This window comes from Mobula birostris, chromosome 5 (assembly GCF_030028105.1).
Source record: "Mobula birostris isolate sMobBir1 chromosome 5, sMobBir1.hap1, whole genome shotgun sequence".
Taxonomy (NCBI): domain Eukaryota; kingdom Metazoa; phylum Chordata; class Chondrichthyes; order Myliobatiformes; family Myliobatidae; genus Mobula; species Mobula birostris.
The window spans coordinates 81250982-81516286 of NC_092374.1; the positions used below are offsets into that span (position 1 = coordinate 81250982).

The following is a 265305-nucleotide window of genomic DNA, read 5'->3' on the forward strand; positions in this document are numbered from 1 at the left end:
TAGTCTAACCCCCTCATCCCTGGAATCAACCTGGTGAACCTCCTCTGCACCGCCTCCAAAGCCAGTACATCCTTCCTCAAGTAAGGAGACCAGAACTGCATGCAGTACTCCAGGTGCGGCCTCACCAGTTACAACATAACCTCCCTGGTCTTAAATTCAATCCCTCTGGCAACATTCCATTTGTGTTCTTGATAACCTGCCAACCAACCTTTTGTGATTCATACACAAGTACTTCCAAGTCCCTCTGCACAGCAGCATGCTGCAGTTTTTTACCATTTAAATAATAATCTGCTCTTTCATTTTTCCTTCCAAAGTGGATGACCTCACATTTACCAACATTGTACTCCATCTGCCAGACCCTTGCCCTCTCACTTAACCTATCTTTATCTCTCTGCAGACTCTCCGTACCTTCTGCACAATTTACTTCTCATCTCAATTTACTATCATCAGCAAATTTAGATACACTACACAATGTATATCGCGAACAGTTGTGGGCCCAGCACTGACCCCTGTGGTACACAGTTCACCACTGATTGCCAACCAGAGTAACATCCATATATCCCAACTCTCTGCTTTCTATTAGTTAACCAATCCTCTATCCATATTAAAACATCACCCTCAACTTTATGCATCCTTATCTGATGGATAAGTCTTTTATGTGGCGCCTTATCGAACGGATATAAAGAGACTCCTTACAGAGGATGCCAGGATTGAACTCTGAACTCCAATGGCCCGACCACTCACAGCTGAGCTACTGTGGTGCCTGTACCAATCATAATACATATTTTAGGAGTCAATAATCAATGAATTCTATCAGTTAAAGTATCAGAATCAGGTTTATTATCGCTGATATGTTTTGATATTTGTTGCAGCAGTATAGGGCAAGACATAAAAATTACTAAAAATTACAATAAGAATATATAATAAATAAATAACTAGTGCAAAAAGAGAGAACAACAATGAGGTAGCATTCATAGACCTTTCAGATATCTGACAGTGGAGGGGAGTTTGCTGTTCCTGAATGGTTGAGTATGCATCTTCAGGTTCCTGTACGTCGTGTCTGATGGTAGTAATGAGCTAAAGGCAAAGCTGGATAGTGAGGATCCTCCATAAAGTTGCCACCTTCTTGAGGCATCACCTTTTGGAGATGACCTCGACAGTGGGGAGGCCAGTGCCAGTGAAGCAGGTAGGAGTCTCTGACTACAACAGTGAAGCACATGGGAGTCTCTGACTACAACAGTGAAGCACATGGGAGTCTCTGACTACAACAGTGAAGAAGGCTCATCAGTGCTGACGAAGGGTCTCGGCCCAAAACATCAACTGCTTATTCCTTTCTGTAAGTGCTGCCTGGACTGTTGAGTTCATCCGGCACTTTTTGTGTGTTGCTTCGGATTTCCAGAGGTTGAAGATGACCTTGAACACTCCAACCAATTGGTTGGCACAGGTTTACAATGCCCTGTCAGCTACACCACAATTAATGCTTGACTAATACTTGAGAATCAGATAAATAAAGAACGTAAACTTATTATCATACATATATGTTACCATATACAACCCTGAGATTCATTTTCTTGCAGGCATACTCAATAAATCCAGAGTAGAATAATAATAGTAATAATAATAGAATCAATGAAAAACCACGCCAACTTGGTGTTTGAACAGTGTGCAAGAGACAACGAAATGAGTAAATACAAAAAGGAAAGATTAATTAATTAATTAATAAGCAATAAATATCAGAACATGACATGAAGAGTCCTTGAAAGTGAGCCTATTGGTTGTGGGAATATTTCAATGGTGGAGCAAGTGAAGTTATCCCTTTTGGTTCAAGAGCCTGATGGTAGTAACTGTTTCTGAAGCTGGTGGTGTGAGTCCTGAGGCTCCTGTACCTTCTTCCTGATGGCAGCAGCAAGAAACGAGCATGACCTGGGTGGTGGGGTTTCCTGATGATGGATGCCGCTTTCCTGCAACAGTGCTCCATGTAGATGTGCTGAAAGGTGGGGAGGGGCTTTACCCGTGATGGACTGGGCCATATCCACCACTTTTTGTATGAGTTTTTGTTCAAAGACATTGGTGTTTCCATACCAGGCTGTGATGCAGCCAGTCAATACACTCTCCACTGCACATCCATAGCAGTTTGTCAAAGTTTCAGACATCATGTCGAATCTACACAAACTCCCAAGGAAGTAAAACACTGCCGTGCTTTCTTTCTAATTGCACTTCCATGCTGGGCCCAGGACAGGTCTGCTGAAGTAATAGCACCGAGGAATTTAAAGTTGCTGACCCTCTCCACCTTCGAGCCTCCAACAAGGACTGCTTCATGGACCTCTGGTTTCCTCCTCTTGCAGTCAATAAGCATCTCCTTGGTCTTGCCAACATTGAGTTGTCATGGCATCACTCAGCCAGATTTTCAATCTCCCTCCTCTATGGTAATTCGTAACTACTGACTGTCCAATAGCAGGTGTGCCTTACAACCCATCATTTGCCTCCATGTCTTGATATGCCTGGAGCCACTGGGCCCCAGGCTGAAACAAAAGTCCTGTGCAAATGGGAGTTAGGTTCCTAAGGCTTGAGTTTAACTCGGCAGCCGTGTTCTGCTCTGGAGACTGTATAATGTCTGCACTGTCAGCACTTCATCTTAACCCCTGTCCTGCTGCAACTTCCACAGCAGACTGGTGGTGAGTTGTTATTATGACAGGTGTCTGTCGAATGGAGTGTAGGAGGCTGAGGCTGAGTCTGCCTATAAGTTCACAAGGGGCATTGATGCACATACATTTCAGCCCATCCATCTTTTATTAAAGGCTGTTGCTCCTCCCTTATCCAGAGGCTAAGATGGCGATAATCCGGTAAGATGGTGGCTTGTTCGATCGCAGTGGCTTCTATAGGGTCAATCAAAAATGTTATTGTCCTTTTTAAACATTTTTTTATGATCACAAGACCTTGATGGACATAAGTAATTTAGAAGTCCTGCAGGTCCACGCCTGTTGGCCTGTTGGTGGAGAAAATGAAAGAGGCTGGACTTGGTGCTGATCATGTTGCTGCCAGTGTCAGAGAGGCACTGGAGGAGTCGGTGATCATCTTAGTCACTTTTCTTGTCTTCACCAGCCCCTGTTGGACATTGTTAATGAGTAATGCTTCAGGTCCGATTCACTGATTTATTGGCAGACGATGGGGGGCAGGGGTTGTGGGGGGGGGCAGTGCAGCTGCATGGCCTTGGCCAAAGTGAGAACTCAGCATCAACCATAGGTTCAGCACGACAGCTAAAGCTGCACCCTGCTGCAACATTCATGGGCTCAGGGTCTTGGACCATATTTTTTGTGTGACTGTATTTTACTGCTATCTTATATGTGCTATACATGCTCTGTACTGTGAGTGACTGTTGGTGCTCTGTGTGACTGTTGGTGCTGTGTGTGACTGTTGGTATTGTGTGTGACTGTTGGTACTGTGTGTGACTGTTGGTATTGTGTGTGATTGTTGGTGCTGTGTGTGTTGGTATTGTGTGTGACTGTTGGTGCTGTGTGTGATTGTTGGTGCTGTGTGTGACTGTTGGTATTGTGTGTGATTGTTGGTGCTGTGTGTGTTGGTATTGTGTGTGACTTGGTGCTGTGTGTGATTGTTGGTGCTGTGTGTGACTGTTGGTATTGTGTGTGACTGTTGGTGCTGTGTGTGACTGTTGGTATTGTGTGTGACTGTTGGTATTGTGTGTGACTGTTGGTGCTGTGTGTGACTGTTGGTATTGTGTGTGACTGTTGGTGCTGTGTGTGACTGTTGGTATTGTGTGTGACTGTTGGTATTGTGTGTGACTGTTGGTGCTGTGTGTGACTGTTCGTATTGTGTGTGACTGTTGGTGCTGTGTGTGACTGTTGGTATTGTGTGTGATTGTTGGTGCTGTGTGTTGCACCTTGACCCTGGAGTAACGCTGTTTCATTTGACTGTATTCATATATGGATGAATGACGATTAAACTTGAACTAAAGGTGGCAGGAGATCAAAGTGAGAGTGGGACAGACAATTTGTAATCTTAATGGCCTTAGATGAATAGGGCAAGTTAGATGCAGATAATGGAGGCACAAGAAACAATTTGCTGGAGCAACTCATTGAATGGATGTAGGGGTTTGACCTGTCCTTCCACAGATGCTGCTCGACCTCCTGAGTTCCTCCAGCTGATCAGTTACAGCTCACCTGAATCCAATGTTTTGTTGCCTCTGTTTGTTCAAATAGCGTCTTTTACTTATTACTATGTGTTCGCTACTAAGGGTGGGTGGAGATATGTCTCTACCAAAGGAGGTGTAAGGTGCTCCTGCCCTCCTCTAGCCTGCAGGTCACATTTGGGCAAGGGGGGCACCTGATTAGCACCCCCCCCCACCCAGATCAGGGTCATGGGAGCAGGTGGTGGATGGTCGTATGAGCAGCTGGTGCATATCACAAGTCCTGGTTATGTGACCACTGACGTCAGGTGTGTGGCACGGACTAGATGGGCTGAAGGGCCTGGTAGTTGGCCTCCCAGGTGCCAGGGTCCGGGATGTTTCTGATCACGTCCACGATATCCTGAAGTGGGAAGGAGAACAGCCAGAGGTCATGGTACATACTGGTACCAACGACATGGGCAGGAAAAGGCAGGAGGTCCTGAAAACAGACTACAGGGAGTTAGGAAGGAAGTTGAGAAGCAGGACTACAAAGGTAGTCATCTCGAGATTACTGCCTATGCCACATGACAGTGAGTACAGGAATAGAGTGAGGTGGAGGATAAATGTGTGGCTGAGAAATTGGAGCAGGGGGCAGGGATTCAGATTTCTGGATCATTGGGATCTCTTTTGGGGCAGATGTGACCTGTACAAAAAGGACAGGTTGCACTTGAATCCCAGGGGGACCAATATTCTGGCGGGGAGGATTGCTATGGCTACTGGGGAGTGTTTAAACTGGAATTGTTGCGGGGTGGGAACCGAACTAAAGAGACTGGGGAAGAGGCGGTTGGCTCACAAATAGAGAAAGCTTGGAGACAGTGTGAGAGGGAGGATAGGCAGTGATAGAGAAGGGACACGCTCAAACCGATGGTTTGAGATATCTCTGTTTTAATGCAAGGAGTATTATGAACAAAGCAGATGAGCTTAAAGTGTGGATCAGTACTTGGAGATATGATGTGGTGGCCATTACAGAGACCTGGAGGGCTCAGGGACAGGAATGGTTACTTCGAGTGCCAGGCTTTAGATGTTTCAGAAAGGACAGAGAGGGAGGCGAAAGAGGTGGGGGCGTGGCACTGTTAATTAGTGATAGTGGCACAGCTGCAGAAAAGGTGGAAGTCATGAAAGGGTTGTCTACAGAGTCTGTGTGGGTGGAAGTTAGAAACAGGAAGGGGTCAATAACTCTACTGGGTGTTTTTTTATAGACCTCCCAATAGTAACAGGGACATCGAGGAGCAGATAGGGAGAGGTGTAATAATAACAGGGTTGTCGTGGTGGGGGATTTTAATTTCCTAAATATTGATTGGCATCTCCCTAGAGCAAGGGGTTTAGATGGGGTGGAGTTTGTTAGGTGTGTTCAGGAAGGATTCCTGACACAATATGTAGATAAGCCTACAAGAGGAGAGACTGTACTTGATTTGGTATTGGGAAATGAACCTGGTCAGATGTCAGATCTCTCAGTGGGAGAGCATTTTGGAGATAGTGATCACAATTCTATCTCCTTTACCATAACATTGGAGAGGGATAAGAACAGACAGGTTAGGAAAGCGTTTAATTGTTGTAAGGGGAAATATGAAGCTATCAGGCGGGAACTTGGAAGCATGAATTGGGAACAGATGTTCTCAGGGAAATGTACGGAAGAAATGTGGCAAATGTTCAGGGGATATTTACATGGGGTTCTACATAGGTACGTTCCAATGAGACAGGGAAAGGATGGCAGAGTACAGGAACCGTGGTGTACAAAGGCTGTTGTAAATCTAGTCAAGAAGAAAAGAAAAGCTTACAAAAGGTTCAAAAAACTAGGTAATGATAGAGATCTAGAAGATTATAAGGCTAGCAGGAAGGAGCTTAAGAAAGAAATTAGGAGAGCTGGAAGGGGTCATGAGAAGGCCATGGCAGACAGGATTAAGGAAAACCTCAAGGCATTCTACAAGTATGTGAAGAGCAAGAGGATAAGACATAAGAGAATAGGACCAATGAAGTGTGACAGTGGAAAAGTGTGTATGGAACCAGAGGAGATAGCAGAGGTACTTAATGAATACTTTGCTTCAGTATTCACTACAGAAAAGGATCTTGGCGATTGTGAGGATGACTTGCAGTGGACTGAAAAGCTTGAGCATGTAGATATTAAGAAAGAGGATGTGCTGGAGCTTTTGGAAAGCATCAAGTTGGGTAAGTCACTGGGACTGGACAAGATGTACCCCAGGCTACTGAGGGAAGAAATTGCTGAGCCTCTGGCGATTATCTTTGCATCATCAATGGGGACGGGAGAGGTTCCAGAACTGAGCACAGTACTCCAAGTGGGGTCTGACCAGGGTCCTATATAGCTGCAACGTTACCTCTTGGCTCCTAAACTTAATCCCATGATTGATGAAGGCCAATGCACCGTATGCCTTCTTAACCACAGAGTCAACCTGCACAGCAGCTTTGAATGTCCACAGTTTTAAGCTGCTTGGAAGTAGGTACAGCGGAGATGTGAGGGGTAAGTTTTTTTACGCAGAGAGTGGTGAGTGTGTGGAATGGGCTGCCGGTGACGGTGGTGGAGGTGGATATGATAGGGTCTTTTAAGAGACTCCTGGATAGATACATGCTTAGAAAAATAGAGGGCTATGGGTAACCCTAGGTAATTTCTAAGGTAAGGAGATGTTCGACACAGCTTTATGAGCTGAAGGGCCTGTATTGTGCTGTGTTCTATTGTTCTGTGTTCTGTATTGTGCTCTATGTTCTATTAAACGGGTTGAGAGAGTGGTGGGATTCAGCTGTATACGGTTCGTCCCACCATTCCAGCCATGTCCCTTCTCAATGCTCCCCTTGGGCAGGAGGTACAGAAACCTGAAGACCCACACCTCACTGTTCAACAACAGCTTCTTCCCCACCACCATCCACTACTTTTTGTAGCGTTTTTCCATTCAAAGGCATTGGTGTTTCCATACCAGACTGTGAAGCAGCCAGTCACTATACCCTCGTTGACACATCTGCAGAAATTTGTTGAAGTTTTAGATGTCGTGCCAGATCTTTGCAAGCTACTGTACTTTTGAGCAATTGTAAACTAAGTATAATTTATGTTCTAATTCTATCTCAGAATATATTTCCTTTAACTTGCAGTCATATTGCTTTGTTTATTTTGTTAAGAAAGTTATGTCTAATTTATGTTCATTTATGTAGATTTATGTTTGTAATGTACTGTGCTGCTGCTGCAGAAGGTTAATTTGCCTGGCATTTGTACCCTGTGCCCTTGACAATGACAATACATTTGATGTTGATCACGTTTGCTTCCTTAGGGAATGCTGGATGCCTTGGGCACAATATATCAGCGACATGGGATGCTCGGGCTGTGGCGTGGATCGAGCTCGGCCGTACCGAGGGTAATGGTTGGCTCAGCTGTCCAGCTCTCCACCTTCTCCAAAACCAAACAGGTCACCAGAGACCTGCAGGTGAGCACTACGGCACAACAACTGGCCCTTTGGCCCATCTAGTCCAAGCCATAAGACATAGGATTAGGCCTTCTGGCCCATCGAGTCTGCTCCACCATTCAATCATGGCTGATTCTTTTTTGAAATCTCCTCCTCAACCCCAGTTCCTGGCCTTTTCCCCGTAACCTTTGATGCCATGTCCAGTCAAGAACCTATCAATCTCTACCTTAAATACACCCAGTGGCCTGGCCTCCACAGCTGCATCTGGCAACAAATTCCACAAACTCACCACCCTTTGGCTAAAGAAATTTCTCGACATCTGTTTTGAAAGGGCGCCCCTCTATCCAGAGGCTATGCCCTCTTGTCCTGGACTCTCTCACCATGGGAAACATCCTTTCCACATTCAACATTCGAAAGGTTTCAATGAGATCCCCCATCACCCTTCTGAATTCCATTGAGTACAGACCCAGAGCCATCAAATATTTTTCGTATGATAACCCTTCCATTCCTGGGATCATCTTGTGAATCTCCTCTAGACCCTCTCCTAGGCCAACACATCTTTTCTAAGATAAGGGGCCCAAAACTGTTCACAATACTCACCAGTGCCTTATAAAGCCTCAGCATCACATCCTTGCTCTTGTACTCTAGACCTCTTCTTGAAATGAATGCTAACATGGCATTTGACTTCCTCACCACTGACTCAACCTGCAAGTTAACCTTCAGGGTGTTCTGCACAAGGACTCCCAAGTCCCTCTGCATCTCAGATTCCTGGATTTTCTCCCCGTTTAGAAAATAGTCCGCACATTTATTTCTACTACCAAAGTGCATGACCATGCATTTTCCAACATTGTATTTCATTAGCCACTTTCTTCCCCATTCTGATGTTTGGACTGAACAACAATTGAACTTCTTGACCAGGGGTTCCCAACCTTTTTTTTAATGACATGGACCCCTACCATTAACTGAGGGGTCCATGGACACCTGGTTGGAAACCCCTGGTCTTGACCGTGTCTGCATGCTTTTATGCATTGAGTTGTTGCCACATAATTGACTGATTAGATATTTGTATTAATGAACAGGTGTACCTAATAAAGTGGCCACTGAGTGAGTGTGTGAGTGTGTGTGTGTGTGAGAGAGAGAGAGACAATATACTATCTTGAGATTCAATTTCTTGCAGGCACTTACAGGAAAAATGTAGACATACAACAGAATTTAGGAAAAACTATCCTTAAACAAAGACGGACAACCAATGTGCAAAAGACAAGTTTTGCAAATAAAAAATAAATAATTATTAGTGTGAACATGAGTTGTAGAATCCTTGAAAGAGAGCCTGTAGTGTAAAAAGAACCAGAATACTGAGGTAGTGTTCATGGGATCATGGACCATTCAGAAATCTGATGGCAGAGGGGAAGAAGGTGTTCCTGAAATGGTGAGTGTGGGTCTTCAGGCTCACTGATGGTGGCAATGAGAAGAGGGCAACTCCTGGACGCGATGATGGATGGTGCTGTCTTGGGGCATCACCTTACCAAGATGTCCTCGATGGTGGGGGCTGATTGTGAGATCAGTATAGGGATCCTGATATTTCACTAACTGTAGCCCAAACATATAATTGCCGAGACATACATACAATCTCTTCTGGCTGCTGCCATCAGGAAGAAGGACTCAGACCACCAGGATCAGGAACAGTTACCATCATGCTCTTGAACAAAAGGGGATAACTTCATTCATCCAAACATTGAAATGTTCCCACCACCTGTGGACTCGCTCTCAAGGACTTTTCATCTCATGTTCTCAATATTTATTGTTTATTTTAGTATTATTATTTATTTTGTATTAGTACAGTTTGTTGTCTTTTGCACACTGGTTGTTTGTCTGTCCTTTAGGGTGTAGTCTTTCATTGACTCTATTATTTCTTGTATTCACTGTGAATGCCCACAAGAAAATGAATCTCTGGGTTGTATATGGCGACATATATGCACGTTGATAATAAATTCAGTTTGAACTTTAAGAATCAATGGAAAAACTACACACAAAAGGGCGGACAAACAACCAATGTGCAAAAGAAGACAAACTGCAAATAAAAATAATAATAATAATAATAAATAAGTGATATCGAGAACGTGAGTTGTAGAGTGTTGAAAGTGAGTCCATAGGTTGCAGAATCAGATCTCAGTGTTGAGGTGAGTGAAGTTATCCCCTCAGGTTGAGGGGTAATAACTGTTCCTGAACCTGGTGGTTTGAATCCTGAGGCTCCTGTACCTCCTTCCTGATGGCAGCAGCATGTCCTGGGTGGAGGGGGTCCCTGATGACAGATACTGCTTTCCTGCAAGTGTTTTGTGTGGATGTGCTCAATGGTGGGGAGGGCTTTACCCGTGATGGAGCAGGCCGCATCCACTATTTTTTTCTAGGAGTTTCCAGACAAGGACATTGGTGTTTCCATTCTATTGTATTTGTTTGCATTTACTCTGAATGCCTGAAAGAAAAGTAATCTCAACTTTATAAGGCACTGATGAGGCCTCAGTTGGAGTACATGTGAGCAGTTTTGGGCCCTTTATCTGAGAAAGGATGTGCTGACATTGGAGAGGTTTCAAAGGGGGTTCACAAAAATTATTCGGGGATTGAAAGGCTTGTTGTATGCATAGTGATTGAAGGCTCTGGGCTTGTATTCACTGGAATTCAGAAGAATGAGGGTGACCTCATTGAAGCCTATTGAACGGAGAGAGGCCCTGATAGAGTGGATGTGGGGAAGATGTTTCCTGTAGTGGGGGAGTCTAAGACCAAAGGACACAGCCTCAGGATAGAGGGACATCCATTTAGAATGGACATGAGGCAGAATTTCCTTAGCCAGAGAGTGGTGAATTGATGGAAGTCGTTGCCATAGGTGACTATGGAGCCCATGTGATTGGATATATTCAGGGGTGCAGTGCTGCCAGAGCTCACCAGAGCACTGCTCTGGCACCTCTGTAAACAAAAATCAAAATAAACAAGCAGGGAATTTAACAGCGACCACATATTAAATAGGGGAATTTTACGGAAATGGGGGTTGGGGAGAGGGGGTGGTGGCTGGTGGGGAAAATACCACTAATAACATTAGGATATTTGATCATTTTTGGTGAAATCCTGGAGCTGTGACTGTTTTTTATTTAGGTATTTCTTTCATAAAGAAGCTGAGGAGTGAAACAAGAATAACGTACAAGAGATTGATAACAGTAAAAGTGACAAACGCTGTGTTTCGCCTGTTTCGAGTTCAAATTTCCTAACCGGGTCCAAATGCAGTTCTGAAAGTAATGGTCCTTCGAAGTCAGGCTTGTATCCCTGTTCAGATGCTTGGACTGAAGAAATGTGGAAGAAAAAGAAGGAAACTTATCCCTGGTTAGACTTCAAGGATGATAAACTTGGGTGTAAAGTATGTGCAAACAAAAGCAATCTGACACTTTTCACTTCTAAGGGTTTGAGGCTGTCAAATGAATGGCAGATGTACCAAGTATCCTGTTATGGAGCCGATCAAAGTACACGCTTGAAGTGAAGATGCTCTTGGAAAATTATGGTGGCATTTGGTAAGTAGGTAATTGCTTTTAAATTGGTAAAATACATGATTACTGTCCTTTTCTTTATTTGCTTGATAATTATATTTTATGATAATTAGTGAGTGCAACCGTGCAATACTTTGTCATATTATTAAATTAAGTATTATATGTTTTATTGTACCAGTTATACACTGAAATGTAGTGATAGGCAATAATCTTGTTAATGTCTTAATTATCACTGTATTTCTGTGGAGCTCTGGAATTCATATATTTCTTTCATCTTGGTTTAGCGCTCGAAATTATAAGAAGCCCTATTCATGTCTATATGTCACACCCAATTTGTGTACCTGCTCATGACATGAATGAGGCAAGGAAGTTGCCAAGTACATGAAGTGAGCAGGTACACAAATTGGGTGTGGCATATATATAGAGGATATAGGAAATGGCAAGCATTTTGTCAGCCCCGGCACCTAAAAAATTAGCACTGCACCCCTGGGTATATTTAACACAGACGTTGATAGATTCTTGATTAGTCAGGGCATGAAGGGTTAAGGGGAGAAGGCAGGAGATTGGGGCTGAGAAGGAACCAGATCGGCCATGATGAAATGGCAGAGCAAACTCAATGAGCCAAATGGCCGAATTTGGCTCCTATATGGTCTTACGGAATCAGTTGTCAGGTGAGTGAGGTTATCCACTCTGGTTCAGGAGTCTGATGGTTGAGGGGTAGTAACGGTTCCTGAACCAGGTGGTGTGGGTCCTGAGGCTCCTGCACCTCCTTCCTCACAGCAGCTGAGTGAAGAGAGCATGTCCTGGGTGTGGGGGTCCTTGATGATGGAAGATACTCCCCTGCAATAATGCTCCATGTAGATCTGTTAATGGTGGAAAGGTCTTTACCCTTGATGGACTGGGCCATATCCATTACTGGATGTGATGTACCTCAATGTAGATGCGTTCAATGGGTGGGGAGGGCTTTACCTGCAATGGACCTGGTCATATCCACTCTTTTTTTGTAGAATTTTCCATGCAAGGCCATTGGTGTTTCCATTCTATTGTGTTTCTTTGTATTTGCTGTGAATGCCCACAGGAAAATAATCTCAGGCTTGTACATGATGACATATACATACTTTGACTATAAATTTACTTTGAACTTTTGCAATGGTGGAGGTAGACTCCAGAATTTTCAGCTGCTAACTGCACAGATCAGTGTGAGCTTTGTTAAAATAAAAACCAACACCACCAATTTTTTTAAAAATATAAATGTTTAATAACTAAACTTCTTTTATATTTTACATTTCTGAGAGACATCCATTACCGGTTGGGCATTACAGTCAAGATGTCTAAGTAATCGTCTGAGGTATCAGACAATTCTAAATTCAACAATTTTTCTGTTCCTGACATTTGAAAAGCTTCACGCTTGGTGTCCTCCTTATTCTGCTAAGCTACGAGTTCCCAGCCTGGAGCCCACAGACCCCTTGCTTAATGGTATTGGTGTGGTGGCGTTTCCACCAGACTTCGAGGCAAGCAGTCCCAGGACAAATGCTAAAGAAACAGCAAGATGCTGCCCGATGTGCCACAAGGCGCAGAGAGGAACTACGGCAACAATTGAACTAGAGGGTTGGGAACCCGTCTTCCTCAAATGTCTCACCACATTGGAAAGTTGCACAGGAGTCTTCCCAGATTTTCTCTCAGGGAGATCTGCGTCCTCACAGCCAACCACGTGGCTGTAACCGCACATAGCAGTCCAGAGGTCCAGTTCCGTGGCTAGAGTTCTGAATAGCAGAATCCACTGGGAAAGTAGAAGCCTGAAATGTCTATAAATCTGCCGCTCCACCAGAGTCTGGAGAAGACCTGTCCTGGGGTAGTGGGACTGTGTGTGTGTGTGTGTGTGTGTGTGTGTGTGTGCGCGCGCGCCTGTCTGTGTGAGAGTGTCTATGTGTGAGTGACTGTGTGTGTGTATCTGTGTGTGTGTGTGCGCCTGTCTGAGAGTGTCTATGTGTGAGTGACTGTGTGTGTGTGTGCGCGTGTCTGTGTGTGTGAGAGTGTCTATGTGTGAGTGTCTGTATGTGTGTGTCTGTGTGTGAGTGTGTGTGTCTGTGTGAGTGTGTGTGTGTTGTGTGTGTGTCTGTGTCTGTGTATGAGTGTGTGTGTATCCGTGTGTGAGTGTGTGTCTGTGTGTATCTGTGTGTGTGTGTGTGTGTCTGTGTGTGCGTGCATGCGTATATAGAATACGGGCTTGTTTTGCTGTTGTTTAGTTGCTTGTTGTGTTTGCCAAGCATTGTAGGTTTCGCTATGTCGGTGCTGGAATGTGCAGTGAGTACAGAGTGGACATGGAGGAGTCTAGGACCAGAGGGCACAGCCTCAGAATAGAATGACACCCCTTTAGAACAGCGATGAGGAGGAATTTCTTTCGCCAGAGGGCGCTACATGTGAAATTCATTGCAACAGATGGCTGTGTAAGCCAAGCCATTAGGTGTATTTAAAATGGAGGACGCTAGGTTCTTGATTAGTAAGGGTGTCAAAGGTTACAGGGAGGTCGGAGGATGTGGGTTGAGAGGGTTAATAAATCAGCCATGATGGAACGGCAGAGCAGATTTAATGGGCTGAATAGCCTAATCCTGCTCCTATACCTTATGGGTCTTATGGACACTTGGAGCTGCCCCCTGTACGTCCTTGAGTTGTTAATGCAAACAGCACACTTCACTACACATTGTGACGTGTGATTTTGAATATCAATTTACCCACAGGGTTCTCCATTTGATTTTTGGGACTTGGATTTAGATATTTCAGACTTTGCTTTCAAACTAAACTCAGAGTGCGCAGATGCCCCTCTGAGTCACCTAACAGTCTCCACAATGAGAACAGAATTGGTCTTCGGGCAACATAACTGGGGAGAGAAACAGAGTCAAGGTATCAGGACAAGGGCCTTCCACAGGACCTTTGTGAAAAACTGCTGGGCAAGTTTGCCAAGGTGAGCACAGCAGGTCAAACAGCATCTATGGAGGGGAATAAACAGTCAATACTTTGAAAAGGCCTCGGCCCGAAACTCGACTGTTTATTCCCCTCCATAGATGAGTTCCTCCAGCATTTTGTGTGTGTGTGTATGTGTGTGTGCGTGTGTGTGTGTGTGTGTGTGTGTGTGTGTGTTGCTCTGGATTTCCAGCATCTGCATAATCTCATATTTAAGGTTTGGAGGGATGTGGGCGGGATGCTGTCAAATGGGACCAGTGCACTGAGACAACTGAGTCAGCATAGACCTCTTGGGCCGAAGGGACTGTTTCTGTGCCATACAACTCCAGGACTATCCATTGACGCTGCTGAAAGTTCCCAGCACTGCCGAAGCATCAGCACTGGTTTATTCCCCTCCATAGATGCTGCCCGACCTGCTGCGTTCCTCCAGCATTTTGTGTGCGTTGCTCTGGATTTCCAGTGTCCGCAGAGTTTCAAGACACAAGCCAACAATCATTACTGTCAGTGAGACTACCACGTATGTCCCCCGACATGCACACAATGCAGGTCAAAGGGCAACATGTCCACTGTGAAATGAACATCAAACCCCAGCAACAGCCCTCTGTCTGCAAGACTGAAGACCTTCCACCTCGGTCCTTAACAAGCCCCTCCCTCCTTCCAGACTTGTAGTGTGAGTCCACTGTGGTGTCCCACAGGCTTAGCCCCCCCTACCCCTCCCTTGGTGAGAGGGGTAACCAAGGTGACATCACCGCTCCCAGTAAACCTTGCGCAGCTCATCCCAGAAGAAGAGGCTGAGGACGGTGTGTGGGCCCAGCCGGAAGAAGGAGGCCCCCGTGCCCTTGTAGAGGCCAGCAAAGCCTTCCTTCCTCAGGGTCTTGGTGAAGCAATCCAGGTTTCCGGTGTAGAACAAGCCCTGTGGGAGAAAGGCACTGAAGGTAAATGACTTTACACTGTGAATGACAGGGCACTGCGGAGTGCAGTAGAACAAAGGGATCTGGAAAAACCATTTTCTATAATTCATTGAAAATGGCATCACAGGTAGACAGGGTTGTAAAGAGAGCTTTTGGTACATTGGCCTTCATATATCCAAGTATTGAGTACAGGAGTTGGGATGTTATGTTGAAGTTGTATAAGATATTGGTGAGGCCTAATTTGGAGTATTGTGTGCAGTTTGGTCACTGACCTACAGGAAAGATGCAAATAAGGTTGAAAGAGTACAGAGAAAGTTTACAAGGATGTTGCCGGTTCTGGAAGACATCAGTTATAAAGAAAGATTGAATAGGTTAGGACTTTATTCCTTAGAAGATTGAGAGGAGATTTGATAGAGGTATACAACATTATGAAGGATATAGATAGGGTAAATGCAACAGGCTTTTTCCACTGAGGTTGGACGGGACTACAACCAGAGTTCATGTGTTAAGGGTGAAAGGTGAAAAGTTTAAGGGGAACATGAGGGGAAACTTCTTCACACAGAGGGTGGTGAGAAACTTCTCTTAAGCGTTGAAATCGAGCTTGCATGCACCATACGTGCTGGCAGCGCATTCCATTCTCACCAATCTCTATCTATAACCCTCATAACGTTGTATACCTCTATCAATTCTCCTCTCAATCTTCTACATCCTAGGGAATAAACTCCTAACCTATTTAATCTATATAACTGAGGTCCTCCAGTCTCGGCAACATCCTTGTAAATTTTCCCTGTACTCTCTCAATCAGACATCAGTACAAGTTGAGGGAGATATAGTCCAAGCCAGAATTAGAATAAAAATTATACATAATTTACACATGCACAAAAAATAAACACAAACATTAATATAATGACACTAGTATACTGTACATAATTCAATAATAAATGTACTTTGTAGTGGAAGTGGAGAGTGAGAAAAATACAGTCTAAGGTAGTGTTTGGGTTTTTCAGGTTGGTTCAAGAACCTGGTGGTTTTGGTGGGAGGGAGAAGCTGTTGTTGAACATTGAGTTGAGGGTCTTCAGGATCCTTCAGAGATTCCCAACCAGGGGTCCAAGGACCCCTTGCTTAATGGCATTGGTCCATGACATAAACCTCTGCTACCTCCTGATTGATGGCAGCAACGAGAAGGGGACATGGCCCAGATGGCACAGGTCCCTGATGGTGGATGTCACCTTGCTGAGATGTTGTGTATTTTAGATGTCCCAGTTGGTGGGGAGAGATGGACCCCGGATAGAGTCTCTGTGTTATTTTTGGCACTAGTGTCCTGTTTTACAATCTTTTGCTTTGCTGTCCTGTAAAATTTATATTGTGTGTGTTGTTTGGACCTGTGTGCCTGGGATGCTGTTGCAAGTGAGTTTTTCCTTGAGGCTGTACCTCACCATACAACGAAGTGTGACAATAAACTCAACGTGACTCAGTCCAGGGGAGGTGGCAGATGTTGGATCCTGGAGCAGCACACAGAATGGTGGGGAATCTTCAGAGAGAAATGAGCAGTCAACACTTTGGGTCCAGACCCTTCATCCTGAGTGGACGATCGAGGGGAGATGGTTGGTACGAGGAGGCGGAGGGAAGGAGTGGGGCAAGAACTGCCAGATGAAGGGTGGATCCAAGTGAGCAGGTGTGATGGGCAGATGGAGGAGGGGAGAGTGGGAATAGTGACAGAGACTGGGAGGTGATGGATGGATCCAGGTGAAGAGGGGTGATGGGCGGATGGATGAGGGGAGAATGGGAATAGTGACAGAGACTGGGAGGTCGCCCACTCCATCTGCCCATCACTCACACACTCCTTTCACTGGGTCCCCTCCCTCCACTGTTCCCAATGGTCCTGCCACCTCCCTTATTTGGTTCCATACTCCACCTTCCTCTCCTATCAGGTTCCACCATCTGTAGCACTTTATGACCACCTCCTCTCACCTCCCAGTCTCTGTCACTGTTCCCACTCTCCCCTCCTCCATCTGCCTATCACCCCTCCACCAATGCTACCTGACCCACTGAGTTTCTCTAGCAGGTTATGTGTAGCCCCAGATTTCTGGCATCTGCCATCTCTTGTATCTGTAATAAAGTTGCTTGTGGTTTTTATAGGTCCTCAGCTCGCTCTGGGGTGCTGTGGCTGTGTTGGTCAGTATGCTGGTGTGCAGATCAGCAGAGAGTTGTTGACCAGCCTCCCCAGGAACAGAGTGCATTACCTTTCCCTGCTGGTCCACGGGCTGGTTGTAGAGGCGGGTGCTGACCACGTCGAAGGGGGTGACAGCCAAAACGGCAAACAGGCTGCTAACTATCCCAGCCACCAGGGGCTCCAAGGGGCTGGCCGGTGCGACAAGCTGTGGCGGGGAGAAAGAGAGGGTGGGGGGAAGAGAGGGGGGAAAAGATGAACACAGGCACAGTGCACAAAGCTGCCACTTGCAGGTCACCCCGTGACCTTGCCCTCAGATCACTCCCAGTTTCAACTGTGGGTTTGACCTTTAAATCACCCATTTACATTTAAGGAAGTGTAAATTACCATTGCGTAAGGCTGGGATTGTTTTCCCTGGACTGCAGGAGCTGAGGGATGCCCTTAGAGCTGCCAGCAGAAGTGGTAGATGCGGGTTCAATTGTAGCATTTAAAAGTTTGGATAGGTATATGGATGGCAGGGGTATGGTCTGAGTGCAGGTAGTTGGGATAGGGAAAAGACCAGGATGGCTTGGACTAGATGGGCCAAAGGGCCAGTTGTTGTGCCGTAGTGCTCACCTGCAGGTCTCTGGTGACCTGTTTGGTTTTGGAGAAGGTGGAGAGCTGGACAGCTGAGCCAACCATTACCCTCGGTACGGCCGAGCTCGATCCACGCCACAGCCCGAGCATCCCATGTCGCTGATATATTGTGCCCAAGGCATCCAGCATTCCCTAAGGAAGCAAACGTGATCAACATCAAATGTATTGTCATTGTCAAGGGCACAGGGTACAAATGCCAGGCAAATTAACCTTCAGCAGCAGCAGCACAGTACATTACAAACATAAATCTACATAAATGAACATAAATTAGACATAACTTTCTTAACAAAATAAACAAAGCAATATGACTGCAAGTTAAAGGAAATATATTCTGAGATAGAATTAGAACATAAATTATACTTAGTTTACAATTGCTCAAAAGTACAGTAGCTTGCAAAGATCTGGCACGACATCTAAAACTTCAACAAATTTCTGCAGATGTGTCAACGAGGGTATAGTGACTGGCTGCTTCACAGTCTGGTATGGAAACACCAATGCCTTTGAATGGAAAAACGCTACAAAAAGTAGTGGATGGTGGTGGGGAAGAAGCTGTTGTTGAACAGTGAGGTGTGGGTCTTCAGGTTTCTGTACCTCCTGCCCGAGGGGAGCATTGAGAAGGGGACATGGCTGGAATGGTGGGAAGGACCGTATACAGCTGAATCCCACTGCTCTCTCAACCAGTTTAATGTAAACATAAGAACATAAGAAATAGGAGCAGGAGTAGGCCATCAAGCCTGCCCCGCCATTCAATAAGATCATGGCTATCTGTTCGTAAACTTAGCTCCATCTACTTGCCTTTTCTCCATAACCCTTAATTCCCTTACTATGTAAAAACCTATCTAACTGTTTCTTAAATATATTTAGTGAAGAAGCCTCAACTGCTTCCCTGGGCAGAGAATTCCACAGATTCATCACTCTCTGGGAAAAACAGTTTCTCATCTCCATCCTAAATCTCTTCCCCTGAATCTTGAGGCAATGTCCCCTAGTTCTAGTCTCACCTACCAATGGAAACAACTTTCCTACTTCTATCTTATCTATCCCTTTCAAAATTTTGTATGTTTTTATAAGATCCCCTCTCATTCTTCTGAACTCCAGAGAGTACAGTCCCAGGCAACTCAATCTCTCCTCATAGGTTAACTCCCTTCATCCCTGGAATCAACCTGGTGAACCTCCTCTGCACTGCCTCCAAAGCCAGTATATCCTTCCTCAAGTATGGAGACCAGAACTGCACGCAGTACTCCAGGTGCGGCCTCACCAGTACCCTGTACAGTTACAACATAACCTCCCTGCTCCTGAATTCAATCCCTCTAGCAATGAAGGCCAACATTCTGTTTGACTTCTTAATAACCTGTTGTACCTGCAAGCCAACCTTTTGTGATTCATGAACAAGCACTCCCAAATCCCTCTGCACAACAGCATGCTGCAATCTTTCACCATTTAAATAATAATCTGCTCTTCTATTACTCCTTCCAAAGTGGATGATCTCGCATTTACCAACGCTGTATTCCATCTGCCAGACCTTGGCCCACTCACTTAACCTATCTATATCCCTCTGCAGACTGTCCACATCCTATGTACAATTTGCTTTTCCACTCAGTTTAGTGTCATCAGCAAATTTTGCTATGCTACACTCAGTCCCCTCTTCCAAATCATCAATGTAAATGGTAAACAGCTGCGGGCCCAGAACTGACCCCTGCGGCACCCCACTCACCACAGACTGCCAACTGGAGAAACATCCATTTATACCAACTCTCTGCCTTCTATCAGTTAACCAATCTACTATCCATGCCAATACACTTCCTCTGACTCCATGCATCCATATCTTATTTATAAGTCTCTTGTGCGGTACCTTATCGAACACCTTCTGGAAGTCCAAATATACGACATCCACCTGTTTCCCTCTATCCACTGCACTCATTATGTCCTCAAAGAAAGTTTGTCAAACAAGACCTGCCCTTTCTGAATCCATGCTGCGTCTGTCTAATGGAATCACTCCTTTCCAAATGTTTTGCTATTTCTTCCTTAATGACAGCTTCAAGCATTTTCCTGACTACAGGTGTTAAGCTAAATGGCCTATAGTTGCCCATCTTTTGCCTACATCCTTTTTTAAAAAGTGGCGTGACATTTGCTGTCTTCCAATCTGCCAGGACCTGCCCAGGGTCTAGAGAGTTTTGATAAATGATTACCAATGCATCTACTATAACCTCCGCCAATTCTCTCAGCACCCTGGGATGCATCCCATCAGGAGCAGGGGACTTATCTACCTTCAAGCGGTACTGGTCCCACTCCCCCAGAAGCGGTTCCAGTGCCCCAAGAATCTGAAACCCTCCCTCCTGCACCACCGCTCAAGCCACATATTCATTCTAGCTATCCTGCTATTCCAACTCTGGCTAGCACGTGGCACTGGTAATAATCCTGAGATTATTACCTTTGAGGTCCTACTCTTTAATTTATCTCCTAGCTCCCTAAATTCTGCTTGTAGGACCTTATCCCACTTTCTTCCTGTATTGTTAGTACCTACATGCACCATGACAGCTGGCTGCTCACCCTCCCCTTTCAGAATGCCCTGCAGCCTCTCCAAGACATCTCTGACCCTTGCACCCGGGAGGCAACACACCATACGGGAGTCCCATTTGCAGCCACAGAAGTTCCTCTCTACTCCCCTTACCATGGAATCCCCTACCACAACAGCTCCGCCACTCTTTTCCTTGCCCTCGTGCGCAGCTGAGCCACCCACAGTGCCATGATCCTGGCTACTGCTGCCTTCACCTGATGAGCCAACTCCCCCAACAGACTCCAAAGCGGTATATCTGTTTTGGAGGGAGATGGCCGCAGGAGACTCCTGTACTACTTTCCTGCTACTACTCATCCTGTTGGTCACCCATTCCCTGTCTTTCCTTAGATCCTTAAACTGCGGCGTGACCACCTCACTAGATGTGCTATCTGTGGTAAACCATGTATATATGTTGTAACTCGGTTACCTGTCTGGACACACCCCTCTGCTGACTGCCCCTGTGGCTCCTCCCACAGAGTCCTGTATAAAGGTGTTCGTCTTGCCCCTCCCCCTCAGTCTGGGGGCAGCCACTCACTGTGGAGGTCGTATTGTACAGCGAATAAAAGCCTTTCAGTATTTTTACCAAACCTCAGTCTTTTGGAGTAATTGAAGGTGCTTCAATTTTATTCGCTGTACATTTTAAAACATGGAACAGGTCCTGAGACCAGAAAAATTAGACCTCCATCCGCAAATGCCTGACGCTGGAAACGCTTTCGAACTCTGGCTGGCCTGCTTCGAAGCATATCTAGAGGAGATTAAAGCGACCGACCTCGTAGCGAAGTGCAAAATTCTACTCTCCAGAGTCAGTCCACGGGTTTATTCGCTGATCAGAGACCAGTCGAACTACGACGGCGCGATGAACGCACTCAAAAGACAATACCTGCGGCCCATAAACAGCGTCTATGCTCGGCATCAGTTAGCGACACGGCAACAACGCCCCGGGGAATCGAGTGCTGAGTTTGTCCAGGCCCTACGGACACTCGTGCGAGCCTGCAAATGCCAGGAGCTGACGGCGACGCAGCATGCAGAACTCATAGTGAGAGACGCCTTCGTTACGGGGACCAGGTCAGTGTACGTGCGCCAGCGGCTGCTGGAAAAAGCCGATCTTACCCTAAGTTCGGCGATCGAGCTGGCTGATACGTTGGAGGCCGCTCTGCATAACTCCGAGGCTCTCCAGGCACGCGATCCCCCGATGGCCTCACGGGCGCCGCAGACCCCGCAACCTGCCGGCGAATCGACCTCGGCTGCCACCAGTCGTGAGTCCGCAAAGTGCTACTTCTGTGGACTGGAGAAGCACCCCCGGAAACGCTGCGTGGCCCGACAAGCTACCTGCTCCAGCTGCGGAAAGAAGGGCCACTTTGCCAAGGTCTGTAAGTCAAAACCGCGAGCGGGATCGAGCAGCACCGCATGTGAGACGTGGGGGTCGCCATCTTCCCTGCACACTGCCACCACGTGCGAGACATGGAGGCCGCCATCTTTCCTGCACGCCATCACCACGTGCGAGACATGGGGGCGGCCATCTTGGTCGGCGCCACCTCCCACCGCCTACGACCAACGGGTGCTCACGGGGCACCCCACCACGCCGGGCCAAGACAGCGACCCCACCCTGACTTCTGTGACCCTCGACCAAAGCGCTCCCCACCAGCTCGCAAGGTCAATGATGGACATCCTGGTGGAGGGGCACAGGACAAGCTGCCTGTTTGACACAGGCAGCACGGAGAGTTTTATCCACCTGGCCACGGTGCAGCACTGTGGACTCATGATACGGCCGGTAAGTCAGAGGGTCACCATGGCCTCCAGGTCGCATACAACAGACATCCGGGGGGGTTGTGTAGCGACACTAGTGGTGCAGGGCACAGAATATCGGGACTTTATGTTACTGGTCTTGCCTCAACTGTGTGCCCCTGTGCTGTTGGGGTTGGACTTCCAGAGCCACCTGAAAAGTGTGACAATGAAGTATGATGGGCCCCTCCCGCCAATTACTGTCATAAATCCCCTGTTTTGTAGAGATATGTCACGTACCCCACTACTGACCACACACACACACCGACCCGCACATCCCACCCAACATCATGCCAACTGCCACACTACTGACACCACTTGTGGCCTCTCCACCCTCAGGATCCCTCCCCCACCGCTGTTCGCCAACCTGACCCCCGACTGTAAACCTGTGGCAACTAAAAGCAGGAGGGACAGCACGGGGGACAGAGCTTTCATTAAGTCGGAGGTGCAGCGGCTGCTCAGGGAGGGGGTCACTGAGGCAAGCACAAGTCCTTGGAGGGCGCAGGTGGTGGTTGTTCGGAACGGGGAGAAGAATAGGATGGTCGTGGACTATAGCCAGACCATCAATAGGTTCACGCAGCTCAACGCGTACCCTCTACCCCGCATCGCGGATATGGTCAATCAGATAGCACAGTACAAGGTGTATTCGACCATAGACCTAAAATCCGCTTACCATCAGCTCCCCATTCGCTGGGAGGACCGCCCTTACACTGCCTTCGAGGCGGACGGCAGGCTTTATCAATTCCTGCGCGTCCCCTTTGGTGTCACGAATGGTGTATCTGTCTTCCAGAGGGCAATGGACCGGATGGTGGACCAGTGCCAACTGAAGGCCACGTTCCCATATCTGGATAACATCACCGTCTGCTGTCACGACCAGCAGGATCACGACAACAACCTCCAAAAATTTCTCCAAGCGGCCAAATCTTTCAACCTCACCTATAACAAGGACAAGTGTATATTTGGGACCACCTGACTTGCTATCCTTGGGTGTGTTGTGGAGAATGGAGTCATTGGCCCTGACCCCGACCGTATGCACCCCTTGTTGGAACTTCCTCTTCCCAATACCCTCAGAGCCCTCAAAAGGTGACTGGGCTTCATTTCATATTACGCCCAATGGGTCTCTAACTACGCAGACAAGGCACGCCCCCTGGTCAAGTCCACCACATTCCCCCTCTCTGCCGAGGCCCACGCGGCCTTCAACGGCATAAAAGGGGACATTGCCAAAGCAGCAATGCATGCGGTGGATGAGGCCATTCCCTTCCAAGTAGAGAGTGACGCCTCCGACTTTGCGCTGGCTGCTACCCTCAACCAGGCAGGAAGACCAGTGGCGTTCTTCTCCCGTACCCTTCAAGGCCCTGAAATTCGGCACTCTGTGGTAGAGAAAGAGGCCCAGGCCATAGTGGAAGCTATAAGGCACTGGAGGCACTATCTTGCCGGCAAACGGTTCACCTTGCTAACTGACCAGCGCTCAGTCGCATTCATGTTTAATAATCAGCAGCGGAGCAAAATCAAAAATGATAAAATTTTGAGGTGGAGAATCGAACTCTCCACCTACAACTATGACATCATGTACAGGCCTGGGAAGCTCAACGAGCCCTCCGATGCCCTCTCCCGGGGAACATGCGCCAGTGCGCAGATCGACCGGCTATACGCCCTACATGTAGACCTTTGCCACCCGGGAGTCACCCGGCTTTTCCACTTCGTGAAAGCCCGGAACCTGCCTTACTCCCTTGAGATCAGGATGATGACCAGGGACTGCCAAGTCTGTGCAGAATGCAAACCGCACTTCTACCGACCCGAAAAGGCACCACTCATCAAGGCCACCCGCCCCTTTGAGCGACTGAGTCTTGACTTTAAGGGCCCCCTTCCCTCCACCGACTGCAATGTGTACTTTCTTAACGTAATTGACGAGTACTCGCGGTTCCCCTTCGCCATCCCCTGCCCCGACACCAATACCACGTCAGTTATAAAAGCCCTGCGCAAGCTCTTCACTCTGTTCGGATACCCATGCTATATCCACAGTGACAGAGGGTCCTCGTTTATGAGTGAATAGCTGTGCCAATATCTACTGGCTAGGGGAATTGCAACCAGTAGGACCACGAGCTATAATCCCCGGGGGAATGGACAGATAGAGAAGGAGAATGGCACAGTGTGGAAAGCCACACTCTTAGCCCTCAGGTCAAAGGGACTGCCGGTCTCCCGCTGGCAGGAGGTCCTTCCCGAGGCACTCCACTCCATCCGCTCCCTGTTATGCACGGCCACCAATGCCACCCCTCATGAGCGGCTCTTTTCTTTTCCCAGAAAATCGACCACTGGAACCACCCTACCAACTTGGCTGATGTCCCCGGGGCCAGTGCTGCTTCGGAAACATGCGAGAAGCAATAAATATTCCCCGATAGTCGAGAGGGTTCACTTACTTCATGCGAGCCCCCAGTATGCCTACGTGGTTTTACCTGATGGGCGGGAGGACACGGTCTCCATCCACGACCTGGCACCCGCCGGAGCTCCGGGCCCCTACCCTGAACACTCCATGGTGACTATTGACCCCGTACCCACCAATGTATGTACCTACGACACACCGTGCACCCCAAACCCTATACAGACACCACACGACACTCCCATACCGGGCACGACGCACACGCACGAGGGATTACCGACACCTAACGTGCTGGCACCTGAAGTCAGGCCGGAGCCAGCACAACCGCCATCGCCGATGCAATCACCGCCAGTGCTACGTAGATCACAGCGACGGACTCGACCGTCTGATAGACTTAACCTGTAAATATACTTCTTGTAAATATTGTCAGTCACTTCACCCCGCGGGACTCTTTTTAAAAAAAGGAGGGGTGAATGTGGTAAACCATGTATATATGTTGTAACTCGGTTACCTGTCTGGACACACCCCTCTGCTGACTGCCCCTGTGGCTCCTCCCACAGAGTCCGGTATAAAGGTGTTCGCCTTGCCCCTCCCCCTCAGTCCGGGGGCAGACACTCACTGTGGAGGTCGTATTGTACAGCGAATAAAAGCCTTTCAGTATTTTACCAAACCTCAGTCTTTTGGAGTAATTGAAGGTGCTTCACTATCCACAACGTTCTCAGCATCTCGGATGCTCCAAAGTGAGTCCATGCACAGCTCCTGCGCTGCCATGCGGTCTGTCAGGAGCTGCAGCTGGACACACTTCCTGCACACGTGGTCTTCGGGGACACTGTCAGCCTTCCTGAGACATCAAGTTGTTCAGCTTGCTCCGTTTCCTCCGCCGGAGCTTAACCTCAGTAGTGAAAGTGGGGGTGGGGGGACTCTCCCTGACAACACTGAGTGTGACCCACACCTTGCGGACTCCAAAAAGACAGTTCGCCACCACCTCCCCCCACAACTGACTGACCGTAACCTTAACCACACATGGGAGAAAAGCGGAGAGCCGGAGGAAATCCGCGTGGTCATCGGGAGAACAAACTCCTCATAGACTGTGGCTGGAATCAAAGCTGAATCTTTCAGCTGGTGCTGTAAAGCGATTGCACGGCTCTGCTTCTGAGCTGCCCCTAGGGTGCCGCACCCCATCAATGTCCGAGTGGCTTCCCTACCACTCCCGGGGAGTGTGCCTGTACTCACGGGGGGGGGGGGGGGTGCTCCACAGGGAGTGTGGCAGTGTGACAGTATTCACGGTGGGGGGCTCCACAGGGAGTGTGGCAGTGTGACAGTATTCACGGTGGGGGGGGGGTGCTCCACGGGGAGTGTGACAGTGTGACAGTATTCACGGTGTGGGGTGCTCCACGGGGAGTGTGACAGTACTCACGGTGGGGGGGGGGCTCCACGGGGAGTGTGACAGTGTGACAGTATTCACGGTGGGGGGGAGCTCCACGGGGAGTGTGACAGTGTGACAGTATTCACAGTGGGGGGGGGGTGCTCCACGGGGAGTGTGACAGTGTGACAGTATTCACGGTGTGGGGTGCTCCACGGGGAGTGTGACAGTACTCACGGTGGGGGGGAGCTCCACGGGGAGTGTGACAGTGTGACAGTATTCACAGTGGGGGGGAGCTCCACGGGGAGTGTGACAGTGTGACAGTATTCACGGTGGGGGGGGGCTCCACGGGGAGTGTGACAGTGTGACAGTATTCACAGTGGGGGGGGGGCTCCACGGGGAGTGTGACAGTGTGACAGTACTCACGGTGGGGGGGGCTCCACGGGGAGTGTAACAGTGTGACAGTATTCACAGTGGGGGGGGGCTCCACGGGGAGTGTGACAGTGTGACAGTACTCACGGTGGGGGGGGCTCCACAGGGAGTGTGACAGTATTCACGGTGGGGGGGGGGCTCCACGGGGAGTGTGACAGTGTGACAGTACTCACGGTGGGGGGGGGCTCCACGGGGAGTGTGACAGTGTGACAGTATTCACAGTGGGGGGGCTCCACGGGGAGTGTGACAGTGTGACAGTACTCATGGTGGGGGGGGGCTCCACGGGGAGTGTGACAGTGTGACAGTATTCACGGTGGGGGGGGGCTCCACGGGGAGTGTGACAGTGTGACAGTACTCATGGTGGGGGGGGGCTCCACGGGGAGTGTGACAGTGTGACAGTACTCACGGTGGGGGGGGGGCTCCACGGGGAGTGTGATAGTGTGACAGTATTCACGGTGGGGGGAGCTCCACGGGGAGTGTGACAGTGTGACAGTATTCACAGTGGGGGGGAGCTCCACGGGGAGTGTGACAGTGTGACAGTATTCACGGTGGGGGGGGGCTCCACGGGGAGTGTGACAGTGTGACAGTATTCACAGTGGGGGGGGGCTCCACGGGGAGTGTGACAGTGTGACAGTATTCACAGTGGGGGGGGGCTCCACGGGGAGTGTGACAGTGTGACAGTACTCACGGTGGGGGGGAGCTCCACGGGGAGTGTGACAGTGTGACAGTATTCACAGTGGGGGGGGGGGCTCCACGGGGAGTGTGGCAGTGTGACAGTATTCACAGTGGGGGGGGGCTCCACGGGGAGTGTGACAGTGTGACAGTATTCACGGTGGGGGGGGGCTCCACGGGGAATGTGACAGTGTGACAGTATTCACAGTGGGGGGGGGCTCCACGGGGAGTGTGACAGTGTGACAGTACTCATGGTGGGGGGGGCTCCACGGGGAGTGTGGCAGTGTGACAGTATTCACAGTGGGGGGGGGCTCCACGGGGAGTGTGACAGTGTGACAGTATTCACGGTGGGGGGGGGCTCCACGGGGAATGTGACAGTGTGACAGTATTCACAGTGGGGGGGGGGCTCCACAGGGAGTGTGACAGTGTGACAGTACTCACGGTGGGGGGGGCTCCACGGGGAGTGTAACAGTGTGACAGTATTCACAGTGGGGGGGGGGCTCCACGGGGAGTGTGACAGTGTGACAGTACTCACGGTGGGGGGGGCTCCACGGGGAGTGTGACAGTATTCACGGTGGGGGGGGGCTCCACGGGGAGTGTGACAGTGTGACAGTACTCACGGTGGGGGGGGGGCTCCACGGGGAGTGTGACAGTGTGACAGTATTCACAGTGGGGGGGCTCCACGGGGAGTGTGACAGTACTCACGGTGGGGGGGGGGCTCCACGGGGAGTGTGATAGTGTGACAGTATTCACGGTGGGGGGGGCTCCACGGGGAGTGTGGCAGTGTGACAGTACTCACGGTGGGGGGGGGGGCTCCACAGGGAGTGTGACAGTGTGACAGTACTCACGGTGGGGGGGAGCTCCACGGGGAGTGTGACAGTGTGACAGTATTCACAGTGGGGGGGCTCCACGGGGAGTGTGGCAGTGTGACAGTATTCACAGTGGGGGGGGGCTCCACGGGGAGTGTGACAGTGTGACAGTATTCACGGTGGGGGGGGCTCCACGGGGAGTGTGGCAGTGTGACAGTATTCACGGTGGGGGGGGCTCCACGGGGAGTGTGACAGTGTGACAGTATTCACGGTGGGGGGGGGCTCCACGGGTAGACCTGGGTCAGTCTTTACATGGGGTGCTGGGGAGTGTGTCAGTCTTTACGGGGCTCTCGGGGAGCATGTTGGTATTTAGCGGGTGTCCGGGTAGAAAGTCAGTCTTTGCAGGGGGTGCTGGGAAATATGTCAGTCTTCACAGGGGCTCCCGGGTAGAATGTCAGTATTTACAGGGTGTGATGATGAGTGCATTGGTATTTACAGCTGGCCCCAGGGAGTATGTCAGTATTTTCATGGGCTTGTGGCGTGTGGAAGTCTCTAATGGGTTTTTCGAGGATTGTGTCATGATTTAAACTCGTGCCTCCATCATCACTTCCTGGATGGCTTCCCTTTTCTTGGCTTCTGATTTTACAAGTTGGCCCTATTTCACAAGGACTCTGAGGAGTTGTGCAAGAGGTAAGGTCATTGCCACTAAGAGAAACCTCTGCTGAATGAACACTCCCGGATCTGTGCAGAAGCTACTGCCACCTCTGAACTTTGGCCTAAGCTGCTCTCCGTCTGCTGCCATTACTCTGTGGCCCACACTTACCGCACAGGGGGTGAAAATGCTCGCCAAAGGTGAGAAGCAGCCCCCACAGGTTTGTGCAAAGCTCACTCCATGTGGTACACATCTCTGCCAGCTGCAGAAGTGACAAGTGACCGGGAGATCCATGTGCCGGCTTAAGAACTTATTGAAAAGAGCTGCCTCCACTCCTGGTCCCCAGAGTGCACTTTCAATATTTGCATTATGGAACAGCTGTAATCAGCTAAAGATGTGGCAGCAACTCAGTGAATAAATCATACAGACACGGTCAAGAGGTTCAGTTGTTTTTCAGACCAAACATCAGAATGGGGAGGAGATGTGATCTGACTGATTTTGTCCGTGGAATGTGTTGGTGCCAGACAGGGTTGTTTGAATATCTCAGATACTGCTGATCTTCTGAGATTTCATGCACAACAGTCTCTAGAGCAGGGATTCCCAATCTGAGGTCCACAGACATCTTGCTTAATGGTATTGGTCCATGGCATAATGTTTGGAAACCCCTGCTCTAAAGTTTACAGAGAATAGTTCAAGAAACCAAAAGAAAAATCCAGTGATTGGCTAATTCTGTGGGTGAAGACACCTTGTTAATGAGAGAGGTCAGAGTGGTTCAAGCTGACAGGAAGGTGACAGTAACTCAAATAACCATGCGTAACAACATTGGTGTGCAGAAGGGCATTAGTGGTGTGTACTGGACAGTGAGGAAGACTATCAGAGCTTGCAGTAGGATCTGGACCAGCTGGAAAAATGGGCTGAAAAATAGCAGACGGAATTGAATGCAGACAAGTGCGGGGTGTTGCACTTTGGGAGGACAAACCAGGGTAGGTCTTACACAGTGAATGGTAGGACACTGAGGAGTGCAGTAGATGAATAATTCATTGAAAGTGGCATCACAGGTTGATAGGGTCACAAGGAAAGTTTTTGGCATATTGGCCTTCATTAATCTGAGTATTGAGTACAGGAGATGGGATGTTATGTTGAAGTTGTACAAGACGTCGGTGAGGCCGAATTTGGAGTATTATGTGTTCTGGTCACCCAGCTACAGGAAAAATATCAATAAGACTGAGAGTTCAGAGAAAATTTACTATGAGGCTAATGGGTCTTGAGGACTTGAGTGAGAGAGAAAGGTTGAATAGGTTCAGATTTTATTCCCTGCAGCCCAGGAGAATGAGGGAAGATTTGATAGAGGTTTATGAGGGGGAAAGATAGGGTAAATGCATGCAAGCTTTTTCCACGGAAGTTGGGTGAGTCTAGAACTAGAGGTCATGGGTTAGAGGTGAAAGGCTAAATATCTAAGGGGAACCTGAGGACAGCTCTTCACTCAGAAGGTGATGAAAGTGTTGGACGAGCTGCCAGTGGGAGCAGTGGATGTGGGTTTGATTTCAACGTTTAAGAGAAGTTTGGGTAGGTACATGGCTGGGAGAGGTATGGAGGGTTATGGTCCGGGTGCAGGTCAATGGGAGTATGCAGAATCAGGTATGGCATGGATTAGATGGGCCAAAGGGCCTATTTCTGTGCTTTAACGCTCTGGCTCTATGACTGTGATCCCATGGGCGCTGAATAAACTGGGTCGTAGTACACGTTGCTTCACTGTTGTGGAGCAGCAGCTGTTGGAAGGAAGGGAAAGCCTTGCTGCCACTGTCAACCACATCCACCACTGCAACACAATCAGTTATTTGTCAGAGCACATGTTTAAAATGAGTAAGTTGTAAAGTACTTGAGAGGAAGTGAACTAGACACTTGCATGCCCCAGTGGATACCATCTTCAACAAAAGGTTCCTTCGTCTAACCTGTGTCCTAGGACTGTGTGATGGGACAGTGTAGAGGGAGCTTCACTCTGTGTCTGACCCTGGGAGTGTGTGATGGGACGGCGTAGAGGGAGCTTCACTGCGTGTCTGACCCTGGGAGTGTGTGATGAGACAGTGTAGAGGGAGCTTCACTCTGTCTGACCCTGGGAGTGTGTGATGGGACAGTGTAGAGGGAGCTTCACTCTGTGTCTGACCCTGGGAGTGTGTGATGGGACAGTGTAGAGGGAGCTTCACTCTGTGTCTGACCCTGGGAGTGTGTGATGGGACAGTGTAGAGGGAGCTTCACTCTGTGGCTGACCCTTTTTTTTTTTTCTTTTTTTTAACAAAATTCTTTATTACAAATGTCGGTGCTATACAATATTTACAAAACCAGTGACTAACATATTTACTACACTACAAACAGACAATACATGTTAAACCAATATATTGCCATCCTCATCAATGATGGCATTTACACCCCACGGAGCCCAACGGTCCCGGAACATCTCGACGGTCGCCGTGGACTGCGCGTATTCCTTTTCAATGTTTACCCGGGCTCGAACATACACCCTAAACATAGCCAGGCAGTCCGCCCGGGGAGAACCTCCTGCCACCCTTTTCCAGGAGCCACGGATGGCAATTTTCGCCAGCCCCAGGAGCAAGTTGACAAGGACATCCTCATCCCTCTGTGCCCCCCTCCTTACTGGATGACCATATATGAATAGGGTGGGACTGAAATGCAACCAGAAGGCGAGAAGCAGCCCACGCAAATACGCGAAAAGGGGCTGCAGCCTCACACACTCCACGTACATATGGTACACGGTCTCCTCCAGCCCGCAGAAGTGACACGCGGCTGGGAGATCCGTGTACAAACTAAAGAACTTATTGCAGGGCACCGCTTTATGCAGCACCCTCCAGCCGAGATCCCCAAGGTGCATGGGAAGGACTCCCTTGTAGAGGGACTTCCACTGGGGACCCCCCTCACCTCCAGGTGGAAAGACCGACCGCCATGGCGTGTCGGGACGGTGGACAAATGCTAGGAAGTGGAGGGTGTGGAGCAGCAGCCCATAAAGGTACCTCCTGCCTGCATCCCTAAATGGGATTGTGGATGTTGATGAAAGACGGCTCAAGTTGTGTGGATTCGTCTCTCGGGTAAGGCTGCGGGGCCTGGGCCCGACGAGCAGCTCAGCCCGAGTCGTTCCACACACCTGAGCCGCACTGACATCCGTTGAGACAGGGCAAGGGTCGGCCAGGACCCCGCCCTCTGCCAGAGGAGGGGATTCCCGGCCTGAGGCAACCATGTTCCAGACTCTCAGTAGGTCCTGATAGAAGCCTGGCAAGCCTCTGCAAAGCAGCACGGCTGACGCCCGCCGGTGGTAGCTGCATATCTTCGGCAAGACAGCAGCCCCTCCGGAGGAAGAAAGTCGCCAACACGTGCCACCTGGGAGGGTGCTCGGCGTACAGGAATCTCTGCAGCGTCCTGAGGCGGAGAGCCGCCAGTCGTGCGCGTACACACACCAGCGACTGTCCGCCCTCTCCTACTGGGAGACTCAGAACCGCTGCAGAGACCCAGTGCTTCCTGTTTCCCCAGAAGAAGTCCACTAGCTTCCTCTGCATTCTCGCGACAAAAGGGGCAGGGGGGGGCCAAGGTGACCATCTGGTACCACAACATGGAGGCCACCAGAGGGTTTATGACCACCACCCTGCCTCGATAGGAAAGCACCCTGAGAAGGCCTGACCAGCGCCCTAGCCGGGCCATGACCTTTGTCTCCAGGTCCTGCCAGTTCGCCAGCCAGGTCTCCCCAGAAGGACTCAGGTAGACTCCCAGATAGAGAAGACGTCTGGTGCTCCACTCAAAAGCTCTCATCTCCTCCGGCAGGGAGTCCACCTGCCACTGGCCTACTAAGAGTCCGGAACATTTCGCCCAGTTGATCCTGGCGGAGTATGCCGCCGAGAAAACATCTTGGCACTCGCACATCCTCCGCAGGTCACAGGGGTCTGTCATCATGAGGAGTACGTCATCGGCGTAGGCCGAGAGGACGACCCCCATGTCCGGTTCGCGCAGAACCAGACCTGTCAGCCTTCGCCGAAGAAGGCCAAGGAATGGCTCGACACAGATCGCATACAGTTGACCGGACATGGGGCACCCTTGACGCACTCCTCTTCGGAAGTGGATAGGTCCTGTCAATGATCCATTAATTTTAACTAGGCACTCTGCGGCAGAGTACAGGAGCCGAACTCGGGCCACAAAGTGTGGTCCGAGCCCAAAAGCCTGCAGGGTGCCCACCAGGAAACTGTGGTCCACCCGGTCAAAAGCCTTCTCCTGGTCAAGAGAAAGAAACGCTGCCGGGGTCCCAGTCTCCTGGAGTAGGTGGATCAGGTCCCGTACTAGGTGGACATTGTCCTGGATGGAGCGGCCCGGGACTGTATAAGATTGGTCAGGATGGACCACCTGTCCAATTACCGAACCCAGACGGTTGGCCATTGCCCGGGCGAAGATCTTGTAGTCCACGCACAAGAGGGAGACCGGCCGCCAGTTCTTTAGCAGGCGGAGGTCTCCCTTCTTGGGCAGTAGGGCCACAACAGCTCTCCGCCATGAGAGGGGCATTTCTCCGGTGGCTAGGCTCTCCCCTAGGACAAGGCTGTAATCATCCCCCAGGACATCCCAAAAAGCCTGATAAAACTCAACACTCAGTCCATCCAAACCAGGGGACTTGCCCCTCCGGAGTTGCCGAAGGGCAGTGGACAGCTCCTCCCGAGTCAGGGGGGCATCCAGACGCACTGCGTCCTCTGGGCTGACCTTCGGCAAATCCTCCCAGACCTCATTACACGCCTCCGCATTTGACGGATCAGGCGAGAATAAGGACCGATAGAATGAACGGACCTCGTTGTTAATTCCATCAGGGTCCGTGATGGAAGAGCCATCGGCAGCCAGCAGCTCCACTAGCTGCTTTTGAACTCCCCGCCACCTTTCCAACGAGTAGAAGAAGGGTGAGCCACGGTCCAAATCCTGCAGCATTTGGATCTGTGACCTCACGTACGCACCTCGGGACTGCTGGAGCTGCAGGTTCCTTAGTGCGTCCTTCTTCTCCTGGTATTCCTGCCACAGCTGTTGGTCTCCAGCGGTCGGACCGAGGCGGGACTCCAGGTCAAGCAACGCTCTCTCAAGCCGCTCAACCTCAGAGCTCCGCCTCTTTGTCGACCCCCTAGTGTACTCCCGACATAAAAACCGGATGTGGGCTTTGCCCACATCCCACCATAGCCGTAGGGAGCAGAACTCTCTCCGCCTCTCCTTCCAGGAGACCCAGAAAGCTCGGAACGAATCCCGGAATCGGCTGTCCTCCAGCAGCCGGTTGTTAAAATGCCAATACCCGGATCCCACCCGAGGGTGTAGTGGAATAAATTCCATCCACACAAGGTGATGATCCGAGCACGACACTGGCCGCATGGAGGACGCCGACACGCGGGAGACGTAGGCCCGAGAGATGTAAATGCGGTCTATCCTGGAACCTCCTTCTCTAGACCTTCTCGAGAAGGCGCTAGAGTTGGGGTTAAGATTCCGCCAGCTGTCCACCAAGTCAAAGGAGCCGACTAGCTCCTTTAACTTTTTTGCCGATACTGGGTCGCGTTGGAGGCCCGAACGGTCCTCCGCCTCGAGGGTACAATTGAAATCTCCCCCGAGGATGACGCAATCCCCAGGATCGATGGAGCTCAGCAGGGTGGACAGCTGGCAGAATAGGCGCGTCTGCATCACACCGCGCCTGGGAGCATACACATTGATAAAATGCAATGGTACGCCATGCAGGCGCACAACCAGGTGGAGCAGACGGCCGGGCACAACGTCCTGGACTCTTTCAATTACTGGCTGGAAGGTCGGGGCCAACAGGATCGCCACCCCGCTAGAAATGGAGCTGAGGTGGCTCATGTAGACCCCGCCCCGCCACTCTAGGAGCCAAGCAGACTCGTCCCCGGGGATGGTATGGGTTTCCTGCAGGAAACTCACCGTATACCGCCCATCCCTGAGGGCTGAGAGATTGTTATGCCTGCGAAGAGGACCGCTGCTGCCGTTTACGTTGAGACTAGCTATGGTAAGCTTCATGGCGGGAGCACACTCGGGCTCAGCAGCTGTGCCCATTTCAGTGAGAGCGGAGGCGCCCTCCACCACACTGTCCGGAAAGAAAGCAAGGTTACTTTTTGCCTTCCGGGCTCGAGCGGTACCAGCGACACCCTGTGACCCACCATCCCCCGTAGGAGCGAGGCTGCTTCTCCCTCTAATGTCCCTTACTAGGTCATCTAGGAAAGATTTTAGTTGCCGTCTGTCGTTCCCCGCCACCGCATTCCTCTTTCCCTTTCCCTTTCGTCCGAGGATGACTCGCAGGGACCTCACCAGCCTCGGCATGCTGGGCCAGCGTAGCGAGGCTAGTTGAGGCCGGTGCTTGGCACCCTCAGAGGTGAGAATAAAATGCTTAATTTCCTCTACAGGTATCAATGGGGACTTCTCAGGAGGGGTGAGGATGTCCATTATTTCACTATCGAAAGAGTCCCCCTCCAACCCGTCACTGCAGACAGAATCCCCATCGGCCTCCCCGCATGTTCCAAAAGATGGCTGCGCTTGTGACCCATACCGCGCAGCGGGCACCTCGCTCTTACCTGCCCGCTCCACCGTCGCATCAGCCTCATCCACATTTGCGACAGTGGAGGGACAATCCCCAGGGACTCCCTGCAAGTCATTAATTGCTGGGGTCGACGTGCACAGAAAAACGCCCTCCCCAGGGGGCAGGCATAGAGGGGAACCCGGCACCTTTGGTCCAAGGGATTCACAAGCAGCCTGGTGCTGAGAATGAGAGAGCTTTGTCTCGTCTCCTCTTACATTATTCGGTACACTGGCCTCCAGAGAGGCGCTGACTGGTAGGTCCTGGGTGGAGGCCTCCAGGGCTGCCTCATTTGTGCAAACAGGGCTATCACAAGCTATTTGCACAACCACACCATCTTCCCCAGGACTGGTGGCTACATCTGGGGACTCAGGTTTAGAACCAACCCCTACCCGGATTCCCACCCCTTCCTGGGACTCCTCCGCATCTACATCCCCTGCCCTCTTGCGGGAACGTTCCCTTCTCCTCTTCACACCGGAGGAGCACACAGGTGCAGGCTTCACCGATGGGGCGGCGCTCTCTGTTTCCATCGCCCCGTCTGCTAGCGCACCTCCCCGAGCCCCACGCTCCACTTCAGGCGAAATGGGCGTGAGCTCTGCAGCCTCAAAGGCCCGCTTCTTACTGTGTTTGGATTTCCCCTTTGCCTTCTTACTCCGCACAGACTCCACCCCGTCCCCCACCCGAACCACAGGGAGAGGAGCAGGGACCGACCCAACCGTAGGAGTAGGGGTAGGGGTAGGGGCAGGGGCAGGGTGAGGGGCTGGGGCAGGATTACGGGCGGGGGCAGGGTCAGATGCAGGCGCAGATGCACGTGCAGGAGTAGGATCAGGGGCAGAGGTAGCTGGGGCACTGGTGCCCGAAATGGGCTCCCTCGGGTTCCGGCCGGCAGGACAGTCCCTCCGAAAGTGCCCCACCCCCCTGCACGCATGGCACCGCGGGCGCTCGGAGCTCCAGTACACCTGATAATCCACTCCCTCATGCCGGACAGTAAACCGGCCCTCAACATCGTCCTCCCTTTCCAGCTGCATGAATACCTGACGCCGGAAAGAGATTACGGTGCGGAGGGTGCGTCTCTTAAATTTGTGTCGGATGGCAGTGATCTCCGACCTTACTTGCCCTAAACGGGCCAGTGGGGGTAGCAAGTCCTCATTTGGAATGAAAGGCTTAACATGCCCAAGCACGATACGTTGCGTGGGGGCCGTCACCAGCTCCATAGGTAAAAAGATGTTGTCTACCGTGACTCCCCTGCTTAGGGCCCGGTGCACTAGCTCTTCATTCACCAGATAAAACACCGCCTTTCCAAACTCCTTCTCGGTGGCCAGAATACCACCTTTCCCAACAAGGTCCTCCATTGCCTCCGTACACTTTTCTAGTGTCATTCCAGGGCGCAAAATACATTGCACCCCACGTTCCACCTTCACCGACCGAAAAAGGGCGTTGTCCGAGGCCGGGGAGGCAGCCGCCCTTGCGTAACTCCCCGAAGGCCCGCGACTCCCTGGAGACCGGTCCGGCATGCTGGCGCTCTTTCCAGTCCGAGAATCCTACAGCGGTGCCGGTTAGAAGTCCTGGAACGAGTCGGATAACTGGCCGGGAAAGTTTGCAGTCGACAGTTCTTCGCTGGCTCGACGCCAGGAAAGGCTCCGTCGGACTTGCAGAGACCCAGGCCGGGAGAGGCCGAAACGTCCTTCCAGATGCTCCGGCACCGACACCGGACGAAAATCAGGAAAACAATGGAGGAGGAACGTTGCCCCGCTGTCAATGGGGGGGAACGACGGCGTTTGCCTCCGGTTTTGGAGCGAACCGGCTTCCTGGCGAGTTGCCAGCGGCCGCAGCTGGGAGCTACGCAGTTAGCAGCCGCCAACAAACCCAGCCCAAACCGGCAGTAAAACTGCACACCGAGTTTCCACACCAGCGCCGTCACTCACTCGGTTGTCCAAGAGACTTTTAGAGCCACCTCCAAAGTATTCCACGAACTTTATCCAGTAGTTTTGCCTCGATTTCTCCCAGCTCAGTCAGCACAGCTCCTCTCTGTGTCTGACCCTGGGAGTGTGTGATGGGACAGTGTTGAGGGAGCTTCACTCTGTGTCTGACCCTGGGAGTGTGTGATGGGACAGTGTAGAGGGAGCTTCACTCTGTCTGACCCTGGGAGTGTGTGATGGGACAGTGTAGAGGGAGCTTCACTCTGTCTGACCCTGGGAGTGTGTGATGGGACAGTGTTGAGGGAGCTTCACTCTGTGTCTGACCCTGGGAGTGTGTGATGGGACAGTGTAGAGGGAGCTTCACTCTGTCTGACCCTGGGAGTGTGTGATGGGACAGTGTAGAGGGAATTTCACCCTGTGTCTGACCCTTTTTTATTTAAACAAATATCTTTATTACAAATTCAGAGCTCCAATATATACAAACCAGTGACTAACACAATTACTACACAACCACTAGACAAACGACAGGAAACTAAAATGATTCCATCTCTGTCAATGATGCTGCTAATCCCAGAACCCCTCTTTGATCACTGTGGACAGTAGGTGTTCCATCTCAGTGGTTGCCCGGTTATGAACATAACCCCTAAACATTGCCAGGTTGTCTGCCCAGGCAGATCCCTCCACCACCCTTTTCCAGGACCCGCGGAAAGCTGTTTTTGCCAGGCCCAGGAGCAAGTTGACAAGGACATCCTCATTCCTCTATGCCCCCCTGCTTACCAGATGACTGTATATAAATAGGTGGGGCTGTCAGTACCTCCAGTTGAACTTTGTCTTTTTGTGTGTTTCACCCTAGCTGTCAGTCTGTGGTTTTTGTATTGCCACGTGCTCCTCTCGCTGCTCCTGCTCTACTCTGGCCCCTGTATTACTGAGTACTCCATCTCTCACCTGTTTCTCATTATTACCTGTATTGCTGACGCCTGTGTCTCATTGTGCTCCACCTATCATCTGCCTCTCTGTTTATTGTCAGTGTAATTCAGTCCTGTGTTTTCACCTGTTTGTTATCAGATTGTGCCAGTGAATTTTCCTGAGCCTTTCCAGCATTTGTATCTGTACTCCGTCCCTCTGAATATTGACTCTGCCTGTTTCCTGATTCTGGTTTTGGATTCCTCTGGATGTTTTGATCTCTGCCTGAACTTTGACGCCGACTTTATTTGCACCTTGGGATTTATTACTCAGTTAATATTACTGTGTGCACAGTACTGGGTCTACGATTGCATCCCTGCTCCAGCGCCCTGACAGGAGCTAAAATGCAACCAGAAGGCGAGAAGCATCCCACGCAGATATGCAAGAAGGGGCTGCAGCCTCACACACTCCATGTACTTGTGGTACACAGTCTCCTCCAGCTTGCAGAAGTGGCATGTGGCTAGGAGGTCTGTGTACAAGCTAAGGAGCTTTTTACAGAGCACTCCTCTATGTAGCAGCCTCCAGCCTAGATCCCCAGGGTGCATGGGAAAAGCTCCCTCGTAAAGGGACTTCCAAAGGAACTCCTCTCCTCCAGGTGGAAGAGACTGCCTGCCATGGTGTGTAGGGATGGTGGACAAGGACTAGGAAATGGAGGGTGTGGAGCAGCAGCCCATACAGGTACTCCCTACTTGCATCCCTGAATGGGATTGTAGCTGTCGAGGAGAGATGGCTCAAGTTGTGTGGGCTCGGGTCTCGTATAAGATTGTGGGGCCTGGGCCCAACAAGCAGCTCCGGTGATGCAGAGCTGAGCTCATTCTGAGCCGTTCCACACACCTGAGCCGCACTGACATCCATCGAGGTAGGGCAAGGGTCGGCCAGAAGGAGCTTCACTCTGTGTCGGGCACTTTTTTTTTTACAAAATATATTCATTACAAATTCATTGCTACAATATATACAAATCAATGACAAACACAGTTACTACACAACTCGGCAAATGACATTAAACTAAAATGTTTCCATCTCTGTCAATAATGGCACTAATCCCAGAAAGCCTCTGTGGTTGCTGTGGACTGCGCCTATTCCCTCTCAGTGGTTACCCAGGCACGAACATAGCCCCTAGGGTGGGGCTGAAATGCAACCAGAAGGCGAGAAGCGGCCCACACAAATACACAAAACGGGGCTGCAGCCTCACGCATTCCATGTACGTTTGGTACACGGTCTCCTCCAGCCCACAGAAGTGATATATGGCTGGGAGATCCGTGTACAAACTAAAGAATTTATTACAAGGCATCGCTCTATGCAGCAGCCTCCACCCCAGATCCCCAAGGTACATGGGAAGAACACCCTCGTAAAGGGACTTCCTTTGGGGACCCTCCTTCACCTCCAGGTGGAAAGACTGACCGCCATGGCGTGTCGGGACAGTGGACGACAGCTAGGAAGTGGAGGGTGTGGAGCAGCAGCCCATACAGGTACCTCCTACTTACATCCCTGAACGGGATTGTGGGTGTCGAGGGGAGACGGCTCAAGTTGTGTGGGCTTGGCTCTTGGATAAGATTGCGAAGTCTGCGCCCGACGAGCAGCTCAGCCTGAGTCGTTCCACACACCTGAGCCGCACCGACATCCGTTGAGATAGGGCAAGGGTCGGCCAGGACTCTACCAGAGGAGGGGATTCCCGGCCTGAGGCAACCATAGAAACATAGAAAATAGGTGCAGGAGTAGGCCATTCGGCCCTTCAAGCCTGCACAGCCATTCAGTATGATCATGGCTGACCATCCAACTCAGAACCCTGTACCAGCCTTCCCTCCATCCCTCTGATCCCTTTAGCCACAAGGGCCATACCTAACTCTCTCTTAAATATAGCCAATGAACTGGCCTCAACTGTTTCCTGTGGCAGAGAATTCCACAGATTCACCACTCTCTGTGCAAAGAAGTTTTTCCTCATCTCAGTCCTAAAAGGCTTCCCCTTTATCCTCAAACTGTGACCCCTCGTTCTGGACTTCCCCAACATCGGGAACAATCTTCCTGCATCTAGCCTGTCCAATCCTTTTAGGATTTTATACGTTTCAAAAAGATCCCCCCTCAATCTTCTAAATTCCAACGAGTATAAGCCCAGTTCATCCAGTCTTTCTTCATATGAAAGTCCTGCCATCCCAGGAATCAATCTGGTGAACCTTCTTTGTACTCCCTCTATGGCAAGGGTGTCTTTCCTCAGATTAGGGGACCAAAACTGCACACAATACTCCAGGTGTGCTCTCACCAAGGCCTTGTACAACTGCAGTAGTACCTCCCTGCTCCTGTACTCGAATCCTCTTGCTATGAATGCCAGCATACCATTCGCCTTTTTCACCGCCTGCTGTACCTGCGTGCCCACTTTCAATGACTGGTGTATAATGACACCCAGGTCTCGTTGCACCTCCCCTTTTCCTAATCGGCCACCATTCAGATAATAATCTGTTTTCCTGTTTTTCCCACCAAAGTGGATAACCTCACATTTATCCACATTAAATTGCATCTGCCATGAATTTGCCCACTCACCTAACCTATCCAAGTCACCCTGCATCCTCTTAGCATCCTCCTCACAGCTAACACTGCCGCCCAGCTTCGTGCCATCCGCAAACTTGGAGATGCTGCATTTAATTCCCTCATCTAAGTCATTAATATATATTGTAAACAACTGGGGTCCCAGCACTGAGCCTTGCCACTGTCACTGCCTGGCATTCTGAAAAGGTCCCGTTTATTCCCACTCTTTGCTTCCTGTCTGCCAACCAATTCTCTATCCACATCAATACCTTACCCCCAATACCATGTGCTTTAAGTTTGCACACTAATCTCCTATGTGGGACCTTGTCAAAAGCCTTTTGAAAATCCAAATATACCACATCCACTGGTTCTCCCCTATCCACTCTACTAGTTACATCCTCAAAAAATTCTATGAGATTCGTCAGACATGATTTTCCTTTCACAAATCCATGCTGACTTTGTCCGATGATTTCACCGCTTTCCAAATGTGCTGTAATCACATCTTTGATAACTGACTCTAGCATTTTCCCCACCACCGATGTTAGGCTAACCGGTCTATAATTCCCCGGTTTCCCTCTCCCTCCTTTTTTAAAAAAAGCAGGGTTACATTAGCCACCCTCCAATCCTCAGGAACTAGTCCAGAACCATGTTCCAGACTCCCAATAGGTCCTGATAGAAGCTGGGCAGACTCCGCAAAGCAGCACGGCTGACACCCACTGGTGGTTGCCGCATCTCATCATGAAGACAACAGTCCCTCCGGAGAAAGAATGTCCCCAACACGTGCCACCTGGGAGGTTGCTCGGCATGCAGGAATCTCTGCAGGGTTCTAAGACAGAGAGCCAACAGTCGCATACGTACACACACCAGCCACTGTTCGCCCTCTCCCACTGGGAGACACAAAACCGCAGTGTTTCTTGTTACCCCAGAAGTCCACCAACTTCCTCTGCATTCTCACAACAAAGGAGTATTGACCGGGTAGACCACAGCTTCCTGGTGGGCACTCTACAGGCATTTGGGCTCAGACAACACTTTGTAGCCCAGGTTCGGCTCTTATACTCTGCTGCAGACAGTGCCCATTCCCTTCAGAAGAGGAGTACGTCAGGGGTGTCCCATGTCCGTCCAGTTGTATGCGATTTGTGTCGAAGCATTCCTAAGCCTTCTTCGGCGAAGGCTGATGGGTCTGGTTCAGCGTGAACTGGACATGGAGGTCGTCCTCTCGGCCTATGCCGATGATGTACTCCTCATGGTGACAGATCCCAGTGACCTGCAGAGGACACTCGAGTGCCAAGAAGCTTTCTAGGCTCAACTGGGCGAAATGTTCCGGACTCTTAATGGGTCAGTGGCAGGTGGACTCCCTGCCAGAGGAGATGAGAGCTTTTGAATGGAGCACCAGACATCTTCTCTATTTGGGAGTCTACCTAAGTCCTCCTGGGGAGACCTGGCTGGTGAACTGGCAGGACCTGGAGATGAAAGTCATGGCCCGGCTGGGGCACTGGTCAGGCCTTCTCAGGGTGTTTTCCTATCGAGGCTGTTTGGTGGTCATAAACCAGCTAGTGACCTCCATGTTGTGGTACTGGATGGTCACCTTGGCCCCTCCTGCACCCCTTTGCTGCATCTCTTCCTGGGACTGTGTGATGGGACAGTGTAGAGGGAGCTTCACTCTGTGTCTGACCCTGGGAGTGTGTGATGGGACAGTGTAGAGGGGGCTTCACTCTGTGTCTGATCCTGGGAGTGTGTGATGGGACAGTGTAGAAGGAGCTTCTCTCTGTGTCTGATCCATTTGCCAGAAAACAACCTATCCCAATCCACATCTGTAGGATCCTTTGATGCCAACAGCAAATACTCCAAAAGCTCAGTGGAGGGGGAAAGAGACAGTTACCACTTCAGATCCACTCCAAGACTCTTCATTAGAAATTGTCACACTCTTTTCCAGCTATTTGATCTGAAACATTAATTTCTCCCTGTCCCTCTCCTTGTCTCCCCCATCTGTCTCTCACTCTCCACAGACAGCACCTGACTTGCTGAGAAATGTTCCCTCTAATTTGTAATGACCAGTGTGCACAAAAATCTTCTGCTGTGCAATATTTTTCCCAGTGATAACAACATGTGCTCATTGAATTTTTTAAGCGGAAGTGAACCCGAAGCTATTTTAAGGATAATAAGCCATTCTGCTTTAAATGAACTAACAGTTTTTTTGTGCTTCATTCCCTTTACTGTTTTGGAATTTGACACAGTGAATCAATAATTTCTTCAATAAAAACAGTATAAATAAACCAGTTCTAAAATCTGCAGACAAATCTTCACAAACTCTACGTTGTCAACACCGTCCACATCAGAAACTGGAAAAGGAAATGTGATTGTGTATGATCCTGAAATATACTCAACTTGTCAACGAGGTAGACACAACAACCTTTGTGTGCTGGTAGCAAAGAATGTGTGTGGGCGCACACTTTAGAGGGAAAATTGTTGCTGAGAGCTCCCAGCATTCTTCCTGATTTTGTTTCAGAGTTTTTGGCATCTGCACAGTTTCTGATTTGCCAAGGACCTGACAGGACAGATGGAGAGAACCTCTCATGGATCCAGAAAGCTTTAAAATTATGCAAGGTCTGGGAGAACCTGTTCACACCAGGGGTGTGGAAACCTGGGACATTCCCACAAAAACCTCTAATGGCCTGGAAGAGTCATTTAAATCGGTAGGATCCATGCTGACAAAAAATACCCATCTCAGCTGATCTCACTTGCCCACATTTGGTGTGTATCTCTCTAAATCTTTCCTGCCCAAGTGTTGTTCTTGCACCACTCCCTCCATATTCCCACTAACGTCTGCACAAAGAAGTTTCCTCTTCATTCTTGTTAAACCTCTCCCTTCTCACCTAAACCTATGCCCTCTCCCTGGGAGTATGCATTCAATCTATTCATGCCCCATCACTTCCATAAGGTTATTCCTCCATCTCCAACAGTCCCAATGCATCAAGTCCAAGTGTACCCAAACTTTCCCCACAACACAGTCCCACGGCTCCTGACACATCCATCATAGGGCGGAACGGTTCAGTACCGGTGCCCCAGATTCAATTCCCACTCCTGCCTGTAAAGAGTTTATACATTCTCCCCGTGTCCACCGGGGTTTCCTCTAGATGCTCCAGTTTCCTCCCACAGTCCAAAGACGTACTGGTTGGTAGGTTAATTGGTCATTGTAAATTGTCCAGTGATTGGGTTAGGGTTAAATCGGGGGTTCCTGGGCAGCACGGCTCGAAGGGATGAAAGGGCCTATTCTGTGCTGTAGCTCAACAAATGGCTGGGTTGGGTTGTTCGATCTTGGCAATTTACTTGCAAATGTTTCATCACCATACAAGGAGACATTACCTGTGCACTGTCGATTGTGCTGTGTCCTCTGAATGCTTGGCTTCTATATACTTATCATTCAGCTGTTTGGTCGTCATTTTGGAAACGCAATTGTGATATAGGGAAGAAGTCTTGTCACTGATTGGCTGTGGGGAGAACTTCATGTGTTGTGGTCTTGAATTTTGTCCCCATCAGCTTATAAATAGGATCAGGGTTTACATGTTTATTTACAGAATTGTTCGTGGAAAACCAGAATTCTTTTGCATTCCACGTGTTTGCCTCTCACTGATGCCCATTTGAATTTGTGCGCCTCTAAACCCCTCTCTAACTTGAGCTATGCGTTTTCCAAATTATTTCCAATCTCAATAGATAAGAAATTTTCTGTAAACACTTTCCATCTTAATGTGCTGATTACAACAGGGTGAGCAGAACTACTGAAATACGCCAGGGTGCAGTCGCACCACCGTCTCGTCCAACTACAACAAAGCTGTCGAAGTGAACCTGGTAGACAAGGAAACAAGTCACGATATGCCTGCACCACCTTGGTGGGTCTACATTCCCCCCCCCCTCAGGACCGGGGACAACATAATCAAAGACACCTCCCAGCCTGGTCATTCCCTCTTGAATGGTCGTGCATCAGGGGTGAACAGTCATGCCCCCCGTCCCATCAGGCAGAAGATTCAAAAGCCTGACAGCACATAGAACTGGACTGAAGGATAGCTTCCATCTCTTCCGGTCAAGATGGCACTGAACTCAAAGTTCATTTATGATCAAATTACGTATACATTATACAGTCTTGAGTTTCGCCTTCTTACAGGCAGCCACAAAACAAAGAAACCAACATCCACACAAAATGGAGAGAAAAAACACAGACGCACATCGTACACAGTAAAAGCAAGCAATAGATGTTCAGAATGAAAGTGAGTCCACTGACATGAAGCCCGTTGCAGGCCCACAGCCTCAGCTTCAGTTCATCACACAGCGGAGCAAAACGCCACAGATCTTGCAGACACAAAGCCCGGAGCAGCTGGAGCAACTACGATGACCACTGTGGTTCTACCTCAGAGTTGGTCGATCAGCTTTTTAGGTCTGCAGGGATAGTTTTGGGTACAGTATGGGGAGTTAGGGTATAGAGAATGGATGGGGGGGGGGAAAGAGGTTAATAGAGGGAAAAAGGATTAACATGCCTGTCCTAGCTTGCGAAGTCAGCTCCAACAGTTTTGCAGGATGAGATCAACAGTGAGATCCAATGGCCAGGAAGGTGGCTCTGCAACGCTCCGTGGAGAGCGAGGGCATGACAAGGCACAGAAAACGTCATGGTTATCCACTGCGACCAAGGAAGACCCCAGTTTGTGATGACTACTTGTACAACCGGACATGGACTTCCAAGGTCAGGAGAGTGGAACTGCTCCAGTTCCACCTTAAGAAGTCTCCCGCACAGATTTCCTCTTAGACAGCCGAGCGGAGTAAGTGAAGAGTCAGGGGCAGGAGCCAGTGTTCAGAGTGCTCTGCGGTCAAAGGCCAGCGTTCCCAGACACTGGGTTGGCAGGCACTGAGGATGAGACCAGCGATCCTCAGGACTGCAAGGATGGGGGTTTGTGCGGGCAGGAAGCACGCGAGTGAGTGACACCAGAGGTCAGCAAGTTCCAGGGTCAGAGGTCAACGTGAGCCCAGAAGTCAAAGCCCAAAGGTTAATTCCCATGAAATCTCGAGAATGGTGCGGAAAAAAAAAATCCAGTGAGCAACTTGTTGAAAACGCCTTGTTAATGAGAGAGGTCAGAGGAGAATAGCCAGACTGATTTAAATTGGCAGGAAGGCGACCGTAACTCAAATAAACATGTGGTATGCAGAAGGGCATCTCTGAGCACACAACATGTTGAACCTTGATGTGGATGGGCAACAGCAGCAGATGATCACAAACGTATGCTCTGTGGCCACTTTATTAGGTACAGGAGATATAATAGGCATACCAGAGCCTACCTGGTGCTTGTACTGATGCCCCACTGCGATGCTGGATGCAGACTGAGCCTGGAGATGTGTCTTCACCTGTAAAATGACACAGAGCTTCAGAAGCACAGGGAAAATGACAAATTTCACCAACCCACCCCAATTCTGGGAAGACATGACGAACGACTTAGGAACGTCGTACAGGATCTCTGTCCCATGATGTTCGTGATGCTGAGTTAAACTGGACCCCTATCCAAATATCAGAATCAGGTTTAACATCACCAGCATATGTCATGAAATTTGTTATTATATGGCAGCAGTACAATGCAAATACAGGAAATAAACTGAATTACAGTTTGTATATACTGTATGCATACCAAATAGTTAAATAAGTCGTGCAAAAACAGAAATGAAATGGAAGTAGTGAGGTAGTGTTCATGGTTTCAATGTCCATTTAGAAATTGGATGGCAGCTTTCCTGAACTGTTGAGTGTGTGCCTTCAGGCTTCTGTACCTCCTCCCTGATGGCAGCAATGAGAAGACCCCACCTGGGAGTACTGTGCTCAGTTCTGGTCACCTCTCTACAGGAAGGACGTGGAGACCATAGAAAGGGTGCGGAGGAGATTTCCAAGGATGTTGCCTGGATTGGGGAGCATGCCTTATGAGAATGGGTTGAGTGAACTCAGCTTTTTCTCCTTGGAGCGATGGAGGATGAGAGGTGACCTGATAGAGGTGTATAAAATAATGAGAGGCATTGATCATGTGAATAGTCAGAGGCTTTTTCCCAGGGCTGAAATGGTTGCCACAAGAGGACACAGGTTTAAGGTGCTGGGGAGTAGGTACAGAGGCGATGTCAGGGGTAAGTTTTCTTACACAGAGAGTGGTGAGTGTGTGGAATGGGTTGCCAGCAACGGTAGTGGAGGTGGATACGATAGTGTCTTTTGGATAGGTACATGGAGCTTAGAAAAATAGAGGGCTATAGGTAAGCCTAGTAATTTCTGAGGTAGGGACTACGGAGGCTAGTGCTCATGACGAAGCAGACTGAGTTTACAACTCTCTGCAGCTTACTTCGATCCTGTACAGTAGCTGCCCGTCCCCACACCAGACAGTGATGTAGCTACTCAGGATGCTCTCCACACTTTTGTGTTTTAGGTGACATTCCAAATCTCCTCAAACTTCTAATGAAATATAGCCATGACTTGCCTTTGTTATAGCTGCATCGATATGTTAGGACCTGGTGAGGTGCTCAGAGATATTAACAACAAGGAACTTGAAATTGTTCACTCTCTCCACTTCTCCCTCTGTATTGTTGTACCAGCTCATCTGGCAGCATGCTCCACACACCCACCAACTTCTGCATGAAGACATTGCCCCTCATGTTCCTGTTAAATCTTTCACCTCTCAATGCTGTATAGTTCTCGGTTCCCTCTCCCTGGAAGTGCCCGTGCACTCAATCCACACCCCCACGCCATTACCTTCATAGGATCCATTCATGTCCGGGTGTCTAATAGACTTTTAAACTCCATCATCAGATCCCCTTCCTCTGACAGCACATTTTGCATTATTGCCCAGATGTGCACAGAGACCTCTGTTCTCCAGATGTAAACATCTACCCGAGGCAGTGGTGGAGACAGAGACTATCATAACATCTACTAAGTATCTGGATGAGCACTTGAAACACCAAGGTGTAGGACACAAAGACCTCGCAAATGGCACTAGTGACGGCAGTTGCTTGGTGGTCAGCATCAACGTGATGGGTCGAGCCCTGCATTTCTCTATTCTTCGGTTTTGACTGAAAAAGTTCCCCCTCATCTCAATATGGTCCCCTGCATATTCAGAGACTGTGAACTCTTGTCGTAGACACCTTGTATCCAATCCTACCGGGGGGGTGAGGGGAGGGGAGGGTGTCCCAGTGGCTGCCTCACGACACTAGAGCAGAGCCCCAGGCTCAATCCAGACCTGCGCCGCTCTGTGTCTGTGTGGAGTTTGTATGTTTCCCCCCATGACCACAGGGTTTTCCCCTGGGTGCTCCAGTTTCCTCCCACATCCCAATGATGGGTTAACTGGCCACTTTAAATTGCCAACAACAGGAATTCTGCAGATGCTGGAAATTCAAGCAACACACATCAAAGTTGCTGGTGAACGCAGCAGGCCAGGCAGCATCTCTAGGAAGAGGTGCAGTCGACGTTTCAGGCCGAGACCCTTCGTCAGGATAACTGAAGGAAGAGTGAGTAAGGGATTTGAAAGTGGGATGGGGAGGGGGAGATCCAAAATGATAGGAGAAGACAGGAGGGGGAGGGACAGAGCCAAGAGCTGGACAGGTGATAGGCAAAAGGGGATACGAGAGGATCATGGGACAGGGAGGTCCGGGAAGAAAGACAAGGGGGGGGGACCCAGAGGATGGGCAAGGGGTATATTCAGAGGGACAGAGGGAGAAAAAGGAGAGTGAGAGAAAGAATGTGTGCATAAAAATGAGTAACAGATGGGGTACGAGGGGGAGGTGGGGCCTAGCGGAAGTTAGAGAAGTCGATGTTCATGCCATCAGGTTGGAGGCTACCCAGACGGAATATAAGGTGTTGTTCCTCCAACCTGAGTATGGCTTCATCTTTACAGTAGAGGAGGCCGTGGATAGACATGTCAGAATGGGAATGAGATGTGGAATTAAAATGTGTGGCCACTGGGAGATCCTGCTTTCTCTGGCGGACAGAGTGTAGATGTTCAGCAAAGCGGTCTCCCAGTCTGCGTCGGGTCTCGCCAATATATAAAAGGCCACATCGGGAGCACCGGACGCAGTATATCACCCCAGTCGACTCACAGGTGAAGTGTTGCCTCACCTGGAAGGACTGTTTGGGGCCCTGAATGGTGGTAAGGGAGGAAGTGTAAGGGCATGTGTAGCACTTGTTCCGCTTACACGGATAAGTGCCAGGAGGGAGATCAGTGGGGAGAGATGGGGGGCACGAATGGACAAGGGAGTTGCGTAGGGAGCGATCCCTGTGGAATGCAGAGGGGGGGGAGGGAAAGATGTGCTTAGTGGTGGGATCCCGTTGGAGGTGGCGGAAGTTACGGAGAATAATATGTTGGACCCAGAGGCTAGTGGGGTGGTAGGTGAGGACCAGGGGAACCCTATTCCTAGTGGGGTGGCGGGAGGATGGAGTGAGAGCAGATGTACGTGATCCCACCGTCAATTCCTGGGCCCTCAGAGGCTCCATCTTCCTCTCACTCCAACCCTCCCCTCTCCATTGACACCCCCAGCCACCCCCCTCCCCCCTCCGATCCGAGCTCTCATCCGTGCCGGGTCTTTACCATCCCCTCCGACCTTCAACTGTCTGAGGCAGAATGCTCTGTTCTCAGTAAGGGCCTCACCTTTGTCCCCCTTCGCCCACACCTCAGCGAGTTCCATGTTTGCCACAATGCAGAACTTTTCTTCCGCCGTCTCCGTCTCAGAGCCTACTTCTTCGGCAAGGACTCTTCCACCCCCACCGATGACCCCTTCTCCCGTCTTCAACCCTCCTCTTCTTCATGGACACCCCGCTCTGGTCTTCTGCCTGCTCTGGATCTCTTTATTGCTAATTGCCGACGGGACATCAACCGTGTCGACTTCATCGCACCTTGTCCCCATTCCAACCTCACTCCTTCGGAACGCTCTGCTCTCCACTCCCTCCGCACTAATCCTAACCTTATTATTAAACCCGCCGATAAGGGGGGTGCTGTTGTAGTCTGGCGTACTGACCTCTACCTTGCCGAGGCACAGCGACAACTCGCGGATACCTCCTCTTATTTACCCCTCGATCGTGACCCCACTAAGGAGCACCAGGCCATTGTCTCCCACACCATCACCGACTTTATCCGCTCAGGGGATCTCCCATCCACTGCTACCAACCTTATAGTTCCCACACCCCGCACTTCCCGTTTCTACCTCCTACCCAAGATCCACAAACCTGCCTGTCCTGGCCGACCTATTGTCTCAGCTTGCTCCTGCCCCACCGAACTCGTTTCTGCATACCGCGACACTGTTTTATCACCCCTTGTTCAATCCCTTCCGACCTATGTTCGTGACACTTCTCACGCTCTTAAACTTTTCGATGATTTTAAGTTCCCTGGCCCCCACCGCTTTATTTTCACCATGGATGTCCAGTCCTTATATACTTCCATCCCCCATCAGGAAGGTCTCAAAGCTCTACGCTTCTTTTTGGATTCCAGACCTAATCAGTTCCCCTCTACCACCACTCTGCTCCGTCTAGCGGAATTAGTCCTTACTCTTAATAATTTCTCCTTTGGCTCCTCCCACTTCCTCCAAACTAAAGGTGTAGCTATGGGCACCCGTATGGGTCCTAGCTATGCCTGCCTTTTTGTTGGGTTTGTGGAACAATCTATATTCCGTGCCTATCCTGCTATCTGTCCCCCACCTTTCCTTCGCTACATCGACGACTGCATTGGCGCTGCTTCCTGCACGCATGCAGAACTCGCTGACTTTATTAACTTTGCCTCCAACTTTCACCCTGCCCTCAAGTTTACCTGGTCCATTTCCGACACCTCCCTCCCCTTTCTAGATCTTTCTGTCTCTGTCTCTGGAGACAGATTATCCACTGATATCTACTATAAGCCTACTGACTCTCACAGCTATCTGGACTATTCCTCTTCTCACCCTGTCTCTTGCAAAAACGCCATCCCCTTCTCGCAATTCCTCCGTCTCCGCCGCATCTGCTCTCAGGATGAGGCTTTTCATTCTAGGACGAGGGAGATGTCTTCCTTTTTTAAAGAAAGGGGCTTCCCTTCCTCCACTATCAACTCTGCTCTTAAATCGCATCTCCCCCATTCCACGTCTATCCACGGCCTCCTCTACTGTAAAGATGAAGCCACACTCAGGTTGGAGGAACAACACCTTATATTCCGTCTGGGTAGCCTCCAACCTGATGGCATGAACATCGACTTCTCTAACTTCCGCTAGGCCCCACCTCCCCCTCGTACCCCATCTGTTACTTATTTTTATGCACACATTCTTTCTCTCACTCTCCTTTTTCTCCCTCTGTCCCTCTGAATATACCTCTTGCCCATCCTCTGGGTCCTCCCCCCTTGTCTTTCTTCCCGGACCTCCTGTCCCATGATTCTCTCGTATCCCTTTTGCCAATCACCTGTCCAGCTCTTGGCTCCATCCCTCCCCCTCCTGTCTTCTCCTATCATTTTGGATCTCCCCCTCCCCCTCCAACTTTCAAATCCCTTACTCACTCTTCCTTCAGTTAGTCCTGACGAAGGGTCTCGGCCTGAAACGTCGACTGTACCTCTTCCTAGAGATGCTGCTTGGCCTGCTGCGTTCACCAGCAACTTTGATGTGTGTTACTTTAAATTGCCCCCTGGTGTGTGGGTGGGGGGGGGGTAGAATCTGCAGAGTCGGGGAGGAGTGGAAAGGGCTACAGGGAGCAAGACTAATTGAATGAGATTGGTCTGGAAGTTTGGTGGACTCCTAAGTCAAGAGGAAATACAAAGCCAAAAGACATAGAAGCAAAATTAGGCCATTTGGCCCATCGCGTTTGCTCCATCATTTCATCATGGCTGATCCATTTCCCTCTCAGCCTCAGTCTCCTGCCTTCTTCCCTTATCCCTTCATGCCCTGACCAATCGAGAATCTATCAATCTCTCCCTTAAGTATACATAAAGACGGCCTCCACAGTTGTCAGTGGCAACGAATTCCACAGGTTCACCACCCTCTGGCTGAAGAAATTCCTCCTCATCTCAGTTCTAAAGGGACATCCCTCCATTTTGAGGCTGTGCTCTCTGATCCTAGACTCCCCCACCATCGGAAACACCCTGTCCACATCCACGCTACTGAGGCCATTCAACAGGTTTCAATGAGATTCCACCCCCCCCCCCCCATTCTTCTCAATTCCAGAGCGTACAGGCCCAGAACCATCAAATACTCCTCATACGTTAGCCCCTTCATTCCTGGAATCATTCTCGTGAGGATAAATGTCTTTTTGCTCAGGAGTCTGGAGGATGGGCACAGAGGCTATTCAACCATGAGCTGCATCACAGCCAACCCTCACCTGTCTTCTGTCCAACTAGATGGACACTCTCAAACAGAGAGGAAACTGAAACCCAGTGCGACCATGTTCAAAGTAAATTTATTAACAAAGTATATACACGTCACCATCTTCAATGCTGAGATTTATTTTCTTCCAGGCATACTCAATAAATCTATAGAATAATAACCATAACAGAATCAAAGGAAAGACCGCCCAACCAGAGTACAGAAGGCAACAAACTGTGCAAACACCAAAATAAAGAAATAATAATAATAAATTAATTAATAAGCAATAAATACCAAGATCATGAGACAAAGAGTCCTTGAAAGTGAGCCCGTAGGTTGTGCCAATGACGTAGCAAGTGAAGTTAAGTGAAGTTATCCCCTCTGGTTCAAGACCCTGATGGTTGAGGGGTAATAACTGTTCCTGAACCTGGTAGTGTGAGTCCTGAGGCTCCTAAAACTTCTTCCTGATGGCATCAGTGAGAAGAGAGCATGTCCTGGGTGGTGGGGGTCCCTGATGATGGATGCTGCTTTCCTGCAACAACACTTCTTGTAGATGTGCCCAGTGGTGGGGAGGGCTTCAGCCACGATGGACTGGGCCCTATCCACTACTTTTTGTGGAGTGTTCCATTCACAGACATTGGTGTTTCCATACCAGGCTATGATGCAGCCAGTCAATACATCAAAAGTTTGTCAAAGTTTTAGATGTCATCCCGCATCTCCTCAAACTCCAAGGAAGTAGAGGCGCTGTCGTGCTTCCTTTGTAATTGCACTTGTGTGCTGGGCCCAGGACAAGTCCTCCAAAATAACACCGAGGAATTTAAAGTTGCTAGCCCTCTCCCCCACTGATCCTCTGATGAAGACTGGCTCAGGGGCCTCTGGTTTCCTTCTCCTGAGGTCAATAAGCAGCTCCTTGGTCTGGCTGACATTGAGTAAGAGGATGCTATGACACCACTCCGCCCAGATTTTCAATCTCCCTCCTATATGCTGATTCATCACAACCTCTGACTTGGCCTACCACAGTGGTGTCGTCAGCAAACCTAAGCATTGCATTGGAGTTGTGCTTAGCCTCACAGTCATAAGTGTCAGCCAGACTTCTGTCTCCAGACACACTCATACACTCACATTCTGGCCAACACTACTGAACTGTTCCCACAACCAATGGACTCACTTTCAAGGGCTCTTCATCTCATGTTCTCGATATTTAATTTGTATTTATTTATTATTTTTTCCTATTTTTTCCCTTTTTATATGCAGTTTGTCTTTAGTACACTGGATGGGGGAGGAAATTCTTTGATTCTATCGTGTTTTTTGTACTTACTGTGATAGCCCACAAGAAAATGAATCTCAGCATTGGATACACTGACATATATGTACTTTGATAATAATTTTATTTTGAACTGAACTCATTTCTCTGATCTTTCAACTTTTTTTCCCATTGCCACCTGAACTACATCTGATGATCTGACTACCACCACTCTCAGGGGCAGAGAATCCCAGAGATTCACTACCCCCAAACTTTTTATACCTGAAACCGACCCAAGGTATTCCTGGATATGACCGTTCTGTGACTCTGAGCTATACACTGCAGGATCAGGCCCTTCTGCCCATGAAGTCTGTGTCAAACACAACGCCTGCAGGTAATCCATACTCCTCCATTCCTTACGTATCCATCTGTCTAACAGCCTCTTAAATACCCCTGTGGTATCTGTCACCACCAACTCGCGTGGCGGCCCGTTCTAGCCACCCACCACTCTGGATAAAAACACTTGCCCGACACATCTTTAAGCTTTCCTCTTTCACTTTAAACAGAATTTACCTTGATAATAAATTTACCTTTGAACGAGACACACACACGCACCCCGGGGGGTGGGATTGAATGCAGAATTGGCCCAATACTCGGCCTCTCCCGTAGTCGAGCGAGTTTTCCAGCAAGTGACAATTCAGGGGGCATCCTAAATATCAGGGACCCGGCTACCACGGGGTACTGGCGAGCCTGCCCCTGTCTGGAGCGGCTGCTGGGAGGGCGCTACCTCGTTCAGTCAGTGGTAAGAAAGGGATCAAAGTTCCCTCTCCCTCCAGGCAACAAGGCGAAGTTTTCTTCCGGAGGATACCGGCTATAAAGTCCCTCGGGCTGACCAAATGGCAGCGTGGAACAAAGCGGGTTGCAACCATCGTCGGGTCGATATGGACTTCGTGGCCTGAAGGGCCAATTGCCTCGCTGCAAGACTGAATGGGCAGTGGTTAGCACTGCTGTTAACTGCATAATTATAGAGTCAGGCAGCGGGGAAGAGGCCCTTCGGCCTCTTACCCATGCCTGCCAAGTAACCTGAGCTAGTCCCACGTGCTCACGTCTGTCCCTTATCCGTCCTATCTAAAGAAAAATAAGACCGTTTCAGAGCTCATAGTCCTTTATAACAAGGGCACTCACCATGTAGACGGGACTGGCCATAAGCGGTCCCAGTACTCCGGCTAGCGCTCCGGCCACCGTACTCTTGACCGCGCTGACCCGGCCTCCTGTCTGTGTGTAGCCGGCGGACTCCAGCATGGCATAGGAGCCCAGGCGCACGCCGTTCATGCAGAACTGGTAGAGGAGGCCGGGCATCAGCCCCTTTTGCAAGGCAAGCACGCCATCCGTTTTCCAGATGGTGTAGGTGGCGTGGAAGACGTTGCGGTAATGGACCGTGTAGGAGCCTCGTCCCTTTAGCTCCCCCTGCAACTGCATTCTGGTCTTAACCACCTCTAAGGGGTTGGTAAAGATGCAAGCTCCGCAGGCGGCCACACCACCCAGGAGAAAATCCATCTTCCCCCGGTGCTCAGCCCGGCTCCGCGCTCCGGCCACCAGCCGCACCAAGGATCGCACGTAAGCCCCGCCCGCCCGTCCGGCAGCGGACCAATTGGCTGCGACGGAGCTCCGCGATACTGATGCGGCCGGATCCCTGAAGGCGCGCAGATGTCATCGTCCCCGGTTGTCAAAGCGCCCGAATTACTCGGGAACCGCGGAACTGTCCATCGCCCCCGGTTGTCAAGGTGCCCGCATCCCCGGGACGCCGCGCGGCTGTCCGTCATTCCCGGTTGTTAAGGTGTCTGGATCTCCCGGGCGCCGCGCGGCTGTCCGTCATTCCCGGTTGTTAAGGTGTCTGGATCCCCCGGGCGCCGCGCGGCTGTCCATCGTCCCCGGTTGTCGAGGTGTCTGGATCCCCCGGGCGCCGCGCGGCTGTCCATCATCCCCAGTTGTCCACCGCCCCCGGTTGTCAAGGTGCCCGCATCCCCGGGACGCCGCGCGGCTGTCCATCGTCCCCGGTTGTCGAGGTGTCTGGATCCCCTGGGCGCCGCGCGGCTGTCCATCATCCCCGGTTGTCGAGGTGCCCGCATCCCCGGGACGCCGCGCGGCTGTCCATCATCCCCAGTTATCCATCGCCCCCGGTTGACGAGGTGCCCGCATCCCCGGGACGCCGCGCGGCTCCCAATCACGTGCCGCTGTCAGTCACCCTCCCCGGGTGCAGAGGGTTCCGATGGAGGACTTCAATTTCTGGCCCATACTTGTTCTTCCTCAGAACAATCCTAAACAGAGACTCGAGACACTCTGTAGATGCTGGATACCGGAGCAACAAACGAGATGCCGGCAAACCGGCTGAGCTCCTTCAGCTTGCTACCTACAGGCTGGGTTTTGTCACTTACACCACTTTGCAGACAGACAACGTTCTCATCTCCAGGTCAATTGGTAGCCTAGACTAGACAGTGGTCCAGACCAGAGAATAGACCCCTCTTCACACACCAGATGTGACAGTGTTCCCATCTCCAGACCAGAAAATGTTGCCACCTTCCAACCAGATTGTAATTCTATCTCCAAACCAGACAGTGTTCCCAGCTTCAGGCCAGACAGTGGTCCATCACCATATGAGAGAGCGGGTCACACCTCCAGGCACCAGACTAAATAGTGCTCACATTATCGCCAGAGCAGATAGTTGTCCCATCACCAGGCCATTTGGAGGGCCCACCTCCAGACTAGAGAGTGTATCCATCTCCAGACCAGACAGTGGTCTCATCTGCAGTCACTGGGCCTATCTCCAGACACCAGACGGGTCACTGGTCCCTTCTTCAGATTAGAAAAGGGTTCCATCCCCAGACACCAAACAATGGTTGCTTCTCCAAACACATCGGCCTCCGTCTCCCAATCCCATACCCCCTCCCCCACCTGGCCGGAACTGCCCTCCCAGCCCCACCAGTTACCTCTGGCCTCTGTCTCACCCTTCCCTTCTCCTCTCTATTTTGGAGATGGGGCGTGAGCCCATGATTGGGTCCATTTCTCGCCGACCTCGCCTGTTGAAGCAATCTTAAGGCAAGTGTGTGTTTAGCGTCGTATACCAGTCTCCAGCTTGCTGCTGCCAGAGGGAGGTGTCTGCGTGTGACAGTCTCTCTCTCTCTCCCTTTCTCCAACTCACTCACTGCTCCCGAGGGGAGGTGTCTGTGTATGACGGGCCCACTCTCTTCGTCTCATTCTGCTCCCGAGGGGAGGTGTCGGTTTGTAGCAATCTCACTTGCTTCTCCCAGAGGAGGGTCCCTGGAGTCGAATGCTCTCCCTCTCTCTCCCTCTCTCCCTCTCTCTCTCTCTCTCTTCCCCTCTCTCCCTCACTCGCTCCCCCTCTCTCTCTCCCCCTCTCCCTCACTCACTTCCCCTCTCTCCCTCTCTCCATCTCTCCCTCTCTCCTTCTCTCTCCCCCTCTCTCTTCCTCTCTCTCTCCCCCCCCTCTCTCTCTCTCTCCCTCTCTCTCCCCCTCCCCTTTCTCCCTCTTCCCCTCTCTCCCTCTCTCTCTCCCTCTCTCTCCCTCCCCTCCCTCGCTCTCTCTCCCTCTCTCTCTCCTTCCCTCTCTCCCTCCCTCCCTCCCTCTCTCTCTCTCTCCCTCTCTCTCTCTTCCTCTCTCCCATCTTTCTCCCTCTTTCCCTCTCTCCATCTCTCCCACCCCCCCCCCCACCAATGTTATCAGAGGATGGTTCCGGAGTCCTGGGTCTTGGGCAAGACATTATTGATGCGGTTTGTGGAGGCATTTCAAATAGTCGGCGACACAGTGCTGCATTGAACTAGAACTGAGCTGATCTGAATATAAACAGCAGGAATTCTGCAGATGCTGGAAATTCAAGCAACACAAATAAAAGTTGCTGGTGAACGCAGCAGGCCAGGCAGCATCTCTAGGAAGAGGTGCAGTCGACGTTTCAGGCCGAAACCCTTCGTCAGGACTAACTGAAGGAAGAGTGAGTAAGGGATTTGAAAGTTGGAGAGGGAGGGGGAGATCCAAAATGATAGGAGAAGACAGGAGGGGGAGGGATGGAGCCGAGAGCTGGAGAGGTGATAGGCAAAAGGGGATACGAGCGGGGGGACCCAGAGGATGGGCAAGGGGTATATTCAGAGGGACAGAGGGAGAAAAAGGAGAGTGAGAGAAAGAATGTGTGTATAAAAATAAGTAACAGATGGGGTACGAGGGGGAGGTGGGGCCTTAGCGGAAGTTAGAGAAGTCGATGTTCATGCCATCAGGTCGGAGGCTACCCAGACGGAATATAAGGTGTTGTTCCTCCAACCTGAGTGTGGCTTCATCTTTACAGTAGAGGAGACCGTGGATAGACATGTCAGAATGGGAATGGGATGTGGAATTAAAATGTGTGGCTACTGGGAGATCCTGCTTTCTCTGGCGGACAGAGCGTAGGTGTTCAGCAAAGCGGTCTCCCAGTCTGCGTCGGGTCTCGCCAATATATAAAAGGCCACATCGGGAGCACCGGACGCAGTATATCACCCCAGCCGACTCACAGGTGAAGTGTCGCCTCACCTGGAAGAACTGTTTGGGGCCCTGAATGGTGGTAAGGGAGGAAGTGTAAGGGCATGTGTAGCACTTGTTCCGCTTACACGGATAAGTGCCAGGAGGGAGATCAGTGGGGAGGGATGGGGGGGGGACGAATGGACAAGGGAGTTGTGTAGGGAGCGATCCCTGCGGAATGCAGAGAGAGGCGGGGAGGGAAAGATGTGCTTAGTGGTGGGATCCCGTTGGATGTGGCGGAAATTACGGAGAATAATATGTTGGACCCGGAGGCTGGTGGGGTGGTAGGTGAGGACCAGGGGAACCCTATTCCTAGTGGGGTGGCGGGAGGATGGAGTGAGAGCAGATGTACGTGAAATAGGGGAGATGCGTTTAAGAGCAGAGTTGATAGTGGAGGAAGGGAAGCCCCTTTCTTTAAAAAAGGAAGACATCTCCCTCGTCCAGGAATGAAAAGCCTCATCCTGAGAGCAGATGCGGCAGAGACGGAGGAATTGCGAGAAGGGGATGGCGTTTTTGCAAGAGACAGGGTGAGAAGAGGAATAGTCCAGATAGCTGTGAGAGTCAGTAGGCTTATAGTAGACATCAGTGGATAAGCTGTCTCCAGAGATAGAGACAGAAAGATCTAGAAAGGGGAGGGAGGTGTCGGAAATGGACCAGGTAAACTTGAGGGCAGGGTGAAAGTTGGAGGCAAAGTTAATAAAGTCAACGAGCTCTGCATGCGTGCAGGAAGCAGCGCCAATGCAGTCGTCGATGTAGCGAAGGAAAAGTGGGGGACAGATACCAGGATAGGCACGGAACATAGATTGTTCCACAAACCCAACAAAAAGGCAGGCATAGCTAGGACCCATACGGGTGCCCATAGCTACACCTTTAGTTTGGAGGAAGTGGGAGGAGCCAAAGGAGAAATTATTAAGAGTAAGGACTAATTCCGCTACACAGAGCAGAGTGGTGGTAGAGGGGAACTGATTAGGTCTGGAATCCAAAAAGAAGCGTAGAGCTTTGAGACCTTCCTGATGGGGGATGGAAGTATATAGGGACTGGACATCCATGGTGAAAATAAAGCAGTGGGGGCCAGGGAACTTAAAATCATCGAAAAGTTTAAGAGCGTGAGAAGTGTCACGAACATAGGTCGGAAGGGATTGAACAAGGGGTGATAAAACAGTGTCGCGGTATGCAGAAACGAGTTCGGTGGGGCAGGAGCAAGCTGAGACAATAGGTCGGCCAGGACAGGCAGGTTTGTGGATCTTGGGTAGGAGGTAGAAATGGGAAGTGCGGGGTGTGGGAACTATAAGGTTCTGAATATGCCTGGACTCTTTCGATGACAAATTTCACGTCACAGGCCAGTGATAATAAACCTGATTCTGATGCTGAACTTTGTGGTTTGGTGTTTCATACTCTGTGTTTTTCACTTAGCGTGATTTTTTTTGTGCATAGGAATTCAATGTTTTTTTGCTTTGAATGGATTCCCCACAGTGTTTCTTTGTTTTCTGCCTGTCTGTGGGAAGACGAAACTCGGGGTTGTGTACTGCATGCTGCGGGTACTTTGATAATAAATGTACTTTCAATTTTCAACACCTCTCCTCCCCACTCTCAGTTCTGATGCCGGCTTTCGACCAGAATCGTTGACAATTCTGTTCCCCTATGCAGACGCTGATTGACCCGCTGGCCCTACAGATGATTGTTTGTTGGTTTCCCTGAAACATTTTTCATGGAAATCAAAGTCAAATTGGAGTTTATTGTCATCTGGACAAGTATGTGTCCGTGACATTGGATACACAAGCTTCACACAAGGAATGCATTAATGATGCAAGGTTATGCAAGTCGAACAAGAAAGCAATGTGATTGAAGTGGCCATCCTGTTGCTAAACTGTGGTGATTAGGGTTGTACCGCACAAGAGAAATAAGAAAGCCTGCAGATAATGGAAATCATGAGCAACAGAAACAAAAGGAGGTCAGGAGTCCCGTGAAGGATCTGGGTTGGCCCAAACTGTCGACTGCTCGTAAATGCTGCCTGACCTGCTGAGTTCCTCCAGCATTTTGTAATGATTCAACAAGGGCCAAATCCTGTGCTGTACTGTTCTACAGTCTGTGTTCTAGAATGGTTCCTTAAGGTTGTCATAGCCAGGGGGTGGTAGTGGGGATAAGCTCCTACTACCTATTCAATGCTCCCAATGCTGTGCACCTCAAATAGCCTCAGACAACCAAGTCCAGCTCCTGGCCTTCACGTGTAGCTTAGCTACTAAGGCTGGCGGGACCAATTCCACTGACAGGAAAAGGGGCAAAGGTGGGTTACTGATGCCTTAAAACCAATCACTTTGGGCAGGTGGGGTTTGTGAGCCCTGGTTGTCAGCTTACCTAGGAGAAGGAAAACTCTGACCTCAAACTTCCACTGCCCCGTGTCTATACCCACTCATGGGAAAGGCTTTGGGAGTAAACTCCTGGGGAAAAATATGTGAGAGAGGGTTAACATATAAGGAACATTTGTCCGCTCTTGGACTGTATTCCTTGGAGTTTAGAAGAATGAGGGGAGACCTCATAGAAACATTCCGAATGTTAAAAGGCATGGACAGAGTGGATGTGGCAAAGTTGTTTCCCATGATGGGGGAGTCTAGTACGAGAGGGCATGACTTAAGGATTGAAGGGCGCCCTTTCAGAACAGAAATGCGAAGAAATTTTTTTAGTCAGAGGGTGGTGAATCTATGGAATTTGTTGCCACAGGTGGCAGTGGAGGCCAAGTCATTGGGTGTATTTAAGGCAGAGATTGATAGGTATCTGAGTAGCCAGGGCATCAAAGGTTATGGTGAGAAGGCGGGGGGGACTAAATGGGAGAATGGATCAGCTCATGATAAAATGGCAGAGCAGACTTGATGGGCCGAATGGCCGACTTCTGCTCCTTTGTCTCATGGTCTATGGTCTTACGGAAAAATCCGGGGCTGGGGTCCCTATGGAAGTCCTACTTTGATTTCAATACTGACTAATACCTCCTGCTTTGCTGCTGGTACCAAACTGTATCGATTTCTGTCATTGCTTTGGACTCAACAGATGCGTGGAGAGGGGAAGACCACTACAGGGGAACAGCTCACTCTCCATATCGTACCACCCTGGCTTGTGTACTGGCTTGCATATCACGTACACAGCTGGGATGCAACATCCATGGACGACCCTGACCACTGGAGGGCCTCGATGTTCCAGTGTATGAGGTGGTCCATGATGATAAGGTTAGGATTATACAGATTGGTTCAGGAACCAGAAGTTGCTGTTTTTGTACCTGGTGGTGTGGGACTTCAGTCTTCTGTACCTCCTGTCCGATGGGAGCTGTGAGAAGATGGTGTTGTCCGGGTGGTGGGGGTCTTGATAATGGATGTTGCCTTCTTGAGGCATCATCACCTGTAGATACAACCGATGGTGCTAGTGATGTACTGGGCTAAATCCACCACTTTCTGCATCTCCTTGATGTTCTAGTGCAATCAGTTTCTACCATGGAAAGGGAAATGTTGACTGTTTTCCTTCCACATGTGCTGACTGGTCTGCTTTGCATTTCCAGCATGTGTGTGTGTGTGTCTGTCTGTCTATCTGTCGGTGAAGATTTTGTCTTAGTCCGTAACATCGACTCTTTATTCTCCTCCATAGATGCTGCCTGACCTGCTGATTTCCTCCAGCATTCTGTGTGCGTTGCTCTGGATTTCCAGAATGTGCACAATCTCTCTTGTTTCCACCATCAGGATTATGGTACAGAGGTACAGGAGCCTCAGGAACTGTTATTACTCCTCAACCATCAGGCTCTTGAACCAAAGGGGATAACCTCACTCAATTTCACTTGCCCCAACACTTCAGTGTTCCCACAGCCTATGGGCTCACTATCAAGAATTATTCATCTCATATTCTCAATATTGATTGCTTCTTATTATGATTATTATTATTACTATTATTGTTATTTTGTATTTGCACAGTTTGTTGTCTTTTGCACATTGGTTTTTGTCTGTCTTGTTGGGTACTGTCTTTTGTTTCTGCCTTCTGTTGTGTTTCTTGGATTTACTCTGTAGGCCTGCAGGAAAATGAATCTCAGGGTTGTAAAGCAACACACAGAAAGCGCTGGAGGAACTCAGCAGGTCAGGCAGCATCTATGGAAATGAATGAACAATCGATGTTTAGGGTCCAGACCCTCCTTTAGGAATGGAAGATGCCAGAATAAAAAGGTGGAGGGAGGGAAAGGAGGCTGGCCGGAAGGTGATAGGTGATGGTACTTTGATATTTACCGTGAACTTTTTGGGCTTTTCTGGTCTACATTGCCCCCTACTGTTGCTCTGGTGTCAATGCAGAGGCCTGATATTAATTTGTTCCTTTTTCAGGATCTGAGGGACTGGTGAGAAAGCCGATGTTTATTACTCTTCCCAAATTGCCCTTGAACTGACCAGGAAACTGAACTGGAGTAGTTGTATACACAAGTGAAGTCAAATCATGTTATTGTCATGTGTAAACTAAGGTAACTCCATTATGGGCACTAGATCCCCAACACCGAGGACATCTTCAAAGAGAGATGCCTCAGAAAGGTGGCATCCATCATTAAGGACACGTTTCACCCAGGACACAGGAGTCTGAAGGCACACACTCAACGATTCAGGAACGACTTCTTCCCCTCTGCCATCAGATTTCTGAATGGATATTGAACTCATGCGCTATGCAAAAATCTCAGGCACATACATAGCTGGGGTGTCTAAGACTTTTGCACAGTAGTGTAGTAATTTTATGTATTGCACTTTACTGCTGCCATAGAAAAACAAGTTTCATAACACATGTGAGTGATGATAAACCTGATTCTGATATGGGTCTCTATTATGGACTGAGAGTGGGAAGGGGGCAGGGAGAGGGGAATCATGGTTGGGAAAAGGGGAAGGGAGCAGGAAGCACCAGAGAGACATTCTGTAAGGATCAATAAACCAATTGGAATCAAATGACCTTGCCTGGTGTCTCAGGTCTGGGTGTATCTGCACCACACCCTGCCCCTGGCATTCCTTCTCTGCCTCCTGTCCCACACCCCACCCGTGGTGCTACTCCCTCACCATTCCCAACATCCGTTACTCCTGCCAGATTTACAAACTCGATCTCCACTCCACATTGACAAATACAATACTGCGCAGATGTCTTAGGCACCCCAGCTATACAGTTGAAGTCAGAAGTTTACATACACCTTAGCCAAATACATTTAAACTCGGTTTTTCACAATTCCTGACATTTAATCCGAGAAAACATTCCCTGTCTTAGGTCAGTTAGGATCACTACTTTATTTTAAGAATGTGAAATGTCAGAATAATAGTAGAGAGAATGATTTATTCAGCTTTTATTTCTTTCATCACTTTACCAGCGGGTCAGAAGTTTACATACACTTTGCTAGTATTTGGTAGCATTGCCTTTAAATTGTTTAACTTGGGTCAAACATTTTGAGTAGCCTTCCACAAGCTTCTCACAGTAAGTTGCTGGAATTTTGTTCCATTCCTCCAGACAGAACTGGTGTAACTGAGTCAAGTTTGTAGGCCTCCTTGCTCTCACATGCTTTTTCAGTTCTGCCCACAAATTTTCTATGGGTTCTATGGGAATGTTTTCTAGGATCAAGTGTCAGGAATTGTGAAAAACTGAGTTTAAATGTATTTGGCTAGGGTGTATGTAAACTTCTGACTTCAACTGTAGATATGCCTAAGACTTTTTCACAGCAATGTACACTACCTCGGTACTTTTTTGCACTACTTATTTCATTTATATATATATAATTGCAGTTTATAGTTTGTTCTATTGTGTATTACAATGTACTGCTGCTGCAAAACAACAAACTTCATGACATATGTCAGTGATATTAAACCTGATTCTGATCCTGACAAATACGTGAGGTACAATGCAAAACTTGTTTGCAACAACATCTCAACGCAACACTCACAACACGCTGGAGGAAGTCAGCGGGTCGGGCAGCATCCGTGGAAACGATGAGTCGACTTTTCGGGCCGGAACCCTTCGTCAGGACTGTAGAGGGAAGGGGCAGAGGCCCTATAAAGAAGGTGGGGGAGGGGGGGAAGGAGAAGGCTGGTAGGTTCCAGGTGAAAAACCAGTAAGGGGAAAGATAAAGGGGTGGGGGAGGGGAAGCAGGGAGGTGATAGGCAGGAAAGGTGAAGAAGGAATAGGGGAAAACACAATGGGTAGTAGAAGGAGGTGGAACCATGAGGGAGATGATAGGCAGCTGGGGGAGGGGGCAGAGTTACATAGGGATAGGGGAAGGGAGGGGGAGGGAATTACTGGAAGTTGGAGAATTCTATGTTCATACCAAGGGGCTGGAGACTACCTAGATGTTATATGAGGTGTTGCTCCTCCAACCTGAGTTTAGCCTCATCATGGCAGTAGAGGAGGCCACATATGGACATATCTGAATGGGAATGGGAAGCAGAGTTGAAGTGGGTGGCTACCGGGAGATCCTGTCTGTTGTGGCGGACAGAGCGGAGGTACTCGATGAAGTGGACCGCCAATCTGCGTCAGGTTTCACCGATGTAGAGGAGGCCGCACCAGGAGCACCGGATGCAATAGATGACCCCAACAGACTCACAAGTGAAGTGTTGCCTCACCTGGAAGGACTGTTTGGGGCCCTGAATGGTGGCAAGAGAGGAGGTGTAGGGACAGGTGTAGCACTTACGCTTACAAGGATAAGTGCTGGGTGGGAGATCCGTGGGGAGGGACATGTGGATAAGGGAGTTGTCGAGCACCTCCGCTCCGTCCGCCACAACAGACAGGATCCCCTGGAAGCCACCCACTTCAACTCTGCTTCCCATTCCCATTCAGATATGTCCATACATGGTCTCCTCTACTGCCATGATGAGGCTAAACTCAGGTTGGAGGAGCAACACCTCATATACCATCTCGGTAGTCTCCAGCCCCTTGGTATGAACATTGAATACTCCAACTTCCGGTAATTCCCTACCCCTCCCTTCCCCTCCCTTCCCCTATCCCTATGTAACTCTGCCCTCTCCCCCAGCTGCCTATCACCTCCCTCATAGTTCTGCCTCCTTCTACTAACCATTGTGTTTTCCCCTATTCCTTCTTCACCTTTCCTGCCTATCACCTCCCTGCCTCCCCTCCCCACCCCTTTATCTTTCCCCTTACTGGTTTTTCACCTGGAACCTACCATCCTCCTCCTTCCCACCCTCCCCCCACCTTCTTTATAGGGCCTCTGCCCCTTCCCTCTACAGTCCTGACGAAGGGTTCCGGCCCGAAACGTCGACTCATCGTTTCCACGAATGCTGCCCGACCTGCTGAGTTCCTCCAGCATGTTGTGAGTGTTGCTTTGATCCCAGCACCTTCAGAGTATTTTGTGTTTAACATCTCAGGGGTGTGGGTACAGACAAATTACACATGAATCATACATAAAATTATACCATACAGTGAAAAGAAATCCTGCATATGTGGGATCTTTGTGCAAAGAGTTACTAACACTGTTGAAGGCAAGTCCATGAAGGCGGCACACAACTGCTCTGAAGAAACTCACACAGAATGCTGGAGGAACTCAGCAGGTCAGGCAGCATCTTTAGGAATGAATAAACAGTCGACGTTTTGGGCCAAGGCCCTTCTTGAGGACTGAAATGGAAGGGGGAAGATGCCAGAATCTGAAGAAGCCTGTCTGAGATACTGAAGTGCTGGGTTTCAATGGACTCTGGATCAAGGTCTCTTTGAGGTCGGGGGCTTTTGCATGGCGAGGAGGGTGGGGGGGGGGGTTGGTGTTTCTGCTGGCGCGAGTAGAGGGGTGGTTGATGCTCTTGCTGCTATTTGTGCAAAGGTGGGGGGTCTTTGGGGCTTCGATGTCTCCATTATTCATTCTATGGGGTTTCCTGTTTTTTAGATATCTGTGAACAGTAAGAATTTCAGGCTGTATACTGTATGCATTCTCTGATATCAAATGAACTGTTGAACCTTTGAAGACCTTCAATGTATCCTGAGTGCTTTTGCCAAGCCAAGTAGTGCTCTGGTTCGTGTATTGAATATACAAAAGACACTGTCTTTTATATCACCTCCGTCTAACCAGCCATTTATCCAGCCCTCCATAAAAGTTATTAATATCACCCTTGAAATTGTAGACCATTTTCCCTACCTTGGCAGTGTTCTCTCCTCAAAAACAGACATTGAGTCAGCGAGGTACCTAGGACTGGAGTGCCCAGATCGGATTGCCTGGAGGTTTAGGGCGTATCTGAGGATGAATTTTTACACCTGGAGTGGAGGGATTGGACTCTGGAATGCACAGCCAGAGGGGTCGGAGGAGGTCGAGGCTCTCGCAACGTTTGAGAAGTATCTGGGCGACCACTTGAATCACCGGGTATGGAAAGGTGCAGTCACTGTGTTTTTATTTTGTATTTCCACAGTTTGTTGTCCTTTGTACACTGGTTGTTTGTCCTGCTGGTTGCAGTCTTTCATTGATTCTATTGTGTTTCTTGGATTTACCCTGTATGTCCCAGGAAAATGCATCTCAGGGTTGTCTATGGTGACATATACGTACTTTGATAATCAATTTACTTTGAACTTCACTCACCCCAACTCTAAACAGATTCTGCAACCTATGGATGCCCTTTCAAGAACTCTGTATCTTATGTTCTCAATATTTATTATTTATTTGTTTTTTTTCTTTTTGTATTTGCACAGTTTGTTGTCTTTCTAAAATTGGTTTGTCCATCCTGTTGGATGTGGTCTTTCATTGATTCTATTCTGTTTTTTGAACCTACTGTGCCATCATCATCATGTTCCATGCCATATGACATCATCATTATGTGCCACGTTGTGTGACGTGGCGATCATGGTCTTTCCATGATGGTGATTGTTTTTGGCAAATTTTTCTACAGAAGTGGTTTGCCATTGGCTTCTCCTGGGCAGTGTCTTTACAAGACGGGTGAGCCCAGTCATTATCAATACTCTTCAGAGATTGTCTGCCTGGCGTCAGTGGTTGCATAACCAGGACTTGAGACATGCCTGCACGAAAATGAGTCTCCAGGAGACATGTATGCACTTTGATAGTAAACTCACTTTGAACTTTGAAGATTCAAAGATTCAATGTATGTATGCAGTATACAACCTTGAAATTTGTCTTCCCTTCAGACAGCCTCAAAACAAAGAAAACCATGGGACCCGTTTAAATAAAAACATCAACCCTCCCCAGTGGGTGGGTGAAAAAAATTCACGCAAATGGCAACAAAACAAAGGTGCTGGTAAATGGGATTCTTTTATTTATTTGTTTATTTATTTTATTGAGATACAGTGCAGAACACGCCTTTCTAGCCCTTCGAGCCACACCGCCCAGCAACCCCCCGATTTAACCCTAGCCTAGTCACTTACACTGACCAATTACCAACCGGTATGTCTTAGTGCTGTGGGAGGAAACCAGAGCACTCGGGGGAAACCCACGCTGTCACGGGGAAAACATCGAAAATCCTTACAGACAGCGGTGGGAATTGAACCCAGGTCACTGGCACAGTAAAGTGTGCTAACTACTACACTACCGCGAAGCAGAAAATCAAGGAGCTGATTATTGACTTCAGAAGAACAAAACCAAAGGTCCATGAGTCAGTCTGCATCAGAAGTGAAGACAGTCAGCAACTTCAAGTTCCTCAGTGTTATCATTTCAGAGGATGTGTCCTAGGTCCAGCATGTAAGTGCAATTACGACAATACTCTGAAGTTGGCCTCACCAATGTCATAGAGTCATAGAAAAGCACAGCATAGAAACAGACCCTTCTGTGCCCAAACCATTTAAACTGTCTACTTCCATCGACCACACCTGGACCATAGCCCTCCATACCCCTATTATCCATGTACCTACCCAAAGAAGAAGAAGAAGAAAGCCCTTAACTCCGAGTGGAGTCATCGTGACACCCTCGTGACGGTGCTTTTTTTTTTAGCAGGCTTTCTTATTTTTACAAGGCCGAATTGCTAGTTTGACACTCAACCCAACACAGATGGAAAGCGTGCAAGGGAGCTGGCTGGATTCGAACTTATGAGCCTTCGCTCCGAAGTCCGGCACTGATGCCACTACGCCACCAGCTGGCTATGCACCTACCCAAACTTCTCTTAAATATTGAAATCAAGCTCGCATGCAGCACTTGAACTGGCAACTCGTTCCACACTCTCAACATATGTCAGACATCCCACCTCTCCCGGAAGTTCCGAGAGTCTCCCGCATATTGATAGTGGCTCCCTGATGCCCGCAAATTATATACAATATCCTGGAAATCGATTTTTTTTTGAGAGTGAGTGAGCGGTGGGGGGGGGGGGGGAGAGAGAGGGGGAGAGAGAGGGAGAGAGGAAGACGGAGAGGGAGAGGATGAATCCTAATTGGTCTCTTTTTGTGCTAAGTAGATCTATCAGTTTTCTCTGTGGGTGGATTTTACAGTTGACCTCTCTCTCTCTTTCATTGTCCATCAGTTCAGTTTAGTGTCCTGTAGCGCCATAGGTGAGTGTTCCAAAAAAAGAAAATATAAAATGTACTTCACCCCAGACAACACTAAAGTGTACCCCTGCCTAATAGGGGTCAAAAATAATGACAGTGTTGCTCGCTGCACTGTTTGCAACAGTAACTTTTCTATTGCCCATGGTGGGTTAAGACTGTAAAAGACGTGTTGAGGTGAGTTTAACAGGTGTCATTCGTTCATTAGCGTAGCTAACATTATTTAAACTAGTGAGCTCTGCCAGTTGATGAAGCTGCTTTTGGTGCTGTCAAATTCTAATTGTGATGTAGGAAGGGCATTCAGCATGGTGCGTCGCATTAGATTAAATTAGATTAGATTAGATTATGAGGACACTCAGTCCTCATTTATTGTCATTTAGAAATGCATGCATTAAAAAATAATACAAATTTCCTCCAGAATGATATCACAGAAACACAGGACAAACCAAGACTAAAACTGACAAAACCACATAATTATAACATATAGTTACAACATTGCAAAGCAATACTGTAATTTGATAAAGAGCAGACCATGGGCACGGTAAAAAAAAAGTCTGAAGTCCCAATAGCCCCATCATCTCACGCAGATGGTAGAACCCTCCCTGCCGTGAACCTCCAAGCGCCGCAAGCTTGCCGATGCAGCACCCGACCACAGCAGACCCTGAGTCTGTCCGAAAACTTCGAGCCTCCGACCAGCCCTCTGACACCGAGCACCGAGCACCATCCTCTGCCGAGTGCTTCGACCCTGCCCTGGCCACCGAGCAACAAGCAAAGCCAAGGACTCAGGGCCTTCCCCTCTGGAGATTCTGCATCACACAGTAGCAGCAGCAGTGAAACAGGCATTTCAGAAGTTTCACCAGATGTTCCTTCGTGCTCTCACGTCTGTCTCCATCAAATCAGGATTGTGCACGGCACCCTACTTGACAGATAACAGATATCACCACCGGAGTGCTACGTCGCACCGCCATCTTCTCCTCCCGCCATTAAGATAGAATTCAGAAGTCAGCTGTCTCACAAAACACTAATGAATCTGATGACTTGCAAAATTAACAAATTTATTGACATAGACTACTATGAGGTTGAGACTTCCGGCAAAATGCTCAAATCTGCCTAGCAAGCCACATCACAGTACAAGGAAAGTTTTCAAAAGAAATAGAAAAGCTATTTGCATTAGCATCTAGCTATTAGCATTGAGACTGCCAACAAAATACTTAACAAGGAATATATATATATATGTGTGTGTGTGTGTGTGTGTGTGTGTGTGTGTGCGTGTGTGTGTGCGCGCGCGTGTGTGTGTGTGTGTGTGTGCGCGCGCGCGCGTGCGTGTGTGTGTGTGTGTGTGTATGTGTGTGTGTAAATAGTTTCAATATGTGATCACACATCAAATAAATTGTTGTGTTCTTTCATAATCAAATGTCCTGAAAACACCCTTGGAGGTCGACCGGCGGGGTGCGGGGGGACATGGGGTTGCGGGGGAGGGGCGAGGGTGGTGGTGCTACCTCCCTGAAATGAGTTTTTGCAGGGTGGGATGTCTGATATGTTCCCCTTACACTTTTCTCCTTTCACCCTTAAGCCCTGATCTCTGGTTGTCGTCCCACCCAACCTCAGTGGAAAAAGCCCGCTTGCATTTACCCTGTCTATACCCCTCATAATTTTGTATTCCTCTATCAAATCAACCCTCAGTCTTCTGTGTTCCAGCGAATGAAGTCCTCACCTATTCAGTCTTCCCTTATAACTCAGGTCCTCCAGTCCTGGGAGCATCTTTGTAAATTTTCTCTGTACATCTCTCCTGTAGACAGATGACCAAAACTGTGCACAATACTCCAAATTAGGCCTCACCAACGTCTTAAACAACTTCAATGTAACATCCATCTCCAGTCGTTAATACGTTGATTAATGAAGGCTAATGTGCCAGAACGCTCTCTTTACGACCCTGTGTAACTGTGACACCACTTTCAGTGAATTATGGAGCTGGGTTCCCAGATCCCTTTGTCCTACCACTCTGCTTAGTGCCCTACTGTTCATAGTGTAAGACTTGTCCTGGTTGGTCCTACTGAAGTGCAAAACCTGCATTAAATTCCACCTTCTATTTTTCAGTCTGTTTTTCTGGCTGGTCCAGATTCCTCTGCAAGCCATGGTAGTCTTCCCCACTGTCCACTACACTCGCAATCTTGGTATTTATTTATTTAGAGATGCAGCGCAGAGTAGGCCCTCTGGTTCATCGAGCTGTGCTGCCCAGAAATCCTCCCATTTAATCTGAGCTGAATCACGGGACAGTTTACAATGACCAATTAACTTAACAGCTACTACATCTTAGGATTGTGGGAAGAAACTGGAGCCCACGCGGTCAAGGGGAGAACGTAAAAGCCCCTTGCCGGCAACGGCGGGAATTGTACCTGGGTTGCCTCTACAGTAAGGTGCTGTGCTAACCACTGTGTTACTGGCCTATAATTTCCTGGTTTATTTTTAGTACCTTTCCTGAACAGCAGAACAACATTGGCTATCCTCCAATCCTCTGGTACCTCACCTGTTGCTAAGAATGATTTAAATATCTCTGCCAGGGTCCCAGCAGTTTCTGCACTTGCCTTCTGTAGGGTCTGAGGGAACACCTTGTCAGGCCCTGGAGCCTTATCCCTCTATTTTGCCTCAGGACAGCAAACACTTCCTCCTCTGTAATCTGCACAGGGTCCGTGAAGTTGATGCCACTTTGCCTCACCTCCGTCCATCTCCCGAGTAAGCACAGATGCAAAAAAAAATTATTTAGGATCTCCCCCATCTCTTTTGGCTCCACACACGGATTATCATTCTGGTCTTCCAGAGGACCCATCTTGTCACTTGCAACCTTTTTCTCTTAACATATCTGTAGAATCTCTTAGGATTCTCTTCCACCTTGTCTGCTAGGGTAACTTCATTCTTCCTTTCAACCCTCCTGATTTCTTTCCCAAGTGTTCTCTTGCATTTCTAATACTCCATAAGCACCTCGTTTTGTTTCTGGCTGCCTATACCTGCGATGTACCTCCTTGTTTTTTTATGAACCAGGACCTCAGTATCTCTTGAACACCAAGGTTCCCTACACCTGTAATCTCTAACTTTTATTCTGACTGGAGCGTACAAGCTTTGTACTCTCAAAATTTCACTTTTGAAGGCCTTCCACTTACCAAGTGCACCTTTGCCAGAAAACAGCCTGTCCCAAAACACACTTGCCAGACTATTTCTGATACCATTGAATCTCAAACCGCAGACCTATCTTTTTGCATATTTACTTCGAAACTAATGGCATTGTGATCACTGGATGCAAATTGTGTCCCTACAGAAACTTCTATCACCCGCCCTAATAACAAATCAATATCTAAGCTCTCTCACTGGGACTCCTACATACTGATTAAGAAAACTTTCTTGAACACGTTTGACAAACTCTTTCCCATCTAGTCCTTTTACAGTATGCATGTCCCAGTCAATATGTGGAAAGTTAAAATCACCTACTATCATAACCTTATGTTTCTTGCAACAGTCTGCGATCTCTGCAAATTTGTTCCTCTAAATCCCTCAGATTGTTGGGTGGTCTGTAAAATAGCCTCATTAACATGGTCATACCTTCCTTATTCCTCATTTCCATCTATAAAGCCTCACTAGACGAGTTCTCCAGTCTGTCCTGACTGAACACTGCCATGACACGTTCCCTGACTAGTAATGCCACCCCTCCTCCTTTAATTCATCCTGCTCCGGGTGGTGGGGTAGAGATGCACCTCTACCAAATGAGGTGTAAGGCGTTCCTTCCGTTTGCTAGCCTGCAGATCACCCTTGGGCAAGGTGTTAGACTTTCAAATCAGGTTCACGTGAAGCCATTGGAGCAGATGGTGGACGGCCCTACGAGCTGTACCATCAATTTAACCCCAGCCTAATCATAGGACAATTTACAGTCTAAGTCCTTGGACTGTAGGAGAAAACTGGATCTCCCAGGGACAAATCCAGGCGTTCCACAGGGAGGACTATGGAGACTCCTCCTGGAGGATGCTGGGATTGAACTCTGAACTCTGGGAGGCCCTGAGATGTAATGGCGCTGTGTTACCTACAGATGAAAATGTGAGAGCTGGGAGAGAGGGCGGGGAGGCTGCAATGCATCATCTGTCTCAAGCAAGGAGGCCCCATTCTGACTGGCTGCATCACCATCTGGTACAGAGGGGCCACTGCACAGGATCGAAATAAGCCGCTGAGAGTTGTAAACTCAGTCAGCTCCATCATGGGCACCAGCCTCCGTAGTACCCAGGACATCTTCAAGGAGCAATGCCTCAAAAAGGCAGCGTCCATCATTAAGGACGCCATCACTCGGGACATGTCCTCTTCTCATTGCTACCATCAGGGAGGAGGTACAGAAGCCTGAAGACACACAGTCAACAATTCACGAACAGCTTCTTCCCCTCTGCCATCTGATTTCTAACGGACAATGATCCCATGAGCACCACATCACTACTTATTCAATTTAACTTTGATATTTTTTTAATTGAGATACAGCATGGAACAGGCCCTTCCCGTTCTTTGAGCCGCACGACCCAATAACTCCCTGATTTAATCCTAACCTAATCACGTGACAATTTACAATGACCAATTAACCTACCCACAGGTACATTTTTGGAGTGCGGGAGAAAACCAGAGCACCCGGAGGAAACCCACACGGTAACGGAGAGAACGTACAAATTCCTCAGTGACACAACCGGGAATTGAACCTGGGCCTCTGGTACTGCAAAGCATTATGCTAACCGCTACACCACCATAAAGCAGCAGTGAGAAGTGAACATGACCTGGGTGTTGCCTCTACAAATTACAGAGAAATGAGCTTATGGATAAATCATTAAAATGATATGAAATACTACAAAAACTTATAAATTAATATTTTAATGTTAATAAAGAAAAATGCCATCTTGTAATTGAATGTTTTCAAGATTATGAAAAAGATTCAGAATCAGAATCAGAATCAGATTTAATATCCTTATGTTCTGAAATTTGCTGTTTAGTGGCAGCAGTACATTGCCAAACTTAATAATAAAACTGTAAATTAAAAAGTTAAATTAAATAAGTAGTGATTAAAAAACAGTGAGGTAGTGCTCAAGGGTTCAATGTCCATTTAGGATTCGGGTGGCAGAGGGGAAGAAGCCTTTGCTGAATCGCTGTGTGAGTGTCTTCAGGCTTCTGTCCCTCCTTCCTGATGGTGAGGATGAGAAGGAGGCGTGCCCGGGGTGATGGGAGGTCCTTAAGGATGGATGTAATGTTGAGACTTTATAAAGCACTGGTAAGTGGGTGTACACACAAGGAATTCTGCAGATGCTGGAATTTCAAGCAACACACATAAAAGTTGCTGGTGAACGCAGCAGGCCAGGCAGCATCTATAGGAAGAGGTACAGTCGATGTTTCGGGCCGAGACCCTTCGTCAGGACTGTCGACTGTACCTCTTCGTCAGGACTGTCAACTGTACCTCTTCCTAGAGATGCTGCCTGGCCTGCTGCGTTCACCAGCAACTTTTATGTGTGTTGCTGGTAAGTGGATGTAGATTTTTAAAAATAATATAATTAACCATATTATTGTATTTCATAATTCAATTTATTTTATTTGATTGACCATGAATATGAGATACCATGATTGTATCAGTGTGATTTATATATAGCGCATTATGTGCTACCTTATTTTGATTTATACATAGAAACATACATAGAAAATAGGTGCAGGAGTAGGCCATTCGGCCCTTCGAGCCTGCACCGCCATTTATTATGATCATGGCTGATCATCCAACTCAGAACCCCGCCCCAGCCTTCCCTCCATACCCCCTGACCCCCGTAGGCACAAGGGCCATATCTAACTCCCTCTTAAATATAGCCAATGAACTGGCCTCAACTGTTTCCTGTGGCAGAGAATTCCACAGATTCACCACTCTCTGTGTGAAGAACTTTTTCCTAATCTCGGTCCTAAAAGGCTTCCCCTCTATCCTCAAACTGTGGCCCCTCGTTCTGGACTTCCCCAACATCGGGAACAATCTTCCTGCATCTAGCCTGTCCAATCCCTTTAGGATCTTATACGTTTCAATCAGATCCCCCCTCAATCTTCTAAATTCCAACGAGTACAAGCCCAGTTCATCCAGTCTTTCTTCATATGAAAGTCCTGCCATCCCAGGAATCAATCTGGTGAACCTTCTTTGTACTCCCTCTATGGCAAGGATGTCTTTCCTCAGATTAGGGGACCAAAACTGCACACAATACTCCAGGTGTGGTCTCACCAAGGCCTTGTACAACTGCAGTAGTACCTCCCTGCTCCTGTACTCGAATCCTCTTGCTATAAATGCCAGCATACCATACGCCTTTTTCACCGCCTGCTGCACCTGCATGCCCACTTTCAATGACTGGTGTATAATGACACCCAGGTCTCGTTGCACCTCCCCTTTTCCTAATCGGCCACCATTCAGATAATAATCTGTTTTCCTATTTTTGCCACCAAAGTGGATAACTTCACATTTATCCACATTAAATTGCATCTGCCATGAATTTGCCCACTCACCCAACCTATCCAAGTCACCCTGCATCCTCTTAGCATCCTCCTCACAGCTAACACTGCCACCCAGCTTCGTGTCATCCGCAAACTTGGAGATGCTGCATTTAATTCCCTCATCCAAGTCATTAATATATATTGTAAACAACTGAGGTCCCAGCACTGAGCCTTGCGGTACCCCACTAGTCACCGCCTGCCATTCTGAAAAGGTCCCGTTTATTCCCACTCTTTGCTTCCTGTCTGCTAACCAACTCTCCACCCACACCAATACCTTACCCGCAATACCATGTGCTTTAAGTTTGCACACTAATCTCCTGTGTGGGACCTTGTCAAAAGCCTTCTGAAAATCCAAATATACCACATCCACTGGTTCTCCCCTATCCACTCTACTAGTTACATCCTCAAAAAATTCAATGAGATTCGTCAGACATGATTTTCCTTTCACAAATCCATGCTGACTTTGTCCGATCATTTCACTGCTTTCCAAATGTGCTGTTATCACATCCTTGATAACTGACTCCAGCAGTTTCCCCACCACCGACGTTAGGCTAACTGGTCTATAATTCCCCGGTTTCTCTCTCCCTCCTTTTTTAAAAAGTGGAGTTACATTAGCCACCCTCCAATCCTCAGGAACTAGTCCAGAATCTAACGAGTTTTGAAAAATTATCACTAATGCATCCACTATTTCTTGGGCTACTTCCTTAAGCACCCTGGGATGCAGACCATCTGGCCCTGGGGATTTATCTGCCTTCAATCCCTTCAATTTACCTAACACCACTTCCCTACTAACATGTTTTTCGCTCAGTTCGTCCATCTCACTGGACCCTCTGTCCCCTACTATTTCTGGAAGATTATTTATGTCCTCCTTAGTGAAGACAGAACCAAAGTAATTATTCAATTGGTCTGCCATGTCCTTGCTCCCCATAATCAATTCACCTGTTTCTGTCTGCAGGGGACCTACATTTGTCTTCTTTTCACATATCTATAAAAGCTTTTACAGTCCGTTTTTATGTTTCCTGCCAGTTTTCTCTCATAATCTTTTTTCCCCTTCCTAATTAAGCCCTTTGTCCTCCTCTGCTGAACTCTGAATTTCTCCCAGTCCTCAAGTGATCCACTTTCTCTGGCTAATTTGTATGCTTCTTCTTTGGAATTGATACTATCCCTAATTTCTCTTGTCAGCCACGGGTGCACTACCTTCCTTGATTTATTCTTTTGCCAAACTGGGATGAACAATTGTTGTAGTTCATCCATGCAACCTTTAAGTGCTTGCCATTGCATATCCACCGTCAATCCTTTAAGTGTCATTTGCCAGTCTATCTTAGCTAATTCACGTCTCATACCTTCAAATTTACCCCTCTTTAAGTTCAGAACCTTTGTTTCTGAATTAACTATGTCACTCTCCATCTTAATGAAGAATTCCACCATATTATGGTCACTCTTACCCAAGGGGCCTCTCACGACAAGATTGCTAATTAACCCTTCCTCATTGCTCAAAACCCAGTCCAGAACAGCCTGCTCTCTAGTTGGTTCCTCGACATGTTGGTTCAAAAAACATCCCGCATACATTCCAAGAAATCCTCTTCCTCAGCACCTTTACCAATTTGGTTCACCCAATCTGCATGTAGACTGAAGTCACCCATTATAACTGCTGTTCCTTTATTGCACACATTTCTAATTTCCTGTTTAATACCATCTCCGACCTCACTACTACTGTTAGGTGGCCTGTACACAACTCCCACCAGCGTCTTCTGCCCCTTAGTGTTATGCAGCTCTACCCATATCGATTCCACATCTTCCCGGCTTATGTCCTTCCTTTCTATTGCGTTAATCTCTTCTTTAACCAGCAACGCCACCCCACCTCCCCTTCCTTCATGTCTATCCCTCCTGAATATTGAATATCCCTGAACGTTGAGCTCCCATCCCTGGTCACCCTGGAGCCATGTCTCTGTGATCCCAACTATATCATAATCATTAATAACAATCTGCACTTTCAATTCATCCACCTTATTACGAATGCTTCTTGCATTGACACACAAAGCCTTCAGGCGCTCTTTTACAACTCTCTTAGTCCTTTTACAATTATGCTGAAAAGTGGCCTTCTTTAATGCTTGCCCTGGATTTGTCGGCCTGCCACTTTTACTTTTCTCCATAGTACTTTTTGTTTCTACCCTCACTTTACACCCCTCTGTCTCTCTGCACTGGTTCCCATCCCCCTGTTGTGAACTAACCTCCTCACGCCGAGACTCTTTAATTTGATTCCCACCCCCCAACCATTCTAGTTTAAAGTCACCTCAGTAGCCCCCGCTAATCTCCCTGCCAGGATATTGGTCCCCCTAGGATTCAAGTGCAACCCGTCCTTTTTGTACAGGTCACGCCTGCGCCAAAAGAGGTCCCAATGATCCAAAAACTTGAATCCCTGCCCCCTGCTCCAATCCCTCAGCCACGCATTTATCCTCCACCTCATCGCATTCCTACTCTCACTGTCGCGTGGCACAGGCAGTAATCCCGAGAATACTACCTTTGCGGTCCTTTTTCTCAACTCCCTTCCTAGCTCCCTATATTCTCCTTTATAATAAGTATCCTTATGAATTCTGTATTTATGTATATGAAATTTAATAAATGTAATAAAAACATTGGAAAAAGAAAAGAAAGAAAGCACCAGTGAGGCCTCACTTGGAATATTGTGAGCAGTTTTGGCCACTTATCTTAGAAAGGATGTGCTGAACCTGGAGGGGGTTCAAAGGAGCTTCACAAAAATTATTCAATGGCTTGTCATATGCAAGTGTTTGATGGCTCTGGGCCTGCATTCACTAGAATTTAGAAGAATGAGAGGCGACCTCATTGAAACCTATCGAATGGCGAAAGGCGAGGATAGACTGGATATGGAGATGATGTTTCCTATGGCGGGAGAGTCTAAGACGAGAGGACACAGCCTCAGAATAGAGGGGTGTCCTTTTAAAATGGAGATGAGGAAGAATTTCTTTAGCCAGAACCATAGAACCATAGAAAAACTACAGCACAGAAACAGGCCCTTTGGCCCTTCTTGGCTGTGCCGAACCATTTTCTGCCTAGTCCCACTGACCTGCACATGGACCATATCTCTCCATACACCTCCCATCCATGTATCTGTCCAATTTATTGTTAAATGTTAAAAAAGAACCCACATTTACCACCTCGTCTGGCAGCTCATTCCATACTCCCACCACTCTCTGTGTGAAGAAGCCCCCCCTAATGTTCCCTTTAAACTTTTCCCCCCTCACCCTTAACCCATGTCCTCTGGTTTTTTACTCCCCTTGCCTCAGTGGAAAAAGCCTGCTTGCATTCACTCTATCTATACCCATCATAATTTTATATACCTCTATCAAATCTCCCCTCATTCTTCTACGCTCCAGGGAATAAAGTCCTAACCTATTCAACCTTTCTCTGTAACTGAGTTTCTCAAGTCCCGGCAACATCCTTGTAAACCTTCTCTGCACTCTTTCAACCTTATTTATATCCCTCCTGTAATTTGGTGACCAAAACTGAACACAATACTCCAGATTTGGCCTCACCAATGCCTTATACAACCTCATCATAACATTCCAGCTCTTATACTCAATACTTCGATTAATAAAGGCCAAAGTACCAAAAGCTCTCTTTACGACCCTATCTACCTGTGACGACAATTTTAGGGAATTTTGTATCTGTATTCCCAGATCTCTCTGTTCCACTGCACTCCTCAGTGCCTTACCATTTACCCTGTATGTTCTACGTTGGTTTGTCCTTCCAATGTGAAATACCTCACACTTGTCAGTATTAAACTCCATCTGCCATTTTTCAGCCCATTTTTCCAGCTGGTCCAAGTCCCTCTGCAGACTCTGAAAACCTTCCTCACTGTCTGCTACACCTCCAATCTTTGTATCATCAGCAAACTTGCTGATCCAATTTACCACATTATCATCCAGATCATTGATATAGATGACAAATAACAATGGACCCAGCACTGATCCCTGTGGCACACCACTAGTCACAGGCCTCCACTCAGAGAAGCAATTCTCTACCACCACTCTCTGGCTTCTTCCATCGAGCCAATGTCTAATCCAATTTACCACCTCTCCATGTATACCTAGCGACTGAATTTTCCTAACTAACCTCCCATGCGGGACCTTGTCAAAGGCCTTACTGAAGTCCATGTAGACAATATCCACTGCCTTCCCTTCATCCACTTTCCTGGTAACTTCCTTGAAAAACTCCAACAGATTGGTCAAACATGACCTACCATGCACAAAGCCATGTTGACTCTCCCTAATAAGTCCCTGTCTATCCAAATGCTTGTAGATTCCGTCTCTTAGTACTCCCTCCAATAACTTACCTACTACCGACGTTAAACTCACCGGCCTATAATTTCCCGGATTGCTTTTCGATCCTTTTTTAAACAACGGAACAATATGAGCCACTCTCCAATCCTCCGGCACTTCACCTGTAGACAGCGACATTTTAAATATTTCTGCCGGGGACCCTGCAATTTCAACACTAGTCTCTTTCAAGGTCCGAGGGAACACCCTGTCGGGTCCTGGGGATTTATCCACTTTAATTTTCCTCAAGACAGCAAGCACCTCCTCCTTTTCAATCTGTACAGTTTCCATGGTCTCACTACTTGATTCCCTCAATTCCATAGATTTCATGCCAGCTTCCTTAGTAAATACAGACGCAAAAAACCTATTTAAGATCTCCGTAAATACAGACGCAAAAAACCTATTTAAGATCTCCTATTTAAGAGAGCGGTGAATCTGTGGAATTCGTTGTATGTCTTCACGTATATTTAAGGCAGAGGTTGATAGATTCTTGATTGGTCAGGGCATAAAGGGATACGGGGAGAAGGCAGGAGATTGGGGCTGAGAGGGAAATTGTATCCGCCATGATGAAATGGTGGAGCAGACTCAATGGGCCAAATGGCCTAATTCTGCTCCTATATGGTCCTATGGCTGTGGATCAAGAGGTGTGACCTGCGGACAAAATGCTGCTGGGGCACAAGCTAGGGCCTGGTAAATGTTGGCTGGGTCACCTGGATGAGAGTCTCTGATATTTAAAGACTGAAAACACTTGATGACCCCAGGTTACATCACTGATGATGTGTCCCCACGCATCCTGAAATGTATCTCAGCAACTATAGATTCAAAAGAGTCAAAGTATATTTATTATTAAAGAATGTATAAATTTTACAACCTTGAGATTTGTTTGCTTACAGGCACCCACAAAGCAAGAAACCTGAAAGAACCCAATTAAAAATATAAAGACCAACCCCCAATGGACACAGAGAAAGTGAAAAAAAATCACAAATCATGCAAACAATGTATAAATAAATATTTTGAAAATTATTAAAGAGAAATATTGTACATGAGCTTATAAATTAATATTTTCGAGGTTATGAAAGATAAATTAACAATGAAAATCGAGGAACACTATTTTAAAATCTGCATGAAGCAGTAATTTTGTACCCACGTGGTGTGTGTATTTCGAATTGGCGGTCGCGATTTTGACGGCGCCCGTTTGCTGCCGGCTCACCGTAGACCCGCCCTCAGCCTATGATTGGCAGGTAATGGCGGCGGTGAGGAGACGCGGCTGAGGGGAGGAGGATAGGAAAAGCTGATCGATCGCTCGAGTCGCCGCCGCTGCTTCTCGCTCTCCCTGTCTCCGGGGCTCCGGCCGCCGGCATGTCGGCCACGGCTCGCCGAAAGCAGGAGGAGAAGCACCTGAGGCTGGTGCGCGAGCTGGGCGCGCGGCCGCACAACCGGCAATGTTTCGAGTGCGAGCAGCGCGGGCCTACCTACATCGACATCACGGTCGGCAGCTTCGTGTGTACCTCCTGTTCGGGAATCCTGTGAGTAACCCCGGGGGTGGGGAGTGTGTGTCCCCGGGGGTGGGGGGAGGGAGAGATCCCGGGCGTGGGAAGTGTGTGTCCCTCCCAGGGGTGGGGGAGCAGTGTGTCTCCCAGGGGATTGGGGAGTATGTGTGTCCCTGGGGGTGGGGAGAGTGGATGTTCCCCAGGGTGGAGGGAAGAGTTCCCGGGGTTGGGGAGTGTGCCCCAGGAGGCTGGGGAGTGTGTGTGTCCCCCGGGGTGGGTAGAGATCCCCGGGGGTAGGCCTACCTACTTCAACTCCAGGGGGCTGGGGAGTGTGTGTCTCCCTGGAGTGGGGAGAGAGTGTGTCCCCCGGCGGGTGGACCCACCTGCTTTGACATCACAGTCGGCAGCTTTGTGTGTACCTCCTGTTTGGGAATCCTGTGGGTAATCCTTGGGGGGGGGGGCATCTACATCATGTACCACATGTTTGGGCATCCTATGAGTCCAGTGGTGTAGAGTGGGGATCCCGGGAGCGTGTGTCATCCAGTGAGTGGGGAGGCGAGAGTCATTCTGTAAATTGGGTGGGGGGAGTAGGTGTGTTAAACTGTGTCAGGAAGGGGGAAGGATCTTTCCTGTGTCATGGGTAGGGAATCCTGGGAGGAGGTGGAAGTGGGTCACAGGGTTAGAGTGAACAGGCTGTGTCTGTTGGGTGGTTGGATTCACAAGACCATCTGGGCAAATAACCAGAGGTGGGTTATATATGGGACGCTGGACAGCACTAGGGGAGATTGGAGTGACAAGCAGAGCTGGTAGCTTGCTAAACACATAGTGGAAAGCATGTTGGGGCTAGAATTGTACACAGATTGGTAAATTAGTTTATTGTACAAGTTGAAGTTTATTCTGATCTGACTGTACATACATACAACCAAACAAAACAGCATTCCTCCAGACCATGATGCACCCACACAACATATATCGCACTCGTCACATTATACAAAATATACAACATGTAATCAAATAAAATAGTGATAGTCATAGTCATACTTTATTGATCCTGGGGGAAATTGGTTTTTGTTACAGTTGCACCATAAATAATAAATAGTAATAAAACCATAAATAGTTAAATAGTAATATGTAAATTATGCCAGTAAATTATGAAATAAGTCCAGGACCAGCCTATTGGCTCAGGGTGTCTGACCCTCCAAGGGAGGAGTTGTAAAGTTTGATGGCCACAGGCGTGAATGATTTCCTATGACGCTCTGTGTTGCATCTCGGTGGAATGAGTCTCTGGCTGAATGTACTCCTGTGCCCAACCAGTACATTATGTAGTGGATGGGAGACATTGTCCAAGATGGCATGCAACTTGGACAGCATCCTCTTTTCAGACACCACTGTGAGAGAGTCCAGTTCCATCCCCACAACATATATATTTTAAAAATATTAAAATATATATATAAAATATACCCCACAAAATATATTTAAAAATGCACGTAGTAAAGCCCAGCACAGATAAACAGTAAACGGCTGACTGTCCTGGTGATGAGACCTCGGTGGTGGCAGGGTATTCATTAGTCTCACAGCCTTTGGGAGGAAACTGTGACCCAGTCTGGCCGTCCCAGTGCTGATGCTCCTGTACCTCCTTCCTGACAGTAGTGGGTCAGAGAGATTGTGTGGTGGGTGATAGGGATCCTCAACGATGCTTTGAGCCCTTCGTATAAAACACTCCCAGGAAGTGTCGCGAATAGCAGGGAGGGAGATCCCAATAATCCTCTCGGTGGCTTTTTACTGTCCTCTGCAGGGTTGAGTATCAGGATAAAGTGGAAAAACTGTTGTGTGTCATCCATACAGGTCATTGAATCGGGACAGTATAAAGGTAAACAATCTGAGGCGTAGGTTATATAAAGTGGGTGCAGTGTGGGAAGGTAGTACCTGGTGGTCTAACAGTGCTTATCCAATCATAGGGGTTAGGGTATGTAGAGTATTTGATGTAGAAGGACTTATAGGAACCATTTATCTATTTTCTGTCCATATTGTATTTTGTGTTGCTTGTTTAATACGGGTAATCTGTCACCTGGCTTAGTGTGTGATAGAAACAATTGGGTGTAGTTAGGTATTCATGCTTTCTCTTGGTCGGTTTAATTCAGTCTAGTTGAGGGGGAGTGAGCCACAGGGTGATTTTTGTAGTTAACTGCTTCGTTACGCTTATTTCAATATATTGCTATAAGATAGTTCGTCTTTGCTGATTTCATAATAAAGGATCAAATGTACCTTTTTCGACTTGGAACTCAGTTATTTGGAGGTGATGATCTCTCACTGTTACAGAGCACAGAACAGGGGCTCTGTTTGGTGTCTGGCATGTGAATGGTGGAGCCTACTGACTGTAGCTTGGGCATCAATGCTGTGGAAGTTGGCCTGGCAGAGGATACTGAACTTGGCTTGCTTATCCATCCACTGAACATAGATTGGAACAGCGCAGGGCAGGCTCTTTGGCTCACGGTGTTGTGTCAAACTGCCTACACAATGCCCATATCCCTCCATTCCCTAGTTATCTAAGAGCTTTTTAAACACCTCTATTGTATTGGCTCCTTTGAGCCCAGCAGTGCATTCCGGGCACCCACTGCTGTGTGTGTGTGTGTGTATATTTAAAAAAAGAAAATAGTTCCACACATCTCCTTTTGAACTGACCCTCTCTCATCTGAAATCTATGCCCTCTTGTGTTAAAACATTTTGACTCTTGGAAAAAGGTACTGGCTGCCTGCCTGTGACCCTCACAATCTTGTGAAATTTTTTCAGGTCTGTCCTCTGCCTCCACTACACCAGAGAAAACAATCCAAGTTTGTCCAACCTCTCCTCATTGCCCGTGCCTTCTAATCTAGGCAATGTCCTGGTAAACCTCTTCTGCATCCTCACCAAAGCCTTCCTAAAATGGGGTGACCAGAACTGAAACAATACTCCAGATGCAGCCTCACTAGAATTTCATAAAGCTGCAGCATAACTGCTTGACTCTTGAACTCGGTGTCCAGACTGCTAAAGCAAGCGTGCCATATGCTGCCTTTACAGCCTGTGCAGTTGCTTTCAGGGAAGCTGTGGACTTGGGATCCCAAGATCCCTCTGTACATCAACACTTAATGGTCTTGCCATTAACAACGTACTGGCCCTTTACGGTTGAAGGATTTTGTCATCAATGTCTTTCTGATAGTTGACTCCTGACATCTGGAAAGTGGTCTATGTTTTTCAGGAACATGCCATAGCCCTTTGTAAGAGAAGCATAGTTTAAAAAAAAATCAAAATGCTTGAGGAGGAATTCAGTGCATCTACATGAAATGGTGTAGGAAAGCAGCATCCATCATCAGAGATCCTCACCACCCAGGACAAGCTGTTTCTCACTGCTGCCATCGGGTAGAAGGTACAAGAGCCTCAGGTCTCACAGCACCAGGTTCAAAAACAGTTACTACCCCTCAGCCATCAGGCTCTTGAACAAAAGGGGATAACTACACTCACTTGCCCATCCATTGAGATGTTCCCACAATCAATGATCTCACTTTCAGGACCCTTTATCTCATTATCTCATGTTCCCATTATTTATTGCTATTTATTTATATTTGCTTTCACACAGTTGTCTCCTGCACTCTGGTTGATCTTTCTTTGATCCTGTTATAGTTACTATTCTATAGACTTGCTGAGTCTGCCCACAGGAAAATGAATCTCAGGGTTATATGTGGTGACATATATGTACTCTGATAATAAAATTTACTTTGAACTTTGATCAGTGAGTCAGGTGACAGCTGTTGAGGAAAATGGAGGCAAATGCCCATTTCTTGCCATAGATCCACAGAGTTTCTCCAGTGTTGCTCCAGTTTCCAGCATCTGCATTCTCCTGTTTGTAGTTCGTGGGGTGGGGTGGGGTGGGGGGCACATTTGTGAAAGACCTTTGACTTGCAGGTGCCAAGTGGAGGGAACATGCTGTCACCTACTTCAGCGAATGAGTCAGTGACAGCTTGGAGCTTGGTACACATGCATCTTCAAAGTTCAAAGTACATTTATTATCAAAGTATGTATACATTATACAATCTTGAGATTTGTCTCTTAACAGGCAACCATAAAACAAAAAAACCCCAGAAAATTAAAAAAAAGACAATCAAATACCAAATGTGTAGAGAGAAACAAAATATGTAAGTAATGAATGCAAGTAACTGGTGTTCTGAACTGAAGTCCACAGAGTCTGGCCCTTAGTGGAGCAGTGAGCTGAACAGGCCCGTCCCTCACATCAGCTCCTGCACCCCGACCTTTACAACCTGGCCTGGCGCCTAAATCATCACCCAACTGTCAGGTTGAGTCGCTTCAATACGCTCTGAGGCCCGGACCCCAGACCACATTCTCCATTCTGCAGCCCCACTGACGTTTGGCTGACTTTGTGTGAGGAGTATGCTTATCAGGGGTTGATCGCCTCATTAGTGCTGAAGATTAACTCCATCCCTGCGGGAAGTTTCTTGAATGTGAAGTGCTGCACTCTGACGATTGAACAGTGTTGGGGTAGTGACGCAGTCTTGTACCGAGTTTGACCCTTCTGTAGACCTGTTGGTTAGAATTTGATCATCTAGAAGCAAGCACAAGATGACGGATTTCTGTACGCAGGCAGAATTTGATGGGATGCTCTGCAGATGGATCATGGGCAGGAATGATCTCTCCCCCTCGTTAGTGAGAGAAAGGGCCTGTTACAGTGTTGAAGGGTTGGGATGTTTTTTGTTGATGGTTTAGAGGTCATGGCCTCTGGGGGCTTGCTACTGTTTGTGCATGGGGGGAGGGGGGCTTTGAGAGTTTTAATATTTCTGTCATTCATTCTTTTGGGTTTTTTCTCTGTTTTGTGGTTGTCTGCGAAGAGCAAGGATACCAGGTTGTATACTGTATACTTTTCCCTGATATTAACTTGAACCATTCAATCATTGAGTTGCTCCCAGTTGGAGTCAAAGGCTTTCATGAGGATGAAAAAAGACTAGACATTGTGATGATACTACTCTTGGAGTTGGTGTATAAGAAAGATTGTGTTCACTGTGCCTCTAGACCAGGGGTTCCCAACCTGGCATCCTCAGACCCCTTGCTTAATGGTATTGGTCCATGGAATCAAAAAGGTTGGGAGCCCCTGAACAGAACCTACACTGCTTTCAAGGAGGAACTTAGAGGACGAAGATTGAGGAAGACAGGTGATATCTTTCCCTGTGGCAGGCTGGAGAGAGATCCATCTTGTCATTACCACATTCAGATGATAGTTTTGGTTGCAGCATCGCAGGTGTGTCCTCTTTTTATGGAAGAAAGTCCAGTGAATTGTGATTGAAGATCTTCACTTCCAAATCCAATAACTTCTATGATGATACACACGTGAAAGTCTGCAGATGCTGGAAAACTAAAGGAACTCATACAAAATGCCAAAGGAACTCACCAGCTCCGGCAGCATCTATGGAAGTGAATAAACGGTTGACGTTTCAAGCTGAGGTCCTTCTTCAATACTGAGAAAGAAGGGAAAGACACCAGAATAAAAAGGTGGGTGGTGGGGAAGGAGGCTAGCTGGAAGGTGATAGGTGAAGCCAGGTGGTAGGAAAGGTAAAGGGCTGGAGAAGATGGAATACTGTAGAAGAGGAGAGTCCACCATAGGAGAAAGGGAAGGAGCGGGGGATTCAGGGGGAATTGATAGGCAGGTGAGAGGACTGAGTGGGGAATGGAAGAAGGGGGAGGTGGAGAAGAATTTGTTTTTACCAGAAGGAGAAATCAATATTCATGCCATCAAGTTGGAGGCTACCCAGACGGAATATAAAGTGTTGCTTCTCTAACCTGAGGGTTGCCTCATCTACACAAAGGTGGAGGCCATGGACCGACATGTTGGAACAGGAATGGGAATTGGAATTAAAATGTTTGGCCACCGGGAAGTCCCGCTTGTGGCAGATGGAGTGGAGCTGCTTCTATGACGATGCCATTTGTTCCTCAGGCTTTCTCTTTTGGTTGAAATAAGGTTAGATGCCTGTGTGTGCTGAGATATTCCCAAAAAGGTTGTTATAACTTGTTTCGCTTATTTGGGTTTCTGTGCGTGCCATTTGAGCTGAAACATGCAGCACAGATTTTCCAGGGACTAATGGACTTAAAAGGCTTAGATTTTCTTTTTGTTTATCTAGAAGCTATACTTGTCGCCAGCACACCCAAAACCAAACACTTATCATATCTCTACACACTTTTTAAGTATTCAGGCCAACATGGGCTTGATTATTCACTCCGCTAATGCCAGATTGGGTTGTCTACTATTGACTTTCTCAGCCACTGCATCTTCACGGAAGTTGTGACAAACTTGCCGTCAAAAGTCGCCGCTATTATGGACTTTCTACTGCCCTACGCTACCAGAGCACTGCAAGAGATTTTAGGCATGGTGAATTTCTAACACTGTTTCATTCCACAAGCTGCTGAACCTGTGCTCCCCTTGTTTAGTGCCCTAAATGGCGGTGTTCCTAATCACATGCTTGAGTAGACATGACCAGAGCATTTAACATCACCAAACGAGCTCTTTGGAACATGACCCAACACACCTAGCCATCACTAGTAATGCCTCAGACTATGCTGTAGGTGCTGTGCATGAATAGTTGGTTGGAGACATGTGGCAGTCACTCGCCGCCTTCAGCCGGCAGCTCCGCGCCCTCCCTTCCCCCCCCCCCCCCACCCTGAGAGGAAGTACAGCACATTTGACTTCCAGCTTCTCTGTCTCTATCTGGCCATCCACCATTTTCACTTTCTACTGGAGGGTCGGCATTTAACAGTGTTCGTATGAGCGTTGGCCAAAAAAGCTTCAGACCGTTGGTCTGCACAGCAGCAACGCCGCCAGGCCTACATTTCAAAATTCACAACTTTTGTAGAGGGAAGTCTCTTTTCGGTTGAACAACTGTCAATTAAATATAGTTTACCCAAAACTCAGTTTTTTTTCGATACCTACAAATAAGAGATTTTTCACGGTCTCAAATAAGTACATTTCCTAGAAGTCCTGATAAGAATCTACTAGATGTAATTTTTAATTTGAAATCTTTTTATAATGGATCTAATCTAATATTTATAATATGCTGTTGGGAATGAGAAGTGTTCCTTGAGATAAAATTAAAAATCTTTGGGAACAGATTTACAGACTTCAATTTCTGAGGAAACTTGGAATCATATTTTTAAATTGGTTAACACTTCATGGTTATGTGCCCACCACACTCTCCTACAATTTAAAGTGTTCCATAGGGCCCATGTGACCAAGGATAAGTTGTCTTGTTTTTATTTAGATATATCTCCATCTTGTGATAAATGTGATAATGGAGAAGCTTCACTCATTCATATGTTCTGGACATGCCTGAGTCTTTATATTGGAAAGAAGTATCTCAAACTTTCTCGATACTTTTCAAAGTAAACTTTAAGCCTAATCCTTTGACCACTTTATTTGGTATTGTTGGAGGAAAGGATATTATTTTGGAATCATCTGACTTGCACATTTTGGCTTTTATGTCTCTTATGGCTGGAAGGACACTCTTGCTTAAATGGAAAGATGCGGCCCCTCCTATTCACGCTCAATGGTTACATGATGTGATGTCATGTTTAAATTTAGAGAAGAGTTGATGTTCAATCTCTGAATCTAGCCAAGACTTTCAAACATTGTGGGGACCTTTTTTGAATTATTTTCAAAATCTTTTCTTTACTAATTAGCTTCAGTGGGTTAGTTTTTTTATGTAATAAAATTTACTATATTTCAATGTTACGAATTAATTAACTATATGAATATAGGGTAAGGAGTCTTTATATGCGATTTAGTATAATGTATTGATATATTTTTTTCCTTGTACTCTGTATTCTTATATGTAAAATTAATAATAAAAATATTGGAAAGAGAAAAAAAAATTCACAGCTGACATACAGCACATTGAAGGGAAAAATAACACTGTGGCTGATTGCCTCTCGCGGCCTGCCATTGATCCCATATGTAGCAGGGTTGACTACGCTGTCATGACAGCCGATCAAGCTACTGACCCAGAGGTTCAGGCTGAGAGGAAAGGAGTCACGGTTGGTTGATGTCAAGATCAGGGTCGCAAGAGTTTCTCTCCTGTGTGATGTCTCACTGGTGGCCCTCACCCATAGTGCCTGCAAACTGGAGGCAAACCGTTTTTAACTCCATTTGCGGCATCTCACATCTGGGTGGAAAGGCTTCACAGGAACTGGTTGCTTTAGAATTTGTGTGGTGCACCCTTGGGAAGGAGGTGCGAGACTAGCATGCAGCCTGTGTTGTGTGTCAGAGGACAAAAATTAACCATCGCATTCAGGCACCATTTGGGGGCTTTTGAGGTCCCTGAGTGATGGTATGACAACATTAGTGTGGACCTTATTGGTCCTCTTCCCCCACCACCACTGCGGTTTCACGCGTCTCCTTATCATGGTGGACGATACCCATACCACCAAGTGGTCAGAGGTTGTCCCTGTAGTGTCAGTGATGGCAGTGGACGTATTTTGGGTGTTCATCAACACCTGGGTTGGTTGGCGGGACCCCATCTGCTATTTCTTCCGACTGCAGTCCCCATTTCACATCTGACCACTGGGCCGCAATGGCCCAGAACCTCAGCATTAAATTGCATCACACCATGGTGTATCAAATCTATTGGCCTGTGCGAGCAGGTCCACTATTCCTTAAAGCAGCGGTCCCCAACCACCGGGCCGCAAAACATGTGCTACCGGGCCGCGAGGAAACGATATGGGTCAGCTGCACCTTTCTTCATTCCCTGTCACGCACTGTTGAACTTGAACATAGGGTTGCCAACTGTCCCGTATGTTGGGCTAAATTGGTTTGTCCCATACGGGACTGCCCTTGTCCTGTATTTCCCCTGCTAAGGTAGGGTGTTGCTATGAAACCTTTCGTGCTGAAATGGCGTAAAGTGAAGAAGCAATTACCATTAATTTATATTGGAAAATTTTTTGAGCGTTCCCAGACCCAAAAAATAACCTATCAAATCATACCAAATAACACATAAAACCTAAAATAACACTAACATATAGTAAAAGCAGGAATGATATGATAAATACACAGCCTATTTGAAGTAGAAATAATGTATGTATAGCATAGTTGGGAAGATTAAGCCAAAACCGATTTGTGGGAAAAAAAAAACAGGTGCCTGCGCAAGGCTTCATGGTCATGATAGGCTTTCTCGGGGTAAACACGTGTCCCGGCAATACACACAAAAAATGCTGGTGAACGCAGCAGGCCAGGCAGCATCTATAGGAAGAGGTACAGTCGATGTTTTGGGCCGGGACCCTTTGTCAGAATTTGACTGCTACTTTTGTCCCTTATTTGGGAGTGAGAACGTTGGCAACCCTAACTGTAAAAGACATGTTGAGGTGAGTTTAACCCTACTTGAATACCCCCCCCCCCCCAACCGGGTCAGCCGGTCCACAAGAATATTGTCAATATTAAACAGGTCCGCAGTGTAAAAAAGGTTGGGGACCCTTGCCTTAAAGGCTCACTGACGGAAGAGTGTTGGCACGATGGTCTACTATGGGTCTTGCTGAAGCTTAGAATGGCTCCAAAAGAGGACCTGCAGTTCTCTGCAGCTGAGTTGGTGTAGGGGTACCAGGTGATATTATTCCTGATGCCACAACAACCTGGTTGGTGTCTCAGCAGCGTTCTCCCCTCCTCAGTAAACTCAATTCTTTTACACCTATTCCTGCCTCCCAGCATGATGTACAGCACTCTTGGGTTCCATTTGTTTTTATCCACCATGATGCACATCAACAGCCCCTTAAACCCCCTTATGATGGCCCATTCCATGGTTTCGATTGGGACGAAAAGGCTGGTAATGTAAATAGGAAGGGTAAACCTGAAGTATTGAAACCGACCCACCAAGACGTGGATGGTTCCACTACCAAGAGCATCGTGACATGACTGTGTGCATGTCAGACACCCCTGAACGATCTAACGGCACATGCTGTTCCAACCAAGGCACCTACGACCCAGACTGGGCTGCTCGTAGGAGCTCCAGACACACTCTCAATGCCAGTGTTGGTGAATTGGTAATGTAATGGGTGACAGATGATGCATACTGTTCAGAATAGAAATTGTTCTACATAATTCACAAACACCGCCGTTGAGTTGTGTTCACTTTAAGAGGATATCTGACATAATGACATCAGTAGAAGGTGACTGCTTTTTATTTGTTCATAATGGAAGTAAAGAACTGTGGCTTTCACATGTTTTATTCACAAAATCCTATACTGTTCTTGAATCTGGTTTCCTGAGATTTTATGCTCTTGTATCTTTTCCCAGAAAACAGAAGATAGAAAAGAGAATGGCCAATGGGTAGGTGTCGAAAGGGAATATCCACTCGGTTAGTATCTCCCTGAGGGAAAGAAAGTGGTAGTCACAGACTAGGTGTGTAGTTTTCCAATACTGGAAATTGGAATTTTACATTGGATATCCATATGGATATGCAACCTTGCACTCAATGGCAGTAAGACCAAGGAACTGATTGTGGACTTCAGAAAGGGTAGGAAGGGGGAACACACACCAGTCCTCATAGAGGGATCAGAAATGGAGAGAGTGAACAATTTCAAGCTCTTGAGTGTCAATATCTCTTGAGGAACTAACTTGGACCCAACATATTGATGCAATTACAAAAAAAGACATGACAGTGGCTATATTTCATTAGGAGTTTAAGAAGATTTGGTATGTCTCCCAAAAACACTCAGATTTCTACACATGTACTATGGAGAGCATTCTGACTGGCTGCTTCACTGTCTGGGATGTGGGGCTACTGCACAGGGTCGAAGTAAGCTGCAGATAGTTGTAAACTCAGTCAGCTCCATCATGAGCACTGGCTTCTGTAGTATCCAGGACATCTTCAAGGAGTGATGCCTCAAAAAGGCAGCATCCATCATTAATGACCCCCATCACCCAGGGCAAGCCTTGTTCTCATTAATACCATCTGGAAGGATGTACAGAAGCCTGAAGTCTCATACTGAATGATTCAGGAACAGCTTCTTTCCCTCTGCCATCTGATTTTTGCATGGATATTGAATGCATGAACACTACCTCACTTTTTTCCCCCTCTATTTTTGCACTACTCAATGTAACTATTTAACATATATTTACTGTAATTCAGTCTTTTCTCTATTATTACATATTGCATTGTGCTGCTGCTGCAAAGTTAACAAATTTCATGACATATGCTGGTGATATTAAACCTGATTCTGATTCTAAATAGTAGGCAGGGTGTATATGCAACATTGGCTTTGTATGAATGTGGTTTATTTTTGTGATGTGTATGGGGGTACAGTGGAAATCTTTATTTTGCATGTTATCCATACAGACCATTTCATTATAACGGTGCATTGAGGTAATACAAGGGCAAACAATAACAGAACGCAGAGTAAGGTGTTGGAGATTGTAAATGGGGAACGTGCCGCAAACACAGTGTAGTGATCAGATACAGCGAGCAAGGAATATACACAGTGTACTGTACAGAGGGGAGAATTATGCAAAGTAGAGTGCAAAGAGTGCGTATAATGGCTCAGTTTACAAAGTACCCTCGTGTATTTACAATACGCAATGTGCACTGATACAGTGCACAAGAGTATGCATAATTATACAATATACAGGCAAGAGCGATCTGGTGACAGTTCCCCACATTGCTCTTGCCCACAATTCTGATTCCCATTCCCGTCGACATGTCGGTCCATGGAACAAGAGGAGGCCACCCTCAGGTTGGAGGAGTTGCACCTTGTGTTCCGTCAGGGAAGTATCCAACCTGATGATATGAATATCGATTTCTCCTTCCCCTCCCCCCACCTTTTCATTCTGGTGTCTACCCCTTTCCTTTCCAGTACAACATGGCATGTAACAAACGACCAAACTAGAAGGAATAATTTTAAGATGGGAAGGGGAAGTTTAACGTAGATTTGTAGGGCAATATTTATTTTTACACAGTGTATGGTAGCCTGGAGTATGCTCCGGGGGGTAGTGTGGAAGCAGAGGCTTTTAGATAGACGTGAATATGCAAAATGGAAAGATGTGAATCATGTGTAAGCAGAAGGTATTCATTTAAATTGGTCTGAAGATCCTGTTCCTGTGCTGAGTCATTTTGTGTTCTATGTACAAATAACCTTCTCCCCTCTTCTCAGCCCAAGTTCCACGGTATGTCTAAAGGTTTTGTACTGCATCTAACTATATTTGTCAGCCCACAATCCTAGCATTCTCTGCTTTGGTAATGTTATGTAAATTTCAGATATAATGTGATATGTATGTGTGTGTAAAAAAAAACTGAAATTAAAAAGTTGTAGTTGTTTAATAGCAGTAGTTGTCATGATGAAGGGTTTTGGCTTGAAACATTGACTGTTTATTCATTTCCATAGATGCTGAGTTCCTCCAGTATTTTGTGTGATTTGTCATTACAAAAAAAGCAGTGAGGTATTGTTCATGGGTTCAATGTCTATTCAGGAATCAGATGGCAGAGGGGAAGAAGCTATTCCTGACTTGAAGATGTCCTGAATATTGCAATTTCCCTCTGCAATTCAGTGAAGCAAATAGGTGCAGGGGTTCCCAGCCTGCGATCCTCGGACTCCTTGGTTAATGGTAAGGTTCATGGCATAAGAAGGGTAGGGAACCCTTGGTTTACGGTAAAGTAAGGGTATTGCAGGAGTCATCGTTGTTGGTTGACCGTTGAGTTCAGTCATGTTACTCCTGAAGTCTTTGTTGATCAGCTCAGGTGTGGCTGGAAGACTAGCCATGGAGGGATGCACTCAGGGTTTGCGAGTGAATGGAAAAGGTGTAGTGGCATCTACAAATAATGAGTCCTTCCTTGCATGAGTATAGAGGTCCTAAATCTTGCATTAACTGTATAGTACATATATAGGTATTACTTCATGTAGGGAGTGAACATTGGAAGTGATTGCCCATGTCTGGTATGGCAAGTATGTGTCATGAAGTTAAGAGATTGTCTTCAACTCCTTCAATTCTCCCCTGAATGCCCCAGTAAGATGATATTTGGAGGGTATGTTTTGAGCTTCATAGTAGGGCAGCTTATAGATGGGTATGGGGCTTCCAACAGTGGGTGGGGCAAATGAAGGGATTGAAGAGAGTTCTTCAGTTTTGGTTGTTCATTTGTTAAGTGCTGCTTTGTGTGACATGAGCAGTCATGGTCCTTCCATAACCATGATTATTCTTAGCAAATTTTTGAAAAAAGTGGCCTTCTTCTGGGCAGTGTCTATACAAGACGGATGACCCCAGCCATTATCAACACTCTTCAGAGATTGTCTGCCTGGTGTCAGTGGTCACATCACCAGCACTTGTGATATGCACAGGTTGCTCTTATAACCATCCACCACCTGCTCCCGTGGATTCATGTGGCCCTGATCGGAGGGACTAAGCAGGTGCTACACCTTGCCCAAGGCTGGCGGAGGGAAGGAGAGCCTTACACCTTCTTTGGTAGAGACATATCTTCACCCCATCAGCCTTCCTTCAGCTTTCCATATCTGTGTTGTCAATCAGGTACCCAGATCAATTCATTTCCCAGCACTTGGTTCATAGCCTCTGTGACCTGGTGATTCAAATTGTCACTTAAAAATTCCTTGAATTTTTTTGATAATCTCTGCACTCGCTAATTTCGACAGATGTACTGTGGAGTGCATTCTAACTGGCTGCATCACCATCTGGACTACAGTTCTTTGTGTGGCATCACTAATGTTTTATAAAGTTGTACTTTAACCTTCCTGGCTAATAAAGGGCAGCATCCCTTAGTCTTATTTACCCCCTTGTCTACCTTTGCTGCCACCTTTGTGTTTCATTGGCTTTAGTAAAACACTACACCATCTTACACATACCTTACTACTATGTTGTAATGGCTGCGTTTACTACTGAAGCTAAATCAGACCACAGTTCGTGGCTATGTTTGTCAATCAGCCTACTTCCACCTCTATAGATTTGCACTTCTTGCGTTTGTCCTCGCCTTCCACCTTCCCCTTTTTGATGGTGTAGTTATTAACTGTCCCTAGTGGAAACACTGCCCTGAATTTTTCATTTTATATCAAAATAAAACATTCCCGTTGCTGTCTGTAAGGAGTTTGTATGTTCTCCCTGTAACTGTATAGGTTTCCTCTAGGTGCTCTGGTTTGCTTCCACATCACCAAAGAAGCGTGGATTAGTGGGCTAATTGGTCACATGGTTATAATTGGGCAGCACGGGCTCTTTGGGTTGGAAGGGCCTGCTACTGTGCTTAATCTCCAAATAAATAAAATAAAAATTAAAATGTCTGTGGTTTGAAAGAAAGCAGGAGTGGAAGCAGCAGTTCTACAACCTTTGTGACTGGATCTGTCAATCAGTATTGAGAAGCAAGAAACTGCAGATGCCAAAATATACCTAATGCCTTGGCCTACACCTTGTCTGTGGCAATGAATTCCACAGATTGACCACCTTCTGGCTAAAGAAATTGCTCCACGTCTCTGTTCTACAGGGCGATCCTCTATTCCAGGGGTTCCCAACCTTTTTTTATGCTATTGACCCCTACCATTAACCGAGAGATCTGTGGACCCCAGGTTGGGAACTCCAGCTCTATTCTGAGTCTGTGCCCTCTGGTCCTAGAGTCACTCACGAGAGGAAACATCCTCTCCGCATCCATTCTAATATCAATTTCAGTATTCGATAGGTTTCAAGGAGATCCCCCTCATTCTTCTGAACTCCAGCGACTATACTTAGAGCCATCAAACTCTCCTTGTATGTTAACCCTTTCATTCTGTGATCACTTGTGAACCTCACCTGGACCTTCTCCAATGCCAGCAGACAGTTTCTTAGATAAGGGGCCCAAAACTGTTCACAATCCTCCAAATGCAGCCAGACCAATGCCTTATAAAGCAGCAGAAAAATTAGAAATCAAACATGTTTTAAGCAGTAGAGAGGAAGGGGAGGGCGAGAGAAACTATGGGAGCAAGAGAGCCTGAATGCTGCGTGTTGGTGGAACTAAGAATGGGTGGTGAGAAGGAGAAGTGCAACAGTTTAGATATGAGAGTTGAACCGGCAGCTAATGTTTAGCTAGATTATTGTCATATACATTAGAGTACAATGGGATTTTCTGCACCTTGAGGTAATGGGTAGCAATAGGGGCATTCAACTGCATTAACATAGGTTTACAAAGTGATGCTGTTAGATATGTGGGTAATGACCAAAAGAAAAAATGCTGGAGTCGCCTAGCACTTTAGTGCAAGGGTGTTTATTAGGTGTGTCAAAAATCAAACCTACTAAAATTGGCAAAAATAGTGAAAAGAATGCTGCCAATGTTTACAAAAAGCTATTTACCAGGAAACAAAATAACAACTCCAGTGCGTCCAGAGTGAACTCCTCTCAGCTCCTTGGCCTCACCAACATCTTGTACATAGCATCCCTTCTCGTGTACTCGCTACTTTGATTTATCAAGACCAATGTACCAAATTTATCAGGTGTACATAAAACCATACAGTGAAACCATACAGATTTGCGTTAACAACCAGCAAATCAAAGGGTATACTCATGGTAGCCTGCAAGTATCGCATACATTCTGGCATCAACATGTTTGTTGCCCATAACATCCGAACACATAACAAAACAAGCTCTGTTCCTTTTTGCCACCGTCCCTCACAGTCACACACACAGATGGTTCTCCTGTCTCCAAGCTTCAGCCATTGGGCTACCAATCAGAACCAGGTTTAATATCAGCGGCATGTGTCGTGAAATTTGTAACTTTGCGGAGGCATACACTGCAATACGTGATGATATATTAAAAACTGTAAGTATATATGTATATTAAATAGTTAAGTAAGTAGTGAGGTAGTGTTAAGCAACAGGAATTCTGCAGATGCTGGAAATTCAAGCAACACACATCAAAGTTGCTGGTGAACGCAGCAGGCCAGGCAGCATCTCTAGGAAGAGGTACAGTCGACATTTCAGGCCGAGGCCCTTCGTCAGGACTAACTGAAGGAAGAGTTAGTAAGAGATTTGAAAATGGGAGGAGGAGGGGGAGATCCAAAATGATAGGAGAAGACAGGAGGGGGAGGGATGGAGCCAAGAGCTGGACAGGTGATTGGCAAAGGGGATATGAGAGGATCATGGGACAGGAGGTCCGGGGAGAAAGACAAGTGGGGGGGGGGGGAACCAGAGGATGGGCAAGGGGTATAGTCAGAGGGACAGAGGGAGAAAAAGGAGAGTGAGAGAAAGAATGTGTGTATAAAAATAAATAACGGATGGGGTACGAGGGGGAGGTGGGGCATTAGCGGAAGTTAGAAAAGTTGATGTTCATGAGATGTCCTCCTTTTTTAAAGAAAGGGGCTTCCCTTCCTCCACCATAAACTCTGCTCTCAAACACATCTCCCCCATTTCACGTACATCTGCTCTCACTCCATCCTCCCGCCACCCCAGTAGGAATAGGGTTCCCCTGGTCCTCACCTACCACCCCACCAGCCTCCGGGTCCAACATATTATTCTCCATAACTTCTGCCACCTCCAATGGGATCCCACCACCAAGCACATCTTTCCCTCCCCCCCTCCCTGCTTTCTGCAGGGATCGCTCTCTACGCGACTTCCTTGTCCATTCGTTTCCCCCCCCCAATCCCTCCCCACTGATCTCCCTCCTGGCACTTATCCTTATAAGCGGAACAAGTGCTACACATGCCCTTACACTTCCTCCCTTACCACCATTCAGGGCCCCAGACAGTCCTTCCAGGTGAGGCGACACTTTACCTGTGAGTCTGCTGGGGTGATATACTGCGTCTGGTGCTCCCGATGTGGCCTTCTATATATTGGCGAGACCGACGCAGACTGGGAGACCGCTTTGCTGAACACCTACGCTCTGTCCGCCAGAGAAAGCAGGATCTCCCAGTGGCCAGACATTTTAATTCCACATCCCATTCCCATTTTGACATGTCTACCCACGGCCTCCTCTACTGTAAAGATGAAGCCACACTCAGGTTGGAAGAACAACACATTATATTCCATCTGGGTAGCCTCCAACCTGATGGCATGAACATCGACTTCTCTAACTTCTGCTAATGCCCCACCTCCCCCTCGTACCCCATCCATTATTTATTTATACACACACATTCTTTCTCTCTCTTTCCCTTTTCTCCCTCTGTGCCTCTGACTATACCCCTTGCCCATCCTCTGGTTTCCCCCCTGTCTTTCTCCCCGGCCTCCTGTCCCATGATCCTCTCATATCCCCTTTGCCAATCACCTGTCCAGCTCTTGGCTCCATCCCTCCCCCTCCTGTCTTCTCCTATCATTTTTGATCTCCCCCTCCCCCTCCCACTTTCAAAGCTCTTACTAACTCTTCCTCTCGCTGCCTGGCCTGCTGCGTTCACCAGCAACTTTGATGTGTGTTGAGTGAGGTAGTGTTCTTGGGTTCAATGTCCATTTAGAAATTGGATGTGGGACGGGAAGAATATGTTCCTGAATCGCTGAGTGAGTGCCTTCAGGCTCCTGTACCTTCTCTGTGATGGTAGCAATGAAAACAAGGCATGACCTGGGTGATAAGGGTCCTTAATGATGCACCACTCCTTGAAGATGTCTTGTATACTACAGAGGCTCTTGCCCATGACTAATTTAACAACTCTGCAGCTTACTTCAACCCTGTGCCGTAGCCCCCCCATCCCCCCATACCAGACGGTAATGTAGCCAGTTAGAATGCTCTTTACCTCTGCTTGTTCTGAATCTGGGTTTTATTTACTCCTTCCTGAGCTGATTGGATGCTTTGCAAGTGTAGAGTACACTGTGCAGCTGAACCTAAAAACACTTGCAACCAATGTCTGCAATGTACCGTTATCTCGAGAGTTAATTTAATTAGTTCACAATATGACTCAAAGCATTCATCTTTTGATCACAGTGCTTTTTAAAACCACATGTTGCTAACAATACTGGTAGGACAATTTCTGCTATTTATGATTGGTCAATGGGACTTTCCTTAATGAGCTTTGAGCATTGTCTGGAAGCTTCAATACAGTCATTTCTCCCCTTTGATGGTATGCCATGCTGATAGACATTAATTGCCTGAAAATGATCAGTTGGGAGTAGGAACTGTACCTTTCTTTTTCTTAACGAGTTAATTTGGAGAACAGTGTACGGGAGGGGGAGGCCTGTTTAAGAAAAGTTCTGATGGGTATGTGGATGGGAGGAGTATGGTCTGGGTGCAGGAAAACAGGAGTAGGAAGTTTAAATGGCTCAACACAGACTAGATGGGCCAAATGACCTGTTTCTGGTGTATTTTTCTGTGACTGAATGGTTTGGTCCCATCCATTGTTCAATTCCTCTCCCCATTCCTAACTCATCAACACTTCAATCACAGTTTCTGTCCTATCCATGTTTCAATCAGGATCAATTCTGATTTCAATCTTTGACCGTTACTACGAATGCATTAGTCATTGAACTCTGGGTCGCTTTGATTTCGTCAGGAGAGTGATGTGGAGTTTGTTTGTTATGTGTTGCAGCTGAGAGCGAGTAAAGTGTTTCTTGATTTATATCTGGCCCCCATTCACAGAATGGGTGAAAGACTTAAACTTGTGGACAAGGCTGTCCTTCCCTTGCCACCAATGGCAATGAATACCACAGATTCACCGCTGTCTGTCTAAAGAAATTCCTCCTCATCTCCGTTCTAAGAGGATGCCCCTCTATCCTGAGGCCGTGTCCTCTGGTCGTAGTTTATCAGTTTATGTTGTCATAGTGTTATAGCCTTCAACCTGATGGGATGAATATCGATTCTCCTCCCCCCCCACCCCCGGTTTTAAAAAAATTCCCTCCCCCTTCCCTCTTCCTCTGTTTCTCACTCTGGCCTCTTACCTCTTCTCACCTGCCTATCATCTCTCCCTGGATCCCCCTCACCCTTCCCTTTCTCCCATGGTCCACTCTCCTTTCCTATCAGATTCCTTCTCCAGCCTTCTACCTTTCCCACCACCTGGCTTCACCTGTCACCTTCCATCTAGTCCTTCTTCCCACCATTTAATTCTGGTGCCTTCCCTCTTCCTTTCCAGTCCTGAAGAACGGTCTTGGCCCGAACATGATTATTCATTTCCATCGATGCTACCTGACCTGCTGAGTTCCTGCAGCAGTTTGTGAGTGGTGGATTGAATTCTGTTTCCTGGATTGGTAGCCCAAATATCAATACTGATATTCTGACAACTGAGCTCCTTAAATATTCATTTTGCTCTTTTTTTCCCCCTCTCATTCTCTTATGTGTATTTTTAAAAACCTTTCTCTAGTTATTTTTTCCACCCATTTTCCTCCACCTTCAAAGCTACATTTTTACCTAGGCTTTTGATTACTGCCCCTTCCCCCACCCCCCCACCCCAAGGAAGTGAAGTGGCACATTCTTGGGCTTGGTGTCTTAAAGTCCCAGAGAACCAGTTTCAATGACTAAAGTTTGCACATTGGATTTGTGACCACCTGTGTTTCCCTTATGTGCTCTGGTTTCCTCCCACACCCCAACCACGTACAGGGTCAGTGGGTGAATCACTGTACAATGGCCTCCCCCCCCAGGTGTGTGGGTGGGGGGTAGAATCCAATGAGGACTTTGGAAGAGTAAAATAAGGTTAATGTAAATGGATTGCTGATGGTCGGTGTGGACTCAGTGGACCAAGGGGTGTTTTATATTTTCATTCTATTTCTGTGCAGAGCTGAAAATCACCCTAGATTTCAACAGGGGGTCCGCGGTCCCCTCAGTTAATGGTATTGGTTCTTGGCGCCAAACAAAAAGGTTGGGAATTCCTGCTCTAGAGAATGTTAGCCACATATTGCTATGTTTGAAGTGCTGTAGTGATTTATGTAGAAGAAATGAATTCCCACTGCTATTCCTGATTGCAGTGGTAATCCACTTGCACGTGGTTTGTAGCGGAATGTCAGATGACTGGATGGTGAGTGGGAACTTGTCTAGCTTTCCTCCTACCTTAGCCAAGGGTCGCTATCACTCTCCTTGCGTAGCCTTCAGATGAAGTACTACTCCATATGGATTTCTCAGGACAATGCCCACCTCCATTCCCTCCCCCGCCCCCTCCCCCATGTATAGGTGATGAGGTTGGGGGAATCAATTCATTACCTTGTTGTTCACAGCTTTACCGTCTCTTGCCAGAGCTTGAAAGAGCAGGAAATATCTTTGACCATGTGTTGAGCACATGGTCCACTTGCAGGAGAGAGCTCAGCCAGCGCCTGGTTTCATTCACCCCACCCTCTGTCCCAGACTTGGTGTAATTCTGCTCCATCCCACAGAGCAGCTGAGTTGGAGGTACCAAGGATCAATGTTTTCCGCAGTTTCCTGCCAGATAAACCGTGTATCTAATCACTCCCGATTGATGTAAAGGTGGATTTGATTTGTGGAATCGGTTATTCCAACAAACAGCCGTGCTTCATCGATTTAAAATAAAGTAATATCTGGCTCTTTTTATTAATAGTGTAATAGTTTTAGTAGTTTCACGAAAGTTAGGGAGTTGTAGCAAATCTAGCCCAGACTTGGAATTGAAATTGGTTTATTAATGTCACATGTACCGAGGTGCAGTCCATCCATACAGATCTTTTCAAAGCATAGATACACTGAGGTAAAACAGGGAAAAGCAATGACAATGCTGAAAATAGTGTTAGTTACAGAGTAAGTGCAGTGTAGGCTGATAATAAGGTTCAGAGGTTCATTTAATAACAGAGTATGTACACAGTATAAAGCCTGAAATTAGCACTCTTTGCAGACATCCACAAAACATGAAACCCTATAGAATGAACGATAAAAACATTGAAGCCCCGAAACTGCCTCCCCTTCACACAAGCAGCTGCAAAAGCATCGTCCATCCTCCCCCTATGCTTGCAGAAGCACCAGCTTCCACCCCCCTACCCCACAACCCCACCATGCGAGCAACAGCAGAAGCCCCAAAGAGTCTTCGATCCAGAGTCCATCAAAACTACAATCCACACACCAGCACTTTGGTATCTCAGACAGGCTCTTTCTTTCCAGCGAGGGGGAGAGAGAGGTTGCTTCTGCAACAACGGGAGTGAAGACCGGCAACAAGCAGTTCTGATGTTACAATCCTCAGCATTGCTTCTCCAATTCCCCTGTCTCGAGGATTGACAGGCTGTCACTCTCCATCGAGAGAAGGAGAGAGCGATCGCTCAAGTACGGGGCCTTCCTAATACAGCAAGGGCTATACAGTATAAAAATGGGCAAGGGTCAATAGGGACATGCTGAATTTCCTTCATCTTTTGAGGAAGTTGAGGTTCCAATGTTATTTCTTGGTCATTGCATCTCCGTCAGTGGTCCCCAACCACTGGGCCGCAAAGCATGTGCTACTGGGCCGTGAGGAAACAATATGATTTGGCGATATGAAACGATATGAGTCAGCTGCACCTTTTCTCATTCCCTGTCACACACTGTTAACTTGAAATAATCATACCAAATAACACTAACATATAGTAAAAGCAGGAATGATATGATAAATACACAGCCTATATAAAGTAGAAATAATGTATGTACAGTGTAGTTTCACTTAGAATTGGGAAGATTAAGCCAAAACTGATTTGTAGAAATAAAATCAGCACATACCTGCATGCGCAAGGCTTCATAGTCATGGTAGTCTTTTCTCGGGGTAAACGCAAGTGTCCTGTATTTGACTGCTACTTTTGTCCCTTGTTTGGGAGTGAGAAAGTTGGCAACTCTACTTGAACACCTCCCCCCCCCCCCCCCCCACCACGTCAACCAGTCCGCAAGAATATTGTCAATATTAAACCGGTCCGCGGTGCGAAAAAGGTTGGGGATCCCTGATCTACGTGGTTAGAACAGAACACGTTTCTGGTGATGTTTATGCCTAAGAAATTAACAATCTGCACCTCTTCACATTGGAACATGTTTTTCACCATGTAGAACTATTTAAAAGTTGAGTTATTGTCATTTGCACAATTATTAAACACAGGTGAAATGAAAAGCTGAGTTGCAGCAACACCATAGGCATAGAACATAATATCAACAGCATTCACAGGAAAAGCAGGGGTTAAACCTGGAAGTTCTTTGAGGATGTGATTGAAGGGAGAGCAGTGGATGTTCTATTTTTGCACTGCTTATTTAATTTACTTATTTAATATGTATTCCTTAATTCATTTTCCCTCTATTATTATGTACATTCAGACCCTGCTTAACTCTGAGGATGAGTTCCTTGGAGGTGGAGCGCTATGCGGGGTCATTACAACATTACGTAAATGGACATGTGTGCCTGATTTTAAAAAAATCAAACTTGAGATACATTATTTTATGTTTACACAGTAATTCGAGGAGTGACAAATACACAAATAGGCCTAACCCGTATATCAGTGGAGCAGCAGCAGTGGAAGGAAGTGGGTGGTGGTTACATTTCCGAGGGGGACCAAGCTGCGGGTCCTCTAACCTTGGCTTCTTCTTCTATTGGGCATTGAGATTTGACTGCCTTTTCTTAAGTCTCTTCTCATGAAGCAGTTCTCAGTAGCAGAAAATCGTGTCGAGAACACTCCTCTTTGCCTTATTGCTTCATTCCCAGTCAAGGTCACTATCGATGAACTGGTCCATGATTTGTGTGATCATGGTAATGCTGGTGCTGAGGAACTTTGTGGTGAGGTTTCTTGCTGGTGTTTCCTGTTTTCCACCAATGTCCTTAGATTCACTTAGGATGTGTTGCTCTGCCAATTCTCGAAGCTCTTCATTATCAAGGCTCTCACCGTTCATGCTAATGGTTTTTCTAGACATCATGGATGTACTACCCTCACTGGAAGTTGCAGGCAGTTTTCCAAACATTATGGATGGAAAAAAATATGATAAATTGGTCAAGGAGCAAGAATGTTTACACACGTGGGGGAGGCAGAGTGTGAACTAATGTGTTATTGGCTGTGAGTAGCTCAGAGCATATGTAAAGCACTCTTATTTGCTGATTGAATGTTTACTGTAATGGTGGCCACTCTTGAGAAGTTTTAAGTGTTGTTTAGAAGGAATTTTTGTCATTTTCAAGATTTCAATAAAGAATTGAATAACCGTGTTGTAATGAATCAGTGCTATGCTGGGTCTGAGTGCAAAGTAGTAAATTTCACAATTTATGCCAGTGATATTAAACCTGATTCTGATTCAAATGATTCAGTGGGATATATATCAGTTGTGGATATGGGTGGAGAAGTTGAAGATGGAGTTAAATCCAGGCAAATGTGAGGTGCTGCACTTTGCGGAATCCAACATAAAAGGGTGGACAATTTAAACGACAGGATCCTTAACAGCATAGGTAAACAGAGGGATCTTGGGTTGACATCCTAAAAGTGGCTGCACAGCTTGATGGGATGGTAAACGAAGCATACGGCATGCTGCCTTCAGCAGTCGAGAAATTGAGTTCAAGAGCCAGGATTCAGAAGTGGAAAGGGTGAGCAATTTCAAATTTCTGGGTATCAACATCTCTAAGTATCTCTACCCTGGGCCCAACATATCGCTGCAGCTGCACAGAAGGCACGGCAGTGGCTATATTTAATTTGGAGTTTGAGGAGACTTGGTATGTCACGAAAGAGACTTGTAAAATTTGACAGCTGTACCATGGAGAGCATCCTAACTGGCTGCATCACCATCTGGTATGTGCACAGGATCAAAATAAGCTGCAAAGAGGTGTACAATTAGTCAGCTCCGTCAGGGGCACTGGTCTCCATTGTACCTAGGAGGTGTGCCTCAGAAAAGTGGCATCCATCATTAAGGACTCCAAGGACATGCACTCTTCTCATTGTTACCATCAGGAAAGAGGTACAGAAGTCTGAAGGCACACACTCAACAATTCAGGAACAGCTTCTTCCCCTCTGCCGTCCATTTCTGAATGGATACTGGACTCATGAACACAACTCACTACTTTTTTACCCTTTTGTTTACACTACTAATTCAGTTTAACTTTTTAATATAGTTACTGTAATTCACAGTTCTTATTAAGTATTACAGTGTACTGCTACCACATAACAACAAATTTCATAATGTATGCTAGTGATATTAAACCTGATTTTGATACGTTACAACTTTATAAAACTCTGATTAGATGACATTTAGAATATTGTATTGAATTCTGGTCAGGTAGGGAGAATGTGGGAACTTTGCAGAGGGGGCAGAGGCAGTTTGTCAGGATACTTCCTAGATTGGAGACAGCACCATCGGGAGAGGTTTGACTAACTGAGGAAGTTCTCTCTTGAACAGTAGAGGCTGAGGAATTACTTGATGGACATTTATAAAATTATACAGGTTAAATTATCCAGTAGTTGGTAGATTAATTGGTCATTGTAAATTGTCCTGTGATTAGGCTTGGGTTAAATTGGTTGCTGGGTGGTGCATTGTGGCTTAAAGGGGCAAAAAAGCCTATTCTGCATTGTGCCTCGATAAATAAACAATATTTTTCGGGACTGAAATATCTAGAGGCATGTATTTAAGGTCAGTGCACGGAATTACAAAGGCAGTTTTTACATTGATGGTGGTCTGGAATATAGTGCCGGGGTGGTGGTTGAGGCATCTAACAAAGAAGCTTTTAAAAGACTCTTCGATAGCCACACACACAAGTATGCAGAGGAGGGAGGGATATGTGCGGGGAAGAGGGGTTAGATTAATTAAGTGTCATTTGTTGAATTAGTTCGACAGAACACTGTAGGCTGAAAGGCCGCTGCTGTACTGTTCTATGTTCTAAATACAAATTATACAAATTGATTTTACAAGAAAGAACAAAGAATTAAAAAAAAGTTAATTGCAGAGCAAGGTGATAATAGAGTGGCTATATTGAGGTAGTGGTGAAGATTGTGCACTTTTGTTCAAGAACCAAATGGTTGAAGGGAAGTACCTTAATTGTTTTTGAACTTAAGGCTTCTGTGCTTCCTGCCCGATAGTAGCTGCACGGAGATATTATTTGTTCTGTACATGGTTCTGTGCCTCCTGCCTGATGGTAGCTGCACGGAGATATTATGGCCTAGATCTTTAGATGTTGCCCTCTTGAGGCAGAGCCTCTGTAAATATCACCAATGGAGGGGAGGGATACCCATGATGTATTGGGCAGAGCTCACTACTCTGTGCAGCTTTTTGTGTTCTTTTATGCAGAGTAGGAGTGCCACATACTGTAGATGCGAGGCCCATCTTTCAGAAAGGTGTTCAGAAATACATCTATTATCAAAGTATTTTTACATCATACAACCTTGAGATTCATCTAACAGGCAGCCGTGAAACAAAGAAACCCATAAAAAAAAGACAGTCGAACACCCACTGTGCAGAGAAAAAAAAATGAATCATACAAACAATAAATACAAGCAAATAGAGTTCTGAACTGAAGTCCACAGACCCTTAGTTTTGCTCAGAGACGAGCCTAAACTGTCGACCAAACATAGAGTTCAGTTGTCTTGATATGCTCTGGGACTTGGGCCCCACTGCCTCTATTCAGCTTGTACCTGACCTTTCCAATTTGGCTCGGTGCCTAAGTCGATTGAACCTTGGGTCTTCCTTGCTCTTGGTGATGGACCCATTGCCTTGCCTCACCTCGCTTCTGCCTCATCCAGTTGGCTTCAAGTCCAAAGGGAAGTTACAAACTATTTGCGATAATCAAAGGCCCCTACCTAAGTTGATTAAAGATCCCTTTATTTTAAGAACAACCTGGGTATTTTGAGTTCAAAAGTCAGGAGAGACCTTGCAATTGCAAGATGGATTCTTGACCTCATAATCTATCTCATTTTGATCTTGCACTTTATTGTTTACCTGCACCACATTTTCTCCATAGCTTTTTTATTGCTCTATTCTGCATTATTATTGCTTTACCTGCTCCTACTTCAATACCCTGAGAAATGATTTGCTCTGTATGAACTGTATGCAAGATAAGCTTTTCACTCTATTTTGGTATATGTGATAACAATAAACCAAAACCAGTAATAAACCGATACCAGTTTATTTCAGTATCTTGGATAACCAGCAAACCAGATTAACTGGTTGTACATGTATCACAGCTCCTTGCCAGTTTTGTTGCCTAAACAACAACATGGAGATTTGTCCATGAAATTTGGGGTTTGAAAGGCCATTATATCTTAAACACAAGTGTACATCTCAGATGACTTGGAAGTGTGTTAGTAGGTTTGTGAATACCTTGGGCTTATTTAAAACACTTCCCCTTTTTGCAAAAAGGGAAAAGAAGAACATACTTGCAATTACATATAGTTTTACATTCCTGGGCCATGCTAAAATATCTTGCAATTGTGGAATTACTTCCAAAATGCTGCTTTAATAGAATCATAGAATAGTACAGCACAGAGACAGGCCTTTTGGCCCATCCAGTCCGTGCCAAACCATTTAAACTGCCTCATCCCATTGATGTGCCCCAGGACCGTAGATCTCCATACCCCTACCGTACATGTATCTATCCACATTTCTCTTAATTATTGAAATCAAAGTTGCATACACCAACTGCGCTGGCAGCTCATTCCACACTCTCACCACTCTCTGCGTGAAGAGGTTTCCCCTCATGTTCCCCTTAAACTTTTCACCTTTCACCCTTACCCATGACCTCTGGTTGTGTCCCACCCAGCCTCAGTGGAAAAAGCCTGCTTGCATTTACCCAATCTATACTCCTCATACCCCATTTAATCTTTAAAGTGTTACCTCAGTTGGGCACAGCAAGATCCCACAGACTGCAGTGTAAAATAATCATATCATGTGTGACACCAACTTGTTTGCTTTTGGAGGTGCCGATGCCATATTCAGGCTCAGAGAGAGGTTTTGATAGTGATTCTTATTGCAGCTAACAGACCATCAGCAATGTTGGGAGACAGAACAAAAATTTAAAAAGGACGCATTCTAGAGCACAAGCTGAGAGTGGGAAAAGAGCAAAGATTGGACAGTTGTGAGGGTCTGTGTGTATTACTAAATGCAGTGTAAGGTGATTTTCGAAACTCTTGGAAACAGCTTTGGTGACCTTTTCTCCCATGAGCTGATTATGTAATATATTTCTTGAAAGGTCTTTTTTTTTTTGTGTTTGTAGGAGAGGCCTCAATCCCCCTCACCGAGTGAAGTCCATCTCCATGACAACCTTTACTGAACAGGAAATTGAATTCCTTCAGTTGCATGGCAATGAGGTGAGCACAGAACGTGGTGGGAGACCTCTGCGATCATTTAACACTGCTGGGGGAGGGGCGTCATAGATTTGTGATCATTAAAAACAGAAGAATGTAGATCTCCCCAAACTGGGTGAACCATTGCACAGTACCAAGGAATAATCAGTCCTCCTGGGCCATGCAGGCAGGAGTTTCCACTGTTTCGACTCTCACCAAACATTAATCAAGGTCAGGACCTTGTTTTTGGAATTCGTAGTTTGCTAATGAGGTGATCTTTTTCCCTCTGCAACATTTACCCAGAGTTTGCCTTGATGTAACCTTGATGTATGAAATGGCATAGTGAGTGAGGAACACAAGGAAAGCAGGAACTCATTCTGTCCCTCTATTTGCCTTGCTTGTTAGACTATTGCCAGTTTAGTTTCAGCTTATGGATTTGTAGTGGCAAAAACTAATGCAAAATCAAAACCAAACAGTTTCCACTAGCCTGCGACCGCCACGGGATTGATAAACTTGAAGGACACCCTCTCAGCTGCAATGAAATGATTGCTCCAAAGAGTCGAGTTCCTTATTTTGATCCTTTATTAGCAATTGGCGATATTAAGTGGTCATCAAAGTGGTCCCAAGCCACAAACTGCCATGAAATAAGTAAGCAAGAATGCATAATTTATTCCCTTTGGTTTTAGCACGCACCCACTAATGTGACTAGTTGCCATAATAAACGTGCAACACAGAATGCAAAGGAAATAGAGAACAGATACATGGCTCCTACAGGGTTGATTCACTGACAAGCGATAACCAATGGAGTTTGCACGTTCTCCCTGTGGATACACGTGTTTCCTCCCCTGTACCAAAGATGTGCATGTTGGTAGGTTGATTAGCCATAATAAAGTGCCCAGGTTGTGTATGTGATTGATAAAACCTGTTAATTATAAAGTCATTGATAAATACAGCACAGAAATGATCCCTTTGGCCCATTAAATCTATGCCGAAACCACTTAAACTGCCTACTTCCATCGACCTGCACCAGGACAATAGCCCACCATACCCCTACCATCCACGTACCTATCTGGACCACTTAAACGTTGAACTTGAGCACGCATGTGCCACTTGTGCTGGTAGCTCGTTGCATGCTCTCATCACCCTCTGATTGAAGAAGTTTCCTCTCGTGTTCCCCTTACATTTTTCATCTTTCACCCTTAACTCATGACTTCTGGACCCACCCAACCTCAGTGGCGGGGGGGAATGCTTGCATATACCCTACCTCTATCAATCTATGTTCCAGGGAATAGAGTCCTAACCTATTCAATCTTAACTTATAAATCAGGTCCTCCAGACCTGGCAACATCCTTGTAAATTTTCTCTGTACCCTTTCAGCCTTATTTACATCTTTCCTGTACGTAGGTGACCGTAACTGCACACAATACTCCAAATTAGACCTCGCCAATGTCTTGTATAACTTCAACATAACATTCTATCTCCTGTACTCAATACTTTGATTTGTAATGTGGAGAGATTAAAATGGAATAAGTGTAAGGTTAATACGATCATTATGGCCTTGGCGGCATGATGTGTCTCTTTGACCATAAGACATGGGAGCAGATCTAGGATATTTGGCCCACTGAATCTGCTCCACCATTCATCATGGCTGATCTATTATCCCTCTCAACTCCATTCTCCTGCCTTCTCCCATAACCTTTGACACTCCGATTAATCACAAACCTATCAACCTCCACTTTAAATATACCCAATGACTTGGCCTCTACAAGTGTCTGTGGCAATAAATTCCACAGATTCATCACTCTCTGGCTAAAGAAATTCCTTCTCATCTCTGTTCTAAAGGGATGTCTTTCTATTCTGCGGCTGTGCCCTCTGGTTCTAGACTCGCTCACTATAGGACACATCCTGTCCACATCCACTCCATCTAGGCCTTTCGATATTTGATAGGTTTCAATTAGATTCTTTCCTCTCTCCACCGCCCCCCCCCCCCATTCTCTTGAACTCCAGTGAGTACAGGCTCTGCTGTATTGCTTTCAATCCTACATTTCAGGTTTTTCAATATTCACTGCAACCCAAATTTGGTTTTGGGCAATAAGAAGTTCAAAGTACATTTATTATCAAAATATGTATGCATTATTCAACTCTGAGATTCATCTCCTAACAGGCAGCCACAAAACTATGAAACCCCAGAAAACATTTTAAAAAAAGGCAAACACTCAATGTGCAGAGAGGAAAAAAAAACAAGATGATGTTGGAGTGGAAAATTTGCTTCCTGACATTCTCCTGAATGGATTGATGTCCCAACGTTAAAATCGCGCAGCACAAGAAGTAGCTCATCAAATCCGCACTGACCATAAACCGACCATTTACACTAATCCTCCGCTAATCCATTCTAATACCATGCCCCGAAGCTGTAGTTTCTTTCCAACTAATTTAACCTTCAATTAGATCACCTTCAATGAGGATAAGCAATTCTAGTCCATGTGAGGTTGCCTTCATGGTTTTAATACTTTTAGTCATGGCATTTTCCTACGCTCTGCTTTTAGTCCAGTCTATCCCTTATAGAGATGCAAGAGGAGACTATTTGGCCCATTATATCTGTAACTGTTCTCATGTAATAAAAATTCAAAGTTCCATATCTTTGCACGTCTGGAGAGCACAGAGTTTGCGTGTTCTCCCTGTAACCACCTTGCTCCCACATCCCAAAGAGGCAAACTCCATTCAGTGTTGGAAATTGTGATTGAATCTGGAGTATGACCTGCTCTGGTACAGTATTGTTCCATTAGGAATAAGTGTTCCTCCACCTCTCTTTGGAAGGCTCTCCTGGATGCTGTCTGAAGATGTTATCACAATTCTGAGATTTATGTGATTATTAGTGTGGTTCAACTAACTGGAGTTCACACTGGTCTGCTTCAGTTTTCTGTGTTTCCTTTCTTGTTGCAGTTTCTCTGTGTGGGTAATATATTTCTAGTTTTTTGTGTGAGAGAAGGGGTTGGGGTTTGATGTTCTAGTTGCTATTTTGTTTTTTTTTCGCAAGGAAGGGGTTGTGGGTTTGCGAGTTTTTCTTTTTTCTGTGTGGGTGGGGGTGATGTCTTTTTCAATGACTCCATGGTTTTCTTTGTTTTGTGGCTATCTGGAGAAGACTAATCTTGCATAATACATTCATACTTTGATAATAAACTGAACCTTTGAATAAATGTTGTTCCATTAGATTGCCTTAATCTTTTTTCCTTCAGAAAGACATTTTAATCCTTAGAGTTCACAGAGCTCCCTAAAAGGGAGAAAATCTAAATTTTCTGCATTTCCTAAGTTCCTGTACATATTAATGTACAGAATATTAAAAATATTGGACTGGAATATAGACGCAAGGATGTAATGCTGAGGTTTTATAAAGCACAGGTGAGGCCTCACTTGGAGTATTGTGAGCATTTTTGAGCCCTTATCTAAGAAAGGACATGCTGACATTGGAGAGGGTTCAAAGGAGGTTTGCGAAAATGATTCCAACATTGAAAGGCTCGTCGTATGAGGAGTGTTTGATGGCTCTGGACCTGTACTCTCTGGAATTCAGGAGAATGATGGATGACCTCATTGAAACCTATCGGATGTTGAAAGGCTTCAATAGAGTGGATGTGGAGAGGCTGTTTGTTATGGTGGGGGAGTCTTAGGCCAGGAGACACAGCTTCAGAATAGAAGGAGGTCCTTTTAGAGCGGAAACAAGGAGGAACTCCTTTATCCAGGGAGTGATGACTCTGTGGAATTCATTGCCATAGGTGGCTATGGAGGCCGAGATTGAAAGATTCCTGATTAGTCAGGGTATGAAGAGTTACGGGAAGGTAGGACATTGGGGCTGAGAGGGAAAATGGATTAGCCATGATGAAATAGCGGAGCAGACTCAATTGGCCAAATGGCCAGATTCTGCTTCTATATCTTATGGTCTTAAATGTCCCACCACCTTGGGGTCTGTGATCATAATTAAGTATTTGAAATATTTTTATCCAGTTTATTTGTTCTTTTTTCAATATAATGATTTAAATTTCTTGAAAATAGTATTTCATGAAGGTATATTTTGCATGCTGTTAATCTTATTTGCAAGAAGACCCTATATCACAGAACTATGGTTGATGGGTAGCAGATGAGACTAAGCCAAAATCATTTCAGGACAGTTGGCATCTGCTCATTGCAAAGGTCCACCTCAGACAGGCAATTCTTATTTTCTGAGAGCCGAATCTCCTTGTCTTGTTGATGTAGTCAAGGAAGTGATACCAGTCTTGTATCCTCCCAATGTCAGAATAAGCTGCAAAATTCTCTATTCTTGGGCACAAAGGCTGAACCAGATTTATTGATTACACTGAAAATCAGTGCTTTAGAAATATCACCATTATTACATATATTGTTCTGGACTCTGCACATAAGTGCAGTTATGAAGAAAACATGGCAGTGCCTCTACTTCCTTAGGAGTCTGTGGAGTTTGGCATGGCATCTAAAACTTTGAGAAACCTCTATAGCTGTGTTGTGGAGAGTGTATTGACTGGCTGTATCACAGCCTGGTATGGAAACACCAATGCCTTTGAATGGAAAATTCTACCCAAGATAGTGGATTCAGCCTAGTACATCATGGATAAAGCCCACCCAACCATTAAACGCATCTACATGAAATGCTGTTGTAGGAAACCAGCATCCATTATCAGAGACCCCCACCACCCAGGACATGCTCTCTTCTCGCTGCTGCCATCAGGTAGAATGTACAAGAGCCTCAGGACTTGCACTGCCAGGTTCAAGAACAATTATCAACCATCAAGCTCTTGAACCAAAGAGGATAACTACGAGGATAACTACACTCACTTGCCCCATTATTGAGATGTTTCCCACAACCAATGATCTCACTTTAAGGACTCCTTATCTGATTATCTCATGTTCTCACTATTTATTGCTATTTATTTCAATGGTTCACTTTAATATCAGAAATGGTATATATTCTTCCTCTTTACTGAAATCCTACTCTTCACAGACATCCGCAAAATATTAAAAAAATGAATGACAGAAAATGTTAGAATTCCAAAGCCCTCCCCTCTCCTCTCCCACGTAATAGCAGTAGCACAAGCATCAGCCCTCACCTTTACACAGTTTGTTGTCTTCTGCACTCTGGTTGATCTTTCATTGATCCTATTATAGTTACCATTCTATAGATTTGCTGGGTATGCCTGCAGGAAATTGAATCTCAGGGTTGTATATGGTGACATATTTTATGAGTAATTAATGAAGAAAACCAGGTAATTGTGAAGGGTTCACAAACTTTTTCTTACATCTGTAAATGCAAGGCCCAGCTTTCAGAAAGGAGTTCTAAGTACATTTATTCTCAAAGTATGTATAAATTATACGACCTTGAGGTTCATCTCCTTAGGTAGCCACAAAAAAAGAAACCCAAAAGAATCCAATTAAAAAAAAGACCAATGCACAGAGAGAGGAAAAAATCGCAAATCATGCAAGCCATAAAAGCAAGCAAAAGCATTCAGAACGAAAGTGAGTCTGTAGACACAAAGCCCGGAGCAGGCTCACAATCTTAGCCTTAGTTCATCACATAGTGGAGCAAATTGTCACAGAACTTGCAGACACAAAGCAGGGCTGTATATAGTGATGTATATACTCTGATAAATTCTCCTTTGAACTTTAATGACCATAAGTTGCTGGAGGAACTCAGCAGGTCAGGTCAGGAGAGAAATGGATGTTTGATGTTTCAGGTCAAGACCCTTCATCTGGGCTGCGAGGTAGAGGGGAGATTGCCGGTATAAAGATGGAGCAGTAATTGGCACACGGTAGGTGAATCCAAATGATAGCAGGTGAAGGAGGGTAGAGTGGAAATAGAGGCAGAGGCTGGGAGGTGACCAAAGACTAAAGGCCATAGGGGAAGGTGAATCATGGAATCAAATAAGGGAGAGGCAGATGGGATCAGTAGAGAGAAGGGGCCCAGTAGGAGGAATGTGTGTGTATGTGATGACCAGGACCCCATGGAAAACACCACTTCCTTCATTGGTGTTCTGTAGCATCCACACTGAGCTGAGAGGGTCCCGGAGTTAAACATCTTAAACCTAAATGGTGACTGTAGCATTGCTAGTTCTTCCTGAGTATTGCAGTGGGACAGTCCACTTGAACTTTGTTCGGAAGGGCAGAGTAAGGTTTGAACACTCTTTAATGAATATGATAGCCATCTCTGGAGTGAGAGTATCCTCTTCTGGTCGGAGCAGCCTCCTTTGAATTATTTGTGTCATTAGCTGACTCCGTGGCTTTGATATCGGATTCTGTAAGTGTACACCCAGGGTATAGTTTCACATTGTTGTGTTTGGGATTGTAATTTTAATACAGAATCAGGAACCCTCTGTCAAGCGGCTTCTGGTGACACATGCTCATTCACTTCACCTGGCTTCAGCCATTTCTGAAGCTGTGGCCATCCTCTGGCAGGTTTGGAGGTAGGAGCTACTGATTTAATGCCTGTGTTTTTTTTTGCCTCCTTTTTGTTTGTTTTGGGGATGGGGCTGTTGGTCCTGTGGGTCTATTAGTTAATTGCCCATCTCCAGATGCTCTGAACTGGTTGGCTCGTATCTGAAGTCAACCACACTGAGAGAGAAGGCTGAAAGGAGCCTGGCTGGTGGTGTGGAGGGTGGGGCGAGAGTGGGGTTGTTGAGCAGAGCTTCAAAAAGCAGGAAAGTTAAAAATGAGAAGTAGAAAATTAGAGAGAGGATGTTTTGCTGTCTTTGGGAAGCTAGAGGAAAGGTAGGAGAGAGTCCAACAATGCATTATGGATATAACAGATGGAGAGAGAACACACACGGGAGTAACATATTTTAACTTAAAGGGGCAGGAACAATATTGGTTACATGTATACAGACAATAGAGAATCAGATTTATTATTAAAGTTCAAAGTAAATTTTATTATCAAAATACCAATGTCACCATATACAACCCTGAGATTCATTTACCTGTGGGCATACTCAGCAAATCTATAGACTAGTAATTAAAAAAGGATCAATGAAAGATCAGCTTGAGTGTGGAAGACAACTGTGCAAACATAAATAATGGGATCATAAGATAATGAGATAGAGTCCTTAAAGTGAGATCATTTGTTGTGGAAACATCTCAATGGATAGGCACATGAGTGTAGTTACCCCCTTTTATTCAAAAGCCTGATGATTGAGGAGTAGTAACTGTTCCTGAACCTGGTGGTGTGAGTCCTGAGGCTCTTGCACATTCTGATGGCAGCAGTGAGAAGAGAACGTGGCTTGGGAGGTGAGAATCTCTGGATGTTGCCTTCTTGAGGTAGTGTTACCAATGAAGAGTTGATGGTGCAAAGCTTCCACCTGTGGGACCATGACTGAAATTTGAATCCCATCTAGACATAACTACAGTAATAATTTTGGTGAATGTTGGATGCTCTTGGTGCCAGTAGTGGATCTTGCACTATAAACTCAATATCATTATGTGCCATGTCATTTAACGTGGGAAATCATGGTCTCATGACCATGATTGTTCTTGGTAGATTTTTCTACAGAAGTGGTTTTCTATTGCCGCCTTCTAGGCAGTATCTTTACAAATGGGTGACACCAGCAATTATCAATAGTCTTCAAAGATTGTCTGCCTGGCATCAGTGGTCCCATAATCAGGACTTGTGATATGCACCAGCTGCTCATCCGACCATCCACCACCTGCTCCTGTGGCTTCACATGATCCTGGTTAGAGGGCTAAGTAGGTGCTAAACCTTGCCCAAGGGTGACCTGTAGGGAAAGAATCCTTGCACCTCTTTTGGTAGAGACGTATCTCCACCCCACCACTACATATGCTGTTTACTCTTTTGATATCACTTCAATTCTACTTTTTTTCCACTTTGCAGGAATTTGCAAACAATCCTGACTTGACTAAGATCTTGATCCACCTCTCGATCTACAGCTTGCCAAGTCCCTTCTGCATGCCACCATTGCCCACTCAAGCCAGCTGGTAACTTTCCATGTAACTGGTCACAATACACTTTCCCCTCCCTCGAATAGCCAGCTGTCTGTCTTTGCTCTTTAATGGACTTAAATCCGACAACTAATCCCTCCCTGTTCCTGATAAATTCTGTTGTTACACTTCCCCCTATACTTTGTTGAGTGAATGAGTGGCTTTTCAGTTCCTGCTGTGAAGCTGGAGAATAGCCCAGCGCTTGCTCAGTTAGTTTAGTTTGGCTGATGTGAGTGCTTATTGAGCCAACATCGACAGCTCCAGTGAAGTGAGTCTGGCTGAGACGTGTGTATTAGGACTGTGGGTTGGTAACTACATAGATGGAGGCCTTCAGCTCATTCTCTCAACCTCCTCCTCATTCAGTTTCCCTTGGAAAACCTTTTGAATCTGCATGAAACACCCAATAGGAATCAGAATCAGAACAGGTTTAATATCACTGGCATATGTCGTGAAATTGTTATGCGACAGCAGTATAATGTAATACATAAACAAAATTACAGTAACTATGTGTGTGTATATATGTATATATGTGTATGTATATGTCCATTGAGAAATCTGATGGCAGAGGGAAAGAAACTGTTACTGAATCGTTGAGTGTGAGTCTTCAGGCTCCTGTACCACCTCCCTCCCTCCCCTTTCTAGATCTTTCTGTCTCTGTCTCTGGAGACAGCTTATCACCTCCCTCCCCTTTCTAGATCTTTCTGTCTCTGGACACAGCTTATCCACTGATGTCTACTATAAGCCTACTGACTCTCACAGCTACCTGGACTATTCCTCTTCTCACCCTGTCTCTTGCAAAAACGCCATCCCCTTCTCGCAATTCCTCCGTCTCCGCCGCATCTGCTCTCAGGATGAGGCTTTTCATTCTAGAACGAGGGAGATGTCTTCCTTTTTTAAAGAAAGGGGCTTCCTTTCCTCCACTATCAACTCTGCTCTTAAATGCATCTCCCCCATTTCACGTACATCTGCTCTCACTCCATCCTCCCACCACCCCACTAGGAATAGGGTTCCCCTGGTCCTCACCTACCACCCCACCAGCCTCCGGGTCCAAAATACTATTCTCCGTAACTTCCGCCACCTCCAACGGGATCCCACCACTAAGCACATCTTTCCCTCCCCCCATCTCTCTGCATTCCGCAGGGATCGCTCCCTACGCAACTCCCTTGTCCATTTGTCCCCCCCATCCCTCCCCACTGATCTCCCTCCTGGCACTTATCCGTGTAAGCGGAACAAGTGCTACACATGCCCTTACACTTCCTCCCTTACCACCATTCAGGGCCCCAAACAGTCCTTCCAGGTGAGGCAACACTTCACCTGTGAGCCGACTGGGGTGATATACTGCGTCCGGTGCTCCCGATGTGGCCTTTTATATATTGGCGAGACCCGACGCAGACTGGGAGACCGCTTTGCTGATCATCTACGCTCTGTCCGCCAGAGAAAGCAGGATCTCCCAGTGGCCACACATTTTAATTCCACATCCCATTCCCATTCTGACATGTCTATCCACGGCCTCCTCTACTGTAAAGATGAAGCCACACTCAGGTTGGAGGAACAACACCTTATATTCCGTCTGGGTAGCCTCCAACCTGATGGCATGAACATCGACTTCTCTAACTTCCGCTAAGGCCCCACCTCCCCCTCATACCCTATCTGTTACTTATTTTTATACACACATTCTTTCTCTCACTTTCCTTTTTCTCCCTCTGTCCCTCTGAATATACCCCTTGCCCATCCTCTGGGTCCCCCCCCCCGTCTTTCTTCCCGGACCCCCTGTCCCATGATCCTCTCGTATCCCCTTTTGCCTATCACTTGTCCAGCTCTTGGCTCCATCCCTCCCCCTCCTGTCTTCTCCTATCATTTTGGATCTCCCCCTCCCTCTCCAACTTTCAAATCCCTTACTCACTCTTCCTTCAGTTAGTCCTGACGAAGGGTCTCGGCCTGAAACGTCGACTGTACCTCTTCCTAGAGATGCTGCCTGGCCTGCTGCGTTCACCAGCAACTTTGGTGTGTGTTTCCTGTACCACCTCCCTGATGGTAGCAATGAGAAGAGAACATGTCCTGGGTGGTGGGAGTCCTTAACAATGGATGCTGCCTTCTTGAGGCATTGCTCCTTGAAGATTTGCTGGAAGCTGGGGAGGCTAGTGCCCATGATGGAGCTGACTGAGGTCACACTGGTATTACACTGTAAATCCCAACCAGTTGTTGAGCTGGTTGGTTATTTGGCCCACTGAGTCTGCTGATCTTCCAGCACCTATAGTAATAATCCTAATCTGATCCCATTTTGTTCTCCCCACTTTTCCATCAATTTGCTCCAGATCCTATCATTCCCCAGCACCCTAGTAGCAATTTGCAGTGGCTGGTGAACTTACCAACCCACACATCTTTGGGGTGTGGGAGAAAACCAAGCGCAAGGGAAATGTGCAGTCTCCACATAGGTCAAGAATGCATCCAGGTCTCTGAAGCCACAAGGCGGCAGTTCTGTAAACTGCAACACTGCACTGGCCAAATATTTCCCTGAGCTGTTTTGACAATCACATTAATTTTTTTTTCCACTCTGATTATTAAATATCCAGCTAGTGGAAACTGTTTCCCTTCTTTTACTTCATGATATTGTAAACAGCACTATCAAATATCTTCACATCACTTGGCTGTAAGGAGAACCCCAGCTTCTCCAATCTATCCGTGTGCAATAAATCCTAATCCCAGTGGAGGGCATTGTCTATCCAGAGCTTTGGAGGGCAGATCAGGCTTTGATTCATCTCAGCTGGAGGATCTCTGAAAACTCATTTCTCCTGAATCAGGGGAGTTGGCTTTTGTTGCTGGCCTGCAGCTTGAACCCATGACTATTCTAACTCAGAATTGAGAAAGGCACCAAGTGAACCAAGCTGACAATTGGATCCATCGTATCTGGAGCAGGAAATCAGTCTGCTGGAGGACCTCAATGGGCTGAGCAACATCTGCAGGAAGAAGCAAATTGCCGACAACTTGGGTTGATTGCAGGGGTGACCAACCTATGGCACACATCTTTCTTTGCATTCAGAGTGAAGTGCTGCCCCTTGATTTCTTTAAACCCCAATCATAATAAAAAAGATGCATAAGGATTATCTTTTTTGCCAAAAGAAGGGGTAAATGATTTTTTACAAACCAAGAGTAGACGAGGAGTATCTTTCCTGGGTGGAAATGTCTGATACCAGGGGACACACATTGAAGCTGAGAGGGGGCAGGTTCAAAGGAGGTGTGAAAGGTAAATTTTTTTTACTCAGAGTGATGGATGCCTGGAATGTGCTGCCAGGTGTGGTGGCAGGCTTTTAAGAGATGTTTAGATAGGCACATGAATATGAGGAAGATGGAGGGATATGGACATTGTGTACGTAGGAGGGATTTGTTTTTGGAGTCTTTTCGACTGATTTTAAACATTGTGGACCAAAGGGCCTGTTCCTGTGCTGCATTGTTCTTTGTTTAAGAGCAGTGACATGTTTTCACAGGAAATGTTAAGCACCAGCTAGATAATTGCAAGAACGTGACATTGGATGATAACTTTGAAAACCTCGCAGATCTGGTGTGCACATCATATTTGGGTAGTAAATGGTTACAATGACAATACTATTTAGGAACGATGTTACTTATCAAATGTCCTTTCAAAATATTAATTTTTGAGCTGGTTATCTGCCAGTGACTAGTGGTGTTCCACAGGGGTCGGTGTTGGTACTGCTTCTTTTTGTGCTGTATATCAGTGACTTAGATGATGCAATAGATGGCTTTTGCTGCCAAGTTTGCAGATGATACAAAGATTGGCGGAAGGGCAGGTAGTATTGAGGAAACGAGTAGGCTGCAGAAGGACTTAGATTAGGAGAATGGGCAAGAAAATGGCAAATGAAATACGGTGTTGGAAAATGCAAGGTCATGCACCTTGGTAGTAGAAATAAATGTGTAGACTATTTTCTAAACAGGGAGAAAATCCAAAAATCTGACATGCAAAGGGACTTGGGATACCTTTTGCAGAACACCCTAACTTGCAGATAGAGTCAGTGGTGAGGAACGCAAATGCAATGTTAGCATTCATTTCATGAGGTCTAAAATGCAAGAGCAGGGATGTGATGCTGAGGCTTTATAAGGCACTGGTGAGGCCTCACCTCGAGTATCGTGAAGAGTTTTGGGCTTCTCACCTCAGAAAAGATGTGCTGGCATTGGAGAGGCTCCAGAGGTGGTTCACAAGGATAATTCTGGGAATGAAAAAGTTATCATATGAAGAATGTTTGATAGCTCTGGGTCTGTACTTGTTGGAATTTAGAAGGATGATCTCATTGAAACCTTTCGAATGTTGTAAGGCCTAAACAGAGAAGATGGGGAAAGGATGTTTTCCATGGTGTGGGAGTCTAGGACAGGCGGGCACAGCTTCAGGATAGAGCGATGTCCCTTTAAAACAGATGCGGAGAAATAGTGATAATTTTTCAAAACTCTTTAGATTCTGGATTAGTTTCTGAGGATTGGAGGGTGGCTAATGTAACCCCGCTTTTTAAAAAAGGAGGGAGAGAGAAACCAGGGAATTATAGACCGGTTAGCCTAACATCGGTGGTGGGGAAAATGCTAGAGCCAGTTATCAAAGATGTGATAACAGCACATTTGGAAAGCGGTGAAATCATCAGACAAAGTCAGCATGGATTTGTGAAAGGAAAATCATGTCTGACGAATCTCATAGAATTTTTTGAGGATGTAACTAGTAGAGTGGATAGAGGAGAACCAGTGGATGTGGTATATTTGGATTTTCAAAAGGCTTTTGACAAGGTCCCACACAGGAGATTAGTGTGCAAACTTAAAGCACACCGTATTGGGGGTATGGTTTTGATGTGGATAGAGAATTGGTTAGCAGACAGGAAGCAAAGAGTGGGAATAAACAGGACCTTTTCAGAATGGCAGGCAGTGATTAGTGGGGTACCGCAAGGATCAGTGTTGGGACTCCAGTTGTTTACAATATATATTAATGACTTAGACGAGGGAATTAAATGTAGCATCTCCAGGTTTGCGGATGACAAGAAGCTGGGCGGCAGTGTTATCTGTGAGGAGGATGCTAAGAGGATGCAGGGTGACTTGGATAGGTTAGGTGAGTGGGCAAATTCATGGCAGATGCAATTTAATGTGGATAAATGTGAGGTTATCCACTTTGGTGGCAAGAACAGGAAAACAGATTATTATCTGAATGGTGGCCGATTAGGAAAAGGGAAGGTGCAACGAGACCTGGGTGTCATTGTACACCAGTCATTGAAAGTGGGCATGCAGGTACAGCAGGCGGTGAAAAAGGCGAATGGTATGCTGGCATTCATAGCAAGAGGATTCGAGTACAGGAGCAGGGAGGTACTACTGCAGTTGTACAAGGCCTTGGTGAGACCACACCTGGAATATTGTGTGCAGTTTTGGTCCCCTAATCTGAGGAAAGACATTCTTGCCATAGAGGGAGTACAAAGAAGGTTCACCAGATTGATTCCTGGGATGGCAGGACTTTCATGTGATGAAAGACTGGATCGACTAGGCTTATACTCTCTGGAATTTAGAAGATTGAGGGGGGGATCTGATTGAAATGTATAAAATTCTAAAGGGATTGGACAGGCTGGATGCAGGAAGATTGTTCCCAATGTTGGGGAAGTCCAGAATGAGGGGTCACAGTTTGAGGTTAAGGGGGAAGCCTTTTAGGACTGAGATGAGGAAAAACTTCTTCACACAGAGAGTGGTGAATCTGTGGAATTCTCTGCCACAGGAAACAGTTGAGGCCAGTTCATTGGCTATATTTAAGAGGGAGTTAGATATGGCCCTTGTGGCTAAAGGGATCAGAGGGTATGGAGAGAAGGCAGGTACGGGGTTCTGAGTTGGATGATCAGCCATGATCATACTGAATGGCGGTCCAGGCTCGAAGGGCCAAATGGCCTACTCCACCTATTTTCTATGTTTCTATGTTTCAATGTTTCTCTAGGCAGAAGGTGGTGAATTTGTGGAATTTATTACCTCAGACAGCTTTGAAGGCCTGTATTTAAGGTAGAGCTTGATAAGTTCTTGATTGGAAATGCCATCGAAGGTTGCAGGGAGAAGACCGGGGAGTGGGGCTGAGGAGGGGGAAAATGATGAACCATGATTGAATGGTGGAGCAGACTTGATAGGCCAAATGGCCTAATTCTGCTTCTATGTTTTATGGTCTTATCTAAAATGTGGAATTCCATCTGGCTCTGTTATACTTTTATTAATAGTAAAACAATAAATACATATTTTTTCCTTGAAGTCCATAATTGTTACTTATCAATGATACTGTGTGTTCATGGCATGCAAGAGAATCTTTTAGGTTATCGTCAATTTGGGCATACATTCTCAAAAAGGTTCACCACACCCTGGTATGAGGTTTTGACCCAAAATGTCACCAAATCCTTTCCTACTGATGCTCCTCAACTTGCTTCCTATCTGACCACCCCTGTGCCTGTCTCTATTTCACTCAGATCGTTTGGTTTCCTCAAACTTTTGGACTTTTTCACCCCACCCTAATCTTTTGCTCTCACTCTCTGCCCTTCTGGTCATTACATAATATTCTACTTTAAGTCTTCACAAGAGCAGTCATCTTTCTGTGAGCAGTTCAATAATATACAATCTAAAGCTGGACTAGGCCTAGTAAGATAATATTTCAGGGAGACAAGAATGTGTGCTTCGCTGTGGTAACTTCTTGCTTATTTTTACATTACAAGTATTTAAAACCTCAGCTCCCACCTCCCTAAAGGGAAGAGTGTTCCAAAATCTTATGACTCTATGAGAGAAAATATTTTTAAATTTGGCATGCTGTTTGGCAAAGTCATCAATAACTGAAGTTCCTGTTCTGTTTATGTCTGCCTTAAAATGGCTGACCTCTTTTTTCCAAGTGACCCATGATTCTGAATTCCCCCACAAAAAGAAACATCTTCTCCACATCTTCATATTGTCCGCAAACTTGGTGACAAAGCCATCAATTCCATCATTCACATCATTGACATATAACATAAAAAAAAAAGTGGTCCCAACTCCGACCCCTGTGGAACACCACTAGTCACCGGCAGCCATGCGGAAAAGGCTCGCTTTATTCCCATTCTTTGCCTCCTGCTAATCTGCCAATGCTTTATCTATGCTAGTATCTTCCTGTAATGCATGGGTTCTTAACTAAAGCAGCCTCATGTGTGGCACCTTGTCAAAGACCTTCTGAAAATCCAAGTACACGATGTCCACTGATTCTCCTTTGTCTGTCCTGCATGTTCTCCTTTGCCTATCACCTCCCCATTACTTCCTCCCTCCTTCCATCTCTCTTATGGTCCACTCTCCTCTCCTATCAGATTCCTTCCTCTCCAGCCCTTGACCTATCTCACTCACCTAGCTTCACCTATCACCTTCTAGCTAACCTCCTTCCTCTCCTCTCACCTTTTTATTCTACTGTCTTCCCCCTTTTTTTCCCACTCCTGAAGAAGGGTCTTGGCCTGCAATGTCAACAAACATCTTTTCTATAGATGCTGCCTGACCTGCTGAGTTCCTCCAGCATTTTCTGTGTGTTCCATTTCACCTTTGTAAACTCTGGCAGATACAAGCACCTCCTCCGTAGAGTTTTTCCCATCTACTAACACACAGCCAGTATTGTTTAATATTTTACACTGCCAAACCTGTCTCGCTGAATTCCTTTTGAGGTCACCATGGGCTCCACAAGTTTCTGGATTCCAATTTAACCTAAAGAATAGTGCCAAGCTGAAAAGTCTATTTTTAAAATAAGAGGAAAATCCTGGGAAAAAAATACTTGTTTTGTTGAAGCTTCTTATTTAAGGGATGTTAAGCTTGCATACTTGTTTAGGCAGGTTACGAGACGGTGCTCGTGCAAAGTCAGTGCTGTGAATATTCAGTCAACAATGTAAGGTTTAACATCAGCAAATAGTGGTGGCATAATGATTGTAAAATGTCTTACAGGGCTCTGGAGAACTGTAATAAGATAAGATATAGGAGCAGAATTGGAAAAAATTTTACTCTGAACAATAGAAACAATTGGGGCAAGGGGTAGAACTTGTTAGGGAGGTTGGGACTGGTTGGTGGAAGCATTACATGTGACCATGAGATATAGGAGCAGAATTCGGCCATTTGGCCCATTGAGTCTGCTCTGCCATTCCATCATGGCTGATCCATTTTCCCTCTCAGCCCCAATCTCCTGCCTTCTCCCCGTATCCCTTCATGCCCTGACCAATCAAGAATCTGTCAATCTGTGCCTTAAATATACCGAACAATTTGACCTCCACAGACATCTGTGTCAACGAATTCCACAGATTCACCACTCTCTAGCTAAAGAAATACCTCCTCATCTCCGCTCTAAAAGAATGCCCCTCTATTCTGAGGCTGTGTCCTCTGGTGTTAGGCTCCCCCACCATAGGAAACATCCTCTCCACACATCTATCAAGGCCTTTCACCATTTGATGGTTTTCAATGAGGTCACCCTGCATTCTTCTGAATTCCAGTGAGTAGAGGCTCAGAGCCATTAAATGCTCTTCATATGAGGAGCCTTTCAATCCTGGAATCATTTTCATGAATCTCCTTTGAACCCTCTCTGGTGTCAGCACATCCTTTCTAAGATGAGGTACGCTTCAACAAGGAAAGTGGGAGTTGTAACTTGAGAAAGTGCTGGCCAAATGTACACTGCTTTGGGATTCTAATTTGGCTGGTTGGTTGAGAATGATCCTTATAGTTGTCCTCGTCGTCCTCGTCTTGTCGTCCTCATCCTCTTCTTCCTCTTCATATCTGCTGGGTTCTGACTTCTCCAAACCCCTGAGCTTTTGCAAAGCAGCATTCTTTCATGTGTATCACCCAGCTGTTATGAGGGGAAGGGTGGGATAGGTGATGGTGGATAGAGGCTGATCCAATGGCATGTCTTTCCAGTGGCAAATATAGACTATAGGTCAAGGGAATTACCTCCCTATTTATTTATTTATTGAGATACATGTCCTTCTGGCACTCTGAGCTACGCCGCCCAGCAATCTCCTGATTTAATCTGAGCATACTCACAGGACTGTTTACAATGACCAATTAACCTACCAACCAGTATGTCTTTGGACTGTGAGAGGAAACCGGAGCACCCGGAGGAAACCCATGTGGTCACAGGGAGAACATACAAAGTCCTTACAGGTAGCGGTGGGAATTGAACTCCCGGTTACCTGTATTGTAAAGCGACGTGCTAACCACTACACTACCATGCCACAGTGGGTGGTAGGATGGAGATGCGTCTCTGCCAAAGGAGGTGTAAGGTGCTCCTTCGCTTTGCTGTCCTGCAGGCAACGTGTAGCACCTGCTTAGTCCCCCACCCTGATTAAGGTCATGTGAAGCCATTGGAGCAGGTGGTTGATGGTGGTTATGAGCAGTTGGTGCATGTCATTAAGTCCTGGTTATGTGACCACTGATGCCAGGTAGACAATCTCTGAAGTGTATTGATAATGGCTGGGGTCATCAGTCTTATAAAGACATGGCTGAGACAAAGGCAATGGCAAATCACTTCTATACAAAAATTTTGCCAAAGGCAATGATAATCAAAGACCATGATCACCCATGACATATGTTACGGCACATAATAATGTTTATAATGCGGGAGGGCATCTCCCATTAAAGCAATTTCATCTGTCCCTTTTCCTAAGCCTCTTCCTCTTTCACCTCTTGCCTCCCAGCTTCTCATATCGTCTCCACCTCCCTCACCCTCCCACCTTGCCCCTCACCTCTTACCTCCCAGCTTCTCACATCACCTCTACGTCCCTCACCCACCCGCCAGCTTGTACTTCTCTCCCTCCCCTTTTGGCTTCTGCCCCCTTCCAGTCCTGATGAAGGATCTTGGCCCAAAATGTTGGCTGTTTATTTCCTCTGTGTGTTGAGTTCCTCTAGCACTTTGTGTGTGTTTTCGACACTTCCAGCATCTGCAGGATCTCTTGTGTCCCATTTCTAAGTTCAAGTTTATTATCATCTGACTGTTCATGTATGCACCCAAATGAAACCAATATTCCTGTGGACTATGGTGCACCCACAAAACATAAACCAAGATATTATCATAAATAAGTTAATACAATATAATTCAAAATGCAGGCACAGGTAAGCAATCATAGTGTCAAGACCTCGCTGGTGCCATGGTATTCATTAGTCTCACAGCCAGAGGGATGAAGCTGTCACCCGGTTGCATGCATCTCTGCAACTCCTATGTCCATCAACTCTCCTTAGATTTCTGTACCACTTGCCCTCCAAAGGGAGGCTTTTCAGTGGCCAGTTAAACTGCTGGTACTTCATTGGGATGTGGGAGGAAACTGAAGCATCCTGAGGGGAGAACTGTGTGATCACAGGGTGGACATGCAATCTTCTCAATGTCAGGACAGGAATGGACGTGAATCACTGGAGATGTGAGGCAGCAGCACCATGTCACTGACATTGCCAAACATCACCAGAAGTTCTCAGGTCAGACTTGCTCAAATGGGAGAAACAAATCCTTCCACTCTTCTGAAATCTTACATTAACCTGTAGTGGGGTTGACTTTGTAATTTACTGGTTACCACATTGGTAGTTACTAGGCCACTGTAATCTGACTAGTGTGTAGGTGAGTGATAATCTTTGTAGTTGAATAAACAAAAGTGGGATTATTGTGGATGGATATTTGACAATCAGCAGGAATCAGTGGCTGAAGGGCCTGTTTCCATGCTGTGTGGCACACCATCTGGTTCAAGAATAGCTATTTCCCTTTGTTTAGTTCTTGAACCATTTGACAAAAACCTAATCACCACAAAAAAGATCCAGTGCTTTTCTGGTGTACATGACGAATAAATACTTCTCGGGCTTCCAGCCGTGTAGAGGTATTGATTTTAATCAATGTTTTGATGACAAACTCTGCCGTTTTCATCAGGGATGATGCCTGGGCATGTCTAGTCTGGTGGTGTTTACACCCCTGTCGTCTGTCCCTCTCGATTGGTTAATCAGGTTTCCATTGTCCCACCTTGAGGACATTGCCTCAAGATTCAGGGGAGAAGATTTAGGATGGAGATGAGGAGAAACTGTTTTTCCCAGAAAGTTGTGAATCTGTGGAATTCTCTACCCAGGGAAGCAGTTGAGGCTTCTTCACTAAATATATTTAAGAAACAGTTAGGTAGGTTTTTACATAGTAAGGGAATTAAGGGTTGCAGGGAAAAGGCAGGTAGATGGAGCTGAGTTTACAGACAGATCAGCCATGATCTTATTGAATGGCGGGGCAGGCTCAATAGGCCAGATGGCCTACTCCTGCTCCTTTTTCTTATGTTCTTATGTTTATAATTGAATTCCAGTTCTTACTTGGAGCGAGACTGTCATCTTTGTTAAAATTCTTATTTTCTAGTCTTATTTCAGTGGCTTCCTTGATCAGACGATCCCAAAAGCCATTGGCGCGGCACGGTAGTTTTATGTCATCGAAGTCAATCTTAGGCCATTGCAAATGCACTGTTCTGCTACCACTGATTTCTCCATGTAACCGAAACGGTCACTTCTCCTATGCTCCTTGATACTGGTTTCCATTGTGTGCCCCGTCTGGCCAATATATACTGCTCCGCATTCACAGGGAATCCTGTAAATGCCAGCCATTCTGAGCCCCAGGTTATCGTTGACCTGCATAAACTGGGATTTTTAGTTTCCTTGTGGGTTTGTGGATGGTATTAACCTTGGTACCGTTACCACCAAGACTTTATGGACTCCCTAAAATACACAAGGAGGGCTCCTCCCCAAGGCCTATCGTCTGTGCGATAGATTCTCTGATTTCTATCTTGCTAAGCATTTAATGACCATGCTTGTCCCCCTTCGTTGGTGGCTGTGAGCATCACATCACGAATTTGACCGACTTTGTAAAAATGATATCCAACATCTAGCTGACTCAGGAGGACATAATGGTCAGTTTTGAAGTGGTGTCCCTGTTCATGAGAGTTCCCATTAAGGACAGCTTGGTTCTTCTGAGGCCAAGGTTTGATACGGGTACTATTGACCTTTTTGAACACACCCTTACATCGACGTAATTCCTCTATAAGGGGATCTACTATGAACAAATGGACGAGTGGACCCTTGCCGCCAGCTATTGCTAATTTCTACATGGAGGACATTGAGGAGAGGGCTCTGAGTTCATCTCCCCCCCCCCCCCCCCACAGAATGTTTCTTCAGGTATATTGATGACACCTTCATAGTGTGGCCTCATGGACTCAAGGCACTCCAACAGTTCCACAACCATCTGAACAGTATATATCAAAGCATTCCATTTATGATGGAGTTGGAGAAGAATAGTTGCTATCTGTTCCTGGACATTCTAATACGATGGAAATTGGACAGTAGCCACGGGCATGTATCGGAATCCCACTCAAACAGACTTGTACCTCAACAATAACAGTCACCATCACGCCTCCCAATGTAGAGCAGTTCTTTCTACTTTGATTAATTGTGCAAAAGCTATTTAGGACCTGGAGAGTCTTCACGGGGAAATAAGACGATTATGCACAACGTTCCTACAGAATGGCTACAAGACGAAGGAAATCAGTTGGGCTCTTAAGAGGGCCGACAGAAAAACCAGGAAACCCAACAACGAGGAGAAACCTGTCGCTACTGCCTGTCCTCCCTATCATTCCACGGTTTCTAGAAGGATTGCCAGGATCCTGAAGAAATACTGGATTGACACTATCCACAAACCTGTAAGGAAGCTCATATCCTAGCTTATGTGTGTCAAGGATGACCTGGGTCTCAGGACGGCTGGTGTTTAAAAGATTACCTGTGAATGGGGAGCAGCATATATCAGCCAGACGGCGCGCATGGTGGAAACCTGTATCAAAGAGCATAGAAGGTGTATCTGTGTGGGTTACCTGGAGAAATCAGCAGTAGCAGAACATTGCATTCGCAGTGGTCATCGGATTGACTTCGGCACAAAACTACTGTACTGCGTCAATGGGTTTTGGGACTGCCTGGTGAAGGAAGACATTGAAATAAAACTAGAGAAAAATAATTTTAACAGGCTAAGGTCTAGCTCTAAATAAGAACTGGAATTCAATTGTGAACAATGTGGGACAGCAGAAACCTGGTTGATTAGTCCTCAACCAATCAGGAGGGACGGACGATGGGGGTATATACACCACTGGACTAAATGTGTCTAGGCATCATCCCTGATAAAGATGGCAGAGTTTGTCTTTGAGATGTTGGTTAAAATCGATACCTGTACCTGTCTGGAAGCCCGAGAAGAGTTTTATTTGCCTAATCATTACAGTTTAACAACAATTTGACCACTTGGCATTGTTTTGTTCTAATTGTTTTCTTGTAAAAAGTGTTTAACTTACACTTATTATGAGCAGTTTTGAGCCCCTTTTCTAAGAAGGATGTGTTGACATTGGAGAGGGTTCAAAGGAGGTTCACGAAAGTGAGTCTAGGATAGTCATGTGAGGAGCGTTTGATGGCTCTGAGGGGTGACGTCATTGAAACCCAGGGAATGTTGGAGGGTCTCGATAGAGTGAATGTGGGGCGGATGTTTCCTATGGAGGGGGGGAATCTAGGATCAGAGGGCACAGCCTTAGAATAGAGGGACGTCCTCTTAGAATGGAGATGAAGAGGAATTTCTTTAGGCAGAGAGTGGCAAATATGTGAATTCATTGCCACCAGTGTCTGCGATGGCCAAGTCATTGGGTATATTTAAGGCAGGGGTTTTATAGATTCTTGATTAGCTGAGGCTTGAAGAGATACGGAGAGAAGGCAGGAGATTGGTGCTGAGAGAGAAGTGGATCAGCCGTGATGAAATGGCAGAGCAGACTCAATGGGCCAAATGGCCTAATGCTGCTCCTATATCTTATGATCTTAATTTGCATTTTTTCTGAATATTGTGTATCTGATGCTATGTACCTGTGTACGTGACAATAAATTCAACCTTGACTCTTTAATTTCCCCAACTCCTGCCCTTTTGAAGGTAGGGTGAGTCCTGTGTTCTCTGATTGTCCCCATGTGGTCTTGTCCTGCAAAGCAGGATCTGCTGATAACACAGGGTTGTCTTTAGACTATCTTGTCTTGATTGCTGAGTAGTGGCTGAAAGAAGGTCATAGTTAGGAGCTTAACATCTGACTAAGGATACACCATGTATTGAAAGGGCAGGCAGGTGGGTAGAGGGGATGGGGTGGCTATATTGGTAAAAAAATGAAATCAAATCCTTATAAAGAGATGACATAGGATTGGAAGATGTAGAATCCTTGTGGGTAGAGTTAAGAAACTGCAAGGCTGAAAAGACCCTGATAGGAGTTGTATTCAGGCCCCTGCACAGTAGCCAGGATGTGGTATATAAATTTCAATGGGAGATAGAAAAGACATGTATTAAGTCAATGTTACAATAGTTATGTGGAGATTTCAGTATGGAGGTAAATTGGGAAAATCAGGTTGGTGCTGGATTACGAGAGGAAATTTGTGGAACACCTTTGAGATGGCTTTTTAGAGTAGCTTGTGGTTGAATCCATGGCGGTAAAGGTAATTCTGGATTGGATGTTGTGTATTGAACCGATTTGATTAGGCAGCTTAAGGTAACAGAATTCACCCTACAGTTTAATACAGAGAAGATACTGTCATATGTGTCAGTATTACAGTTGAGTAAAGGGAATTACAATGGCATGAGAGAGTAACTGGCCAAAGTTGATTGGAAGGGGGCCACCAGCAGGGATGCTGGCAAAACAGCAGTAGCTGGAGTTCCTGTGGGCAATTTGGAAGGCACAGGGTAGATACATCCCAAAAATGAAGCAGTATTCTCAAGGGAGGATGGGACAACTGTTAGATGATAAGGGAAGTCAAAGACAGCATAAAAGCAAAAGAGAGGGCATACAATAGGGCCAAAATTAGTTGGAAGTTAGAGGATTAGGAAGCTTTTTAAAAAAAAAAACAACAGAAGGCAACTAAAAAAAGCTGCAATTTGAAGATAAACTAGCCAGTAATATAAATTGGATACTAAAAGTGAGAGTGAGAGTCGATATCGGACCACTGGAAAACGATGCTGGGGAAGTAGTAGTGGGGGACAAAGAAATAGTGAATGAACTTAATGAGTATTTTGCATCAGTCTTCACTGTGGAAGACTCGAGCAGTATGCTGAAAGTTCGAGAGTGTTAGGGGCAGAAGTGAGTCTCGTTGCTATTACTAAGGAGAGGGTGTTTTTGGAAGCTGAAAGTCCGAATGTAGTTAAGTCACCTGGACTAGATGGACTACACCTCGGGGTTCTGAAAGGGGTAGCTGAGGAGATTGTGAGGGCATTTGTAATGATCTTTCAAGAATCACTGGGTTCTGGCATAGTTTTAGAGGACTGGAACATTGCAAATGTGACTCCATTCTTTAAGAAGGGAGGGAGGCAGAAGAAAGGAAATTGTAGGCCAGTTAGCCTGACCTCAGTGGTTGGGAAGATGTTGGTGTCCATTATTAAGGATGAGGTTTCGGGGTACTTGGAGGCACATGATAAGATAGGTCAAAGTCAGCATGGTTTCTTGAAGGGGAAACTTTGCCTGACAAATCTGTAGAATTCTTTAAGGAAGTAACAGGTAGGATATACAAAGGAGAGTCAGTGGATATTGTTTATTTGGATTTTCAGAAATCCTTTGACAAGGTGCTGCACATGGGGCTCTTCTCTTACTAAGCAGCCTACGGTATTAAAGGAAAGATACTAGCATGGATAGAGCATTGATGATTGGCAGGAGTGAGAATAAAGGGGAGTGTGTTCTGGTGGCTGCCCGTGACAAGTGATGTTCAGCAGGGATCAGTATTGGGACCGCTTCTTTTAATGTTATATGTCAGCGATTTGGATGACAGAATTGATGACTTTTTGTGGCCAGGTTTGCATATGATACTGAGATAATTGGAGGGGCATGTCGTGAGGGAGGCTGTAGAAGGACTTGGACAGATTGGGAGAATGGGCAAAGAAATGGCAGATGGAATACAGTGTTGGGAAGTGTATGGTCATGCACTTTGCTGGAGCGAATAAAGGCGTAAACTATTTTATCTCGTTCAGAAAATTCAGAAATCGAAGGTACAAAGAGATTTGGGAGCCCTTGTGCAGGATTCTCTTAAGGCTGGTGCGGAAGGCAAATGCAATGGTAGTACTCATTTGGGGAGGACTAGAATATGAAAGCAAGGATGTGATGCTGAGGTTTTATAAGGCTCTGGTAAGGCCTCACTTGGAGTATGATGAGTAATTTATCTGGGAAAGGATATTCTTGACATTGGAGAAGGTTTAGGGGAGGTTCACAAGAATGATTCCTGGATAGTACGATTAATATATGAGAAATTTTTGATGGCTTTGTCCCTGTACTCACTGGAATTCAGAAGAACGCTGGGGTGGCGGGGGGGTGGGGAGACCTCATTGAAACCTATCAAGTGTTGAAAACACCAGAAAGAGTGGATGTGAAGAGGGTCCTATAGTGGGTGAGTCTAGGATCAGGGAGTACAACCTCAGAATAGAAGAACGTCCATTTGGAACAGGTGAGGAATTTCTTTAGCCAGGGAGTGGTGAATATGCTGAATTCATTCCTAGGATGGCTGAGGAGGCAAAGTCGTTGAGTATATTCAAAACAGGTTTATAGGTTCTTGTTAGTAAGGGTGTCAAAGGTTACTGGGAGAACGCAGAAGAATAGGGTTGAGAAGGATAATAAATTAGACATGATGGAATGGAGGGGTAGATTCAATGGACTGAGTGGCCTAATTCTGCTCCTATGTCTTATGGGCTTATTGTCTTTTTAAGCCTGTAAGCAGACGTACTGGACATTTGCCACCATTTCTGGCTTTTTGAATGCCTGGCTTACCCATCCTCCAACTCCTTTGCATAGTGAGGCCCGATGATCTGTTTTTCTTAACAACTGGTAGCACGATGTCCCACCTCCTGCTGCATTATTTACAACTGAATGCTGATACCTGGGTTTTGCACTTGACTTACCAGAAGCCAGCCATATCAGGTTCTGTTTGTCTTTGCGTACAATGCCATAGCGGTTAGCTGAGGAATTTAAAGTTGCTGACCCACTGCTCCCCGATGAGATCTGGCTTGTGGACCTCCAGTTTCTCCTGTAGTCAATAGTCAGCCTCTTGCTTTTGCTGACTTTGAGTGAGAGTGCTGCAACGGGTAGAATTATAATTTCCAAAAGACATTTGTACAGGTACATGGATAGTAAAGGGTTAGAGAGATTAAGGGTCAAACACCAGAAAGTAGGACTAGCTCAGAGACACATCTTGAATGGCACGGTCAAGTTGGGCTGAAGGGCCTGTTTCTGTGCTGTATGACTGACAGGCTCGAGTTTAATATCAGTAATATATGTCATGAAATTTAACTGTACACCCGTTCCTCAGCACTGCAGTCAGTACGTTGTTCTGGACTTGCTCAGGTCTTGAACCAGTGACCTAATAGGAGCAGTGTGCATCTGTCACCTTTAGCTTGCTGTGATTGATCCAGTTGCCAGCAGTTCCCTCTTCTCATCGCTGCCATCAGGAAGGAGGTGCAGAGGCCTAAAGGCACACACTCAGGAACAGCTTCCATGAACACCATTCTTGTTCAGTGTTTTTCTTATAGTGGACACATGAACAGAGACTTCAGCAAGTTCTAGGATTTCTGCAGGTCATTTGCTGTTACCCTTGGGTTCTTTTTCACCTCCTTCACATTTCAGATCAGACCACATTTTATGAATAATTAATGCAAATAACCAGGTATTTGCCAAAGGTTCAGAAACTTTTTCTTGCAACTGTGTGTGTGTATGTATATATATTTTTAACTGTATTTTGCAGTTTTTAATTATTGTATATTGCAATGTACTGCTGCCGCAGAACAACAAATTTCACGACATATGCCTGGCTCTGAAATCAGTTGAAACAGCTGGCTGGAATTAGCTGACTCACTGCAGACTAGCATATGAGCCCTTGGCCTTATGATCTCTGACTTCAGCACAGGAGAGGGAAACTGTGGAATGGGTGTGTCACAGTCGCAAAGAACAGTCTTTACAAAGAGGAAGCTCTGTTGAAACCTTTAGCAGGAGAGGAAATTCTGGCTGATGCACATATTGTATTTTGTGCACAGGTAGGTCTCCCCCTCTCATTTTCTAATGCAATTAATGATGATGCAATTCCCAACCCCTGAACCACATCCATATATAACATCGAGATAAGATGCACGTTGTCTGATTTAAATGCTGCTTAATAGTGAGTGTTTTTCTCTGGGATTGTGGCTATACAATGAGAGAAATGTTAAACAGGCTCAACGCTCAACCCATTACGGATGGAAAGCGTGCAAGGAGATTCGAACCTGGGACCACTTGCCTCGAAGACCGGTACGGCTGCCACATCCACTGCCCAGCTGTCAGTTGTGGAAGTTGTAGACTTGTACAGCATGGAAACAGGCCCTGCAGTTCGTCAGCCTCATGGTAACAGTATAGTACTTATGTGCAGGTCCTGCTAAAGAATAGTCATAGTCATACTTTATTGATCCCGGGGGAAATTGGTTTTCGTTACAGTTGCACCATAAATAATTAAATAGTAACAAAACCATAAATAATTAAATAGTACTATGTAAATTATGCCAGGAAATAAGTCCAGGACCAGCCTGTTGGCTCAGGGTGTCTGACCCTCCAAGGGAGGAGTTGTAAAGTTTGATGGCCACAGGCAGGAATGACTTCTTTGACGCTCTGTGTTGCATCTCGGTGTAATGAGTCTCTGGCTGAATGTACTCCTGTGCCCAACCAGTACATTATGTAGTGGATGGGAGACATTGTCCAAGATGGCATGCAACTTGGACAGCATCCTCTTTTCGGACAGCATCCTCTTTTCAGACACCACCGTCAGAGAGTCCAGTTCCATGCCTACTACTTGAGAATACTACTTGAGTGGCCACTGTATTAGGTACAGGAGTGAAACACAGTGTGGTCTGCTGCTGCTGTCATCCATCCACTTCACGGTTTGATGTGTTGTGCGTTCGGAGATGTCATTCGGACATACCATAATTGTAACCTGTTTATTTGAGTTGCTATTGCCTTCCTGTCTGGCCATTCTCTTCTGACGTCTCTCATTAACAAGCATTTTTGCCCACGAAATTGATGCTTGCTGGATATTTTTTGTTTATTGCACCATTTGCTGTTACCTCCATAGTAGGGGTTCCCAACCTTTTTTATGCCATGGACTCCTACCATTAACCCCTACCATTAACCATGGACACCATGTTGGGAACCCTTGCTCTAGGACTTGTGTGCATGAAGATCGCAGGAGATCAACAGTTTCTGAGATACTCGAACCACCCCGTTTGACACCAACAATCATTCCACGATCAACATCACTTAGATTGCATTTCTTCCCTGTTCTGATGTTTGAATTGAATCTCTTGACCATGTCCGCATGCTTTTGTGTGTTGAGTTGCTGCCATGTGATTGGCTGATTAGATACAGTATTTGCATTAACGAGCTGGTGTGCAGGTATACCTAATAAAATGGCCACTAAGTGTATGTACAGAGTGCATGGGCTTTGCTAACTTATCCACAGTTGCAGACAACTGTTTTTGACACCGTCTGGAATTTTGCCACAGCAAACCAAAATGTTAATGCTTTGTCAATTTTGTAAATCCTATTTAGAGATGCTCTGTCTGGGCCAGCAATAGTTGAGAACATTTCAAACCATGTCTGCAGTAAAATCTTTTGAAAGGATGTAATTATTAACCCAGAATAAACTCAGGATAAATTTATTAATATAAGCTTTATTGTTAAAAATGGCAAAACAAGATTTAAAATGTTTTCCCAGCCTTTTCTATTCCTGTGCGACAGTCCACCTCTGCAGGCATCCTTCCGTTGTGTGGGAACTCTGTTCGTGGCTGCTTTTCTGCTTTGCCAACAGTGCTCAAGAATTGGACCCCGTTGTAACCTGGAGAGGAGCTGTACATTCATCCTGCTTTCATCTCCCTACATTCCCAGCTCTGTCTTTCAAAAGGGAGTGTTCCTGTCTACTTAACATTCTGTGTGACCTCACTGTGTCAAAATATCAGAGCTAATGAATTTTCCAAAGTACAGCTATTGTCATAATTCAGGAAATTTGTGCACTGTGAGCCCCCATGGGCAGTCCTATGACAATGAAACCAGGCAATTTTCATTATATTATTTGATAGAAGCGTACTAGTAAAGACTTGGGAAAGCTCCCTTAATCCTCTTAAAATAATCTCAAGGGATACTTGGTTTAACTGGTGTCTTCAGTGAGCATCTTGGTTCATGCTGTAGAGTGGAATTTAACAGCATTATGTTCGTTGGGGGATGACCTTATAGAGGTGTATAAAATGATGAGGGGGGGTATAGATCAGAATCAGGTTTAATATACTGCCATATGTTGTGAAATTTGTTGACTTTGCTAGCAGTACAATGCAATACATAATGGAGAAAAAAACATGATCTACAGTAAGTTTTCATGGGTTCAATGTCCATTCAGAAATCTGATGGCAGAGGGGAAGAAGCTGTTCCTAAATCACTGAGTATGTGCCTCCAGGGTCCTGTACCTCCTTCCTGATGGTAGCAATGAGAAGAGGGCATGTCCTGGGTGATGGGGGTTCTTAATGATGGACACCGACTTTTTGAGGCATTATTCTTTGATGTTTTGGATACTACGGAGGCTAGTGCCCTCAATGGAGCTGGCTTGAGTTTATAACTCTCTGTAGCTTACTTCGATCCTGTGCAGTAGCCCTGCCTAGCCAGACGGTGATGCAACCAGTTAGAATACTCTCTATGGTATATTTGCAGAACGGGTTGGTGTAAATTCAGTCTTTTCCCTAGGGCTGTGAATCAAGAACCAGAGGGCAAAGGTTTCAGGTGAGAGAGGAGAGACTTACAGGAACCCGATGGCACCTTTCACACCCAGATGGTAGTGGGTATATGGAGTGAGTTTGCCAAAGAGATGGTTGAGGAAGGTGCAATAACAATGTTGAAAAGGCAAGTAGATAGGAATGAACTTGGAGTCCATGAACCCCTTGGTTAATGGTAAGGATCCATAGCATAAAAAAATGGTTGGAAACCTCTGGTTTAGTGGGGTATGGGCAAATGGTGCCATCTTAGATGATTATCTTGGTCAGAATGGACAGGTTGAGCTGAAACCCAGGGACTCGGCCCGAAACGTCGACTATACCTCTTCCTATAGATGCTGCCTGGCCTGCTGCGTTCCACCAGCACTTTGTATGTGTTGCTTGAATTTCCAGCATCTGCAGATTTCCTCGAGGTTGAGCTGAAAGGCCTTTTTCTGTGCTCAGTGGCTCTAACCACGTAACTAAATGTGGATTTCCATATCTTTAGTGATCCCTGGAATCGTGAATCAAGATTTTGGCGCTTGTTTTGCAAAATACTACTGAGTACAAAGAACATGGGGGAGTTAAAAAATATTGAAACAAATAATCAATGATATCAGATTATACTGGACTACTAAATTTTTCAGAAGTGTTGCTTCCTCAGTTTTTTCTATTTATGCTAGACTGCTTGAAGCTGAATACATATAATTTCAAACTATCACATAGGAATTTGGAGAAACAAAAAGTTAACTTATTGAATATAATGAGTTTAATTGCATAATGGTGCTGACACTTTGCAAGAGCTCAACTAAGCTAAAAATGTTTTGATGATTTTCATTTGTATTCAGTGTCTGATGCTTCTTGCTTAAGTGTCCAACAATGATCAGCCAGTATTGATGGATTCCAGTTACCCTGATACCGTTTTCCAAACCTTTCACCGTGCTCGTCACTGACAGCACCAAGATTTGTGGGGAAGAAGTCTAAATGGGAATGCGGGAAATGAATCTTTAGTGACATGTTGCATTTTATGGTTTTGTATGCTTGAAGTATGTTGTCAGCCAGCTTTATGTAGTTTGATGCTCTGTAGTTGCCAAGAAAATTTTCAAGAACGTCTTTGAATGTCTTCCATGCAATTTTCTCTGGTCCCACTAAAAGTTCTTAGATTTGCCTGTCTTTGATGACCTGCTTGATTTGTGGGCCAAAAATGCCTTCCTTAATCTTGGTATCAGTTACTCTGGCTTGAATTATCAGTTGAAATAACACATATAGGCAATTTCACAAAATGACGCATAATAGGAAATTTCATGGCGATTTTCATGATTGGCAGCCCAAAATTTGTAAGATGCACCCAAAAGTATTCAGGAAGCAAAATCTTTGTTGTCCAGTGTTTATGGGAAGATCTCGCATTTATGTAATGGTTTATAGACTTTGCAACTTTTAGGTTAGATTATGAAGACACATAGTGCTCTTTTAAAGTCATTTAGTAATGCATGCATTAAGAAATGATGCAATATTTCCTCCGGTGTGATATCACAAAACACAGGACAGACCAAGACTGAAAAAACTAACAAAACCACATAATTATAACATATAGTTACAACAATGCAACAATACCACAACTTGATGAAGAAGTCCATGAGCACAGTAAAAAGTTCAAAGTCTCTCAAATGTCCCACATCTCATGCAGACGGAAGAAAAACTCTCCCTGCCATGCCTGACCACAGTCCGACTCTGAGTCATCCGAAAACTTCGAGCCTCCGATCAGCTCTCCGACACTGAGTACTGAGCGCCATCTCTATCCGAACGATTCAACCTCAATCTCGGTCGCCAACAGCAGGCAAAGCCGGGGATTTTGAGGTTTTCCCTCCGAAAGATTCCCGATTGTGCAGTAACAACAGCAGCGAACTGGCGTTTCAGAAACTTCTCCAGATGTTCCTCTGTGCTTTCACATCTGTCTCCATCAAATGAGAATTGTCCACAGCCCCTATTTAGTGGATACAATATCATTTTTCACCGGAGGGCTGCGCACACGCGGCGCGCTGCTCTCTCTCCTCCCTTTTACATTGATCCTACAATGATATTATTGTTTTTAAAAGGGTTACGTTAAATTGTGGTCTGCTGTTTGGTGTTTTTAGCTTCTAAAGGACAGTCTTGCCGAAACCACATTCTAGCTGGCCTCCTGATTTATTTTCATTTTCCTTTATGTTATTGGACTAGTGATCTATACACATGACAGATACATTTTGACCTAGCATTTGGCAAACATTATTGCAACAGGCTCAATAAGTCTGGAGTAAAGAGACTAGTTTCAGTAATATTGACTATGCACCTAATAATTGCAGTAAAATCACACCTGATTACCGTTATATGCTAAAGGACATCTGTCCTGGATCAGTTTGTCCTCTATGGCTATATTAACAGGGTTATCTGCAAGTCAGCAGGGCAGGAAGCAAAAACAGTTCGGCTGCATTTACTTTGCTATTGAAACTCAATCCAAGAAAGGGATGGGACAGCCAGATTACGCATAACAAGATCCCATACACAACAGGCCAGTCGTAATCTGAAACGTTGACTGTATACTTCCTTCCACAGATGCTGTCTGACCTGCTGAGTTCTTCCAGCATTTTCCCCCTAGCATCTGCAATCTCTTGCTTCTCATTCCTATTTTGACTTTGTGTCACGGAAAGAACTCATGGGAGACTATTGAAAAATACCAACTGAATCTGTACCAATCATTGATCCCCTATTTGTACTAATGCCACTTTATTTTCTCCGTACCCTTGTCATGTCCCACCAGAGTCTACCACTCACTCACACACCAGGGGCAATTTGCGCTGGCTAATTAAACCTACCCATTTTCACCAAATACTGAAAGACCATGGGAGAGTGTGTGTAGAAAGGAAGTTTCCATTAGTTGAACAGTGGGATCTGAGGGCACAGCCTCAGAATAAAGAGACAAACCTCTGAAACTGAGATAAGGAGGAATTTTTACAATGTTCAAAGTAAATTTATTATCAAAGTACCAAGTGATTGGGTGTATTTAAAGCAGAGATTGATAAGTTCTTGATTATTATGGCGAGGGACGAGGAGGTTAAGAGTTACAAGGATAGGGTAGGACAATAGGATTCAAAAATCAACCATAATTGAATGGTGGAGCAGACGCGATGGGCCAGATTTTGCTCGAAAAATATTTATTCAGAGAAACAGCAGAGGAAAGGCCCTTCCAGCCTTTCGAACTGTACCGCCAGCAACCTAACAATTAACCTTAACCTAATCGAGGGACAATTTACAGTGACCAATTAACCCACTAACTGGTACATCTTTGGACTGAGGGAGGAGACTGCAGCACCCAGAGAAAATGTGCATTCCACAGTACAAACTCCTTACAGATGACATCGGAATTGAACTCCAACATTCTGAGGTGTAATAGAATCACGCTACCAAGATGCCCATATCTTATGGTCTCTAGGATGTGGGAAGAAACCGATTAAATGGAGAAATGTAAGCTTCACGCACAGTCTATGCTGGAGGTTAACATTGAAACTAAACCACTAGAGATGTGAGACACATTTCTAGTGCAGTATGTGCTGAACAGCTTACTTTTAAAATTGCAGCCTCCCAGTGTGAACAGCTTTATTTTTGAGGGAAACTGTACAGCATCCGTCATCAGGCTAGAGACTTGCCAGGATGGCACTGTAGACAGGGAGGGAAGGTCTTGTGTGATTCAGAGTGCAGAGCTCTGACTCCATGCTGTGAAGTTACAAACAGGAGCTCTGTCATTGTGGAAATGCATGGCAGGTTCCCTCCAAAATGGCAGTAACTTGTGAATTTGTGATTTCAGCAGTTAGAATTCTACAGGCAGCTGTTCACCTTGTAACAAGAGACGCAGAAACTCGAGATGGTGACTGCACTTAGGCTACGTCCACACTAGACCGGATAAATCCGTAACCGAAGCTTTTTCCTCTTTGTTTTGACCCTCCGTCCACACTGAAACGGCGTTTTCCTCCCCTGAAAACGGAGCTTTTCAGAAACGCTGTCCGGAGTGAATAAATCTGAAAACGCCTAATATCCAGCATAGTGTGTACGGGGTAACCGGCTAGTTTTAAAACGGTTGTCATGATGTGCTGGAACAGATGGTGGCGGCAGCGCGGTATTTCATTGTTTTCTTGAACACAACCTCCAACACCACGACAACAACATCTGACAATAGATGCATAACAGCCTAATGTAACATTGGATGGAAATACAAGATAACACTGATGCAGACATGTTTTATACATTTAACAAGGTGCTTTATTAATGATTGCTTGTGCAAACATTCAATAGATGCAATTGTCACTTTTGCCCAGTAACTTGTTTTATTGCACATGTTAAATACAGCAAAATAATACACAAAGACATCGCAAACAAATGAGGTCACAGCAAATTTCACTTTTGCCCAGTAACAAGCCTTATTGCATTTGGTTGTAGCTGTCGTCCCTTTCATCGGTGAAGAGACTATGGCTGTAGGAAATGTTTCTGGACAAACAACCGTTTCCTCTTCGCTTGTTTTCTGTGTGTCCTGCGCATGCCCACTAGGAGAGATTCGCCCAAATGTCCATTTTAATGTGGATGGAGGTATTTTCAAAAATGCCTGGTGTGGACGCCTATCGTTTTTACGCTAAACCGGCGTTTTCAAAATTATCCGGTCTAGTGTAGACGTAGCCTTAGTAATGAGGAAGTGTGTGACAGATGGGAAGTTCTTGTTTCACACATCTTCAATTTCTGCTTTAGGTTATTAGTGAAGATGTCTCAACAGGGCTCAAAGGACAAAGTAAAATTTGGCTCCTTTTGGAGGTTAGCTTTAATCAGCTCAATATGCACGCAACATTCATATATACAGAGGCATGCAAAAGTTTGGGCACCCCGGTCAAAATTTCTGTTACTGTGAATAGCTAAGCGAATAAAAGATGGACTGATCTCCAAAAGGCATGAAGTTAAAGATGACACATTTTTTTAATATTTTAAGCAAGATTACTTTTTTATTTCCATCTTTTACAGTTTCAAAATAACAAAAACGGAAAAGGGCCTGAAGCAAAAGTTTGGGCACCCTGCATGGTCAGTACTTAGTAACAACCCCCTTGGCAAGTATCACAGCTTGTAAACGCTTTTTGTAGCCAGCTTAGAATCTTTCAATTCTTCTTTGGGGCATTTTCACCCATTCTTCCTTACAAAAGGCTTCTAGTTCTGTGAGATTCTTGGGCTGTCTTGCATGCACTGCTGTTTTGAGGTCTATCAACAGATTTTCGATGATGTTTAGGTCGGGAGACTGTGAGGGCCATGGCAAACCCTTGAGCTTGCCCCTCTTGAGGTAGTCCATTGTGGATTTTGAGGTGTGTTTAGGATCATTATCCTGTTGTAGAAGCCATCCTCTTTTCATCCTTGGCTTTTTTACAGACGATGTGATGTTTGCTTCCAGTGAAATGTCCCCCATGCCACTGGCTGCAACACAAGCCCAAAGCATGATCGATCCACTCCTGTGCTTAACAGTTGGAGAGATGTTCTTTCCTTGAAATTCTGCACCCTTTTTTCTCCAAACATACCTTCGCTCATTGCGGCCAAAAAGTTCTATTTTAACTTCATCAGTCCGCAGGACTTGTTTCCAAAATGCATCAGGCTTGTTTAGATGTTCCTTTGCAAACTACTAATGCTGAATTTTGTGGTGAGGACGCAGGAAAGGTTTTCTTCTGATGACTCTTCCATGGAGGTCATATTTGTGCAGGTGTCACTGCACAGTAGAACAGTGCGTCACCACTCCAGAGTCTGCTAAATCTTCCTGAAGGTCTTTTGCAGTCAAATGGGGCTACCTGAAAACGCTTTCTCCTGCTTTGTGGACATCAATTATTTTAATTTTCAGAGTGCTGGGCAGCTGCTTAGAGAAGCCCATGGTTGCTGATAGTTGGGACAAGGTTTGAGGAGTCAGGGTATTTATAAAGCTTTAAAATTTGCATAACCTTGCCTTTCCTAATGATGATTATGAACAAACCATAGCCCCAACAAGCTAATTAAGGCCTGAGACCTTGGTAAAGGTTATCTGAGAGCTCAAATCGCTTGGGGTGCCCAAACTTTTGCATGGTGCTCCTTTCCTTTTTCTTCCACTCTAAAATTGTACAAAACAAAAATAATACCCTAATCTTGCTTAGAATGTTGAAAAGAGTGTTTCATCTTTAACTTTATGACTTTTGGAGATCAGTTCATCTTCGACTCACTTAACTATTCACAGTACAGGTTTCCCCCACTATCCGAAGGTAGAGCGTTGCTATGAAACAGTTTGTAAGCCAGAATATCGTAAAGTGAATAAGCAATTACCATTTATTAATATGGGAAAAATTTTAGAGCGTTCCCAGACCCAAAAAATAACCTACAAAATCATGCCAAATAACATATAAAACATAAAATACTTAAATAGCAAATAGTAAAAGCAGGAACCATATGATAAATACACAGCCTATATAAAGTAGAAATACTTTTCTGCAGGACTGTCTAGCGCAGCGAAAATCTCATGGTAGCACTCTCGGCGGAAGCGCTCTCAGCAGAAACATTCTCTCCAGTAACCTTTAAGCGCTGAAGCTGCCAAATCATACCAAATAACACATAAAAATACACAGCTGATATAAAGTAGAAATAATGTATGTACAGTGTAGTTTTTACTTACCGGAATCGGGAAGACTCCAATAAATTGCAACTTCGTCACAGTTAAACACTTGCTGATACGAATAACCACCTGACGCAATCGGCAATTGCCTCTGATCTGTGCCGACATTTACCTAATTAATTAGCTTGTTTATTTCGGCTTTTTTCTTAAAGGTGTGCTGGGTGCATTCCGACTACCACTGTACCGCTGCATTCTTCACGGCAATGTATCGGTCCACGGCCCGGAGGTTGGGGACCACTGCTTAAACTATGAAGCTGCCCTTGCCTCAGAAACCGATCAAACCACCCATGACTCCCTTTAAATTCCACTTTTGCAACACTTTCATCGCCGTCGTCCAGTGCTTTCTGTTTCAGCTTATTAAGAAGACTGACTGATTTCTCAAGTATAAGAAAACGTAATGGAACACCACGCTTTGTACACCCATCAATGCACTCAAGCAGTAGACTTTCCATTTTATCCATTATTGGATACCAACTAAGAGAGACCACTTTGTTACGAGCAGAACCAACAGTAACATCGAAGCTTTCAAAATTCTTTCTGCGTGTAAATAGTGCGAATTGTGGACGGAGGCAAGTTCAACGTGCGTACAATGTCCTTACTTTGTTCACCACGATTGAAACGCTTAATGTCTAGTGTTACGCTAAGTGTAACACCCTCACGAGCTCTTTTAGGCTTTTCTGATACCTTAGAACTCATCTTGCTAACGGATGCACAAAATAAATCGAGATAAAGCACGTGTTTAAGCAATGCCGGCTAGAATGCAGTTCCGGGGAGGAGCTTGGCTGTTCGTATCAGCGAGGTGTCGTAAAGCGAACGTTCGGAAAACGGGGGCCACCTGTAACAGAAATTTTGACCAGGGGTGCCCAAACTTTTGCATGCCACTGTATAATGTCATAAGTGATGGTAGGTGGTGAGGCTGTAGGTGGACTCTCCTCTTGCTTGGGGAGCACCCTGCCCTGTGCCTATGGTGAACCTGTGTGGAAAAGATGGCTGGCCAGAAGTTTTGGAGGAACTATTTTAAAGCTATTTTATGCACAAAGAACCACATACCTCCAAGACTGAGTCATCAGGCACTTTAATGCAAAAACTGTGGGATCTAAAAATAGGAAATAAAAATGGAGGGGGGAGGTGAACCTTTAGCAAGCAAGACAGTTAACTTTTTGAGTTATAACCGATGCCTAGCAATCTCCTATTGTATTCATTTCGAGGACTAGACTATCAAAGCGAGATGTTCTGCTGAGGCTTTATAAGGTGTTAGTCAGATTGCATTCGGAATATTATGAGCAATTTAGGCCCCAGTATCTGAGGAAAGATGTGTAGGCCCTGGAGGCTTAACGTATGAGGAGCATTTGATGTCTTGATGACAGGCCCAGACTATAGGGGGACATTCAAAAATTCTGGATACTGAAAGGCCTGTTTAGATTGGACATGGAGTGGATGTTTTCATCAGTAAGAATCAGATCAAGTTTAATTTCACTGGCATATGTCGTGAAATTTGTTGTTTTGCGGCAGCAGTACATTGCAATACATAATAAAAACTATAATTTACAAAAAGAAGTACATATAAAAAAGAAAATTAAATTAAGTAAGTAGAGGGGAAAATACTGACAAGTGTTCATGGGTTCAATATCCATTCAGAAATCTGATGGCTGAGGGGAAGAAGCTATTCCAGAAAAGTTGAGTGTGTTTCATCAGGCTCCCATACCACCTCGTTGGTAGTAATGGAAGAGGGCCTTAGGATCCGAGGGCACAGCCTCAGAATGAAGGAATGTCCCTTTAGAACAGAGGTGAGGAATTTCTTCACCAGAGAGTGATGAATCTGTGGAATTCAGTGCCACGGGGTGGGGAGGGGTGGGCAGGGGCGGGTGGAACCCAAGTCTTGAGTATATTTAAGGCAGAGATTTGTACATCTGGACTGCAATTTTTCCTCGTTCTTCTTTACAAAACTGCTCAAACTCTCAGATTGCATGGTCCAAGCCACAAATTCAGTTGGATTGAGGTCTGCACTTTGACTTTATGCTTGGGGTCATTTTCTTGCTGGAAAACAAATCTTCTTCCAAGTCACGGTTCTCTTGCACACTGTCAGGTTTTTCTTCAGGCTTTCCCTGTATTTCGCTGCATTTATTGTACCCTCTACCTTCACAAGCCTTCCAGGGCCTGCTGCAGTGAAGCATCCTCACAGCATGATGTAGCCACCACCATGCTTCATGGTAGGGATGGTGAGTTTTTGATGTGCGATATTTGGTTTACGCCAAATATAGTGTTCAATCTGATGGCCAAGAAACTCAATTTTGGTTTCATCAGACCATAGAACCTTCCAGCTAACTTCAGAGTCTCCCACATGCCTTCTGGCAAACTCTGGCTGATATTTGATGTGAGTTTTTTTTCAACAGTGGCCACTCTCCCATAAAGCTGCCCTGGTGAAGCACCCAGGCAACAGTTGTGGTATGCGTAGTCTCTCCCATCTCAGCTACTGAAGCTTGCAACTCCTCTAGAGTTGTCATAGGTCTCTTGGTGGCCTCCCTCACTAGTTCCCTTCTTGCACAGTCACTCATTTTTTGAGGATGGCCTTCTCTTGGCAGATTTACAGCTGTGCCATATCCTTTTCATTTCTTGATGATTGACTTAACTGTATTCCAAGGGATATTCAGTGACTTGGAAATGTTCTTGTATCCATCTTCTGACTTGTGCTTTTCAATAATGTTTTCGTGGAGTTGCTTCGTTCTTTTATCTTCATGGTGTAGTTTTTGCCAGGATACTGACTCATCAGCATTTGGACCTTCAAGATACAGGTGTATTTTTACTGCAATCAATTGAAACATCTTGACTGCATATGGTGACTCCCATTTAACTAATTATATGACTTCTAAAACTAATTGGCTGCACCAGTGATGATTTGGTTTGGTATATTAAAGGGGGTGAATACTTATGCAATCAGTTATTTTGTGTTTTGCATTTGTAATTAATTTAGATCACTTTGTAGTGCTTTGTTTTCACTTTGACATGAAAGAGTCTTTTTCCGTTGATCAATGTCAAAAAAGCCAAATTAAATCTCGAGATCCAATGTTGTAAAACAATAAAACATGATATAGTATATTGTATGTAGATATCATATGATTTTGAGAGGAGATTGATAGGAACAGTTGTCCTACTGAAAGGACACTGAACTGGATTGCAAATGGAGAAACAGTGATTGTAGTGTAAATAAGCTGCTTGGTGAATTGTTTACACAAGAAGCTGATCAGAGGGTTTGTCCTGCTGTGGATGTTTTACCAACTGACCGCACAATGTCAACAGGAACAAACTAACGAACAGGAAAACGCACTTGAGCCCTTGAGTCACCTCTGCCATTTCACAGTATCAGGACTTCTGTCTCAATTCATTTCCCTGTCTTATCCATTCCCTATTCCCAGTTCCTCCGTCTCCGCTACATCTGCTCCCAGGATGAGGCTTTCTGTACCAGGACATCTCAAATGTCCTCTTTCTTTAAGGATCATGGTTTCCCTTCTGCCATCATCGATGATGCCCTCACCTGCATCTCCTCCATTTCCCGCATTTCGGCCCTCACCCTATCCTCCCGCCACCACAGCAGGGACAGAGTTCCCCTTGTCTTCACCTACCACCCCACCAACCTCCGGATCCAGCACATGATCCTCCGCAACTTCCGCCACCTTCCACCACCTTCAACGGGACCCCACCACTAAGCACATCTTTCCCTCTCCACCCCTCTCCGCTTTCCACAGGGATCGGTCCCTCCGCGACTCCCTGATCCACATGTCCCTCCTCATGGATCTCCCACCCGGCACTTATCCCTGTAAGCGTAAGTGCTACACCTGTTCCTACACCTCCTCTCTTGCCACCATTCAGGGCCCCAAACAGTCCTTCCAGCTGAGGCAACACTTCACTTGTGAGTCTGTTGGGGTCATCTATTGCATCCGGTGCTCCCGGTGCGGCCTCCTCTACATTGGTGAAACCCGACGCAGATTGGGGGACCGCTTCTTCGAGCATCTCCGCTCTGTCCGCCACAACAGACAGGATCTCCCGGTTGCCACCCATTTCAACTCTGCTTCCCATTCCCATTCAGATATGTCCATACATGGCCTCCTCTACTGCCATGATGAGACTAAAGTCAGGTTGGAAGAGCAACATCTCATATACCGTCTAGGTAGTCTCCAGCCCCTTGGTATGAACATTGAATTCTTCAACTTCCGGTAATTCCCTCCCCCTCCCTTCCCCTATCCCTATTTCACTCTGCCCCCTCCCCCAGCTGCCTATCATCTCCCTCATGGTTCCGCCTCCTTCTACTACCCATTGTGTTTTCCCCTATTCCTTCTTCACCTTTCCTGCCTATCACCTCCCTGCTTCCCCTCCCCCACCCCTTTATCTTTCCCCTTACTGGTTTTTCACCTGGAACCTACCAGCCTTCTCCTTCCCACCCTCCCCCCACCTTCTTTATAGGGCCTCTGCCCCTTCCCTCTTCAGTCCTGACTAAAGGTTCTGGCCCGAAACATTGACTCATCGTTTCCACGGATGCTGCCCGAGCTGCTGAGTTCCTCCAGCGTGTTGTGAGCGTTGCTTTGACCCCTGCATCTGCAGAATATTTTGTGATTACCCCATATTCCTTGACTCCTGTAATATCCAGAAACCTGTCGATATGTTTGATATTCCATGTGTTGTCAGTTTATCTTTTGCTGTTCGTGCAATTTGTTTTTTTCATTCATTAGGTGTTTTTTTTTCTCGTAAATGATCACCACAATCAATAGCCTCTAGCTTCCCTTTGGACTTGGAGGCAATACGATGTGGTAGAACTGAGATGAGGCAAGGCTGAGTCAAAGCAAATGGAGGCAAGGCAGCAGGCCTGTCACCAAGAGCGAAGAAAGATCTGAGGTTTGATCAATTTAAGTGCTAGGCTGAATCAAGGCAGCGGGGTCCAGTGTATCAAAGTGACTGAACCCAACGTTTGGACAGTGGTTTAAGTGCTGGATCAGATTGAAAAGTTCAAAATGTCTAGGCTGCAGGTGAGGGACAGGCTAGTTCAGCTCACTGCTCTGTGATGTTTACTCAGTTCTGCACTGAACTTCATCTGTGGCTTTGTGTCTGTATGGACTGTCTTTCATGGACTTCGGTTTAGAACTCTTATTTGCTTGCTTTTATTGTTCGTATAATTTGTTTTTTTTCCCTCTGCACATTGGGTGTATGACTGTCTTTTTTTTATATAGCGGGTTCTTTTGGGTTTCTTTGTATCCTGGCTGCAAGTATGACAACAAATTTCAAGGTTGTATATAGTATATATACTTCATATTAGACCTTTTGAACTTAGAACAGGTTCCATGGTGTTTCTTTGTTTTGTGGGTGCCTGCAGGAGGGCTAATCTAATGGTTGTATTCTGTATACATACTTTGAATTGAATTGAATAAATGTACTTTGAATCTTTGATCTCTGTTTTGAGCTTCCATAGGATACTTTAGCAAGACATTTCTGAAAATTTAAAACTGAGAGAAGAAATTTATTCTCATTCTAATTTACTTCTGACTTTGTAGCCCTTAGTTCTGGACTCTTCAGTCAGGAGAGTATGCTTTCTGCTCTATTCTGATAAACCCTGTAAGAATTTTTATGCATTCCAGTTATTGCCTCTGAACCTCAGGGTATATAGAGGCCTACTCAATCTCTGCTTGTCTGAGAAAGCTGCTATCTCAGGGACCAGTCTATTGCACGTCTTCTTTAGCAAGTATTATTTCTAGGTAAGGCTGAAATTGTACACCATACTGTGTCTGTGGTCTGTCTTGTAGTAGAGGCCTACGTGATGTATGCTTGTTGAACCTGGATGTTATCTGTCGGTGACTTGTGTAAATGGTCATCCAGGTCTCCTTCAACATCAGCATTACTGATTCCTTCACCACATACAAGGTTGTTTAGCATATCATTTTTTCCTCCAGTGAAGTGGATCATCTTGCGTGTTACTCCATCTCAGAACAGAACATATAATAGTTTGTTTGTAGGGCTGTTCGCCGAGCCTGGAGGTTAGGTTGCAAACGTTTAGTCACCAGTCAAGATGACATCATCAGTGTGCAGTTGAGCTTTGTTTCTGCCAAGTGCTCACATTTATATTGGTCCGACACCTTGTTCTGATTGGTTGGCTGTTGTGCTGGCCGCTAGTCCCGGCCAGCCGGATAGCTGAATGATCTTCTTTGGCCTGTATCCCTGGTTATGTCACAGGGATATGGGCCTGCTGGTCACGCATCAGCCCCAATCCTGTAGACACATACGTTCGTAAGTTGCATCCAGTCCAATATGCTTGTTAGTAGAATCTTCTGTTGAGTACCAAAGACGGACGAGGAGAAAACTATCCACAAGACTACATGAACGTCAGCTGGCTATAAGAAGACATGATCCTCTGTCAGTCATCTCAGTACATGAAGACTAAGTTCATCCTGGAAAATTACAAAACTTCTGACAGAAGCACAAAACAAGAAATCAAGAGAATTCTTGGAAGCTAGGTTTGACAAAGTTCTATAGATGTGTAGTGAAGGGTATATTGACTGGCTGCATCACAGACTGGTATGGAAACACCAGTGCCCATGAATGGAAAATCCTACAAAAAATAGTGGATACGGCCCAGTACATCACGGGTAAAGTCCTCCCCACCATTGAGCACACCTACATGAAACTCTGTTGCAGGAAAGCAGCATCCGTCATCAGGGACCCACCATAGTAGACATGTTCTCTTCTCACTGCTACCATTAGGAAGAAAGTACAGGAGCCTCAGGACTCACACCATCAGGTTCAGGAATAGTAACTACCCTTCAACCACCAGGCTCCAGAACCAGAGGGGATAACTTCACTCAACTTTACTTGGCCCATCATTGAAATGTTCCCACAACGTAGGGACTCACTTTTAAGGAGTTCATGTTCTTGATATTTATGCTTATTTATTATTATTATTATTATTTTTATTTTCTTTTGTATTTGCTCAGCTTGTTGTCTTTTGTACATTGGTTGTTTGTCCATCCTGAAGGGTCCATTGATTCTATTGTGTTTCTTGTATTTACTGTGTATGGCTGCAAGAAAATGAATCACAGGGTTATACATGGTGACATATATTTACTTCGACCACAAGGAAGGGGAATGTCGACTCAGACCATGAGAGGCCTGCATCGGGCATTTTCATACCTTACAAGGCGCAGATTGGAAGTCTGTGTGGGACGCCACTCCTCGCACGGAAACCACGAGACATAGGAGCAAAATTAGGCCATTTGGCCTATCAAGTCTGCAACTGTTGCAAGGTGGGCATTGATGGCAGTCCCAAATGCAAGACACAGACGCTGAAGTACTAGAAACAGGACTAGGTTTATCGAGATAGCAAGGTGAGTCAGGAAGAAATGATGCTGGACATTGACACAGGCCCTGGAAGAGACTAGGATTCAGGGCCTGGGCAAGGACTTGGACTAGAAACACGGGACCTGGACGGGGAACTAGGAACAAGGAGCCTGGACTAGGAACACGGAACTCCGGAACCAGACCCGGTACCTGGGTCTTGACTCTGAACCGGAACCCGGGTCTAGACTAGGACTCGGGACTAAGATCTGGCAAGGACAGGATGTGGCTACAGGACAGGATGAGGTGCCCCAGCACAGGACAAGGAACCCGTGGGCTGGAGGAGGAACCCCTGGGCTGGGCGGGGCAGTAGAAATGAATGAGGACACGAAGCTCAGACTTGGACAGGGCTGGAACATAGCACCTGGACTTGGTCTTTGAGCACAGGAACACAGAGCCTTGGACTTCACAGGAACACGAACACAGAGCCGGGATCCCTCCTTGGGAACAGGATGTAGGGCTGGGACTTGTACACAGAACACAGAGCCAGGACCCCTCCTTGGGAACAGGACCTAGGGCCGGGATGCATACACGGAACACAGAGCCAGGACTCCTCTTTGGGAACAGGACTTAGGGCTGGGGCTCCACGCAGAGTCAGAACCCCTCCTTGGGAACAGGACCTAGGGCCGGGACTCTTCTTTGACCCGGACACTAAACACAGGGACACAAAGAGATAGTTTCAAACTCAACGATAGATAGTTCCTTATCTTGGCATGGCAAGGCTCCGGTCTCACTCCAGCGGTTGGACTTGACAGGGATACTGACGAAGTTGCAGACGCAGGTTTCAGACGGGGATTCGGATGGGAGGGGAGAGGGAGTGAGGGAGAGAGAAAACAGTCCAGTGACCAGTCCTTGGTTTGCAAAGGTATTTATGTGCCAGCCTGAAACGAGAATCAGGTGCCTCAACGGAACCGGCGACAACGGGAAAACCTGGAATAAGGATCAATGGACTGGACCGTGAACCGGAATGCGGACTTCACGGACTGGACCATGACATGCACTGCCATTTTTGAACTTTGAACCTTCCCTTGCTGTTGAAATTATAATGTGCAGTGTGTAATACTTGTGTAAGATAGCAATTCTGTCAGACCTGCTAGAGGCAGGAATAATGCGATGAGATACTGGACCAAGCAGTCCACTCGGCACTTGTAGAGCCATTTCCTGTTGCTCCAGGAGAGCCTGACAGCAGCGCCAAAATATGAATGGACTTTACGTGAAATCTGCAGGGTTGGGGTGTTGCATGAGGTAAGAAGCCAGTCTAGATATTGAGTCTGAAACCCAAAACATCAGCAGATGCTGCCTGACCTGCAGCTCTTTTTTTATCTCTAAATTTCAGTTTCTGCAATCTCACTGCATTTATTTCTTCGTGCTTGGTACTTCAGATGTTGATGTGAGCTGCAGTTTGTGGGAGCAGCTACCAATCTGCAGGAAAGGCAGTACCCTCTAGCTATATTACCCTGTGCATAGCACTTGTCCAACACAATCCTAAAGAATTTGGCCAGGGTATCAAGAACACTGTCAGGCTGACAGTGCGAGACCGGAACGGGGGCACCGGCTTCACCCGAGAGACCTTCATCCGGAAGGTCTTGCTGGAATGCTGCGGATTTACGCCCGATGACATCTACTGCGTCCAGGACTTCGCAGGTTTCTTCGATGTCACTTTCCGGCAGGCTGCAGGGTGGCAGAAGCTGTACCAGCAGCTTCAGCTGAAGGGGACAGAGGCGCCGCTGTCGCTGCTGAAAGCACAGCCCCTCTTTGCAACGGCTACGCAACAGGAAAGGACAATCACGGTGCACATGTTCAACCCGCACGTGCCAGTGGTAGATGTCCTTACGTTCCTCGCTCGGTATGTGGAGAGCGTAGGAACACCAGCGGACGTGAAGGACGGACTGGGAATCTGGACCAGCAAACGGCAGGTGAAGGTGAAGCTGAGGTTGGATACCAACGGCGGCATCATCCACCCCCCCTCCGTCTTCGCCATCGGAGGGAACCGAGGGTACATGGTGTACGCGGGACAACCCAGGGTGTGCCGAAACTGCGGCAGCCCAGTGCAGGGTGGTGATGTGCAAGAACTGTAAAATCGAAGGCCACCTGACCAAAGACTGCATGCAGGCCAAGGCCTGCAACCTCTGCGGACAGGCTGGCCACCTGTACAGAGCCTGCCCGAAGCGTGGGGGCACCTACGCACAGGCGACCAGGGGAGGTGCTGGCCCTGAAAGGGCCCAGGCAGATGCGGACGTACCTGCCAGCGCTGCAGATGAGGCACCCGACAGGACGGATGACGAGACCAGGGAGGAAGGTGCAAGCACCCCAAGACCTGCCACCCCACTGCAGACCCTCCAGGACCAGGCAAACGACGAACAGGAGTCCATGGAGGAGGGAAGAGCTGAGGTGGAAACCGAATGGAAGGTCGTGAAACGAAAAAAGACCCAAAAGGCGGCGGCCAAGCGACAGAAGGCGGAGCAACGCCAGAAAAGGGCAGGGAACCACACAGCCCCTGGTACCCTGTCCTCTTCAGAGGAGGAGGGAGTTGGGGGAGGCCAGCAGCCCCGGCGGAAGAAGCGGCTGGCAGAACAGGTGGAGAGGAGGAGAGAGAGGGGAGAAAGTCTGCTGGCCACCCCTCAAGTACAGGAGGTGGAGAGCAGCAGACACACAGAGCTCCGGGAATCCGGGAGCAGAGCCACGGCTGGCACCCAGCAGCCGGAAGGGGAAGCAGCCCAGGAAGTCAGCAACCCCCCGGGCCCAGACCCAGAACCAGAACGGCCACACACGGAGGAGTACTACCAGCAGTACCTGAGCCCACAGGAGGTGGAAAACTTCACAAAGGCGGTGGGAATGAAGGCTCAGGATGGCAAGGGTGAGGACGGAGAGCAGCCAAAATAAAAGACTTACAACGATGGCAGACCTTAAATTGGCATGCTTGAATGTGAGAAGTTTGAAGAGTACTGGGCGATGCGTCAGCACGCTCCAGTACCTGGACACTGTAAAGGCCGATGTGACCTTCCTCCAGGAGTGTGGACTACCACATCTCCGTAACTACCGGAGGTGGTCACGGTGGTGGAAAAAAGGTTTGTCGGTGTGGTCGGGGGGCAACGATTGTCGCGCTTCCTTCCTGGGGATTCTGCTGTGGGGAGGCAACTTCTCAATCACCCAAGTTAAAGAGGTGGTTGCGGGGCGCCTCCTGGTAGCAGACGTCAAATACCGGGGCACTCCGCTCCGGCTGATCAACATGTACGCCTCCCCCGTGCGGAGCGAGCGGCTGGCCGTCTTCGAGCAGCTCCCACAGCTGCTGGTGACGACCCAGCCGGTCGTTCTGGCCGGAGACTTCAATTGCACCATTGATGCGGCTGGAGGACCCGGCAGTGCCGACGGCAGGCTAGACAGTACCTCTAGACTCCTGAGGGAAATGGTGAAGACAGCCAAGCTGCGCGACGCCTTTGGCACCCCCACAGGTGGAGCACAGCCGCAAGCCACCTGGACACGATCGGACGGCTCAGCCCGCTCCCGGATCGACTTCCTCTTCCTGTCTGAGTCCCTCATGGTCAGGTCCACCGACGCCACGCCGGTGTTCTTCTCTGACCACTGCCTTCTGAGAGCCACCTGTCACTTACGGGAGGACCAGAAGGCAGGCAGGGGGACGTGGAAGCTGAACGTAAAGCTGCTGACCCCAGAGAACATCGAGGAACTAGAGAGGTAGTACACAGGTTGGAGAACCTTGGAAGCCTTCTTTGATTCCCCGGTTCACTGGTGGGAAGCCACCAAGGAGAACATTAAGAGGTTCTTCATCCGCAAGGGTATTCAGAAGGCAAGGCAGGAGCAGAGGGAACTGCGTAAACTCCAGACAGAGTTGCAGCAACTTCTCCTTCTGCAGTCGAAGGGGGTGGATGTCAGGGAGGAATTGCGAGAGGTGAAGGGCCGGCAAGCCCAGTACCTCGCCGCTGAATCCTCCAAGATCATCTTCCGATCAAGGGTCCAAACCGTGGAGCAGGACGAGACTTGCTCACGCTTCTTCTTCCAAAAGGTGCACAGGGGGAGCTCTGTGATCCACAACCTTAAGGAAGAGGACGGCTCAGTCGCGTCCTCGCAGACCGACATACTGAGGATCTGCAAGTCCTTCTATGCCGGTCTGTACGAGGAAAAAGCCACAGAATCCACAGCCTCCCGCAACTTCCTGTCGTCTATCACGCAGGTCTTAGACGACGGCAAGCGGGAGAGTCTGGATCAGCCACTGACCCTGGACGAGCTGACAGGCTCCATCCGTTCCTTTGGGTCGGGTAAGACTCCCGGAAGCGACGGCTTACCGGCTGAGTTGTACTCGGCTCTGTGGAACTGGATGGGCCCAGACCTGCTGGAAGTGTACAACGCTATGCTTCTGGCCTGCAGTATGTCTGAGTCCATGAGGAAGGGCATCATCACCCTCATCTACAAGCAGAAGGGGGAAAGGGAGGACATTAGGAATTGGAGACCCATCTCTCTCCTGAATGTGGACTACAAGATCCTGTCCAAGGCTATCGCCAACAGGGTCAAGTCTGCTCTGGGACAGGTGATCCACCCGGACCAAACCTGTGCTGTACCGGGCAGGAAGATCTCAGACAGCCTCGCGCTGCTGAGGGACACCATCGCCTATGTGCAGGACAAGGGGGTGGACGCCTGCCTGGTCAGCTTGGACCAGGAGAAAGCCTTCGACAGGATATCGCACACGTACATGGCGGACGTGCTCTCCAAAATGGGATTTGGGGAGGGAATCCGGAATTGGATCAGACTGCTCTACACAGACATCCGTAGTGCAGTCCAGGTCAACGGGTGGGAAACAGACAGCTTCCCCATCAGGTCTGGAGTCAGGCAGGGCTGCCCCCTCTCCCCTGTCTTGTTTGTCTGCTGCATAGAACCCTTTGTGGAAGCCATCAGGAGGGATGGGGGCATAAGAGGGGTGACGCTGCCAGGCAGTGGAGGGACCCAAGTGAAAACCTCCCTGTACATGGATGACGTCATCGTCTTCTGCTCTGATCCGAGGTCAGCTCGCAGGTTGATTGGCACCTGCGAACAGTTCGAGCTAGCGTCGGGGGCCAGGGTCAACCGCACAAAGAGCGAAGCCATGCTCTTTGGCAACTGGCCCGACCGATCCAGCGTCCCCTTCACCATCAGGTCTGACCACGTGAAGGTGTTGGGGATCTGGTTCGGAGGGGCTGAGGCGTGCAACAAGAACTGGCAGGAGCGGACTGCCAAGGTGAAACAGAAACTGGGACTGTGGGGAGGGCGCTCCCTGTCGATAACGGGCAAGAACCTGGTCACCAGGTGTGAGGTGCTCTCAGGGCTGCTGTACTTGGCGCAGGTCTGGCCCGTCCCCCGCTCCTACAGCTCGGAAATCACCCGGGCTGTCTTCAGATTCGTCTGGGGATCCAAGATGGAGCAGGTGAGATGGACCGCCATGCACAAGTCCCTGGACAACGGGGGCAAGAACGTCCCCAATGTCGCCCTCACCCTGATGGCCAGCTTCGTATGTGGCTGCATCAGGTTGTGTGTAGAGCCCAGGTATGTGGGCACCAAGTACCACTATGTGCCCAGGTTCTACTTGTCGCCCTGGCTACGAAGGATGGGTCTGGCCCCACTCCCGCGCAATGCCCCAGTCAGCTGGTCGTTGCCGGCATACCTGTCCCACGTAGCAAAGTTCTTCCAGGAGAACGCCTTTGACCACAAGGCCATCAGGCAGTGGTCGGCACGAAGTGTCCTGCAGGCACTGCAGGGGAAGGACGTGATGGACACAGTGGGGTGGTTCCCTGAGCAGACTGTCCAGTTCATCTGGCAAAATGCCTCATCGCCAGATCTCACCAACAGGCACCAAGACCTCGCCTGGCTGGCGGTGAGAGGGGCCCTCCCAGTCAGAGCCCTCCTGAATGTCGTCTCCGCACCCCACTGCCCACGGGAGGACTGCAGTGAGGAGGAGTCTGTGACCCACCTCTTTGCACACTGCCAGTTCGCAAAGAGGGTGTGGAGGAGGATGGACGGGCTAGTGTCACGTTTTATCCCCAGCAGCTGCGTAACAGAGGACTCTCTGATCTACAGGCTGTTCCCGGGGACGCACACGGAGACCAAAATCCGGTGCTGCTGGCAGATCATCAACTCGGTGAAAGACGCTCTTTGGTCAGCCCGAAACTTGATCATCTACCAGCACATGGAGATGTCCGTGGGAGAATGCTGCCGACTGGCACACTCTCGGCTGCAGGAGTACGTGCTGAGGGACGCACTGAAACTTGGTGCAGCCACCGCAAGGGCCCGGTGGGGAAGGACCACAGTATAGGTTTTCTCCACCCGTGAGGGTGGGAGGGGTCGGTGGGCGAGGAGTATACCCCTCAACAATGAGATGCTAAGCTGAACTACTGGAGTGCCACGTGGGTGGCTATAAACACGGGTATTTTACTGAGTATAATGGAAACGTATGTAAAGGATGAAAAGTTATTGAATGGTTTATTGTATATATTTATTTTTGAATAAAGTATATTTTGAAAAAAAAATCCTAAAGAATTTGTTAACTTTGCAGCAGCTGTACAATGCAATAAATAATACTAGAAAAAACTGAATTACAGTAAACATATATTAGTTAAATAAAATAAGTAGCGCAAAAAATAGAAATTTTAAAAAACACAGTGAGATAGCGTTCATGGGGTCAGTGTCCATTCTGATGGCCGAGGGGAAGAAGCTGTCCTTGAATCTTTGAGTGTGTGTGTTCAGGCTTCTGTACCTCCTCCCTTGTAGCAATGAGAACAAGGCATGACCTGCCTGATGGGGAATTTTTTATGATGGATGCCGCCTTTTTGAAGTATTGCGCCTTGAAGATGTTCTGGATACTGTGGATCCCATGATGGAGCCAACTAATTTTATAACTCTCTGCAGTGCCACCATCCCCCCCCCACCCTCCCCCCATTCCAGACGGTGATGTAGCCGGTCTTTCCATGGTACATCTGTAGAAATTTGCTAGTGTCTTTGGTGAGAAAACATATCTCCTCAGACTCCTAATGAAGTATAGCTGCTGTCATGCCGCCTTTGTAGTTGCATTGAATGATAGTGCCCTCACTGACTGTGTTAGCTACTTCACATCCCAGTAAAGCAGCTGATCTTCTGATGTGGTATGACTTCTGTCAGAGAGGTAACATTACTGCTAGAGAGTGTGAGCCATTTCAATTCTACTTCCCATTCCCACACGTCAATCCATGGCCTCCTCTACTGCCACTCAGATCTCAGTGGTACAGACAGTCTGACGCATCTGTAGATGTGAACTTCCCACTATTTAGGACATTTACAAAGAAAGATGTGTAAAAAGGGCCTGAAGGATCATTGGGGATGCTGGTCACCCCAACCACACATTGTTTCTGCTGTTACCATTTGGGAAATGATACCACAGCATAAAAGCCAGGACCAACAGGCTCCAGGACAGCTTCTTCCACCAGGCCATCAGACTGCTTAACTCATGCTGACACAACTGTATTTCTATGTTATATTGACTATCCTGTTGTACATACTATTTATTATAAATTAGTATAATTTGCACATTGCACATTTAGACGGAGACATAACGTAAAGATTTTTACTCCTCATGTATATGAAGGATGTAAATAATAAAGTTAATTCAATTCAATTCATTGACCAAAGGCTTGTTCATAATCTGTCCTGATGTCTGTGTATCTGGCTCAAATGTAGATGTAATCTAATGGAGCGTTCTGAGAGTGTTTGCTAAATAAAAGCGAGTTGTTGATACAGGATTTCACAAGTGGAAATACAAAATGAGCAAACGGAGAGATTCTGGTGTGGTAATCACATGAGATCATCATCTCCGGATGATTGTTTTGTGATATATCTAAAATTGGTACATTGTTAATGTAAACAAACCTGATGCTCCTCGGGACATTGAGGAACTTTACTCCACTGCGTTCATCCAGGGATCTAAACCTACAGTTATAGGCTGATATAGCATGGAAACGGGCCCTTCAGCCTTACCAAGATGCCCATCTCAGCTAGTCACATTGGCCAACACCCCTCTAAAACAGGGTTCCCAACCTTTCCTATCAAAGTGTACTTGAAATGTTGTTAATGTACCTGCCTTAACCTCTTCCTCTGGCCACTCGTTTCATGTACAGACTATATGAGTGGAAAAAGTTGCCCTTCAGGTATTTACTAAATTTCTCCCCTCTCACCTTAAACCTATACCGTATAGTTTTTGATTCCCCAACCCAGTCAGTTCTAACCCCCACCCTCATACCAAGCTATCAAGAATTTGATGTTTCCCCTTCAGCCCAGTTGCTCATGTCAACCAAGATGCCCTTGTAAACTAGTCCCATTGGTCTGCATTTGACCCATAACCCCCTAAACCAGAGGTTTCCAACCTTTTTTATGCCGTGGACCCCTACCATTAACTGATGGGTCCGTGGACCCCAGGTTGGGAACCCCTGTTCTAAACCTTTCTGATCCATGTGTTTTTTAATGGTGTTAGCGTACTTGCAATAGGTACCTGCTATTGTCCATCGTGTGGCAACTCGTTATATATATTGACCACTCTCTGTGTGAAGAGGTTGCCCCTCAGGTTCCTCTTCCCCCTCACCTTAAACCTATGCCCTCTAGTTTTTCATTCCCCAATGCTGGGAAAACAATTCCAAACTCCAGCCTCACGCCCAACTCAAAGGAATTCGACATTTCAATCTTTATTGACCTTTAAGGATGTCCGAACCATGTGCTGATCACTTTGTGCTGAAGTGCTTCCTGTTTTCTCATTTTTTTTGAATTTGCTTTTAGCCAGTTTGAACCAAAATTACTTTGTGCTGTTTGCAGTTTCTGGTCTGTGTACCTCAGCATTATTTCTATCCAGCTTTGCAAGGCTGGTGGGCATCAAGTTTCTCTTAAAGTCAGAAGCTAGCGGATCAGCCAACAATGTGACTTTAACATGGAAAAAGATCCAAAGGTGTAGTGAGCCACAAGAAATTTCAGCTTGGTCAGTTTTTTTTCCAGAGATGAATCCCAGTCTGTTTAGTCATTATTTAATAGTCTACAGGTTTTTTCTAAATTTAGAAAGTAATGTTAGATTGACTAAAGGAGAAGAATAAAGCCATGAGTTGGGAGTGAACATACTTGTGACCGTGTCATGTAGGATGCATGAATGGGGATGAGTTTGTGGGTTTTCTAAACATCAATTTAATTCAGTTCAAGTTTAATTGCCATTCAACCATACTCATGAGTACAGCCAAACGAGACAGCGGTACTCCCGGGTCAAGGTGCAAAACACAGTACCAACAGTCAAACACAGCAGAAAGCACACATAGCACTTATACGATAGAAAGATACAGTCACTCAATAAAAGGGTTCTAACTTAAGCCCTCCAATGCCACTGAAACCTGAAGAGAGCCACAACAGAGATTGTCTTCTGCCAAGTGAGCAGTGGGGTGGGGAGGAGGTGTGCATCACAGATGCCGCACCTCAGTACTCAGTCACAGGGTTGTACAGTATGGAAACAGTTTCTTCAGCCCACTGAATTCATGCTATCAAGCTCCCATTTACATCAATCCCACATTACTCCTAGGCCAGTCCAGACTCTTCACACCAGGGACATATTCTTCACCTTCCCATCAACTCCCCTCAGACTCTTCACACCAGGGACGTATTCAGGGTACAAGTTGGGCTGTGGGGTCATTTGAAAATGTAATAACAGAATGCAAGTGAAAAGTGGTTGACTGAGGAAATCAAAGGCCCAATGTCTGTGTGTCACCTGGTGACCAGAGATAGCTTGTGCTGGAGTTGAAAGATTGTCTGTGTGGGAGTATGGAACAGGACTTGTTTTGTGGTTGTTGTTGCTTGTGTTGTTCTGCTGAACAATGTGGGCATGCTGTGTTGACACCGAAATGTGTAGTGATACTTAGGAGTCATAGTCATAGAAAGGTACAGACCAGCACGTCAGGCAGCATCTGTAGAGGGGAATAAACAGTTGACGTTTCGTAGTTCCTCCAGCACTTTGTGTGAGTTGCTTATGAGAGACATTTTTTTATACAAAGTGGTGGTTGCCTGGAGTGCACTGCTAGGGTTGTGACTGAAGCAGATGTGGTAATGGCTTTTAATTGTCATTCATGAACAGGTGGGGAATGCAGGGATGTGGGTCATGGGCAGGCAGAAATGAATAGTTTAATTTGGCTTCATGGTCAGCAGAAACATTGTAGGCCGAGGAGCAGGTTCCATATTCTATCCCTGAAATGTGGAGCTTTAGCTGTCTGCCCTCTAGTCCACCATCCTACCTTTCTAATCCTGCTCCTGCAGCAACTTGTGTTAAATTCTGGGCCTCCCTTATGCAAGACAGGTGGAGGTGAGAGAGACTGCGCTACATGACGATTCAGTCTGGAAGCCAGAGTACAGAAAGACCTTCTGGATGATGACCTCCTCAAATGTTTAATCACTTTGCTCACTGGCGATCACCGCCTATCCGTGGCTTGATTTCAGGGCTTTTAACTTTCACGCTTGGCAGCCTGGGACAATCTGAAAGTTGCACAACCTCATCCCGAGGAGTTAATGATCAGACACTTTAAAGACATCCTAGCGATGCACGCACTCCAAAATCACTTCAAGTCCTCACTGAACCAGAACTGATTCCTGCTAAATCTCTCTATTACTGTTGATTCATGTCATTGCCCTTTGAGCAGTTACTCTCGAGGATGTAAATGGATGCCCCTATGCAAACTCACTGGTAAATAAGAATTGGAATGAGCATTTTGCTAAATGATTTCTTGGGCCTTTGCCTTGAGTGATTGCCATGATTCTGAAATCAAATTGAATGAGTCACGGTGAAGTACAGCACAGAAATAGGCCCTTCTATCCAACTAGTTCGTGCCAAGCCATTTAAATTACTTCCTCGCATCGACCTGCATTGAGACCATAGCCCTCCATACTCCTACAATCCATACACCTATCCAAACTTCTTTTAAATGTTGAAATTGAATTTGTGTGCATCACTTACGCTAGCAGCTCGTTCCACACTCTCACCACTCTCTGAGTGAAGAAGTTTCCCCTTATGTTCCCCTTAAACTTTGCACCTTTCACCCTTAACCCATTGTACAGTGCAGACAGAATGACAGATATGCAGTGGAAAGCTTCTCTTGTAGGATGTGGGAATTCATGGAACTTGATGGTCTTCCTGATGACTACACCTGTGGGAAGTGCAGCCAACTCCATCTCCTGAAAGACTGCTTTAAGGAGCTGGAGTTGGATGAACTAAGGATCATCCGGAGAGAGGCAGAGCAATTGATAGATAGAGCTTTTGACCAGCTGGTTACACCCAAAGTGCAGAGTTCGGGGAGTAATGGGTGAACACCAAGAGAGGTAAATGGTCAAAGATATCAATGCAGGGTCTCCCTGTGGCCATTCCCCTCAGCAACATGTATACCCCTTTGGATACTGCTGAGGGGGATGACCTATCTGGGCAAGGCAGCAGCAGCTAGACCGATAGCATTGTGTCAGCTCTGAACCTCAGAAGAGTAGGGTGAAGTCAGGTGTAGCAATAGTCATAGGGGACTCGATAGTTAGGGAGACAGATAGGAGATTCTGCGGCATTCTGTGTGTTGCCTCCCTGGTGCTAGGGTCCAGGATGTCTCTGAACGGTTGCAGAATATTCTTGAAGGGGAGGGTGAGCAGCTAGAGGTCTTTGTATGTATTGGTACCAATGACATAGGCAGGAGAGGGGGAGAGGACTTAGGGGCTTAGGAAGGAAACTCAAGAGCAGGACCTCCAAGGTGGTAATCTCCGGATTAGTCCAGGTGCCACGAGCTAGGGAAGGTCAGAACAGGAAGAATGAGTGGCTGAGGAGATGGTGCAGGGGGCAGGGTTTCAAGTTCTTGGATCATTGGAACCTTTTCTGGGGAAGGGGTGATCTTTTCAAGTGGGATGGGTTGCATCTGAACTGGATGGAAACCAATATCCTGGGAGGGAGGTTTGCTAATGCTATCGGGGAGGTTTAAACTAGATTTGCAGCGGGGTGGGAACTGGAGAGAAGAGGCAGAGGATGGTGCAGTTGGAGCACAAGCAGAGACAGCTAGTAGGGAGTTTGTAAGGAAAAGATGATAGGGCAAAGATGCACTCAGTCAGATGGTTTGAGATGTGTCTATTTTAATACAAGGAGTATCATAAACAAGGCGGATGAACTTAGAGCCTGGGTCAGTACGTGGAAATATGACGTTGTGGCCATTACTGAGACATTCACGTCTCTGAGCCAGGAATAGCTGATGAGAGTGCCAGGCTTTAGGTGTTTCAAAAAGGACAAGGAGGGAGGCAAAAGAGGTGGGGGAGTGGCATAGCTAATCATGGCTACAGAAAGGAGGAAGTCATAGAGGAATTGTTCATTGAGTGATTGTGAGTGGAAGTCAGAAACAGGAAGGGGGCAATAATTCTGGGTATTTTTTTATAGATCCTCCCTCCCCCCCCCTCCCCCCCTCCCCCCCCAAATAGTAACAGAGACATTGGGGTGCAGGTAGGGAGGTAGGTTCTGGAATGGTGCAATAATAATAAGGTTGTTTGCGATGGGTGATTTTAACTTTCCTAATATTGACTGGCATATCGTTAGAGCAAGGAGTTTATAAAGGGTGGAGTTTGTCAGGTGTGTTCAGGAAGTTTTCCTGATGCAACATGTAAATAAGCCAACTAGAGGAGAGGCTGTACTTGATCTGGTATTGGGAAATGAACCTGGTGAGGTAGGAGACAATTTTGGAGTAGTGGTCACAGCTCAATCTCCTTTACCATAACGCTGGAGAGGGATAGGAGCAGACAATTTGGGAAAACTTTTAATTGGGGAAATCTGACGCTATTAGGCAGGAACTTTGGAACATAAATTGGGAACAGATGTTCTCAGGTAAATGTACTGCAGAAATGTGGCAGATGTTCAGGGAACACTTGTATGGCATTCTGCATAGGTATATTACATTGAGGCAGGGAAAGGATGGTAGGGTAAAAGAACCATGGTGTACAAAGGATGTAGAAAATCTAGTTAAGAAGAAAAGAACTTATGAAAGGTTCAAGAAACTAGAAAACTCTAGAAAATTACAAGGTTGCCAGGAAGGAGCTCAAGAATGAAATTAAGAGAGCTAGAAGGGGCCATGAGAAGGCCTTGGCGATCAGGATTGAGGAAAACCCCAAGGCATTTGACAAGTCTGTGAAGAGCAAGAGGATGAGCTGTGTGAGAATAGGACCAATCGGGGGCGATAGTGGAAACGTGCATGGAACCGGAGGAGGTAGCAGGGGTACTTAATGAATACTTTGCTTCAGTATTCACCAGTGGAAAGGGCCTTGGCAGTTGTGGGAATGACTAAAGGACTGCAATGCTTGAGCATATAGACATTAAGAAAGGATGTGCTGGAGCTTTTGAAAGGTATTAAGTTAGATGAGTCACCGGGACTGGTTGAGATATACATCAGGCTACTGTGGGAAGCAAGGAAGGAGATTGTTGAGCCTCCGGTGAATATCTTTGCATCATCGATAGAGACGGGAGAAGTACTGGAGGACTGGAAGGTTGCAAATGTTGTTCCTTTGTTCAAGAAAGGGAGTTGAGATAACCCAGGAAATTATAGACCAGTGAGTCTTACTTCAGTGGTGGGCAAGTTGTTGTAGAAGATCCTCTCAGGATCTCTCTGGATTTATGAGCATTTGGAGAGACATAATCTGATTAGGGATAGTCAGCTGGCTCTGTCAAGGGCAGGTCATGCCTTATGAGCCTGATTGAATTCTTTGAGGATGTAACTAAACACATTGAAGGTAGAGCAGTGGATGTAGTGTATATGGATTTCAGTAAGGCATTTGATAAGGTTCCCCATGCCAATCTCATTCAGAATGTAAGGAGGCATGGGATCCAAAGAGGCCTTGCTTTGTGGATCCAGAATTGTCTTGCCCACAGAAGGCAAAGGGTGGTTGTAGATGGTTCGTATTCTGCATGGAGGATAGTGACTAGCGGTGTTCCGCAGGGATCTGTTCTGGGACCCCTCCTGTTTGTGATTTTATAAATGACCTGGATGAGAAAGTAGAAGGGTGGGTTAGTAAGTTTGCTGTTGACACAGTATTGTTAAGAAGGCGTATGGTGTGATGGCCTTCATCAACCATGGGATTGAGTTCAAGAGCTGTGAGGTAAAGTGGTGGGGAAATTCTAGGCACTTTCTAGATAGGGTACATGGTCAGCACAACATTGTGGGCTGAAGATCCTGTAGTGTGTTGTAGATTTCTATATTCTTAACCATGAACCCTGTTTGTAGTCCCACCCAACCTCAGTGGAAAAAGCCTGCTTGCATTTACCATATTTATACCCCTCTTAATTTATACCTCCATCAAATCCCATATTTACATGCAACAAGTGACTTTATAATCCATAACACTCAAAGGCCATTGGCAAGTCGGGATGTAACATTATTCAGCTGCACCATGACCTTCGGAAGAAGCTGCTTTTCAGTCTTGCTGTCTTGGCTAAAATGTTTGTGTATCTCCTTCCAGATGGCAGGAGATTGAACAGATAGTGAACGGGATGGGATGGGTCTTTAGTGATGTAACGAGTGTGCCAGAGGCATTGAGAGTTGTAGATTGTCTCCAGGTTTAGTTGATGAGTCCCAGTGATGTGCTGATCTGTCCTAATCACCTGTTGGAGTGCTTTGTGACCTGTCTTGCTACAGCCAGAGCACCACACTGTCAGGATGTCAGGATGCTCTCTATTGCACATCGATAAAAGTTGGCCAGCAATGTTTGGGGCAGATTAGCTTTTCTTTAGCACCTTAGTGTGGTTGCTATTGTGCTTTCCCTGCTATCGAGGTTGCGTTGATGGACCAAGAAAGCTCCTTGGTGATGTTCATCCCCAAAAAGTTGAAAATGAAGACCCTTTCCACTCCTTCACCATTTGTGAATAGTGGGGATTGTTTGGAACCTTCTGCCTTCCTGAATCACAATCAGAATCAGGTTTAATAGCACAGGCATATTTGTAAAATTTGTTAACTCTGTGGCAGCAGTACAATGCAATACATGATAATATAGAAAAGAATTGTGTATATATGTGTGTGTGTGTATGTGTGTGTGTATATATATATATATATATATATATATATATATATTATATGAAATGTATCAAACAGATAAATAAGTAGTTCAAAAACAGAAATAAAAATGTAGTGAGGTAGTGTGCATGGTTTTTAATGTCCATTCAGAAATTGGATGATAGAGGGGAAAAGGCTATTCTGGAATCTGCTTTCAGCCTCTGTACCCCCTTCCTGATAGTAACAATGAGAAGAGGGCATGTCCTGGGTGGCGGGGGTCCTTAATGATGGATGCCACCTATTTGAGATGCTGCTCCTTGAAGATGTCCTGGATACTATGGAGGCTAGAGCCCATGATGAAGCTAACTGAGTTTAAAACTGCGGATTGCTTCCATCCTGTCCATTAGCCATACCCTTCTCTCCACCCCCCCCCCCCACCCTTTATACCTGACAGTGATGCAGCCAGTTAGAATGCTCTTCACGGTACATCTGTAGAAACTTTCAAGTGTTTTGGGTTACACAATGAATCTCCTCAAATTCCTAATGAAATATAGCTGCTGTTGTACCTTCTTTGTAACTGCAATGATAGGCTGAGGGCAAATTAGGTTCTCAAAGATGTTAATACCCAGGAACTCGAAACTGCTCACTCTCTCCACTTCTGATCCCTCTATGATGACTGCTGTGTGTTCCCTCACCTTGCCCTTTCTGAAGTCTGTTATCATTTCTTCTGTCTTCTTGATGTTGAGTGATAGGTTGTGGCTTCTACACCAATCAGACAACTTCAGCATCTCCTCTCTATATGCAGATTCGTTATTCTCTGCAATGAACCATGCAGTCTGCTGATCAAGAGCAGGAATCCTAGTTAACATGATGTGACATTTTGTGCATTGTATCTGCATAAAGAAAGCTTAATTCGTCTGCTTGCTTCCTGTGCAGGTATGTAGGCAGATCTGGCTGGGCCTGTTCGACTCCAGATCATCAGTTATCCCGGATTACAGGGATCCTCAAAAAATCAAGGAATTCCTGCAGGATAAATATGAGAAGAAAAGATGGTGAGTAGTTATATTATATAGTTATTACTGTCAAAGTTATGCCAATAATTCCAGTTCCTGGCTAAGGTCACTCTTCTTTGCTGAGCTTGTTGCTATTTAAGTTAACCAATAGACCATGAAATATAGGAGCAGAATTAGGCCATTTGGCCCATCAAATCTACTGTTCATTTCATCATGGCTGATCCATTTTCCCTCTAGCCACAATCTCCTTCCTTCTTCCCGTATCCCTTCATGCTCTGACTAATCAAGAATCTGTCAACCTCTGCCTTAAATATACCCAATGACTTGGCCCCCACAGCCACCCATGGCAACGAATTCCACAGATTCACCACTCTCTGACTAAAGAAATTCCTCCTCATCTCTAGGACGCCCCTCTATTCTGAGACTGTGTCCAATCTTAGACTCCTCCAACGTAGGAAACATCCTGTCCACATCCACTTCATCGAGGCATTTTAATATTCAATAGGTTTCAGTGACGTCACATCACATTACATTCTTCTGAATTCCAGTGAGTAGAGGCCCAGAGCCATCAAATTCTCCTCGTATGACAAGCGTTTAATCCTGGAAACATTTTGGTCAGTCTCCTTTAAACCCTCTCCAATCTCTGCACAATTTAGCCTTGGATGAAATATTATTGCCTATAGAAAAACCTACAAATGGATCTCAACCATATATTTTTGTATACCAGCAGGCTTTCCCTCGAGATCTCAGAGTGCTTCTCTTATCCTCAAGTACATTTTTTTAATGAGTGCAGACAGTTATTTGACTGCGAGCCTCCTGTTTTTATCCAATTATAGATATACAAAGCGTACATTCCAGCAGCCAGTATTGGAGAGTGAATGAGGATTAGGAACATAGGTTCTGGCAGATTCTCACTTTCACACTCTCTTTCACTGTCCTGAATATTTGGCCAGCTGCATTCAGCTCAGTTCAGCACAGACCAGCAACTGAACCTGAAGCCACTCTGACTAGACATACTTTTTGAACACAGACAGAATGGTTTTACACTTTAACTGTAAGCATAGTAGATTCTGCAGATGCTGGAAATCCAGAGCAACACACGCAAATGAGTTTAGGACCAGAGAACACCTTCTCAGAAAAAAAGCCGTCCCTTTAGAACAGAGGTAAATAGAAGGAATTTCTTTAGCCAGAGAGTAGTGAATCTGTGGAATTCATTATCAAAGCGGCTGTGGAGGCCAAGTCATTGGGTATATTTAAAAGCGGAGGTTGATAAGTTCTTGATTAGTCAGGGTGTTAAAGCTTACGGGGAGGAGACAGGAGAATGGGGTTGAGAGGGATAATAAATTAGCCATGATGGAATGGTGGAGCAGACTTGATGGGCCAAATGGCCTAATTCTTCGCCTATGTTTTATAATCTTATGATGTTAAAATGCTGGGGGAGCGCAGTAGGTCAATCAGCATTGATTGAGAGAACGAAGGAGATACAGAAACATGAATTTACCTAGACAGTAGTGCTTAAAATGTCTCAAAGCACTTAGTATCTGAAGCACAGTCATTGGTTGTAATGTATAGAAACACACCAAGTGATCTTTGTACAATAAAGCCAAGGTAACAGCGATGAAATAAATGATCAAATAAATTGTTTCTGTTTACAATGGCCATTTCTGAGAGCTATTACTGATCATTCTTTGAATAGTAATATATTTACAAAAATGTCATGTTGATGCTTTGTAAGGCACTGGTAAGGCCTCATTTGGACTATTGTGAGCAGTTTGGGCCCCTTGTCTAAGAAAGAATATGCTGACATTGGAGAGGGTTCAGAGGAGATTAACAAAGATGATTCTGGAATTGAAACGCTTATCGTATGAGGAGTGTTTGATGGCTCTGGGCTTGTACTCACTCGAATGCAGAAGAATGAAGAGGGATCTCATTCAAACATATCAAAAGGCCAAGAGAGATAGGTGGAGCACTGTGGGAGGGGTGTGGGACAGGTGGCAGAGAAGGAATGCCAGGGGCGGGGGTTGGGGGTGTTGGTGTGGGTGCAGGTGCACTCAGCGCTGAGACACCAGGCAAGGTCATTTGATTCCAAACAATTGGATTATTGATCATCATAGAATGTCTCTGTGGTGCTTCCTATTCCCTCCCCTCTCCTTTCCCCTTTCCCAACCATGATTCCCCTCTCCTTGCCCCCTTCCCACAACAGAGACGCATATCAGAATCAGGTTTATCATTACTTGCATATGTCATGAATTTTATTTTGTGGCAGCGGTAGAGTGCAATATATAAAATTATTACAGTACTGTGCAAATGTCTTGGGCACCCTAGCTATATATGTGTGTCTAAGACTTTTGCACAGGTCTGTACAAAGAAAAGATAAATAAGTAGTGCAAAAGGTAGTGTTCACAGTTCATTGTCCATTCAGAAATCTGATGGCAGAGGGGTAGAAGCTGTTCCTGAATCGCTGAGTGTGTGTACCTCCTCCCCAATGCTAGTAATGTGAAGAAAGCATATCCTGGGAAGTGGGGGTCCTAAAGGATGGATGCTGCCTTTTTGAGGTATTGCCTTTTGAAGATGTCTTCGTTGCTGGTTGATATGTAATAGATTGTGGTAATTTGGAGTGACTAAATGTGTGAAACAAAAGAGAAAAAGATCAATACATACTAAGTATCTCACTAATGTAATTCGGTTTTTAGAGTCTTGTGCCACTATCTTGTTATTAGAACCATTTAAAATTGAAATAGAACAGTACCGTGGATTCCGGTTAACTGGGACACATTGGGACCAATTAGTGGCTACCCCAATTAGCTGAAGTTTCATGGAAATTGTTAAAAAGGTATAAAAAAGACAAACTACTGTTTTAACTGAGCATTTCAGGGAAATCCAGAGCAAATTAGAACAGTATCAATATTGCTAAAGTACTATAAAATTGTGTATTGGTTCCTAATAGTTATTGACAGAGGAATTCATCCAGTGTACACTGCCGTGTTCTTTTGATTGACTGTCACCAACTATCAGCAAAAAAAAATCACTGCTCTTTGAACACAAAAACAGGCAACTGATGTTATTTAAAACTGTTTGCTCTAAGCATGGTGTTGCTTCTAACAGCCACCCAAGTGCATGTAACTGAACTAATTAGAAGCAGTTCGGCAACAGTCTCCTGTCCCAGCTAAGTGGCATAGTATCCAAAGTAAATGAATGGAATCCTAGCTATTTTCTCAATTACTTTTTTGTTCTTCAAAGATTTGTCCCAAATAAGAGGCTGCCCTGATTGGCTGATATTCCAATTAAGTGGAATCCACTGTATTTTAAACGTCAAGCAATTAAGGAGAGCTGGTACAAAAGAGCCATGGTCAGGCTTGAAGGGCATAGCAGCCTACATCTGTTTTTATTTTCTTGTGGTACGTTCTGGTGTTAGTTGGTTTTGTCTGTACTTACAGGTATGTTTCTCCAGAGCGCGTAAAGGTGTCTGCAACCACATCAGCCACCACCTCACTCAGCAGCAGGAGCAGCACGCCTGACATCAAGCCACTGAAGAGTCTGGTGGGGGAATCAACTCCGGCCCTGAACGTTACCAAAACCATCGTCAGTCAGGTACTAGCGGTGTGGTGAACAACATTGAAACTTCATAATTCAAGAGCAGCGGCAATTTAACTTGAAACACTAGAGTTTGCCAATGTTGGAAATAAGAAATTATTAGAAAGAGCATAGACAGCGCCCTTTTCCCAGGGCAGCAATGGCTAATATGAGAGGGTATAATTTTAAAGTGATTGGAGGAAAGTATGGGAGGGCAGTGGGGAATGGTAGGGGTAGTTTTTTTTTAATCCAAAGTGGTGGAAGCATGAAATGTACTGCCGGGGTGAGGGTAGAGGCAGATATATTAGGGACACTTTAAGACACTCTGAGGTAGCCCCGTGTGGGGAAGAAAACTGGAGACTTTTGTGGGAGGGAAGTGTTAGATTGATCTTGGAGTATAAAAGGTTGGCACAACATCACGGACCAAAGAGCTTGCGCTGTGCTGTTCTGTACTGTTCAATGTTCTTCTAAATGCACAATATATCAGGCAGCATCTGTGGAGCGAGACAGTGTTTGTGTTTCAGGTTGATTCTTAACAGGAGGAGGAAACATTAGAAATCAAATGTGTTTGAGGTATGGTTTGTACTTCTCTGTTATCATTTCTATGACATGTCTTGAATGCTTTTTTGTTTTCGTTCTGGTCTGTTGAAAATCTACCATTCTGTTGGACCTTACTTATTCAGGTGATCCTCCAATTTTCTACATCAACAAATTGGGCAAGGTAAAAACCTGTATATTGCAACTGAGGAAAGTTAGCATAATTACAAAGGGGATGAACACTTTTTCAGCCCCACAATTTTGGTTTTTAAATTTTTTGTAAATTGTTGACAGGCTTTGGATTTTTTTCTTTTGATTTGACATGATGCATCTTGTAGATTAGCTTTAAAAACTCCTACTTCAATATGGTTCTGCACAGGCCAGACGGGCCAAAGGGCCTGTTTCTGTGTTGTACTTTTCTATGACTCCAATATATTTTAAATTTAGAAAATGAGACAGTAAAATGTAAAAATGGTTGTGTGGGGGGCTGAATACTTTTTCAAGGCACTGAATATACTAATTGTAATTTATAGTTCTTTATTATTATAGATTGCTCTGTACCGCTGCTGCAAAACAATAAATTCCATGACATGCGTAGTCCAGTGATATTAAAGCTGATTTTGATTCTATTGCCCCTTCGCACAAGCACACACTCGCTACTAAGTTCCTCTGGCAGGCTGTTGCTTCAGATTCCTGCATCTGCAGTCCCTTGTGTCTAGATCTTTACACGAGTGTCTCACTGGGGTATTTCTTTCCTTGCACTGCCTCATAATTTCACCATTTAACATGGGATCAGCTAAACCCCTGAAATTTTGTAACAGAGACCAAACCTCCTTTGCTTTTCTCTGTGTCAGAACATAGTTCTGTGGTGACAGAAGGAATCCCAGAGAGATGGTAAAGGCTGGTTGAATTCTCTGCAGATGAGTTGTGTGGATGTAGCAAATGGAAACCACTCCGAAGCTGGAAAGCTGCAACTTAATGGGTATAAAATTCAGGAGATTCTACCAGAACTACCAGGATTGAGAAAGTCCATTTAAATTGACCTAATGTTTGCTTGTCTTGTAACAGGGAAAATTAAGTATGGAAAATATGTTACAGTGAAGACGATAGCTATTGATGGAGGCAAGAGTAGGAGGAGATAAATTATATACTGGGAGTGAGAGTTTCATTGGAGAGATATTATAGTTACAGAGCACTACAGAAGAAACAGGCTCTTCGGCCCATGTAATCCATGCCAGACCATTTATGCGGCCTAGTCCCATCAACCTGCACCCAGTACCCACCCATCTGTGCACCTATCCAAGCTATTCTTAAATGTTGAAATCAAGCCCAAATCCACCACTTCCTCTGGCAGCTCATTTAACACCTTCAGGACCCTCTGAGTGAAGAAATTCCCTCTTGTGTTCCCCTTAAACATTTCAGCTTTCCCCCTTAACCCATGACATCAAGTTCTAGTCTCACCCAACCTCAGTGGAAGAAGCCTGCTTGCATTTACCCCATCTATACCCCTCATCATTTTGCATACCCCTATCAAATCTCCCTTCATTTTCCTACACTCAAGAGAATAAAATCCTGACCTTTCAACCTTTCCCTGTAACTCAGGTCCTCAAGTCCCAGCAACATTTTTGTGAATTTTCTCTGCACTTTTTGAATCTTATTTATATATTTTCTGTAGATAGGTGACCAAAACTGCACACAATATCCAAATGAGGTCTCACCAACACAGTGGTTCCCAAAGCAGTAAGGCTGGTTAACAACTCCACCCACTCACTCCACATATTTCCTGTCAGTCACATCATGTACAGCCTAATGTCACTTTATTGGAATACAATTGATCAATCAATCAATGTACGCGTATATGTGTGTGTGTGTGTCTCTCTCTCTCTCTTTCTCTCTCACTCACACACGTGTGTGTATATGTATGTGTGTGTATAGCGGAGGGAAGAATCTTTTTTTATTATTGAGATCTTTATCTTTTGCATGTGTTCTTGTGCTACGTCAAAATTGTAGAAACAATTATTTTGTTCTCCTTTACACTCGTGTATAGGAAATGGATGGCAGGGTGGAGATGTGTCTCTACCAAAGGTGCTCCTTCCCTCCGCTAGCCTGCAGGTCATCTTTGGGCAAGGTGTAACACCTGCTGAGCTCCCCTCCCCCCCCCACCCCACCAATCAGGGTCATGTGAAGTGGTGGTGGATGGTCGTATGAGCAGCCGGTACATATCACAAGTCTTGGTTATGTGTCCACTGACACCAGGCAGACAATCTCTGAAGAGTATTGATAATGGCTGGGGTCACCCATCTTATAAAGTCACTGCCCAGAAGAAGCCAATGGCAAATCACCTCTGTAGAAAAGTTTACGAAGAGTATTCATGGTCATGGAAAGGCCATGATCACCCACATCATACAACCCAACAAAGTTCAATATAAATTTTATTATCAGAATATATATAATATATGTCACCACATACATCTTTCATTTTCCTATGGGTGTACTCAGCAAATCTGAAGAATAGTAGTAACTCTAACAGGATCAGTGAAGGATCAGCCAGAGTTCAGAAGACAACAAACTGCAAATGCAAATATAAATAAATAGTAATAAATAATGAGAACATGAGATAATGAGATAAAGAATCCTTAAGGTGAGATCATTGATTATGCAAACATCTCAATGGATGGGCAAGTGAGTGTAGTTACCCTCTTTGTCAAGAGCCCAATGGGTAAGGGGTATTAACCATTATTGAAGTTGGCGGTGCAAGTCCTGAGGCTCTTGTACCTTCTACCTGATGGCAGCAGTAAAAAGAGAGCATGGCCTGGGTGGTGGGGATCTCTAATGATGGATGCTGCTTTCCCCTTGATATGCTAGGTTGAATCCACTACCTTTTGTTAGATTTTCCATGCAAAGGCATTGATGTTTCCAAACCAGACTGTGATGTAGCCAGTCCATTACACATCTATAGAATGCAGAAGGCACATGATGATGACGACGATGATGATAGGGAATAACATTAAACGATCTTGAATCTATGGAGAGCGAAAGCAGGATTAAATATTACAGGTCATTCAGCTGAAACATTAGCCCTGTTCCTTTCTCTGTTGGTCTTGTTTCACCTGCTAATTTTTGCTTACATTTTCTGTTTTTATTTTAGATTTCAGCAACTGCAATTTTTTTGTTGTATTTCAACTATTCCTGAACTTTCTGAACTTTAGCTGTTGTTATAGCAGGGCAGGCTGTTCATGCATTGAGTGGTGTAGAAACATTCACTAAATTAGTAATGATGATTTAATAATGGTACACGGGACAATTTCTTTTCCCCCAAGTGTTGCTTTGTCAGAATTTTTTGTATATGATAGACTGCTTGAAGCTGAGCACAAATATAATTTCAGACTAATTGTATCATGTAGGAATTTGGAGAAACAAGAAACTAACTTTTGTTGAATATAATGCATTTAATTGCATAATGGAGCCAGTGCTTTACAATAGTTCAACTAAGCTTAAAAAAAAAACTGTTTTGTTGATGATTTTCATTTCTACTCTGTGTCTGAGGCTTCTCGCTTCAGTGTCCAACAATAATCAGCCAGCATTGATAGATTCTTGTTACCCTGATACAGTTTCTCCATGATGGCAATGTCCTGGCGAAACCTGTCACCATGCTCGTCCTGGTGGTTTTCATGATCAGCAGCCCAAAATCTGTATAAATAAATAAATGTAATAATAATAAATAAAGATTAAAGAATAAAATAACCAAAAGTGTTCAAAAAGCAAAATCTTTGTTGTCCAGAAGATCAGGAAGGGGCTATTGTTTCCAGACCATAAATTACAGAGATTTAGTTATTTGTTTTTCTGCCCGCACAGCCTGTGAGTCAGCCACAGATGCAGCAGCCACAGCAGCAGCAAGCAAAGAAGTCACAGCTGGATCTTCTGGCCGATATTGGGGGTGACCCTTTTGCCACCCCTGCACCCCAGCAGGCTTTCGGAGCTTTCCCTGGCTTTGGAGGTAAGCTTGTGAAACTTTAATGTTCATACCAGGGAAGTTGGCTTCACCGATTAAGCCAGCATATAATTGCCTGTCCCCAGTTACTTGTGAGGGTAATGGGCTGCCATCTTGAGCTGCTGCAGTCCTTGAGGTGTGGGTATGCTGTTAAGGTGGAAGTGCCAGGATTTTGCCCAGCGATGGTGAAGGGACAGCGGTATGTTTCCAAGGCAGGACAATTTCCAAGTGCTGGTATGTGCCATGCCATTGCCTCTTGAGCTGGCGGGTTTACAAGGTGCTGTCTCAGTATTCTTGGGGAGTTGCTTCAGTTGATGCTGAAGATGGTAAACAGTGATGCACACCAGTGATAGACCAAATGACTTGATCCTGCTGATATACAGGAACTAAAGCAGCTTCCTGTTTTCTGCAGTCCCATCATCACTACAAGGTATTTTTTTTTATCCTGAAGATGCTGACTGTACACTTCCACATTCATGGACTAGTTTCATGGACTGAGGACAGTGAGTGTTGGCTGACTATTATCTGCATTGGGACAATCTAAGCCAAATCTGCTTCAGTTGCCCGTGCACCTGAAGTGGGTGACAATTTAAAATTAAATCTTGCTCAGACCCAGCGTCCCTCCCATAGTCAAATAAGTTGAACAAGCTGAGCAATTTACAAAATACTTCACTATAGATTGGGAATATTCTACTGAGTGCAGTTTTCAATTTTGGTCATGCAAGGTGCTTCACTTCGGTAGGTCTTACACAGTGAACGGTAGGGCATTGAGGAGTGTGGTAGAAGAAAGGGATCTGGGAAAACAGGCCCATAATTCATTGGAAGTGGTGTCATGGGTTGATGGGGTCACAAAGAAAGCTTTTGACACATTGGCCTTCATAAAACAATGTATTGAGTACAGGAGATGGGATGTTATGTTGAATTTGTATAGAACATTGATGAGGTCTAATTTTGAGTAGTGTGTGCAGTTTTAGTCTACCTACAGGAAGGATATAAATAAGGTTGAAGGCGTACAGAGAAAATTTACAAGGATGTTGCCTGGTCTGGAGGACCAGAGTTGTAAGGAAATATTGAATAGGTGAGGACTTTATTCCCTAGAGCACAGTTTCTCAACCGGGGTTCTGTGAGAGGTCACTAGGGATTCCGCGAGAGGCCGTGGTTTAAAAAAACATCATTTTTTGAATTTTGCACAACGCTGGCACTCGCCGTGGTGGGCAGTGACCAAGCGGCCCTGTTAGCAATCTCAGCCCAGTATGGCAGTGTGCAGTGGGACCGTGTCTATTTAGTTAAGTCCATTCTCAGTTTTGATGCAAGATCATTGATTATTGGTGAGCGCTGTATTGCACAAAGGGGAGGACGGTAGGCTGATTAGTGTGATGTACGTTTTCTGAGCATTGAATGGACTTGCCCAACTTGGGCTGTGATGTCAGCCTCTCCCTTCTGAATTACCTCCCCCAACTTCATAGTTCGTAGAAAAGCTAGCCTGTTGTTTAATAACCCATGTCCTGTTTGGCATGGGTGACCCAACGAAGAGCTAAAGCATTAAGCCCTGACTCCAGCCAAGATGGCTCTCTGGGTCTTTGAGGCACGCAAGCCTCCAAAAACTACTACAAGGTTGTGTTCCTCTTGTATCTAGATAATCTGGATTATTAACCATCTGGATGATAATGTAAATTGGATCAGCAAATTTGCGAGTAACATTAAGATTGTGGGTGTAGTGGACAATGAGGAAAACTATCAGATTGCAGTGATATCTTAATTGCCTTTAGAACTACAACGATTTTCAATAGACAAACTCTTCCCCTTCCACAAATCATTTTAATGTAGGGATTTGTTTTTTAAATAATATTACTGCCAAACACAAAGCAGTCCCAACCATAGAAATGTGTCATAAATAATAGCGATTGCTAGTTTAGTCTTTAGTCAAATGGAAGAAGGTTTAAGATTGTACCTTAAGGGTAAATGTGGCATTGTTCCCTGCCATTACAACAGCCATTTCTTTTATCCAGTCCAGCAAAATGTGCATCCTGGTTTTCCGGCCTTCAATGCATTCGGTGGCAGTGGAGCTACAAGTAACGTTGGAAGTTTCCCTTCAGCCAACCAAGCCCCGTTCCAGGCCCAGGCTACAACAGGTACAGTATCTGGTGATATTTATTGAGATTCTGCTGCCTGGCTTCCCAGTAGAAGCGCTGTAGAACTTGTCAAGAGCTTTTACACCCAGATGGGGCGTCAGTGCTAGAGAGTTCTAAGCATAGTGACCAATCGACCCCCTGGGGATTTCAGAAGAAATTTCTTTCGTGGAGAGTGGTGAAAATATGAACGTGGAGTAGCTGAAACAAATGGAATTGACACACTGAGGAGGAACAGGGATAACCGCATGAGGCAGGAGATGTCAGGATGTGCTGGGAATGGGTTGGAGGATGAGGCTGGTGTTGGTTATAAGATACTGGTATTAGCCTCTTTGGCCAAATCTCTGGTCTCTGTACACTGTGTTCCATGATGCATGCAGTCCCTTGGTCATACATAAATTCTATGTCTCCCCTCACTTCCCTCCACACCCTTTGCCATTTACAAATGCACACTTACCACCACAATAGTAATGGCTACAGATGTTGGAGGTGTTGGAGATGAACTACTGCTGATGTTTCAGGTCAAGATGATGACAGTTTCCCCCCCTCTATAGATGATGCCTGACCGGAAGAGAGCGGCAGTCTCATCTTTATGGGGTGTGGCCTGTTGCCTTAGTGTGTGCTCAGATAATGGAGTGATTCTACATGCTAAATATGCACGGGATTCACTATAAGCATCTTGAAAATGATAGAGCAACACAAAAAATGGTGGAGGAACTCAACAGGTCAGGCAGCATCTATTGAGGGAATAAACAGTCAACGTTTCTGGCCAAGGCCTTTCATCAGGACTGGAAAGGAGACAGATTAAGAAGGAGAGGGTGGGGGGGGGGAAGGAGAAGTACAAGCTGGCAGGTGGTAGTTGAAGCCAGGTGATGGGAAGGTGGGTGATTGGGAGAGGGGGAATGCGATGAGAAGGAAGCCAGATGAGAAAACGGATGGGTGTTAAAGGGGAAGGAGTCAAGGTGAGGGTAAGGTGGATGGGTGTGGAAGGGAAGGAAGCCAGGTGAGGGTAAGGTGGGTGGGTGTGGAAGGGAAGGAAACCAGATGAGGAGAAGGTGGATGGATGGGGGAAGAAGAATGAGATGAGAAGGAAGCCAGGTGAGGGTAAAGGTGGGTGGGTGTTGGAAGGGAAAGAAGCCAGGAGAGGAGAAGTGAAGGAAGCCATGTGAGGGAAAGGTGGATGTTTGGGGAAAGGGGGAATGAGATGAGAAAGAAGCCAGGTGATGGGAAAGTGGGTGGTTGGGGAAAGGGGGAATGAGGTGAGAATCTGGGGGAAGATATGTATAAAAGGTAAAGGGCTGAGGAAGAAGGGATCTGACAGGAAAGAGTGGACTATGAGAGAAAGGGAAGGAGGGGGACACCAGAGGGAGATGATGGCCAGATGGGAAGAAGGGTAACCAGCGTGGGAAATGGGGGAAAAATAGAGGAGGAAGGAGTGAGAAATAACCAGAATAGGGAGAAATCTGGGGGGCAGGGGTGGAGAGAAATTGCTAGAAGTTAGAAAAATCGATGTTCATGCTATCAGGTTGGAGCCTACCCAGATGAATATGAGGTGTTGGTCCTCCAACCTGAGAGTGGCCTCATCGTGGCCGTATGGAGAACATGGACTGACATATTGGAATGGGAATGGAAAGTAGAATTAAAATGGGTGGCCACCGGGAAATCCTGCCTGTTGTGGCAGACAGGGCAAAGGTGTTTGACGAATTTTCTTTGTTAGACTTGGAGAAGCTTTCCATTTATGGACTCCTAGACTGATATGGATGTGCCTGAATGTTGCTGTCACAAGAGCCGTTTGAAGTGAAGCTTTAATCCTCTAAGGGATGCTTGATTTCTGCACAAAGTAGAGAGTTGTGTGATGATACTGGAATGACCTAATTAGAGAGGCTCATGGGAAGCAGAGACTAACTGGGCTATATACTGTAAATTGTAGGATAACATTCATTATGAAGTGGAAGATTGGAGCTGAGTGGGAAATGGCAAAGCTACAATGGATAGGTTAAGTAAGAGGGCAACAAGCCAACAGATGGAATATAATGTGGGCAATGTGAAGATGTGCACTTTGGAAGAAAGATTGAAACAGTACATATGGGTGGCTATGGCTATGGTTCATATGGTCCACAGCTATGGGCTGTGGTGTAGGTCAATGGGAATAGACAGTTTAATTGGTTTGCATGGACTAGATGGGCTGAAGGGCCTGTTTCTGTGCTCTACTCTGACAGCAGTACATTGCAATACATAATGAAACTATAAATTACAGTAATAAATACATGCATGTGTTTGTGTATCTCTCTAATATAAATATATATATATGCGAGATACACACACACACGCCCGCACGCGTGCTCGTATGGAGTTTACACATTCTCCCTGTAGTGTAGGTTTCCTCAGGATACTCTGGGAGTTACCCTTAATATGCAGGTGAGTTGTAAATCTCAAAGTAGATTTATTATCAAAGTGTGTATACTTTATACAACCTTGAGATTCATCTCCTTACAGGCAGCCACAAAACAAAGAAATCCGATTTTAAAAAAAAAGGCAGTCAAACACCCAATGTGCAGTAAAAGAAGACAAATCCTTCACAAAAGTGAGTCCACAGACACAAAACCAGGCATCACTGCAGCCAGTTCAGGAGCAGGCCACAGCCTCAGTTCAGCACAGAGATCAGTAAAACTTGCAGAGCGGCAAGTTGAACCAGCCTGTCTCTCACCTCTGGCCCCAACACCCTGACCTTTTCAGTCTGACCTAGCGATTAAATTGTCCAAACCTTGGGTCACTCCTTCCCTTGTGTTTCGATGTGCTCTCGGACCCGGGCCCCGCCACCTCAATTTGACCCATACCTGACCTATCCAGTTTGGCCAAGTACTTAAATCGATCAAACCTGTGACCTTTCTTTGCTCTCTTGCCTGGGCTCCTCTGTTCTACTGCATCAAATTGCTTCCAAGTATGCTCTAACAATGGCCAAACATTAGCTCATTCCCCACTCTCTGGCCCTGACCCTGCCCCTTCTGCTCGGCGTGTACGTGCAATGTCACAACCATCCTGTACCTTCTAGACTTCAGTTCACACTACAAGTTTGCCAGGTCGTATAGGCATTAATAAGTGGAGTTAATACGACTGTGGGGAAAAATTTTTAAAAAGAGGGTTAATGTAGGATTAGTGCAAGTGGCTGGTATAGACTTAGTGGACTAAGGGGACAGTTTTTGGTGCATCTACCTAAGGTGTACACAGGCATGATTTCAAATTTAGCGTCCATAGCCCTCCTAAGCTGAAGAATTCCAGAGATTTACAACTGCTGCCTAACAGAAATCTCTCCTCATCGTATCCTTAATGATCGAAACTTTTATCCTAAGACTTAGCTTCCTGGTTCTGAACTTTTGACCAGTAACCTCATATACGCTGCCAGCCATACACACAAAATGCTGGAGGAACTCAGCTGGTCAGGCAGCATCTATGAAAATTAATAAACAGTTAACGTTTCAGGCTGAGACCCTTCATCAGGACTGACACAGAAGGGGAAGATGCCAGAATACAAAGGTGGGGGTGGGGGGAAGGAGGATAGCTATAAGGTGATAGGTGAAGCCAGGTGGGTGGATAAGGTTAAGGACTAGAGAGGAAGGAATCTGATAGTAGAGGAGAGAGGACCATAGGAGAAGGGGAAGAAGGAGGGGGACCAGGGGAAGTAATAGGCAGGTGAGAAGAGGTTAAAAGCCAAGGTAGGGAATAAAAGAAAAGGGGAGGGGGAGGGATTTTTTTTACTGAAAGGAGAAATTGATATTCATACCATCAGATTGGAGGCTACCCAGGCACAATATAAGGTGTTGGTCCTCCACCCTAAGCGTGTCCTTATCTTGGCAGAAGAGGAGTCCGTGGGCCAACATGTCGGAATGGGAATCGGAATTAAAATGTTTGACCACTGGGAAGTTTCACTTTTGGCAGATAGAGCGAAGGTGTTCGATGAAATGGCCCTCCAATTTATGGCAGGTCTCACAGATATCACTGCCAATCACACCACTGAGAATGGACCAAGTGTCCTCAAACACAAACATGGCATAATTGTATGCAGCTTTGAATCCTTGTCTAGATTGTCCATCCTCAAGCGTAGTAGATGAGGTGGTGTAGTAGTTGAAATGCTGGTCCACCGAGCAGAGTCCAGGATTATTGATCCCTTCCCCTCCCCTTTTCTTCTATTCCCCATTAATGCAAGTCTGGAATAACTGACCATCAGTCACCCTGACCATGAAACTACTTAAATGACTTTTTGTTTGTGCATGGGAGGGGGGATGTCGATGTTTCCTTTGAACAGATTCCATGGTGTTTCTTTGTTTCCTGGCTGTCTGTGGGAAGGCGAGTCTCAGGGTTGAATACTGCATACGTTGTTCCTTTTCACGCATTATTATTGGGGCCGTCCAAAGCCAAAACTACATGTATAATAATACGCAAACACGAGGAAATCTGCAGATGCTGGAAATTCAATAATAATAATAGCAATAATAATAGGCTTTTTATATGATTTTTATACTGTAGAATCATAAGAAATGTACAACTTGGATGTTGGCCCGTTTGAACTCCCAAACCTCTCGTAGCAAAGACCAATATACTGTTTGCTTTCCTAATTAACTGTTGTTTCTCTGTGCTTACATTCTGCATCTGTTGGACTTCACACCTGGATTCTGCTGATGTGGACAACCTCATAGTTTTCCCTCTACCACCCTGTCTTTCTTGACTTAACCCATCCACTTCCTTCTGTAGGACGTGTGTTCCTCACAGCTCACTTCCCCAACTAGCTCAGTAAACATCAGCAAGCTCGGGGATCTTACACACTGCCTTCTCATCTCATCCTGTACAGCTGAGTGCCAGTATTGATACCTGTGATGGTCTGTCAACTTGAAACGGCCGGGTAATTCCTACACTCTGCTTTCTGTCCTTCAATCAGTCTGCTTGATACCATGGGCTTATATTTTTTATAGATCCAAAGAATGTACATCTCAGAAATGGACACTTCAGTCCACTCCCCATATTCTCAGCAACTCCTTCCAGCTTCTACTGTTACGCATCAGCAGCAATAGATATGAAATTGAGTTGGGTTTTTATAGATAAACAATAAAATTTATTAACCTCTACTCAAAAACATAGAAAAGTAAACTAACGACTAACTTAAATGGAAGTTAACAGTGTTATGCGTCTTTAGTTATCAGTCGAACTTAAAGACAATTCTTAACAGATCTTACTCAAACACAGTCTTAAGGTGGTAGTTCAAAGAGTCCAAGTGATTTATGAAATAGATGAGAGGAGAGACTTCCCGAACCAGCAATGAAGAAAAGATGAAACTGCTGACGCAGATCCCAGCCGAGAAATGCCTTGTCTGAAGAAATCACGAAGAATAAGATTTCTCACAGTAACTGACCTTTCAGCAGAGGTGGTGACCACACAACACCCGAGACCATGCAGGGATTAACTGAAAGTGTGTGCCGCAATACCTGTATGGACCATACCAAATGTCAATCACAGAACGCCATTGATTTCTTGGGTTTGTACAAAGCTGGTAATTCTTCACTCTCTCTCTGTCTCCTTCCACAATTACGTAACCACCAACTGTGACTCCCCAACAAAACAGCTACGCAACAAACCGCGGTCTCCCCTTTTATACCGACTGGAACATGCCATCACGTGACATCACATCACCTCACTATCACGACCATCACATCATGCCAATATCACGAGACAATTACATCATCCATACTCATGGGACAGGTAACACTACCACTTTACCAACATGCTAGGGACAATTTACAGTGCCCAATTAACCTGCCAGCCCACGCACCTTTAGGATGTTCAAAGTTCAAAGTAACTTTGTTATCAAAGTACATACGTGTCACTATGTCAACACATGCAAAGTGCTGGAGGAACTCAGCAGGTCAGGCAGCATCTGTGGATGTTTCAGACCAAGACCCTTCATCAGGACTGGAAAAGAAGACTATGGGACCATAAGATGTAGAGGCAGACTTAGGCCATTTGGCGCTTTGAAGTCTGTTTTCCCATTTCATCCATTTTCCCTCTCAGCCCCAATCTCCTGCCTTCTCCCCATATCCCTTCATGCCCTGACTAATCAAGAATCTATCAACCTCTGCCTGATATATGCTCAGTGACTTGGGCTCCATTGCCGCCTGTGGCAATGAATTCCACAGATTCACTACTCTCTGGCTAAAGAAATTCATCAGTTGTGTTGTAAGAGGACATCCCTCTATTTTGAGTTTGTATCCTCTGGTCTTAGACTCTCCCACCATAGGAGATATCCTCTCCACATCCACTCTATCTAGACCTTGCACCATTCAATAGATCTCAATGAGGTCCATTAATACCCCTCCTCCCCTTCTTACCCCATTCCTTATTTATTTTGTATTTCCCTCCCCTTTTTTTCTTCTCTCTCTGTCCCTCTCACAATCACTCCTTGCCTGCTGTCCATCTTCCTCTGGGCTCCCCTCCCCCTTTCTTTCTTCCTAGGCCTCCCGTCCCATGATCCTCCCCCTTCTCCAACTCTATCCCTTTTGCCAATCAACTTTCCATCTCTTGGCTTCTTCCCCCCCCCCCCCCCCCCCGTCTTCTCCTATCATTTCAGATCTCCCCCTCCCCCTCCCACTTTCAAATCTCTTCTTTCAGTAGTCCTGACGAAGGGTCTCGGCCCGAAACATCGACTGTACTTCTTCCTGTAGATGCTGCCTGGCCTGCTGCCTTCCACCAGCATTTTATGTCATTTCACAAAATGGAGGACATAAAACTGTTCCAGTAAATGGCAACCCACACCTCCAGATCATGGCAGGAACAAAGCCAATTGATCTATCTGCTTCCATTGTCCTTGACCCATTAGAGTTCGACACTTTCTTCCATATTTTAAATCCGCCATGGCCAACAGAAAGTTTATTCACTTCCTTCTACTTTCATTTTGTGTAAACACTTCCCTTCTCAGAATGAAGATAGTTTGAATGACTGATGAACTACCTTGTCCATACAGGAATCACTAGATTTTAAGGTTAGGGTCTACCAGTAAGATGGCGGCACATTTGGTCGCAACGGCTTCAATGGGGGTCAACGAAAGGTGCTACTGTCGTATTTAAATGTATTTTAATAAATGCTAGATCCTGCTATACATTAAGAACTTAAAGTACTGCAGGTCTACCTCATCAACGAGTTGCTTGCTGGCGGAGAAAGTGGTTGAAGACAAGCTCTGTCATGATCGTCTACAGATTTCAGCAGTGTTGGATGACTTGAGTTTGAACTCTTGTATTGAGTGGCTGTATCTTTCTATCTTGTATTTGCTATGTGTACTTTGTGCTGTATGTGACTGCTGGTACTGTGTTTTGCACATTGACTCCGGAGTTACACTGTCTCATTTGGCTGTATTTATGAGTATTCACATATGAGTGAATGACAATTAAACTTGGATTGAATTGAATTGTTAGCCGTGCTACCCCGATGGTACGTGCTAAAGGACAGGGGCCACCTAGAAAGCAGGAGAAAGAAAAGGATCGGTTGGCAAAATGCCAGAGAAATGGAGCCATTGTACCAATACAAATCAACATAGTGGGTGAAATATGTGGCTCTACTCTTTCATAATTGGTCAAAGGTTCAGTGTTTTGTCTCGTAATTTACTGAACTCTATTAAGCAGCTGGTTCTCAGTGTTCAATTTCTCAAAATTAGTTTCAGCCTGGTCCTTGCTGCTTAGCTTCTTCTCCCTCTAGATGAAGTAATATTACTTAAGTCAATTCAGAATCAGAATCAGGTTTAATATCACCAACATATGTCGTGAAATTTGTTAACCTTGCAGCAGCAGTACATTGCTATACATGATAAATATAGGGGAAAAACTGAATCACAGTAAGTATGGATATGTATAATCAAATAGTAGTTGAATTAAAATAAGTAGTGCAAAACCAGAAATTTTTAAAAAAAGCAGTAAGGTAGTGTTCATGGGTTCAATGTCCATTCAGAAATCACGTGGCAGAGGGGAAGAAGCTGTTCTTGAATCGTTGAGTGTTTGCCTTCAGGCTTCTGTCCCTCCTTCCTGATGGTAGCAATGAGAAGTGGGCATGTCCTGGTTGATGTGGGTCCTAAAAGATGGATGCCACCTTTCTGAAGCACCACTTCTTGAAGATGTCCTGGATACTACAGAGGTTAATGCCTATGATGGAGCTGACTAACTTTACAACTCTCTGTTGCTTACTTCAATCCTGTTCAGCAGCTCCACCCCCTCACTCCATGCCAGATGATGATACAGCCAGTCAGAATGATCTCCATGGTACATCTCTAAGGTTTTTGAGTGTTTTAGGTGACAAACCAAATCTTTTCAAGCTCCTAATGAAATATAGCTGCTGTCTTGCTGCCTTTATAGCTGAATTGATATGTTGAGACCAGGTTAGATTTTTAGAGATACAGACACCCAGAAACTTGAAATTGCTCAAGTTTATTGTCGTTTAACTATATACATATATGCCATCAAAAGAGACAACGTTTCTCCGGAGCAGGGTGTAAAGCACAGTTGTACATACAACACACAATAACTTAGTAAAGTAAACATTAAATCTACAAATGAATTATGCACAGATAAACCAAGTGCATAAATTAAATATCGTGTACAGTACAGATTAACCGGCGACACTTGGAAAGCGATGCGGCAGGGAGTTCAGAAGCTTTATCCCATCCTCACCGTTCTTGTCTTTTTTGCATTGGAGTCTCCTGCCTGATGGTAGAAAGTCAAAGAGGATGCTACATGGATATATGGGTGGGATCCTTGATAACACTAAGGGCCCTGCGTACACAGCGCTCTTGATAAGTGTCCCCAGTGGATGGTCGTAGGGAGACCCCTATGATCCTCTCGACCGTTCTCACAGTCCTCTGTAGGGACTGCCAGTCCAAAGCTCTGCTGCTCCCATTCCAGATGGGGATGCAATTTGTCAGGACGCTCTCAATGGTGCTCCTGTAAAATTCAGTTAAGATGGGGGAGGGGGGAGCCTTGCTTCAATCTCAGGAGAAACTACAAAACTGCAGACAGACACACGGCCCATGTATATCTTGTCTTTTTAAGTCATGCGTGTGAATTCATCATGTTCCCTACCCCCCCCCCCCCAGCTGCTGCTGAGGGCCAGACCTTCAGTTAGCGTGAAGTCCATGCCTAGCTATCTTTTTAAGTCATGTGTGTATGAATGCATATGTCTCTTGGCCCCCAACTGCTGCTGAGGGCCAAGTTAGCACAGACCCAATTTGATTCCACACCATTTCAAACTTGTAGTGTAGCTACAAGTATCAGAAGAATTAGACTGTCCAAATGTTACCACAATATGCAAAGCCCCATATAAACATTGTTTGGTTCTTGTGTCGGTTTATTTTGTTTTTTCAGTTTTATTTCTGTTTAGTTTTTTTCCTCCCATTCCTTTTTTTTTCTCCATTTGCAACAGGTGGTTCGAGCGGCGCTAACTTTGCAAACTTTGATACCTTCCCAAAATCTTCCAGCACTAGTTTTGGAGCGTTCACTAGCCCTCCTGTCTCCTCTGTGCCCGCAAGTTCAACGACTGTCAGCTCCAGTAAAAATGCCACCTCGCAAGCCGACAAATACGCAGCGTTGGCAGATTTAGAAAGCATCTTTAATGCCCCTAAATCCACTCCAGGTAAGCTACAGTGAAATGACGGTTAAGGGGATGGGGTGAGAAATGACGTGACTTGTAGGTATGCTTCAGAATCAGGTTTAATATCACTGCCATATGTCATGAAATTTGTTGTTTTGCAGCAGCAGTACATTGCAATACATAATAATAAAAACTATAAATTACAATAAGAAATATATTTTTAAAAAATAATTTAAATAACTAGTGCAAAAAGAGAGCATATGCTTGAAGTAGTGTTCATGAGTTCATTGTTCATTCAGAAATCTGGTGGCAGAGGGGAAGAAGCTGTTCCTAAAATGTTGAGTGTGTGTCTTCAGGCTCCTGTACCACCACCTCGATGGTAGTAATGAGAAAAGGGCGTGTCTGCGGTAGTGAGGGTTCTTAATAATGGGTGCTGTCTTTTTGAGGTATCACCTTTTGAAGATGTCCTTGATGCTGGCCAGGTTAATGCTCATGATGGAGTTGCCTGAGTTTGCAGCTTTCTGCATAGATTTTCTGATCCACTGTGGTGGGAGGCTAGTGCCGAGTTAGGATGCTGTCCACAGAACATCTGTAGAAATTTCCAAGAGTCTTTGGTGTTGTACCCTGTCTACCCAAGCTGCTAAGTGCTCTTGCTGTCACTTTCTCTCTCGCCTGCTCGCTCTCTCTCTCTCTCGCTTGCTCTCCCTCATCCACTCCCCCTCTCTTGTGCTCTGTCTATCTCACGCTCAAAAGTGTAACCCAGTGCTGTTAAAGCGACTTGAGGCAGACATGATCTATATTCACCATGGGGTGGGAGGTCTACCTTTGAGCAGTACTCGAATCCAACACTGACAGTCCAGGAGCTTCTAATGTAGCTGTTTAGACCTGAGAGGTTTTAAAAAAAAACGCAGGCAGTTTTGATCCATAATCCAGGCATAATCCGCTTGCACCAGTTCAGTAGGTAACACCACTTCCCTTTGGTGTTAAGCCAGGCAAGCAGGAATGCACAAAACTACTTTGCTGCACCAATTGCTTTTGGGACTGCCTGTGACCACCTGATGAAGGAAGCCACTGAAATAAAACAAGAGAAAAAGCATCTTAATAAGGATAAAATTCTCGTTGTCAGTAAGAACTGGAACTTGATTGTGAACAAGGTGGGACAGCAGAAACCTGATTGGATGAGTACTAACCAGTTAAGAAGGATGGACGATAGACCACTGTACTAGGTATGCCCAGGCATCATCCCTGATGAAAATGGCGGAGTTTGTCATCGAAGCGTTGGTTAAAGTTGATACCCGTACCCGGCTGGAAGCCCAAGTAGAGTTTATTCATCGTACACACCAGGAAAGCATGAGATCGTTTTTCACCAACTGACATATTGACAGGGCAGTGGCTGGTAGCTGTGATTCCAACTGTTTTGGCTTTGAGATGATTTAGAGCTTTAGACTGCATGAGGAAAGATCTCTAAATCATCCTCAAAGCCAAAACAGTTGGATCACAGAGGCTTTTCTCTTTGGAGTGAAGAAGTTTTGGAGGCAATTTGATGAAGATTATGAAAGGTGTAGATACAGTGGGCAGCCATTTCCTTTTTCCTAGGGCAGCAATGGCTAATACCAGAGGACATTCGTTTAAGATGAGTGGAGAAAAGTTTAGGGAAGATGTCAGGAGTAGGTTTTTTACACACACAGTGATGAGTGTCTGGAAAGCACTGCTGAGGATGGTGGTAGAGCATGATGCATTAGGGACATGTAAGAGACTTCTCGATAGACAAACAGATGAGTGAAAAATGGAGGCTAATTGGGTTTGTGGGAGGGAAGGTTTAGAATTTTTTATTCCTTAAGCATTAAGCAAGGGGTCTGTGGACCCCAGGTTGGGAACTCCTGGTCTACATTGACCAGGGAGTAGGTTAAAAGGTAAGCACAACACCATGGGCCGAAGAGCCCGTACTGTGCTATACTGATCTGTGTGTTGAGCTGAACTGTCCCTGTCCTGGGAGTATGAAATGGGGCAATGCAGAGGGAGCTTCAGTCTGCATCTAAGCCGAGCTGTCCCTGTCCTGGGAGAGTGAACTAGAACAGTGTAGAGGGAGCTTCAGTCTGCATCTAAACTGAGATGTCCCTGCCCTGGGGGTGTGCCATGGGACAATGTAGAGGACTGGCTTTATTTCCTTCTCTAGGAGGCAGAATAGTCATAAAATACTGTTAGTTTTGGCATGAATATCGATTTCTCCTTCCAGTGAACAAATTCTCCCCTCGCCTTCCTCTATTCCCCACTCTGACCTTTCACTTCTTCTCACCTGCGTATTACTACCCCCTGGGTCCCCTCCTCCAATCAGGTTCTTTCTTCTCCAGCCTTTGAACTTATCCACCCGCATGACTTAACCTATCACCTTCCAGCCAGCCACTTTTCCCTCCCCCCCCTCACCTTTTTATTCAGGGGTTTCTTCTCCCCCCCCAACCACCTCAGTCCTGAAGAAGGGTCTTGGCCTGAAACTTTAACTGTTTATTCATTTCCATAGATGCTACCTGACCTGCTGAGCTCCTACAGGATTTTGTGTGTATTGCTCTGAATCTCCGGTAACTTCAGACTGACTTGTGTTTGTGTGTGTTTTCTCACCTTCCAGTGAGCTGACTTTATTAAATACACCTCAGTGGATTGAACTTTTCATATCCATACCCTGACCTTGGTGCTTTTAATTGGAGTAGTTCAATTCAGGCAACAGATAGGATTTCACTTGCTATAGATAGTTCTTCTATCTACATCCTATTCTCCCACCTCACTCAACCTGCATCACCCTGTTTCTTCCTATTCCCCCACCCCTCCTGTATTTGGTTCCGTGCTCCACCTTCCTCTCCCATTTGATCCTACTCTTTGTTGCTGTCTGCAGCTCTTTGTTACCTTCAGCTATTAACTCTGAGCCTCTGTTGCTATTTCCACTCTCCCTCTATGTCTGTCACTTCTCCTCGCCTAGACCTTGCCCCGCTCCTCTTCTTTCCTCTTTGTACTCTTTCCCTCGATTTTTTACAGTCCAAATAAAAAGTCTAGACCCATAACAGGGTGGCAGGGTGGAGATACATCTCTACCAAGGGAGGTGTGAGCTGCTTCTTCCCTCCACTAGCCTGCAGGTCACCATTGGGCAAAGTGTAGCACCTGCTTAGCCCCCTGATCAGGGTCATGTGAAGCTGTGGGAGCAGGAGCTATGGATGATCGTATGAGCAGCTGGTGCATATCACAAATCCTGGTTATGTGACCACTGACGCTTGGCACACAATCTTTGAAGAGTATTGATAATGGGGTCACCCATCTTGGGGGGGAAAAAATGCCCAGAAGAAGGCAATGGCAAACCATTTCTGTAGAAAAATTTGCCAAGGACAGTCACGGTCATGGAAAGACAATGATCACCCGTGTCATACAACACGACCCGAAATGAGTGGACAGTCACTCTATCAGGTACATCTGTTCACCAGCTTGTTATTGTAAATATCTAATGAGCAATCGTGGCAGCAACTCAGTGCATAAAAGCATGCAGACGCGGTGAAGAGGTTCAGTTGTTGTTCAGACCAAACATCAGAATGGGGAAGAAATGTGATCTAGGTGACTTTGACTGTGGAATGATGGTTGGTGCCAGATGGGGTGGTTTGATTATCTCAGAAGCTCTGATCTCCTGGGATTTTCACACACAATAGTCTACAGCAGAAGTTCCCACCCTTTTTTTATGCTGTGGACCCTTACCATTAACCAAGGGGTCCTCGACCCTCAGTTTGGGAATCCCTGCTCTGGAGTTTACAGAGAATGGTGCGAGAAAACAAAAAACATCCAGTGAGTGGTAATTCTGTGCACGAAAATCCCTTGTTAATGAGAGAGGTCAGAGGAGAATGGCCAGACTGGTTCAAGCTGACAGGAAGGTGACAGTAACTCAAACAATCACACGTTACAGCAGTGGTGTGCAGAAGAGCATCTCTGAATGTGCAACATGTCGAACCTTGAAGTGGATGGCCAGAGTATCAGAAAACCACAAACATATACTTAATAATTAAGTGACTACGTTTGTAAGAGGTACCCAATAAAGTGACCACTGAGTTTATTGTATGAATCACAACCCCCACCCATTGCTGATATGACTAAAATATATTGCTGTCTGGTTCAGGCACACATCACGTTAAATGTAACGTTTTGTTCAGACTTCCAATCTGCGCCTTGTAAGGCATGAAAGTGCCCGACACAGACCTCTCATGATCTGAGTCAACGTTCCCCTTTGTTCAGTAAAGGTAGTGAAAATAGAACCAAGATGGATAAATACAGTGGGTTCCAGTAGAACCCCTGTTCATCCCTGAGGGCTTGTGTAATATGTTAAATTGTCTAAGCAGAATGGGATACTTTGTGGTTTTTATTAAATACAATTACAATGGATGCCAGTTAATTGGGACACATTGGGACCAATATATTTTGGTCCAATTAGGGGATTACCCCAAATATACGAAGTTTTATGGAAATATTTAAAAAGGTATAAATAAAAGACAAGCTATCGTTTAACTGAGTAACAAAATTATATATATAAATGAAATTCAGGACAAATTAGAACACTACCGATAGTACTGCAGTATTAAAAACTGTATTAGTTCCTAATTCAAATCAATTCAAGTTTAATTGTCATTCAGTCATACATGAATACATCCAAATGAGGCTTCGTCCACACTAGACCGGATAATTTTGAAAACGCCGGTTTCGCATAAAAAAGATAGGCATCCACACCAGGTGTTTTTGAAAATGCCTCTGTCCACATTAAAACGGGTATTTGGGCGAATCTCCTCCTACTGGGTATGCGCAGGACACATTTACAGAAAGCAAGTGAAGAGGAAACCGTGTACTATTTCTGTTTCCGCGGCGGCGTTGTGCTATTTCCATTGATCAAAAACTAGAGTACCTACAACAACAGCGAAAGAAAGTTTTCAACAATGTCTTCGAGGAATACAAAGAAAATCTCCACTGGAAAAGGCAGCTATTAACGTAGACAATAAAATAAACAATACACGCATGAAGCCGTCCGCCATTGTCGTTGTGGTGTTGGAGGTTGCGTTCAAGAAGGCAATGAAATGCCTCACTGCTGCCACCACCTGTTCCAGCACGTCATGACAGAGCTTTTAAAAAGCTCCGGTTACCCCATACACACAACACCGCCCAACCACTGTTTTCAGATTTACACACTTTGGAGAGCATTTTAGAAAAGCTCTGTTTTCGCGGGAGAAAAACGCTGTTTCAGTGTGGACAGAGGGTCAAAACGAAGAGAAAAAGCTTTGGTTACGGATTTATCGGGTCTAGTGTGGACGTAGCCTGAGACAGCATTACTGTCTTCTTAAAGGTTATCAAAGGAAGAATTAATCGCTACCATTTTCCTTTGATGGGCTGTAAATGAACAAAATCAGCATAGACACCTAGTGTAGATAATAGACTTCCTTCATTGCTTTCCTACAGAAAGGCAAAGTAAAAAAACAAACTTATCAAAAATCACTGCTTTTTGAATTGGCATCTATTGGCTCAAATGAATAGCGTAACCCAAGCACAAGTAACTGACGCTGTTTAAAAGCTGTTCACTCCATGGTGTCTTAATGGCTGTTTCTTTCATCTCCAAGCCTGAATGCTTGAAACTACAGTGAGCAAAACAGTTCTGAATTGTTTTACTGCTTATTTCTCACCAACTATCAGTGACAAAAATCACTGCTTTTTGAATATAAACACACGCAACTGACGCTATTTAAAAATAGTTTGCCCTAAGCATGGTGTAGTGTCTTAACAGCTTCACAAGTGCACATGATTGACACTAGTTAGAACCTGTTTGGTAATAGTCTCCTACCCCAGTTAAACAGCATAGTGTCCCAAATAAACAAAGGTTTTTGATTAGTTTTTGTTCTTTAACAGTTGTCCCAAATACGAGGTGTCCCAATTAACCGGAATGCATTGTATTTATAAGTTTTCATTGCAGCTTGTGGTTGCAAATTTTTGATTGCCAGGGCTGGGGACGTATCTGCCCCAGCTTTTGTCAATACTGCTCTTTCTTCATCAAACAATCCAAATTTATCTGTGCTCCATTGCCCGGACCTGTGAATCCAAGTGAAGTTTATCAAAAGATAACCTTCTGCAACCCACTTACCAGCTCAGCTTGCCTTGTCGTCCCTCACTGGGGAAGCTACGGCTCTGGGTCAGATCCCACCACAGGTGAACTTTGAAATCAAATCCGATTATGTTCAGGCCTTTTGTGGGCTGGTGCCGGAACAAAATGACTGTGAAAGATGGTAAAGCTGCAGGGAAGTGGGGGCTGCCCTGGCAGGCATGTGTTTCTCTACTTGATCAGTTCCCAGTACTGTCTCATCGCCTGCTTTTTGTGCTTGTTTTGATAAAACAGCTGTGGAGTCCGGTAATGCCATGATCACTGTCTTATCAGGGTTGATCATGAATGTTGTATCCTAACTGTCTAGATACGCAGCCCAGGCTAGTACAATTTGGAGAGCAAGCTGTTGCCCAGGTAGCAAGCTCCCCTTCACAATGCATCTGTTGAATCCAAAGGAACGGCAGAGACCCATACAGTTTGGCACCAGCAGCATTGCAGGAGTTGCCAGTCAGTATTGAACTTGACATAAGACAGCCTTAGGGACTCCAGCTCCAGATTTTTCCCTCAGTTTACTCCTGAAGTCTTCCCCTTGAGTGGGTATAGCTGCAAGGCAGTGGAGGTTTGAAATCAGAGTTTTCCTTCTCCTAGGTGAGCTGACAAGCCCCATCTGACTGAAGCGACTGATTTTTAGTTGCCAGTAACCCGCCTTTGCCCCTTCTGTCAGTAGAAATGGTTCTGCTGGGCTTAGTAGCTAAGCCACACGTTAAGGCCAGGAGCTGGACTTGGTTGTCAGGGGCTATTTGAGACGCACACCATTGGGAGTATTGAATAAGTAATAGGAGCTTATCCCCATTACAGTACCTTCCCCGGCTATAGCAACCCGAAGGAACCACTTCTGATTTTTTAACTACCTAAGTATTAATGTCTATGCTGATCTTGTCTTCCATGGTGCAGGGTACCAATCTGGATTCAATAAATGACTGACTGTGTGGTGATTCATCTTCAGTGTAATTCCTTTTATGGCAATTCTGACACCTCTCTGGATTCTTTTCTGGAGCAAAGCATAGATTTATTAGTCACTGTTTCTAAAGTTCTAAGTAAATTTTATTATCCAAGTACACACATGTCACCATATACGACCGTTAGATTTAATTTCCTGTGGGCTTACTCAGCAAATCTATAGAATAGTAACTATAACAGGACCAGTGGAAGATCAACCAGAGTGCAGAAGACGACAAGCTGTATGAATACAAATATAAATGAATAGCAATAAATAATGAGAAAATGAGATAGAGTCCATGAAGTAAGATCATTGGTTGCGGAAATATCTTGGAGGAACTCAGCAGGTCGGGCAGCAACCGTGGAAACGATCAGTCAACGTTTCAGGCCGAAACCCTTCGTCAGGACTGAAGAGGGAAGGGGCAGAGGCCCTATAAAGAAGGTGGGGGGAGGGTGGGAAGGAGAAGGCTGGTAGGTTCCAGGTGAAAAACCAGTAAGGGGAAAGATAAAGGGCTGGGGGAGGGGAAGCAGGGAGGTGACAGGCAGAAGAGGTGAAGAAGGAATAGGGGAAAGCACAATGGGTAGTGGAAGGAGGCGGAGCCATGAGGGAGGTGATAGGCAGCTGGGGAGGGGGCAGAGTGACATAGGGATAGGGGGAGGGAATTACCGGAAGTTGGAGAATTTTATGTTCATACCAAGGGGCTGGAGACTACCTAGACGGTATATGAGGTATTGCTCCTCTAACCTGAGTTTAGCCTCATCATGGCAGTAGAGGAGGCCATGTATGGACATATCTGAATGGGAATGTGAAGCAGAGTTGAAGTGGGTAATATTCAGTGCACTGGCCTGTGAGATCAAGTAAGTGAGTGTAGTTATCCCCTTTTGTTGTACTTATTCCTGTTTGTTAAGGGGTAGTAACTGTTATTGCACCTGGTTGTGCGAGTCTTGAAGCTCTTGTACTTTCTACCTCAGCCTGGGTGCTGAAGGTCTCTAATGATGCATGCTGCTTTCCTACAATGGCGTTTCATATAGATGTGCTTAATGGTTGGGTGGTGCTTTACCTTGATGTAATGGCCAATTCCATTACCTTTTGTAGGATTTTCCATTCAAAGGCATTGGTGTTTCCATACCAGGCTGTGTTGCAGCTAGTCGATACACTTTTCAGTACACATGTGTAGAAGTTTGTCAAAGTTTTAGATGCCATGGAGAATCTCCACAGACTCTGAAGAAAATAGAGGTGCTGTCGCGCTTTCTTCACAATTGCACTTACATGCTAGGTCTCTGAGTTGCTTTGTGTCCCTTTCTATGGGATCATTAGATTATATCCCATGCCAATCCTGACTCATCTCACACCCTCAACCTCTGGTTCTCAAGTCCCAATATCCCAAACTGCTTGCCTACTTCCCACCATTTACCTTTCGTAACTTGTGTTAATCCATAACCTGATTACACATCACTCTGAATTCTGTTCATCCTCTGTTGTCAATGTTTACTGTTTCTCATCTGACAATGTCTTTTCAAATCCCTTTGTGGCCTTACCCTGCCCTGTCTTGGTATGGTATGGCACCATCCTCCCTCAGCTCAGGTTCCCTTTGGTTGGTCTGACCTTCAGTTCATTGGGCCCCAGGTACTGGAATTTTTTCCCTGAACCACTTGGTCTCTCCCTCCACCTCTGTTAAGATGCTTCATTGAACCTATCTGGTTTTGCTTATGTTCTTATTTCTGGTTACGTGAGTCAGGGTACAGATTTTGTTAAGGTTTCTGTGCAGTGTCATGGGATGTCATGCTTCATTAAAGAGTTTTTATAAGCACAGATTTGGCCCTGACTTGGATATTCTCCTGATCAAGGTTGGGGAGATGGTGGATATCCAGTTGTTTGTGCTGGAATAATAAACTTCAGGAGTGAGAGGAGGGAGGTATCGGACGAAGGGATGGTGGACCTGTTTTCTCCCATCCTTTCCAATCCTGTAAGCACTTTCGACCTGGTGCCAACTATGACACAGTTGCTATTGATTAAGGTTCATTGCCCAGGGGCATGCAAGTACGTTTAGAGGAGAGGTGATGTATGTGGCATTACACCCCATTTCTTTTGAAGAAAAAGAAGCGTGCATAAGCTATATTTTCCTGTACCCTTCCTGAGCTGCAGGTGGTCAGATGTCCAGCTTCAGTTTCGCCTCTTCAGTCTCAACCGGCCAACCTACAGTCTCATCGAGCCAATATGCAGGAGCCGAGTATAGCAGCGTCTTCAGTATTGGAGTGCCTTCAAGTCATGCCAGTGCTGCCACTAGCAGGTAATGTGTGAAGATTACACCTCCCTACCTGCCCTCCGTTTCTTGCCGTCATCATGTTTGTTATACTGAGTGCTGTACTGTTCAGCTAGGTCTTCTAAATATACAGTAACAGACTACAATAAACTTGAGTGGATCAAGTTATAAGAGCATTTATTACTTTCAAGGGAAAGTCTACCTCCATACGTTAAGTCGTCAGTAGGTAGCTTCAATCTTACAGCTCAAAACAGATCATTTTTACATGTGTCCAGAGTCCAGTAATTCATCTGCTTCATGCCTTTGAGGTCATTCCATCCCTTAGTTGCATTCCTAACTTATCTTGCATGCATCTCGAATGAATCACATTTGTTTTTGAGGCTTCTTCCCCAACAGCTGTGTCCTGTTTTTCTTTGCTTTCAATCATGAAATGTCCAAACACCCTTCTATAAGTCACTTTATCCTTGCAAACTACTACTCATAACAGCAAACCAGCAAAGCACACTGGGATCACACAGGATCCATTTTGTTTCATTGCATTTTACAAAAGCTATGGATTCATTAAGACTTCAGGGTTATAGATATTTCCACATATCAATGCAAAAGAATCCAATACCTAGTTATTGGAATTTACTGAATTGTAAAAGCAAGTCGGCAGCCTATGTTATGTTGCTGTTTATATTTCTGTCTACAGCTTGCTGCCATCTTGACTGCGGTTCTCAATTCTCACACAATATGCTGTCCCTTTGAATTGTCAGTGCCAACGCTTTCTCAAGCATGTTTGGCAACCCTTCGTACAGAATAAAGCTCCTTTCTACACTGTCCCAATATACAATTCGAGGGCAGGGACATCACGTGTTTGATACAGAGTGAAGCTATCTCTTCACTGTCCCATCAAACACTTCCAGGGTCAGACACAAAGTGAAGCTCCATCTGCACCGTCCCATCGCACACTCCCAGAGTCAGACACGGTGAAGCTCCCTTGACACTGTCCCATCACAAAGGTGTCATGAAGCAAATTGGGAAAGTGGACAAGGGCATGGCTAATGAAATTGTATACAGACAAGTGTAAAATTATGCATTTTGGGAATTTTAACCAGGGCAGGGCATACACAGTGGATGGCGGGCTCCTGGGGAGTGTAACTGATCAGAGACACCTCGAGATCTACAGTTAAATACTTGGTTCCTTGAAAAGTTGGACCATAAGATATAGGAGCAGGATTAGGCTATTTGGCACATTTGATCCATTTTCTGCTCAGCCCCAATCTCTTGCCCCCCCACCCCCCCATATCCTTTCATGCCCTGACCGATTTTGAAAGGACACCCCTCTATTCTGAGGCTGTGTCTTCTGGTCTTAGATACTCCCACCATAGGAAACATCCTCTCCACATCACTTTATCAATTCATTTTGTGAACCTCCTTTGAACCCTCTTCAGTTTCAGCACATCTTTTAAGATAAAAGGCCTAGAACTGTTCACAGTGCTCCAAGTGAGGCCTCACCAGTGCTTTATAAAGTCTCAATATTATATCCTTGCTTTTGTAGTTCTTGTGTTCTTGAAATAAATGCTAACATCGCAGTTGCCTTCCTCACTATAGACTCAACCTGTAAATTAACTTTTAGGGAATCCTGCACAAGGACTCCCAAATCCCTTTGCGCCTCAGATTTTTGTATGTTCTCTCCATTTAGAAAATAGTCACCTTTTCATTTCTTCTGCAACATGCAACACTATACACTTCCTGACACTGTATTCCATCTGCCACTTCTTTGCCCATTCTCCTAATCTGTTTAAGTCCTTCTGTAGCCTCTCTATTTCCTCAAAACTACTTCCCCTCCACCTAACTTCGTATCATCTGCAAACTTTGCAACAAAGCCATCATCATCCAAATCATTGACATGTGTCATAAAAAGAATCTGTCCCAACACACACCTCTGTGGAACACCATTGGTCACCGGCAGCCAACCAGAAAAGGCTGCCTTTAATCCAAACGTTTGTAGAGAGGACTGTGTACAAGGAGTATGAAACTCTTGAATTCATTGGCTAAAGCATTAAGTGCAGGACTGTGTTAGTGTTGTATAAAATATTGTTCAGACTGCACTTGGATTATCATGTGCATAGATAGTCATGCCACAGCAAAGATGTCGAGACAGCTATTCTAACAAACTGATGGATTGTTATACTTGTATGACATGCTATCCAATCACTCCAATAATGATGTTCCAAAAATCAAAGAACAGTATGTGATCCTTTTTAGCAACTCGCAATCATACAGTCTTAAAACAATGAAACTTGAGTATAATTAAGCAAAAATTAAGCTGTAACGAAGCAGTCAACAAAAGATATGATATCCGTCCATCACCAGCCCAAACTGCAGAACAAAGCATGAATATATGACTTATTCCCTTTGCTTTTCCCACACTTCCACTCACGGGACCAGTTACCATTATAAACATAATAAATGTGCAACACAGTAGAATGCAGACAGAGAACAGATGCATGGCTCTGACAGATGTGATTGTTAGAGAGGGTGCAGAAAAGTTTGTCTGGTTTGTGGAGGAGAGATATGGGATAAGGGAGGTCTTTTTTCCCTGGAGTGGAGGAGGCTGAGTGATGTCATTGAGGTTCATAAAATTATACAAGGCATAGATAGGATATATAAATTCCCAAAGCAGGGGTGTCTAAAAGTGGAGGACATACAGAAGCTTAGAAAAGCATTCACAAAATGCTGGAGGAACTCAGCAGGTCAGGCAGCATCTATGGAGAGGAATAAGCAGTTGACATTTCGGGCCCTTAATCAGGAATGAACTGCCAGACGAGGTGGTGGAGGCAGGAACAGCACAAACTTTCGGGGGCATCTGAATAGGAATCAGTATCAGGTTTAATATCACTGGCATATGTTGTGAAATTTGTTGTCTTGTGGCGGCAGTACATTGCAGTACATAATAAAAACAATAAATTAAGGTAAAAAGTTTATTTATGCATTCAGACCCCGCATAATGCTACCCTGCATAGTGCAGATTTGTTACAATGTGATTATTCAATTCTTTATTGAAATTTTTTTAAATGACAAAGATTTATTTTAAGCAACACTTAAATCTTCTCAAGCAGCCTCCATTATAGCAAACATTCAATCAGTCAATGAGAGTGCTTTACATACGCTCTGAGCCAATCATGTATTGGTTCCCCCGTGGGTGTAAACGTTCATGCCCCCTCGCCAATTTATTCTATTTTTTTCACCCATAATGTCTCTAAAATGGCCTGCAATTTCCAGTGAGGGTAGTACATCTAAGATCTCTAGGGAAAGCATTAGCATTAATGTGAAACTGCAAGTGATACGGCATGAAGATGTTATGGTGGTGATGTTGAAGAGTTAGTGCATTCTCATGGTGAGAGCCTTAATAATGAAGAGCTTCGAAGATTGGCAGAGCAACACATCCTGAGTGAATCTGAGGACACAGATGGAAAACAGGAAACACCAGCAAGAAACCTCACCACAAAATTATCCAGCACTAGCATCAACACAAATCATGGACTAGTTCATCAATAGCGACCCTGACTGGGAATGAAGCAATAAGGCAAAGAGAGGTATTCTCAAAACACACATAAAAGTTGCTGGTGAACGCAGCAGGCCAGGCATCACATATTCTCAACGTGATTTTCTGCTACCGGGAACTGCTTCATGAGAAGAGACTTAAGAAAAGGCAGTCAAATCTCAATGCCCACTTGAAGAAGAAATGAAAGTTAGAGGACCCACAGTCTGGACCCCCTCTGAGATGTAACCACCACCCACTTCCCTCCACTGCTGCTGCTCCACTGATGTACAGGTTAGGCCTATTTGTGTGTTTGTCATTCCTCGAATTACTGTCTATACATAAAGTACAGGTGTCCCCCGCTTTTCGAACGTTCGCTTTACAAAACCTCACTGTTATGATAAAAGACGGTGCAGGGGAAAAAATCAGCGTGCGCCCCAAGTAGCCGCTCTCCCCCCGTATTAGGAACGGCATTGCTTAAACACGTGCCTGTGAGCAGCAGTTTGCAAGATGAGTTCTAAGGTATCGGAAAAGCCTAAAAGAGCTCGTAAGGGTGTTACACTTAGCGTAAAACTAGACATAATTAAGCGTTTTGATCGTGGTGAACGAAGTAAGGACAAAGTGAGTTTGGCTTGTGGAAGTTGATGAAGATGATGTTGAAGAGGTTTTGGCATCCCATGACCAAGAACTGATAGATGAAGAGCTGATGCAATTGGAAGAGGAAAGGATAACAGTCGAAACCGAATGAGTAATGATAAAGTACGACTTTAATTTTGAAAGGGTATGTCGGTTTAGGGCATATTTGCAAGATGGTTTGAGTCCTTACAAAGAACTGTATGATAGAAAAATGTGCGAGGCTAAGCAGTCAAGCAAGACTTCCACATCAGCCACAGCAGACGACGAACCTCGACCTTCGACATTGAGGCAGGCAGAGATAGAAGAAGGTGACCTGCTTGCCCTAATGGAAACAGACAACGATGAAGTGTCACCCCAGTGTCCCACCACCCTAACCCCCAGGCTGCGGACAGATACCGATTCGTGGAGAATGCAGCAGTAGCCGGGAGGCACATAGCACATCTTTAAGAAAAAAACCGAAATAAACATGCAAATTAATTAGATGCCGCCCGGCACATAATTGTCGGCCCAGATCAGAGGCGATTGCCAATTGCGTTGCCTCTGATCTGGGCCGACATTTGCGTGCTGGGCAGCATCTAATTAATTTGCATGTTTATTTTGACTTTTTTCTTAAAGATGTGCTGGGTGCCTCCCGGCTACCGCTTCACCCCCTGCATGCTTTGCGGATTGGTATCGGTCGGCTGCCTGGAGGGTGGGGGCCACTGCACCACCCCAGTCTGCGACGACTCAGCCTAACACACCATCATCAGTGTGCTCTGCGCTGTCTTCCAGTTTCCCGTAAGTGATACTACACTGTCCATATATTATTCCTACTTGATATAGGCTGTGTATTTTTATGTGTTATTTGGTATGATTTGGCAGCTTCATAGCTTAAAGGTTACTGGAGAGCGCTTGTGCCGTGTTTCTGCCAAGAGCGCTTGCGTGAGATTTTCGCTACGGAGAACAGTTCAGGCAATGATTGTGGAAAAGTATTTCTACTTTATATAAGCTGTGTATTTATCATATCATTCCTGCTTTTACTATATGTTACTGTTATTTTAGGTTTTATCTGTTATTTAGCAAGATTTAGTAGGTTATTTTTGGGTCTGCGAACGCTCACAAAATTTTCCCATATAAATAAATGGTAATTGCTTCTTTGCTTTACGACATTCTGGCTTACGAACCATTTCATAGGAACGCTCTACCTTCGGATGGTGGGGGAAACCTGTAATATATATCTCGAATCTGATTTTTTTTAAAAATCAGGCACACATGTCCATTTACTTGATGTTATAATGACCCCACATAGCGCTCCACCTCTGAGGAACACATCCTCAGCGTTAAGCGGGACTTGAGTGTATTAAAAAAGTTAAATTGAATAAACAGTGCCAAACGAGGGAAAAAATGTAGTGTGGTAATGTTCATAGTTTCGACGTCTGTTCAGAAATCTGATGGTGGAGGGAAAAAATCTATTCTTGAAAGTTGAGTGTGTGTGTTCAGGCTCCTGTACCTCCTTCCTGATAGCATGAGAAGGCGACATGACCTGGATGATGGGGGTCCTTAATGATGGATAGAGCAGGGGTTCCCAACTTTTTTTTTGCCATGGACCTATACCATTAAGCAAGAGGTCCGTGGACCCAAAGTTGGGGATCCCTTGCTTAGAGGGAAATGGAATTAACACGAGCAGGAGCAGTTATGGTAGAAAGGCATGATGAGTCCCATTTCTTTACTGTCATCTCTATGACTGTTCTGTTGAATATAGGTTCTGTACAGAGTAAAGCTGCTTCTGGACCATTCCATCACACAGTCCCAGGAACTTCTGAACCATTCACATACCCTGGTTTCAGTGTATTAGTGGAAAATTAATCTTCTACAACTGGGAATTAATAGACACAGTTTATCTCCTATGATTATCTCCAGCTTCCTTTGGCAATTTCTGGTCCTTTCCAGGAATTGATAAAGACACTAAAAATAATGAGATAGAAACAGAGTAATGCACCCTCTTCACTCCTATCACAGCATGGGACAGCATGGTTTAGATGCAGCTAAATTTTCCTGTACACCCACACTCTGTTGAGGGCAAGGACTGCAGGAGTTAGACCCTAAGTAAAGGTCCTTGTATACTATCCTATCATAGTTCCCAGGTCCGGGTTGAATGCAGAGTAAATCTCCCTTTATATTGTTTGAAGGTGTCAGCAGTCATTAAAGGATCTTCTGTTCTCATTTGGTTTTTAGTATCTCCGGGACTGGAAGCCAAGTGCCTACACAGCAATCCACACCAAGCAGTGCATCCAGCTTTGGAGGTAACTTCTATAAACAAGTTCACCTTGAATTTCCCTTTTTTCCTTTTAACCGGTACTCCTGTTATTACTATTCCTCCCTGTACTGATGGGTAAACCTGCTTTGCTTCCATGCTGAGAAGGAGGGAGTGTTACTATTTGTAGAGGTCCCTGACCTGCTGGGATATCTGGGCTCATGCCTTCCTTGGTGAATTGTTTTCCACAGAGCATTAATCACCTCTCTCCCTTGTGTTTTTTTCCCCTCTCTCTTTCTCTCTCCCTCTCTGCCCTGCATTTCAGCTTTCAGTAATCCGTTTGCTGCTCCTGTCGCACCGCAAGCAGCTTCTACCAATCCCTTCCAGACCAATGGGATGGCGCCAGGTGAGTGTGTAGCCTGTGTCTGATCGGCAGAAAAAGAAAAACACTACTTTTATTTGCATTGCCACTTGTAGGAGCCATGAATCTATTTTCAGTCTGTATTGTATTTTGTGTTATTATGGGTAATTTGTCATCTGGGTTGGGGCGTGGTAGAAGGAAATGAGTGTAGTTATGTCATCAAACTTTGTCTTGGTTGGTTTAGTTTAGTTGGGAGGGAGTGACCATGGGGTGTTTTTCTTAATCATTAATTTGAACACAAATTACTCTTGTATTGCTAATTTAGTTTTGTTTGTTTTTTATCGCGAAATAAGATTGTTCGTCTTTGCTGGCTTCATAATAAATGATCAAGTGTACTTTTTCAACTTGGAGCTTAGTTACAGTTGCAAGAAAAAGTTTGTGATCCTTTGCAATTACTTGGTTTTCTGCATTGATTGCCCATAAAATGTGGTCTGATCTTCATCTAAGTCACAATAATAGACAAACATAATCCACCTAAACCAGGGGTCACCAACCTTTTTTGCACTGCGGGCCGGTTTAATATTGACAATATTCTTGCGGACCTGCAGACCGGCTGACCGGTGGGTGGAGGGGGGTAGGGTTGCCAACGGACAAGAGTAGCAGTCAAATACGTTGGGTTTACCCCAAAAAGACTACAATTACCATGAAGCCTTGCGCGGGCACCGGTGCGCATGCGCGACCTGCGCATGCGTGTACCTGCCGATTTTTTTTTTCTTTTTCCCTGCAAATTGTTTTTGGCGATTCTGTTCGGGGGTGGGGGGTGATGTTAATCACGACCGGAATATAGGTGATAAATGGCTAATACACTCAATTTCCTTTCTAAAAGGGTTTATCTAATGAATTTAATATTAAACACAGAGCATATATTTTCCTCGCATGAATATAGTGATAAGTCAATTATCAGGGGATGACAGGGGAGCTTGAAGTAAGTGTTGAACGAACTTACAGTAGAAGTGGCAGAAGCAGGTTCGATATTATCATTTAAAGAAAAATTGGATAGGTATATGGACAGGAAAGGAATGGAGGCTTATGGGCTGAGTGCAGGTCGGTGGGACTAGGTGAGAGTAGCGTTCGGCACGGACTGGAAGGGCCAAGTTGGCCTGTTTCCGTGCTGTAGTTGTTATATGGTTATGTAAGTAAGTCAATAGCATCATAACATTTGGATATTAAACACGCAGCACATATTTTCCTCGAATGAACATAGAAAATCATTGCAACACGCCAATATTGCTGAATCAACGGGAGCCCTGGGCTTGTTTCCCTGCAACAAGACGGTCCTATCGAGGGGTGATGGGAGACAGCGATACTCCAAGGGGGTTCTTTATGTCCAGTCTATTCCGCAATTTAGTTTTTGTTGCATTCATTGCAGAAAACTCCACTTCGCAGAAAAATGTTGGAAATGGAAGCAATGTTTTCAGTGCTTTCGTGGCTATCTCAGGATATTTAGCCTTGACTTTGATCCAGAATGCCAGCAGAGATGTTATGTCAAACATACCTTTCTGCCTGCCGTCATTTGCAAGCTCGAGGAGTTGGTCTCCATCCCACGCTGACATGGATGACGCACGGGTAATGACCTTGCGTGTGTTCAAGCTCAACAGTGACCATGACAGGGAATGAGGAAAGGTGCAGCTGACTCATATCGCCAAATCATATCGTTTCCTCGCGGCCCAGTAGCACATGTTTTGCGGTCTGGTACTGGTCCGCGGCCTGGTTGTTGGGGACCGCTGTCCTAAACTAATAACACACAAACAATTGTACTTTTCACATCTTTATTGAACACATTGTTTAATTATTCACAGTCCAGGTTGGAGAAGGTATGTGACCCTTGCATTTAATAACTGGTATAACCTCTTTCAGCAGCAATAACCTCCCAAATGTTTCCTGTAGTTGCTGATGGGACTTGCACAATGGCAAAGAGGAATTTTAGACCATTCCTCCATACAAACCAGTTTCAGTTCATCGGTATTTCTGGGATACCTTGCACGAACAGCCCTCTTCAGGTCATGCCACAGCATCTCTATTGGGTTATGGTCCAGACCCTGACAGTCCATTCCAAAACACGAATTTTCTTCTTTTTAAAGCATTCTGTTATTGATTTACTTTTGTGTTTCGGATCAGTGTCTTGTTGCATCATCCAATTTCTATTAAGCTTCAGGGGACGGACCGCTACCCTGACATTCTCCTGTGAAATGTCTTGATGCAATTTTGAATTCATTGTTCCCTCAACAATTGCAGGCTGTCCAGGCCCTGAGGCAGCAAGGCAGCCCCATGATGCTCCTTCCACCATGTTTCACAGTTGGGATGAGGTTTTGGTGTTGGTGTGTAGTGCCCTTTTTTCTCCAAACATAGCGGTGTACATTTCTGCCAAGAAGTTCAATTCTTGTCTCATCTGTCCACAGAACATTGTCCCAGAAGCGCTGTGGAATATCCAGGTGGTCTTTTCCAATTTTGAGACGTGCAGCAGTGTTTTTTTTTAGAAAGCAGTCATTTTCTCCGTGGTGTCTGTCCATAAACACCATTCTTTTTCAGTTTTTTTCTTATAGTGGACAGAGACTTTGGCAAGTTATATAGAGTTCTAGAGCAGGGCTTTTGCTGTTACCCTAGTGTTCTTTTTCACCTCTTTCAGCATTCATTGATTGGAACACCTGACTGCAAATCACTTTTGTAGAAGGCATTACCACAGAGGTTTGCATACTTTTTTGAGCCTAGACTGTGATTGTTTAAATGGTGTACTCAGCATTGACGAGAAGAAGTAGAATTGTTTGTGAATTATTAGTTTAGGCAGATTGTGTTTGTCTATTATTGTGACTTGACGAAGATCAGACCACATTTTAGTCATAGTCAGAGTCATACTTTATTGATCTTGGGGAAATGGAGTAGTTAATGCAGAAAACCAAGTAATCGCAAGGGTTCACAAACTTTTTCTTGCAACTGTCATTAAAATGATATTTTTGCAGCACAGTACACACTGTGGGTGGGTGGGGTGGAGATAAATCTCTACCTTCCATCCGCTAGCCTGCAGGTCACCCTTGGGCAAAGTGTAGCTGTGGGTTCTGGGAACTTAGGGGCATCTGGTGGCCCTGTATCACTCAGCAACTCCATCTCATTTGTCAGACAAGAGGCTTATTGCATTATTTGACTTTAAGAGAGCGCTAGAGGAGTGTGCAGAATTACTGAAATTTGGTAATGTCTGCTTAGACAAAACAGCAGATGTCTTGCTCCATTTGTTGTACAGAGGGACCTTGGGGTCCAAGCAACACAAGCAAAATGTCCAGCAGGTCAAGCAGCATCTATGGCAATTAAGAAACAGTGGACGCTTTGGGCCAAGACCCTTCATCAGGACAGGAAATGAAGTGGGAAGACGCCAGACTAAAGAGGTTGAGGGAGGGAAAGGAAGATGATAGGTGAAGCCAGGTGGGTGGAAAAGGTAAAGGGCTTGTGAGAAAGGAATCTGATAGGAGAGCAGAGTGGACTGTAGGAGAAAGGGAAGCCTCATCTTGGCACAGGAGGAGGCCATAGATCAACATATCAGAATGGGAACCAGAATTAAAATATTTGGCTAATTGGTAGATGGAGTGGAGGTGCACAGTGAAGCGGTTACCTTGGGGTTTAAGTTCATGGTTCCCTGAGAGGGGCAACACAATAGATGGGGATAGTAAGGAAAGTGTATGGCATGCCTTCATCACTAGGGAGATGAAGTTCAAGAGTCAGGAAGCCATGTTACAGTTGTATAAAACTTTAGTTAGGCTGCACTTGGAGGATTGTGGGCAGTTTTGTTCATCCTATTGGAGAAAGGATATGAAGTCTTTGGAGAAAGTGCTGAAGAGGTACCTGGATTGGAGGGGTTGAAGAGAGGTTGGGCAAAGTTGGTTTCATTCCTCTAGAGTTGTGGAGGTTATGGTAGAGGTTTATAAAATTATGAAAACACGGGCAGCACAGTAGAGTCGCGTTTGGCAGATCCCTTTACAGTGCTAGTGATCGCCGATTGGGATTCAATTCCTGCCACTGCCTGTAAGTGGTTTGTACCTTCTTTCTGTGACCATGTGGGTTTCCTCCAGGTGCTCTGGTTTCTTCCCACGTTCCCGAGACGTTAGGGTTAGTGAGTTGTGGGCATGCTATGTTGGCGCCGGAAGCGTGGACACACTTGCGGGCTGTCCCAGCACAGTCCTCGTTAACTTGTTTTGACGTTATGTGACGCATTTCAATGTATGTTTCAACATACGTATGATAAATAAAGCTAATCTTTAGATAGAGTAGATGGCTGGTATCTTTTTCCCAGGGTTATAATGTCTATTACTAGAGTGCATGCACTTAAGATGAGGGGGAAGCAAATTCAAAGAAGACGTGCAGGAAATAGTTTTGTGTACAGGGAGCGATGGGTGCCTGGAATGTACTGCCAGGGTGGTGGCAGGTGCAGATATCATGGAGACATTGAGAGGCTCTTAGGTGAGAACATGAAATGTGCAGAGCACAGAAGGATATTGTCCATGTGCAGGTGGAAGCAATTAGTGCATTCAAACATCATTAGTTTAATTAGTTTGGTTCAGCGTTGTGAGCTGAAGTGCTTATTCTGGTGCTGTACCGTTCCATCGTCCATCCTCTCCTTGACCTCCTCCCCCCTACGCAAATCTCAAACCAATGGTCACACACTGATGCAAATTGCAAAGCATTGGTTGAGGCATCAAAGTGAGAAAAGTGCCGCCAGTGTAATAAATGTGTATTTCAGCAGTGAGGGCTTCATGGAGGTGATCCTCATAAGGCTGTAAAGACATACTTGTACTGCAGTCTCTACATTGTATCGGACAGATAGCACTCAGCATCCCAGTTGTAGAGAAACCTCGAGCGATAGCACGGAACCAGATTTGCTAACACATTTAATTGTAGATATTTGTCTAAAGTAATTACTCTCTCCTGTGCACTCCAATTCTATAATGGCTTTAATGTAACAGAATCTCCAGAATGTGTAATAGTATCATCAGGTCAAATGTGACTGAAAGCTCTGTACTAAAAATATAATTTTGCTCCTGTATCTTATGGTTTGTGGTAGGTCTCAAGGTGAGGGTTGAATATTGAAAGGCAGGGAGTGGACGTGGAGAGGGTGTTTCCTACAGTGGGTGAGTCTAGGACCAAAGGGCACAGTCTCAGAATAGAAGGACATCCCCTTAAAACAGAGGTCAGGAGGAATTTCTTTCGCCAGATGGTGGTGAATCTGTGGAATTCATTGCCACAGGCAACTGCAGAGGCCAAATCATTAGGTATATTTAAAGTGGAGGTTGATAGGTTCTTGATATTAGTTTGGGCATCAAAAGTTACGGAGAGAAGACCAGAGAATGGGGCTGAGTGGGATAATATATCAGCCATGATGGAATGACGGTACATACTCAGTGGACTGAATGGCCTAATTCTGCCCCTATGTCTTATGGTCTAATAGTATTAAAGAAGGAAGAAGTGGTAGTCAAAAGATTCGAAGTATATTTATTATCAAAGTATGTATACATTATACAACCTTGAGATTCATCTCCTTACAGCTGCATAGCTAGAAACCTGAAAGAACCCAATTTAAAAAAAGATAGACTTAGCACCGACTGCACAGAGAAAGAGGAAAAAAAACACAATTCATGCAAACAATAGCAGCAAGTAACAGCATTCCAAACCAGATTGGGAGAGGTTTAGAGGGACAGTTTCAAAGCTTATAGCCAGTGGTGAAATAAGGAAATCAGATTACTAATCGGGAAGGTACTTTAGTGATTATGATACAAATATCCAATTATCTGCTTGTTATTATTAACGATGTGAAGTGGTGGCATCTTGCCTGCTGCTCTTAAGATCCTTATAAGTTCTTTAGACCAACTAACTACACAATATGTGTGTTGGTGATTGATAGATGTGCTTTGTCCTCTGTGCCCCAATCTTTGCCATCGTAATGATGGTGAAACTACTGGCATTCGCCATTGTCACGTAGTGACTCTGACAGGAATCAGCAGTGTGCGCAGTGGCAATTTAAATATGGAAATCCAGATGCCTGCTGTCAGTGATTTCCTGCTCCTTTACAGGATGTGATCTTTTTCAACCTTCTCCAGTATAATCTTCGGTATTCAGTGATCTTTTGAGAAGTTCAGGTATTTATTCTCGCTGCAAAGTTCCCTGAACATGTTCTGCTCTGTTGCATGAGGTGTGGTTGAGTTTTTAATGGTGTACTAAACATAATTACTGCTTAGCTCCCTTGTGGACCTAAAAAAAAAACTAATTTAAATGTGTAGATTTTAATTCCCTCATAACTATTTCAAATTTTACTGATTTTAAAATAGTATTTTTTGCAAGGGATTGATATTTCAGCTTCTAACAATCATACATGTTCCGAACTTTATTTTGTATGTTGTGTGATGTTTTAAGTGTACTGTGTTATCTTTCCTGTCTGTCCAAAGTCTTTAGTGCCTTTATATCATCATTATTGCTGGTCCTGAGGACTCCCTGAGAACTGGTGCCTGAAAGTAAATGGTGACGGTTATAGTCCTTCCCACAGAAATGCTAAATCCTTGTTTGGAGGTCAGCGTGAAACAGCGCTGACAGCAGAATCCAGGTCTTTTTGGAAGAAGGTAGCTGGCAGAGAGACCTCACATAGTTAATTGGTCTTGTTAATGCAGAGGCAGCTAAAATTGCTGCTTGCTCACTTCGCATTGGTCACTTGAACAGGTTACAGAAATACAGGGTCTGATACAGTGCTGGAAGAGTTCAAGTTTATTGTGATTGGCCTACCCACGTATAAATGCCAATAAAATAACACACACAACGCTAGGGGATCTCAGCAGGTCAGGGATAATCTCTGGAGAGGAACAAACAGTCGACGTTTTGGTGAAGGGTCTCAGACTGAAACGTTGACTGTTTATTCCTGTCCGTACATTACACCTGACCTACTGAGTTCCTCCAGCATATTTTTGTGTGTTGCTCTGGATTTCCAGCACCTTTTGCATTTACAATAATACCATTAGAATGATAACTTTGCAGCACAGTACACACTATGGGTGGCAGGTTGGAGATACATCTCTACCTTCCCTCCGTTAGCCTGCAGGTCACCCTTGGGCAAGGTGTAGAATCTGAACTGAGGTTTGGGGCTCAGTTGTCAGCTCTACTCAATTAGGGTCACGTGATGCCATGGGAGCAGGTGGTGGATGGTCGTATGAGCAGCTGGTGCATATCACAAGTCCACTGTCGCCGGGCAGACAATCTCTGAAAAATATTGATAATGGCTGAGGTCACCTGTCTTGTAAAGACACTGCTCAGAAGAAGGCGATGGCAAACCACTTCTGCAGAAAAATTTGCCAAGAACAATCATGATCATGAGATCACGATCGTCCACGTCATATGACATAGCACATAATGATGACGACATAATAACAAGTGGAAACTTAAAATTCACATAACTTATACAACACTTAAAAACAAAATGAAACAGAATGGCACAAGAGTATGTTGAGGGAAATATAGTCTGAGGTTGTTGTTCCTTTCCGCACCTTGTGGGACATCGGGTGACAACCTTGCCATTTCTTTAGCATTTTTGTCAGGCCGAGTTGCTAGCTCAATGTTCAACCCAGCACAGATGGAAAATATGCAAGGAGCTGGCCTTATTTGAACCCAGGACCACTCACCTTGAAGTCCATTGCAGATGCCACGACACCACCATAGTCTGAGTTCGTGCTGTAGTTTTTCAGGTGGATTCAAGAGCCTAGTGGCAGTGGGAAGAAGCTGTTGTCATACCTTGAGGTGTGAGTCTTCGGGCTCCTATATCTCCTGTCTGATTGTAGCATCAAGAAGAGGCTGTGGCCCAGGTGGTGGGGTCCCTAATGATGAATGTGCCTGTATGGCACAAAGATTGATCCACTCTCGCCAAGCCTTGACTTCAGACAGACCAAAGAGACAACGTGCTGTACTGTCGATCTGTTTCATTGTTGTGTAAATTATGTGAATTTGCATTTCTATTTGTCACTGTGCTGCAAAAAGATAATTTTAGTGGCTTTCTCATTGTGACAAAAGACCTAGCTGTGGATGGTTAGGACTCAAGTCCTGGCTGTAGTAACCGAGACTAGAATCAAGACAAGATATGAGACTGAAACAAGGACAAGATTCAAGCTAGACATTGGACAAAAATCCAAAGTAGAGCTGATGATTGAACCCCAAACCTCCATTCAGGTGATCTTTAGATATTAAAGTTCTGGCTCCAAAACATGGCTGCCAATTAACAAAGCAGGCCGAAGTCTTTATATGGGCTGTGCCACCTATCCCTATTCCGGAGTCGGAGTGTCTAAACCCTGGAAGTTGGCACAGTCAGGTATGGATCGTAACATCATAAACACAAGAGATTCTGCAGATGCTGGAAATCCAGAATAACGTGCAAATAATGCTCGAGAAACTCAGCAGGTCAAGCAGCATCAAATGAGTGAAAGTCATAACTTCAGAAGCTGGAAATCTCAAATAAGACCAGAAAAGGTTGGAAATACTGAGCTTGACCTGTAACGTTAACTCTCTTTCTCATCCCACAGGTGTGTGCCTGACTTGCTGAGCTTTTCCAGAATTCTCAGTTTCTGTAAAAGGGATATGGCACTCACCTTTCCCTAGTGGAGGGAACTAGCTCTTGGACTATGGGATTCATCATCTTTTTCCACAAGGCATTCAGGGGTGACTCATTGAAACTTACCAAATATTGAAAGGCCTTGATAGAGTGGATGTGGAGAGGATGTTTCTTATAGTGGGGGGAGACTAGAACCAAAGTGCACAGCCTCAGAATAGAAAGATGTCCCTGTAGAATAGAGATGAGAAGGAATTTCTTTAGCCAAAGGGTGGTGAATCTGTGGAATTGTCACAAATGGCTGTGGAGGTCAAGCCACTGAGTATATTTAAAGCAGAGGTTGATAGGTTCTTGATTAGTCAGGGAGTCAAAAGTTGTGGGGAGAAGGCAGGAGAATGGGGTTAAGAGGGAAAATAAATTAGCCATAATTGAAAGACAAAGCAGACTCAATGGCCTAATTCTGCTCCGATGTCTCATGGCATTGTTTTGCTATTAGAAAGCAGTGTGGTAGTTGGGTATGGAGGGATGAGGGCACCATCACCTGAATGAAATAGCAGAAACAATCATATTTTGGGCTGGAGGTCATAGTGGGTTTGTACCTTCTCCCAGATTAACTCAGTCCAAAAGTATGCCCTTAAGTATCATATTCAGTGACATTGGAGTTCCCAGTTGCATGCAGCATTGAGTCTTCTGGGATCCACACAATTCTGTGCCTTGACGCTTGTCCCTTTTCCCTCTTGCTCCAGTGTACGGTGGACTGCCCGCTGGATATGGGTCGGTCCCAGCCACCTCGGTCCCTGGGAGCTTTGCAGGATTTCCGCAGCACCCGTTCCCACAGCAACAGACCCAGCAGCAGCCACAGGTCTTTGCTCAGCATGAGCAGCCATTCGCAGCCCAGCAGGGATTTGGCCAGCAGCAGCAGCATGCATTTGCCCAGCAGCACTCCTTCCTGCAGCAGCAAGCCTTCAGCCAGCAACAGAATGGTAACAAGCAGCATGTGGATCTGTCTCGTAGAGTAACACACATCACTTTAATGTAGCATGCCTACACTTAAAATCATATGCCCATTTGCACTGCTGGTAGAGAAACTAATTTCTGTAAGGTTACTGTATTTATTATAAAATGTTCCCATTTAAAGTCAAGGCTGTTCTTTTAAAAACGAAGGAGGTTCAAGAGATTGGGTTATGAGGTGAGGTTGGGCAGGTTAGGACTTTATTCCTTGGACCGTTGGAGACTGAGAGGTGAGCTGTATAAATTCCCGAGAAGCACAGATAGAGTATATAGCCACAATCTTGTTACTAGAGTTGATAGGGTAAATAGCCACAATCTTTTCCTTACAGTTGATAGGATATATAGCCACACAGATAGTATAAATAGCCATAATCTTTTTCCTAGAGTTGATAGGGATGATAGCCACAATTGTTTTCCGAGAGTTGAGGAGCCAAGAGGGAACATGAAAGTGGGAAGATTTAATTTGAAGCTGAGGAGCGACTTTTTCCCACGGAGAGGGTGATGTGTATAGAACAAGCTGCCACAGCAAGGGTTCCCAGCCCGGGGTCCACAGACCCCTCTGTTAATGGAAAATAAGGTTAGGAATCCCTCTGCCAGAGGAAGTGGTTGAGGCAGGTACAATTATAAAGTTTGGACAGATACATAGATATGGAAGGTTTAGTGGGATATGGGTCAAAAGTAGGAAAATGGTACCTACTTGGATGGTAATCTTTGTTGGCATGGATGGAAGGGTGGAAGGGCTTCAGCTCGAACTTGCCTTGCCAACTCTGTGCTTCCCCCCCCTCTCCCACTGAGTTAGGTTATGGCTAATTTTATTAGACCAAGAAATTGATTGATAGAAGTGGGCGCAGCCACTTGAAGATAAAGGAGTCTCCAAACAATGAGAGGTGTTTCAAAATTCGACGTGCACCATTTTTCTTTGTGGGAACAACTATCAAATGTGGAGTCCATTAAAACGACAAGGTAGGTACAGTGTACAATAAAGCATGAAAGAAAAAGTTTATATTAGGCAGTGAAGTAAATAATGTTGAAAGCATGGAAGAATATTGTGAGTGCAGACATGAAATTATAGAGGAAATTAAGAAAGCAAAGGCAGGGTATGAAGAACCATTATGAAAGGAAATCCAAAGAAGTGCATACAAAGCAAAACAACAATTAAGGAACATGTGTGGCCTTTTAAGGTCGGGCAGTAGAGAGTGCGGATAAGGATCTTCGCAAAATGGGAGCATTGTTGTATTGTTAGCATCCTTTGAAGTAGATAAGGCTCCAGTCCTGGGTGAAATATATGGCAGGGTGTAACAAGAAGACACATGGGAGGAAACTCCAGAGGCCCTGAATATAATTTCATTAATCCTTCCTGCAGGGTGGAGATATGTCTCTATCAAAGGAGGTGTAAGCGCTCCTTCCCTCCGCTAGTCTGCAGGTCACCTTTGGGCAAGGTGTCGCACCTGCTTAGGTGCCCCCTACCCCACCCCGGATCAGGGTCACATGAAGCCATGGGAGTAGGTGGTGGACGGTTGTATGACCAGTCCTGATTATGTGACCACTGACGTGAGGTAGACAATCTCTGAAGTGTATTAATAATGGCTGGAGTCACCTGTCTTGTGAAGACATTGCCCTGAAGAAAGCAATCACAAACCACTTCTGTGGAAAAATTAGCCAAAACTATCATAGTCATGGGACCTTGATCACCTGTGTCTGCGACACAGCACATAATGATTGATGAATCCTCTCTGACAGCAGGAGTGGCCCCGGAAGGAAGGGATGAATGGGACAGTGAGAGATAAATTTAAGTTTGGTAGTGAGCAGGTTACAGGAATCAGTTCTGAGCGACTGGAAACCTTTACTAGGAAAAGTGAAATTTAGTGAGGGCCAGTCAGGTGAGATTAGTTAGGGGAAGAACATGACTGAATTTTTTTGGATGAGATAGCAAGGAAGTTTGATGGAATGGTGTATTTGATGTTATCCACATGGCAATGCTGTTGATGAGGCCCACATTGCAGGCTGGTCTAAACAATAAAAAAAATCAGATGTAAGGGAGAATGGCAAATTGAATCTACGATTGGCTGATTGGAAAGAAGCAATGAGGGCAAGTTGTTAAACAAACACACAAGAAATTCTGCAGATGCTGGAAATCTAGAACAAAACACACAAAATGCTGGAGAAACTCAGAAGGCCAGGCAGCATCTGTAGAAATGGATAAACAGCCAACATTTTGGGCCAAGACCCTTCTTCAGGACTGAAAAGGAAGGGGGAAGATGCCAAAATGGTTAATAAGTGCTCGTTTTGCAGCTAACAGACTGTCAATAGTGGTATTCCACAAGTCGCAGTAGTTGGAGCCTTGCTTTTTGTGGTCAGTACTAATGATTTAGTCTTAAATTTGAGAGAAAGATTGAAGATAGTTTGTAGCTTATAGGAAAAGAATGGTCAGGTGATTAAAGAAGGAGATGGGCAGGCCACGTAGGCAGCATGGTGTCAAGCAGAAGTAAGTTGAGATGTGAAGCAGTATATCTGAAAATTAGTAGCAGCAAATAATGAACCACAAGGTGACAAACCTCGTTGCACTACCACTGCTGTCTTCGGTTTGTATAGATGCACGTTACCAGAATGAAAACACAGTGCAGGTCAATACAACCAATACATGTCTGACTTTTCCGTTCTTCGGTGTCGGTCACTCTAATCCCATTATCTACTTGGCTTCTGCTTCCTGATATCCCTGAGCATGGGTCCATAACCCTGCGACTTGCTGTGTGAAGGATTTTCCCATTCTTCTATTCTCAAACTCCTGTATTAGTGCTGCCAGCTGCTTTTCCATGCTTTTTTAAAACTTACACCCAGAGTGAGCCTCGCCCTTGCCAGTTTCCATTTCTGCCACCCTTAATGAGATTCCAGCAGCCAGTGAACCTTTCCCTTCCCAACAATCCAAAGAAACATAGAAAACCTACACTACAATACAGGCCCTTCGGCCCACAAAGCTGTACCAAACATGTCCTTACCTTAGAACTACCTAGGCTTACCCATAGCCCTCTATTTTTCTAAGCTCCATGTACCTATCCAGGAGTCTCTTAAAAGACCCTATCGTTTCTGCCTCCACCACCACTGCCGGCAGCCCATTCCATGCACTCACCACTCTCTGCGTTTTTAAAAAAAAAATAACTCACCCCTGACATCTCCTTTGTACCTACTTCCAAGCACCTTAAAACTATGCCTTCTCATGCTAGCCATTTCAGCCCTGGGAAAAAGCCTCTAACTGTCCACACGATCAAAGCCTCTCATTATTTTGTACACCTCTATCAGGTCACCTCTCATCCTCCGTCGCTCCAAGGAGAAAAGGCCGAGTTTGCTCAACCTGTTCACATAAGGCATGCTTCCCAATCCAGGCAGCATCTTTGTAAATCTCCTCTGCACCCTTTCTATGGATTCCACGTCCTTCCTATAGTGAGGAGACCAGAGCTAAGCACAGTACTCCAATTGAGGTCTGACCAGGGTCTTGTATAAACATAGAAAACATAGAAAATGGGTGCAGGAGTAGGCCATTCGGCTCTTCGAACCTGCACTGCCATTCAGTATAGCTGCAACATTACCTCTCGGCTCTTAAACTCAGTCCCACGGTTGATGAAGGCCAATGCATCATATGCCTTCTTAACCACAGAGTCAATCTGCGCAACAGCTTTTGAGTGTCCTATGGACTTGGACCCCAAGATCCCTCTGATCCTCCACACTGTCAAGATCCTTACCATTAATGCTATATTCTGCCATCATATTTGACCTACCAAAATGAACCATCTCACACTTATCTGGATTGAATTCCATCTGCCACTTCTCAGCCCAGTTTTGCATCCCATCAGTGTCCCGCTGTAACCTCTGATAGCCATCCACACTGTCCACAACACCTCCAACCTTCGTGTCATCAGTAAATTTACTAACTCACCCCTTCATTTCCTCATCTAGGTCATTTACAAAAAGCACGAAGAGTAAGGGTCCCAGAACAGGTCCCTGAGGCACACCACTGGTCACCGGCCTCCATGCAGAATATGACCCATCTACAACCATGCTTTGCCTTCTGTGGGCAAGCTAGTTCTGAATCCACAAAGCAATGCCCCCCTGGATCCCATACCTCCTTACTTTCTCAATAAGCCTCGCATGGGCTACCTTATCAAATGCCTTGCTGAAATCCATATACACTAAAAAAGTGACCTATCCCTCTGCAATTCCCTGGCCTATTGCTCCAAATTCTTTCCATAGGACTTTTCCATGCAGTCAGGCTGTCTTTCCATCGGAAGCAAACATCCACTTGCACTCGAGCTCAATGTGGTCCTCTCTTTGTTTGGGGGGGGGGGGTGACCCAAAATAGAGGGGGCGACCACTTCATATCAGAGTTTGCCTCCATTCGGGACACTAGGGTAACCATGAGCTGGCTGAACCAGGTTGAACACCACAGTAGTGTAGTGGTTAGCGTAATGCTATTACAGCTCAGGCATTAGGAGTTTAGTCCCAGCAATCTCTGTGAGGAGCTTGTACATCCCCCTCATGCAATGCATGGGTTTTCTCCCAGTGCTCCAGCTTCCTCCCACAATCGAAAGATGTATCGGTTAGTAGATCAATTGACCATTGCAAATTACCCTGTGATTAGGCTTTGATTGAATTGTGGGATTGCTACACAGTGCAGCTGTAAGGGCCTATTCCACACTGTATCTCTCAAGAAATTAGTTAACAACATTTAGATAGGTACATGAATAGGAAAGGTTTAGCAGGTGTTCCCTACCTGGTGTCCGCAGAACCCTTGGTTAATGGCATAAAAAAGGTTGGGAACCCCTGGTGTAGAGGGATGCAGACCAAATGCGGGCACATGGGTACCAGCTTAGGTTGGCACCTTGGACAGTATTAATGAGTTGGGTCGAAGGTCAGTTTCAGTGCTGTATTTGTGACTCTTAAGTGTAGGTTTTGCTGAATGTTTTGTGTCCTGTGTGTGTAGGAGCTGGATTTGGTGCCTTCGGGCAGCCCAAAGTAATGGCGCGACCAATGGGGCCGTTGATTCAAGGAGGTGGAGCACCTAGCAACCCATTCATGGTATGTGCCCTGCCGACCATCCCGGTGTAGCGATAAAGTGCGCGCCTTCTCCAAGAGAGTGGGCCCGGTGCGCAGTACAGCGGAAGCGGCACTGAGCCAGCACATTGGCAGTCGAGTGAAATTGGATTTAAATGACAGGGCAGGGAAATGACAGCGACCCTGAAGAGTACTGGGTTTGTGATGAGAGACCCTGTTGACCCACTGTCAGCTACTCTTGTTACCGTGAATGCCTTTGGAAGTGACTACTTGTTTGGAGGGATTCTGCAGGAAGCTGGGTGATTTGTTTCCCTTCTCACCATCTGCCAGGAAAGAGTCATCAAAGCATCTACCCTAAGTGTAATAACAGAAGCACACCTGCCCCTTCAGCACAGCAATGACTTTCGGTATCAGAGCTGATCTTATTTTGGCCATTTTCCAAAGCCCCCATGTGCATACATAAGGCAAAGGACAGGTACAAAGAAAAATTTGTTTTCAGCAGCTTCACGGGCAAGTGGGTTCAGACAACACACAGAACATATTACCATAGAGTGAAGAAAATAACAATTGTGCTGTATAAACACAATGAGAGACAAGTCCTCAGTAGTACAAGAGGTGGTCCATAATATTCCCCTGCTGAGTTGCTTGATGATCTTTGTCTATGAACATGCACGGCTCTGCGAAGTAGACACTTTCAAAATTTCCCAAGGGAAGAAATTCCTCCTGACTTTAAATGAATAGTCTCTTGTTCTGGAAACATTCCCCTGGGCATCTACCCTGTCTCAGTCAGGTCACCTCTGACTGCAGTGAGCATAGGCTCAGTAGAGATCTTTCCCTCAGCAGAGATCCCCTTCATGGACCAGTAAATTCCAAACAATGCAAGTGCATTTCTTCAGTCAGGGGACTGAAACACAGCGTGACGATGTTAATACTCTGTTCAGGGTTGGCTGGATTTCCCCATAAATGCCAACATATGGGACTTTGTTCTTTATCTACACTCAGTGGCCTCTTTATCAGGTACAATCCGTACACCTCGTTAATGCAAATAATCTAATCAGCCAATCCTGGCAGCAACTCAATGCATAAAAGTATGCTGACATGGCCAAGATGTTCAGTCGTTGTTCAGACCAAACATCAAAATGTAGAAAAAATGTGATGTAAGTGACTTTGACCATGGAATGATTGTTGGTATCAGATGGGATGGTTTGAGTATCACAGAAACTGCTGTTCCCCTGGGATTTTCATGCACAACAGTCTCTAGAGTTTGCAGAGAATGGTGCGATAAACAAAAAAACATCCAATGTGCAGAAATACCTTGTCATTGAGAGAGGACAGAGGAGAAGGCAGACTGGTCAAGCTGACAGGGAGGTGACAGTAACCCAAATAACCACACGTTACAACAGTGGTCTGCAGAAGAGCATCTCTGAATGCACAACACCTCGATCCTTGAAGTGGACGAGCTAGAGCAGCAGGTCACCACACTGGATTCCATTCCTGTACCAAATAAAGTGGCCAGAGAGTGTACATGGACCCAGTTCCAATGAATTCTAAAGTCTCCATGGCCACTTGAGTGAAGTAGTTGTGAGGACTTGGCTAACTCTGGGTCCTAGGAAGTCTTGGGATGGATTGGGGAGGGGAGAGTATAAACAAGATGGACTAATTCCTATTTTTTTCTCTTTCTTTCTCTCTCTCTGCTTCCCGAAGAGTGGAGCCCCACCTGGACAGTTTGCAGCAGGAAGCGCATCCACCAACCCCTTCTTATAGTGACCTGTAGTACTTCCAGCATGTGGCTCTTCCAGAATCGCCTTAAACCACAAGAGTCAACCAACAGCTGTAACATACGCGATGCCAGTACACACACGTTTCTATACTTCGGTGGTGGGTGGGTGGGAAGAACCTGAGGGTGGAGACGGAGGCGTTGAAATATTTCTATATTGTAGCCGTTCAATGTATTAGCAACCAAATACCAACGCAGGCTATCTCGGGTCTCTTGACGCAGCTCTAGACACTCGAGGGAAAGGGGCGGGGAGGGGGGAGAGTGGAGAGCCAAGATAGTTGCAAGCTGCATCTCACTCAGGCACCATCTATGCAGGGGAGATTTTCACATTGCAGGCAGGTGAGGCAGTGGAAGGGTTAAGTAGCTGTGGGGCAGATGATGAGAAAAATCCCTGCACTCAACTCAGGCTGGGTCATTTAAGCCTTCATCCCAGTGACATTTTGTCCTTTATTTTAGCACATACGTTAATATCAGGCCATTACAACATCACCACCCCACCCCCACCCCCCGAGACACCAGTACTGCACAACCTATGGTTGACACTTCCCATACACCCAGTTTAGAGCCAGTTTTTTGGGTAGGCTGGGGGTGAAGAGGTCCCTTTCAAAAGTGGGGACAGGGTAGCTATTTGACAATCCATTCTTGAACCTGGGCAAATTACCTCTCTGAGAATCCTCGGAGGACATTCTTCCAAGGAACTGGAACCTCTCACTCATAAGCGAGCAATGGGGAGGGTGCCTGGCCGGCGATTCGTAGGAGAGGTATTCGCTCTCTACTTTAAAGCTGAGGGAATCTACCAGCCATCTTGAATCTGCTGCAATAATGATATGATTTCTCTTGGCTGCAGAAACAGGGACCTTGCCTGACCCCTCTGCTGATTTGGTCCCCAGTGAGGGGGACAGGCAGGCTGTCATACCCTTTGCCTGCCCTCACCCCTTTTCCATCCGCACTCCCCAAACAGTCCCCTCAGATATTTAATCCCACCTACCCTCCTTCCCTTTGCATCATTACTTTTCCCCAGGGCCACTCTCTTCCCTTCAGTGTGGGCTGCTGTATTAGAATCTCGGGCTTGTTTCTGTGTCTTCTTATTTTTTAAAATTGTTACACCAATTCCGCTGTGTTCTACTGTTCATTCAAAATATATATTTTGTTCATCAATCGATGCAGGTTGCACCAATCCTCTTGATTCAGCTCAGTCTCCAAGTCTGTGTGTCACGTGCGCAGATGCACAGACTCAGGCGCATAGGCATGGAAACATGGACATAGACACACACACTGACACTTACATGTGCACACTTACACGTGTACAGACACTTACACGCGCATAGGCACCTGCGCATGCACTGACACTCACGCGTGCACTGTCACACACGCATACCTTATAAGGGTGCAAAAGCTGTTTCCTGTCTGTTCCAACAGACAAGAAAGGTTCTGATGGATTATTGTGAGTGTAAAGAAGTTCCTTCTGATGGAGCAGCAGTGCTGTCACTGGCACGTTACTCTGACGATGCCTTGTCCACTGCTCTTCTTTGCTTCTCAGTGCTGCTGGGGCAGAGAGCAGGAGATGTGCTTGTGGGTGGCCTTACATTTGCCTTTTGCCTCTTCATTTTTTTCTTGTTTTTTGTTGTGTGTGTTTCATCCTGATCTGGCACGTCCATTGCCAATAGGAAAATGAGAAGACTGAGTCACTCAGCAGGTTCACTGTTGAGACACACTCTGGTCATATCTCCAGTCCCTGTGCAGGCTGGCTCCTCTGTCGGCCACTGACTGACTGGGTGCACTTCTCTCGTTCGCCCATTGATGTAGTACGGGTATGATGCCATTAAATCGGGCAATTGCTACAATTCCCTCTATTGGCAGATCATCCACAGTGTAAAGATTCACATCAATCCCAGCAAAGCACGTCTTAAAAACAAGGTTATCATCCACTCTTTTCACTTTTTATTTAAAAGCAAAAATGCTTCCTTCCCATCTCTACTGTATTTATTACTGTTACAGTTCCTCGGTGCATGTGTCTGAACCTCGCGGTCTAGGCAGTCTCCCCTTCATTACATTCCAGTGTTTGGTTGTTTGAACTCAGCCTGTGGTTGGGATGAGAAATTTCAGCCACTCTGCCTGCTCAGGGTTGCTAAACCATTAAGCCCCTTGTCCTACTTGCCGTGCCTTGTTGAGGGCAAAACTTGGGTCTGAAAACTCCCCATCATAGCATACTTATAACACAGATTGAGACCATTTAGCCCATGGGAGCCATGCCAGCTCCTATTCCCCTGTTAGCCCTTGCAAATTATTCCTCCTTGTTTGTCCATCAATACACATGGGGGGGGGGGGGGTGCGATTAGCCTACTCATCCCACACGTTTTTGGGAAGTGGGAGGGAAAACAGATCATACAGGGGAGCCCTAACAGTCACAGGGAACACATGTAAATGAGACACACACACACACACACACACACCCACCCACCCACCAGTGGAGGGCGAGATCAAGTCTGCGTCCCTGAAACCATATAAGACCATAAGACAAAGGAGCAGAAGTTGGCCATTCGGCCCATCGAGTCTGCTCTACCTGCTGTGCACCAGTGCGCCGCTTAGTTCGTAGCCTGAGCTGGTTTGGCTTTTGCCCCTTGGTACCCTCTGGGGGAGGGCTAGATTTCTGATGCAGTCCATGGGCCGCTGACATCCCAGTAGTCATGGGACAAGGCAGGAGGTCCTGGCCCAGTGGCCCTTCAGTTGTCCTGCTCCATCACAAACCAAGCCTTGCTCAGGACTGTTGATGCAGTGGAAAGCATTCCATGATTTTGATGCTTGTCATTGAAACCCGTCCCTGGATCAAAGTAACATTGAGAGGGATATAGGGAGGGAGGGGGATATTTTTGCAGAAATCTCCCACCGAGTGTGCCTGGACGTGAAGCCAGACAATGGTCCCGTGGACACCCTGACAGAGACCGTTTAGAATGACCTCCAAGTGAAAAGGTGGCAGTTATTAATGCAGTCCTTCTGTGAGATCACGACCTTCTGTGGAGATGGTGACCATTGTCCTGTGTTTTGCTTTGTCCTAATTGCCATGGAGACAGACCAGGCCTGGAGTCACAAGAAGCCTGCAACGCCCACCCATGGGTACCTGGGTCTTGTCACAGTTCCCACCACACTTGATGTTATCACAGTTATGGCCCATTCCACAAGAAATACTACATATGGCATGGGCGCAGTGTGATAGAAGCAGTCATTTTTGTTTTACAAAAGTTTGGAAGGTGGGATCTATTCATGCAAGCTGCGTGGAATAATAACTTTTCGCCTCCTAAATTTAATGGAATCTTCCATGAAAATTGAAGCTGAATCCTTTTATGTATATTCTTAAGAACGAAAGAAAGACGTTGAATACTGAAATATTCAAACTAGTTTAAAACAATTCTAAATGTTCTTGTCTAATGCCAACAGTCACAACTAGAGGTTAGGACCATGTTGGAGAGATAGGGAAAGGGTTAATCTCCAGATATGGACATTGCAGTCAAGGCTGATGTTTGGCTGCTGGGTTTAACGTGGTGGTTATGGGCTTTTTGGTTCTTTGTGGTGACGTTGAAGGGATGGGTTGCAAGTCTAAGATGAAATGGTGCGTGACTCAGGAGGGATAGTGCAAGTTTGTGCATTTTGTTCAGCTCCCACCCCACCCCAGCCCCCTCCCCCCCACTCTACCTGCATCTCAAACCTGGCCTGTTTGTATTGGGTGCCGCTTGGTCATTATTAGAGTGAGAGTGGGGCTTGGCAATCATAGATGTCTGCAAGATAATGCACAGTATAAAACTGTCACAGTGTAGAAACAATCCACGTCTGATTGCTGGATTATTTCCTCACCCACTTTTTTGCCCTCTGCTTTTCAACTCCAAACTGTGAACGACTTGACCCGATCCTACCACTGCTGGTACTTGTGATTTCCTGATCCTGAGCCACTTACAGGTCAGGGCAAAAGGCAAGTTGCTGAAAGAATCCAGTGGGCCAGGCAGCAACTGTGGCAGGAAATAGACAGTCAATATTTCACACTGAGACCCTTCATCAAGACCCTCCATCCTGATGAAGGATCTCAGACAGAAATTACTTACTTGGGCCTTTAGCTCCTAAGTGGAACACAGGCCATCAATTACCTCCCATCTCCATCGTCCCATGATCGATGGTATGGTTGGAGCTCATCAAAGCTTCTGCAATCCATTGCATCCACTGTACAGGGGATTGGCCTATACAGCTTCACCAGAGTCTTGTTGGCCGGCATTACCCATCTCCACCTCTCATGATGGGGATGTAGGATTGGACTTTGAGAGGCCTCAGACAGAAGTGCTGACTGTTTATTCCCCCCCATAGATGCTGCCTGAACTGTTGAGTTCCTCCAGAATATTGTATGCCTTGCTCAAAATTTCCAACATCTGCGGAATCTCTTGAGTCAACATATTGGGTAGACACCCTTCAACTGGACTGAAAGATAAAGGGTAATTAAACAGCTCTGTCTCCACAACTTCCCTTCATCTCTTTAGACTGTCTATTCTTCCCTCTACTCTTTCAGTCTAGTTGAAAGGTCTTGCCTCAAAATGTTGATTGTCCATTTCCCTCCCCAGATACAGCCTGACCTACTGAGTTCATAGAGTCATAGAAAAGTACAGCGCATAAAAGGGCCCTTCGGCCCATCTAGTCTATGCCAAAACCATTTAACCTGCCTCTTCCCATCAATCTGCTCTGGGACCATAGCCCTCCATACCCCTTCCATCCATGTACATATCCAAACTCTCTTAAATATTGAAATCATGCTCGCGTGCACCACTTGTGCTGGCAGCTCGTTCCACACTCTCACGACCCTCTGAGTGAAGAAGTTTCCCCTTGTGGTCTCCTTAAACTTTTCACCTTTCACCCTTAACTCATGACCTCTAATTGTACTCTCACCCAACCTCAGTGGGAAAAAGCCTGCTTGTATTTACCCTATCTATAACGGTCATAATTTTGTATACTGCTATCAAATTTCCTCTCGACCTTCTATGTTTTAAAGAATACTGTCCTAACCTATTCAATCTTTCCTTATAGTTCAGGTCCTCCAGACCCAGCAACATCCTTGTAAATTTTCTCTGTATTCTTCCAGCTTTCTTTGCATCTTTCCTGTAGGTAGGTGACCAAAGCCAAAACTTCCTCCAGCTGCCTGTTTTTTTATGCTCCAGATTCCAGCATCTGCAGTCTTCTGTTGCCAGTTTACAGGTAAGGGCAGTTGGGTAAGCAGTGGTGTGGGATGTGGGCAGCACCATAACAAGGCTGCCACATTGGCTGACAATAAGGTGGGTGCCCTGTGTCGTCTACCAGCTTGCTCAGGTAATGGGATGTTGGTGATATGGGTGGAAAGCTAATGAGCCTGACCTACATTTCCAATGGCCAGAGTGTGGCAACATTGCTTCTTCCTTTTCACCCCCCCCCCCATCAGTGGGATGCAAAAGTACAGTAATAAACCCAGAGTCCAGTAAAGCAGGGGTTCCCAACCTGAAGTCCACACACCTCTCGGTTAAGGGTAGGGTTCCATGGCATAAAAAAAGTTGGGAACCCCTGCAGTGAGAGATTACAGTACCCCAGGGGAAAATTCTCTATTGCCTTAGATGGGTCAGGAGGTCCCATAGATGGTGTGCTATCTTATGCTCCTGTCAGGAGACCAGGGGTTGCTGGGTGACACAGCTCAAAGGGACTCTTCTGTATCTCAAAATAAATTTCACTCTTCTAGCTTTAAATTTGTGCCCTCCTGTTTTAGACTCCCTGACCCTGGGTAAAAGACTGTGACGATCTACCTGATCTATGACCCTCAATTTTATGAACCTCTGTAGGGCCATTCCTTCAGCTTCACTTTAATGGAAGCAAGTCTTGTCTATCCTTGTAGCTCAAGCCATTCCAGTCCGATCAATGTCCTGTTCTGCACCATCTCTAGCATAATCAAACCCTTCTTATAGCCAGTGAGTAGAACTGCACATAATACTTCGTGTGGTTTCACCAATGCTGGGGCTTGTAAGTTTGGAACAGATGTTAAGGATTATTAGGCGCCACCCTAATGTAGTGGTTAGCGTGACACTATTGCAGCTCGGTGTGTTGGAGTTCGGAGTACAACTCCAATGTCCTCTGTAATAAAGTTTGTACTTTCTCCCTGTGGTATGCGTGGATTTCCCCCGGGTGCTCTCACAGTCCAAAGCTGTACTGGCAAGGTTGATTGGGCACTAAATTGTCCTGTGATTAGGTTAGGGTTAAAGCATGGTTGTCATGAGTTGCTGGAGTGCCTACTCTGCACTGTATGGCTGAATAAAATTTAAAAACTGTTACTCTGATGTTAGCCACAGCAGTAAGTGCTACAGTGTACAATCAATCATAGCTGGGATATTTTCTCCTCCTCCTGCCACTCATTAGATTTACCCCTACCTTTGTTGGTGTTTCATTATGGATCCTTTATCCCTTTGTGTCTATATGCTGTCCTGTTTCCTCCTCTTCTCATTCCCCACTCCTATTTCCAGCCACCAAGCTTCTATGCAGCTTCCTCCACTTACCCCTCCTCTCCACTCTGTGTGCTTCTTAAGCTTCAACCTCTTTCCCTCAGCTTAACATCCAGTTATTTCCACTGTGTAGGGACGCAGTAAAAACACACATTTTTATTTGGGATAAACATTAATTTATTGATTGAATGAATGATTGAGATACAGCACAGAATGTGCCCTTCTGGTCTTCTGTGCCATGCTGCCCAGAATTCCCCCGATTTAATCTGAGCCTAATCATGAGACAATTTACAATGACCAATTAACCTACCAACCAGTACAACTTTGAACTGTGGGAGGAAACCAGAGCACCTGGAGGAAACCCATGTGGTCACTGGGAAAACATACAAACTTCTTGCAGGGAGCAGTGCGGATTGAACCTGGTACCATAAAGCGTTGTGCTAACCACACGGTAACTATGCTACCCTGCCGCCCCATCTAAAATTGCCTTCACATAAGCAATGAATAACATGGGCTTCCGTCATACTTTTAGTGAACTTACTCTTCTTACTGGAAGATCTATCTGAGGATTGCCTGCACAACCTCCAATTTCTTGTTGAACCGTCTTGCAACCAAAGTTCCTCAAGCAACCATTGTATCTTACAGACAGAGATAGGATAAATGGCTCTAAAATATGCAAGACAAATTTGACAGTAATCCACCTCTGCTTCATAATGGGGGGTGGTTTTGAGATCTGTCCTTGAACTGGAGGTCTTGCTTACTTCTGGTTTGAGATGGAGGTGCATATAAAAGACAAATATTCGAGCTTTGTGTCATTGGATGGGAGTGGATAACAGCACAGAGAAAATCCCTCTGGCCCTCACTTGTCCATGCACTCTGAGACATATATTCAGGTTAGTCCTTATTCTGAGCATGTTTGGCCCATATCCCTCCAAACCTTTGTCATCCACAACCATTTAAATATCTAATGCATCAGCCTCAATCGCTTCCTGCTTCCATATACCTACTACCCACTGTATATAAAAATAAAGGCACCTTAGGTCAAAATGAACCTTTCACTTCTAACATTAAAACTATGTCCTCTAAGCTTTCAATTTTGGAAAAAAGCTTCATGAAAATGATATTGGGATTGAAAGGCTTATCACATGAGCGTTTGATGGCTCTGGACCTCTACTCACTGGAATTCAGAAGAATGAGGTGTGACCTCACTGAAACCTATCAAATGTTGAAAGGCCTCCATAGTGCAGAGGTGGAGAAGATGTTTCCTGTAAGACAGCCTCAGAATAGAGAAATGTTCTTTTACAACGGAAATGAGGGAGAATTTCTTTAACCAGAGTGTGGTGAATCTGTAGAATTTGTTGCCACAGGTGGCTTTGGAGGTCAAGTCATTGGGTGTATTTTAGGCGGAGGTTGATAGATTCTTCATTAGGACATGAAGGACTGCAGGGAGAAGGCAAGAGATTGGGGCTGAGAGGGGAAAATGGCTTAATTCTGCACTTATATCTTATGGTCTTGCAAGAGGGAATGTGTATACTTCAGAAATGCTTTTTTCCTTTCCAAATTACTCTAGAGAATCAGTGCCGAAGAACATTTGCACACGATGCCAGATTGTTGCTAAGGTGCACCGGTCACATTTTGTGATCAGTTCCCATTCCAAAGGCATGTACATTAGCCAGACCAATGCCCATAAATGGAAGCATCCTGAAAGAGTGCTCCCCTGTCACTGGAATCTTCCATGAAAATTGAAGCTAAATCCCATGGTCTTGTTTATCACTCTGTGTTTAACCCTGGGAGTGTGGGATGAGACAAACACCCACCATTTCAGGAGGATTGAAATTACCTCAGAGTGTTCTGAAAAAATCTGAACTGCTTCTATAATGTACTGATGTTGGTATTTAATAATCAACATTGTATGACCGTTCTGTGCAGAAAATCATTGCCCTATATTTGAAATAGTGGTGGCTCTTCAAAAGGTTCCTGATAGAAGTTCTATTGGGCATGCTGAATGATGTGGTAAAGATGTGTGCAATCTCTCCACATTCTCACTGTATTTCATCCTATTCTTAAGGCTGGGACAGTGGAGGTGTACAGAGTACCAGGTTCTAGTGGTGGTTTGGCTCAACTGCACACAGAATGATCCCAAATGTGAGCCTTATTGGGAGAGAGATACGTTCAACGGCATGCCAGTTCATGCTTTCCACTGCCTCTTACTTGAGCTGTCCCTGCCCTGGGAGTGTGTGATGGGACAGTGTAGAGGGAGCTTCACTCTGTGTCTGACCCTGGGAGTGTGTGATGGGACAGTGTAGAGGGAGCTTCACTCTGTGTCTGACCCTGGGAGTGTGTGATGGGACAGTGTAGAGGGAGCTTCACTCTCTGTCTGACCCTGGGAGTGTGTGATGGGACGGTGTAGAGGGAGCTTCACTCTGTCTGACCCTGGGAGTATGTGATGGGACAGTGTAGAGGGAGCTTCACTCTGTGTCTGACCCTGGGAGTGTGTTTTGGGACGGTGTAGAGGGAGCTTCACTCTGTGTCTGACCCTGGGAGTGTGTGATGGGACAGTGTAGAGGGAGCTTCACTCTGTGTCTGACCCTGGGAGTGTGTGATGGGACAGTGTAGAGGGAGCTTCACTCTGTGTCTGACCCTGGGAGTGTGTGATGGGACAGTGTAGAGGGAGCTTCACTCTGTGTCTGACCCTGGGAGTGTGTGATGGGACAGTGTAGAGGGAGCTTCACTCTGTGTCTGACCCTGGGAGTGTGTGATGGGACAGTGTAGAGGGAGCTTCACTCTGTGTCTGACTGTGGGAGTGTGTGATGGGACAGTGTAGAGGGAGCTTCACTCTGTGTCTGACCCCGGGAGTGTGTGATGGGGCAGTGTAGAGGGAGATTTACTTTGTATCCCACCCTCTGGGAGTGTGTGTTACTGGGCTCTTGAAATAGAAAGAATTCTTTATCTGCTGCATCTACATTCCTTCCTTTCGATGAGCACAAAGTGTAAATCACCCAAACCAAAAATAGAGGGCATTGGACAGAAATGAATGGAAAGATTTTCAATTAATTATTCTGTTGAAATTGTTAATTTCTTGCGCCGATGGACAGACTTCTTTGGAACTTCTGTGCTTAATCTTTGATTTAATCTATACAATATATATAAACTTTTTTTTAAAGAAGCATGTAACTTATATGAAGTATTACCTTTGGGGTAATAAACAAGTTCAATTACTGGAACAATTGTTGAAAGATTGGTATCTTTTGCCTATTTTCGAACAAATTACTTTTATTTTTTTTCTCACTGCGGTAACAATAAATATATTCAATGATGTATCGACCCTGGGTAATCTTGTTTAAAATGTGTCGTTTGTGTCTGTTGCAGACAACAATCATGCTGTTGATTGTAGACCACTTGTAACACCTCATAGCCAACTCCCTGAGCAGTTGTTTAGGAGGGGACAGATTGAGAATAAGGTTCGATATCACTGGCATTTGTAATGAAGTTTAACTTTACAGCAGCAGTACAATGAAATACTTGATAAATAAATATAGAGAAAAAACTATTACATAGTTAAGTTTAGATAAGTAGTGCAAAAATTAACAAATAGAAAAGCAGTGAGGTAGTGTTTATGGGTTCAATGTCCATTTAGAAATTACATGGCAGAGGGGAAGAAGCTGTTCCTGGATCGCTGAGTGTGTGCCTTCAGGCTTCTGTACCTCCTACCCGACAGTAACAATGAGAAAAGGGCATTCGGTGGTGAGGATCCTTACACACCGCCTTCCTAAGTCACCTCTCCTTGAAGGTGTCTTTGATACTACAGAGGCTAGTACCTTTGATGGAGCTGACTAATCTTACAAGTTTCTGCAACTTACTTTGATCTTGTGCAGTAGCCCCCACCCCACCCCTCATACCAGACGGTGATGCAGCCAGTTAGAATGCTCTCCGTGGTACATTTGCAGAAGTTTTTGAGTGTTTTAGTTGGCAAACCAAATCTAGTCAAACACCTAGAATGAAATATAGCCGCTGTCTTGCCTTGATATCTGCATTGATATGTTGGGTCCAAGTTAGGTCTTCGGAGATATTGACAGCCAGGAACTTGAAATTGCTCACTCTCTCCACTTCTGATCCCTCTATGAGGACTGGTGTGAATTCCCTCATCTTACCCTTTCTAAAGTCCACAATCAGTTCTTTGGTCTTGCTCATGTTGAGTGCAAGGTTGTTGTTGCAACACGACTCAACTAGCTAGTAAACCTCACTCCTGTACGCCCTTCCGTCACCATCTGAAATTCTGCCAACATTGTCAGCAAATTTATAAATGCCATTTGAGCCATGCCTACCCACACAGTCATGGCTGTAGAGAGAGTAGAGCAGTAGGCTGAGCACACATGCTTGTGCTGCACCGGTGTTGATAGTTAGTGAGGTCGAGGTGTTATTTCCAACCCACACAGATTGTGGTCTTCTGGTTGGGAAGTGGAGGATCCAGTTGCAGAGGGAGGTACAGAAGCTTCGGTTCTATAGTGTTTCGATCAGGGCTGTAGGATTGATGGAGTTAAGTGCTAAGCTATAGTCAATAAACAGCAACCTGACATGGGTGATTCAAGGCAACATGGAGAGACATTGAGATCGTGTCTGCAGTAGACCTGTTGTGGCAATAGGCAAATTGCAGTGGATCCAATTCCTCCCTGAGACAGGTGTTGATTCTGGCTGTGACCAACCTCTCAAACCATTTCATCACTATAGATGTGAGTGCTGATGGGTGATAGTTGTTAAGGCAGATCACAATGCTCTTCTTGGGTATAATTGTTGCCCTGCATGTATCAGTCAGGCCAAATGACTTCTCTGCTGGAGAGTCCAGAGGAGATCCCCAGGACTTTAGCTTTGAGGAGAGATTGAATACCCTGTGCTTGTTTTTTCCTGGAGAGAAAAAACTTGAGGCAGTGACAAGATTGGTAATACTATGTGAAGGCATAGTTTGATGTGCAGTTTTGGTCACCTACCTATAGGAAAGATGTAAATAAGGTTGAAAGAGTACAGAGAAGATTTACAAGGACGTTGCCAGGTCTGGAGGACCTGAGTTATATGGAAAGATTGAATAGCTTAGGACTGTATTCCTTAGAATGTAGAAGATTGAGGGGAGATTTGATAGAAAATTATGAGAGGTATAGATAAGGTAAATGCAGGCTTTTTCCACTGAGGTTGGGTGGGACTACAACTAAAGGTCATGGGTAAAGGGTGAAAGGTGAAAAGGGCAACAGGGGAAACTTATTCATTCAGGGGTCATGAGAGAGTAGAACAAATTGCCAGTGCATGAGAGCTCGATGTCAACACTTAAGAGAAGTTTGAATAGGTACATGGATGGGAGGGGTATGGAGGGCTATGGTCCAGCTGCTGCTCGATGGTAGGGGCAGATACATTGGGCACATTTAAATTCAAATTTAAAATAATCAAATCAAGTTTAGCTATCATTCAACTGTACATGGATACAGCTGAATGAAACGGTGTCCCTCTAGAGTCAAGGTACAAAACATACACAGCACATTCAAAATAGCAAGCAAAAAAAAGTATAGTCATGAAAAAAAAACATATGGCCCAAGACCCTGAACGACATGTCATGCAAATTGATGGTATAGTTCCCGGTACTGTGCAGACACACAGAATCTAGCCTGTCATTCCACCAATGCGTTAAGAGATTGGCACATGGATGAATGCAAAATGGAGGGCTATGTCAGAGGGAAGGGGTGCATTCATCTTGAGAAAGGTTAGAAGGTTGGCACATTGTGAGCTGAAGGGCCTGTACTGTGCTGTACTCTAATGAAGAGACATTCAGATGGACACTTGTATCGTGAAAATATAGAAGGATATTGACCTGATGTAAGCATGTGGCTTTAGTGTAGACAGAGAAAAGTATCAGCATGGACCTGGTGGGCTTGAAGGTCTTTTTCTGCAGCATCTGCTGGAGGAACTCGGCAGGCCAAGTAGCCTCTATGGTTGGAATAGTTGATGTTTTGGGTCAAAAGCTTTCATCGGGGTTAAGAGCAGAGAGGAGATACAGTCAACAGAACTGGTATGGGAGTGCAGGACAGGAGCCTAAAGCCACTGTTGGACTGAGGAGAGGCAAATAATGGACAGTTTACACTGGGAAGGAGAGGTCCATCTAATAGGTGGTAGATAAAGAGCAATGCAGATTGAGCAAGATCACATAGCGTGACCAGTGCTGCATTCTACGTAAGAAAGGTGAGAATGGAGGAGAGGTGAACGGCAGGTGGAGAGGAGGGTGTGGAGAAACCTGTGGATGAACTGCCTGTTCATGGTGGATGGAACGAAGATGAATGATAGTAATGCGGGGAGGGGGGGTGAGTGGAATGAATAAAAGAAGATGAATATTGGAGGATTGAAAGGAGGGGGTGCCCACTGTTGTCTAAAATTGGAAAACTCAATATCTGGGTTAGCATAGTCTGAGTAGGGATAGTCAACATGTCTTTGTGGGGGAAAGTCATGCTTCAGGAGGCTGATTGAATTCTTCGAGGATGTGATAAAGCACATTGATGAAGGCAGAGCAGTGAATGTGTATATGGATTTTAATAAGACACTTGATAAGGTTCCCCATGTAGGCTTATTTAGAAAGTCAAAAGGCATGGGATCCAGGGAAAGTTGATTTAACCATCAAAGACAGAGGGTGGCAGTAGATGGAGTGTATCTTACCTGGAGGTCAGTGACCAGTGGCATTCTACAGGGATCTCTTCTGGGGCCCCTGCTCTTTGTGATTTTTATAAATGACTTGAAGAAATGAAGTGTGGGTTAGGTTTGCAGATGACACAAAGGTTGGTGGAGTTGTAGCTAGCTTGGAGGATTGTTGTAGCTTGCAATAGGACATTGATAGGATGCAGAGCTGAGCTGAGAAGTAGTAGATGGAGTTCAACCTAGAAAAGTGTGGCGTAGTTCATTTTGGAAAGTCAAATTTGAAGGCAGAATGCATGGTTGCTGGCAGGATTCTTAGCAGTATGGAGGAACAGAGGGATCTTGGGGACCACATCCATAGATCCTTCAAAGTTGCCGCACAAGTTGATAAGAGTTGTGTTGCCCTCAGTAACTGAGGGATTGAGTTCAACTGCAGCTCTATAAAACCCTGGTTAGACCACTTTGTATTCAGTTCTGTCACCTCATTATAGGAAGGATGTGGAAGCTTTAGAGAGGATGCAGAGGAGATTTACCAGGATGCTGCCTGGATTAGAGAACATGTCTCTTGAGGGAAGGTTGAGCAGGCTAGAGATTTTCTCTTTGGAGAGAAAAAGAATGAGAGACAACTTGATAGAGATGTACAAAGTATAGGGAGTATACCAGAGATAGGTTCTTTAGACAGAGTGCTGGGTGGGTGGAATGTTCTGCCAAGGGTGATGGTAGAGACATTAAGGACATTTAATAAACTCTTAGATAGGCACATGGATGATAGAGAAAGGGAGGGCTATGTAGGAGGGAAGGGTTAGATTGATCTTAGAATAGGTTAAAAATTCAGCACAATATCATGGGCCAAAGAGCTTGTACTGTGCTGTTATGTTCTATAAGATTGTAAGAAGCATAGATGAGATGAGTACTGCAGTGGCCAATACCAGAGGACACAGCCTCAGAATAGAGGGGTGTCCTTTTAGAACAGAGATGAGGAATTTCTTTAGCCAGAGAGTGGTGAATCTGTGAAATTTGTTGCCACAGAGGTGTGAGAGCTAAATTTTCATGTATACTTAAGGCAGAGGTTGATAGATTGTTGATTGGTCAGGGCATGAAGGGATACAGGGAGAAGGCAGCAGATTGGGGCTGAGAGGGAAAAATGGATCAGTCACAATGAAATGGCAGAACAGACTTGATAGGCCAAATAGCCTAATTCTGCTCCTATATCTTTACGGTCTTATGGCCATCCGTTTAATGTGATTGGAGGAAAGTTTAGGGAAAATGTCAGAGGTAGCTTTTTTTTTACAGGAAGTGGTAAGTACCTGGAACACACTGCTGGGGTGGTGGAGGCTAATTTATCAGGAAAATTTAAGAGACTCTTAGTTAGGCATATGAATGAAAGAAAAATGGAGGGAAGGGTTAGACTGATCATGAATCAAGTTGAAAGGTTAACACAACATTGTGTCTGAAGGGCTTGTATTGTACTGTTCTATGTTATAAGTAAAACTTCCTCTTTCCGTAGTGGTTACCTGACCTACTGACGGTTTCCAGTCTTTTCTGTTTTTCTTGCCAGATCACATCTTGGAAACTACTGTAGATTGAATTGATTGCTCAATGGCCATGGAGTTTAAGTCTTCTTGCCCCGACTATTGGCTTGAAACCTGACCGAGAGGTTATTCAGAGACTGGAGTCTTAGTGATTTCTGGGGTCAACCCAAAACTAATTTCAGAAGCATTACCCCTCTCTCTGTGGTCCTGTATCTGTCTACCCCACTGCCCTGCTCTGTCCTCACAGCACTCAAAGTTCAAAGTAAATTTATTATCAAATTACATATATGTCTCCATATACAACCCTGAAATTCATTTTCTTGTGGGCATACTCAATCCGATAACCATAATAGAATCGATGAAAGACCACACCAACTGGGTATATAACCAGTGTGCAAAAGAGGGGGAAAACTGCAAATACAAAAAGAAAGAAATCATAATAAATATCAAGAACATGAGATGAAGAGTCCTTAGAAGTGAGCTCAAAGGTTGTGGGAATAGTTCAGTGTTGTTTCAGCGGTGAGAAGAGAGCATATTCTGGGAGATGGGGGTCTCTAACGATAGATGCTGCTTTCCTGCAACAGCATTTCACGATGTGCTCAATAGTGAGGAGGGTGTTAGGTGTGATGGACTGGGTCATATCTACTCTGTTTTTTTTAGTATTTTCTGTTCTAGGACATTGGTGTTTCCAGATCAGGCTGTGATGCAGCCAGTCAATATACTCTCCACTACACTTCTACAGAAGTTTGTCAAAGTTTTGGATGTCATGCTGAATCTCTGAAGACTTCCAAGGAAGTAGAGGTGCTGCAGTGCTTTCTTTATAATGGTACTTATGTGCAGGATCCAAGACAAGCCTCCTGAAATGATAACATGGAGGAATTTAGAGTTGCTGACCCCCTCCACCTCTGATCCTCCGATGAGTACTGGCTCATGGACCTCTGGTTTCCTCCTTCTGAAGGCAATAATCAGCTCCTTAGTCTTGCTGACATGGAGCAAGAGGTTGGTGTGGCACCACTCACCAGATTTTCAATCTCCTTCCTATATACTGATCCATCACCATTGCTACCTTGTACCAATCCCGCTGCCCTGTGCTCCCCCAACAGCCCTGAATCAGTCCTCAAACTAATCCCACTGCCCCACTCTCTCCCCAGACCTGAATCAGTCCCCAAACTAATCCCACTGTCCCACTCTCTTCCCACAGCCCTGTATCAGTCCCCAAACTAATCCCACTGTCTCACTCTCTCCCCACAGACCTGTATGTCCTCAAACTAAACCCACTGCCCCCACTCTCTCCCCATAGACCTGAATCAGTCCTCAAACTAATCCCACTGTCCCACTCTCTCCCCACAGCCCTGTATCAGTCCCCAAACTAATCCCACTGTCCCACTCTCTCCCCACAGACCTGTATCAGTCTCCAAACTAATCCCACTGCCCTACTGCCTCCCCACAGACCTGAATCAGTCCTCAAACTAATCCCACTGCCCCACTCTCTTCCCCACAGACACAGACCTGTATCAGTCCCCAAACTAGTCCCACTGGTCCACTCTCTTCCCACAGCCTTTTTACTTCTAAAAATCACTTTTGCAAACTTTAAATTATGATTTAACCCCAACCTCCCCCTACTTCCTTGCTGAAATGACAAACAGTTCAGAATACATTATGGTTTAAACTACAGGGGTTGAATCTTAAGAAAATGACATTTTACTTGAAACAAGTTAATTGATCAATATTTTCTGCAATGATAATCTTTATTGGTTTAGCTTCAATGGCAATGAGTTCTTTGATTCAGATAATTTTCCATTTCTTCCACTCTGTTGACATTTCATCAGTTCAGAATCATCAGAAGTTGCTTAAAAACAATTTGGAAAAAGATTTTTTTTCAGAAATACCATTTAACATGTGGGCATAATGCACAATTTAAAAACCTGCATTTATGTGGTGCCTGTCTTAACTTCAAGCCAATTCAAATTACTGAGGCCCCAGTGAAATCCTGTCAAGGTGAAGCCACTGTTGAAGATTCAGCAACTAATGAATTCCAGTAAGAATGAAGAACCCAAAATAGGAGCAGGTCATTTGGCCTCTCCAGCCTGTCCTATTACTACAAGGCTGATCCACCCCAGGCCTCATCTCCCCAGTTCTCCCTGATCCTTAAAAAAAAGATTATCTACACTCAGTGGCCAATTTATTAGGTACACCTGTTCAGCTTGTTAACACAATAATCTAATCAGCCAATCATGAGGCAGCAATTCAAAGCATAAAAGAGTGCAGACATGGTCAAGAGGTTCAGATGTTGTTCAGACCAAACATCAGACTGGGGAAGAAATGTGATCTAAATGACTTTGACCATGGATTGATTGCTGGTGCCAGATGGGGCGGTTTCAGTATCTCAGAAACTGCTGATCTCCTGGGATTTTCACGCACAACAGTCTCTAGATCAGGGGTTCCCATGGACCCCTCGGTTAAGGGTAGGGTCCATGGGATAAAAAAGGTTGCTCTAGAGTTTACAGAAAATGGTGTAAAAAAAAACAAAATTAAAAATATGTGGTCCAAAGCTCTGAGTCCGTGGACGTTGCAGCAGTCTGTAGCTGAACACAATACAGCTTGTCATGGGCTGACCAAACACTGGGGGCAGGACTCCAACGCCTCATGGTGGAGCATGCTAACTCCAACACCTCTCTCCGTGGCTGTAAACAAGTGACACCGCAGAAGCATGCAGACTTGGTGAAAAGGTTCAGTTGTTCAGATCAAACATCAGAATGGGGAAGAAATTAGATCTAAGTCACTTTGACCATGGAATGATTGCTGGTGCCAGATAGGGTGGTTTGAGTAGCTCAGAAAATACTAATTTCCTGAGATGTTCATGCACAAAAGTCTCTAAAGTTTAGAGAATGCTGTGCAAAACAAAAAAAAAAAAATCCAGTGAGCAGCAGTGTGGGCAAAAATGCCTCGTCAATGAGAGAGGTCAGAGCAGAATGGCCAGACTGGTTCTAGCTGACAGGAAGGTGATAGTAACTCAAATAGCCACGTGTTACAACAGTGGTGTGCAGAGGAACATCTCTGAACGTGCAACACACCAAACCTGGAAGTGGATAGACTACAGCAGCAGAAGACCGCACCGGTTCCACTCTTGTACCTAATAAAGTAGCCACTCAGTCCATAACCACTTGTAATGAACAAGTCTCCACAAACACTCATGTAGAGAATTGCAGAGATTCATCACTCTCTGTGTGAAATGGCCACCCCCTAATGCTGTAGCTATGTCCTGTCAGTGGAGACTGCCCCACTGGTGGAAATATATCCACATCTGATTCAGGATTTTGATTTGAAATATCAACCACCATCTACATTGCCTGACCTACTGTGTTTCTCCAGTGGTTTGATTATAATTCTAGATTCCAGCATCTGCAATATCTTGTGTCTCTGCATCGCCCCTGTCGCATCCCCTTTGGACCTTGTATGTTGTAATAATATCACCCCTTATTCTTCTAAATTCTGAAAGAGAACTCCTGGAGGAGGCAGCAATGAGGAAGTTGGGCACATACTTTATTTGAAGTATGGGACCAATATTGACCTCCAACCACCAGGGGACCTCACTTGCTCTTGTTTAATATGGAGGCAAAGGGCGATGGCGTATGCGAGACTGAGATGGTGCAGTAGGGAGGTTGGGGGAGGGATGCATCAGTTTAACATTTCATTTTACAGGGGTTCCTGCTCCAGACTGGCTTTTCCTATACACTGCTGTTGGAATATTGGATTTTTCCACATCCCAAAGAGCATGGTAGTCCTTTGGCCATGTAGTCTGTGTTGACCTGTTTTACTTCCTAGACCCATCTACCCGCACCTGGACCATAGATCCTCAGACCCCTCTCATTTATGTACCTATCCAAGCTTCTCTTAAATGTTGCAATCAAACCCACATTCACCTTTTCCTCCAACAGCTCATTCCACACTTCTACCCACCTCTGAATGAAGAAGATCCCCCTCAAGTTCCCCTTAAGTACTTCACCTTTCACCCTTAACCTACAACCTAGCATTTTAGTCTTGCCGAACCTCAAAAGAAAAAGCCTGCATGTATTTACTCTATCTGTATTCCTCATAATTTTGGATATCCCTATAAAATCCGACCTCATTCTCCTGTGCTCTACCGAATAAATTCCTAACCTATTCAACTTTTCCCTATAGCTCAGGTCCACAAGACCTGGCAACATCCTGGTAAATTTTCTCTGCATATGTTCAAGCTTATTAATATCTTTTCTGTACATAGGTGACTAAAACTGCACACAATACTCCACATTCAGTCTCTCAAACATCTTATACAACTTCAATATTACATCCCAACTCCTGTACTGAATGCCCTGTTGTATGAATGCCAAGGTGCCAAAGGCTTTCTTTATGACCTTATATACTTGTGACGCCACTTTCAACGTATAATGGACCTGTATCCCCAGATCCATTTGTTCTATCACACACCTCAGTGCCCTATGTTCATTGTGTTAAGACCTTTCCTGGTTTGTCCTGCCACAGTGCAACACCTCGCACTTGCCTGCGTTAAATTCCATCTGCCATTTGTCAGCCCCTTTTCCAGCTGGTCCAGGTCCTGCTGCAAACTTTGATAGCCTTCCTCACTGTCCACAATATCCCCAATCTTGCCATTGTAAATCCTGCAAATTATCATCATTATGTAGCATATCATATGTCATGGGTGATCATGGTCTTTCCATGACCATGATTGTTCTTTGCAAATTCTTCTACAGAAGTGGTTTGCTTTTGCCTTCTGGACGGAGTCTTTACAAAGCAGGTGACCCCAGCCATTATCAATACTCTTCAGAGATTGTCTGCCTGACGTCAGTGGTCACATAACCAGGACTTGTGATCTGCACCGGCTGCACCCATGGCTTCACATGACCCCGAACGGGGGGCTAAGCAGGTGCTAATCATTGCCCAAGGGTGACCTGCAGGCTAGTGGAGGGAAGGAGCACCTTACCTCTCCTTTGGTAGAGACGTATCTCCATTCAGCCAGCCAAAAGTCTCAGCCTACCTTTATAACTCGTCCTCCAGTCCCAGCAATGCCCCTTGTGAATCTCTTCTGCTTTCTCTCCAGCTTAATGACATCTTTACTATCATGGGGCAACCAGAAGCACACTGTCTCACCAGTGTCTTGCTCAGCTGCAACATGACCTCCCAACTTCTGCATTCCACACGGTTCCTGGATGAGGTCACAGTCTAAAACACTGGTCCTTTAGTTTCCTCCCCTGGGCTGATGATTAGATAGTGCCAGAACTTTCCTAATCCTAATGCCACAGATTCAGAGAGGCACTCAGGTCAGAAAACTGTTGGGCCTATGCTACACTCACCTGATTTCCAGAGCACTGTGTCTGGCTTGGCAGAGAGCTGCGGAGGCTTGCTCTGCCGAAGACCCGGGAGGCAGAGGGGGTGTTGTGGGGAATGGGGTGGAGGGTACGGTCTACTAATACCTCTTGCGTTGTCTGCGGTGCCTGGGTGGAGCTACCAGCTCATACTCTGCAACGCAAGGTAAGACATCAGCAAGACCATCTCTGTCTAATCCCTGACGAAGCTTCCTCCTGCCTCTCTGGACAGTAAAACTCTGATAATCCGTCACACTCTGGGATGTGGTACTCGCGAATAGCAGATTTTCTCCACTGCTGGACATTATTCCAATACATCAGTTTTAATTTTGATGTCACTCAAAATCAAAAGTGACCCCACTAACTTTAAAGGGAAAGAAAGAAATGGGGTCGCGGTGGGTTTAAAGGGAGCAGGAGCTAAGGTTCTGGAGGGCTTAAAGAGTTCAGGGAACAGGGTTCTAGTGGGTCTTAAGGAAATGGGAGAAGGGGGACCAGTGGGTTTAAATGAAGTGAGGAATAGGGTCCCAGTGGGTTTAAAGGGAACAGGATACGGGGTCCCAGCGGGATTAAAGGGGGTGGGAGACAGGGTCCCAGTGGTTCAAAGGGAGTGGAGATGGGGTCCCAGTGGGTTTAAAAGGGCAGGAAACATGGTCCCAGTAGGTATAAAGGGAGCAGGAGATGGGGTTCCAGCGGGTTTAAAGGGAGCGGGAGACGGGGTCCCGGTGGTCTTAAAGGGAGTGGAAATGGGGTCCCAGTAGGTTTAAAGGGAGCAGGAGACAGGATCTGGTGGGCTTAAAGGGAGTGGGAGATGGGGTCCTAGTGGATTTAAAGGGACTGGGAGATGGATCCTGTTGGGTTTCAAGGGAATGGGAGCTAAAGTCCCGGAGGGTGTAAAAAGAGTGGGAGGTGGGGTCCTGGCGGGTTTCAAGGGAGCGAGAGATGGGGTCTCAGTGGATTTCAAAGGAGTGGAAAACAGGACATAAAGGGAGTGGGAGACGGGGTCCCAGAGCGTTTAGACGGAGCAGGAGCATAGGGTCCTGGAGGGTTTAAAGGGAGCAGGAGACGGGGTCCCGGCGGGTTTAGAGGAGTGAAAAACGGGCTCCTGTTGGGTATAAAGGGAGCAGGAGACAGGGTTCCGGAGGGTTTAAAGGGAGTGGGAGACGGGGTCCTGGCGGGTTTAAAGGCAGCAGCAGGTGGGGTCCTGGTGGATTTCAAGGAAGTGGGAGATGGGGTCCCGGCAGGTTTAAAAGGAGCGGGACATAGGGTCCCAGCAGGTTTAAAGGAGTGGAAAACGGGCTCCCGTTGGGTATAAAGGGAGCGGGAGACGGGGTCCCAGAGGGTTTAAACGGAGCAGGAACCAAGGTCCCAGTGAATGTAAAGGAAGTCTGGGACACGGGGTCCTGGTAAGTGGGAAGAGAGTGCAGGACTTGGAGCCTCCGACAGTTCAAATAATACCATACTACTGGAATTTCAAATCAGTTGGACAGTGAATTATTGGCACTTTACAGAAAAAATGTATCAGGACACACCACCGTGAAGTCCTTTCTGCCCACCCCCATGCTCCCTGTCCAGCTGGAGTGCCCATTAGCAAAGGTACAGAAGCAAAAGAGGCCATTCAGCCCTGTCCTAGGCTCTTCCAGCTCTGCTGCCATGCCCCACAACATTAATTCAATTTTATTCACTCCCTACTCTCCCCAAAGATTCTCCCACCAAAACCACACTCTCAAGGGGGAACTTACAGCAGGCAATTCACTTAAGTGGATGTGGGAAGAAACGGGAGCATCTGGGGAAACCCACGTGGCCGTAGAGAGTACGTGGACATAATTCTACAGAGAGAGCATGCAACCTCCACATGAAGCTCTCGAACCCGAGTCTCTGGTGTGGTGTGACAGCAGCTCTACCCTCTGCACCACTGAGGACCTCAGAATCATGAGGTCCACTGGCCTGGCAGGTCGCAAACTCAGAAAATGCCCCAGGCCACGTAAGGTGTGCAAACTCTCCATCACTAAGCAGCGCGAAAAGAAAAATGAACAACTTTGATGATCCCACCTCTGATAGGCTCCTGGTCCAGTTGGAGATTCCGCACGAGGCAGCACTCTGAAAATTGCACGTTACCGTGTTCTTTGCCGGTAAACCAATTAATGATCGTTCTGAGGGGACCTTTCACATAAGCTAAACCAACTAAGATGCCTGCTAGATGGCCAACAAACGAAGATCTAGGCAGAAAAGAGAAAAGAGTCTGTACAGTTAGTTCATTTGTAACAATTCCGGTACCAGTCTAGAGCAGAACAATTCAACGCTCCGCAGATATTAAATTCAGAGACAGTAAGTACACCGTGTAGTATATGGTAAGGGACTTGAGAGTAATGTTGTTAGTAGACATATAGAGACAGACCCATTCCCCCGAGCCCATCAGTACCATACCCCGGTGTTATACAGAAACAGATCCATCCCCACCCATACCATACCCAGGTGTTATACAGTGACAGACCCATCCCCACCGGTACCGTACCCCAGTGTTATACAGTGACAGACCCATCCCCACCGATACCATACCCCAGTGTTATACAGTGACAGACCCGTCCCCACCGGTACCGTACCCCAGTGTTATACAGTCACAGACCCATCCCCACCGGTACCGTACCCCGGTGTTACACAGTGACAGACCCGTCCCCACCGGTACCGTACCAGTGTTATACAGTCACAGACCCATCCCCACCGGTACCGTACCCCGGTGTTACACAGTGACAGACCCGTCCCCACCGGTACTGTACCCTGGTGTTATACAGTCACAGACCCATCCCCACTGGTACTGTACCCCAGTGTTATACAATGACAGACCCGTCCCCACCGGTACCGTACCCCGGTGTTATACAGTGACAGACCCATCCCCACTGGTACCATACCCCAGTGTTATACAGTCACAGACCCATCCCCACCGGTACTGTAGCCCGGTGTTATACAGTGACAGACCCGTCCCCACCGGTACCATACCCCAGTGTTATACAGTCACAGACCCATCTCCACCGGTACTGTACCCCGGTGTTATACAGTGACAGACCCATCCCCACCGGTACTGTACCCCGGTGTTATACAGTGACAGATCCGTCCCCACCGGTACCATACCCCAGTGTTATACAGTGACAGACCCGTCCCCACCGGTACCATACCCCAGTGTTATACAGTGTTACTCAGTGTTAATCTATCTGTCCACATTCTCACTTCCCCTTCTGTGCCAGTTCCCCATCACCTGCATTCCACCAATCTTCAAAAAGTTCCCGTCTTTTTATTTACATCTCCCTGTGTTCCGGCCTCCACAGCTCCCAGGGTGTGGAGTATCCCAGCGATTCAGAGGTTCCTGCACACCTCAGTGATAAAAGTCCCCTTCCGTAACTTTGTCCCCACCTTCGAGAATCTCCCACTGAAGAAAATTTCTCCACATCCCCTCAGGGTCTGAGATGTTTCAGTCAGAATGTTTCTCATTCTCCTAAACATTAAGAAATGACCCAATTTCCTTTGAAACTGGAGATGGGACAGGGGTCTCTTTCCATGATTGACCCAGTAAATTTCCCTTGGACCGTCTCCAGTGCCAGAGTGTCCTGACTTACAGGACAGGATGAAACGTGTGCCCAGCACTCCAGGTGTGACCTCTTAACAAGCTGCATCTCCGCTTGGTCCGGAAACTGCACTGCAGTGGACAGGAAGGCTTCACACCGGGTCGTCACATCACCATCAAGGACATGCTGTATATACTGAACAGTGCTAGAAAAGGGCCAGTAACATCATAAAGGATCCTACCCTGCTCATGTCCCACTCCCATCAGGAAGGAGGCTCTGAGGCATCCACGCCAGGACCAGACTCAAAAACAGATACTTTCCATAATCAGTGAGGCTGATCAACACCTCCACCCACCAACCCACCCCAGCACACATCCAAGCACCACTGCTTTACCATTTCCTGTCAGAGTCACAGACATTCCTGTGCCCCATGTCACTTTATGGACATACAATCAATCTATATAGATATATTATCTTACATATTTGTATTTATTGTGTTTTTTATTGTTGTGTTCTTTACCTCATTGTTTTTTTTTTGTGCTGCGTCAGATCCGGAGTAACAATTATTTTGCTCTCCAGACACTTGTGGACAGGAAATGACATTCTTGAATCCTACCGTATCTCTGAACTCCAATGCCCTTGCGATAAAGGCCAATGTACCACTTGCCTTGTTTCCTACCTGTTGAACTTGCCTGCTGACCTGTGACTTATGCACCATAACAGCTAGATCCCTCATAACATCACTGAGCTCCAGGCTTTACCCTTTAGATAATAATAATATTCCTCCCATTGGCTCCTCTCCCCATCTCCCTCCTCCTGTCCCATACCTTCCCACCATCACTTGTGTTATGTTGGTCTCTATACCAAAATCGTTACAGTCATAGAGACATCATCATCATCATCATGATCATGTGCCATGTCATGTGATATGGGTGATCATGTGCTTTCCATGACCGTGATTGCTCTTGGCAAATTTTTCTGCAGAAGTGGTTTGCCATTGGCTTCTTCTGTGCATTGTCTTTACGAGATGGGTGACCCGAGCCATTATCAATACTCTTCAGAGATTGTCTGCCTGGCATCAGTGGTCACATAACCAGGACTTGTGATATTCCCCAGCTGCTTGTACACCATCCACCACCTGCTCCCATGGGTTCATGTGACCCTGATCGGGGGGTCTAAGCAGGTGCTACACCTTGCCCAAGGGTGACCTGCAGGCTAGCAGAGGGAAGCAGCACCTTACATCTCCTTTCGCAGAAATGCATCTCCACCCCTCCATTCACCGTAGAGAGATAGAGAGCACAAACAGGCCCTTCAGCCCATTGAATCCATGCTGACATTAACCACTCATTTACATCAATCACGGTTTATATTCTCCCCACATTCCCATCAACTTCCCCACTCCCCACCTCCCACCCTCAGATGCGACCCTCGCCCTCACACACTAGGGGGACAATTCACATTGGTCGATCAACCCACCCACCCTGCACATCGTTGGGAGGTCGGAGGAAATCAGGTCACCAGGGAGAAAGCTCATGCAGTCACAGGAAGAACATGCAAACTGCACACATGCACCTGCACAGTGCCAGAGGTGGGGATTGAACCAGAGTCTCTGGAGCTGGGAGGCAGTGGCTGTTCCTGCCGTGGCACTCATCACTCCTCCAGTTCTGGGTCTCCTGAGATCTTCTCCACCTCCCACCTCCCAGCAATGTCCTCCCATCCTCCACCCCAACTCACACATCCCGGTCAATCCCACCTCCCAGCAACGTCCTGTCCTCACATGTGTGTGTAACCCACATCCCAGTCACTCAGGGTGACACTTTACCTTGGAGAGAGTAAGTGGATCAAGGCGAGCTCTGCCCAGCAAGCGTCTCGTTTCTTGATCTGGAATGGCCCTGGGATGTTTCCGTCTGCACAGTGGCCATTATTAATCACCTTTAGAGCAAAAAGGATTCCTGTTAGAGAAACAAGAGGAGGCCAATGAAACAGTTGCTGGGCATTCCCTCTTCTCCCCTCTCCCAAAGGGCAGAAGGTACAAAAGCCTAATAGCCTGTACCACCGGTCTCAGGGACAGGTTCTGTCACACTCTCTCTGAGGACCTCCACTGGTTGGGGTCGACCATGGATGTTCCCTATGAGAGGGGCAAACCAGGGCAGTATGGTATGGAGATCAAGCTGTTACCCATGCAACAGGCTCCCCCCTCCACACAGCTGATGAATCCAAAGCTACGGCAAAGACCGAGAGAGTTTGGAACCAGTGGATTCGCAGGAGTTGCCAGTCAATGTTGAACTCAACCTGCTTTCTGGACTCAAGCTCCAGAATTTTTCCTCAGGGTTTACTCCTGAAACCCTTCCTATGAGTGGGTATAGCAGTGGAGGTTTGAGATCAGGGTTTTTCTTCTCCTTGGTGAGCTGCCAACCACAGTTGAAGAGCCCCACCTGTCCAAAGAAATTGGGTTTAAGGCACCAGTAATCCGTGTTTGCCTCTCCTCCTGTCAGTTGAAACGGTTCCACTGGGCTTGGTAGCTAAGCCGCATGTGAAGGCCAGGAGTTGGACTTGGTGGTCAGAGGCTGTCTGAGGCGCTCCCCATTGGGAGCGTTTAATGGGTAGTGGGAGCTTGTCCCCACTACCTCCCCAAGGTTATAACAACCTGAATGAACCCACTACCCCACTATTAGAAGAGTACAATAAGATAGACTCTTGACCTCGCAATCTACTTGGTTATGGACATTGTATACTGTTCGTTCTCTGTCACTTTAACACTCAGTTCTGTTACTGCTTTTCCCTTGTGCTACCTCAACATACTGATGTGAGGAATGGTCTGTATGGACAGCATATTTATTCCCCTCCACAGATGCTGCCTGACCTGCTGAGTTACTCCACTATTTTGTGTGTGTTATTCAAGAATCTCTTGTGGACCTTGGTTCATGTGAAAAATATTAACCGATTTATCAATTGACCAATTTTAATCCGTTTCTTGATTATTGAATTTCTATTGAGGTGGAGTGTGTTTCCACAGAGTCCGAATTATTCTCTATTGGAAAACAGGCCCTTTGGCCCATCAAGTCTGTGCCAACCATCACCAATTTCTCTACACCGATCTCATGTCATTATCCCCACATTCCCATCAATTCCCCCCAGATTCCACCCCTCTCCCACACACTAAGGGAGGGCAATTCACAGCAGTTGATTAACCCATTGACCCTGCACGTCATTCAGATGTGGGAAGGAACTGGTGTACCCATGGAGCAAGGGGAAACTCACGCAGTCGGGGGAGAAGGTGCAAAATGCGCACACGCATGATCTCACACATACACACGCATGCACACACTCACTCTATCTCTATCCCACTGTCTCTCTCTTCTTTCTTCCCTCCCTTTCTGCCATTCCCTCTCTCCCCTCCTCCCTCTGCTTCCCTCTGTCTCTCTATCTTCCCCTCCCTTTTTCCCACTCTTTCCCTTTCTCTATCTGTCTCTCCCTCTTTCTCTATCCCACTGTCTCCTTCTCTCTCTCCTTCCCTGCCCCCAGCCTCTCTTCCTCTGTCTCTAGCATTTCCTCTGTCTCTAGCATTTCCTCTCTCCCCCTACTTGTCCTCCCCCCTCCTAACCCTCCCCAAACACCACCTAACCCCGTGATTTCCTGGATACCCATTGTACCCTCCTCCCCTCACCACCGCCCCCCCCACCGGTCCCGGGTCAACGGTCACGGTCACCAGCCCACACCAGTGTCCTTGTACACTCTGGCCCGTACCACCTGAGAATCCCACAGCATAGTCCGCGTTTTCCCAGATACACATTGTATCCGTCCCCTCCCAGACCCCAGGTCAATGGTCACAGTCACTGGCCCGCGCCGGTGTCCTTGTACACTCCGGCCCGTTCCACTTGAGAATCCCACAGCATAGTCCGCGTTTTCCCAGATACCCATTGTATCCGTCCCCTCCCAGACCCCAGGTCAATGGTCACGGTCACCAGCCCACACCGGTGTCCTTGTACACTCCGGCCCGTACCACCTGAGAATCCCACAGCATAGTCCGCGTTTTCCCAGAACCCATTGTATCCGTCCCCTCCCAGACCCTGGGTTAACTGTCACGGTCACCAGCCCACACCGGTGTACCTATGTGCTCCGGCCCACACTACCTGAGAATCCCACAGCGCAGTCTGCATTGAAGGTTTCGTTGAGCAGGTGGGAGAGGCCGGCCTTTATGGACAGGTAGATGAGGCCGGTCAGCAGGCCGAAGACGCAGACGGAGATCATAAAACGGGCGCTGCCAATCCGCCGCTCCAGCCGGCTGCCCTTCCACACCAGCGAGGCCATGTTGAAGCCCAGGTGATCGATATCAATGTGATGCAGGGGGGCGAGCAGCAGCCGCTGCCACTCACACATGTAGACCGTGGTGGTGACGCTGAGGCAGACTTCGCCCACGCTGAGCTCGGGCGCCAGGAAGATGAACATGTTGAGAATGATGAGAGCGAGGGTGGCGGGGGGGATTCCTTTGGTTTCAATGAAGAGCAGGATGAGGAAGATGATGTAGCTGCCCAGAAATTCCTCCATCGGTCATTTCCTGGAGAGCTGCTCTGTCCTCCTGGTGCTGAGTACCTTCCTCCCCGTGCCCTTTGCAGTCCCTGCAACACCAAGAGATCAGCGGAGGCTAAGTAAGGTGACAAAGACGATCGAGAAATTCAAGTTCCTAGGAGTGAACATCATCAATAACCTGTCCAGGCTGTACCACAGCCAGAAAAGTTCCCAGTTCCTCCTGTGCTCATTCTAATATTTGTTTAGCTGGGGTTCCCAACTGTTTTTATGCCACGGACCTTTACCGTTAACCGAGGGGTCTGTGGACCCCAGATTGGGAGCCCCTGGTTTACAGATGCAACATGGTATCAGGCCCTTTGAGCTCTTACCGCTCAATTCAGCAGGACCAACCAGGGTAGGTCTTACACAGTGACCGGTAGGGCACTGAGGAGTGTGGTGGATCAAAGGGATCTGGGAATTCAGGTACATAACTCATTGAAAGTGGCATCACAGGTAGACAGGGGCAAAAATAAAGCTTTTGGAACATTGGCCTTCATAAACTAAAGTACTGAGAAAAGGAGATGAGATGTTGTGTTGAAGTTGTATTAGTCACAGGTGAGGCCTAATTTGAAGTATTGTGTGTCACCTACCTCCAGGAAAGATGTAAAGGTTGAAAGAGTACAGAGAAAATTTACAAGGATGTTGCTGGGTCTGGAGGACCTCAGTTATGAGGAAAGATTGAAAAGTTAGGACTTTATTCCTTGGAATGTAGAAGATTGAGGGAAGATTTAATAGCGATATACAAAATTATGGGGAGTATAGATAGGGTAGAAGCAAGTAGGCTTTTTCTACTGAGGTTCGGTGGGACTACAACTGGAAGTCAGGGGTTAAGGGTGAAGGGTGAAAAGTTTAAGGGAAACATGAGGGGAAACTTCTTCACTCAGAGGGTGGAATGAGCTGCCAACACAAGTGGTGCTTGCAAACTTGATTTGAATGTTTAAGAAAAGTGAAGATAGGTACACGGACGGGAGGGATATGGAGGGCTATGGTCCTGTTGCAGGTCGATTGGAGTAGGCAGTTTAAATGGTTTAGCATGGACTAGATGGGCCGATGGGCCTGTTTCTGTGCTGTACTTTTCTATGACGCTATACAGTGTGTTATCAGGCCTGATTGGCCCAACCATCCAGACATATCATTGTGTACACAAATATTTTGGGGTAGTGTAAAGCAAACCAGAATGCAGAATAGAGTGTTACAGTTACAGAGAGAGTGCAGTGCAGGATGACAGTAAGCTGCAAGGGTCATGATGAAGTAGACCAGGAGATCAAGACTTCATTTTTTTATGTATTTGTTTGTTTTGTGCCATGTTGGATGACATGGGCGACCATGATTGTTCTTGGGAATTTTTTCCTGTGAAGTGGTTTGCCATTGTCACCTTCTGGGCAGTGTCTTCACAAGACAGGTGATCCCAGCCACTATCAATACTCCTCAGAGATTATCTGCCTGGTGTCAGTGGTCACGTCACCAGGGCTTATGATATACAACCATCCACGACCTGCTCCCATGGTTTCACCTGACCCTGATTGGTGGCGGGGGGAGGTGAGGCTGAGCAGGGTGCTTGCCCAAGGGTGACTTGCAGACTATTAAATAGACCTTTCGTATGATAAAATGAAATGTCTGATAATAGCAGGGTAGAAGCTGCCCTTCAGCCTGGTGGTACATATTATCAGGCTTTTGTATCTTCTGCCCGATAGGAAAGGGGAGAAGAGATATGGCTCTACCAAAGGAGCTCCTTCCCTCTGTTAGTCTGAAATTGCTGTCTCTCTGCACTGCACTTTCTCTGTAACTGTAACGATTAAAGATTAGCTTTATTTGTCAGAGGGGCTTCGAAACCTTAGGTTCCTTCAGGTTGTTCTAGCTGGTGGTGGTAATGGGGATAAGCTCCCACTCCCTATTAAATGCTCCCAGTAGCGAGCACCTCAAATAGCCTCTGACAACCAAGTCCAGCTCCTGGCTGTCACGTGTGGCTTAGCCTGGAGGAGCCATTTCTACTGACAAGAGTAGGGGCCAAGGCAGGTTACTAACACCTTAAAATCAGTTGCTTCGGGCAGATGGGGCTCATCAGCCTTGGTTGACAGCTCACTTGGGAGAAGAAAAACTCTGATCTCAAACCTCTGCTGCCTTGTGGCTCTACCCACTCATGGGGAAGGCTTCGGGATTCAACCCTGAGGGAAAATCGAGCTGGAATCCCTAAGGCAATCTTAATTGAGTTCAACTTCAGTGACGCCACTGGTGCCAAACTGTATCAGTCTCTGCCGTTCCTTTGGGCTCATCAGATGTGTGGAGAGGGGGAGATTGCTACATGGGCAACAGCTTGCTCTCCATATCTCCATAAGAATTAGGCCAAGTCTGCTCCACCATTTCATCATAGCTGGTCTATTTTCCCTTACAGCCCCAATCTCCTGCCTTCTCCCTGTAAACTTTCATGCCCAGACTAATTAAGAATCTATCAACCTCTGCCTTAAGTATATCCAGTGACTTGCCCTCCACAGCTGCCTGTGGTAACAAATTCCACAGGTGAAGGTAGGGCAGTGGATGTAGTGTATATGGATTTCAGTAAGGCATGTGATAAAGTTCCCCATGCAAGGCTCATTCAGTAAGTAAGGAGGTATGGGATCCAAGGAGACCTTGCTTTGTGGATCCAGAATTGGCTTGCCCACAGAAGACAAAGGGCGGCTGCAGATTCTTTGTATTCTGCATGGAGGACAGTGACGAGTGGTGGTTCATGGGGATCTGTTCTGGGACCCTCCTGTTTGTGATTTTTATAAATGACCTGGTTGAGGAAGTAGAAGGGTGGGTTAGTAAATTTGCTGATGACACAAAAGTTGGGGCTATTGTGGATAGTGTGGAGGGTTGTCAGAGGTTACAGCGTGACATCGATGGGATGCAGAACTGGGCTGAGAAGTGGCAGATGGACTTCAACCCAGATAAGTGTGAAGTGGTTCATTTCGGTAGGTCAAATTTGAAAAAAGAATATAATATTAATGGTAAGACTCTTGGCAGTGTGGAGAATCAGAGAGATCTTGGGGTCCATGTCCATAGGACACAAAGCTGTTGCACAGGTTGAGAGTGTTGTTAAGAAGGCGTATGGTGTGATGGCCTTCATCAACCATGGGACTGAGTTCAAGAGCGGTGAGGTAATGTTACAGCTGTACAAGTCTTTGGTCAGACCCCACTTGGAGTACTGTGCTCAGTTCTGGTCACCTCACTACAGGAAGGACGTGGATACTATAGAGAGAGTGCAGAGGAGATTTACAAGGATGTTGCCTGGATTGGAGAATATGCCTTATGAAAGTAGTTTGAGTGAACTTGGCCTTTTCTCCTTGGAGCAACGGAGGATGAGAGGTGATCTGATAGAGGTGTATAAGATGATGAAAGGCATTAATCATGTGGATAGCCAGAGGCTTTTCCCCAGGGCTGAAATGGCTAACACGAGGGGGCATAGTTTCAAGGTGCTTGGAAGTAGGTACCAAGGGAATGTCAGGGGTAAGTTTTTCACACACAGAGTGGTGGGTGTGTGGAATGCACTGCCAGCGACGGTGGTGGAGACGGATACAACAGGGTCTTTTAAGAGACTCTTAGATAGGTACATGGAGCTTAGAGAAATAGAGGACTAGCCAGTAGGGAAATTCTAGGCAGTTTCTGGAGTTGGCTACATGGTCGGCACAACATTGTGGGCTGAAGGTCCTGTAATGTGCTGTAGATTTCTATCCTATTCACCACTCTCTGGCTAAAGAAGTTCTTCTACATCACCGCTCTAAATGGATATCTCTTTATCCTGAGGCTGTGTCCTCCGGTCTTGGACCGCACCCCCCCACCCCCACCATAGGAAACATCCTCTCCACATCCACTTCATTGAGGCCTCGATAGGTTTCAATGAGATCCACCCTCATTCTTCTGAATTCCAGAGAGTAGAGGTCCAGAGTCATCAAACACTGCTCATATGATGAGCCTTTCAATCCCAGAAACCTCCTCTGAACCCTCTCCAATGTCAGCACATCCTTCCTTAAGATAACTGGCCCAAAACTGCTCACAATACTCCAAGTGAGTCCTCACCAGTGCTTTATAAAGTCTCAACATTGCACCCTGACTGCCCTCGCTTACATATCCAGACAAGTCGGATGCAGCGTCCATGGTTGACCCTGACCGCCGGGGCTCTCAACAGCATCAAAACATACAGTGAAACCTAGCATTTGCGCCAAAGACCCAACACAGTTCGAGGATGTGCTGCGGGCAGCCCGTGGGTGTCACTATTCTTCTGCTGCCAACACAGCATGCTCTTAACTTCGTATCCCACACGCTTTCAGGACGTGGGAAGCAAACTGGAGTACCTGGAGGAAACCCACATGGTCATGGGGAAAACGCAAAAATTACTTGCAGACAGTGGCAAGAAATGGACCCCAATCGTTGTAAAGCATTATGCTAACCATACGTTGCCATAGCGCCCCTTCTGAAAAACTCGATTCCGCAATGCATTATTGCTTATCCAGTGTACGACCTCGATCTTCTGATTAGAACCAGAATCAGAATCAGGTTTAATACTACTGGCATTATGTCGTGAAATTTGTCGTCTTGTGGCAGCAGCACAATGAAATATATGATAACACATGAAAAACCTGTGAACTACAGTAAATTATATATACCTCCTCCCTGATGGTAGCAATGAGAAGAGGGCATGTCCTGGGTGATGGGGGCCTTAATAATGGATGCCTCCTTTCTGAAGCATTGCTCTTTGAAGATGTCCTGGATACGACAGCGGCTAGTGCCTATGATGGAGCTGACCGAATTTACAACTCTCTGCAGCTTTTTTCGATCCTCTGCAGTAACCAATTCCCCCCACCCCCAGTACCAGACAGTGATGCAGCCAGTTAGAATGCTTTCCATGGTACATCTGTAGAAATTAGCGAGTGGCTTTAGTAACATACTAAATCTTCTCAGATTCCAAATGAAAGATAGCCTCTGTTGTGATTTCTTTGTAATTGTATCAGGTCCAGGTTAAATCCTCTGAGATGTTGACATGCAGGGATTTGAAAATGCTCACTCTCTCCACTTCTGATCCCTCTATGAGGACTGGTGTGTGTTCCCTCATCCTACCCTTTCTGAAGTCCCCAATCAGTTCTTTGGTCTTACTGACATTGAGTGCAAGGTTGTTATGAAATTATCTGTATGGACACCCCTGTCAAGCCGAAGGCACAAAAGCCAGGAAATACACAGCATCCAGGTAGAACAGCTTCTACCCCACTGTTATAAGACTATTGAATACTCCCCTCGTAAGATAAAATGGACTCTTGACCTCACAAGTGATTTAGTGATTTGGTATGTCACCAAAGACACTCACAAGTTTACTGCAGAGAGCATTCTAACTGGCTGCATCCCCCTTTGATATGGACAGGGTTGGGGAGTTGGTTACTGCACAGGATCAAAATAAGCTGCAGAGAGTTGTAAGCTCATTCAGCTCCATCGTGGGCACCAGCCTCCATAGTATCCAGGGCATCTTCAAGGAGCAATGCCTCAGAAAGGCAGCATCCATCATTAAGGACCCTCATCACCCAGGTCATGCCCTCTTCTCATTGCTACCATCAGGGAGGAGGTGCAGAAGCCTGAAGGCACACACTCAGTGATTCAGGAACAGCTTCTTCCCCTCTGCCATCCAATTTCTGAATGGACACTGAACCCCTGAACACAACCTCACTACTTTTTTAGTTCTATTTTTCCATAAATTAATTTTACAATTTAATATATGTAGTTACTATAATTCACAGTATTTTTTCTATTATCATGTATTGCATTGAGCTGCTGCTGCAAAATTAACAAATTTCATGACGTATACTGGTGATATTAAACCTGATTCTGATTACTTGCAGGTACAGACAACAGACAGAATATGAATTATACATGGACTGTACAAGGTAGTGAAGGGAAGACTGTGTCAGAGAGGTGCTCAGGGTCATATCCATGGTAGATCAAGAGGCGGTCCATTGCTGAGGTTGGCTTAGAGTCAGGATTTTGACCATTTTCTGAACATAGCCATATCCGCTTGAAGTGTCCTCAAGTCCTCTTCACTATGATCTCCACCTTTTTGCGTGTCATGGAGTCATTAAGCATTATTGCCCTTCGGCCCATCTAGTACATATCAACCTGGTTTTCTGGCTAGTCCCGTCGATCTGTACCCGGACCATTTCCCTCCACAGCCCTCCCATCCACGTACTTCTCTTAAATGTTATAATTGAACCCACATCCACCTCTTCCATGCAGCTTGTTCACACTCGCACAAACTTCTGAGTGAAGAAGTTCCCCCTCAGGTTCCCTTAAACATTTCACCTTTCAACTATGACCTCTAGTACTAGTCTCATCCAAGCTGAGGAGGGAAGGCTATTCACACTATCTGTACCCCTTTTAATTCCTTATTCCTCCTTATCATCGCCCCTCATTTTCCTGCACTCTTGGGATTAAAGTCCTAACCTATGCAACCTTTCCCCACAACTCAGGTCCTCCTTGCAAATTTTCTCTGCCCTCTTTCACGTCCACTGAAATCCTTCATGGGGGTAGGTGACCAGGACTGCATAGAGCAGTCGAAATTTGGCCCCACAAACTGGCTGGAGTGTTCACTGAGATCTTTAACCCCTTGCTTCAGCAGTCTGAGGTATCCAGCTGCTTCAAGCAGGGTTCGATTATACCGCTGTCTAAGAAGAACTTGTTAACCTGCCTTAATAACTATCATCCAGTAGCACTTGCATCCACTGTGATGAAGTGCTTTGAGAGGTTGGTGATGAAACATTTCAACTCCTGCCTGAGAAGCGACTTGGATCAACTCCATTTTACCTACTGGCACAACAGGTCCACAGCAGATACCTTTTCATTGGCTCTTCATTCAACACTGGAACATCTGGACAGTGAAGATGCATACATCAGTATGCTCTTTATCGACTACAGCTTGGCACTCAACACTATCACCCCCTCAAAATTAATCAATAAACTTCTAGACCTTAGCCTCTATACCTTTTTGTGTAATTGGTTCCTGGATTTCTTTGTGTGCAGACCCCAGACAGTTCAGACTGACAACAACATCTCCTCCATGATCTCCATCGACACAGGTGCACAAGTCTGCGTGCTTAGTCCCCTGGTCTACGTACTTTACACTTATGACTGTATAGCTAAGCACAGCTCTAATTCCATGTTTAAGTTTGCTGATAACACTACTGTCATTGGCTGAATCAAAGGTGGTGACAAATCAGTAAACAGGAAGGAGATTGAGAATCTGGCAGAGTGGTGCCGCAACAACAACCCCTCACTCAATGTCAGCAAGACCAAAGAGCTGATTATTGACTTCAGGGGGAGGAAATCAGAAGTCCATGAGCCACTCCTTAATGGGGGATCAGAAGAGGAGAGTGTCAGTAACTTTAAATTCCTTGATGTTATAATTTCATAAGACTTGTCCTGGGCCCACCATGTAAGAGCAATTAAGAAGAAAGCACGTCAGCATCTCTACTTCCTAAGGAGTTTGCCAAGATTTAGCAAGAAAGGCTGTACTTGATCTGGTATTGGGGAATGAACCTGGTCAGGTGTCAGATCTCTCAGTGGCAGAGCATTTTGGAGATAGTGATCACAATTCTATATCCTTTACCATAGCATTGGGAAGGGATAGGGACAGACAAGTTAGGAAAGCATTTAATTGGAGTAAGGGGAAATGTGAAGCTATCAGTCAGGAACTTGGAAGCATAAATTGAGAACAGATGTTCTCAAGGAAATGTACAGAAGAAACATAGCAAATGTTCAGGGGATATTTACATGGTGTTCTGCATAGGTACCTTCCAATGAGACAGGGAAAGGATGGTAGGGTACAGGAACCATGGTGTACAAAGGCTGTTGTAAATCTAGTCAAGAAGAAAAGAAGAATTTACGAAAGGTTCAAAAAGCTAGGTAATGATAGCAATCTAGAAGATTTATAAGGCTAGCCAGCAGGAAGGAGCTTAAGAAAGAAATTAGGAGAGCCAGAAGGGGCTCGGTGAACAGGATTAAGGAAAACCCCAAGGCATTCCACAAGTATGTGAAGAGCAAGAGGATAAGACATGAGAGAATAGGACCAATCAAGAGTGACAGTGGAAAAGTGTGTATGGAACCGGAGGAGATAGCAGAGATACTTAATGTATACTTTACTTCAGTATTCACTATTAAAAAGGATCTTGGCGACTTACAGTGGACTGAAAAGCTTGAGCATGTAGATATTAAGAAAGAGGATGTGCTGGAGCTTTTGGAAAGCATCAAGTTGGAGAAGTCACCGGGACTGGACGAGATACACCCCAGGCTACTGTGGGAGGCGAGGCAGGAGATTGCTGAGCCTCTGGTGATTATCTTTGCATCATCAATGGGGACAGGAGAGGTTCCGGAGGATTGGAGGGTTGCGGATGTTGTTCCCTTATCCAAGAAAGGGAGTACAGATAGCCCAGGAAATTATAGACCAGTGAGTCTTACTTCAGTGGTTGGTAAGTTGATGGAGAAGATCCTGAAAGGCAGGATTTATGAACATTTGGAGAGGCATAATATGATTAGGAATAGTCAGCATGTCTTTGTCAAAGGCAGGTCATGCCTTACAAGCCTGACTGAATTTTTTGAGGATGTGACTAAACACATTGATGAAGGTAGAGCAGGCGATGTAGTGTATATGGATTTCAGCAAGGCATTTGATAAGGTACCCCATGCAAGGCTTATTGAGAAAGTAAGGAGGCATGGGATCCAAGGGGACATTGCTTTCTGGATCCAGAACTGGCTTGCCCACAGGAGGGAAAGAGTTCTTGTAGACAGGTCATATTCTGCATGGATGTCAGTGACTAGTGGTGTGCCTCAGAGATCTGTTCTAGGACCCCTACTCTTTGTGATTTTTATAAATGACCTGGATGAGGAAATGGAGGGATGGGTTTGTAAATTTGCTGATGACACAAAGGTTGGAGGTGTTGTGAATGGTGTGGAGGGCTGTCAGAGATTACAACGGGACATCGATAGGATGCAAAAGTGGGCTGAGAAGTGGCAGATAGAGTTCAACCCAGATAAGTGTGAGGTGCAAACAACAGGAATTCTGCAGATGCTGGAAATTCAAGCAACACACATCAAAGTTGCTGGTGAACGCAGCAGGCCACGCAGCATCTCTAGGAAGAGGTGCAGTCGATGTTTCAGGCCAAGACCCTTCGTCAGGACTAACTGAAGGAAGAGTGAGTAAGAGTGAGTAAGTGTGAGGTGATTCATTCTGGTAGGACAAATATCACGGCAGAATATAGTACTAATGGAAAGACTCTTGGCAGTGTGGAGGATCAGAGGGATCTTGGGCTCTGAGTCTATAGGACACTCAAAGTTGCTGTGCAGGTTGACTCTGTGGTTAAGAAAGCATACAGTGCATTGGCCTTCATCAATTGTGGGATTGAGTTTAGGAGCCGAGAAGTAATGTTGCAGCTGTATAGGACCCTCGTCAGACCCCACTTGGAGTACTGTGCTCAGTTCTGGTCACCTCACTATAGGACGGATGTGAAAACCACAGAAAGGGTGCAGAGGAGATTTACAAGGATGTTGCCTGGATTGGGGAGCATGCCTTATGAGAACAGGTTGCGTGAACTCCGCCTTTTTTCCTTGGAGTGACGGAGGATGAGAGGTGACCTGATAGAGGTGTATAAGATGATGAGAGGCATTGATCATGTGGATAGTCAGAGGCTTTTTCCCAGGGCTAGATTGGCTAGCACGAGAGGACACAGTTTGAAGGATTAAGGAAGTAGGTACAGAGGAGATGTCAGGCGTAAGTTTTTTACACAGACGGTGCTGAATGCGTGGAATGAGCTGCCAGCGACAGTGGTGGAGGCAGTTATGATAGGGTCTTTTAAGAGAATCCTGGACAGGTACATGGAGCTCAGAAAAGTAGAGGGCTATGGGTAAGCCTAGGTAATTTCTAAGGTAAGGACATGTTCGGCACAGCTTTGTGGGCCGAAGGGCCTGTATTGTACTGTAGGCTTTCTATGTTTTATGTTCTAAGACATCCAAAACTTTAATAAACTTCTATAGATGTGTGACAGAGAGTATACTGACTGGTTGCATCACAGCCTGGTATGGAAACACCAATGCCCTTGAAGGGAAAATCTTAAAAAGTAGCGGATATGTCCCAGTCCATCACAGGTAAACCCCTCCCCACCACTGAGCATATCTACATGGAGCGTTCTGCAAGAAAGCAGCGTCCATCATCAGGGACTTCCACCTCCCAGGACACACTCTCTTCTCGCTGCTGCCATCAGGAGGAAGGTACAGGAGCCTCAGGACTCACACCACCAGGTTCAGGAACAGTTACTACCCCTCAACCATCAGGCTCTTGAACCAGAAAGGATAACGTCACTCAACTTCACTTGTCCTATCACTGAACTGTTCCCATAACCTATGGACTCACTTTCAAAAACTTTTCATTTCAGGTTCTCGATATTTATTGCGTATTTATTTATTATTATTATTTCTCTTTCTTTTATATTTGCATAGTTTGTTGTCTTTTGCACACTGATTCTATTATGGTTGTTGGATTTACTGAGTATGCCTGCAAGAAAAAAGTTTCAGGGTTGTATATGGTGACATATATGTACTTTGACAATAAATTTAGTTTGAACTTTGAACCAAGCCCCACACAACCCCAATGCAACATCCTAACTCTTGCACTCCAGGTGATGTTGAGAACTACCAGAAGAAGTTCAGGTACAAAGTTCCCTCATAGTGTCACAGGTAGACAAGATGGTGAAGGGGACGTTTCACATGCTGGCCTTCATCAGTCAGGGCACTGAGTACAGGAGGTGGGGGGGTCATACAGCAGTTGTACACAACATCAGTAAGACTGCATCGTGTTCAGTTCCACCAGCCCTGCTACAGGAAAGAAGGAATTAAGATGAAAGACTCCAGAGGAGATTCACGAGGATGTCGCCAGGACTCAAGGGACTGAGTCACGGAGAGCCGTTGGGCAGGTCAGGAACACATTCCCTTTTCCACGGGAGACTGAGGGGTGACCTAACAGAGATGAACAACATCATGGGAGCACAGACATGGTGAATGCGCACAAATCCCCTCCCCACCCCTGCCCCCTCCCCCAGAAGCAGAGGACACAGGTCCAAGGTGACGGGGAGAAATTCAATAAGGATCCAAAAGGGAATCACCCAGACAGCAGTTCCCTGTAGGACGAGCTGTCAGAGTAAATGGTAAAGGAAGGTACATTGAAACTTGGACTGGTATATGAACAGAGAACAGGAGAGGTTCACAGGGACCTGGGCCAAATGTGGTGTCCTTAGCAACCAGACCTTCAGCAGCTTCATCCACTCCAGGACAGTGAATGAAGTTGGGTTGCTGACTGTGTTTAAGAAATTTTCTAGATGATTAGGGTGGGAGGCTAAGGTCCATATGCTGAACATGGAATTTCTGCGGAAGGGCTAACACACTGGTTGGAATGGATAAGTTGGGCTGAATAGCCTGTTTCTGTGCTGTCGGTTCCATTTTTCTGGGCGGCTCAGCTTGATGTGAGATGAGATTATAGCCCACCACTATCAAGTACTGCCTTTGTCAGAGGGTTTGACATTGGCTACACTTCATTAGGAGTTTGAGGAGATTTGTTATGTCCACCAAAGACTGCAGCAGATTTATACAGATGCATGACAGAGGGCATTCTGACTGGTTGTCTCATTGCCTGGTACGCAGCCTCCAATGTGTAAGATTGAAAGAGGTTTCAGAGGGCTGTAGACTCAGCCAGTCCATCACAGGCACAAGCCTCCCCTCCATCAAGAACGTCATCAAGAGGTGGTGCCTCGAGAAGGTGGCATCCATCACCATCCAGGACATGCTCTCTGCTCATTACTGCCACTGGGGAGGAAGTAGAGGAGCTGGAAAAGCCCCGCTCAATGTTTAGGGAATGGCTTCTTCCCCACCACCAGCAGGTTTCTGAATGGCTCATGAACACTGCCTCACTATTCCGCTCCTGCACGTTTTTTAAATTGATTTACTTGTAATGTATAATAATTTTTATGTATTGCACTGGGCACGTGGCCAAGTGGTTAAGGCATTCAACTAGCGACCTGAAGGTCGTGAGTTCGAGCCCCAGCCGAGGCAACGTGTTGTGTCCTTGAGCAAGGCACTTAATCACACATTGCTCTGCGACGACACCGGTGCCAAGCTGTATCGGCCCTTGGGCAACATTGGTGTCGTGGAGAGGGGAGACTTGCAGCATGGGCAACTGCTGGTCTTCCATACAACCTTGCCCAGGCCTGCGCCCTGGAAAGTGAAGACTTTCCAGGTGCAGATCCATGGTCTCTGAAGACTAACGGATGCCTTTACTGCACTGCCACAAAACAACAGATTTCATAACATATGTCAGTGATAGTAAATCTGTCACAACATGATCGCGTAGAGGTTGGCACAAAGGAAGATTCATTATCAAAGTACAAATATGTCACCGTATACAAATAAGATTCATTTTCTTGTCGGCATACTCAATAAATCCATAACAGAATAACCGTAACAGAATCAATGAAAGGCCGCACCAGTGTGAGTGTTTAATTTGTGTGCAGAAGGCAACTATCTGTGCAAGTACAAAAATAAATAAATAATAATAATAAATAAATAAGCACAAATATCGAGAACGTGAGATGAAAAGTCGACAATGAGTCCGTTGCTTGTGGGAACATGTTAATGATGGGGCAAGTGTAGTTATCCCATTTGCCAATAAGGTGCTGGGTAGAAGAGGCCTCATTCCTCTGCATTTTAGCCTGGCTTGTTGTCTCCCCCACCTACTTCTGGCCATGAACCTTCACCCTCTTAAAGCCGATGATCACCACATCATTTTTACAGTGTCAACAATCGAGAGATCTGGTTCAATTTCCGCCGCTGTCTGTAAGAGTACATCCTCCCTGTGACCATGTGGGTTTCCTCTGGGTGCTCCAGTTTCCTCCCACATTCCAAAACGCTGTACAGATTCACCATAGTCAATTGTGGGCATTTTATGTTGGCACCGGAAGCAATGGCAACACTTGTGGGCTGCCCCCAGCACACTGCAAACTATGTATTCTGATCTACCTGTGACAAATAAAACCGATATAAAAAATAGATTTAACTTTTGAACCTGAACTTCCCATCTCGGTGTAGTCTAATCTTCTGGTTGATGTTCCTCACTCAGCCAGCAGGGGGAGGTATGGCCCGTTTATTCAACTGTGCTCTGGCCATTGACATCACAATGTTTTGTAGGATTCCTCATTGAAAGTCTTGCCCATATTCCTATTGTTTCCCACTGTTGTAAATGTCACGCATGCAAAACGTTTGTCAGGTTCATAGCCAATTGAGCCTGACTTCAACAGGTGAGGAATCCTATAACCATCGTAACACACACAAAATGCTGGAGGAACTCAGTAGGTCGAGCAGCATCTTTAGAAATGAATACACAATCTACGTTTCGAGCTCAGACCCTACTTCAGGGTTGAGAAGGAAGGGGGAAGATGCCAGAATAAAAAGGTGCTAGGAGGGCATGGAGGCTAGCTGGAAGGTGATAGGTGAAGCCAGATGGATGGGAAAGGTTAAGGGCTAGACAAGAAGGAAGTTGTACATCAGCTATATGGGACAGAGTAGGGTATCTAACTCTCAGAATTTTACCATCAACTGAACCAAGAATCCTCAATCCCAATCACCCTCTATGTTATCTGTTTAGGGGAATTAAGGTTTTAAGGAGCCATCTTAAGCATACTTGCACCTCAAGTTTCATAAATTTATTGTCCCTCCATGGACTGTCTATACTCTCACTGCCTCAGTAAAGCAGCAGCATAGTCAAAGACCCCTCCCACCCCAGATACTCTCTCTTCTCCCCTTTCCCGAAAAGCCCGAAAGCACGTATCATAGATGTTGACAGTAACACTGTGTGTGCATGGATTGAGTGAAGAGCCAGCGTCTTTTTCCCAGTGTGACAATGGCTAACACCATAGGAAGGGTATGGAAACACCAATGCCCTTGAACAGAAAATCCTACAATAAGTATTGGATACGGCCCAGTCCATCACCATTGAGCACATCTACATGAAACACTGTTGCAGGAAAGTAGCCCCCATCAAAAGGGACCCCCACCACCCAGGCCACTCACTGCTGTCACCAGGAAGAAGGTACAAGAGCTTCAGGAACAGTTATTACCCCTCAAACATCAGGCTCTTGAACCAAAGGGGATAACTTCACTCAATTTCACCTGCCCCATCATTGAAATGTTTCCACAACCAATCACTTTCAAGGACTCTTCGTCTCATGTTCTCGATATTTATTGCTTACTTATTATTATTATTTCTTCTTTTCGTATTTGCACAGTTTGTTGTCTTCTGCACTCTGGTTGAATGCCCAAGTTGGGTGTTCTTTCATTGATTCTGTTATGGTTTGGTTATTACTCTGTAAATTTACTGAGTATGCCCACAGGAAACTGAATCTCAGGGCTGTATATGGTGACATTCATGTACTTTGATAATAAATTTACTCTGAACTTTGAACATAATTTTAAGATGTTTGATGTTGTTGTGTCCTCAGAGCTTGGCAGTTATCTTGCAGATGTTTCATCACCAGTCGAAGTGACATCCTCAGAGTGCAGAGTCAACCGAACGGGGACTTATGAACGTGAGTACTCCCAGAGAGAAATGCCAACAACTGCACCCTGAGGATGTCACTTTGACTGGTGATGAAATGTCGGCAAGCTAATTGCCAGGCTCAGCAAACATCGCAACATCAACCGCCTCAAAGCGAGCTACCAATATTCATCACCAACCAAGATCATCTTAAGATGATTGGAGGAAGGTATAGGGGGGGACATCAGAGATTGCCTTTATACACAGAGAATCGTAACTACCTAGAACACGCTGCCAAGGGTGGAGGTAGAGGCAGATACATTCAGGACATTTAAGAGACTCTTAGATGGGCACATGGATTAAAAAAAATTGGGTTTTATGGGAGAGAAGAGTTGGATTGATCTTGGAGAAGGTTAAAGGTTTTGCACAATGGTGATGGCTGAAGTGCTCGTACTGTGTGGTACCATGTACCACCAGGTTCAAGGACAGCTTCTATGCAGCTGTTAAAGGATTATTGAATGGACTTCTTGTATGATAAGATACTCTTGATCTCACACATCTTGCTTGACTTGGTCTTTGAACCTTATTATCTGCCTGCACTGCACTTCCTCTGATTGTTACGGTCATGTCAGTAATATTTCAGTAATATCTGAGCAATCTTGTGTGTGTGTGTGTGTATATATATATGTATTCTCTCTCTCCTTTTTCTCCCTCTGTCCCTCTCATTATACTCCTTGCCCATCCTCTGGGTTCCCCCCCCACTCTCTTTCTCCCTAGGCCTCCTGTCCAATGATCCTCTCATATCCCTTTTGCCAATCAACTTTCCAGCTCTTGGCTCCATCCCTCTCCCTCCTGTCTTCTCCTATCATTTCGGATCTCCCCCTCCCACTTTCAAATCTCTTACTAACTCTTCCTTCAGTTAGTCCTGACGAAGGGTCTTGGCCCGAAGCGTTGACTGTACCTCTTCCTACAGATGCTGCCTGGCCTGCTGCGTTCACCAGCAACTTTGATGTGTGTTGCTTGAATTTCCAGCATCTGCAGAATTCCTCGTGTTTTTGTAAAGAAACAATCTGTGCGGCTGTCATACAGACCAAACTTTTCCCACTGCACTTCAGTACACGTGTCAATATGAAACCAGTTTGCCAGTATGCAACCCAGCATCCAGGGCACATTCAAAAAGGCAGCACCCATCATTAAGAAGCCCCATCACCTCTTCTCATCGCTACCGTTCAAGCAGGAGATACAGGAGCCTGAAGGCACACTCTCAATGTTTCAGGAACAGCTTCTTCCCCTCTGCCATCAGATTTCCCAATGGGCATGAACATTTCCTCAGTATTTTTCTCCCTTTTTGCTCTACTTACTTAATTTAATTTTCTTTTTTATATACACTTCCCATTGTAATTTGTAGTTTTTATTACGCATTACAATATACTGCTGCTGCAAAACAACAAACTTCATGACATATTATGAGGGGTATTGATAAGGTAAATGCAAGCAAGCTTTTTTCACTAAGGTTGGGTAGGACTACACCAGAGGTTATGGGTTAAGGGTGAAAGGTGAAAAGTTTAAGGGGAACATGAGGGGAAACTTCTTCACTCAGAGGGTTGTGAGTGTGTGGAACGAGCTGCCAGCACAAATGGTGCATGTGAGCTCAATTTCAACAGTTAAGAGAAATTTGGATAGGTACATGGATGGTAGGGGTATGGAGGGATATGGTCCCGGTGCAGGTCGATGGGAGTAGGCAGTTTAAATGGTTTGGCACAGACTAGATGGGCTGAAAGGCCTGTTTCTGTGCTGTATGACTCTACAGGCCAGTGATATTATGATGTGCAGCCTAGCACCGCCATCTGCAGGAACAGCTTGGAAGACGTGCACCCTCGGGGAGCGGCCCCATCGACATAGAAACATAGAAAATCTCCAGCACAATACAGGCTCTTCGGCCCACAAAGCTGTGCCGAACATGTTCTTACATGAGAAATTACTTAGGCTTATCCATAGCCCTCTATTTTTTTCTAAGCTCCATGTACCTGTCCAGGAGTCTCTTAAAGGACCCTATTGTATCTGCCTCCACCACCATCGCTGGCAGCCCATTCCACGCACTCACCACTCTCTGTGTACCTGCTTCTAAGCACCTTAAAACTATGCCCTCTCATGCTAGCCATTTCAGCCCTGGAAAAAGTCTCTGGCTATCCACACGATCAATGCCTCTCATCATCTTGTACACCTCTATCAGGTCACCTCTCATCCTCTGTCGCTCCAAGGAGAAAAGGCCGAGTTCACTCAACCTGTTCTCATAAGGCATGGTCCCCAATCCAGGCAACATCCTTGTAAATCTCCTCTGCACCCTTTCTATAGTTTGTACATCCTTCCTGTAGTGAGGTGACCAGAACTGAGCACAGTACTCCAAGTGGGGTCTGACCAGGGTCCTATATAGCTGCAACATTACCTCTCGGCTCCTAAACTCAATCCCACGATTGATGAAGGCCAATGCACTGTATGTCTTCTTAACCACAGAGTCAACCTGCCCAGCAGCTTTGAGTGTCCTATGGACTCGGACCCCAAGATCTCTCTGATCCTCCACACTGCCAAGAGTCTTACTATGAATATTATGTTCTGCCATCAATTTGACCTACCAAAATGAACCACCTCACACTTACCTGTGTTGAACTCCATCTGCCACTTCTCAGCCCATTTTTGCATCCTATCAATGTCCCGCTGTAACCTCTGACACCCCTCCACACTATCCACAACGCCCCCAACCTTTGTGTCATCAGCAAATTTACTAACCCATCCTTCCACTTCCTCATCCAGGTCATTTATAAAAATCACAAAGAGAAGGGGTCCCAGAACAGATCCTTGACCCAGTTCCTCACCAATTTTGCCAACTGAAGCTGTGTGGGAGACTGAAGTACTGAGACAGCAAGTGGTGTGTTCGCTAATCTTCAGAAGAAGATCCCTGTACTCAAGCAATCCCTCTCTCTTTTGATGGTGAGTGAAAACCTGTCAATCAACGAGAAGGCGGGTGGTGGATAGGGGGTCTTGGAGAAGAAATGTATAAGATTGTAACATCGGAACAGTGAGCTGCTGGTCTCCTCTCTCATTGTTGCGCAAGTGATCTCTGTCTCCCTTGATGGAGAGAAAGAGCCCGTCTGAGATACCAACGTGCTGATTTATGCACTGTGGTTTTGATGGACTCCAGATCAAGGTCTCCTTGGGGGTTTTGATGTTGTTTGCATGGTGGTGTGGTGGGGGGGGGTGCTTGGTACTCCTGGAATGTTAGTGTGGGGGGAGGAGAAGGGGTTCGATGCATTTGCTGCTGCTTGAGCCAAGGGAGGGGGAAGGGGGCTTCAATGTCTCTATCATTCATTCTGTAGGGTTCTTGTTTCGTGGATGTCTGTGAAGAGTGTGAATTTCAGGTTGTATACTGCATACCCTACCCTGAGTCCTGAATCCTCAAGGTTGTTATAGCCAGGAGTGATAATGAGGACAAGCTCCACTACCTACTGAATGCTCCAAATGATGTGCAACTCAAATACCTCTGAAACCAGGTCCAGCTCCGGGCCTTCACACATGGATTAGCTACCAAGCCTGGTGGAACCGTTTCTACTGAAAAGGGGCAAAGGCGGGTTACTGGCGCCTTAAAACCAGTTGCTTTGAGTGGATGGGGCTCATCAGCCGTGGCTGGCAGCTCACCTAGGAGAAGGAAAACCCTAATCTCAAACCTCCGCTGCTT

General features: G+C 45.9%; 3 protein-coding genes and 2 long non-coding RNA genes across 6 annotated transcripts; 3 read left to right on the forward strand and 2 right to left on the reverse strand.

Moving 5' to 3' along the window:
- Positions 1 to 7485: 7485 nt before the first annotated feature.
- Positions 7486 to 21048, forward strand: LOC140197803 (uncharacterized). The gene is made up of 3 exons (XR_011886028.1): positions 7486 to 7611; positions 10738 to 11147; positions 20832 to 21048. It is a non-coding gene; the product is annotated as an uncharacterized lncRNA (long non-coding RNA).
- On the reverse strand, positions 12397 to 54605 carry slc25a35 (solute carrier family 25 member 35). Its single transcript, XM_072258263.1, has 5 exons — positions 54187 to 54605; positions 45768 to 45833; positions 17781 to 17933; positions 17239 to 17373; positions 12397 to 14997 (listed from the first exon to the last, which is right to left on the reverse strand). Exons 1-5 carry the CDS (start codon positions 54556 to 54558, stop codon positions 14830 to 14832), a joined length of 894 nt encoding a protein of 297 aa, XP_072114364.1. The 5' UTR covers positions 54559 to 54605; the 3' UTR covers positions 12397 to 14829.
- A 2178-nt stretch (positions 54606 to 56783) lies between these two features.
- On the forward strand, positions 56784 to 62469 carry LOC140197281 (uncharacterized). The gene is made up of 3 exons (XR_011885904.1): positions 56784 to 57008; positions 60608 to 60783; positions 61915 to 62469. It is a non-coding gene; the product is annotated as an uncharacterized lncRNA (long non-coding RNA).
- Positions 62470 to 80120: 17651 nt separating this feature from the next.
- LOC140197804 (arf-GAP domain and FG repeat-containing protein 1-like) lies at positions 80121 to 219963 on the forward strand. Of its 2 annotated transcripts, XM_072258265.1 has the most exons (13): positions 80121 to 80420; positions 107403 to 107496; positions 166292 to 166407; positions 169806 to 169959; positions 174334 to 174475; positions 176479 to 176601; positions 186049 to 186258; positions 195468 to 195612; positions 201965 to 202032; positions 202309 to 202389; positions 211714 to 211950; positions 216954 to 217048; positions 218729 to 219963. In XM_072258265.1, the coding sequence occupies exons 1-13, from the start codon at positions 80254 to 80256 to the stop codon at positions 218786 to 218788; spliced, it is 1692 nt and encodes a 563-aa protein (XP_072114366.1). In that variant the 5' UTR covers positions 80121 to 80253; the 3' UTR covers positions 218789 to 219963. The 2 variants fall into 2 exon arrangements, with proteins under 2 accessions (XP_072114366.1, XP_072114367.1); XM_072258266.1 differs by lacking the exon at positions 186049 to 186258.
- A 19908-nt stretch (positions 219964 to 239871) lies between these two features.
- On the reverse strand, positions 239872 to 246964 carry LOC140198363 (rhomboid-related protein 4-like). The gene is made up of 5 exons (XM_072259460.1): positions 246550 to 246964; positions 244239 to 244368; positions 240999 to 241075; positions 240599 to 240669; positions 239872 to 239961 (listed from the first exon to the last, which is right to left on the reverse strand). The coding sequence occupies exons 1-5, from the start codon at positions 246962 to 246964 to the stop codon at positions 239872 to 239874; spliced, it is 783 nt and encodes a 260-aa protein (XP_072115561.1).
- Between the last annotated feature and the right edge of the window lie 18341 nt (positions 246965 to 265305).

Excerpts from the sequence above, each read along its gene's own strand:
- slc25a35 (XM_072258263.1), bottom strand. The coding sequence starts at position 54,558 with ATGGATTTTCTCCTGGGTGGTGTGGCCGCCTGCGGAGCTTGCATCTTT. Across the intron at positions 17,934-45,767 it reads GGCATCAGTACAAGCACCAG|GGAATGCTGGATGCCTTGGG; the intron begins GTAGGCTCTGGT and ends TTGCTTCCTTAG. Across the intron at positions 17,374-17,780 it reads AGGTCACCAGAGACCTGCAG|CTTGTCGCACCGGCCAGCCC; the intron begins GTGAGCACTACG and ends TCCCCGCCACAG.
- LOC140197804 (XM_072258265.1), top strand. The coding sequence starts at position 80,254 with ATGTCGGCCACGGCTCGCCGAAAGCAGGAGGAGAAGCACCTGAGGCTG. Across the intron at positions 202,390-211,713 it reads GACCAATGGGATGGCGCCAG|TGTACGGTGGACTGCCCGCT; the intron begins GTGAGTGTGTAG and ends CTCTTGCTCCAG. Across the intron at positions 217,049-218,728 it reads CACCTAGCAACCCATTCATG|AGTGGAGCCCCACCTGGACA; the intron begins GTATGTGCCCTG and ends TGCTTCCCGAAG.
- LOC140198363 (XM_072259460.1), bottom strand. The coding sequence starts at position 246,964 with ATGGAGGAATTTCTGGGCAGCTACATCATCTTCCTCATCCTGCTCTTC. Across the intron at positions 244,369-246,549 it reads CTGCGCTGTGGGATTCTCAG|GAATCCTTTTTGCTCTAAAG; the intron begins GTAGTGTGGGCC and ends TTTCTCTAACAG. Across the intron at positions 240,670-240,998 it reads TCCCCTCAGAACGATCATTA|TCTCTACGGCCACGTGGGTT; the intron begins ATTGGTTTACCG and ends ATGTCCACGTAC.